This window comes from Haliotis cracherodii, unplaced genomic scaffold, assembly GCF_022045235.1.
Source record: "Haliotis cracherodii isolate W230 unplaced genomic scaffold, xgHalCrac1.p SCAF_15, whole genome shotgun sequence".
Taxonomy (NCBI): Eukaryota; Metazoa; Mollusca; class Gastropoda; order Lepetellida; family Haliotidae; genus Haliotis; species Haliotis cracherodii.
The window spans coordinates 16056443-16282841 of record NW_027266270.1 but is presented as its reverse complement, the minus strand read 5'-3'; the positions used below and the strand labels follow the sequence as shown (position 1 = coordinate 16282841).

The 226399-nt window shown below is 42.5% G+C and overlaps 4 protein-coding genes across 6 annotated transcripts; 2 read left to right on the top strand and 2 right to left on the bottom strand.

The window, feature by feature from the left end:
* The first annotated feature begins 17221 nt into the window (after positions 1-17221).
* LOC139462315 (signal peptide, CUB and EGF-like domain-containing protein 1) lies at positions 17222-137672 on the top strand. 3 transcript variants are annotated; one of them, XM_071243949.1, is made up of 23 exons: positions 17222-17449; positions 54663-55298; positions 111741-111860; positions 112341-112463; positions 113633-113755; positions 114636-114758; positions 115660-115776; positions 116919-117035; positions 119520-119642; positions 120428-120544; positions 121028-121150; positions 121533-121745; positions 122372-122491; positions 123132-123290; positions 123949-124051; positions 125064-125167; positions 126049-126213; positions 127007-127174; positions 128172-128333; positions 129258-129455; positions 130511-130663; positions 131017-131096; positions 133552-137672. In XM_071243949.1, exons 1-23 carry the CDS (start codon positions 17416-17418, stop codon positions 133693-133695), a joined length of 3525 nt encoding a protein of 1174 aa, XP_071100050.1. In that variant the 5' UTR covers positions 17222-17415; the 3' UTR covers positions 133696-137672. The 3 variants fall into 3 exon arrangements, with proteins under 3 accessions (XP_071100050.1, XP_071100051.1, XP_071100052.1); XM_071243950.1 differs by lacking the exon at positions 116919-117035; XM_071243951.1 differs by lacking the exons at positions 17222-17449; positions 54663-55298 and adding an exon at positions 74754-75401.
* A 3922-nt stretch (positions 137673-141594) lies between these two features.
* Positions 141595-158611, bottom strand: LOC139462314 (methylthioribulose-1-phosphate dehydratase-like). Its single transcript, XM_071243948.1, has 8 exons — positions 158510-158611; positions 157709-157803; positions 156466-156514; positions 154288-154405; positions 152776-152898; positions 148602-148675; positions 144459-144565; positions 141595-142230 (listed from the first exon to the last, which is right to left on the bottom strand). The coding sequence occupies exons 1-8, from the start codon at positions 158528-158530 to the stop codon at positions 142116-142118; spliced, it is 702 nt and encodes a 233-aa protein (XP_071100049.1). The 5' UTR covers positions 158531-158611; the 3' UTR covers positions 141595-142115.
* A 4521-nt stretch (positions 158612-163132) lies between these two features.
* LOC139462313 (pyruvate dehydrogenase protein X component-like) lies at positions 163133-176825 on the top strand. The gene is made up of 11 exons (XM_071243947.1): positions 163133-163268; positions 165265-165342; positions 166719-166819; positions 167019-167245; positions 167793-167900; positions 169983-170181; positions 171273-171348; positions 172227-172288; positions 173719-173877; positions 174473-174537; positions 175318-176825. The coding sequence occupies exons 1-11, from the start codon at positions 163145-163147 to the stop codon at positions 175589-175591; spliced, it is 1473 nt and encodes a 490-aa protein (XP_071100048.1). The 5' UTR covers positions 163133-163144; the 3' UTR covers positions 175592-176825.
* Positions 176826-192203: 15378 nt separating this feature from the next.
* On the bottom strand, positions 192204-226104 carry LOC139461855 (microfibril-associated glycoprotein 4-like). The gene is made up of 2 exons (XM_071243336.1): positions 225318-226104; positions 192204-192956 (listed from the first exon to the last, which is right to left on the bottom strand). The coding sequence occupies exons 1-2, from the start codon at positions 225850-225852 to the stop codon at positions 192256-192258; spliced, it is 1236 nt and encodes a 411-aa protein (XP_071099437.1). The 5' UTR covers positions 225853-226104; the 3' UTR covers positions 192204-192255.
* Positions 226105-226399: the final 295 nt, after the last annotated feature.

The window sequence follows — 226399 nt, the reverse complement described above, 5'->3', positions numbered from 1 at the left end:
TGATGTCAATCACTGGATTGTCTAGTCCAGACTCCATTATTTACAGGCTGCTGTCATATAGCTGGAATATTGCTGAGTGCGGCGCTAAACAACAAACCAACAAGCATATTACAGGGTTAAAAAAAGTAATTTTCTGACATGGGAACTTTATGTGAAAATTTCGAATATTCCAGAGGTACACCCATACAGCACAATGTTAAAATGCCCCATTGTATTTGAAAATGTGGGCCTTTTTTTCAAATGTAGGGGCTAAAACCACATGGTCCCACCCTAGAATTACCCTGATATTAACTATAGTAATATGAAATAACTGGGTGATCCCTAACTATTTTTGGGTAGTATAGTAATGAAAGCCAGAAATGTGAAGTTAGACAGTTGTGAGAAAAGTTAATCAACTACAAGTCTGATGTGAGGAAAAGTAAGATTACGGAGATAAAGAAGAGAATCAGAAACCACTCCCAGTGAGAATTAATAACGTTATTGATCATGATCAAATAGTCAGGGCTGTAAGTCTCCCCTGGTGTTATCAATCTAAGGTTCTGTCATAAGTATGTCTCTGTAGACCCCAGTTGTCTTAGCTTAAAGTTGTAAGTTGTTCCCTCACTGTAATAAGTCCCCAGCACCTGAAAGAGAGTCTATATTTGGTCACATGTGGCCAACTTGGTGACTTGATTTGGAACATGGAATGTTGCTCATGATATCAACCACTGGTTCTGTCATAAGTATGTCTCTGTAGACCCCAGTTGTCTTAGCTTAAAGTTGTAAGTTGTTCCCTCACTGTAATAAGTCCCCAGCACCTGAAAAAGAGTCTATATTTGGTAACATGTGGCCAACTCGGTGACTTGATTTGGAACATGGAATGTTGCTCATGATATCAACCACTGGTTCTGTCATAAGTATATCTCTGTAGACCCCAGTTGTCTTAGCTTAAAGTTGTAAGTTGTTCTCTGACTGTAATAAGTCCCCAGCACCTGAAAGATAGTCTATATTTGGTCACATGTGGCCAACTTGATTTGGAACATGGAATGTTGCTCATGATATCAACCACTGGTTTGCCAGTATTGATTATTTAAAGCCCACCATGATACAGCTGGAATATTGCCGATTACAGCTGGAAACAAAAGACTAAATCAACACGATACAAGAATTGATAGGAAATACTTGGTTCTCAGGGTCTAACCTTCGTGACAGCATTCTATTACTGCTAAAAAACGTAAATATTTATTATTAGGATATTCTTTTTGATCCAACATTTTTTTACTTAAAGACACATAAAAGCCACCAATCTGCAATCATTCTTCAAAGAATCTATTGTTTTTAGGCTTACAATGATATACAGATTATTGCGACACTATCCATAAAATATATTTCAATCAATTTGAAGTTTGTTCTTTATTAGAAATACAGTAAACTACGGTTATAACGAACACGCTTATAACGAACTGACGGATATAACGAACTACTTTTTTGGTCCCGACTATTTGCTGTAGTTATGCTGTATATATGCTTATAACGAACTACGGTTAAAACGAACTAAAATTAGTGGTCCCTTTGAGTTCGTTATAACCGTACTTTACTGTATGCAATTGGGATACGATGACATGCATCAACCAAGTCAGCGAGCCCGACCTCCCAATCCTGTTGGTCACCTCTTAGGGCAAGCATGGGTTGCTGAAGACACAACCATGGCATATCAATATGTGTGATAGTCCAACTGTATTCAGCACAGGAAAGTGGACATGGTGTGGCAAGGGTGGCAACAAGATTTTGATAAAAAGGCTAGTAGACGCGCTTGCCTCGGGAAGATGACCTCGACCTTTCAGTTCTAACCTGGACGGTGAAGATCAGATCTTCAGCAACCCATGCTTGCCGCAAAAGGTGACTATTCTTGTAAGAGGCAACTAACGGGATCAGGCGGTTAGGCAGGCTGACTTGGTTGATGCATGTCTTCGTATCCCAATGGTGTGGATCGATGCTCATGATGTCAATCACTGGATTGCCTGGTCCAAACTCGTTTATTTACAGACCGCCGTCATAGAGCTGTAATATTGCTGAGTGGGGTTAATCAACAAACAAACAAACAGTTCTAATCTGAAACGTAAACTGATCTTGCCGTTGTAGCTTTAATCTCAGGGCACGGGTGGCCCAGTCGTCTAAGGCGCCGCGATTCGCTGTGCAGAGTCGCATCCCTTGGCCACGCCAGAAACCTATGATTGTGGGTTCGAATACCGGTTCGCCCCGATTATGTTTCTAGGTTTGTCAGCACCATACCCGTGCTCGTGGGTTTCACCGAAGTGGTAAACGCCTGAGACCTGCATCACTTCGGGCTTTCCTCCCACATTAAGCTGACACACCGTGATATAACTGGAATACTGTTAAAAGCGGCGTTAAACCCAACTCACTCACTCACTTTAATCTTACACCCCAGCCACGTGGGTAATCAAACACACTGTATTATATACAAAGCTTTATCAGCAGGAGACCTGAAGAGGAGATGAAGGACCGCCTGCTTGTGATACGCTAGCCTTTATGCACTATGGACACTGACACTGGAATTTATTAAATCAGTTTCACATTTTCAAATCAATGCACCATCGAACATCTGCAGTTGTCGGCCGCGTGACGGCCGTGTTTCAGCCACCTGGCACGGTGCCACAAGCGCTGTAAAATCACGCGTTCATGTGATTTTCGTCCGACTATGCTGCGTCCGCAGATGTGAAACCACGTCTGTGATACACTTGGCACATCCATGAACAGGCGTTTTCGCTATTCTCAAATGCCATTTCCAACATGGCTGCCACAATGGATGTGACATGTCAGCAGACGAGCAGACTGGATATGTTATGTTTGGGAACGGTTAAATGAAAGGCGTCTAACGCAATAGCCAGCAATATTCCAACAGTAACTGGTGGCAAATAATCGTGTTTTGACCAGGCAAACCAGTGAGTGATCGAATTAGAAACAATGTTATGATCAGACTACAGGTACACAATACGATCCGGGTTAGAGTAGGTCTTCAGGAACGCATGCTTGAAGTAAAATATGACTATGCTTGTCGTAAGAGGCGACTAACGGGATCGGGTGGTCGAACATTCAAAAATGACACTCTGCCTTGTAATACTGGGCTCCCGGATCCTACAACGATGGTCCACAGTGTGCGATGAGGACTCCAAGATGCCCTCGTCATAAACTGTTGGTCATTGTTACTCCATGCCTATGCTAATGGCTAGGACCCGTGAAGATCCGGGTTAACATGCTTCAGCAACCCATGCTTGTCCTAAGAGGCGACTATGCTTGTTGTAAGAGGCGACTTACGGGATCCGGTGGTCAGGCTCGCTGACTTGGTTGATGAATGTCATTGTATCCCAATTGCATGGATTGATACTTATGATATCAATCATTGGATTGTCTCGATTATTTCCAGACCGGCATCATATGTCTGGAATATTACCGAGTGCGGCGTTAAACAACAAACAAACATTAACCACTATACACAACCCTTCTGTGAAAGTTTAAACACTTTCCAAGATTCCATGAACATTTTGCTCCACTACTTAGTCATTCATGTTTGTTGGGTCATTTCTGTTTTGTGCAGAGTTACGTCCCTTAGATGGTATAGATCCGCAAATTGTGAGTTCTAATCCAACATTCGCCTCGGTAGTGACCCTTGGTCTATCTCTACTATATTATCATACTCGTGGGTTTCACCATAGTGGTGAACGATTGTGAACCGCGACATTCTGCCCTTACATCAAGCTTACGTACAAAAATACTGTCAAATACACCGTGAATCCACCTCAATTGAGGGCGGTGGGGTAGCCTAGTGGTTAAAGTGTTCGCTCATCGCCGAAGACCCGCTTCGATTTCCCACATGGGTACAATATGTGAAGCCCATTTCTGGTGTCCCCCGCCGTGATATTGCTGGAATATTGCGTCGTAAAACAATATTCACTCGCCCACCTCACTAGATATTTTATCACTGACCACAACCTGGTGTATAGTCTCCATATTGATTTACACACCCCTAACGACAGCGTTTGCAATAGTCCATAATCAATGTTTAAACTCAGAAAAAAATATGTATTCCATTCAAAAATGCATCATGTTCTCAACATAGCTGTGTTGCTAGGAAATACCTCCATAATTCTATAAATCTACTTGGATATTATTAACCATCCATTCCATAGTTGGATCAGCCCTTATGACCATCTGATCCTCAAAGTGATTCTTATCAGCCTGGTCGAGCATATAACACTGAATCCGTTCAGCCTGCTTCTAATTTTGACTAAGTTACCCGTGCCGGTCATCTTATCCAGAAGTCACGTTTTCATTAAAATCTAATATTAGTCGTGCCCGCTGTGACTGCAGGCCTCCCCTCAAGTTACCAAAATCGATCAGACTGATTACATTTCCCGCCACTTTATTAACGCTTAGTTATGAGAAATTTCCACGAGGGGAGCTGTCTTGTGGCGCAGAGTGTTGACACAGGTCGACCGCAGTAGTCAGGGGGCTGACTCACCGGACCAAGAAGGACCATCAACGGTCTGGACACGTGATGGAGAACTAGGAGTAATGCTTTTTTTGGAAAGGCGGGGGCGGAACGATCACTATCTCACTTCCGGAATGTTGAAAACGGACAAAAAGATTGATGGTTATTTTTGGTCAAAACTTTCAATGACAGATTATTGACCGTACACAGTGAAACCTGGTTAATCCGAATTGTGCCGTATTAATTTTAAGTGCCCAGATTAATATTTTTGTCGATATAATGAATCAAGGATACTTATTATCGTCACGATATATGTGGATTTTGCAAAAAAGTGATCGCCCTAGTCTAACATCTAGTCTCTGAAATAAACATATTCTACAGAAAAGAAGTTGTTAAATTATAGTTATAAAATATAAGAAAAAGGGTCCCAGAGATTTTCTTCATTTTCCTGATACTGCAGTAATCTAGACTTGCCAAGCATAATAGACTTGCATGAGCTATATTGGCTATATTTGTTTCAGGGTCTGTATCACAGAATAATATCGCCCGTAAACCAGGGTTTTCGGATTAACGAGGAGTCACTGTATCCAGACGCTTCTTTGGGTAGTAAAACTACGAAGTTTCAAAATTATTTGACACTTACTGATGCAGTCGCGGTCAAAGGCCATGGAACGTTCATTTGATCAGGTTCCAGACTTCACACGTCACATTTAGTATTATAGTAACGTTTATACATGCATGTACGCGTCTAGTCAGGAAGCTCTCTATAAGATAAATAAAGAATGTCAGAAGATTTAAAGAATCTTCTATAACTCAATCCCACGCCATTAAACCTGTCTTAATAGGGTCCTAGTCGTCTGGTGCGCCCGATTCCGCCGTGCGTCCAGATTTGCGTCCCTTTGGCGTGCCAGAACCCTTTGCTCGTGGGTTCGAATCCCGATTCGCCCTGATTTCATGTTTCAAGGCTGTCAGCACAATGTTCATATTCTTGGGTTTCACCTTATTTGGAAACAGCTAAGCCATGCACGGTACCACTTCGGGTCTTCTCTCACATCAGAAACGATGTGTTACAACTGAAGTAATGCTCAAGGCGGCGTTTGACCTAACTCACTCACTCTCTGTCTAAATGAGCAACTAAATCAGTTAACAGTCTGTGTAAATCTAGATGAGTGGGTTAACCCAGTGGTTAAAGCATTTGCTATATTTTCGGCGAAAACTAGTTCGATACCCCACATGGGTATGCGTACTTTTTAATGAGCTTACGCTTGGTGTACCCCGCGGCGTAAAATGATTCTCATTCACTCACCTACCTGTACATGACAAGGGCATAGTATGCCATCCAAAGTTCACATCCGCTGATGCATATAAGACACGAAGAACGACATTTTTGGACCACCATCATTTACAAAGCAAATCCCACTTCCAATTTCCAAAATGGCTGCCAAATCAGCCATGTGAGATTTGAATCCACCAAGCAGGATCGGAAACTTCCTCAAAACTTAATTTAGCTGAGAAGAAATGTTAACGTTAATTATTTGACTAAAACGGCGCCATAACGTTTCGAAATCTTCGTCTGTTTGATTAATTTGACTTTCGCGAGGATCGGTATATTATCATAAACGGTGGAAATCCGATCTCTATTTGAGAAACACAGAATGGCGAAACAAGCACCATGTGTAGCTTTAGTAAATAACGTGGCATATAAAAGTTAAGGTTCAAATTACCCAAATTAACACTTAATAGATTCTTTGGGTGATGAAACCGATTTATTCGAAAGCAACGTGTGCTCCCAATGCCCTATTCGTGTCTCCAGGCTTCCGTGTAGGCCCCAACACGGGGATAAGTGTAACTCTGGTGTTGCACGCGAGGTGATGCCAGTCTTATCAGTGGGATATATATGATTGAAGGGGATTAGCTACAGGTAACAGTACCCGCACATTACCACGACGACAGACCTCTAGACGACACAGGTGAGAGAAAACGCTGAAAAGGAAACAAAGACTTGCCTAAAAGACAACTTGCTTTTTAAGGCTGTCGTAGCTTTGTTGCTTGTAGAAAAACGTTTTTACTGCCTTGTGTGGGCGCATGACACAAGATGCAATTATCAATTATTGATGTGTGTTTGAGTGAGTTCGATATTACATCGCTTTTAGCAATGTTCCAGCAATATCACGGCGGGGGACACTAGAAATGGGTTTTACACATCGTACCCATGAGGAGTGAGTGAGTGAGTATGGTTTTACGCCGCCTTTAGCAATATTCCAGCAATATCACGGCGGGGGACACTAGAAATGGGTTTTACACATTGTACCCATGAGGGGAATCGATCCCGGGCCTTCGGCGTGACGAGAGAACGCTTTGACAACAAGGCTACCCCACCGCCCCAATTATTTGTGTATATTGAGTGAGAGTGAGAATGCAGTTTTAACGCAATTTGGGGTATAAATCACTCGGCCCGACCCACTGATGCAGATAGGACCTCGGGCAACACTGACAGGGATCTATTTTAGAAACATTGACTGTCACATGACACAACACACCCTCACGGCAGTCGATATATATATCGAAACAGTAGTCCGATAGTGGTCGTGGTCTATTTTTTAAGGTTTATAAACATTAACGCAAAACTAATTGCTTGGGTAGCTAATCAAATGCCACGGAATCACTTGCAAACTTTAAGTATTTATATTACAATGTCTCAATCCATTCGCTTGTTACATCTTCCCGAGGCAAGGGAGTTAACTGACTATAAAAGTCCAGTTTCCACCCTTGCCGAACTGGACTGTCATTATGGAGTTATATTTTGGCTTGACTAACGAAACAGCCGTGCTGATTTCGGTCGATTGCAGCATTTGCAAAACATGTGTACCACTAACTCGGCGATTCCGGATATTTAAAACAAATCATGTTTTTAATCAAGGTGCTCACGTGATTTGATGCACTTCACGTTTTGTCACAATAAAGATCTTGATTATCGATCAGATCGTCTTGACTGGGAGCCGCCATTTTGTTAGAAGCAAATGCAAGTGATTGGTCAATTGGGGAGACTTATAAGGGACATAACTCGTAATAGCCACTGGTTGCGCTACAATCGAGCCCAGAAATTCTAGCCTAGTTCGGCAAGGGTAGAAACTGGACTTTAACAGTCAGTTCACTTCTTTGCATCGGGAAGATTGCTTGCTACTGCAGCAGACCACTGTTCAAAGACTTGATGTATCTACATCACATGGGGAGGCTACAATAGCACAGCCATACCCCTTGAACCACACCTGCACCATCCCCCACCTTGTTCATCTCAACTTTCTGATTCTGGCACAAGACCACATGCCTCCATAATTATCCTCCCTGCTAATGGACCAGAAGTTGTGTAATTTAAGTATACAAGACATATTTGCACACTTTTAATACTTTTTTTTAAATTTTATAGTTTACATATCAGGGAGATCAGATTTTTAAAAATTCTTTCGCAATACCACGAGAATTACAAGCCAGTTATCTACCCCAGTCTTTCCTTCACCAGTTGGTGGTTCTCTAATAATAGAGCAGCCCGTCTTTAATATTTGGAGAGTAAAGTTTAAAAGCTTATCTGTCATTTGTCAATTTCTCTAAAGTAGGTTTGAAAATATGTGTCACCCCAAATATATACAAATCGACAGCTGCAAATTTGCATTCTCGTCCATAAGCGCAGGATGTCAGTTTAAATTCAACTTCTGTAGTGTAAGACTACCAAAAAAAAAAAGTTGGTTCTAGGATCTGTGCCAGACTAATTTAAAGGCAGTCCACTTTCGAAAATCTGTTGCTATCTCATGTTACCAGTTTTGTCATGAGGAAGGGGGAGTTTTGACATGAGGAAGTAGGAGTTTTGTCATGAGGAAGGGGGAGTTTTGACATGAGGAAGGAGGAGTTTTGTCATGAGGAAGGTGGAGTTTTGTCATGAGGAAGGTGGAGTTTTGTCATGAGGAAGGAGGCGTTTTGTCATAAGGAAGGAGGCGTTTTGTCATAAGGAAGGTGGAGTTCTGTCATGAGGAAGGTGGAGTTCTGTCATGAGGAAGGTGGAGTTTTGTCATGAGGAAGGTAGAGTTTTTTCACGAGGAAGGAGGATTTTTGTCATGAGGAAGGTTGACTTTTGTCATGAGGAAGGTGGAGTTTTGTCATGAGGAAGGTTGACTTTTGTCATGAGGAAATAGGAGTTTTGTCATAAGGAAGGGGGAGTTTTGTCATGAGGAAGGAGGAGTTTTTTCATGAGGAAGGAGGAGTTTTGTCATGAGGAAGGAGGAGTTTTGTCATGAGGAAGGAGGAGTTTTTGCCATGAGGAAGGAGAAGTTTTGTCATGAAGGAGGCCGTTTGTTTATATGTTTCAGTTAACCCTGTCAACTCAAGGGCAACTACAGACTTTACAGTGTCAAATCTGGCCTTGGTGTATATCACCATCAAGAAGAGAGTTTGATGAATATACTCCAAAACATAAAATAGGCCCTCTTAAATCATAGTTCTATCATGCATGTTGATTATATCAATAATTTGTGTTCAATGATGCTTATTTAGTAACAAATAGATGCAAGATGTCTTTACTTGTCGATTATTTTAATCTCCATACAACCCCCATTCGACCCCTCCTCTCCTTTCACAAACCAATGGTCTCTGTGCCAGACAGACCCAGCATTCCTAGGACACGTGAAGATCTGGGGAGGAATAGGTCTTCAGCAACCCATGCTTGTCGTAACAGGCGACTATGCTTGTCGTATGTGGTCAGTAACGGGATCGGGTGTTCAGGCTCGCTGACTTGGTTGATGCATGCTATCGTTTCCCAATTGCGTGCTTCGATGCTGCTGATGTCAATCACTGGATTGTCTGGTCCAGACTCGATTATTTACAGACCGCCGTCATATAGCTGGAATATTGCAGAGTGCGGCGTTAAACAACGAACAAACAAACAAACTTCGGGAATCGAACCCGACTCTTTGATGTTACGAGCCAAGGATGTAACCGCTAGGCTGCCGACCGCCCCTCGAGTCAGGGTTTTAACAAAAGAGGCATGGCCTCGCTTTTTCAGACCTTACTTTACTATTCAACGCGAATAGCTGCAAAATTGCTGATGCGGCGTTACGCAATATTCACTGACTCCTATTCAGCTTACAAACCCTTTACAGCTGTTGCAAATGGACATGACAGTGATGTACCTGATCTTTTCGTTAATTCTATTTTTCAAATATTTCTCTATTTAAAAAAAACAAAAACATAAGTGGACGGCGCAAAACTCTGATCCAATATACATACACTGACACACGCATATATATGATATATAACATAGATTATCAACACCCGGTGCATATAAACACATAATTCTGTGTGTGATTCCGCTTGATGAACACAACATATGTAGTTTACTCATGAACTTCATAGATCAACTTCCCTGTTCTGTGCCCACGGAGTTTTTTTCTGAGTAAGGTGAAATAGGGTTTAACGTGGCGTCCAAGATTATTGTACTTGTATAGCGACGTGCATACACGTGTGTTTGGCTGCTTGTACTAGTTCGGACTGATAACTGAGATAACATGCCGCAGTTTAAGATGAATACCCCACTCAGACACAGTATACTGACTCCGAGCCGCCCAGTCCTTATTTTGGCCCCTTAATGCCGGGCGTCATCTGAAAGTGAGTGAGTGAGTGAGTGAGTTGGGTTGAACGCCGTTGTGAAGGCTACGGTCACGCAGAATAACAGAATAAGGCCTTCTAAAGCATCCTCAAACTCACGACCATTTAAGATACTGGACCATTTATACATAAAACCCCTCTATCAAGACACTCCTTGCTCTTATACGAACTGCCTGCCCCACGAACCTTGACTTACATCTATAGTCTTTGTCTTCAACTGTTTTACAAAAAACAACAGTTATTAAGTTATAGTTACAAATATAATAAAACGGAGCCTAGAGACTTTCTTCATTTTCATATACTGCAGAAATCTAGACTTGCCAAATATATAGACTTGCATGGGCTGTATTGGATATATTTGTTTCTGTATGGCAGACAACTAAGTAACCAAATGCATGAAGTGGGCTAAATTATGTATTTCTTATTCGTATCAAAATCGTATTCCATTTTACACAAGAATGCTCAATCAGTGAACCATCACCAGTGCATTTTAACTGTAGGGTGTTTCTTGGGTAAAATGATAGTTGGTCGCACACAGACAAAAAAAGATAAAAACTCACCTCCCACCCATGGAGACAGTTTGACATGACACTCCGTAGAAGAGCCATATTTATACATCCAGGTTCGGGGCCCAGTACACAGATAATATGAACCACGACATGGATACCTCGTCGCACTGTTCAAACAATCAGCGGGTATAACCCGTAATTTTGATGTCAACCAATCCCATAGTCACCTCATTCTGAAATATACTAGCCCCCTAATTACTGCCCCGAGACATCGACGGGAGGGATCGGTCTCATTCAAGACGTTTCAGATGTGTGGCCTCTGTGCACGTGGTTAAAAGATCATATAACGAGGATTTGACGTAAGAGGAAACAAAATAGATGCTCTTCGTGTGTTAAATATATCATTATCAGGTTTCGAAAAATTATATTTTCAGCTTGGAACTTTAAATTTCGTTTGGGGTATCAAATTGAAACAACAGGTTTCAAATATCAAATATCAGATGTTAGTGGTATCCCAACGCCCCAAACTCGCTGATTAGTTGCTTCCCTTATTTGCCAGGATCCGATAGCTGTTGATTCGACAGCACCGGGCCATGGTTGTGGTGAAAGACTGGATCAGGAGAGGGCCCTTAATATCACACGTGAAGAACACCTTAAGAATTCTAAGCAAACCTGAACATCCGACATGAGTGAGTTGTATTTAAGCAGTTATTCTAGCAATATCACGGCGGGGGACACCAGACATGGGCTTCACACATTGTACCCATGTCGGGAATCGAACCCGGCCTTCGGCTTGCCGAGCGAACGCTTTAAACCACGGGTCTACTCCACCACCCATATTCAGTATGACCGTTCCGATACCACATTTGGCTATTCTCTGAACCATTATTGCACTAATATGACATCATCAAAATGTTCGATCCGAAGTGACACTTGACTCCTTAAATGACGCTCAATAATACATGGTCGTTCAAGTTCATACCTCACCCTAAGGGGTGGTGGGGATAGCCAAGTGGTTAAAGCGTTCGCTCGTCACGCCGAAGATCCAGGTTCGATTCCTGACATGGGTACAATGTGTGAAGCCCATTGCTGGTGTCCCCCGTCGTGATATTGCTGGAATATTGCTAAAAGCGGCGTAAAACCATACTCACTCACTCACTCACTCATACCTCATCCTAAGGGGCGATGGGGATAGCCAAGCGGTTAAAGCGTTTACACGTCTCGCCGAATGCCCGGGTTCGATTCCCCATATGTGGATCCCACTTCTGGTGTCTGCCGGCGTGATATTGCTGGAATATTGTTGAAAGTGGGTAAATACATACTCACTCACTCATAACCCATCCTCGATTCTATTTTCTAGAATTCTATTTTGATATTAATCATATTTTGATATTAATCCCAATAGAATGGCGATTATACACACATAGTAATAACTCTTCTTTGGGAGTCTCTGCATTCATAGATCTGGAAGATTAAGTGAAATCTGTTCAGCGTCATGTCGTAGCAAGCCCAGAAAAAAAACCCCTTCAAGTTTAAACACAGAGTTCAGACGAGTTGAATATCGAACTGTGTTTATGGCGCACTTTGCCCTTTACGCTTATTTAGGCTGACGAGTAGAGGTCTACGTTTGGCGTTTCAAATCACTTCAACCTGATAATTAGAACTGGTTAGCATGAACACGCCCTTAACTTGAAATAATGCCAGTGTTGGTAATGATATCCGGAATTTTCGAAACTGTTTCATTGCCAGTTTAATGTGTTTTTTACGGCTCCAGCAAAATACGACTGAGCCATGTAGTAAAAGTGTCATTGTTGTTACCGCTGTGTTTGTAGTTTACAGCCGTAGACGACGTCCCAGCCTATACAGCTACATGACTGTACCGTGCATCGGTAGGTTTACAGCCGGAATGTTATTTGGAGTGAGTGAGTGAGTGTATGTGTGGTTACATTTATCACGTCGGATGATACCCCAAATAGATTTACGTTCCGCTTCGAGGCCGGATATTGATCGTTCCCCGTGTTTAACGGGATCATGTGCGACATTAAATGTGGGCGATTCTGACCCTATCTTCGGAAGGAAGCGTCGGTCGCTCCATCATTAGGTAGTCAAATGATGACGGTCACTGTGACTCCACGTTAAGGTTGACATTCGATGTAGGTCATGGTGACCTCGGGGAGCGCTTGTCCCAAGAAGTGGCTTTGGTCGCCACTCCAAGATGAATAGGGGTCACCGGTGGCCCAGTCGTCTAAGGCGCGCGATTCGCTGTGCAGAGTTGCGTCCCTTGGGCACGCCAGAAACCTATGATTGTGGGTTCGAATCCCAGTTCGCCCCGATTATGTTTCTAGGTTTGTCAGCACCATACCCGTGCTCGTGGGTTTCACCGAAGTGGTAAACGTCTGAGACCTGCATCACTTCGGGCTTTCCTCCCACATTAAGCTGACACGCCGTGATATAACTGGAATACTGTTAAACCAAACTCACTCACTCACTCACCCAAGATGAATATGACACAAGAGGTTGGTAGATGTGACTCCATGATTATTTGGTCATTTGACTCCAAGATGCCCTCGTCATAAACTGTTGGTCATTGTTACTCCATGCCTATGCTAATGGATAGGACCCGTGAAGATCCGGGATAAAATGGGTCTTCAGCAACCCATGCTTGTCCTAAGAGGCGACTATGCTTGTCGTAAGAAGCGACTAACGGGATCGGGTGGTCAGGCTCGCTGATTTGGATGATGTCATCGTATTCCAATTGCGTATGTCGATGCCTATGATATCGATCACTGGATTGCCTGGTCCAGACTCGGTTATTTACAGACCGCCGTCATATAGCTGGAATATTACTGAGTGCGGCGTTAAACAACAAACAAACAAACAAACAAAAAAAGCTAATAGATAGGCCTTCATCACAATATATTTGTAACAGTGACTCCAACATTAGTTTGGTCTCGGATTTTTGATAGAGTCAGGGAATTTGTTTGGGCACAGCTTCAAATATCGGAGCTTTCACTTCGGGCTCTCCTCCCACACCAAGCTGACACGTTGTGAAATAACTGATCTACTGTTCAAAGCAGCGTTAAGCCAAACTCGCTGACACCATTTGGGACCTATGTTGTACTTATAGCATTAGGCGATATATGATGGATCAGTATGTAAAATAACCATGTGACACGGTGACAGTGTGAGTGAGTGAATGCTGTATTACACTGCCAGCAAAGCAAATTGGGATTGAGGTGAAATGGACTTTAACCTCGCGATTATTGCACTTATATAGGGACGTTTACGCCCGTGTGTGTAGCTGGTTGTACTAGTCCAGTATCATGATTTTATAGTGCTAGCCCACAAATATACCATTCATTTCATGAATACCCTACTCAGACACAGTATACACAGACACTCCGAGCCGCCCAGTCCTTGTTTTAGCCCCTTAATGCCGAGCGCCAGACAGGGTAACAACAAGTACCATCTTTCAACGTCTTTTGGTATGACGCGGCCGGATCGAACGCCCGACCTTCCGCTCTCTGATCGGACGCTATAATACAAGAGCATGGAGGCGGTCTTTAGCAATGGAACATATTCCAGCTATATCGCGGCGGTACGTCAGAGTCCAGGCAATTCAGTAGTTGAAAACATGAGCAACGATCTAAGGGGCACGATGGGCACGCAATGATTCCAATCACCGAGTCTGACCACCAGATCCAATTTGTATTTTTGTTGTTTAATGCCGCATTTATAATATTCGGAGCCTAATATTCCAGCTATAGGAAGATGGCCTGTAAATAATTTAGTCTGGGACAGAAAAACCCCCCAAAAAACAGTGTTAGATATTATGAGAAACGTGTCACATCGTCAGTGTACGATGACACGCAGTCAACCAAATCACCGAACCCGACCACAGGTTCAATAAGTCACCACCTGCGACATGCGTACGATGTTGGTCATCTTCCCGAGGCAAGCGTGCCCATTAGCCTACACCAAAGCCTAGTGGAAACAAGACTTTGACAAAAAAAGCTAGAGGACGCTCTTGCTTTGGGAAGATGGAGGTAGGTTGCTGGGGAACAATTCTAAACCGGAAAATTCCTACAAAGTTGGGATAAAGATAGGAGATAATGAGTGAGTAAGCTCGTCTTCAGTAACCAGGACACCATGGGAAAACAGCTCAATATGGTGGAGCAAAGCCGAAATATATCTGAGAAAAACGGCCGATGGACCAGAGATCGTCATTTGAGCGAAGCTGAAGTTTGAACCAACGATTCTGGAGCGACGAAGGGACGTAACTCTGCTTAGCGCATGCCGACGTCTTAATCCAGTTTATGTTATTTGGGAGAGTGTGATAACACGAAGTGAGATGTGACAGGCGGAATTGATTTGCTGTATCAAAAAATAAATCTTACTGGGTTTGATAATGACCATTGTAATATATCATATAAATAGATGCATATTATTATTTCAGCACTAATAATGTAATGTTCAAAAAGAATATAACAGACCAACAGGAATTAACAACGGAACTGGATTGGATTGGGCTTCACATTCGTCGATCAACATCTGGAAATATAAGCACCATAAGTATCACCTGATAGATTAAGTGCATGGTCGTACCCCGATGGCAGTGGTCGAATGGTTTATCTGATCCAGATCCCTGATCTGCAACATGCGCCTATGACTACTACTACTACTACTATTACTACTACTAGGCCAACGTATATCTATGTCTCATCACCGCCCATCTTTACATACTTTTATGCATGCTAAATTCGGTTCCAGTTTCGCATTTTTGGAGTTATTTTTCATTCCGAAGTTGAACTTTTTGATGTTACCCGTGCAGACGACAACGCCGCTCGAGATTGGCAAAAGAAGTACTGGTAGGTTTCGAAGCTTTGGAGGGTCGTATTCGTACAATTATTAATTGAGTTTGGTGTGGGTGTGAAATCGAAAGTAATAATAATTAAAATTTGTTCTACATCAACTAATTCATTTTCATAAAGTGACGAGAAACAAGAATCTGTTTAAATATGGCCTTACTATTACTACTACTGCTACCACTACTTCTACTACTACTATCAATCACTGGTGTGTCTGGTCCAGACTCGATTGTGTACAGGTCGCCGTCATAAGCTGATTTCCCATGTCTATCATTGTCTTCTTTAATAGTGCAAGCTACAACGTCCTGAGTCAATACTACAATTAATATACTGTCTGGCAAAAGGACGTATATCACCCGTGATTGATGGTAGCCAAAAAATTATTTAATGGCCATATAATGAGGAGAATGAATCAGGTATTGTCATGATCTGTTTGAATTGGTTCACAGATACCAGACAATCGGTGTAGTAGCGTTTTTATAACTTTTTATAATTTTTGGTCAAGTCCAATTTTCAAGTGTATACTTTATTTTGCTCTGGCAGTTTATACTCTTTCTCTGGAACTACGTCTACTAATTGCCCCAACAGTTACTTTGCACTCGCCCTAAGTAATACAACTAAGACAACAAATACCTCTTCTACGACTGCTATGTTGGTATGGCAAGTTTGGATAGACATGATAAAGTCCCCCTCCTCCCTCCCCCGCGACGCCTCCCCCTGTGCTAGCATGCCCCCTTCCCTGTATCGATTGATAAGGCCGTCGCCGAGGCACGAAAAGTAGCGGATTTTTTAATTGCACTTTCCAAATACAATGTGGAGTAGGACGAGGAGAGCGGACTTATTTAATCTCTGGATATCGTCCAATATTTAATATCCACCAGGCAACACTCGATCCGCTACATAGTAACAATTACGTAGCGTTTCATAAAGAAAGCTGCCATCTCTTTGATCCGATTTTGTAATTTTGTTGGGGGAGTCTTGTTTGATGTTAAAGGGTCATAAGTGTTTGACGTGCTTCACAAATCGGAAATATTATATCCTGTGATGGAATGTAATTATTAATTTGATACTTTTATAGACAGTTTTCACTGGATGGTTGTCACCACAGACGGGAACGTGCAAAGTCGCAGCGAGAAGCAACTGACAATTTATAGAGGGGGTCCCAGATCACATGGGACAAGGTTTGTGATGAGGAATTGACAGTACCACTGGTATGCATGTTGTATCTATCGGGCTGCTGTCGACAAATGACATTTAGCCTTTCCGCGGACCAGAGTCCCGACTACCGTCGACACCGACGCGAGATACTTAGATGGGTACATATTGACTCTGCCGTTGCGATCACGTCACTTCTGTGGAGGAAATTTGCCTTGCGGCTTTTCGTCACCTTAATTTGGGCCTGGCCTTGCCACGACTCTAAGAAGTGGATCATTGAGGAAAAACGCCTGATTAACAGATCGGATTAATTTCCCGGGAGAAAAAAAGACTTTTGTTTTTGACAGGTTATTGCAATGGAGCGAGGGCCAGCGCTGGTCTCTGCCGGACCCACGTAAGCGGGACCAAGCCCGTTGCAAGGAGCAGGCGAACGGACAGCCAGCTATTATCCCTCTTCTCCCTCTCTGCCCCGCTGCCGAACGTCCGCCGATCAGTCATCTGCCCAACTCGAGCCAAAGAAGACTCAGGGATTTCCCTCACTGAAAAAAATCACCGTCTCAATTGGGCGTGCCACGTGTGTGACGCTCCGCGCTCCCTCGCCCCCTCACAACGTCACTCGCCCCCTCCCCAGGATTTACCCCACCCGACTACCTGCTGTAGTACGGGGGAGCTGTTATGCGTCGCTAGTAGCTACCTGGAAATCTACTACTCTTACTGGACTTATATCACACATGTCAATATGCCGTTCTGGGGGTACCTCCTCTTCGTAACAGGTAAGCCGCTTTGTTTAATGTTGTCACATTGTTACAACTTTTTCTTTGAAGCCGCCATGGGTTATGATAATGGTATATACTTTGTACAGACATTGCTCTAAAATTGCGCTTGCTAAGAAATGAGTGAAAAGCGTCAACTTTGGCCTTTCACGGCCATTCTCTGACGTGTAAGTAGAACCTTCAGTGGAGTTTATTAACAAGACCCCTATTCGGTCTGGCAAACATAGCTTTCAAACAAACTAACAAATAGCGTGTTTATCGTAAATGCCCGTTTTGTTTACAAAGCCTTTCCGACTATTAGCGTCCCATTGAGGAGTGGAGTTGAGAGGGATAAATGTTTATCTTCTATGACGGGAGATGGGGAGATGGAGACAGTGCCCCACCTTAAGCCTCGCCAGGCCAACAAAAACGGCCGTGTGTCACGCGGAATGAAATAGTGACAAAGACAATCGCCTCGGTGACAACAATCCCGCCATCCCCCTCCACTCGGCCCTGCCTTGATCGCGGGGTCCGTTCGCCTCCCCCGGGGGGTCCGCTCCCTTCATCTTCCTCGCCGTCTTTTTATAGTCCTTAGGCTCTGATAATGTGACCATAAAAACCCCGAGTCGTATAACAGATAACGCTCCCTCATCTACCGGCCTCCATAGAAGAGCCCATCAGCTGTGTTGGAAAACTAAGCATTCCTCGGAGGTTCGGGAAAGCCTCTCTGATTCCGCCTGCTGGTTGACTGGTCATCATAAACTGCCACCCCAGAGTAAGGGGGGCTATTATCTCCGAAACGTGAGCACTTCACAGGCAGGAGCAGTATCAGCTAACGAAAGTGTGTAAAAGATCTCCCTGTACTATAAAACCAACGCTCTTACACATGTAACGTCACTTAACCACTTAAGCTCATCGTGTTTCAAAGATGATTTTGAGTTGCGAGACAGGAGGTGAAGATCCCAGCATTGCATTGTTTCACACAGTGTCCCGTGAATAGGAACTTGTTAACCCTTTATTGCATTGTTTTGCGTAGTTTTCCGTGAAGAGGAAATTGTTAACCCTTTATTACATTGTTTTACACTGTGTTCCGTGAACGTTGACTTGTATAGTCAATATTACATTGTTTTAGACAATGTCCCGTGAACGCTGACATGTATAGCTTCTATTACATTGTTTCAGACAGTGTCCCGTGAACGCTGACATGTATAGCCTGTATTACATTGTTTCAGACAGTGTCCCGTGAACGCTGACTTGTATAGTCAATATTACATTGTTTTAGACAATGTCCCGTGAACGCTGACTTGTATAGTCAATATTACATTGTTTTAGACAATGTCCCGAAAACGCTGACTTGTATAGTCAATATTACATTGTTTTAGACAATGTCCCTTTGACGCTGACATGTATAGCTTCTATTACATTGTTTCAGACAGTGTCCCGTGAACGCTGACATGTATAGCCTGTATTACATTGTTTCAGACAGTGTCCCGTGAACGCTGACTTGTATAGTCAATATTACATTGTTTTAGACAATGTCCCGTGAACGCTGACTTGTATAGTCAATATTACATTGTTTTAGACAATGTCCCGAAAACGCTGACTTGTATAGTCAATATTACATTGTTTTAGACAATGTCCCTTTGACGCTGACATGTATAGCTTCTATTACATTGTTTCAGACAGTGTCCCGTGAACGCTGACATGTATAGCCTGTATTACATTGTTTCAGACAGTGTCCCGTGAACGCTGCCATGTATAGCTTCTATTACATTGTTTCAGACAGTGTCCGTGAACGCTGACATGTATAGCTTCTATTACATTGTTTCAGACTGTCCCGTGAACGCTGACATGTATAGCTTCTATTACATTGTTTCAGACAGTGTCCCGTTAACGCTGCCATGTATAGCTTCTATTACATTGTTTCAGACAGTGTCCCGTGAACGCTGCCATGTATAGCTTCTATTACATTGTTTCAGACAGTGTCCCGTGAACGCTGACATGTATAGCTTCTATTACATTGTTTCAGACAGTGTCCCGTGAATGCTGACATGTATAGCTTCTATTACATTGTTTCAAACAGTGTCCCGTGAACGCTGACATGTATAGCTTCTATTACATTGTTTCAGACAGTGTCCCGTGAACGTTGCCATGTATAGCTTCTATTACATTGTTTCAGACAGTGTCCCGTGAACGCTGACATGTATAGCCTGTATTACATTGTTTCAGACAGTGTCCGTGAACGCTGACATGTATAGCTTCTATTACATTGTTTTAGGCAGTGTCCCGTGAACGCTGACATGTATAGCCCGTATTGCATTGTCTTAGACAGTCTCACATGAACGGTAACTTGTGTAGCTAATATTACATTGTTTTACACAGTGTCCCGTGAACGTTAACTTGTGTAGCCTATTGCATTATTTTACAGTGTCCCATGAACGTTCACTTGTATAGCCTTTAATACATTGTTTTACACAGTGTCCCGTGAACGTTAACTTATATAGCCTATTGCATTATTTTACTGTGTCCCATGAACGTTCACTTGTATAGCCTTTAATACATTGTTTTACACAGTGTCCCGTGAACGTTAGCTTGTATTGCTTTTATTACATTGTTTTACACAGTGTCTTGTTAACGTTCACTTGTATTGCCTGAACGCTGACTATACCTTGTGTTCCACTGTTTACACAGTCTCCTTCGAACGCAAAGACATGCATTTAGATTATAAGTCGTTTTTAAAAGAAACATTCACTGTGGAGAGAGATATATAACAATTCAAATGTACCTTCTGTTTTTATGAGAGAACAGGTGGTTGGTCCTCTTTCCTGTGAAGAGGTTTTCAAACAGTCATAAATGTGTAGTTGTCACGCTGAATGTGGGCGGGTTACAACAACCGCAGCACCCCTCTTCCTGTCCAATCTGGGCCTCATTCCACGAAGCCTGTGTTGAAGCATGGGTGTTATGATCACTTAACGCTAAGACCGCTTTGTGGAACGGGCCTCTGAACTGTAGAACAACCGGCGTGTACAGACATTGTAATATAACACGCGAGTATCCGCATCGTTGTTTGATGAGTCCCAAGCATTTTAATGCAACGCGCGAGTATCAACAGCTAGTGAGTTAGTCATGTTTAACGCCGCTCTGTACGATATTTCAGTTATATCACTGCGTGTCAGCGGGATGTGGGAGGAAAACCCGAAGTGACGGTGGGCGATGTAGTCCAATAGTCGAATACCAGCATTGCGGTACGATAGCCGGGTATCGGAAAAGTAGCAAAGTAGGCGAGTACCGACAATGAAGTATTACACTCGAGTAAGCAGTGCAGCACAATAGGCGAAACCAGTTACTGTACTGCAATAAACAAGTTTTGATCATAACGGTTAATGTAGTGCAACTGCCAGGTATTGCTCAAAACGGTTAATGTGCACCATACAAGTATTGCTCAAAACGGTTAATATGCGCCATACAAGTATTGCTCAAAACGGTTAATATGCGCCATACAAGTATTGCTCAAAACGGTTAATGTAGTGCAAGAGACAGGTATTGCTCAAAACGGTTAATGTGCGCCATACAAGTTTTGCTCAAAACGGTTAATGTGCGCCATACAAGTATTGCTCAAAACGGTTAATGCAGTGCAATAGACAAGTATTGCTCAAAACGGTTAATTTAGTGCAACAGACAGGTATTGCTCAAACAGTTAATGTGCGCCATACAAGTTTTGCTCAAAACGGTAAATGCAGTGCAACAGACAGGTATTGCTCAAAACAGTTAATGTACTGCAATAGACAAGTATTGATCAAAGAAGTTAATGCAGTGCAACAGACAGGTATTGCTCAAAGCGGTTAATGTAGTGCAACAGACAGGTATTGCTCAAAACAGTTAATGTAGTGCAAGAGACAGGTATTGCTCAAAGCGGTTAATGTAGTGCAACAGACAGGTATTGCTCAAAACGGTTAATTTAGTGCAACAGACAGGTATTGGTAAAACAGTTTATGTAGTGCAACAGACAGGTATTGGTCAAAGCGATTAATGTAGTGCAATAGACAGGTATTGCTCAAAACGGTTAATGTAGTGCAACAGACAGGTATTGCTCAAAACGGTTAATGTAGTGCAATAGACAGGTATTGCTCAAAACGGTTAATGTAGTGCAACAGACAGGTATTGCTCAAAACAGTTAATGTACTGCAATAGACAAGTATTGATCAAAGAAGTTAATGTAGTGCAACATACATGTATTGCTCAAAACAGTTAAAGTAGTGCACCATACATGTATTGCTCAAAGCGGTACAACACGCGAGTGACATCGGTGTAGAATGAGACGTAACGGCAGTGTAGGGTACCATCATAACGGCAGTGTAGAGTACCCGGCAGTGTAGAGTACCAGCATAACGGCAGTGTAGAGTACCCAGCAGTGTAGAGTACCATCATAACGGCAGTGTAGGGTACCATCATAACGGCAGTGTAGAGTACCCGGCAGTGTAGAGTACCAGCATAACGGCAGTGCAGAGTACCAGCATAACTGCAGTGTAGAGTACCCAGCAGTGTAGAGTACCATCATAACGGCAGTGTAGAGTACCCGGCAGTGTAGGGTACCAGCATAACGGCAGTGTAGAGTACCCGGCAGTGTAGAGTACCCGGCAGTGTAGAGTACCAGCATAACGGCAGTGTAGGGTACCAGCATAACGGCAGTGCAGAGTACCAGCATAACTGCAGTGTAGAGTACCCAGCAGTGTAGAGTACCATCATAACGGCAGTGTAGGGTACCATCATAACGGCAGTGTAGAGTACCCGGCAGTGTAGGGTACCAGCATAACGGCAGTGTAGAGTACCCGGCAGTGTAGAGTACCCGGCAGTGTAGAGTACCAGCATAACGGCAGTGTAGGGTACCAGCATAACGGCAGTGCAGAGTACCAGCATAACTGCAGTGTAGAGTACCCAGCAGTGTAGAGTACCATCATAACGGCAGTGTAGAGTACCCAGCAGTGTAGAGTACCATCATAACGGCAGTGTAGGGTACCATCATAACGGCAGTGTAGAGTACCAGCATAACGGCAGTGTAGAGTACCAGCATAACGGCAGTGTAGAGTACCCGGCAGTGTAGAGTACCAGCATAACGGCAGTGTAGGGTACCAGCATAACGGCAGTGTAGAGTACCCGGCAGTGTAGAGTACCAGCATAACGGCAGTGTAGAGTACCAGCATAACGGCAGTGTAGGGTACCCGGCAGTGTAGAGTACCAGCATAACGGCAGTGTAGAGTACCAGCATAACGGCAGTGTAGAGTATCCGGCAGTGTAGAGTACCCGGCAGTGTAGAGTACCAGCATAACGGCAGTGTAGAGTACCTGCATAACGGCAGTGTAGAGTACCAGCATAACGGCAGTGTAGGGTACCAGCATAACGGCAGTGTAGAGTACCAGCATAACGGCAGTGTAGAGTACCCGGCAGTGTAGAGTACCCGGCAGTGTAGGGTACCCGGCAGTGTAGGGTCCCAGCATAACGGCAGTGTAGAGTACCAGCATAACGGCAGTGTAGAGTACCCGGCAGTGTAGAGTACCAGCATAACGGCAGTGTAGAGTACCTGCATAACGGCAGTGTAGAGTACCAGCATAACGGCAGTGTAGGGTACCAGCATAACGGCAGTGTAGAGTACCAGCATAACGGCAGTGTAGAGTACCCGGCAGTGTAGAGTACCAGCATAACGGCAGTGTAGTGTACCAGCATAACGGCAGTGTAGAGTACCAGCATAACGGCAGTGTAGTGTACCAGCATAACGGCAGTGTAGTGTACCAGCATAACGGCAGTGTAGAGTACCAGCATAACGGCAGTGTAGTGTACCAGCATAACGGCAGTGTAGAGTACCAGCATAACGGCAGTGTAGAGTACCAGCATAACGGCAGTGTAGAGTACCAGCATAACGGCAGTGTAGTGTACCAGCATAACGGCAGTGTAGAGTACCAGCATAACGGCAGTGTAGAGTACCCGGCAGTGTAGGGTACCAGCATAACGGCAGTGTAGAGTACCCGGCAGTGTAGGGTACCAGCATAACAGCAGTGTAGAGTACCAGCATAACGGCAGTGTAGAGTACCAGCATAACGGCAGTGTAGGTTGCAAGCATAATGCTGAAACTCTCGTATGGCGTTTCAGAGTAATACGGAATTGTTGCCTACCTACAGTAAATTATGTTTGTAACGAACACGCTTATAACGAACTGACCGACATAACAATTTTTTTTTAAGTTCCGACCATTTGTTGTATAAATGCTGTTTATATGCTTTTAACAAGTTACGGTTATTACGAACTAAGGTTAGTGGTCCTTTCGAGTTCGTTATAACCGTAGTTTACTGTATCTGGATAACTGGCTTGCGTCTCTTACACTTTCATGGGCTTCCTTAGACTAAAGCTTAGTCTGAAAATATACACATGCACAAAAGTTAAGCACCACCCACCATATTTGTGAGCTGTTACTTTTGGCACTTAATGATGACTATTATAACGATATCTACGATTGTTATAAGCCGTATATGTAAACCTAATGTGATGCAAAAGTTGTCCCAAAGCAAGTTTATCTTGTGTTCCAAAAGAATATGAGCAGAAAGAATTTTACCGAAGACCAGAAATTGAAGGATTAGAAAACATTGAAAAACTGTCATGATATCAGCAGACCATATCAGGTGTCACATAGACACCCTAGGGAGTGCAGAGTCTATTGCAAGACAGAAACGTGAGTGACGTGTGTATGATCCACGGACATTGACCACAGCTTCAACCCTACGCCTCATACTCATTACAAGTCGTTGAATGCTTCTCTGAGGCAAACGGATCCATTCTTCATGAAGTGCGGCTTCAAGTCCAGCGAGATTTTGAACTGGGGGATCACAATGTCTGATTTTCCGGCCAAGAATGTCCCAGAGATGCTCAATCCGGACTACAGAGTGGGAATAGCTTCTTGACGCAAATAAGCCCAACTGCCCGAGATATGTGTGGTCTAGCATTGTCGTCCATGTAAACTGGTCTTGTCTGAAGAGGATGGTTGTCAAAATGAGGGACTACAAATGGACGAAGAACGCCATCTTGGTATTGTTGGCCATTCAGGTTTCCACGAATTGTCACCAGCGGAAGTTTCCAGCCGAAGGAAACACAACCCCATATCATGACAGAACCCCCGCCACATGCTAAGGTCTTCTGGATGTCCCTTGGTGCAAAACGAGTGTTATGTTGCCTCCAAACACGCATTCGACCATCAACAGTTCGTAGCAGCATTCGACACTCGTCAGACCAATGGATCCTTCTCCCCTTGGCCAAGTTCCATCGACTACGGGCACGACACCATATCAGACGATTCCGCATGTGCCTCTCAGTCAGTTGAGGACATTTTACTGGTCTTCTGGCGTTATATCCAGCCGCTCTGAGGCGACGCCTTACGGTCATCGTCGAGAGTCTCTGATGGGTAATCCACTGCAGTCTTAAATCTGTTGAAGTGGCAAATGGATTTCGTCTGACTATCCTGAAAAGACGTCTATCCACTCTGTTAGAGGTCTTTCTTGGCCTACCAGACCTATGCCTGTAATTGACATCATTGGTTTGACCATGTTTGACAATCAAACGAGTGATAACACTGTGATGACGACCCATTTGTCTTGCAATGGCCCTGCATGACATGCCAAATGAAACCACGTGTCTGAAACTTGAATTTCACTATTTATAGGGTAGGGGAACTGCAGCAACACGTAAAGCACGCTTTCCTTGTGGTATCTGGACAAATTTGGGTTCATGAAACTATGGAAGCCTAAGTCAGTCATACATCATCATATTTCGTATTTCTGATTCCCACACGTGAAATCAAGAGACTATGAATATGGTGGCGCTTAACTTTTGTGCATGTGTATATATAATTTTGATAGCAACAAACAACACCATTTAAAATGAAAAGGACCTCCAGGGAGATGGGAGATTCAGAACCTGTGGGAAATCTAGACTTGCTTCATTTAGGGCTGTTTATTACAGTAAAGGCTGGGTGGAAAAGAAATAGTATGGTTTTGGGACAGAAAGACAGACTAGGGCTAACTAATTTGCGTTTACGAATATCAGTGTTGAGGCTATGTCAGGTGGAATTATCTCTAGTACTCTATATTCATCGTAAGTTGACCCCTTTTAACTCCGTATCTAACCTCAACTCTGTGACCTGAGGTTTTTGCACAAATATCACATCAAATAACATGTTATGAGAAATATGGGATGCATAGGTAATCTTGTCAATTATCATATTTACGTCATCGAGTGAACACATCAATTACGTTAGGACTCGAGATGATATTTAAATATTACTGGACATGTTCTACTTAACGTGTATTTTCTGACTCATCTCAGTCTAAAAGTTGTTGCGACAATGTTTTCTTTTTTTTAGATAAATATAGTATGTCAAGTTGACAACACTACATTTATAATAAACTATTTTCTTTTTTTTAGATAAATATAGTATGTCAAGTTGACAACACTACATTTATAATAAACTATCACATCCATATGAGCTAACACCATATATTGGGGAATGTGCGCCTCAGTGAAGTATTAGACGTCGTGTCCCCTTGTGAAGTATTAGACTACGTGCCTCCCAGTGAAGTATTAGACGGCATGTCCCCTTGTGAAGTATTAGACTACTTGCCTCCCAGTGAAGTATTAGACGGCATCACCCCTTGTGAAGTATTAGACTACATGTCCCCTAGTGAAGTATTAGACTACGTGCCTCCTAGTGAAGTATTAGGCGGCATGTCCCCTAGTGAAGTATTAGACTACGTGCCTCCCAGTGAAGTATTGGACGGCATGTCCCCTTGTGAAGTATTGGACTACATGTCTCCTAGTGAAGTATTAGACTACTTGTCTCCTAGTGAAGTATTAGACTACATGTCCCCTAGTGAAGTATTGGACTACGTGCCTCCCAGTGAAGTATTAGACGGCATGTCCCCTTGTGAAGTATTAGACGACATGTCCCCTAGTGAAGTATTAGACTACATGTCTCCTAGTGAAGTATTAGACGGCATGTCCCCTAGTGAAGTATTGGACTACGTGCCTCCCAGTGAAGTATTAGACGGCATGTCCCCTTGTGAAGTATTAGACGGCATGTCCCCTTGTGAAGTATTAGACTACATGTCCCCTAGTGAAGTATTAGACTACATGTCTCCTAGTGAAGTATTGGACTACGTGCCTCCCAGTGAAGTATTAGACGACATGTCCCCTAGTGAAGTATTAGACTACATGTCTCCTAGTGAAGTATTAGACGACATGTCCCCTAGTGAAGTATTGGACTACATGTCTCCTAGTGAAGTATTAGACGACATGTCCCCTTGTGAAGTATTGGACTACGTGCCACCTAGTGAAGTATTAGACGGCATGTCCCCTTGTGAAGGATTAGACGACATGTCCCCTAGTGAAATATTAGAAAACATGTCTCCTAGTGAAGTATTAGACGGCATGTCCCCTTGTGAAGTATTAGACGACATGTCTCCTAGTGAAGTATTTGACTACATGCCTCCTAGTGAAGTATTAGACGACATGTCCCCTTGTGGAGTATTGGACTACATGTCCCCTTGTGAAGTATTAGACTACATGCCCCCAGTGAAGTATTGGACTACATGTCTCCTTGTGAAGTATAAGCCGACATGTCCCCTAGTGAAATATTAGACTACATGTCCCCAAGTGAAGTATTGGACTACGTGTCCCTTAGTGAAGTATTGGACTACATCCCTCAAAGTGAAGTATTAGACAACATGTCTCCTTGTGAAGTATTGGACTTCATTTCCCGTACTGAAGTTTTGGACTACATGTCCCCTAGTGAAGTATTGGACTACGTGCCCCCTCGTCAAGTATTCGACGACATTTGCCCTACTAAAGTATTGGATTACGTGTCCTCTAGTGAAATATTGGACTTCGGTTGCCCGAGTTATAGATAAGTGGGTATAGCGTTGACACACGCAAACAACATCCTTTAACATGTAGGCTATGTACTGTAGAATGTGGACATACTAGTACCCATTCACATATATCAGCCCATTTCTGGTGTCCCCCGCAGTGATATTGCTGGTATATTGCTAAAAGCGGCGTAAAACCATACTCACTCACTCACTCACATGTATCATGTCTGTATACATAAAACCACCTGTAAAAAATTATACCTGTTCACTTATATCATCAAACTGACGTTGTCAGCAAAATTTCAGCTATATGACGGCGGCCTGTAAATAATCTTGCCTGAGGCACACAAACCAGTGGTTGATATCATGAGCATCACCCTTCAATGTTGTGGAAGACAACCAAGTCACCGTGTCTGATCACGTTATGTGGACAATTACGACAGGCAAAATTGGCACTGGTGATATATTCTAACTTTATACATGTTCACATATATCATCCCTTGTATACAACCGTGATATAGCTGCAATACTGTTGATCGCAGCGTAAAGAAGTATTTATCCCTTCACAATTACCCACCCACCTCTATGTACATACCCATGCCCCAATGAAGGAAAGACCCGTTCAGATATATGGGGTTACCTGTATCCGACATGACTATTGGCAGTTGTTACTATCATGCTTGACCATTTCTGCCAGACATTCCTACTTCTAATTCCCAAAAGCGAAAAAAAAAGAAATGCCAAATTTTCATAATTTGATCAGGGATTAAATATCAAAACATATGCAGAATGAAAAGAACATGTAATTTTAAGGTGAAAAAAACCCTCTGAATTAACACTGCATGATTTTATTCGCATATATTTCTCAATGTTACGTTGGTTTGTTGCTTTATTTCTATTATTACCGTTGTAATATGTATTGTTACGGTTGTTATTACCCTAATTATTGTTATTAAACTTATCGCTAATATGTTAGAAAAACACTCCTTGCCAAGGTCACGGTGTTGTGTATTTGGGGTTGGTAATTGAACCGGAGGATGAAAAGAAACTGTCTTATCTCCCAAAGACAGACGAGAGCTACTAGTCACTGCAATTTAATAATGGTTTATTTATTGGGCGTTAAGTGGATGTAGTTGTTGTGCTTCTCAGACGTTCCCCCATTGTGTACTGGCAACTGTAAGGCAACACTGAAGCTGTTATCTCTCCGTAGATTATAACAAACCTGTCTCTCTCTCTCTTTGTGATTGCGTATTTTTTACACAAACAAAAACACAGTCTGCCCGTGCTTATGTTTACGATGGCGGGGCTTGATACAACTTTGCTGTGTTTAGTTGAGATGAATGATTTGGGGGTGACATGCATGTGCAAATGCATTAGGATCGCCAGGGGGTTGTTGAGTACACCCCGCATCTCCCCCTCCCCCTCATGCTGTAGTAAGGAGCTTTGGAGTTGAGTGAGCTGGAGTTTGAACTGCAGTTATGCTTAAGAATAAATACACAGAATAATAATTAGTGTATGTTGTGACGACGGGCTGGGACATTTGTCATTATGTTGATGTCACTGTGTCTTGTCGCTGGTGTCCAGGGGGACACTGAGTATTCGTATGGTTGCACATCGTACAGGTTGAAACATATGTGTGTCAGTTTAACTGGTTAGCCTGGTCTAATTTTATTGCTTGTCGAGATATATTGTGCATCTAGTTTCCTGGCTTGTCTAGGTACTACGTTCACGGTATATCTAGATACATGGCTTGCCTAGGTACTACGTTTATGGTACGTCTAGATACATAGCTTGTCTAGGTACTATGTTCATGGTACATCTAGATACATGGCTTGTCTAGGTACTATGTCTATGGTACATCTAGATACATGGCTTGTCTAGGTACTATGTTTATGGTACGTCTAGATACATGGCTTGTCTAGGTACTATGTTTATGGTACGTCTAGATACATGGCTTGTCTAGGTACTATGTTTATGGTACATCTAGATACATAGCTTGTCTAGGTACTACGTTCACGGTACATCTAGATACATGGCTTGTCTAGGTACTACGTTTATGGTACGTCTAGATACATAGCTTGTCTAGGTACTACGTTCACGGTACATCTAGATACATGGCTTGTCTAGGTACTACGTTTATTGTACGTCTAGATACATGGCTTGTCTAGGTGCTATGTTTATGGTGCATCTCGATACATGGCTTGTCTAGGTACTATGTTTATGGTACATCTAGATACATGACTTGTCTAGGTACTATGTTTATGGTACATCTAGATACATGGCTTGTCTAGGTGCTATGTTTATGGTACATCTAGATACATAGCTTGCCTAGGTAATACATTTATGGTACATTTAGATACATGGCTTGTCTAGGTACTATGTCTATGGTACATCTAGATACGAAGCTTGTCTATGTCCCACGTTTATAGAACATCTAGATACATGGCTTGTCTAGGTACTATGTTTATGGTACATCTAGATACATGGCTTGTCTAAGTACTATGTCTATGGTACATTTAGATACATGGCTTGTCTAGGTATATGGTACATCTAGAAACATGGCTTGTCTAGATACATGGTACATATAGATACTTGGCTTGTCCCTTCCTACCGGTTAATACCAACCCTCTTCCGACAGGTTAATACCAACCCTCTTCCGACAGGTTAATACCAACCCCTTCTTCCCAGTTAATACCAACCCCCTACTACCGGTTAATACCAACCCCTTCTTCCCAGTTAATACCAACCCCCTTCCTCCCGGTTAATACCAACCCCCTTCCTCCCGGTTAATACCAACCCCCTTCCTACAGGTTAATACCAACCCCCTTCCTCCCGGTTAATACCAACCCCCTTCCTACCGGTTAATACCAACCCCTTCTTCCCAGATAATACCAACCCCCTTCCTACCTGTTAATACCAACCCGTTCTTCCCGGTTAATACCAACCCCCTTCCTACAGGTTAATATCAACCCCCTTTCTACAGGTTAATACCAACCCGTTCCTCCCGGTTAATACCAACCCCCTTCCTACAGGTTAATACCAACCCCCTTCCTACCGGTTAATACCAACCCCTTCTTCCCAGTTAATACCAACCCCCTTCCTCCCGGTTAATACCAAGCCCCTTCCTACCGGTTAATACCAACCCCTTCTTCCCAGTTAATACCAACCCCCTCCCTCCCGGTTAATACCAACCCCCTTCCTACCTGTTAATACCAACCCCTTCTTCCCAGTTAATTCCAACCCCCTTCCTACCTGTTAATACCAACTCCCTTCTTCCCAGTTAATACAACCCCTTTCCTACAGGTTAATACCAACCCTCTTCCTACAGGTTAATACCAACCCTTTTCCTACAGGTTAATACCAACCATCTTCCTACAGGTTAATACCAACCCCCTTCCTACCGTTTAATACCAATCCCATCCTTCCAGTTAATACCAATCCCATCCTACCGGTTAGTACCAACCCCATCCTACCGGTTAGTACCAACCCCATCCTACCGGTTAGTACCAACACCATCCTACCGGTTAGTACCAACACCATCCTACCGGTTAGTACCAACCCCATCCTACCGGTTAATACCAACCCCCTTCCTACCGGTTAATACCTACTCCCTTCCGGTTAATACCAACCCTATCCTACCGGTTAGTACCAACCCCATTCTATCGGTTAACACCAAGGCCTTTCCCATCTAAAACCTACCCTCACATGTATGTATCAAATGACCCCCCCGGCCACCTCCATTCTAACATTTGCAAAATTTGGAAAGAACATCGTATCTTTGATGCCTTTGCCCAATCCATTTGACATTTAAGTGTTAATAGAACATGTTTAAAACAAAACCAGAATTGAACTTCTTGCTTTATGAGGGCGTGAAACAGAATATTTATTTCGAAGTTTATGAGAACATCTAAAGATGAGGAAATCCGTGAACCAAGATGAATGTTTTACCATATGTTAAAATAGCTTGACTCAAGGCATTGCTCAGGTTTAAATCTTACAAAAACGCGTCCGGAAAGCCTTTATCGTCAGCATTTCTGGCATGTAAGCTTTTGCATTCGGTGTTGATATGAGTCCTGGCATACAATTGTTGAAATTTACAAAGTCAATTTTCATGAAAAACACAAATAGCAACTGGCAGTATGATTGGTGAAGGTAATCCCCTTTTCTCAAATTATGCATATACAGTGAGCTATAAATAAGTCACGCCATATCTTGTCCTTTAGTACTAAAACATCTTCATCTGTAGCCTCACACCCGTGTGTACATACCCCCACATCTTCATCTGTACCCTCACACCCGTGTGTACATACCCCCACATCTTCATCTGTACCCTCACACCCGTGTGTACATACCCCTACATCTTCATCTGTACCCTCACACCCGTGTGTACATACCCCCACATCTTCATCTGTACCCTCACACCCGTGTGTACATACCCCCACATCTTCATCTGTACCATCACACCCGTGTGTACATACCCCAAAATCTTCATCTGTACCCTCACACCCGTGTGTACATACTGTGACATCTTCATCAGTACCCTCACACCCGTGTGTACATACCGTGGCATCTTCATCAGTACCCTCACACCCGTGTGTACATACCCCCACATCTTCACCTGTACCCTCACACCCGTGTGTACATACCCCCACATCTTCATCTGTACCCTCACACCCGTGTGTACATACCCCTACATCTTCATCTGTACCCTCACACCCGTGTGTACATACCCCTACATCTTCATCTGTACCCTCACACCCGTGTGTACCCCTTCATCTGTACCATCACACCCGTGTGTACATACCCCAAAATCTTCATCTGTACCCTCACACCCGTGTGTACATACTGTGACATCTTCATCAGTACCCTCACACCCGTGTGTACATACCGTGGCATCTTCATCAGTACCCTCACACCCGTGTGTACATACCCCCACATCTTCATCAGTACCCTAACACCCGTGTGAACATACTCCCACATCTTCATCTGTACTCTCACACCCGTGTGTACATACCCCCCACATCTTCATCAGTACCCTCACACCCGTGTGAACATACCCAACATCTTTATCTGTACCCTCACACCCGTGTGTACATACCCCCACATCTTCATCTGTACCCTCACACCCGTGTGTACATACCCCCACATCTTCACCTGTACCCTCACACCCGTGTGTACATACCCCCACATCTTCATCTGTACCCTCACACCCATGTGTACATACCGTGACATCTTCATCTGTACCCTCACACCCGTGTGTACATACCGTGGCATCTTCATCAGTACCCTCACACCCGTGTGTACATACCCCCACATCTTCACCTGTACCCTCACACCCGTGTGTACATACCCCCACATCTTCATCTGTACCCTCACACCCGTGTGTACATACCGTGACATCTTCATCAGTACCCTCACACCCGTGTTTACATACCGTGACATCTTCATCAGTACCCTCACACCCGTGTGTACATACCGTGACATCTTCATCTGTACCCTCACACCCGTGTGTACATACCCCTACATCTTCATCTGTTCCCTCACACCCATGTGTACACACCCCTACATCTTCATCTGTTTCCTCACACCCGTGTGTACATACCCCCACATCTTCATCTGTACCCTCACACCCGTGTGTACATACCCCTACATCTTCATCTGTTTCCTCACACCCGTGTGTACATACCCCCACATCTTCATCTGTTCCCTCACACCCATGTGTACACACCCCTACATCTTCATCTGTTTCCTCACACCCATGTGTACACACCCCCACATCTTCATCTGTACCCTCACACCCGTGTGTACATACCCCCACATCTTCATCTGTTCCCTCACACCCATGTGTACACACCCCTACATCTTCATCTGTTTCCTCACACCCGTGTGTACATACCCCTACATCTTCATCTGTTTCCTCACACCCGTGTGTACATGGCCCCAGAGTCTGATGTATTGTTGTTCGTTGCTCGTGATAACCAAGCCTTTGGAATCGACAAAGATATTAAAGGGAAGACAATGCTTTCTTGCATTCATATTTTTGTACATTCTGGAACTCTGAATTTAAAGAGATCATCCGCGTAAATAATCCGGAGCAGCGCACTACGTGCCTGTCTGTAAACATCAAGTGCTTTCTGACATCGGTGCCAAAATCGGAAATGTAATCCCTTCTTGTTCCCGTTCTCGTCAATTTAACTGAAACGAGGCGGTGTCTGATGGTTTAACCATCTCCAAGACAGCGCGACACAGACGTACGGGGTTCGGTCGGTGCCACCGAGTTAACAAGGGAGGAGTTAAGGCCTAATGTTGACCTTTAGAGTAAAACCTAAACTGTATAAGTTGTAGACAACAGTGTCTAGTCAAACATGGTAAAACGTGAAATGTGCATATTTTACAGACAACAGTTTCTAGTCAAACATGAAATGTGCATATGTTACTGACGATACTTTCTAATCAAACATGAAATATGCATATGGTACTGACAACAGTTTCTAGTCAAACATGAATTATGCATATGTTTCCGGCAACAGTTTCTAGTCAATCATGAAATATGCATATGTTACTGACACTAGTTTCTAGTCAAACATGAATTATGCATATGTTTCCGGCAACAGTTTCTAGTCAAACATGACATGTGCATATGTTACTGACAATAGTTTCAAGTCAAACATGAATTATGCATGTTTCCGGCAACAGTTTCTAGTCAAACATGAAATATGCTTATGTTTCTGGCAACAGTTTCTAGTCAAACATGAATTATGCATATGTTTCCGGCAACAGTTTCTAGTCAAACATGAAATATGCATATGGTACTGACAACAGTTTATAGTTAATCATGAAAAATGCATATGTTACTGACAATAGTTTCTAGTCAAACATGAATTATGCATATGTTTCCGGCAACAGTTTCTAGTCAAACATGAAATGTGCATATGTTACTGACAATAGTTTCTAGTCAAACATGAATTATGCATGTTTCCGGCAACAGTTTCTAGTCAAACATGAAATATGCATATGTTTCTGGCAACAGTTTCTAGTCAAACATGAAATATTCATATGTTACTGGCAACAGTTTCTAGTCAAACATGCAATATGCGTAAGCTACTGACATGAATGTGTATAAGTTATTGACAACAGTTTCTCAGAGTTTGTCCTCTTAAACAATGTATGCCACACTTGTTATTCCACAATGTAGCGATGCTTCGAATTCATTCTTGAACGGATAAACTGTAGACAAGTGAATTTAAAATCACAATAAATGATGATGTCAGTAGTCTTATAAACAAATATTAAGGGTGACAAGTATTGTTCCCGAAAATCATGAAAAATATTTATCATTTGTTTCACCCACCAAATTCCTTTAATGATCATGTTGGATATTCTGATAGACTAGAGCAGCAGCCATACCCTTACCCCCACCAGATATTCAAATGGCCGGTGCCTATAAGACCGGCATCACTTCGTGCCATCCTCGCTGACACGCCGTTGATACAGGGTATACACAAATAACGGCGGCGTTAACCCAACTCACTCAGAGGTCACTGTGTCCAACAGAGGGTTGTTTGTTGTATGCATGTGAATATATCCTAACATTGCAGACTGCTAATCACCCTTTTAAACAGCATTTGGCCTGAAGTTATAACGAAATAAATATCAAATCTGAGGGTTTTCTCTAAACACGGTTAACGTTTTATTGCAGATCAGTTTTTCATGTAATCTGTTTCGCAGGGAACACGGGTTCTTTAGTCATGGTTGCTAACCATAGTCATAGATAGACTTAACGTCCTACGAATGAATCATGTTCAAAGTAGGCATTGTCTTTGACATCATGCCATTGAAACGCCATGTTCGTTTAAACGTTAACAAACTGTTACTCGATATAGACCTGAACTACCCAACAAAAGTCTTCGGTCACAAAATGAAGACAAAATCTTGCTACAATTGTTTGTATTACTGCCACTGCTTTGTACTGCTGAAAGTAGACGCACTCCACCAGGAGCCTCTTTTTGCCAGACAATGTCTCACAACTCCTCACAGCGCCTTTCACCTGTTGCTGAATACAAACCATACACCAGCAGCTCCTGGCATCGACGGGCACCTGCTTCTTGTATATAGACTGGAGTGTTGTTCATCAAAGATTGTATATATCAGTTTTATTGTGTCTGGAGTGGTGTACATCACTCGGGCAGGGCCAATGATTGCCATAAGCTGGCCGGGGGCACAGCCATGTTGCCTGCCAAGTCCCTCGTGCCAGGGGGGGGGGGGGGGGGGGGGGGGGGGGTTTGTTTGGACCGGGCTAGGTGTAAGACATGGCAGTCCCGGGCCGGTTACACGCTGCAGTGAATGATGAGCGGATTAATGTCAGCTTGGTTTAACCCCTCATCTCATTTCACTTCATGACGAATTAATTCAAGGGTTTAGAACACTCTACCTTTTCCCATGTTTTTTCTCTCCATCTAACAATTTATTTCACTGAGCACTTTCAAACAATCTATTCATTTTCACTATTTACCCCAAATTATTGACGTTTGGGTATTTTCCACAAAACAAACCCCCATATATTCATTTTTTCACCATTGCCAACGAGCTATTCGTTTTTGGCATATTTCTGAACAAACTATTCTTTTAAAAAATCTTCCCACCCCATAGAAGTTGAATGGATGTTCCCTAATGAGGTATCGGCGTATAGATTATAGAGCTGTGAAATCGTCATTAACATACCCCGACCAACTGTTACAATGTGAGTGATGCCACAGATGTCGACTGTGAAGGAGTGCATGTAATGCATGTCGCAGTGTACATTTGTGTCGTTGTATGATTGGTTAACAGGTATCGAGATTGATGCATTACAGGTCACTTCAGTGAAACCTGGTCCGGACATAGTTCAAATTGTTCATTGCATAGTTTTTAGACGTTCCTAACAGTTGCAGTCAGGAAAACGGGGTGTCTGAATTAACGGGGTTCGGATTAGTGGGTTACCAGATTAGTGGGGTCCGGACTAACGGATGTCTAGATTAACAGGGGCCAGACTAACGAGTGTCTGGATTATCGGGGTCCGGACTAACGGATGTCCAGATTAGAGGGGTCCGGACTAACAGGTGTCTGGATTAGAGGGGTCCGGACTTTTGGGGGTCTGGATAAGAGGGGTCCGGACTAACGCGGTTCCACTGTTAGCATTTGCCCAATTGATGTTTACTGATCACACAGAGCACCCTACATTGCAAGTGTAGCCTATGGTTGGAGAGATGGACTAATTACCCCTTTATCGATTATGTAGCCCGAAAAACAGACATACACTGTACAGATATTCAGGTCAAGCCCTGAACACACCCCATTAGCTTTACAAATTAGGATTCGATCCCGACTGACCTATGACATGACATTTGCCATCCAGTGACCTATCCCGTTCCGGCGATGACTCGTGAGATCCAAGATGGCAGAATTTCCTCAACAGATCTTGTTTACATTGACACAATGTCGTCGGGAGTACTCATCTATGTCATTGTTGCATGAGAAAAATATATTTCCTGTGTTATCTGTTCAAGATTTCACAGTGATATACGTATATATTTCTCGAGGTCATTTGGTGCATTCACGTCTTAGCTCGACCAGTCGCCCCTGTCGTTATATCATCCCACGCACACATAAAACTCGATACATGACGGTTAAGGTCGGTGTTTTTTAACTGAAATTAAGATTTTCGAATAGGTCCTCAACATACTTGTTGCAAGAGGTAACTAAATTGGATCGTGTTGTCAGGTGCTGTGATAATATAATTATAATCAAAATCATAATAATGAAAGTTTTCACCGGTTTGTGGGTGGTTGTTCTTGTTTCCAGGCACTCGTTTAGCCCTCACTGGGTTATTAAGAGGCCAATGGTGTTATAAATTCATGCATTTCAGGGTTGATTGTCTACTATTTCAACAATCCTAATCCGCTGTCGTATGACGTCACGCCCGTGATGACGTCATCACCTATGTCATTGTCTCCCCATTAACATTATCGTCTCGTTTTATTGATGTGATTATTTCTTGTTTTACTTTCAACCATGTTATTCCACGGACAGTACTATCCTGCTTTCATGGGCGCCCAGGTGGCCCAGTCGTCTAAGTCACCGCAATTCGCTGTGCAGAGTTGCGTCTCATGGACACGCCAGGAACCTATGATTGTGGGTTCGAATCCCGGTTCGCCCCGATTATGTTTGTAGGCTTGTCAGCACTATACCGTGCTCGTGGGTTTCACCAAAGTAGTAAACGTCTAAAACCTGCATCACTTCGGGCTTTCCTCCCACATTAAACTGACACGCCGTGATATGACTGGAATAGTGTTAAAAGCGGCTTAAAACCCAACTCACTCACTCAATTCGATGTTCAGAATTTGAATACCCTGAAACATACCCCTCTCAGTTGACTGAAATCATTTTTTTTTGTGAAACCCAACATTGTTGTAATGGGATGCTCAACCTAGGTGTGCCTAGATTTTATGGTGTTCAAGCTGACTCCTAAATCACTGCCTTCACCGCTATCCTTTATCCACTTGTGTACAGTGAATCACCTTATACCCGGATGTGAGCGTTTCCGCTGAAATCGACCTGATTTATGTTGAAGGACAGATGTGTTTTATTCAAAAAAAACTTGGACGACCTGTGCCTCATCTTGATACAACGTAATATTAGTATACTGACAGAGTATAGCTCAAGGCCGAACAAAAAACATCTCAATATGGTATCTTGACGTACCCTATTTTCGAACAGTTGTGATGGCAATGCTGATACTTTGAGGGATGAGTGAATCAAATCTCAAATTCTGCTCTATACCTGTAGGCGGTGTTTTCAACAATAGAATTCAGCTACTTTCCGGAAGAAGAAAACGTCCTCGATAAAAGGCGTGATCTCCATTGCCTTGTGTGTAAACTTCCGCTGCACTCGAGTGACGTCACCTATTTTCGAACACCTGATTGGTTGGTACTTTAGCAGGGTTTCCACGAATGAACAGACATGTTCTGGCGCACAGTTCTCAACATAATTCTTGCAGGTTGGATTTAAATCTCGAAACCTGTTCACAAAATATCAATGTTTGTCAAATTATAGTGTTCACACTATTTTACCAAAATTCTGAATGACAACGGAATGTTCTGACAGGTGTCACTACTTCACATGAACCCAATGTTGACAGGCCGATCATGTGCACTCTCAAGGCGACAGCTTTGATCAGGTCACAGCTCTTTACAATTATAACAAAATCTTAACTTTCTGTTTACACTTTCGTAACGACCTGTTTCAATACGTAACCTATGACTTGACAGTCTCATCATGGTGATATACTTCCTGTCGTTATAACGCAATATGTCTAAATAAGACTCATACATTAAAGTGGGCTTGATTTTTCATACTACCACAATTTACAAATTGTTGATATACCTTACGCTAGTTTTTAACAAATATAAACGTTGCTTGAAAACATTACATTGAAAAACACATTCTTCGGATTAACAAGTCCTGGTAAAAGACGTAATGTCCCTTGGAATACAGGTTCCCAAGAGAGATCGTCCGGATGATGGGGCTTCCGGACTAATGCAGGCAAACACGTGAGTGTGTTTTGGGATGGTAAATTTCCCATATTAGGAATATCCATTGTATTTAGCAAGCATTGGTGAGTTAGATACATAGCGTGTATTCCTAACACAGGATATTTCCATAATTAGCGTGATAACCTCTTTATCATGTAATGTCATTCTTAAATTCTGCCGTCGAAAAACTATTCTCTTATCTCACAAACGGTACCTAAAAAAGTTTTCCTGGAATGCGCACCTAAATATATATATAACGTCAGAAGGTCAGTGATTAGTCAGTCGGACTGGGGCAAGAGGTGATATAGTTCGAAGTAGAACCTGTTTTTTTAGGTAGCCACATCCAGCTGTTTTGGAAAAAAACCAAGCCCCAGAGGCCTACGCGCACAGGTGTGGAAACTGATCTCGCTATTATTTCACAACTTGTGTCTTAAAAGTTGCCCAAACTTGTGAAATGCATCAGCTACTTCCCTGTCAGACGGCAATACGTTGATAATGATAACAATTATCTCAGTTATTTGTCCAGACAATGATTATTTCTGATTCGGTGAGATGTTTGTTTGTCCTTATAGGACCCCGAAGGATACCGTATTTATCCGTTGGCTTTATTTTCCCCAAAGAACTACCCATCATATGATAAATGAGGTTATCACACATGTTGTTAGAAAAGCAGATTGTATCAAAAAATGCAACGAATATCTCCAGAAACGACAGAGGTTGGAGTACGGATACAATACCCCTGAATACATTGTCAATTGTGAATTTGTTTGATAGGTATTACTTAGAAGTTGACGGATGACAAGATAGACACAATTTTTATGGATAACAACTTCTTTAATACTGTAAAAAAAAAAATTGTGAATGGTGAGACTGAGACGCCCAAATACCCCCCCCCCCCCCCCCGAACATGAATCATCCATGTATGACGGTCATTTGCACTTGTAAGGGGTGCATTTGGGATATTAATTCATTTAATGAACGTGATCAATTCAGTGATTGTGAATACAGACTACAGTGACTCACGCTACTGTACGATTTGATCGTTCGGAGTCCAATTAACAGTACGATGATTCTGCAAGTCAGCGTTGCCAATGCGCTTAATGTGTAACAGTCTGTGATTAGCAAATTGCTACACATCCGCCACACGATCGACCCCGATCAGGAGGCCCTTGGTCCACAACAACCGCCCGGAGTTGCCTGATCAGGACCCGAGTTCTACAGAATCGAGAACAAACAGACAATCAAATCGGCAACCGCCTTCACAGAGAAACTGATGTCATCGTTTTGGGAAGGCCAGTCCAAATTGACTTTATGCAGCTTATCTGCGTTCTCAATGGTGACTTGTAATCATAAATTTAACAAATTACCATATTGCAGACCGATTCCAATTGGCGGAGACAATGTAGATACTTGGAATAGGCGATGGTCACGTGTGATATTCTCAGAAAATCCAGATTTACCCTTGGTTTTCCATATGCGTGGTCGTGTTGCGAGACGTGCCAATGAACGTAATTTCAACGTCAATTTCCGCCAACAAGACGCTCATGGTGGTGGTTTGGAGGTAGTTTGGGGTGCGATCACCATGACGGACAAAACGCCAGTACTTAACATCAAGACCCGTGAACGTGAAAATCGGGGTAGAATAGGTCTTTAGCAACCCATGCTTGTTGTAAAGGGTTATAATGCTTGTCGTGCGAGGCGACTATAGGGATCAGGTGGTCAGGCTCGCTGATTTGGTTGATGCTTGTCATCATATCCCAATTGCGTGGATAGAGGCTCATGATGTCAATCACTGGACTGTCTGGACTAGAATATTGTTGAGTGTGGCGTTAAACAACAAACAAACATACAAACTTATCGCCAATGGGAGGGTCACAGGACAGTATTGTCATGACAATCATACTATCGTTTGCATGCAACGCTGGTTGACGTTTTGTCTTCCAATATGACAATACGTGCCCACCGTGGTCGGATGTCAGCTGCGTTCTTTCAACATAGTAGTATATGCCCACATAAATTGCCATACACAGTGTTAAGTTGATATATGCCCCTAGTCGTTCAAGAACTGTGTGACTGGATGCTCAAATAACCATTGGGCGGTCTATCAGGAACATGTCACGTCAAACCAACGAATTCTCGTTGAATCGTGGTGAAAATTAGTTTACCTACCTCAAAACGAACGACCGTTTAATATTTACTTTCACAGCAGTTTTTTTCCTCTACATTCAGCGATTTTTTTATATATATATTTGTGGCAAATTTGAAAAGAATCCAAGGCCTCCCTTTGTGTCCATTTCTCTTGAACACACATGTCTTCAACCTTTATTTCTCAGAATGCACCCTTCTTCAGATCAATTAGGCAAATTGTTTTTCCTGTTTCTCTATGGGGCATGTATTTGTGTTAAGCATTTGTTATATCCTTTATTGTAACGATCTTTACCGACATTAAACACATCTTCATATTTATCAGATGCTTGGATATTCCCTACGTTTAACATACAATATATAGGTACTGGGCAATCCCGTTCGTCTGGATATCAAGCCTTTCGAGCTATTACTCTCTGCAACATCTTTAAGTGAGTGAGTGAGTATCGTTTTACGCCGCTTTTAACAATATTCCAGCAATATCACGGCGGGGGACACTTTAGCTACCCGACCGCCCCACAAAATCTTTGTGTAACTGAAGAGATAATACGTTATACCCGTGATTCGTGAATCTAGACTATTTTATTGGGAACGGGACGGATATGACATTTTTCATTGTTTGTAAGATAAAAGATATTAACGTCAACGCCAGAGAATAAACAACTATAACAGATTTCTTTGGTCGTAGAAGGCAAAAATAGCCATGAAAGTAATATGAATGGATAACGGATAAATTAGGGATGACACCAGGTGTTCGCGAACAGACAAATTAGATGAAATATAAAAGTCTTTGTTTGAACGTGGCATGTATGGGAGTAATGACTAATGGGGCGTATGAACTACTTCTGGTGGGAAGATGTCGTCATGGTGCTCGCTTAATCTATGCTCCGAACTTCAAGCACCGTAGGTGAATCAATTGAAGTATCTCTGTGAAGGATACTCTGTATATTCGGCGAGAAGAAATCGAGATGACCCATCAATGCTATGAAACTGAACTATTTGTAATTCGCATAGGCGTTTGTTTAGCGTTACACAAACATATGGTTTACCATGAGGTATCAAGAGTTTGAAATATAACGGCCATTTAGTTCATGAAAGTGTCGATAAGAGGCACTTTACGCTGTTGGATGTCCCATTGTGGCACTGCGAAGGGTTAGAGGGCCCTAGTGTCTCGTGGAGAGCCCTCACCATCTCTTTGAAGACAGTTAACAACATGATTAAACCTCGCAATGTCTTCTCTGCTCCATTCACGTAGCAGACAGGCTGTTGATTCTTTGGGAAAGTACATGGCGGAAAACGTGTTTAGTGCTAAAACCTCAGTAAGTGGAGTGCCACCCCTCTCGTTATTTTACGTGTTATACAGAGGTGTGCAACGTCACTGAAAACAAACATGGCGGCCAAGTGTCGTCTGCTCCTCACAGACGCTGACCTCTAGTTCCGGGTTGTTTGATGCAATGTGTCAGAGTTTAGGTCATGCCTGGGGGTCAACTGTGTGGCCGGTTTTGTTGACACCGTCATTGTCCCATCTTCAGGCGTAGCCGAATAAATTGCAGCTGAGAAATCGGAATTGCAAAAAAACGATAGTTGACTGTTTTTCCGTATTTAATTCGACTGACGCATCTGTATACATTACAAAGGAGTGTCTCATATAAAAACCGTTCTCACTGTTTTATATTCATGGAATTTAATACATTTGAAGAAAGGTAGAATATCGTATCTCTTTAGCTGCTGCTGATGGTGATGGTGATGGTGATCTATAAGCAATTTTTCCTGCTCCATGGAGGATATAACCATCATATAGTTCTACCTGAGGGATACGAGTGAGTGAATGTGGTTTCACTCCAACTATACATTTCAGCCGTGTAAATAATCTCGATCGGACAACCCGGTGGTCGATTGTATGATCAACACTTCACGTCATTGGGGCTGTGACACATTCAAACAGGTCACACATTAGCCCATGAGACACCCAATCGCCATACAGTCGGCGATCAATGGATACCCAGTCGCAATATAGTCGGCGACCATGGGTAACCCAATCTTAATATTGTCGGAGATCATTGGATACCCAATCTCATTATAGTCGGAAACCATTGGATGCCCAATCTCAATATAGTCGGCGACCATGGGTAACCCAATCTTAATATTGTCGGAGATCATTGGATACCCAGTCTCATTAAAGTCAGCGACCATTGGATGCCGTGTCTCAATACAGTTGGCAACAATTGGATACCCAATCTCAATATAGTCGGCGACCATTGGATACCCAGTCTCATTAAAGTCGGCGACCATTGGATGCCCAGTCTCAATACAGTCGGCGACCATTGGATGCCCAATCTCAATATTGTCGGACATCATTAGATACCCAGTCTCATTAAAGTCGGCGACCATTGGATACCCAATTTCAATATAGTCGGCGACCATTTGATACCCAATCTCATTATAGTCGAAGACCACGGGATGACTAATCCCAATTTAGTCGGAGACCATGGGAAAAACAATCCCTGCATACTACCTTGGGACACGTAATCTCAATATATTTGGAGACCAATGGATACCAAATCTCTATATAGTCGGAGACTATAGAATACCCAATCTCCATATAGTTGGCGACCATACGATACCTTATTCCTATAGTCGGCGACCATGGGATGCCTAATCCCAAAATAATCGGCGACCATGGGATACCCAATTCCCAAATGGGCGGCGACCATGGGATACCCAATCCCCAAATGGGCGGCGACCATTGGACACCTAATCCCAATATAGTCGCCGACCATGGGATACCCAATCCAAATAAAGTCAGCGATCATGGAAAACCCAATAGTGGGCGACCATAAGATACATAATCCCCACACTATCGGCGACCATGGTCAGGACAAGTTCATGAGTGAGTGAATGAGGGTTTGGTCAGTTTCGGCTATTTTACTGCAAAAAGTTGGTGACGGACATGAATTATTAGCTTCACGTGACTTTATATTTATGGTCAGGTTTCTATGATAGTAGATGCGAATATCAGAATTGTCCTTATTATGATACTTGATTTGTCCATACCATGTTCGTCCTAAGGTCGTTGACATTTCCTCCCAAATTCCGCAGACATGCCGTGATTTTACCGAAATGCTGTTCAATCCACTCACTCACTCATATATGGACTCATCTAGCCCGCTCTAGCCTCTCTATACCGATAACTTGGGACCTATCCTACTGGAAAGCCACACAGTAAAGGCGTGGATAAACAGGCGTGATCATGTGATCCTCAGTGTGATCAAACCAACAGCTGCGCTTATTGCAGAGCAAATCTTCAACCTGGAACCAAAACCAACCTAACACGGGCTTATTATAAAAATGATCTTTTCAACTTCCCCCAATGTCGTTCTTAAGTACTAATCCCATGTTTATATATCATTGTATACATGCAATATAACATATATCGGTGTATACGTACAATATAACACAAGTAATGGTTCATTTGGCTCGCTGTTTTGTAAAGTCCGTCATCTTACTTACCTGGAGATCTGATCACTTGTTCTACTGACCTTTAACCTTTAAGGTAATCATCGAGATGTACAGACAGGGCGTGTGCTACCCCGAACGTTTCCATGGTTACATGAGATGAAGTATGTAAGGAATTATAATAGACCCTGTCCTAACCATGTCCCTTCATCACTGAGAAACATTCGGAATAGGTCGGCAGATTCCGTCAAAAACATGCTAATGAGAGTAATTTTCCGGAATTAGGTGTTGGGTGATATTATGCTTGGAAAGTTGTGTTACCTCTTCTCTCAGTGGTTACTCTCAGACTGGTGTACGGGTAGTCACAGATTGATGTACAGTTGTCACAGATTGATGTACAGTTGTCACAGATTGATGTCACAGATTGATGTACAGTTGTCATAGATTGATGTACAGTTGTCACAGATTGATGTACAGGTGGTCACAGATTGATGTACAGGTGGTCGCAGATTGATGTACAGTTGTCACAGATTGATGTACAGGTGGTCGCAGATTGATGTACAGTTGTCATAGATTGATGTACAGGTGGTCACAGATTGATGTACAGTTGTCACAGATTGATGTACAGTGGTCACAGATTGATGTACAGGTGGTCACAGAATGATGTACAGTTGTCACAGATTGATGTATGGGTAGTCATAGATTGATGTACAGTTGTCACAGATTGATGTACACTTGTCACAGATCGATGTACAGTTGTCACAGATCGATGTACAGGTGGTCACAGATTGATGTACAGGTTGTCACAGATTGATGTACAGGTGGTCACAGATTGATGTACAGGTTGTCACAGATTGATGTACAGGTGGTCAAAGATTGATGTACAGTTGTCAGAGATTGATGTACAGTTGTCACAGATTGGTGTACAGGTGGTCAAAGATTGATGTACAGTTGTCACAGATTGATGTACAGTTATCACAGATTGATGTACAGGTAGTCACAGATTGATGTGCAGTTGTCACAGATTGATGTACAGGAAGTCTCATATTCATGTTCAGGTAGTCACAGATGGATGAACAGTTGTCACAGATTGATGTACAGTTGTCACAGATTGATGTACAGTTGTCACAGATTGATGTACAGGAAGTCTCAGATTCATGTTCAGGTAGTCACAGATGGATGAACAGTTGTCACAGATTGATGTACAGTTGTCACAGATTGATGTACAGGAAGTCTCAGATTCATGTTCAGGTAGTCACAGATGGAGGAACAGTTGTCACAGATTGATGTACAGGTGGTCACAGATTGATGTTCAGGTAGTCACAGATTGATGTCACCGATTGATGTACAAGTGGTCACAGATTGATGTTCAGGTAGTCACAGATTGATGTCACCGATTGATGTACAAGTGGTCACAGATTGATGTACAGTTGTCACCGATTGATGTACAGTTGTCACAGATTGATGTTATGGTGGTCACAGATTGATGTACAGGTAGTCACAGACTGATGTACAGGTAGTCACAGATTGATGTCACCGATTGATGTACAAGTGGTCACAGACTGATGTACAGTTGTCACAGATTGATGTCATGGTGGTCACAGATTGATGTACAGGTAGTCACAGATTGATGTCACCGATTGATGTACAGGTAGTCACAGATTGATATCACAGATTGATGTACAAGTAGTCACAGATTGATATACAGTTGTCACAGATTGATGCACAGGTGGTCACAGTTTAATGTACAGATAGTCACAGATTGACGTACAGGTAGTCACAGTTTGATGTACAAGTAGTCACAGATTGACGTACAGGTAGTCACAGATTGACGTACAGGTAGTCACAGTTTGATGTACAGGTAGTCACAGATTGACATACAGGTAGTCACAGGTTTACGTACAGGTAGTCACAGTTTGATGTACAGGTAGTCACAGATTGACGTACAGGTAGTCACAGTTTGATGTACAGATAGTCACAGATTGACGTACATGTAGTCACAGTTTGATGTACAGGTTGTCACAATTTGATGTACAGGTAGTCACAGATTGATGCACAGGTAGACGTACATCTGTCATGTCACGACATTACGTACACCTGTCATGTTACTACAACATGTACACCTGCCATGTCACGACATTACGTACACCTGTCATGTTACTACAACACGTACACCTGCCATGTCACGACATTACGTACACCTGTCATGTTACTACAACACGTACACCTGCCATGTCACGACATTACGTACACCTGTCATATTACTGCAACATGTATACCAGTCATGTCACTCAACACGTGCACGTGTCATGTCACTGTAACACGTGCACGTGTCATGTCACCACAATACGTACACGACAACACGTACACCTATCATGACATTTCAACACGTGCACCGGTCATAGCACTTCAACAAGTGCACCTGTCATGTTACTACAACATGTGCACCTGTCATATCACTACAACATGTACACCAGTCATGTCACTCAACACGTACACCAGTCATGTCACTACAACACGTGCACTTGTCAAGTCACTGCAACATGTGCACGTGTCATGTCACGACAACATGTGCACCTGTCATGTCACAACACGTACACCTGTGATGTTACAACAACACATACACCTGTTATGTTACAACAACATGTACACCAGTCATGTCACGACAACACGTACACCTATCATGACATTTCAACACGTGCACCGGTCATATCACTTCAACAAGTGCACCTGTCATGTTACTACAACATGTGCACCTGTCATATCACTACAACATGTACACCAGTCATGTCACTCAACACGTACACCAGTCATGTCACTACAACACGTGCACTTGTCAAGTCACTGCAACATGTGCACGTGTCATGTCACCACAATACGTGCAAATGTCATGTCATCACAACACGTACGCCTGTCATGACACTACAACACGTACACCAGTTATGTCACTACAACACGTGCACATGTCATGGCACTGCAACACATACACCTGTCATGTCACTACAACAGGTACACTTGTGATGTCATGACATTACGTACACCTGTCATGTCACGACAACATGTACACCAGTCATGTCACGACAACTCGTGCACCTGTCATATCACTTCAACACGTGCACCTGTCATGTTACTACAACACTTACACCTGTCATGTTACTACAACACGTGCACCTGTCATATCACTTCAACACGTGCACCTGTCATGTTACTGCAACACGTACACCAGTCATGTCACTACAACACGTGCACCTGTCATGTCACTACAACACGTGCACCTGTCATGTCACTACAACACGTGCACCTGTCATGTTACTACAACACTTACACCTGTCATGTTACTGCAACACGTACACCAGTCATGTCACTACAACACGTGCACCTGTCATGTCACTACAACACGTGCACCTGTCATGTCACTACAACACGTGCACCTGTCATGTCACTACAACACGTGCACCTGTCATGTCACTACAACACGTGCACCTGTCATGTTACTACAACACTTACACCTGTCATGTTACTGCAACACGTACACCAGTCATGTCACTACAACACGTGCACCTGTCATGTCACTACAACACGTGCACCTGTCATGTCACTACAACACGTGCACCTGTCATGTTACTACAACACTTACACCTGTCATGTTACTACAACACGTGCACCTGTCATATCACTTCAACACGTGCCCCTGTCATGTCACTACAACACGTACACCAGTCATGTCACTACAACACGTGCACCTGTCATGTTACTACAACACGTGCACCTGTCATGTCACTACAACACGTGCACCTGTCATGTCACTACAACACGTGCACCTGTCATGTCACTACAACACGTACACCTGTCATGTTACTACAACACGTGCACCTGTCATGTTACTACAACACGTACACCTATCATGACACTACAACACGTGCACCGGTCATAGCACTTCAACACGTACACCTGTCATGTCACCACATTACGTACACCTGTCATGTCACTACAACACGTGCACCTGTCATGTCACTACAACACGTGCACCTGTCATGTCACTACAACATGTACACCAGTCATATCACCCAACACGTGCACCTGTCATGTCACGACAAAACGTGCACCTGTCATATCACTTCAACACGTGCACCTGTCATGTTACTACAACACGTACACCTGTCATGTTACTACAACACGTGCACCTGTCATATCACTTCAACACGTGCACCTGTCATGTTACTGCAACATGTACACCTGTCATGTTACTACAACACGTACACCTGTCATGTTACTACAACACGTGCACCTGTCATGTCACTTCAACACGTGCACCTGTCATGTCACGACAAAACGTGCACCTGTCATATCACTTCAACACGTGCACCTGTCATGTTACTACAACACGTACACCTGTCATGTTACTACAACACGTGCACCTGTCATATCACTTCAACACGTGCACCTGTCATGTTACTGCAACATGTACACCTGTCATGTTACTACAACACGTACACCTGTCATGTTACTACAACACGTGCACCTGTCATGTCACTTCAACACGTGCACCTGTCATGTTACTGCAACACGTACACCATTCATGTCACTACAACACGTACACCTGTCATGTTACTACAACACGTGCACCTGTCATGTTACTACAACACGTGCACCTGTCATGTCACTTCAACACGTGCACCTGTCATGTTACTGCAACACGTACACCTGTCATGTTACTTCAACACGTACACCTGTCATGTCACTTCAACACGTGCACCTGTCATGTTACTGCAACACGTACACCAGTCATGTCACTACAACACGTGCACCTGTCATGTTACTACAACACGTGCACCTGTCATGTCACTTCAACACGTGCACCTGTCATGTGACTGCAACACGTACACCTGTCATGTGACTGCAACACGTACGCCTGTCATGTCACTGCAACACGTACACCAATTATGTCACTACAACACGTGCACATGTCATGTTACTGCAACACATACACCTGTCATGTCACTACAACAGGTACAATTGTGATGTCATGACATTACGTACACCAGTCATGTCACGACAACACGTGCACCTGTCATATCACTTCAACTCGTGCACCTGTCATGTTACTACAACACGTGCACCTGTCATGTTACTGCAACACGTACACCAGTCATATCACTTCAACACGTGCACCTGTCATGTTACTACAACACTTACACCTGTCATACCACTTCAACACGTACACCTGTCATGTTACTACAACACGTGCACCTGTCATATCACTTCAACACGTGCACCTGTCATATCACTTCAACACGTGCACCTGTCATGTCACTTCAACACGTGCACCTGTCATGTCACTACAACAAATACATGTCATGCCATTGTGTTGTATTGTTGCAGTATACGACTATCACGTCTATCAGCTGTTGCAGTGTGAGATATTTATCACGCCTAACACATTGTTCGAATGTACGATATACACGTCTGACAATTGTTGCAATGTTCTATCGTCACGTCTACCAGTCGTTGCAATGTTCTGTCGTTACTTCTACCAGTACTTGCAATGTTCTGTTGTCACGGCTACCAGTCGTTTCAATGTTCTGTCGTCACAGCTACCAGTCTTTGCAAAGCACGATATATGTCACGTCTAACAGTACTGGGGGGTACGGGTGGCCCAGTCGTCTAAGGCGCCGCGATTCGCTGTGCAGAGTTGCGTCCCTTGGGCACGCCTGAAACCTATGATTGTGGGTTCGAATCCCGGTTCGCCCCAATTATGTTTCTAGGTTTGTCAGCACCATACCCGTGCTCGTGGGTTTCACTGAAGTGGTAAACGTCTTATACCTGCATCGCTTCGGGCTTTCCTCCCACCTGAAGCTGACGCGCCGTAATATAACTGGAATAATGTTAAAAGCGGCGTTAAACCCAACTCACTCACTCACTCTAACAGTAGTTGAAATTACGATGTGTAAGAGTGGTTACAGTGATGACAGCTGCAGTGTGTGACATTGATAATTAGTGACAAGTGGTGTTTTGGTTTTAACAGTGGTACTACAGTGTTCAGTAGCTGTTGCAGTGTCTAGCCGGTTCCGGAATGTGTGACGGCATTGTGTAGCAGCCGGTGAAATGTTGCAATATGTGTCAGTAACCGAGATGATACTTGTTCAGTGGCTTCGTGCGTATGATTTCGATAAAGGTCGATGGAGACAGACCTGAAGATGTCAATGATAAAGCTGAAGATCCATGACAGGAAGATAAAAGAGCGAAGATCATTCTTATTCTGATCACCAGCCTGAATGATGCAGGCTGTCTTCCACTGCACACAAAATCGACCCAAAATCACACGTTGATACGAAAGCTAGCATATGGTCGCGTATGCCTGTCTGAGGGAAGTAAATGCCACAGTCTGTGTCACCGAGTACATACTCTATACATCACACTGCATTTGACACTGTGTTGTGAGCGGCATATCACTCGTGTCTCTGGTAGACGGCGTCTCGGGGGATGACAACAGGGATTAGAGGACACCCCACCCCCCATCCCCTTTATTCACCCTGATTCATAATACCCGTATCCCGAATGAAAGCGCGTTGAGGGCCCGTTTGTTCTGAACCTGTCGGGGGGTAATTAAGAACACGTTTTCTTAAGGGCAGACGTCACAAGTATGTGCAAGAATAATCTTTGCTTTTCGGGTTTTTTGGGGTTTGACTTTCCATTGCGACTGTTACGCAAAACTATAGAATATCCATTTCTGGGTTGGGATTTCTGCATCGTCATATCTGCGTTACTCTTCGCTTCTTGATGACATTCCAACAACGCCTGTCTAAAGCGTCGAAAGTATTACAGTATAAATATCTGGACGGTAGGATCGCAGGTGGTTCTAATAGCATAGTGACTGCGGCCATACCGTGATTCTCCTCGTGCTACAGACACACCTGCATAGCCAATGCTGCAGCCGTTTTCACGCAGAATATTTTACGTTCGCACTGAAGCGTTACCAGGACGGGAGTTCACCAATTTGCACTGGAAGTATATAGTGGTCGCCAACGTAACGTTCTGACAGGGGTACCTCGTTAATCCGGACACCGCTATTTCGGAAAACTGACCTTCCGGACGACCATGTGTATGCAACCTTACAACATCTGTTCATCGATTGATAGAACTATTGACGCTGTATTTTTGCCAATGGAGGAAAACCATTCGTCGATGGCACGTTTAGTTAACATTGATGCAATCCTGCTACACAATCGAACCTATCGATTGGCATAATGCGAATAAAATTTAAATAATCATTTGCTTTGAAACTTGCTCTTGTTTAATAAACATGTTGTTTGAAGAGACCGAGCTGTGGCTATCAAAAGGAATTTGGGTATTTTGTATGGAGATACATATTTTTCAGCTACAGGTGCAAAACCAGATATTTTTTAATTAGAAAAATGAGCTTATATATATATTATGTTTATTTAATATTTTTATGTTTTAAAACCCATATCCAGGGATATCATGTGGTGGTATATGGATATCATGTAATGGTGTGGGGATATCATGTAATGGTGTGGGGATATCATGTTATGGTGTGGGGATATCATGTACTGGTGTGGGGATATCATGTGATGGTATAGGGATATCATGTAATGATGTGGGGATATCATGTAATGGTTTCGGGATATCATGTGATGTACAGGGATATCATTTGATGGTGAAGGGATATCATGTAATGGTGTGGGGATATCATGTGATTGTACAGGGATATCATGTGATGGTATAGGGATATCTTCTGATGGTATAGGGATATCATGTGATGGTATTGGGATATCATGTGATGGTATAGAGATATCACGTGCTGGTATAGGGATATCATGTGATGGTATAGGGATATCATGTGATGGTATAGGGATATCATTTGATGGTATATGGATATCATTTGTTGGTATACACATGAGTATAGGGATATCATGTAATGGTATAGGGATATCATGTGATGGTATAGGGATATCATGTGATGGTATACAGATGATGTAGGGATATCATTTGCTGGTATAGGGATATCATGTGATGGTATAGAGATATCATGTGATGGTATAGGGATATCGTGTGATGGTATAGGGATATCATGTGATGGTATAGAGATATCATGTGATGGTATAGGGATATCATGTGATGGTATAGAGATATCATGTGTTGGTATAGGGATATCATGTGATGGTATAGAGATATCATGTGATGGTATAAGGATATCATGTGATGGTATAGGGATATCATTTGATGGTATGGAGATAATATTGGATGGTATAGGGATACCATGTGATGGTATAGGGATATCATGTGATGGTATATGGATATCATGTGATGGTGTAGGGATGTGTGATGGTTAAGGGATATCATGTGATGGTATAGGGATATCATGTGATGGTATAGAGATATCATGTGATGGTATAGGGATATCATTTGATGGTAAAGGGATATCATGTGATGGTATAAGGATATCATGTGATGGTATAGAGATATCATGTGATGGTTAAGGGATATCATGTGATGGTGTGGGGATATCATGTAATGGTATAGGGATATCATGTGATGGTATAGAGATATTATGTGATGGTATAAGGATATCATGTGATGGTATAGGGATATCATGTGATGGTATAAGGATATCATTTGATGGTATACACATGAGTATAGGGATATCTTGTGATGGTATAGGGATATCATGTGATGTATAGGGATATCATGTAATGGTGTAGGGATATCATGTGATGGTGTAGGGATATGTGATGGTAAAGGGATATCATGTGATGGAATAGGGATATCATTTGATGGTATATTGATATCATGTGATGGTATAGGGATATCATGTGATGGTATGTATACACATGAGTATAGGGATATCATGTGCTGGTATGGGGGTATCATGTGCTGGTATGGGGATATCATGTGATGGTATAGAGCTATCATGTGAAGGTATATCTTGATCTCTAACGGAACTGCTTTAATCCTGTGTAGGAATTTGACCGCATCCGCTGATTTTAATCATGTACACTACGAAAGATTGCGATTGACTTAAGAGATTATTTTTCAATAATTATTTTCAAAATGGACTTGGGGAATTATTTTGGCACATGTCATGAACACGTCAAAGGTCAATGGTCAAGGTCGTCTTTGACAGTTACTGATGCTCGTTTTCAGAAACTTGGTAAAGGTTAGATTTTTAAGGCCAAAGTCTGGAAGAAATGTTTTAGACTGGGAGTACCTGGTAGTATTTTAAGACTTAATGAAGTGGTGAAGGGACCACATTGGTTTTTAACAGGTACTTACAAACAACTATAGTCATAAATATCACAGTAAATGGTATTGTAATATCATGGGTGTCTTAATCCTAATCGTTATGTCGGAGTGAAGCATCCTTGGAAATAACGTCATTATTAGCTCTGTCAGAGTGATGGATTCTCGCATATCACGTGATTTTATATAAAGGTGTACTTTTAAGTGAATGAAGAATTGTTGGATATCATGTCCGTTGCCTGTACCCTTCTCAGCTATGGCGATAAAACGGTTTGTTTGTTTGTTGTAGACAGACGTCATATAGCTGTAATATTGGGTGTGACGTTTCACACCCAATATTACAGCTATATGACGTCTGTACATATTGGAGTCTGGACCAGACAATCCAAAGATTGACATCATGAGGATCGATCTACGCAACTGGGATACGATGACATGCATCAACCAAATCAGCAAGGCTGACCACCCGATCCCGTTAGTCATCTCTTAAGACAAAATTGGGTTGCTGAAGAGCAATTCTGACCCCGATTTTTGTGTGTTGCGACTAATCTGATTCTTGGATATCATCTAGTGTGATATTTCCCTCCCAGATACATAAGAGCCGACCAATCGTTGTTTCATTCCCTTAATGCCTAGCGCCAGGCAGGGTAACAACAATTATCATCCTTTAACGTCATTTGGTATGACGCGACGGGAATCAAACCATCGACCTTCAGCTCTTCGGGCAGATTCTTGATCAACTAGACCACGGATCCGAGACTTCATGAACAAAGGATGAACGTCGTAGTGTGACGACATATTTTGTTAAACGACCAATTATCTTGAGAATCAAAAACAATCAAATGATTCATTTGAACAGCTGTACCAATAATCGACCCGTCTTCTCTGTTTCAGGTATTTTAAGGACAGGAGTGTCTGGCTTCACCAACAACTTTGTGGAGATCGACCTGAGATACGGCATCGTGAAAGGCTACAGCCCCTATATCACCTTTGTACAGACACCGACGCCGACCCGAGACCGCACATGCGCCGCGCAAGCCGTCATCCGGATGGACTTTTCCGGGCCCTACAAGGGGGCCAAGTTCTTGCTGGACTACGGCGAGTCCCCCCGCCTCTGGACACTGGACGTGTCGGACTCCCCCACCGGAGACGGGTTCGGGGGGGACAACGGCACCAGCAGTAACAACGCCGAGGCGCAGATACATAACCGTCAGCTGCGCGTGTACGGCAACAGCCTTCCTGGTTACATGGAGGCTTCCATAAATGGAGGAAACCTGTTAAAAGTTGTGGACAATTTTGTGAAAAAAGGTGCCAAAGTATCCGTGGATATTAGCGACGAGAGGATTGAGTGGGTTCAGGGCCGAAAACGGGATTATATGGAGTCCCGACACTTGTTTACTCTCAGCGGCCAGAAGACGGAGTTCGGACCTGTGGAGTCCAACGTTTACGTTGGTTTCAACAGAGTTGTGAGGGGCAAGTACCGCTCCGGAAGTGGATTGTGCCGGGTCACCATTTCGCTGTATCAGCCAGGTAGGTTCCGTTTCGTTGATAGAGAATGAGTGATTGAATGTTGTATAGTTTGGCGTCAGGGAATATTACAGACAGACGCATCAATCCTTGATTGCGTCTCTCACACATGGGGCGTATTGTTCCAGATAAATGTTTGTCATAAGTTCCCAGTACAATGGTAGTTAAAGCATGGAAGGTGGACGATCAGGGTTTGCCAAGTGTTCTGACGACCAAAGTCTCCGGCATGTGTGGACATATTCCGACTTACACACTTATTCGGACAAACGAACACGTTCCCTGTTTTCCTGAATTCTACACACATTTTCTGACATTAGTGTGAACATATCCCTGACTTGAAAACACATATTCTCTGATACCAGTGCGAATAAATTCCGCCGTTAGAACATAATTTTTTTGACACGAACATGTACATATTCACTGACCCCGGTGAAGATCCGAGGTAGAATAGGTCTTCAGCAACCCATGCATGCTGTAAAAGGCGACTATGCTTGTCGTAAGAGGCGACTAAAGGGATCGGGTGGTCAGGCTCGCTGACTTGGTTGATGCATGTTATCGTATCCCAACTGTGTGGATCGCTGCTGATGATGTCAACCACTGGATTGCCTGGTCCAGACTCGATTTTTTACAGATCGCCATCATATAGCTGAAATATTGCTCAGTGAGGCGTGAAACAGCAAACAAGCAAACAAACAAACATATTCACTTTGTGTACATATTCTGTGACATCAGTGTGAAGATATTATGCCGTCATATCACATATTCTCTGACATTAATGTCAGCATGCCCTCTGACGGCAATGTGTTCATATGCTGACGTATGCGTTGCTAAGCTATGACGACGCTGCTTCGTTACAAATGTCGAAGCGAAGGGATATTTTGTTCGAGGGCATTAATTCAACTTTCATATTGAATTCCTTTTAATGATCTGAACATTTCATCTTATTCATACTGTTCAAATGAATTCATGATACAAGCTCGTGAGATGAGCTCCATCAATCTAACTTCGTTTTTAAGTTTCCGTGGTTTTACGTAGAATGCTGATTAACTTGTTCCCAGCGAACCCGAAATCTCGTGGCAGTGGCGTTAATTCTGCTAATACTCCTGTCTGCCAACAGGCCATGTTGGCAACAGATCTCACAGGAGTTTTTATGGATCTCAATTTGTTTTTCACCCGTGTTGAGTTCACAGTAACTGTATGGGGGAAACGGGATCTTACGTCGTCTGCCCCCGTCGGCAGCAGTTGGCCCGACTGACAGAGGTGTGGGTTTAGCATTCATTTCCCCGACTTCTAGGAGTAGATTCATTGTTGATGGCATCGAGTCAAGCAGGGGTCACCAGGTACTCCCGACCCGTCAGAAACAGCACTCACAGGCACACCCCCATGACGTGTTCGCGACGTAGAAGTTATAACCAAGCAGAACAGAACGCACATCCATAATATTTAATTTTCATTTGACAAACAGATTTGTATAACAGACATATACATTTTTCGCTAAACATTACGTCGGCCGTAGAGGCAGAATGAGGCTAAACCATTATTCTTGTATTCTTGTCGTAATTGAAGGGAGACAACTCGGTTGGTACTTGGTGGTTTTCCTCCAATCGACCCTTCCTTAACTGAATGGATGGTAATTGGTGGAGGAAGTGAGATTCAGAACGCCAATATATAAATAATAATGTTGCAATTTTCGATATCATTACACATATTCGTTTGTTTAATTAGCATGGTATAATCTTTTGTCACAAAGGAAACGAATGCTTCACGCGTTATTCGGACCTAAAGTTTGAAGTGAATGAGTGTGAATGACTTGTACTAATATTGTGGCATATTCGTATAGAGTTATCAAAAATGATATAAAACATTTATATCATACGATGTATTAATTCCTGAATCAAGAACTATTATTCTGTAGCGGTATATATCATATCGTATACTCGTCCTCGATTATAAATTGTATTAATTCTCCGTTTAATTATGATGATTATTAGACTAGTGATATAATACCCTGGATACAGGAGGGTGGGTAAAGTTGGGGAAGATAGGCTGGGATTTTATCGAAAGCAATAAGTTGTCCTCGAAAATCCGTTAAAAAAACTAGAGGAATTCACAGCCTTCTTTTTTCTATTCTAAGAACATATGACTTTCAATGAATAGATTTAGAGCTTCAATTTCTGGAAGAGTTAAAACAAACAAATTTTGAAATTAAGTTTCCTGAGTCGACGGTGTTGTCCAGTGTTCCAGCACGCAGCTGCCCTCATATAAGAATACGGAACTTCCCCCACCGCACCCGCTTTCATTTTAGATAAAACCACAAATACCTGAATCGACACATTCGTACAGGTTTCTTTTCTATCTTTTCTACATGTACACAAATTTGGTGAAGCTGAACTCGAGTCGGCCACCCGGTTTGCCTCATTTACACCTAATGACGTGACGTGTTAATATTTACGACCTATCGCCGTGGACAAATACGCAATCTTCGGCTGTGTTTGAATGATTATAAATAATAAAATGTCTTTCTTTCACATTACATGTGAAACGACTCTGTTTTACCAATTAGCGAAAGCTGGTAAACGTCCTTTCTCCTCTAGCAGACTAGCAGTTGGCCGCACACGGTGTCAGGAACGCACGTGCTGCGAGGGGAGATTTGAACTCACATAAACAGGTTTTTGAAGCCAGTGCCAGAGTCGATTTTCTAGACTAAACTTAGCATCAAGCGACATGTTTGATAAAAGAGCGATCGGATGTGAATTGCACGGATGATATGCATCTTCCAACACATGGGGTCTCATCTCCGTTTAAACAGATAACGATAAAGTCTATTTGTGCTTGTAATTTCAACAAACTTTACTCCTAAATTCAAAATTTGTTTGTTTTAATTTTGCATATATCAGCATGTGAAAAGATCTTATGTCAATAATACACGTGCACGCGTTGACACAAAAGTGCAATATTCTCATGAGATATAAACGTTTAGCTAATCGGCCCATATAGATTCACTGAGCATTTTCTTCACACCTGGGGCATCACATCAATTTGTTTAAAATATTTCAAAATAATTAGTTTTACAATAAATGATGCATTATACACATATCATCGTTAATATACCCGTGACGATCTGGGTTAAAATAGGTCTTCAGCAACCCATGCTTGCCGTAAAATGGATTTAAACCTAGATATCTGATCATTAACGTCCCTACGAAAATACAAAAGAAATAGAAATATATTTCCACTCCGTTCATAACAATATGAGAGAGTGAGTTGTGTTTTACGCAGCATTTAGCAATAGTCCAGCAATATCACGGCGGACACCAGAAATGGGCTTCACACGTTGTACCCATGTAAGGGGAATGGAACCCTAGTCTTCGGCGTGACGAGCGAACGCTTTTACCAGAAAGCTACCCTACTGCCCCCATAACACTGAACATATTACCAGGTCATTCGATGAGATAAATATGTTATTCAAAATATTTTGTATCAATACTTATAAAAACTGAAAGCGCAATACGTGTTTCTATATGGGGTAGCCCAGTGGTTATAGCATTCGCTCGTCACACCGAAGGTCCGGGTTCGATTCCCACATGGATACATTGTGTGAAGCTCATCTGTGATGTTCCCCTTTGTGATATTGGTGGAATATTGCTTTGAGCGACGTAAAACAACGATGTATTATGGTGGTTTACATCTCCCCTCGATGCATTATGATGGTTTATATCTCCCCTCGATGTATTATGGTGGTTTACATCTCCCCTCGATGTATTATGATGGTTTATATCTCCCCTCGATGTATTATGGTGGTTTATATCTCCCTTCGAGGTATTATGATGGTTAATAACTCCCCTCGATGTATTATGGTGGTTTACATCTCCCCTCGATGTATTATGATGGTTTATATCTCCCCTCGATGTATTATGGTGGTTAATAACTCCCCTCGATGTATTATGGTGGTTTATATCCCCCTTCGAGGTATTATGATGGTTTATAACTCCCCTCGAGGTATTATGATGGTTTATATCTCCTGTCGATGTATTATGGTGGTTTGTATCTACCCTCGAGGTATTATGATGGTTTATAACTCCCCTCGATGTATTATGATGGTTTATATCCCCTGGCGATGTATTATGTTGGTTTTTATCTCTCCTCAGTGTATTATGATGATTAATAACTCCCCTCGATGTATTATGGTGGTTTATATCCCCTGGCGATGTATTATGTTGGTTTTTATCTCTCCTCAGTGTATTATGATGATTAATAACTCCCCTCGATGTATTATGGTGGTTTATATCTCCCCTCGAGGTATTATGATGGTTTGTATCTCAACTCGATGTATTATGATGGTTTATAACTCCCCTGGATGCATTATGATGGTTTGTATCTCCCCTCGATGTATTATGATGGTTTATAACTCCCCTCGATGTATTATGATGGTTTGTATCCTCTCTCGATGTATTATGATGGTTTATATCTCCCCTCGATGTATTATGATGGTTTATAACTCTCCTCGAGGTGTTATGATGGTTGATATCTCCTGGCGATGTATTATGTTGGTTTTTATCTCTGCTCGATGTATTATGATGGTTATTAACCCCCCTAGATATATTATGATAGTTTATATCTCCCATCGATGTATGATGATGGTTTATATCCTACCTCGATATATTATGATGGTTTATATCTCCCCTCGAGGTATTATGATAGTTTATATCTCCCCTCGAGGTATTATATCTCCCGCCCATGTATTATGTTGGTCTATATCTCCCTTCAAAGTGAATTCAAGAATTCTGACACTCGTTTCGTAACATCAGCATGACACACATGCTCGTATAATAATCTCTATGTATAACCCATATCTACATATCAAGCTATTTCCCGTCATTCTACCCTGATATATCTCCCATCCATGTACTAGAACGGTTTCATATAACCCGGCCTTATACTTTCATGTCCCCTACAACGACTGTCGTGAAGTGATGTAAAGGTTACATAGCTGAGCTGGAGGGCGACTACACCTGGCGGGTTTAATTACCGCCTCGGCCTGCTCTCACGGCGGTGTGATATTTGTACCTGCAGTGTGACCTGTGGTAACGACTGTCTTATCACTGCCTTCTAGACGCCGTCAATCCACCTACCACAACTCCATGCCACACACACGCTCAGGGACAGATTCCTAAGCCCAGTTTATTCCCTATTACGTATGTGTTAACACCTCTAATGCTGGTGTTGTAATGTTTGCAAGAAACAAGCACGCCCTTCGTTTTGTGTCCTCTCGCCCTGTGTTTAGTCTGGGGCTAAAAGGTTTTTGTGATTACACATTGAAGCTACTGGGAAGAGCCGTGAAGTCCATACACAACCGCAACGTGGTTCTCAAAAGGCGGCAGGAGATTGCCGTCCATTGTCACAAGCTCTGATAGCTTGGGCGGGGCCAATCATTGTTCGGACGAGACTGCAGTGTGCACATCTTGATAAACGACTTCTCCCTTATAATCGGGAACCACCTGCTATGTGCGTTTATGCCACGGTGCATCGTGCACACAGACAGCTCATTGTCTTGATGACATATCTATAACTAACGAGATGAATTGTTTAGAGGTGGCTAACGTCTTGAGTGCATGGGTGGCTCATACGCCCGCTATTAACACCAAGGAGGGATGAGGATGCGACTCTGGTGCTTGTTTTCCAACGCTTCCAACGTGTTGAATAAACACTGCCTATATCTACCGCATGTGTGTTGAATGTATTTGCGGGACTGTAGTGAACAACATTAGCCAATCTGCCGATAGGAAACGCGCCATAACATTCCGTTTTGTTATCGGTCACACACTTTTTGTTATTTCTTAAACAATTTAAGCAGTAAGTGCCCATATTTACTGAACAGTGCAGTCAGCTCACTAGTCTGCACTATGACTGAATTATCTGCATTTAATTTCATCAAAACCAATATAGATAATAAAAATAGGCAGGTCTAGATAGCTGTATTCCACACCAGGGATAGAAAAACATTCTTTCTGTATTCCTCGTCAGGCTTAGAAAAAAACACATCATCAGAAAAGAGCAATGTATTGTGCATTCTCAGAAGAGAATGAGTGAGTGAGTGAGTTTGGTTTAACAGATACATAAGTGTATTGGGGTCTGTGCCACAGGTCTCGATATTCCGATTAGAAGATTCCTTACAGGACTTAATGTCATTTTAAGAGTGAGTGAGTTGGATTTAATGCCGCTTTTAACAGTATTCCAGTTATATCACGGCTTGTCAGCTTAATGTGGGAGAAAAGCCCGAAGTGATGCAGGTCTCAGACGTTTACCACCTCGGTGAAACCCACGAGCAACTCTGCACAGCGAATCGCGGCGCCTCAGACGACTGGGCCACCCTTGCCCCTCTTCTCAGAAGAGAGAAATATACCTTGTAATAAAATATTTCATAAACTGTATGCAAGTCTACTATATCTCAACAACCCTCAGCCGAACCAGTGTAAAAAAGTTTCAAACAAGGACAATATTTTGCCTGTGAGGCAATACCTAATGTGATGACACCTAAAATAAATATAAATTTAAAGTTCACACTGTATATATACATATTGAAGAATCGTATATATTTTGCACAAGACGGTTGATTTCAATATTTATTTTAATTATTATTATAGTGAGTGAGTTAAAGTTCAACGTCGCATCGGCAATATATACACTATATTCAGTTGGAAGGGTGCATTATACATTTAATTGTTCAAATATGGGTAATATATCTAATATGCGCAAAATGCCAAAGGGAAAACGCCATGTTTCTTAGTGCCTGTCGTGTCGTATATTCTTAACTGATGTAAAGACAGCGTCGCTGCACGACGTTAGAGATGGCCCACTGACGTCAATGCTGCCGCTTCCCTGCTATCGTGACTACACAGGTCAGGTTGAGAAAGTTCAACGATCTTGAAACCTCCAATGTGTCTGTTACGCACGCGACAGGCTAGTGGTTGGGTACTTGCGCCGGTTCCGCACGTGTAAGCCACGTTTTGACGTCACTAACGCCCTGATGCTGCTTGTATCCGTGTTCTCAATCAGAAAACCTGGCTTTACCTGTGCAGATGTTCGCGCTAATAAACTGCATGGGGCGTCCTTGACATTGCCGATTTTGTTGATCTACGCTTGCATCCGGGCTAGACGGAGTCTGTGTTGTCACAGTAACTTGATTGCACGTAAGGCACGTGCAAATGTCACGAGATCAGAAATGCGAGAGGTGCACCCGGTCAATCGGTGCTACGATATCGTACTTGCTTACCTCGGAGTATCCCCTTTGCAGACATATTGATATTAATGAGCTGGTTGAATAAAGTATGGAGGAAGGTATCAAGCGATGCGTATTTCTTCTTCTCCAATAGAATAAATATTAATGTTCCAAAACTACGTTGCGTCTCTGAGTGTTATTGTAAGACAAAACGCTATTCCACAGGTGATACTAAAGTCGGTGTTGGTGTTATATACACGAGATCATTACAATAGGAATTGATTTGTTTCATGCGTTAGCACACAGCCGGTAGGTACGTGAACCGTACAAAACGCTACCAACACCTGCGCGACAAACCCCCGCCACGCACCCTGCAACGTCTTCACCGACAACGTCAGCGGCAGTGTTTTTCCTCTGTACTTTGGGAACTGCACATATTGTGAGAATGACAGCATGGGACATTTTACTACCGCTTCTAAAGAAAATGAAAACGGCCACCTTTTCACAATGAGGCAACAGTTCAACATCGGTTCACAGCAAAGCAAAGTTGGAAGTTCATAATATTGTTTCTATGCAACAAGAACAACGTTTGACGTCCATGATTTTGTTTGCTCTACAACACAGACAATGGTGTCCACGATGTTGTTTTGCAATACAGCACGGACACTGTTTGACATCCATGATGTTGTTTGCAAAACAGCATAGAAACTGTTTGACGTACATGATGTTGTTTTTCTGTCCACTACGGACAACGAAGTACACGATGGTGTTTGCTATACAACACAGACAATGTTTGACGTCCACGATGTTGTTTGCCATACAACAAGGACAATGGCGTCCACGATGTTGTTTTGCTTTACAACACGGAACCTGTTTGACGTCCATGATGTTGTTTGCTATACAACACGGACAATGTTTGACGTCCATGATGTTGTTTGCTGTACAACACGGACAATGTTTGACGTCCATGATGTTGTTTGCTATACAACACGGACATTGTTTGACGTCAACGATGTTGTTTGCTATACAACACGGACAATGTTTGACATCCATGATGTTGTTTGCTATACAACACGGACAATGTTTGACGTCCACGATGTTGTTTGCTATACAACACGGACAATGTTTGACGTCCATGATGTTGTTTGCTAAACAACACGGACACTGTTTGACGTCCATGATGTTGTTTGCTGTACAACACGGACAATGTTTGACGTCCATGAGGTTGTTTGCTATACAACACGGACAATGTTTGACATCCATGATGTTGTTTGCTATACAACACGGGCAATGTTTGACGTCCATGGTGTTGTTTGCTATACAACACGGACACTGTTTGACGTCCATGATGTTGTTTGCTATACAACACGGACATTGTTTGACGTCCACGATGTTGTTTTCTATACAACACGGACAATGTTTGACGTCCATGAGGTTGTTTGCTATACAACACGGACAATGTTTCACGAAGTTGTTTATCATGCTAGATATACAGCTTTGAAGTTCTATGTTGTTTGTTACACTAAATGGATAGCGTTGGACGTCGATGCTCTTTGTGGTGCATGAACAACGGCTTTCTAATCTTAAATGCAGACTTTGATGTCCATAATGTTGTCAATCAATGTGGGATGAGTATTCCAATACAACATTGACAGTATCGGTCGTTGCTGTTTGTGAGGATGCTACAAAAGCTAGATATACGTGATATAATCAATTTGATTAAAGGGTACATGAACTAGCAACACTCTCTTACACAGTAGTACTTTAACTCTAGTTCGTTGAAGCCGTATCTTTTTATGACCGATCACCACCTGTCAGATTTTCGATCATTGGCTACCAAAAATCGTGGCAACCGTACTCTGTTTACTGAAGACTGTTTTAGCTTTTGATTTTTGTACAAATGTAACACGAAAATGTGTATTTAGAAAATAAAAGATGTCAGCTAATTAAGCTAGCTAAATATATGTAAAAAAACCCACACTTTTTACGCTTCTCCCAAACAGGCCTGACTTGGGCAGCCTTGAAGTATTAATTACAGCTTGCGGAGTTTCCAAATGTAACACATCTCAACAAAAGTTGGAAGCAGCTTAAAGAGTAGACGGGTGTGCACTCGCCGTCGCTACTCTCTGTAGTGAAGAGGAATGCTGAGAGATAGTTTGGCAATTACTTCATTCTTCACCGTTCATTAATTCTCAGAAGCATGACAGTGGTATTTTGAATACAATATGCCGGCAGTTCCAGAAGTGACGATGAAGGCTCACTCTTTCACTGATTGATGCCATGACTGGCCTTCACACAAATGACTTATTTTTGCGATTTTTACATGTTTTATGCTGTCTCATGAAACGCATCAAACGACTCGTTTGTGTTAAACGTTTCGACAGCATTTAGGAGCATGTGGATTTCAGACACGTTTCCAGAATGCTCAACCGGTAGTGAAGATTGCCGCGTGATAGGAGAGTATTGTGATAGAGGCCACGGCGGATATCTCTACCCTACGGAATCCCTGTCCCATGATAGTCAGTCCAAGCGCCCCGATCCAGAAAATCTGAGGGTCACCATATTCAAGGATCCAAGGATCTGGTTGTGCCGATATTCAAGGACTGACGGTTTCCTGTGTCACCATATTCAAGGACCAAGGGATCGGGCCATTCCGATATTCAGGGATCGACGGTTTCAACTGTCCCCATATTCACAGACCCAAGCAACTGATGTCCCGATATTCAAGGACTTAACATTTCTGTGGACCCATATTCTGGGACTTTGGGTCGTAAGACAAAGAGACACAAAAGGTTCCCCTCACCAAGACTGCACATTCTAAATATTCTTCAACCAGAGACACAACATATCCCCATACTGCATGATCGTTATTTGCTACGACCAGAGACACAAGATGTCCCCATACTGCACGATCTCTATGTTCTACGACCAGAGACACAAGATGTCCTCATAAATCACGATCTCTATGTTCTACGACCAGATACACAAGATGTCCCCATACTGCACGATCGTTATGTTCTACGACCAGATACACAAGATGTCCCCATACTGCACGATCGTTATGTTCTACGACCAGAGACACAAGATGTCCCCATACTGCACGATGGTTATGTCCTAGCTACGACCAGATACACAAGATGTCCCCATACTGCACGATCGTTATTTGCTACGACCAGAGACACAAGATGTCCTCATACTTCACGATCTCTATGTTCTACGACCAGATACACAAGATGTCCCCATACTGCACGATCGTTATGTCCTTCGACCAGATACACAAGATGTCCCCATACTGCATGATCTCTATGTTCTACGACCAGATACACAAGATGTCCCCATACTGCACGATCGTTATGTCCTTCGACCAGATACACAAGATGTCCCCATACTGCATGATCTCTATGTTCTACGACCAGATACACAAGATGTCCCCATACTGCACGATCTCTATGTTCTACGACCAGATACACAAGATGTCCCCATACTGCACGATCGTCATTTGCTACGACCAGAGACACAAGATGTCCTCATACTTCACGATCGTTATGTCCTTCGACCAGATACACAAGATGTCCCCATACTGCATGATCTCTATGTTCTACGACCAGATACACAAGATGTCCCCATACTGCACGATCTCTATGTTCTACGTCCAGATACACAAGATGTTCCCATACTGCACGATCGTTATTTGCTACGACCAGAGACACAAGATGTCCCCATACTGCACGATCGTTATGTTCTACGACCAGAGACACAAGATGTCCTCATACTTCACGATCTCTATGTTCTACGACCAGATACACAAGATGTCCCCATACTACACGATCTCTATGTTCTACGACCAGATACACAAGATGTCCCCATACTGCACGATCGTTATTTGCTACGACCTGAGACACAAGATGTCCTCATACTTCACGATCTCTATGTTCTACAACCAGATACACAAGATGTCCCCATACTGCACGATCGTTATGTTCTACGACCAGATACACAAGATGTCCCCATACTGCACGATCGTTATGTTCTACGACCAGAGACACAATATGTCCCCATACTGCACGATGGTTATGTCCTAGCTACGACCAGATACACAAGATGTCCCCATACTGCACGATCGTTATTTGCTACGACCAGAGACACAAGATGTCCTCATACTTCACGATCTCTATGTTCTACGACCAGATACACAAGATGTCCCCATACTGCACGATCGTTATGTCCTTCGACCAGATACACAAGATGTCCCCATACTGCATGATCTCTATGTTCTACGACCAGATACACAAGATGTCCCCATACTGCACGATCGTTATGTCCTTCGACCAGATACACAAGATGTCCCCATACTGCATGATCTCTAGGTTCTACGACCAGATACACAAGATGTCCCCATACTGCACGATCTCTATGTTCTACGACCAGATACACAAGATGTCCCCATACTGCACGATCGTCATTTGCTACGACCAGAGACACAAGATGTCCTCATACTTCACGATCGTTATGTCCTTCGACCAGATACACAAGATGTCCCCATACTGCACGATCTCTATGTTCTACGACCAGATACACAAGATGTCCCCATACTGCACGATCTCTATGTTCTACGTCCAGATACACAAGATGTTCCCATACTGCACGATCGTTATTTGCTACGACCAGAGACACAAGATGTCCCCATACTGCACGATCGTTATTTGCTACGACCTGAGACACAAGATGTCCTCATACTTCACGATCTCTATGTTCTACAACCAGATACACAAGATGTCCCCATACTGCACGATCGTTATGTTCTACGACCAGATACACAAGATGTCCCCATACTGCACGATCGTTATGTTCTACGACCAGAGACACAATATGTCCCCATACTGCACGATGGTTATGTCCTAGCTACGACCAGATACACAAGATGTCCCCATACTGCACGATCGTTATTTGCTACGACCAGAGACACAAGATGTCCTCATACTTCACGATCTCTATGTTCTACGACCAGATACACAAGATGTCCCCATACTGCACGATCGTTATGTCCTTCGACCAGATACACAAGATGTCCCCATACTGCATGATCTCTATGTTCTACGACCAGATACACAAGATGTCCCCATACTGCACGATCGTTATGTCCTTCGACCAGATACACAAGATGTCCCCATACTGCATGATCTCTAGGTTCTACGACCAGATACACAAGATGTCCCCATACTGCACGATCTCTATGTTCTACGACCAGATACACAAGATGTCCCCATACTGCACGATCGTCATTTGCTACGACCAGAGACACAAGATGTCCTCATACTTCACGATCGTTATGTCCTTCGACCAGATACACAAGATGTCCCCATACTGCACGATCTCTATGTTCTACGACCAGATACACAAGATGTCCCCATACTGCACGATCTCTATGTTCTACGTCCAGATACACAAGATGTTCCCATACTGCACGATCGTTATTTGCTACGACCAGATACACAAGATGTCCCCATACTGCACGATCGTTATGTCCTTCGACCAGATACACAAGATGTCCCCATACTGCACGATCTCTATGTTCTACGACCAGATACACAAGATGTCCCCATACTGCACGATCTCTATGTTCTACGACCAGATACACAAGATGTTCCCATACTGCACGATCGTTATTTGCTACGACCAGAGACACAAGATGTCCCCATACTGCACGATCGTTATGTTCTACGACCAGAGACACAAGATGTCCTCATACTTCACGATCTCTATGTTCTACGACATGATACACAAGATGTCCCCATACTACACGATCTCTATGTTTTACGACCAGATACACAAGATGTCCCCATACTGCACGATCGTTATTTGCTACGACCTGAGACACAAGATGTCCTCATACTTCACGATCTCTATGTTCTACAACCAGATACACAAGATGTCCCCATACTGCATGATCGTTATGTTCTACGACCAGATACACAAGATGTCCCCATACTGCACGATCGTTATGTTCTACGACCAGAGACACAAGATGTCCCCATACTGCACGATGGTTATGTCCTAGCTACGACCAGATACACAAGATGTCCCCATACTGCACGATCGTTATTTGCTACGACCAGAGACACAAGATGTCCTCATACTTCACGATCTCTATGTTCTACGACCAGATACACAAGATGTCCCCATACTGCACGATCGTTATGTCCTTCGACCAGATACACAAGATGTCCCCATACTGCATGATCTCTATGTTCTACGACCAGATACACAACATGTCCCCATACTGCACGATCTCTATGTTCTACGACCAGATACACAAGATGTCCCCATACTGCACGATCGTCATTTGCTACGACCAGAGACACAAGATGTCCTCATACTTCACGATCGTTATGTCCTTCGACCAGATACACAAGATGTCCCCATACTGCACGATCTCTATGTTCTACGACCAGATACACAAGATGTCCCCATACTGCACGATCTCTATGTTCTACGTCCAGATACACAAGATGTCCCCATACTGCACGATCGTTATGTTCTACGACCAGAGACACAAGATGTCCTCATACTTCACGATCTCTATGTTCTACGACATGATACACAAGTTGTCCCCATACTACACGATCTCTATGTTCTACGACCAGATACACAAGATGTCCCCATACTGCTCGATCGTTATTTGCTACGACCAGATACACAAGATGTCCTCATACTTCACGATCGCTATGTTCTACAACCAGATACACAAGATGTCCCCATACTGCACGATCGTTATGTTCTACGACCAGATACACAAGATGTCCCCATACTGCACGATATTTATGTTCTTCGACCAGATACACAAGATGTCCCCATACTGCACGATCGTTATTTGCTACGACCTGAGACACAAGATGTCCTCATACTTCACGATCTCTATGTTCTACAACCAGATACACAAGATGTCCCCATACTGCACGATCGTTATGTTCTACGACCAGATACACAACATGTCCCCATACTGCACGATCGTTATGTCCTTCGACCAGATACACAAGATGTCCCCATACTGCATGATCTCTATGTTCTACGACCAGATACACAAGATGTCCCCATACTTCACGATCGTTATGTCCTACGACCAGATACACAACATGTCCCCATACTGCACGATCTCTATGTTTTACGACCAGATACACAGGACGTCCCCATACTGCACGATCGTTATGTTCTACGACCAGATACACAAGATGTCCCCATACTTCACGATCTCTATGTTCTACGACCAGAGACACAAGATGTCCCCATACTGCACGATCGTTATTTGCTACGACCAGAGACACAAGATGTCCCCATACTGCACGATCGTTATGTTCTACGACCAGAGACACAAGATGTCCTCATACTTCACGATCTCTATGTTCTACGACCAGATACACAAGATGTCCCCATACTGCACGATCTCTATGTTCTACGACCAGAGACACAAGATGTCCCCATACTGCACGATCGTTATGTCCTACGACCAGATACACAAGATGTCCCCATACTTCACGATATTTATGTTCTACGACCAGATACACAAGATGTCCCCATATTGTACGATCCCTATGTTCAACGACCATACACACAAGATGTCCTGATATTCTTCCACTGTCCCATAATCCTGTGCTCCCTTATCCTCACTACCCCGTGAGAACTTGCCCGCCAGCGCCCTATTGCTGTTCGGTAAAGACAACTAAAGCGTACCGGGTAATCAGGCTCAGTGACATTGGTTCGACGTCGGTGGTTGCTGATTCTTGCCTGGTTTGCTAGGTCCAGATTCGATTGTCTTCAGGGTGCCGTGATGTATCTGTAACATTCACTGCACTTCCACTGGTTGCTGGGGTAGGTGGGCCACGATACTCAAGTCATCCTGCCAATAATGCCTTTTTGTCCTGACTGATACCCCCTCCTCTTCCCTTACACCCCCTCAGCCTCCCACCCAACCCCCCATCCCGTAGTAGCTCCTTCATCCTCCCAGACCGCCTTGCTCGTAACCCTTCTTCCAACCACTTGAGTTAAAGCATCTCTCAGTGAAGTAGAGGCGATACACTTTAAACACCATAAGCCATTGCAGAAGTAGAAACTACTTCGCAGACGAATATACTGAGTAACCTCTGCGCCATTTTATTTTTCTGAAACAAAAACGTGTGTTAGATAGTCGTGAGCTATGCTTGCCGCCCACAGTCCCGGATGTAGATCGTATCAAGCTTCTCCGATGGCGTGGAAAGTTGGAACGATTCGCCAGACAGATTCAACAAAGAAATTTTATCGTCCTTTTTTATTCGTTCGTTTCAATTGGCACCCCTCCCCCTCGACATTGCATCTTGCTGAGACGTAGACATCGCTTGAGAGCCACACAGGACAACCGAGACAGCGCCGGGAGTCGGCAGATGGAATAGAAATACGAATTAGATACACACTGAAATAGTTCTAGGTAGCCGTGACTGTGAGCCTCGGATCCATACACAGGGTCCCTGGATCCACTCTTTTGATCCGTGGATCTGCGCACATGAGCCTTGGGAGCCACACATTAGCGCCCTGGATCTCTGAATAAGGGCCCCGGATCTACAGACTGACGCCCTTGGATCCACTCACGGGAGTCTCGGATCCCTCACAGGAGTCTAGGATCTAACCACATTCACCCCGGATCCACACATGGGAGTCCGTGGATCCGGGGGTCCTGTATCCTGATCGATGCGCCCTTGGATCCACAACCAACACTCCATCTTAACCCACTGTCGTGATTTAACATCGATATGTCTGACTCCGATATACACTCCCCATTGGCCCAGCGTTCCGATTAAGTAATTATTCCATTAATTTACTTAGATATATATGTCCCCTGTCCCCCAGACTCCCTCCCCGCGTCCCGAAACTCACTCCCCCTCTCCCCCAGACTCTGGGTCCATTCCACAAAGCGATCTCAGCGTTTAGGTGATCGTAGCTCCCAAACGTTTAGACTTACGGTGATCGTAGCGCAAAGATCGCTTTTGGAACGCAACGAACGAAGTTTATTTGCAGGACATTTAATAGTTCGAAATAAAAAGAAACTCACTCATCAGTTGCACATATACTGATTCATATAAAAGTCCTTTTGAGGATTAAAAACAAGTCATCTTTATTAAAATGATCTTTGAAAGGCATTTAGAAATGATACACACAAGGAAGAGAATTTATGGATGTCAGCTTCTTTATTATGAGGAACACAACGTTTCGGAATATATACTTACTCCTTCATCAGGTGAAAAGAAGTTGACATCCATATATTCTCTTCTTTATTAAAATGGCATTTTTGAACTGCACTCGACAAACCTAAAAGGCATTATAATCTTTCCACCAAAACAATCGGCACAGACACAAGAGGCGGCGTGTGTTGTTTGTCCTTTCACTTTTGGGAAAGCTGGTTAGAGTTACCTGCCCTTCGGTAAAAACCCGGAACACAGTAAAGCCCAATGCGTTAAAAATGACGCGAGTGAGGATCAGGAACAAAACTTTTTGTTGTTAACCTTTTAAACAGTTTTTGATTTTCTTTGATTGTTTGTTTGTTGTTTAACGGTGCACTTAGCAACATTCCAGCTATATGACGTTGGTCTGTAAATAATCTAGTCTGGACCAGACAATCCAGTGATTGACATCATGAGCATCGATCCACACAATTATTAAACAGTAGTATATAAAGAGTAGTATAGATCGGTGTATAACAAAGTTATACAATGACACTCGTTCCAACATTGTGTCATTACGTATGAATGTTAATATATCAATATAATTTAAAAGTATGTCGATCGTATTGCCTAATATGTAAATTGTCCTATATCCAGTAAATATTTAGATGATCTTCACGTGGCAATGATACATAACATGAAGCTGTAGTCGACAGCGATTCTATGATGCTCGTGCAAACACTGCTGTGTACACGAGATTCATTACTCTGTAAAGTTTTATCAAATACGTGTCTAAATGTCGAGTGCAGTAAAAGACTGTCACATTATTTGGAGCAGGTTATTGGGCCTATTTTATCTCAAAGGCCAGCTTGACGATGCTTAAATATATGTGATGTCTCAGCCTCCCAGTACAGACAATTAGTGTCTTATGTCTGATGTCTAGTGTGATGCAGTACTATAGTGTCTGATGTCTAGTGTGATGCAGTACTATAGTGTCTGATGTCTAGTGTGATGCAGTACTATAGTGTCTGATGTCTAGTGTGATGCAGTACTAAAGTGTCTGATGACTAGTGTGATGCAGTACTAAAGTGTCTGATGTCTGATGTGAAGAAGTTCTTTAATGTCTGATGTCTGATGTCTAGTGTGATGCAGTACTATAGTGCCTGATGTCTGATGTCTGAGGTCTAGTGCGATGTTCGTTTACCCACAGTGTTCTGGTAATCAAGGCGAGGTGATGTTTATTTATCCACAGTATTCTAGTAATCTAGGCGAGGTGATGTTTATTTACCCACATTGTTCTGTTAATCAAGGCGAGGTGATGTTTATTTACCCACAGTGTTCTGGTAATCAAGGCGAGATGATGTTTATTTATCCGCAGTGTTCTGGTGATCAAGGCGAGGTGATGTTTATTTATCAACAGTGTTCTGGTAATCTAGGCGAGGTGATGTTTATTTATCCACAGTGTTCTGGTAATCAAGGTGAGGTGATGTTTATTTATCCACAGTGTTCTGGTAATCAAGGTTAGGTGATGTGTATTTATCCGCAGTGTTCTGGTAATCAAGGCGAGGTGATGTTTATTTACCAACAGTGTTCTGGCAATCAAGGCGAGATGATGTTTATTTACCCACAATGTTCTGATAATCAAGGCGAGAGGATGTTTATTTCCCCACAGTGTTCTGGTAATCAAGGCGAGGTGATGTTTATTTATCCACAGTGTTCTAGTAATCTAGGTGAGGTGATGTTTATTTACCCACAGTGTTCTGGTAATCTAGGCGAGATGATGTTTATTTAGCAACAGTGTTCTGGCAATCAAGGCGAGATGATGTTTATTTACACACAATGTTCTGGTAATCAAGGCGAGATGATGTTTATTTACCCTCAATGTTCTGGTGATCAAGACGAGATGCAGTTTGAGTGTCTACAGTACCTGTAATAGGACTTCTAAATACACCATAAACTAAAAACGTATTACTTGTAAAGAAACAAACGAAAGTGTCGACCCCTCACCAATAACCCCATCCACCCCTTCCATCCCACTTTAATCAGGGTCCTCTAGCAACGTGACCCAATATAACTGGTCCAAGTATGACTTATATCAGTATTATACGGGATCTAGATTTTCCCACCGATCCAGCGTGCCGTGTTTCACAGTATAGTTACTATTAGCATATCCCTGAAGCGTGTCGTTGCTTTTGAAGGCCCTGATGTTTGGTAGTACATGCTAGACAAACTCAGCTTACATCACCATCTCTATCTAGAATGTGCTCCGACTACTACTACTACTACTACTACTACTGCTACTACTACTGCGATGATGATGATGATGATTATGATGATGATGACGATGACGATGGTGACGACGATGACGACGATGATGATGATGACGACGACGACGACGATGATGATGATGATTGCAGTAATACTGATACTAATTACGACAATAATTAGAGTGGTGGTAATGATGAAAATAGCACTATCACTACTATTGAGGGTGAAGGTGATAATAATGATTATAATTATGATATAGATGACTACATCTACCAGTACCAGTACTACTACAACAACTGCCACTACTTCTACTAATTCCGCTGCTAATAATGGGTCATGTGAAAAGTTTCAGAGATCAACCTTGATATTAACAATCCATGCTGCACTACTCTTCCAATTTATCGATTAGTAACTTTATGTGTATGTCCTACCAGTGTGTGAGCACTTAATGAAGTATTAGCTGATGTTCCTCACCCCTTAACCAACCCCCACGCTGTGTCTCGCCTCCTCTTGACTCGGACGACGAAAGAAACATAAATTGTGGGTTTTTTTCATCTCAAACTTCAAAGTGTTTCGCCTCTTTCTATCTAAAACAATTGGTTTCCGTAATAAGCAGGCATCTCGTGGCCAAGTGGATGGGGTGAAGTAGCCAGCAGTTAACTGAAGTCTGTACGGCCTCTCCCCTTGCGATTCCCCGAACGCGGGTCGACTGGAGGGCGTGCTAGCGACAGACAGCCAGGCAGGCAGGCAGGCGAGTAGTGAACCTCCCTCGCCGAGCGTATATCTCCGAGTACGGGTCCCGCTCTGCGATCGGGCGACGTTATGCCATCCCAACACCTCTCTGTATCTGTCACTCAGTATCGGAGGGTACACGGCAGAGAAGACTCAGGGTGGTATCCACCCCTTGGAGATTCCTGATAACCTCGGATACCTACTTCACAAGGAATACGGAGGGAATTATTGTCAGCATGTCTTAAGACAAAGTTTTCTCGTGTCCTGCACCCGTAACATACATATGTAGAGAGTAGCGCCGCTGACGGCTTGTACTTTTACTTTAGAGAAATATTCTCTTTCTGCATCTGCGTGGTGGTGATATCCTCCAATCAAATCACAGCGCGAATTGAAAACTTTCGGTTATGACATGAACCGAAGACACTGGACGAATTGATTCTTGTGATGAAACCAGCACGTGGGGGTAGAGCAATGGCTGCCGACAGTAGCAGTGTGGACGTTGGCCCCGTGTAACTTCGTCAACAGCATCTGAACCACACATCACCACTGACAACCCCTCCCTCGGCCCGTCTGTCCATCTGAGCAAGGATATGAGGTGGGGCGCGCCTACGCTTCTCCTTGTCCACGGATGTCTGTTGTTCGTCCTTCTGTCTCTCCCACTGGAAACGATGGGAAAGAAAAGGAATCGTCAAAAGGCAGGTGAGATTCATGATTAATTTACAAACTAACCTAAGGGAAAAATACACTCCCGAACCGAACTTTTATTTATACTTTAGCCTTTTTAAAAAAACTTCCTTCTCAACAAACTTCCTATAACCTGGTGATCTGTGAGGACGGATTATGTAAGACGCGGCGTTCGTTGGGTTGTGTGTGACGTGTTCTGTATATAAGCCCTGTGAGCCGTCCATGTTGACACGGCAGTAACGACTGCCACTGCACCGTGGTTACATGCTGTACGCCGGCGACCACCCACCTACCCACACACGCGTGAGAGTAGGGGCCGCCCCCCACCAGTTAGCCATGTTTACACCTGAGCCTGATAGTTTACTTATCATTTAGACGACCTATGTCTCTCCGGGTCACCTGTGTGGTACAGTGGAGGGGTGATGGAGGTTGAGACGCTGCTGTCAGTGTAACACTGTGTCACCTGAATCGTCTACCTGGGCTAAGCCCGTAGACGTCAGGTGTGAACGCGACTCATGACGGAATGCTCGTGTTTAGCGGAGAATGCAAACGTTGATGTAGAGTCTGACTAAAACCTTCAAATATTTATGACGTTATCAGCTGTTTGTTGCATTGCATGTTCTTGCCCGATTTCAAAGTTTTCTTCCAGAAAGGATGTTAAGTCTTTGATTATTTTTTTCATCAGTAGTTATCTGAAGTAATTTTAGACGGTATTTGTTTGTGAAGAAACAACATTAGGGAACATACACGAAATATATCGATGGAATCAGCTGGTTCTTTTAGTGTCTGTAGTTTAAACGTGTATTTTAGCTACTGGTAATGTTTTCTATATTCTTATGCGGTCTGGTTCTTAATGCTGTCATTATCATACCATCGCGATATCATGATGTCATGAACGAACTTTATTACAAGTCTGGTCACGTGGCGGGGTCATTAAGGTCACGGAAGTGGCTCTTCAAGGTCACGCTGGCTAGACACGGTATTGCACCGTTAGTGCGGCAATGCACTGGATGAGACAACCCTCAACATTTAACACTTCGCCAAAATCTATATCGATTAACAGAACCGTTCGGGATGAAATATTTACATTTATATCCAATCGTGATTTTATGGGGATTGTCATAGTCTTAAAAAGTTCAATTCTCTCGTTGCTGGATGGTTTTGATTGAAAGGACGAGAGGTCTCCAAAACAAGCACTGCTCTAACAAAGGGAGACACGGATCTATCGCTGCAGAGACACACAATTAGTGCCTGGCTTATTGACATGTGTATCAGCCATGACCGCAGACAGATTTAACACGCATTACAACCTTCTCCTGGCTTGCAACGCCATAACGCCTTTGTGCTGCACGTGCGTGACGTCAGACTCGCTGTATTGCTGGAGGCTTGGCCATGTTGACATCTTGACCAGTAGTCTAGCCGGGGTCAGTAAAACTGTCTGGACATGATCTAATAACGTGTGGTCAATGAAGAGCATTAGCAGGGTTTGTGCTCTCAACTCATCCAATTTCTCGGTGATTTACTAGCCTGTGCAACTCATAAGCTATTCTCCCCGAGTTGATACCCAGGCAGGAGAAGGCATTTGTATTTCTAGCCTGAAAGAGAGGAGACAAACATGGCCACGCCATAGATATGTCCCGGTTTGATAAACTTTGTGGAAAATGCGAAATGTTCCTCAATGGATGTCCGTGTCAATGGGTATGTAAGAATGAAGTTTAATCCACGATTTCAGTAAGATCTATACATCGAGTCATCACTCGAGACGGGGCGATGGTTAGCCTTGAGGATGACGCGTTCGTTTGACACAAAGAAACCCCAGTTCGATTCGCAGTGTGTGAAGCCATTTTCTGAAATCGGCATAAAACAATATAAACTCAATCTGTTTCTGACATTCTCTCTCGAGATTAAATATTTTCTGACATTATGTATGTATTCAAATATAACTGAAAAAAAAAAGAAACGATTAAAAAAAATAATCATCGCCAAAATATATTTTGATAAAACATGGCTGGTTAAAGTTATGAGCAGTGAGATACGTTGGCTATTTCACATGTAAGTACAAGCGCTCATTGCTAATGGGGACGGTGTACGCCGACACCGACTCTTGGTTATGACTACATGCAGTGACCTTATATCTCACGAATGTCGTGTCGGGGTTCGCCAACAGGTGTCGCTTCTGTCACGTGAACGTCAACATCCTGGAATAGCTGTCAAAACTTAGTCACAACATCCACCCAACGCCGACCCCAGTACACACCCCTCGACTGTAGCTCGGCGCTATACCTGTCGTTACCATGGAAACAAACATACACCCACGACAAACAACTAAAAGTAATCTCATTGGAAGCTACACTTAAATATCACTTGAAACCGTGTCTAGATGCATGCGGAGAAGGCAAGAACTATTTTTTGTGTGGTGTGTTGCAGGCGATTCTAGTGTGGTTATCTCCCCTGGCTGTGTTGGTGTAAATTCTGTACATAGTTTCATAGATAGGCGTGGTCTGAACTTGGTGTGATCAAATCTCAGATATCCTTGATTATCCAATTTATTTTGTCTCCATTCTATTTTGATAAATACTCTGGGCCCATTTCGGTGCCATTATTTCATTTTTGAGACCGACTGGAATGGCTCGACGCTAAAAATAGCCGTCCAACCAAAGTATTCACATGAGCGAGAGAAATCCTCTGCCATGTTAGAGCTAAGAGTCGTGGAGGCGGTGACGTGTCCTCCGGAACGAAGCTATTGTTTCCAGGGTATTTATAATTTGTTTGTTTGTTGTGTAACGGCGCACTCAGAAATATTCCAGCTATATGACGGCTGTCTGTAAATAATCGAGTCTGGACCAGACAATATAGTGATTGAGCATCGATCTAAGCAATTGGGATACGACGACATGCATCAACCAAGTCAGCGAGCCTGACTACCCGATCCTGTTAGCCACCTCTTACGGCAAGCATGGGTCGCTGAAGACTAGGTATTTATCATAATGACATGTTTATAAAATACACTGGATACTCGATAATAGACTTTGGATAGCTTGACACCACACCTGTGTTGTTGGTACATTTCAGTGGTGGCCCTGTGATCTAAAGCACAAGTTTTCAACCCTTAGTTATACCAGGATCCGGTGATCGTGGGATAAGTCCTAGATTCACTTCCGATTGTAATCCCTGGTTAGTCCATCAGCACCGAAACCCCTCTCGTTGGTTTCACACGAGTGATGAACCGTTTACGATCACTCATGAAGGTGACACACCGTGATGTAACTGAATTACTGTTCAAAGCTGCGTTAAACCTACCTCCCGCATTCACTCCTGTGAAAGCTATTTGTTCTCTAGACGTTAGATAACACAGATATGCATATGATAACATAATCTTTTAATCTGATGAGAAACAAATGATTCGTGTTCTGAGGCTTTGTAAACGATACGATTTGATGACGCGCAGAATTGATTCGCTGATCATGATTTGTAGTCCCGATTCGTCCCGATATTACATCTTTGGGTTGTCAGCACCCTGTTCTTGCTGTGTGTGTGTGTGTCTGTGCGCGTGTGTGTGTGAGTGAGTGAGTGAGTGAGTGTGTGTGCGAGTGTGTGTGTGTGTGTGTGTGTGTTATTATTTATTTATTGCATTACAATGCAAAAAGCGGTTCCCAGACGTAACATATAAGAAATGTGGGGAATCCATCTCGAAAAGCCACACGCCAATACCACAGTCCGGGTAACCGAGGTTTCTCAGTACACAAGGTCTTAGACTCTCGTTATTGAAGTGTTCTCTGCATCGAACCAATCCGCTACGCTGTGCAGCCATCAAGCGGATCTTAGGGTGGTCCTCAATATGGCGGATGCTATCTCTCAGCCTTCACCCTCCTGTTAAGATTTGAGTTAATGTAAATTCTCTGAGTGACTTTTACCACTTGTTTATAAATACGATGTCAGAGGCGGATTGCAACTCCTTTGTTGTATTTTTTTCACCACGTGTACATGTACATGTGCCTGTTCAACCTGGAAGATAGCACGCCTCTCGAACACCTAATTCTGTACACAATCACACCTGGCGTATACAGAACCCCCATTATCCAGACCGCGCAGATTCTGTCTGTAGCGAGCGGTTTAAATGCTTTCAACCAGAGACCATACACCGACCCTCGGTATATGGTCTCTGTTTCAACCTAAAGAAACATGAATTACCAAAATGTAAATATAGATAGAAGTCAATGATCCAGGCTTCTTGTAGTCTTTTTAAGGAAAAGTATATAATTGGTTTAGAGAGTTATGTAATGAAGGGTAGATTGGACTAATGGTATGCCGCATTATGCGCCACTGCCACATCCGTCGCGGACTTCTACGAATTCTAATCTCCTTTGAAACCAGAAACAATGCTGAAATTTTGCATGCAAATTTATCTCTTCTAATTCAGAGAATTTTGGGTCTATAAAGGAATGGCCACGACGGTATTGATATTGAAACCTGTTATCAGGCGATGACGACCCAGACGAACCAGTGATCGATATTATGAGCAACGTACAACGCCTTCGAGAACATGTAGCAACATGTGTGTTATGAGCGATAACATCTGCTACTGTTTTAATTATGAACTTTATCACACTGTAACGCTAAACCTACACACACCCAATGAATGTATTTTAACTTCATTTTTTGCTCGAAACGACTCAGTTATTGAAACTGATATCGTGTGCATATAGCCCCTGTAAAAAGTTTTATTGACCAACATTTAGTCTCTAAAATTATTAATAATAATTCTTTTGATATTCAGTGTATAACGTAATGGAGTCCCGGTAATGTCTTCATTTCCTGAACTAGAAGAAAACTACACACATTGTAGGTATAAGAGACTAGTATTTTAATAGAATGGCCACTTTTACGCCATATTTGATGTGTCACATTTGTCCATTACTCGTTTATTCCTGCTGGGATTGTTGTTCGAGACAAAATATGTTTTCATACTGCGATTCCAACAACCCAAACTGGCTGTTAGGCGCTAGAAGGTTAACAACCACATTGCCATCATATCCTGCCGGGTACCCATTCATTGCTGGGTTAACAGAGGCACATATCAACTTGCCCAAGGAGACGCCACATGTGTTACATGTGCTTCAGTGTGGGGATTCATATCTTGTCAAGCTGATCTTATTCCGATCACTTAGTGCTGAATAACTTAATGTTAAGTTTTCGTTGTGTAAAATGTTCACCATAATTTCGCTTTTCGATCGGATTTAATCTCAACATTATCTTTAAGCGGTATTTTAGAAGTTGTAGTATCAATGACGACAACGCTGCCACATGGTCACCTGTTTGATACAGGTGTTAGCCGCTGTACGAGAGCCTTGCATTGAAGAAATGAAGAAACTGTAAGTTCATATTGTCTAAGCATCTTCCGTTAAAAGTCCAGGGCCCCATTCCACCGAGCGATCTTAGCCTCACGGCCAGCGCTAGTCAATATTGTGCAAACCAGGTTGGAAATAACATCCGACCAATAGAAATCCCGGCAATAGAAGCAGCTTCCGGAACGATTAAATCCCGTACTTCTCTAACATCCATCCGACCCTGCGGATCACTGGATTACCGTGCTGTTCCGTGACAGACACATGGGTGCTGCTACCTTCGTGTCCAGGCCAGGTCTCTTGTCCTGTCTCTGGTCAAACCAGTCCGACAGTTTATAGCCCTAAATCAGTTGATCATGAAGAAGAAGTTTATTTCAGTATAAAGGCCAACGGCCCAAGTACAATATATATACATGTATTATATACAAAGTGGTGGTACAATATAAAGATGTACGGAGTGCAATTAAAGTACAAACTAGAATTATAATAATGAAGGTAAAGATAGGGCATCTTTAATGTATTTAGCACATAATGACAAGGTTTCAATGTTAGAAGTTTGTAGTAAAGTTCAGAGTGAGTACCCACTTTTTAAGTTATTGTTGGGAAAATATGGTGACATAGAATATCATAGATTGGGGATACTAACAATTAATGTAACTCATCTTCTCTAATATTTTTGCAAAAAGGACAAAATCTGAGGTTACTAGGTACACCCTCACGCCTTCTGTATTTTTCATAATTTGTTATGCTCCAATTCTTAATAACGTTAAAATTCTTCTTTTGTCTCTTTGGTGTATATAAAGCAAATATGGTTCAATTGCGAAAGTTGACTTTATAGTGGAGTAAAACTCTAAAGTTGATCATGTGGGTGTAATGACACATCTTATTGTCCCCGCCTCGAAGAGGGACCGGGGGTAGAATTTAGGGCTCCGCTCGTCCGACTTTTATTGCGCCAAAGTATAGTGAGTGAGTGAGTATGGGTTTACGCTGCTTTTAGCAATATTCCAGCAATATCACGGCGGGGAACACAAGAAATGGGCTTCACACATTGTACCCATGTCGGGAATCGAACCCGGGTCTTCGGCGTGACGAGCGAACGCTTTAACCACTAGGCTACCCGACCGCCCCCCGCCAAAGTATAACCGCTCTGGGTAGAAGGATGACATTGTTGATCGAGTTATAACCCAGCTTTCGGAAGAAAGTAATGCCCTTGTCATATGTTTTGGGACATGATGCACTGCACTCCCATATGGGACACAATGTTTAAGAAGCTGCTAAGGATACGAGGATGACGTTTTACATATATCATTACATATTTTACATATGCATATTTTGATCGAGTTCGAAAATCCTCATCGAAAATTGATGTTATAGCCCTTGTTTGTTGTTTTGAACACGGTGCCACCAGTACCGCAAATGTCTTGGAACCACTACAGATGACGCTTTGAACGCATCGTTAAGTGACGAATACGTCAGCAAGTTTTATCACGTTACTGTCTTTTCAAACATATATCTTATATATACACAACAGGCAAGCGCTGAGTGAGTGAGTGAGTTGGGTTTAACGCCGCTTTTAACAGTATTCCAGTTATATCACGGCGTGTCAGCTTAATGTGGGAGGAAAGCCCGAAGTGATGCAGGTCTCAGACGTTTACCACTTCGGTGAAACCCACGAGCACGGGTATGGTGCTGACAAACCTAGAAACATAATTGGGGCGAACCGGGATTCGAACCCACGATCATAGGTTTCTGGCGTGCCCAAGGGACGCAACTCTGCACAGCGAATCGCGGCGCTTTAGACGACTGGGCCACCCGTGCCCCCGGCAAGCGCTGAACTGGCACATGTGATGGCCTTTGTAAATGTTTGATAGTTTGCTTTTTAAAGGCAAAACATTCACCTGTGTGTTTTAATTTAAAAAACAAGCAAACAACATATTATTATTGAAAACTTTGTATATTACAGTGGGGACATATACTGTTTTGGAAAGCCGTAAAAAAAGAAGAATTTCTTTTCAATTAAAGGAAAATATTTTTCGCATTGTACCCATGTCTGGAGCGTGGCTAGATAAGGCCACTCCCAGCCATCCCTGATATGAAAGGAAGGTGTGACGGGTCAAACAGTTGAAATCGCCCTATGTACTGCAATACAATAAAATTCGTTCGCCGTTATCACATATTTGAATACTCCTATATTATATGACGTTCGTCTTTCCTCGTCTCCCCCTCGTGGATTGGATAACCTGTGTAGCTAAGGTCTTACATTGACCCCTCGTGATGCCAACATTGTCCAGTGAGAACCCGTTTGACCTTTCCCGGGGAAGTATGACACCTCCTCCCGCCCTGTAACTAATTCTCATGTTACTTCTCATTTATCGTGAGTTCCAGTCCATTAGCGCTAACATGCTTATCTAACGATGCCTTAATTCAGTAAGCTATCCCACCCCTCAACCCTCCTCCCACCCGTATCTGTGACGAGTTCGGGTTACCCCTGACCGTACAAGCGATGACCCGTTGTCTAGGTCAGTGGTGTGGCTGTATCCAGGGGAGTTCACCTGTCTCGTGTGATGTCAGTCTACGCCGGGTCCCCACAAGGCCTCTGTTACATGTGTCTGGTCATGTGGCAAGGTTCCGAGCACCTGTCCCACGACCCACGGCGGAATCCTGTCACGGAGTGGCCACTATGTGTGATGTATGTTTTGCACATGACCAGATACCATCAGACCAGTGATTTATATTTATCTTGATAAACAAACAATTTCTCACTGCTTTGTAAGAGGGGATTTAGTTGAGTAAGTTGCCACACACCCCTGTCGTAGCAACAGTGGCGGGTCCAGGGTGGTAGGGGTACGGTGCCCCCAACCACTCCATGAAAATAACATATTATAATTATGGGCTTCATTAAAAAGATAGATAACTTCTGTTAATTGAAGTACTCCTGTGTTAATTGACGCTCCCTCCGAAATACTAATCTGACTGGGATATTTATCCTTATGTCTGCACAATATATATGTTGCTAATATTCCCTCAGCGTTTGTATGAGAAGTAACGTCTTCATACAACTCATTGTTAATACCCCACAGATTATATGGAGTGTTTGAAGCCTGTTTCAGGAAATGATGTTGAGTACGCATTGTGCTATTGCAGAATAATGTTTCTCATCGGAAGGCTCTATAACAAAATGTCATACTTCCCCTCTTCTTCAGTAGGCAGTAAGGTAACGCGCAAACGTGGCGCACAGTTTAGACAAGCAAAGACACCCTGGTCTTCCTGACAAAGACACCCGTGTCTTCCTGACAAAGACACCCCTGTCCTCCTGACAATGGCACCCCTGTCTTCCTGACAAAGACACCCCTGTCCTCCTGACAATGGCACCCCTTGTCTTCCTAACAAAGGCACCCCTTGTCTTCCTGACAAAGACACCCCTGTCTTCCTGACAAACACCCCCCTGTCTTCCTGACAAAGACATCCCTGTCCTCCTGACAATGGCACCCCTTGTCTTCATGACAAAGACACCCCTGTCTTCCTGACAAAGGCACCCCTGTCTTCCTTACAAAAAGACATCCCTGTCTTCCTTACAACCTTACAAAAAGACACCCCTGTCTGACAAAGACACCCCTGTCTTCCTGACAAAGACACCCCTGTCTTCCTGACAAACACACCCCTGTCTCCCTGACAGAGACACCTCTGTCTTCCTGACAAAGACACCCTGGTCTTCCTAACAAAGACACTCCCTTCTTCTTCCTGACAAAGACTCCCCTGTCTTCCTGACAAAGGCATCCCTGTCTTCCTGACAAAGGCACCCCTGTCTTCCTGACAAAGACTCCCCTGTCTTCCTGACAAAGACACCCTGTCTTCCTGACAAAAGCCCCCTGACTTCCCGACAATGGCACCCCTGTCTTCCTGACAAAGATCTCCCGTCTTCCTGACAAAGGATGACATTCATAATATGATTCTAAAAATGGCGGACCCTTGGTTGTCCAATGGTCTGAGGCGCCGCGGTTAGCTGTGCAGAGTTGCGTCCCTATTGCACACCAGAAGCCTATGATTATGTGTTCGAATCCCGGTTCGCTCTGAATATGTTTTTGGATTACTGTTCAAATACTGATGATATGGTAGTGTGACTATTAACTTTCTAGCGCCTCACAGGCAGCTTGGGTTGTATACTCCCCAGGGATCTGAGAATGAAAATCGAGTACACACTGATCCATTGATCGGGGCAATAATAATGTAGTGCTTTCAGCATGCCCCTGTGTGGTGTTGAATTATTATTATTATTATTAGTAGTAGTAGTAGTAGTAGTAGTATAAGTATTATTAGTATTGTTGTTATGTAATATACTTATTGTCCTGTACTCTAGCCGAAGCGGTATTTGGACAAAGAAGGACATTCGTCCGAAAGACACTCGTGTTCAAAAGTAACGTCGAGTCAAGTCTTTCGCTAGCGGGCTTGGTATTTGACTTCGTAGGAGGGGGGAGGGGGAGGCAAAAAGTTACTTTAAACATTTAGAATACCTGGCTGTCAATGATGTATAGTGTACACATGTGTGTAAGCCGTCTGTGTCACGCACGGTTACAATGGCAACACACAGGTGAGCCAACCTACGATGATCAGGCAAACCTGTCCTCACACCAAGCCGCTCTGGACCAGTCTTGTGAGCGCGTCTCTTCGATGTTATCTTCGGAGTTAGAATTTATGATGTCTCTCCCTCTAAATGAGGGATCAAATTCTTGCATGGGTTTTGAATATGTATGAACTAGCCAGGCTCCTCCCTTCATTGTGTCACCTCGTGTCTGCTTCACTACAAGACCAACGTTATATGATGATAGGTCTGCCTCAAGTTCAGGGGTTTAGTGGAAACCATTGCTGCTGGCTTCTGAAGAGTCGTTTCGCAGCCAGATGACACACACCAACCTTAAGTATTCCGGACATAGCTTTCCGCTCTCGACAAACACTAATCCGCCCAACAATGTACATGTAATATTTGGAGGGAGACAAGACCGACGAAGTGCATCTTGATGAAGCCGATAGCTTGTCGAGGACTAGCGATTTCACGGCGATAGGGTCTTACGCCTAGGTGCTATTTCTTGGAGTTAGTTGTTGGGGAAATGCTATCTCAAGTGACAAGCGCAATGCATTGATCATCGCCCGATTTGAAAGAGTATAGGATTTTTCATTATGGATTTTTCATGTAAATGTTTCGTAAAAGTGATTATGTTTCAGATTCGTGAGATTCGTGTGACAGGAACCTGCCATTTCGCCCATTATGTAAGACTCGCGTGAAATACATTGAAGAAGTCATGATTGGCGCGGAAATACACGGCGCCGTGAGCACGCTACCCCACCCTCAGCATTTAATTTACTTAAATCATATTTATCACTAGTTGGAGAGAGCCATGACCCATATTCTGTGGCATTTACGGGAAAACGAGTAGTGGCAAAATTAGTTTTCCCCTAAATCCTCCGAGAAATGATTGTATGGTTTATGGCCTGGTCCATTCTGCAGGCATAAAGTGGTGAACGAACTACAGTCGGGGTTGCTTTCTGAAGGGATGTACGTGTGCCATGGCAAGCATGCACGCACGCAACTCCTTCACACAACTTGATTATGCCGCAAGTACGCCATGACAACTATATACAATACGGGTTCACAGGTGAAAGTATCCTAGAACTGTCTTTAACCTCACTCCTCCGTTTGTAGAAGTGACCGTCTATGGAAACAACTGGTATTCAGTGTGCATGCGTGTGTGGGTGCGTGCATGCGTATGCGTGTGTGTGCGTATGCGTATGCGTATGCGTATGCGTAAGCAGAATGGTTGCGTTATAGGTTGTAACATTGTGTCACCAGATATTTGAGAGGGGTTTACTGAGTTATTAGATGTAACATGGTGTTAGCAGAATGTTTGAGAGGGGTTTATTGAGTTATTAGATTAACATTGTGTTAGCAGAATGTTTGAGAGGGGTTTACTGAGTTATTAGATGTAACATTGTGTTAGCAGAATGTTTGAGAGGGGTTTACTGAGTTATTAGATGTAAAATTGTGTTAACAGAATGTTTGAGAGGGGTTTACTGAGTTATTAGATGTAACATTGTGTTAGCAGAATGTTTGAGAGGGGTTTACTGAGTTATTAGATGTAACATTGTGTTAGCAGAATGTTTGAGAGGGGTTTACTGAGTTAATAGATGTAAAACTGTGTTAGCAGAATGTTTGAGAGGGGTTTACTGAGTTAATAGATGTAAAATTGTGTTAACAGAATGTTTGAGAGGGGTTTATTGAGTTATTAGATGTAACATGGTGTTAGCAGAATGTTTGAGAGGGGTTTATTGAGTTATTAGATTAACATTGTGTTAGCAGAATGTTTGAGAGGGGTTTACTGAGTTATTAGATGTAACATAGTGTTAGCAGAATGTTTGAGAGGGGTTTACTGAGTTATTAGATGTAACATTGTGTTAACAGAATGTTTGAGAGGGGTTTACTGAGTTATTAGATGTAACATTGTGTTAGCAGAATGTTTGAGAGGGGTTTACTGAGTTAATAGATGTAAAATTGTGTTAACAGAATGTTTGAGAGGGGTTTACTGAGTTATTAGATGTAACATTGTGTTAGCAGAATGTTTGAGAGGAGTTTATTGAGTTATTGGATGTAACATTGTGTTAGCAGAATGTTTGAGAGGGGTTTACTGAGTTAATAGATGTAACATTGTGTCAGCAGAATGTTTGAGAGGGGTTTATTGATGTTATTGGATGTAACATTGTGTTAACAGAATGTTTGAGAGGGGTTTACTGAGTTATTAGATGTAACATTGTGTTAGCAGAATGTTTGAGAGGGGTTTATTGAGTTATTGGATGTAACATTGTGTTAGAAGAATGTTTGAGAGGGGTTTATTGATGTTATTAGATGTAACATTGTGTTAACAGAATGTTTGAGAGGGGTTTACTGAGTTATTAGATGTAACATTGTGTTAGCAGAATGTTTGAGAGGGGTTTATTGAGTTATTGGATGTAACATTGTGTTAGCAGAATGTTTGAGAGGGGTTTACTGAGTTAATAGATGTAACATTGTGTCAGCAGAATGTTTGAGAGGTTTTTTTTAGTTATTGGATGTAACATTGTGTTAGCAGAATGTTTGAGGGGGATTTACTGAAATATTTTAAATGTGTCATTGTGTTAGCAGAACCATTGAATGAGATTTTCTGAGCTATTGGATGTAACATTGTGTTAGCAGAACGGTTGAATGGGATTTATTGAGTTATTGGTTTGACATTGTATTTGCTGACTGTTTGAGAGGGATTGACGAATTGAAGGGTATGACAGGTACAAGCTGTAACATTGTTGTCTTGTGGATGTAGAGTTGTGGGATATTACAGGAAGTATAAACTGTAACATTGTTGTCTTGTGGGTATAGAGTTGTGGGGTATGACAGGAGGTATAAACTGTAACATTGTTGACTTGTGGGTGTAGAGTTGTGGGGTATGACAGGCGATATAAACTGTAACATTGTTGGCTTGTGAGTGTATAGTTGTGGGGTATGACAGAGGTATAAACTGTAACATTGTTGTCTTGTGGGTGTAGAGTTGTGGGGTATGACAGGAGATATAAAGTGTAACATTGTTGTCTTGTGGGTGTAGAGTTGTGGGGTATGACAGGAGGTATAAAGTGTAACATTGTTGTCTTGTGGATGTAGAGTTGTGTGGTATTACTTGAGGTATAAACTGTAACATTGTTGTATTGTGGGTGTAGAGTTGTGGGGTATGACAGGAGGTATAAACTGTAACATTGTTGCTTTGTGGGTGTAGAGTTGTGGGGTATGACAGGAGGTATAAACTGTAACATTGTTGTGTTGTGGATGTAGAGTTGTGGGGTATTACAGGAGGTGTAAACTGTAACATCGTTGTCTTGTGAGTGTAGAGTTGTGGGGAATGACAGGAGGTATAAACTGTAACATTGTATTTTGGATGTAGAGTTGTACATGAATTATGAACTGTAATATTATTTTATTGCGGCCGTCGTGTTGGGGGGAAGTACAGGAGTTGTAAGGTGTAAATATTCTGTATAGCTTTCGAGTTGTATTATCTTAGATGGAGTGTTTGCTGCTTTGAGGCACATGTTAGTCAGATCGACAAGAGGGCATCAATAAAGCATTTCACACATTACTTTCAGACCTGGCTTCCGCCCTTGATCTTCAAGGCGAAGCTGGAGCTACGAGTACCTTCTTGTCTACCCCAACTCCACGCTCACTAAAGTAGTTGCATCTACATTGTATACACAGTATCCAAGAGGTTATCAGTGATAAATGTGCACATTTTTAATGAAGAAACCGTTTTGACATGTAGCATTATTTCTGTACGAGTTAATGTTTCGAAGCGGCTCGTCTTATCTGTCAAGAACACCTTATTTGAAGGAGAAAAACATTAATCTTTCTCCGATACCATTCAGAGTGAAGCAGTTTACCTGCTCGCACAATGACACACGTAAAGGCAATGCAAATGTAACCACAAGTACACCGCCACTGATGACGATGCAACAGGTGAATCTGCCACGGGTATATAATCGATAGTATCTCCATGTACGTCAGTGAACGCCCCGACTACCTACAGCAGGCCTCTGTACCCAGTTGCCCCTCCACCCGTTCACGTGTCGTGGAGACACAGGGGATAGGCGATCGCTATCTATTGATAGTAAAACAAACTGACGTGTTACACAATGCGGCTTGTGCTCTCCACCGCGCGGATACATGTGGGTGGCAGGCGGCATGACGTGTCAGAGGTCATTGTGATGTCACAGATAACATCTCGTGAAATCTCGCCTGTAACAAGTAGCAGTCGAGGTCGTCCGGCTACCGTTCTCGCCTGGCTCGAGACACCGTAGACTGTTCCTAATGAGACTGCTCAATCTGCTCGAAGTAGAGGGCCCGAGTGTTTGTGCAGTCTCGCTTTACAAATTGTGCAGAAAGCAAACAGCTAAAGCAAATCTTCATGAAGTGAATTAGATAAGTAAACACAGGACATGTTGCGCGACGGGCTAGTATACAGTCTGCCTAAAGAAACTCAGTCATTCAACACCAATTCCGGTATTTATTTACGGAAATTCTAGTAAGTTGAGAATATGTAAACTCCTTACCCTGGCACAATCCGAATAATCCTATTCTTCTGTTCGTGCGGATTATGGAGAAGTGTTGGGTATTGTGATGGAATTGATAACATTGATGTAAGTGGATGACGAAAAGCTTATTCTATTCTATCGAGCTAGATCACACCTTATAAATGAACACGAATACCACCAACCCAAACAAATTCCAACCACAATCCTACCAAAAAAACGTCCCAAAGACATCCATCTTCACCCCTTCTCAACCTGCTTGGAGTACGGGTGGCCCAGTTGTATAAGGCGCCGCAGATCGCTATGGAGATGTGTGTCCCTTGGACAAGTCAGAAACCATTGATTGTGGGTTCGAATCCAGGTTCGTCCTGATCATGTTTCTAGGTTTGTCAGCACCATACCCGTGCTCGTGGGTTTCACCAAAGTGGTAAACGTCTGAGACCTGCATTACTTCGGGCTTTCCTCCCACACAAAGCTCACACGCCGTGATATAACTGGAATGATCTGACTATGTTTGTGAGTGGGGTATTACATCAATATCACGGAAGTGGACACCAGAAATGGACAGCCCACATTGTACCTATGTGGGAATTGAACCTCGGCCTGCGGCGTGATGAACAAACGATTTAACCACCAGGCTATCCACCGACGCTGCTCCCACATTAAGCTGGGAGACCTTTCAATACGGGAATAAACTCGCGAAATTCTGTTTCATGCATATAGCCAGTCATTGTTGAGTGAGTGCGAAATTCTTTTCCATGCTAGTTGCCATTCATCATGGGCCGTGTGTGAGATTTTGTTTCATGTTTGTAGCCATTCATCATTGGCTGTATGTAAGATTTTGTTTCATGCTTGTAGCCATTCATCATTGGCTGTGTGTGAGATTTTGTATCATGCTTGAAGCCATTCATTGGCTGTATGTGAGATTTTGTTTCATGCTTGAAGCCATTCATTGGCTGTATACGAGATTTTGTTTCATGCTTATAGCTGAGTGTGAAACTTTGCCGGGTTTTTTTTGTGCATTCATTCGTAAGTTGTGTGCGAGACTTGTGTTGTATTCTGTAGCCATTCATCATTGGGTGAGTGCCACAATGAATGTTCATGGGTGAGTGAGGTACAAGCTTAAAACCGTTGTCATTGATAAGAAATAGAAAATTCTTAAACAGATATCTGCCAACGTAAGTGGAACAGTCCTGTTGTAGAACGTTGTACTGAGAAGGCTTGTCCCATCGTCGGGACTCCGGCTAAGACTTGTTACACTGGTATTAACCTGCATGTCTTGGGTCGGACACGGGAGGAGGACGGGGCAAAACTTGATACTGCTTCCCCGCATACATTTTCCAATTAAACTGCACAGTCGGCGATCAAATTGTAAGATGATCCACAGAGGCGCAGGTAATTACCTGTATGATGACGGAGTTAAGGCTGGTACTAATGATGTAAATATCTCCCTTCGCCCAGTATTCACCCCTTTCCGCGCCAGGGCCTATCGTACCTAGCAGCAGTCGTGCGGGGAACATCACATGAGGTAGATTGCGCTCCCCAGGAGAAGACCCCATATCTTACACGTATGTCGTGTGGAAAATAGTATACATTTATAAACGTAATAAAAGTACTAGAACGGAAGATATGCGTATATTTTGGATATGAAATATATGTATTCCTGGAGTTAGTTCGAAATCAACTGTAGAGGATATTCAATTTAGCCACTAGGAGGATAAGTATGGGGAATATTTAGAATACCGATATATATACCCATGCAGAGAGCCAGCTCTGCGTGGACTCTGGGGTTATGTATACACGATACTGCCGTCTGACAAACCTCAACGTTTCATGTTTGAAGTTATATTTTATGAACTCGACAGATCTTGCTTTTAGCCCAGTAACGTAGCCTTAAACGTAGATATGGTCCGGTTGGTACTACAGTGTCGATGCGTCGAAACTTGCTGCGGAGATTTACGCCCCTTCCCTGTGCCATGATCCGGTGATCGTGGGTTTCATTCCCATGCTCGCCCTGAAAACTAATCTTTGGTCCGTCGGCACTAACCTGTGTTAGTTTACCAAAGATGTAAGCGTCCTCACTGTGAAAAGGGTGGTGGAGGATCCTTTTGTTAAAGACCCGTGAAGATTCCGGGGTAGAATAGGTCTTCAGCAACCCATACTTGCCGTAAAAGGCGACTATGCTTGTCGTAAAAGGCGACTAACGGGATCGGGTGGTCCGGCTCGCTGACTTGGTAGATACATGTCATCTATCCCAATTGCGTGGATCGATGTTCATGATATTCAATCACTGGATTGTCTGGTCCAGACTCGATTATTTACAGACCGCCGTCATATAGCTGGAATATTGCCAAGTGCGGCGTTAAACAACCAACCAACCAACAACCAACCTTTTGTTAAAGGTTTTGCTTGTCACGCCGAAGACCCGGTTCGATCACCCTAGTGGGTAAAACATGTGAATCCATTTTCGGATGCATGAGACAGGAGATTGGGTGGACACAATGGCCGCCAAGTAACTACCTGATCCCACAGAAGATCAGCGCACATGACAGCGTGTCAGTATCAATATCAGTATCAGTATCAATGGGGACCGCACGTGATTCGAGTGTAGATTTGCCAGTGCACAGAATTCAACTCAAGCATGTGTCCCTATTATGAAGTCCCTTGGTATGTTGCAACTGATCAGACAGCCATCTTCCCTTGATCGCCGTTAGTTGACAATGGTTCTCCAATATATAGAAATCGCATGATGCAGCTAATCTATATGCTCGGCGACCACGTGCACCGTTAACAAATCGATACATATCATCCAGACGCCATTGGTGTTTAGATGGTGGAGTCATCGATAGTCTCTTGTAATATGTTGGTCCAGATGCATTATGGACGTTTTGGATACTAGGTGAAGACGTGCCTGAGGCGTCCTAACGAACGTCGTGCGCACGCCAACGTGAGGCAACATTGCAGATATGTGGAAGGGTCTGTCATGATTCATGATAAAATAATCGTTTACGCCAAGTTGGCGGTACACGTGCTTTGCAAATCCTACAGTCGACCAAAATCTGCACGTTGCAATTCATGTTTACGAACCGGATGTCTAGTTCGTTACGCGATTTTGATTGGACTATGCATAGACTCGTTAGTCCAGCTTAAATGTAACTCCGGAATTCCAGCCTATTTCGCCAAGGGTGGAAACTGGACTTTTAAAGTCAGTTAACTCCCTTGTCTCGGGAAGATGGGCCAGGCACAAGAGGAGTGCAAGAGGAGCGGACAAGTCACTGGGAGACTGATTCGGGCCATGCCACGCGGTATAAACGAGTGTTTGACCAATCGTGGTTGACTAACATTAATTCCCAGAAATACAGTTATCATATATATATTGGAATCATTTCCTAATATATTCTCTAGGGCTTGGGAGACAGATCAGTTGATCAAGTCATCTCGAGCGTTAATTTGTCAATTACACACCACCGTGGTCTTTCTGGGTTGTTTGCCCCAATTTTCCTCCATTGTAATGTTCCGTCTGTTGCCATTTCTCACCTCGTTCTTCCTTTATCTAATCCCTTCATTACCATCCCTTCATATATTGCTTTGTATTTCTGTAACAATGCTCTTTTCGATATACATTATATATATATATATATATATATACTTATACTTATGCCTTCAAGGTGTATTTCACAAATACCCACACATGAAAGTGCGCCTTGGGTCAGTTGGCCATTTGTTGACGTGCCATTGTGTAATAAGTCAGTGAAAGATATTCTAGCTAACCGTATGTGACATTAGTAACGTGACACTGTTGAAATTGGTTACCTTGTGTTAACCCCCAGTCGCGGAAGTCACGGCGTATGCGTTTGCACATAGAGATGAGATCGTGCAGTTTCGAGCCGGACCGACAACCTTCACTGTACATTAGTCAAGTGCCATAATTGCCCCCAGTTGTACTCCCCTCGTGGTCAAGTAGGTCAAAATAGTTTCTCCGCACCAAGCCAAACCGACTCTTTTATTCACTTCATGAAGTCTAGCATTCCCATAATAAGCTCTATATCCTTTTCTTCAGACAAAACATAACATTTACAACCAAGCCTGGATTGTTTGTTCTGTTACACTCTATACATTAAACACAAGACACCTGTTGCAATGCGAAATGCACATGGTCCGTACAGCTCCTGTAATGCAGGCCCTCTCCCGAGCCGGAAAATCAACAAACAGTTGGCTCGAGCAGATTGCTTGAATGGAGGGTTGCGATACGTGATCTTGGAATAATGACAACCGAATGTATCTCTTCCCTGCGTGTTTATTTATCAGAACACGCTACAATGCCTTCTATTTGATCTCCCAGTTGTAAATGCTTTGTGTTGTGATTCCGTGATGGGAATCAAATGACTGGTAGTTATAATGAGGGGAATGAGACTGGTCGGCATGTGTCTCTCGTCAGATCTGTTCCTCCATGTCTCGGACGGGCCATCGTCTAGCGTCTCACTGTAACGTCTCGAGTCAAGGAAACACCTGTCTTTATTGATGTTAATGATGCGAAGAGTATATAACGGCCCTGTATAGACAAAAGCATGGCAACGCCACGCAAACGTGGTGTTCTGGTCTTCGCCACTTGAAATAGAATCACGAAATATCGCGATGATTAATAAACGAAGACAGCTGCGTGTCCGTTAATACTTATAGTGTGAAAACAAACCATTCCCCGATAAGGAATATGAGTTACACTAACGACAAAATTTGCACAGTGCGCTTTTCAAGAAATGTCTATTTTGCCAGCGAAAAACATCGTCATTGAGTCTTGATCACATCGTCACAACTCGGGTAAGAATCGGCAGTCAGGTGACCGCGAGCGCTTATAATTAGCAGGGAACTTGTTCAATAACTCTTTAAATACTACACCTGGACGGTTTCTTTCTTTCAGTGCTGGTAATGTACGTTCTCAGCGCACGCTGCTAAATATAACCTAAATAGTTACCTGACTGCCGAAGATTACACGGATACTAACCACGTGATCAAGACTCAATGATGATGTTTATCGCTTTGGATATTTCTTGAAAAGCGCACTTTGCAAATAATGTTTATTGCAAGCAAAATTACTTATCGGTGGAATGGCTTGTTCTCACTTAATAAGTATCAGCACACAGGCAACTATCTTTGTTAATTGATACTGGCGATATTTCGTGATTGTTTCAAGTGGGGAAGACTTATATATAACACCATAATATTCACGATGTGTTACTGATCACAACGACATCACAACTGCTGCGACAACATCATCTACTGCTTCCCGCAACGACATCCACTACTGCCACTATAATGGCATCAACTACTTCTGGTCATAACGTCATCGACTACTGCTGATCACAACATCGCTACTCAAGCTGACAACGACATCCACTACTGCCACTATAATGGCATCGACTACTTCTGGTCATAACGTCATCGACTACTGCTGATCACAACATCGCTACTTATGCTGACAACGACATCCACTACTGCCATTATAATGGCATCAACTACTTCTGGTCATAACGTCATCGACTACTGCTGATCACAACATCGCTACTCAAGCTGACAACGACATCCACTACTGCCACTATAATGGCATCGACTACTTCTGGTCATAACGTCATCGACTACTGCTGATCACAACATCGCTACTCAAGCTGACAACGACATCCACTACTGCCACTATAATGGCATCGACTACTTCTGGTCATAACGTCATCGACTACTGCTGATCACAACATCGCTACTCAAGCTGACAACGACATCCACTACTGCCACTATAATGGCATCAACTACTTCTGGTCATAACGTCATCGACTACTGCTGATCACAACATCGCTACTCAAGCTGACAACGACATCAACTACTACTGCGGAAAACCCAATTCGTAAGAGTGACGACGTTGCACCGTCAACAAGCCATTTATGCCGTTGAGAGACGCAATTCTGAAGACGGCCTAGGAAGTTTCTGATACTTGAGCGTCCAGTATGAAGTAATATTGATATGAATTATATACAAATGTTGTGATAAGTGTTAACATTGTTTGTAGAAAGGCCCAATGAAGCAGCAACCGTAGCCGTTTCCCCGCATCAGCTGAGCTAGAACAGTGTTAGCACATAAAGAGGGTTTCAGTTGAATAGACGGTGGTATTACTCACACTGCCCGTGTCTGGTGAACCGTCTAGACCGACAGAGCCTCCAGCACAGTCATCAGGTCCAGAGTTTATAACAGAAGCCGCAGCAACCTCATCGCCCCTAGCCAACCATTTGTGTAGCAATCTTCTTAACCGTTTAGCCAGCGCTGATTCCTGATGTTAATCCTGCCGGGCAGACATTTCTCGGCAATACTGTCAGTATCAGACAAGGTGGACTATTGCAACGCGTGCTTTATGTATTGTTAAAGGATGGTTAATACTGTAATGCAAAGCTTTTATCATTTCTTGAAATGATAACGTTAACGTGTCATAAGTAGACAGAAACACAGTCTGGGTGAGTTGGGTTTAACGCCGCTTTTAACACTATTACTGTTATATCGTGGCGTGTCAGCTTAATGTGGGAGGAAAGCCCGAAGTGATGCAGGTCTCAGACGTTTACCACTTCGGTGAAACCCACGAGCACGGGTATGGTGCTGACAAACCTAGAAACATAATCGGGCCTAACGGGGTTTCGAACCCACAATCAATGGTTTCTGACTTGTCCAAGGGACGTAACTCTCCACCTGTGCCCCCGAAACACAGTCGGTGGGGGGTAGGTGGAAGGGTGGTTTTGCAACCAGTGGTAAATGTGGTCGCTCTTAATGTCGAAGAGTTCGAATCTGTATACAGTAGTCGCTATATAAGTGCAATAATCTTGGACGCGACGTTAAACCCAATTTCACCTCACCTCACCTCACCTGTAAACAGTATAAATACCTCAATTGAGATCGAGTAAATTAGTGAGTCGTGTTTTACGCCTTTTTGATCATTAGTTTAGTCCCGACGGATAGACGTTTAACTCTTTGTCGAAAGGTTGTTCGACCGGACGAGGTTCCTGTTGACAGCTATCAACTAGAAAGTTTGGTTATTATGCCACAAATAAATTGTTACACGTTTTCGTCATTTTGCGCTGAATTTGTTGTTTTCAAGGCAAGAATGTGACGAAACAGCCATGGCTTTCCTATTTGACTCCATCAAACGCGGATTGTTATCACCTCCACATTTGTCTCTATAAACTGACATAGTGCGACAACAGAAGCCCATGACACAGTGAGGCGGGTCTGATGTTCGCTCACCCTGTGACAAGTACTGCTTCTTGACATAAGCCTGGTAAAGCTATTAAGAACGGTCGTGAAAATATATGCAATGTACCATGTCCGATCACTAGAACTGAACGTCCCGTCAGCATTGGACTGATGCACCAATCAACCCTTTACCCAATCCCGTCCCCTGTCTGGAGGTCCCGGCTGCATTGTCGTCTGCTGATGTCTTTACCAGCGCCCCCTGGCGAGAACGAGGGCAAATGAAGCATGATTACAAGTAGAGGCATGAATAAGTTTTGAGGAGAGAACGTGATTAAATAGAAGACTCTAATCGTCATCTTCTCATTGGCAGATGATTTCAATCACAGCCGTCTCGACGGTGGTCGCCGTTGACCTTGAGTTGTTCCAAGGTTAGTGCCCCATGTCGACAGGTCACGGTGATCCTGAGACCCCGGTGCACCATGGTCTTAACCGCAGCCCTTCCCGGCTGCCAGAGCGTCAGAGTGTAACCAATTTACCCCACTGCAAGACTTTCGCTACCCACATTTACTCTTTAATCCATGTTATCTCTGAAAATCGATTTGGTAGGCCTATGTCGGATTGTCAGAGAGTAACATGACATGAGACCAGTACCAGTTGGGAGGATACACTTCAGTATGACCAAGGCGGCGATATGACACGCAAATCCAACCAGGATTACATCAGGCAGACTGGCGGAGATCTCGGGTCGATTACAACAATAAATGCAATTCTAACGCCTGACTTATGGACTTTGTGAGTGTGTTGACGAAGCACTAGATAAATGTTAAGATTTGTATAACCCCAGGAGCCGAGTGACCTGCTATACCTTCAGCATTACGTAACATTTGCTGCTTCCAGTGTTGAGTGTGGGTGAGTGAGTGATTATTTCCCTCCTCTCCAATTATGGTGAGTGGGGCCGGTATGCCCGTGTTATGGAATGAATGCGTTCGATCTCTCCATATAAAAGAATGAATGAGTTCGATCTCTCCATGTTAAAGAATGAATGCGGTCGATCTCTCCATGTTAAAGAATGAATGTGATCGATCTCTCCGTGTTAAAGAATGAATGCGGTCGATCTCTCCGTGTTATAAATGAATGCGGTCAATCTCTCAATGTTAAAGAATGAATGTGTTCGATCTCTCCATGTCAAAGAATAATGATTTCGATCACTCTATGTTAAAGAATGAATGTGATCGATCTCTCCATGTCAAAGAATGAATGAGTTCGATCTCTCCATGTTAAAGAATGAATGTGATCGATCTCTCCATGTCAAAGAATGAATGATTTCGATCTCCATGTTAAAGTGAGTGAGTATGGTTTTACGCCGCTTTTAGCAATATTCCAGCAATATCACGGCGGGCCATGTTAAAGAATGAATGTGTTCGATCTCTCCATGTTAAAGAATAATGACTTCGATCTCTCCATGTTAAACAATGAATGTGATCGATCTCTCCTTGTCAAAGAATGAATGAGTTCGATCTCTCCATGGTAAATAATGAATGCTTTCGATCTCTCCATGTTAAAGAGCAAATGCGTTCGATCTCTCCATGTAAAAGAATGAATGATATCGATCTCTCCATGTTAAAGAGCAAATGCGTTCGATCTCTCCATGTAAAAGAATGAATGAATTCGATCTCTCCATGTTAAAGAGCAAATGCGTTCGATCTCTCCATGTGAAAGAATGAATGATATCGATCTCTCCATGTTAAAGAGCAAATGCGTTCGATCTCTCCATGTCAAAGAATGAATGATATCGATCTCTCCATGTTAAAGAGCAAATGCGTTCGATCTCTCCATGTTAACAAATGAATGCGTTCGATCTCTCCTTGTTAAAGAATGAATGTGATCGAACTCTCCATGTCAAAGAATGAATGCCTTCGATCTCTCTGTGTAAAAGAATGAATGAGTTCGAGCTCTCCATGTTAAAGAGTGAATGAGTTCGTACTATCCATGTTAAAGAATGAATGAGTTCGATATCTCCATGTTAAAGAGTGAATGAGTTCGAACTCTCCATGTTAAAGGATGAATGAGTTCGATCTCTCCATGTGAAAGTATGAATGAGTTCGATCTCTCCATGTGAAAGTGAGTGAGTGAGTAAGTGAGCATGGTTTTACGCCGCTTTTAGCACAATTACAGCAATATCACGGCGGGGGACACCAGAAATGGGCTTCACACATTGTACCCATGTCGGGAATCGAACCCGGGTGATCGGCGTGACGAGCGAACGCTTTAACCACTAGGCTACCCGACCGCCCCTCCATGTGAAAGAATGAATGAGTTCGATCACTCCATGTGAAAGAATGAATGAACATGATCTCTCCATGGTAAAGAATGAATGATTTCGCTCTCTCCATGTTAAAGAATGAATGTGTTCGATCTCTGTGTGTGAAAGAATGCATGAGTTCGAACTCTCCGTGTTAAAGAATGAATGATTTCGATCTCTCCATGTTAAAGAATGCATGATTTCGATCTCTCCATGTTAAAGAATGAATGTGATAGATCTCTATTTTAAAGAATGAATGTGTTCGATCTCTCCCTATTAAAGCATTAATGCGTTCGATTTCTGCGTGTGAAGTGATTGAATGAGCTCAATCTGTTTATGTGAAGGAAATGAATGTCTTCGATCCGTCCATGTCAAAGAATGAATGAGTTCGATCTCTCCATGTTAAGAATGAATGAGTTCGATCTCTCCATGTTAAAGAATGAAGGATTTCGATCTCTCCATGTTCAACAATATAATGGATGAGTTCGATCTCCATGTTAAACAATGAATGTGCTCGAACTCTCCATGTTAAACAATGCAATGTTCGATCTCTCCATGTTAAAGAATGAATGAGCTCGATCTCTCCATGTTAAACAATGCAATGTTCGATCTCTCCATGTTAAAGAATGAATGAGCTCGATCTCTCCATGTTAAAGAATGAATGAGCTCGATCTCGGCATTTGAAGTGAACGATTCAGTTCGTATAGGTACCGAGTGTCTGTGAGTTTGTCTGATCGCAGTTGTAACGATCAATGGTGCTTTGTGAAGGTACTAAGCTTTGTAGCGCTCAATGGTGCTCTGTGAAGGTACCAAGCCAAGTAGCGCTCAATGGTGCTTTGTGAAGGTACCAAGCCAAGTAGCGCTCAATGGTGCTTTGTGAAGGTACCAAGCCAAGTAGCGCTCAATGGTGTTTTGTGAAGGTACCAAGCCAAGTAGCGCTCAATGGTGCTTTGTGAAGGTACCAAGCCTAGACGGAGAAGTGCAACAAGAACAAAAACTGCACTACTAATACTAATGAAGAATTCTCAGAAATAGATAAGCATGTTCAACCTGAACATGAGGGGCAGGGATGCTCCTGTTAATGGTAAATGAAATGAACTGATGATGAGAGTGTAGATGTATAGGGTAATGTTAACAAGCCTCTCTCCCGTCATGGATGTTTCCAACCTGCCTCATTACGCAGCGTCACGCGTGGCCTGCGTCCGCTATATCCAGGCAGTAAAAGCTATTACACCTCACACTCGGGATGAGGGGAACTGCGCTGATGTGGGGAAAATGAGGCCGAGACAGGAAGAAAATCAATTTCGGCGCTGTTTTAGTTTGTGTATTTCTTGTTATTTTTCATACCGAAATTCTGTGCATTTAAGTAAGTTATTTAAGTCACTTGGCTTTGAGGCCTTGCAGTTTTAGACAGCACTGTGAAGTGTACGACTCGGTGTTTCTGTATGTGAATCTACTTGTACCTACTGCCCATCTACCACCATCCAGACGCTTCCCGACCATCCTCGTCTCCACCCTGTACTTCCACAACTCCTGCACCCTGCCCGCCTCAGCTCCTTGTCCACCCCTCAAACCCGGTTGTAGAGCGTCCGCCCGGAGAGCGGAAGGTCCGGTTTCGATCCCCGGCAGCGTCATACCAAAAGACGTTAAAAGATGGTACTTGTTGTTACCCTGTCTGGCGCTCGGCATTAAGGGGCTAAAACAAGGACTGGTCGGCTCGGAGTCAGTATACTGTGTCTGAGTGGGGTATTCATGTTAAACTGCGGCATGGTATCTCAGTAGCTATATAAATCGGCACCAGTCCGGACTGGTACCAGCAGCCACACACACACACACACACACACACACACACACACACGTGCGTGCATGCACGTCGCTATATAAGTGCACTAATCTTGGACGCGACGTTAAACCCCATTTCACCTTACCGTCAAACCCTCACTTCACTCCTCCAGCTTCCCCACCCCTCCACCTTCCTCGCCTTCACTTCCCAAGTCTTGAATTACCTCATTTACCTACATAATTATTTATCTAAATCCGTTTTGGAAGTGAAACATTGAACGAAGAAACAAGTGTTTTTTTCCACCCGAATTCAAGTGATAATTTATGTTTCAGTTTATATTTTATGTAGTTATTTAAATTGTATATGTCATATACGTAGCTAATTTATTTTTTCAACACGTTTGGCTCGTTTGGTAAAGACGTGATATATCTACACTGATTAGTATGCGTCAGACACTCAACTGCTGTCAGTTAGCAGTGGTATCAATTAAAACGTTCTGCTATCTCGTGTTTTTACGTGAAATGCTCAAAATACTTCCTCAAATACATACATCATTTTGTTAACGACCATGTGATATTTTCCTCTGAGAAAATTAAATCTTGAACAGGGTTCAACCAGCAAGTGAGGAATGCAAGAGAATTCTTCAGTTGAATTCAAGAAAGTTTTCTTACGATTTCGTAATTGAAAGCGAAATTATTGAAGATGAATTGTTTGGCATTACTTAGAAGTTGACGGATACCAAAGCAGACCCAGTCATGCTTGACAACGGTAAAAGGATCTATACCGAAACGTCGCCTTTACAGTAATTAAAGAAGTTGTTATCCATAAATTGTGTCGACTTTGTAACTTAAAGATGATCAAACGTCAGGGAAAATCAATTCCGGATATTACGATCCAAGGGATCTAGAATTTTGGGATTCCAAATAATAGCGTCATTTGTTGCATGTGACATTCAGGTAAAAGTCTGAACGTTAACCCATCTATCAAGTCCAGTATTTTGATGGTACTTTAGCCCATTGGTCATTTACGTCTGATGAGTGAGTGAGTGAGTTGGGTTTAACGCCGCTTTTAACATTATTCCAGTTATATCACGGCGTGTCTGCTTGATGTGGCAGGAGAGCCCGAAGTGATGCAGGTCTCAGACGTTTACCACTTCGGTGAAACCCACGAGCACGGGTATGGTGCTGACAAACCTAGAAACATAATTGGGGTGAAACGGGATTCGAACCCACAATCATAGGTTTCTGGCGTGTCCAGGGGACGCAACTCTGCATAGCGAATCGCGGCGCATTAGACAACTGGGCCACCCGTACCCCCGTTTACGTTTGATGCCAACTGACAGTTCTTTCCTGAACTTGGTCTAGTGCGGAAGGTCAGTAGTTCGGTTCTCTGGATGCGACATACCAAAAGTAATAAACAGGTGGTAACTGCTGTTATCCTGCCTGGCGCTCGGCATTAAGGGGCTAATACAAGGACGGCTCGAAGTCAGTATAATGTGTCTGAGTTGGGTATCAATGTCTATCATTGGCATGGTGATTATGCTTGTCATAAGAGTCGATTAACGGGATCGGGTGGTCATATTCGCTAACTTGGTTGATGCATGTCATCGTATCCCAATTGCTTGGATCGATGCTCATGATGTCAAAAGCTGGATTGTCTGGTCCAGACTCGATTATTTACAGACCGCCGTCATATAGCTGGAATATTGCTGAGTGCGGCGTTAAACCACAAACATCCGGACTAGAGCAAACATCCACGCACGCACACACGCACACACTGACAGAAAAAGTTTGTGAAGTTTACTTACTTTGTGAATCTCACTGTCCTCTCAGACACTAACATGTTAGGAGACTTTACTAACCAGTAAATGTTTGCTAATTAGATTAGTATAGGTTGCCTATCGAAAACTAGTACAGTTTACTAATCAGTTCGTTGAGATTACATCCACCTTTCAAAGAACATTATCCTCATGATTTACTAACGACAATGTTGTATTTACTAAGCTTGTTTTTCTACAACACTTTATAAAAGGCTCGTTTCTTGATCATTTGCGATCCCTGTTGACAGCTACTGAATACAATTTGCAAACAAAATATTTAAAAAATAACACAAACAATACAGGTGAGAGATAACATATAATGATTTTCAGTGGCATAGTAAGTTTATTTACACAATACTACGAAAACGTAATTGACAGGTTAATAAAATAAACAAATATTGTTTTACACTTGCAAACCTAACACACCTCCCTTCCTTATTGAGTACATTCTATAAAGTTTTAAATTTTGTCAATTATGAAAAAATGACATGAACAACGTTACAAGGCCAATAGCTAACATTCTGCTTTTTGATCATATCCTTGTCTCAAAATGGCGAGCCTCACACCGACCAAGGCGGAAGTGAGGACTGTCACGTGGTCTTGACGCCGAAACTGAATTGAAACACATCTGTGGCGTCATTCTCTCAATCCCTTCAAAATAATGGAGCCGGTGCCCCGAGTTACGAGGATATTCCCCTACTTAAAACACATCCCTACTTTTGCACTTTGAAAAATATTTGAAAAATAAACGAGAAATCTTTGAAGCCTGTATGCATTCTGTGTGAGTCGCCCTTGCGTTATGCACGAGGAAGACGTTCCCTGCCGCTGTTGCAAGTGAACCAAGCTCCGTTACGTGCTGATATTTACAATACATGGTACAACGCTCATAATACTTTCGTGGGCTCATAAACTAGTATTTTATCAGTCGCTTGCAGGTTGTAATTACAAGCTGACGAGGATTATAGTAAATATGGAAGTCTGAACAAGGAAGATATAATGTTTACCATAGTTCTTCTCTCAGATGTTAATCAAATTGCTTTAAATATGAACATTGATATAGTAACCTGTTGAAAACAAAATTATAGCTTTTAGCTGTTAAGGATTAAACTGGAGGGGGCTCGGCTCCATAATTTTTAATGAATTGAGAGTTACTGGGACATTCCCCTCTTTCCACCGCGACCTCGTGCAATTTACCAGGGATGATAGTAAATTCGCTGTTTACGAACCTTCTGGATGCTGTTACTCATTAAGTTAATGGAATTCACTAGACTTTTTCTCAGTGCACACACACCTGCACATACATCACTGTCTCAGGGGGCGGTCGGGTAGCCTAGTGGTTAAAGCGTTCGCTCGTCACGCCGATCACCCGGGTTCGATTCCCGACATGGGTACAATGTGTGAAGCCCATTTCTGGTGTCCCCCGCCGTGATATTGCTGGAATATTGCTAAAGGCGGCGTAAAACCATACTCACTCACGCACTCACTCACTGTTTCAGTGATGAATGTGAGACGATATTCATCCTCGTTTCACCTTACCTCACCTTCCAGTGTGACGAGGTTATCTCGGGTGAAAATGTCCATAACCAATCTCTCACACTTGTCTTTGTTCCCATAGCAAAGTGGAACAAATCGCCTCCGCATTTAATTTTGAAATCCGTTTTGAGGTAGCAACCGTAAACTATTTAGTAAATGTTTCGAGTCATATCATGCGGGTGAACTCGCCACAAGAAATCTGTACCTTTAATCCGAGGTTCATTACTCTTACCTCTGTAGGATTAGAAGTCGACTGTTCTATACATTTTGCTATTGCCGCAGTTGATTGTGCTCTCGTTTACTATAAACAATGATCTGTTTTCTTCAAATAAACCAAGCTCTTTAGGAGAAATTGAGTTTAACGTGGAGTAAAGAGTACTGCACTTATATAGCGACGTGCAAGCACGCGTGCGAGCGTGTGTGTGTGTGTCTGCTTGTACTATTCCGGACTTATGCCGTTTTATAACATTAGCCCACCGAGATACCATACCGCAGTTTAATATGAATACCCCATTCAGACTGTATACTGATCCGAGCCGACAGTCCATGTTTCAGCCCCTAAATGCCGAGCCACAGGCAGGGTAACAACAAGTACCAGCCTTCAACGTCTTTTGGTATGACGCGGCCGCTCTTTGGGCAGACGCTCTGCCATTAGACCACGAAGGCGGTCGCTCAGCTGATGCAGATCTGTTCAGCTTTATCTAAACCAACCTCATCGTTACCTACCGTATTATTGTCTGAAAATCCGAATATAAATGAAGTTTGACAATAACTGTAAGAGTGACACAAGTCGGAGACGTTACTTCATCGGTAAAATCCACGAACATGGTGATGTCATATAAAGTGTTATTTTCGGAGAGAACCCGCGACCATTTCAGGTAAGGGGCGCAACTCTGGACAGTTAAGTGTGGCTGTTATTGCTGTATAACCTGTGCCCTCTCTCATATGGCAGTTAGCAAAATCTTTCGTGAATGTAGCGTCTGGGAAGCGTGAAACCGCTTTGGTAGCCAGCTGTAAATAGTCACCAAATGTTTTACACCGCCGGGGCGGTCGGGTAGCCTAATGGTTAAAGCGTTCGCTCGTCACGCCGAAGACCCGGGTTCGATTCCCGACATGGGTACAATGTGTGAAGCCCATTTCTGGTGTCTCCCGCTGCGATATTGCTGGAATATTGCTAAAGGCGGCGTAAAACCATACTCACTCACTCACTCACTATGAACTCACTATCGACGTTCATTGTAGACAAGGGATGGTGGGGTAGCCTCCTTGTTAAAGCACTCGCTGGTCGCGCCGAAGACCCGGGTTCGATTCCCGACATGGGTACAATGTGTGAAAGCCCATATCTTGTGTCCCCCGTCGTGATATTGCTGGAATATTGCTAAAAGCTACCATGCTTATTCTCTCCCTCGCTCATTGCAGACAATTATATCAAGTACATTGATCGGTATGCCAGTATTCACTATAACTGAGAAACACATCTTTATTTTATCTTTAAAATAGACATATCAGATCATCCTCGACAAAATAGTGTGTAATATGTCTACTCTACAATCAATCATAGATACCCAGGAAGTATTCGTTACCATAGCTTCGTTTTTAGTCGGAAACACAACATTAAAAATAACCGTCCACAAACAATATGCGAGAGAACGTTACTGATAAGTGAGGTGAAATGGGGTTTAACGTCGCGTCGAAGATTATTGCACTTATATGTCGACGTGCATGTGTAAGCAAGGCTTATATCCTTCCTAAATAATATCCCGGGGGAGGTTTTACTCTAGACTGTCGTTTAGGGTAGGATTAAACACACTGGTATTGGTTCATATTCACAAGAGAATTTCATCCCAGGGATAGAAAATAGGGTAGGATAATATTCACTCTTCCCTTACTTGCTTTATTTCACCAGTCCTTACTTATGCCTATTTTATAGTGCTAGCCCAATTACATGCCATGCCGCAGTTAAACATATAAGCCCCCCTCAGACACAGTATTCTGACACCGAGCCAGTCCTTGTTTTAACCCCTGATTGCCGAGCGCAAGACAGGGTAACAACAAGTACCATCTTTTAACTCTTTTGGTATGACGCGGCCGGGGATCGAAGCCCGCACCTTCAGCTCTCCGGGCGGACGCCATCTGACCACGGAGGCAGTCACGTTACTGATAAGCAGTATGAGATGTTATATCACTACCTAAACGAAGGTATATAACTGATGGATCAACGGTGTCGTCATAACAGCCTGGAGATATAATGCCCCGGATAATCGAGGATGATCAAATAGCCAAACATGTGTATCTAGGATTCGAACCCAAACCTAGATAAGTGCCAGATAAAGATTTTCAACATTGTTTAGATTTGGTACTTGCATCACCAATTGTGTTATCTTTCGGTTAGTTTTGGTATTTACATGTATTCGAATGTGTACGGTAAATTGCAAACTCCTCTTATCACAGGAAAGAGATATTTTGCTTACAATACAGGGAACATAGGACACGTTTACGAGTGTTAAATATACAGGCTTGCAAAGAATCCGCTATGAGATGCGAAATCTGAGGACTCGAGACCTATGCAGTGCTCAGTGATCCCAAGTAAAATATTCTCTTTGTACCTCGGAGAGAGGAAAAACCTCCATATGCAAACTTAGACCATTTTAAACATTAAATTTGACGACCACCCAACGACAGTGTGAATAAAAACAAGAAAAAAAGACTTGTTGATGATCTAATGGCGTTATCAGAGAGACAGAGGATGTTATGTTTATTTTACTCAATAAGTAGGCAGGTAAACATGCCTTTTGGCAATAATCTAACAAATAGGTGTCAGCGGCTATGATTTAGTAGTTTTCATTAAGCGGCCCGCCTATCGCAGGCTCCACACAGCGACGTGATTCTAAGGTCAGTTACATAACACTGTGATGCGCAGTAGATATGTTACAGCTGACAATGTCATGGCCGTGATAGGTGCCCAGTTTGTATTAGCTTCTTATTTCACTCCCCTTCCTTTGATGTCAACGGCCATACAGTCTCGGCTCTCTTCAAACGATATAGAATGTACGTGTAAACTATTTGAAGAAGAACAACGTATCTATGCGTTTGACTTCTTGACTAATGCATGCCAAGGAATGTGATTTTCTTGAGAAGTTTATCAGACAAGTGATCAGGGGATGTGTGCAGTCGAGTATCTGTATGAAACACTTGTATTCCCATCTGTTACATCTTTCTGTTAAGTCGGGGCAATGTAGACATTTCAAAAAGTCGGAAAATACATGCCCCGTAACAGGCGAATATACTGAACAGCTGTATAAGATGTGGACTAAAATCTAGTCTCTGAGATGAACATATCTTACACAAAAACGACGGTGTCAAATTATAGTAATAAAATATAATAAAAAGGAGCATAGAGACTTTCTTCATTTTCAGATACTGCAGTAATCTAGACTTGCCAGATATTTAGACTTGCATGGGCTGTATTGGATACATTTGTTTCAGGGTCTGTATGGCCACAGCAGTTGTTGACTGGGGTGTTTATGTGCAACAAAAGTGAGACCGTTATATCATTTGCCTCAGCATCTCGGCTGATTGCAATTCACCGAACACAGCAGTAAACACATCTCTTTTGGGGGCTCTGATGGCCCAGTCTCCCAAAGTGTCCCCATTCGCTGTAATGAGTTGTATTCGCTGGACACGGCGAAGGCCCGGGTTGTATTCCCTAAATGTGCGACGTAGAACAACACAGACACACACACAGACTCACAAAAACACACACAGACAGACACACACACACTGGGGTTGGATGGTGGTGGGGTGTGTGGAATCACTCACTCACTCAATATACAGTGTTGTCATAAGGTCCCTTACTATTTTTCAACCCAATTGCATAGATGTAAATGTTATCAACGTTAATGTCGAGTACTGTGAATTCCGATTAATCCGGAACACCCTTTACGTTTTTGACGTTAATATATGCGCAAAGTGGCGTTACTGCGTACCCGTGTTTGTCCGGAAAGGTCTGGACGATTTGGACGATTTAGTGACATTACAGTCCAAATGAATAAGGTTTCACTGTATACTTGATTCGCGTTATACCGACAGACAATCTAAAACGTCAACGTCAGAGAATAAACAGTCTTGATTATCTGAAGAAACAGATACCATTGGACGAAAAATTGAAAATTAAATTGAAAACCAGTATTGACATCAACACCGGCCTCATCCGCCAAGACTCTCAAAACGTTATAAGCATGGGTTCTGCTTTTAATGTTTGTTTAATTTACTCAAGTTTACTAAATATGTTTATCTCGTTCCTTTGATGATGAAATGCGGCTCTTTAATATGCTAAGTGTCTAGTTTTCGTTCATCCTATCGTATGCCATATTGCCTTCTTGCTGTCCAGATCCGTATCGCATCCACGTCAAAGAATATCTTTACAAACTTAGTTTCCATAAACTGTTTTATTCAGGTTCTCTGTAATATATATGAAAGTAGTTAAAAACGAAATGTTATCTATGACATGATCTCTCCCTGTGTGCAAAGATAAAGGTGTTTACTGTGGGAAGCTCGCGTGTAACAAGGGATCCCGCCGTTCTTCCGCCATGTTTGTTTGTAATTAACGCCATTGAGGTTCGCATTCGGACTAGTCACATCTTGAGGCTGACTGTAAACGCTCCCCAGTCTGTGTCGTGAGTGATGGCTCCCTGTTGTACGTCAACCAGGTGATTTCTCCCAGACAGTTAAATGGGCCTTTTATTAGCGCCTCGCTCGTCAAGGAAATTGTGGTTACAGTGGCGATGACAGACGACGGTGAAGAACTGTGTGAATGGAGTGAACTGGCTAGATTTAGAGTTCTCTTTATTTACCTGGTAACCGTGCTAGGTCGGTACATCGTCTGCAGTATGGTTGTTGCCAAACAGGTGCCCCCTGTCATGTCAGTACATCGTCTTGAGTGTGCCTCTTGTCAAACATGTGCCCCATCTCATGTCATTATATCGTCTATAGTATGCTTCTTGTCAAACATGTGCCCCCTCTCATGTCAGTATATCGTCTAGAGTATGCTCCTTGTCAAACATGTGCCCCCTCTTATGTCCTCGTATCGTCTAGAGTATGCTTCTTGTCAAACATGTGCCCCCTCTCATGTCAGTATATCGTCTAGAGTATGATCCTTGTCAAACAAGTGCCCCCTGTCATGTCAGTATATCGTCTAGAGTATGCCTCTTGTCAAACATGTGCCCCTCTCATGTCATTATATCGTCTATAGTATGCTTCTTGTCAAACATGTGCCCCCTCTCATGTCAGTATATCGTCTAGAGTGTGCTCCTTGTCAAACATGTGCCCCTCTCATGTCATTATATCGTCTAGAGTATGCTTCTTGTCAAACATGTGCCCCCTCTCATGTCAGTATATCGTCTAGAGTATGCTCCTTGTCAAACATGTGCCCCCTCTTATGTCCTCGTATCGTCTAGAGTATGCTTCTTGTCAAACATGTGCCCCCTCTCATGTCAGTATATCGTCTAGAGTATGATCCTTGTCAAACAAGTGCCCCCTGTCATGTCAGTATATCGTCTAGAGTATGCCACTTGTCAAACATGTGCCCCCTCTCATGTCAGTATAATGTCTAGAGTATGCTTCTTGTCAAACATGTGCCCTCTCTTAAGTCAGTATATCGTCTAGAGTATGCTCCTTGTCAAACATGTGCCCCGTCTTATGTCCTTGTATCGTCTAGAGTATGCTTCTTGTCAAACATGTGCCCCCTCTCATGTCAGTATATCGTCTAGAGTATGCTTCTTGTCAAACATGTGCCCTCTCTTAAGTCAGTATATCGTCTAGAGTATGCCACTTGTCAAACATGTGCCCCCTCTCATGTCAGTATAATGTCTAGAGTATGCTTCTTGTCAAACATGTGCCCCCTCTCATGTCAGTATAATGTCTAGAGTATGCTTCTTGTCAAACATGTGCCCCCTCTCATGTCAGTATATCGTCTAAGGTATGCTTCTTGTCAAACACGTGCCCCATCTCATGTCAGTATATCGTCTAGAGTATGATTCTTGTCAAACATGTGCCCCCTCTCATGTCAGTATAATGTTTAGAGTATGCCACTTGTCAAACATGTGCCCCCTCTTATGTCCTTGTATCGTCTAGAGTATGCTTCTTGTCAAACATGTGCCCTCTCTTATGTCAGTATATCGTCTAGAGTATGCTCCTTGTCAAACATGTGCCCTCTCTTATGTCAGTATATCGTCTAGAGTATGCTTCTTGTCAAACATGTGCCCTCTCTTATGTCAGTATATCGTCTAGAGTATGCCACTTGTCAAACATGTGCCCCCTCTTATGTCCTCGTATCGTCTAGAGTATGATTCTTGTCAAACATGTGCCCCCTCTCATGTCCGTATAATGTTTAGAGTATGCCACTTGTCAAACATGTGCCCCCTCTCATGTCAGTATATCGTCTAGAGTATGCCACTTGTCAAACATGTGCCCCCTCTTATGTCAGTATATCGTCTAGAGTATGATCCTTGTCAAACACGTACCCCTCATGTCAGTATATCGTCTAGAGTATGATTCTTGTCAAACATATGCCCCCTCTCATGTCAGTATATCGTCTAGAGTATGATTCTTGTCAAACATGTGCCCCTCTTATGTCAGTATATCGTCACATATATATGCACGCACGCACGCACACATATACACTCTAGAACGCACGCACATTCACACACGAATGCACACAGGCACACACATACACACGCACACACAGGCGCACATACACACACACGCATACGCACGCACACACATGCATGCACGCACACACATATACACACGCTCACTCAAACACGCACATAAATTCACACACACATGCATGCACGCACACCGAGACGCACATATGCACGCACGCACTCGCGCAACATTAAGCATTGTTTGAATCTCGATGTTTCATATTCCAAAATAACTGCGCAAAGTGAAAATCACAATTAAATATAACTGACAATGCTACCTAATGAGCTAGTTCCGCTTGCGTGGGTTCGAGTCCCGGTTCGCCCCGATTATGTTTCTAGGTTTATCAGCACCATGCCCGTGCTCGTGGGTTTCACCAAAGTGGTTAACGTCTAAAACCTGCAGCACTTCGGGTTTTCCTCCCACATTAAGCTGACACGCCGCGATATAACTGTTATATTGTTAAAAGCGGCGTCAAACCCAACTCACTCACTCACTTGTTCGGCTTGCGTGACGTCCACTGTGTGAAGTCTGGTGTTCTGTGTTGCAGGCCAGGACTGTGAGAGGGGCACCCACACCTGCCACAAGGACGCAGTGTGTCTCAACTCAAGAAGATCGTACCAGTGCCGCTGTAAAACAGGTTTCTATGGAAACGGAAAGATATGTGTTGGTATGTGTTTTTTTATCTGTTCAATGTTTGTTCCAATTCAAAGTTCAACTTATTCATAGAACATTATGCTATGCTTGGTGTCCCCCGCTGTGATACAGCTGGAATAATGTTAAAAACCTGTTATCATATATATCTATAACAGAATTAACATGTCCGGAATTAAGGAACTAATCGTTCATGGATCCTGAGTATGATGATTAAATGGTTGATGATTCTAAACAATGACAAACCCACTGTATTAATGTGACATATTTGCTTTTGCTGATTAAAGACAGCATCATGGCGTGACCTCTGATGGGACCCAAGCAAACCGTACAGGTCGCAGGTGTCGACAAAATGATTTGTGGGGCGTTGTGGGACGTGGCTCATACAATTAATCACTGGTTTGTCTGGTCAGTTATTTACAGGCAGCCGTCAGACAGCGGCGTTAAACAACAAATAAACAAACAAATACAACGTCGTACCATTTTATTTCTTCAGACGACGACGAGTGTGAGTTTGAGAATGGCGGCTGCGTACACTCGTGTCAGAATAGCCCTGGCAACTATTCCTGCAGCTGCCTGTCTGGGTTCGAACTCGACAAAGATGGCCACGACTGCAAGGGTAGGTAAACTTTAAACGTACCCTGTTCTAAACATGACGTCATTGGTAGAACTACTTTTTATAAGTCATGGTTTTACGACACAGCCTATTAGGTGGCCCAAAGGTCGCCAAGGGTGGCCACGACTGCAAGGGTAGGTAATCTTTAAACGTACCCTGTTCTAAACATGACGTCATTGGTAGAACTACTTTTTATAAGTCATAGTTTTACGACACAGCCTATTAGGTGGCCCAAAGGTCGCCAAGGGTGGCCACGACTGCAAGGGTAGGTAATCTTTAAACGTACCCTGTTCTAAACATGACGTCATTAGTAGAACTACTTTTTATAAGTCATGGTTTTACGACACAGCCTATTGTGTGGCCCAAAGGTCGCCAAGGGTGGCCACGACTGCAAGGGTAGGTAATCTTTAAACGTACCCTGTTCTAAACATGACGTCATTAGTAGAACTACTTTTTATGAATTATGGTTCAACGATACAGCTCATTGTATGGCCCAAGGTCATCAAAGATGGCCACGACTGCATGGGTGGGCAACTTGAATATAATATACCGCCTATGGTAAATGCGATCATCAACAAAATACTATGCCTGTTTGGCTTCCGTAGCAGTAGAGTGTCCTATACTCGTAGGTAAATTGGTGATCCTGATGTCTTCCTAATGGACGGCGACCCATACGTGACGACCCAGCTGTGCCATCAGTGAATACTAAGATATGTTCACTACGTAATTAGGATTGTCATAAAATGCTATACTGAAATACATAATAACATTTGAGTTTGTAGACAACCGAATGGGTTCAGAATGACTTGAATCATTGGTCGGACTGCTAACTGATCCATGCATCCCTCTGCACCGAATGGTTCTGCTCACCTTTTGATGGAACATTTAATTAAATTGTATTTGGTTCAAGCTCACAACAGAGGTAGGGCATGGTCGACCCGTGTATCATTGAAACTACTTAGCAGCCATGTGCAGGGTCCGCTGGTCATGGGTTCGAATCCCAGATCCGCTCCGATTATGATCCTTCGTTTGAGAAGCACCATATCCTGTTTGTGGTGATCCTCCTCAGCGATTTGGCTGAAATAATGATTGAAGCGGCATTTGAATCCAAGTCACGTTTATGGTTTAGGACGGACAGGAATTAATACCCAATTGTGTTTCTTTGTCGGCAGACAAAAACGAGTGTTTTGAGAACAAGGGTGGATGCCAACAGCAGTGCCAGAACACGATAGGGTCCTACCAGTGCAAGTGTCACGCCGGCTACTCGCTGGAGGAGAACGGAAGAAACTGCAAATGTATGTCAGCGTCCATATGATGGAAGTATACTCATGTGCAAAAGTAACTTGATAGTGTTTATATCTATCATTAGAGGTTAACTCTTTTTCTTTGAATGTGTTTTTGGGAATAGTGTTGTCTTGGTTTCATATGTGGAAAGAACATGAAACCCTGTTTCAATATTCAGTGGGCACGGTGGCCCAGACGTCTAAGGCGCCGCAATTCGCTGTGAGTTGCGTCCTATGGGAACGCCATCGAACCTATGATCGTGGGTTCGAATCCCAGTTCGTCCCGAATACGTTTCCAGTTTTGTCAGCGCCATGCCCGTGCTCGTGGGTATCACCAAAGTGGTAAACGTCTGAGACCTGCATCACTTCGGGCTTTCCTCCCACATTAAGCTAACACATCGTGATATAACTGAACTTGTTACGGCATATATATTGTCTCCGGTGAGCGCGGGTACGGTCCTGAACAACCTAGAATCAAAGCGAACCAGGATTCAAACCCACGATCATATGTTTCCTGCACGCCTAAAGGAGGCAGTTGCGTAAGGAATTACAGACACCTATACTGTGCTCCGTTAAACATACTATGTGTTATGAGTATGTTCCGTGTACAGCCATGATATGTGTTATCAGTGTGTTACACATACTATGTGCTATGAGTATGTTCCGTGTACAGCCATGATGTGTGTTATCAGTGTGTTAAACATACTATGTGCTATGAGTATGTTCCGTGTACAGCCATGATATGTGTTATCAGTGTGTTAAACATACTATGTGCTATGAGTATGTTCCGTGTACAGCCATGATGTGTGTTATCAGTGTGTTACACATACTATGTGCTATGAGTATGTTCCGTGTACAGCCATGATATGTGTTATCAGTGTGTTCTGTGCAGTAGGAACATATTGTCGACAGCACCTGGGCTGCGCTCACCACTGCAAAACTACACCCCAGGCAGGCACCATCTGCGCATGTCGAGACGGATACCGGATACACAAGAATGGCAAAGATTGTGTTCGTAAGTCGCAAATATTCTTTAACTTTGAAAACGACATTTGCCTACTTCGTTAGATAAAGTCACGTATTTAAGTGTTCCATATATTTTCAATGTCTGACTTAAATTTATAATATAGGTTCTCTGGACTGAAACTTTCAACGTTTTAAGTAGAAAAGGTGTATAGGCTTGAAGATGATTTTGTTTAATGTGCTGGATTCGCAAAATGCCACTGGGACTATATTGAAGATGTAGTTATCTCGTGACTAGGGGGTTGTTCTTAAAGGACAGCACAATGTTGAAAAGAAATAGAAAAAAACAATAAGAATTGGGTTGTGTAGAATTGTAATGTGATAGTCACGTGAATTAGTGAAACTAGGAAATCAGTACCAGTGGGGCCGCGATAACGTATGTGACTGAGGTGAACACGATGTTTGTGTGCCTCTGTAGTGACCGAAGTCTGTAGGTTCGCTTGTCTCGATCAGACCCTTGTTGTGCACAATTACAGCGTGCCACCCACCGCCAAACGAGGTGCCAAGATTGATAGTCATTCTCGGAATGTGTTCAAGTTTGGGGCATATTTTAACTTCGGACTGAACAAGTCATTCTCGGAATGTGTTCAAGTTTGGGGCGTATTTTAACTTGGAACTGAACAAGTCATTCTCGGAATGTGTTCAAGTTGGGGGCGTATTTTAACTTGGAACTGAACAAGTCATTCTCGAAATGTGTTCAGGTGAGGGGCGTATTTTAACTTGGAACTGAACAAGTCATTCTCGGAATGTGTTCAGGTTAGGGTTGTATTTTAACTTGGAACTGAACAAGTCATTCTCGGAATGTGTTCAGGTGAGGGGCGTATTTTAACTTGGAACTGAACTAGGCATCGAGATAACCACGCCCAATCAACATAAACATTTTGTTTCTTCAGAGACGTGCCAGGTCGGCAATGGCGGGTGCCAGCACAAGTGTCAAGATACCCCCGATGGCCCCGTGTGTGCCTGTGCTGCCAAATACGTCTTAAGGGAAGACCAGAAGACCTGCATCGGTAGGTCCCTTGTTCTCTAGCTTAGTGCTTCAAGGTATGTGTGGGAGAGATGTATATACTATGTATACACGGCTTTACCGCCGGGAATCTTTGTATAACAGGAAGTTCCCTTGCCAACGTTGAAGCATTCGAGTCTAAATTATTATGTTTATCCCGTTGCATTTCGTCTCTGAAACACTAATTGTTGTAGACCATGCCTCAAAAAGTGTTATATACTCAGTAAAATGTTCATAGCAACAAAATAAGTACGTGAATGCAGTGTCAGCATACATGCATTTACTGCACTGTCGAATAAGGTAGATACGAAATTCAATAACAAAACAAATTGTACACTGTGTATCTGTTCCCTTTTTTCTTGCTTTAGGGATATAAACACTTTTTAAAATAAAGAAGTTTGTATTACGGATACATGAACTCCAGTGAGCCAAATTATTTTTTAAAAAGTGTTATATTTATATCTCTTTGGTTGAAAAGATTCACACTCGATTCTATGTGAGTTACAAGTGTAGGGAGGCGACTATGCTTGTCGTAGGAGGCGACTAACGGGATCGGGTGGTCAGGCTCGCTGACTTGGATGTATGTCATCCCATCCCAATAACGTGGATCGATGCTCATGATGTCAATCACTGGATTGTCTGGTCCAGACCCGATTATTTACAGACCGCCGTCATATAGCTGGAATATTGCCAAGTGCGGCGTTAAACAACAAACAAACAAACATGTGTAGAGTCTTTCTGTCGTAAATACCTAGACTGTATTCAGTCTTCTTCTCTTCACACGCCTGCACCGACTGTTCTGTATGCATGGGTTAGACTGGGTAGTCTTCTCTGGGGCCTAGACGCATGTCTGTTTCTCTCCACTTCTTTACTTCTGTATCTCGACAGCCTCCCGTAGAACAACCCACAGTTAATAACATGAGAATCACACCGCTCAAAATATACATCAAATCTCGAATATGATTGGCTTTGGTACGTTTTAATAAGTGTGTTAACGCAACTGTAAAAGCAGATTCGATATGAAAGTGGAAAAGGAGACTCGATATAAAAGCAGGCAATATATGAACCTGTTAGCTGCTATTGCTTTGGGGCAGTGGTACCGGTGTGCGGGCGATCTATGACGACGTATGGGTGTTTCTCCTGCAGCGTCTTGCGGCGTTAACAACGGGGGCTGTGAGCGTAAATGTGTTGACACTGCTGACGGGCCTCACTGCACGTGTCCCCGGGGCTATCAGCTGCATCAGGACGGCAGAAACTGCCTCGGTACGTCACGTCTTCCTCAACACATTGTCATCATTTCCTCCCAACAACTGATTACAATGAAATAATAGCTGACATTCTTCTCATAATAAGCTCTTTGACTTATCAAAATTATAGCTGTCATTCTTCTATGACAAACCTTTGGTTATTTAGACTCTATGACTTACATTCTTCTCTTAATAAGCGCTTTGCCTTATCAAAATTATAGCAGTGATTTTCCTTAGATAATCATTTGGTCATATCGACACAATAACAATCATTATTTTATAATTAGTTCTTTGTTTTCTCAAACAAAAGAACTGTCATTATTCAAAGATTAACACTGGTTTTATCGACACTTTAGCTTACATTCTACTCATAATAAATTCTTATCAAAGTAATAGCTGTCATTTGTCTCACATTAACCATGGATTATATCGACACAGTAACCTATATTCTTCTCATAATTAATGTTTTTGTCTTTTCGAAATAATTGCTGCCATTTTTCTCAGATATATCGTGGGTAATATAAACCGAGGAGCAAAATAAACTTTATGTCTCTTTTGATTTTATCATATATATTTTTATTTTCAATTGAAAATATTTTAATTTAGTGATATTGTATAAAGAAATAAAGTGTTCTGGCGGGTAATTAGCACTTAAAGAAAACTTCTACATGGTTTTATAATTTTAAATATATTTGATTTAAATCTTTTAAAAATTAAATAAAACTTGTTTTGCATAATTCACAACTGCTTATGGGTACCTTAGAAATCTTATCTTCCAAAAGTAATAAATTTGCGTTTATCGGCACAAATTTATAACATTCCAAATAGAAGTCGTGTGGTTGCAAATTCATTTTTTTACCCCAGTCTTCGTTGAACCAATTTTTTTTACCAAGCCACAGATTACGTTTTACAAACCGTTGCAGGAAAGCGGGAAGGTTAAATAGACATAATCATATTTACCAACAGTTTTTTCAATTTTCAATTCCATAAAATACAAACTCGGTATAGTTTCTTTTGCCGCTCATTTTAAACACAATGACCTATATTCTTTTCTCAATTAGTTCTTTGTTTTATCGAAATAATAGCTGTCATTTCTCATAGATAAACTGTCGGCTCTATCGACACAATAACGTACATTTTTTCATAATTAGCTATTTGTCTCTGTAAATGAATAGCTAATATGAAGTAATTAACTCTTATTCGTCAACTTGAAATGTCTTGTACAAAGGTTTTTTTCTTGTGGATATAACATTCAGGAACATCAAATGAGAATCATAATCCATTTTTTCCATACTTCACATCCATTTTCACTTTTGAGTCAAGCTTATTTACCATCCTCTCATTTGTCACAGCTTCAAAGTTTCTTTCGTTCCAATTGTTTTTTTACGTAAAATGTAGCAAACCTATTTAATGACACGATCATGTCAGTGAATGTCCTCGAAGCCCAGTTTATATTTAGTACACAAGTTCTATGCATGCCCCCAGGAAACTGCTATCGGTATTTTCTGATCGCTAACAATAAATACTCGTGACTTACCTATCCATAGCTGGCCATCTGATTGGTGAAAGCGGGCTATTCTATTTATAGCTGTTGGGGATTTCCCACAGCAGATCAGTAGGGGTATGCGTGGAACTGCGTGGATCATATGATCATATATTGCAGGACCACAGGCCTAACCATGTCACAGTATATCTTTTACCGATTTATGCGGTATTATCAGATAAATGCCCTGCTTATCACACGTTATTAAACATGCGATCCATAGATGCCCTTACGCTTAGTCTTTGTGGGTGAAGGTTCGTCGTCTAGCAAATCTTGTTCTTCTTCATCTCTCGCCTGTGTTGTCTTGCTTGTAGTTTAGTCTCAACTAACATTTCATTATAGTCACATTTAGTTCCTCACAGTCACATTGGACAGTCACATACCAACGTTGTTAGTTCACTCGTGTCTTATGATCAACACGGTTCACACTTTAATGACGTGGCAAGATATGATTAGCTAATCTTTGTTGTGATACATACTCATATTCTGTCATTTTTGTACATACAAATATTACATATTGGGACTTTTAAATTGTCACTGACAAATATCACCATGGTGAATGACTAGTCAATATTTCGGTTATATCGAACAATGATGTACGGAAATATCGACTAATGCGAATTTAATCCTGCCTCGTCACAGTAGACATGTACGCCATAGTTCACGCGGTGGCGGAAATTTGATAAGACTTCTTCGAAAATGCTCGTCACGCTGAAGACCCGGGTTCGATTCCCGACATGGGTACAATGTGTGATGCCCATTTTCTTGTCTCCTCCGCCGTGATATTGCTGGAATATTGATAAAAGCGGCGTAAAAACATACTCACTCTCTCATTTTAAATGTCCGTGTTGAAATCGTTATGTCTGGAGTTGACGGTATCTCTCATTGCCCAACCGATGTTTGGGAAATAGTGTTTTCTCGACCTGTGTGCATGGTAAGGTATGTCGGATGTTTCAGATGTGGACGAGTGTCTGTCTAACAATGGCCAATGCAGTCATCAGTGCATCAACACCAGGGGGAGCTACGAGTGCGTGTGTCCGGCTGGGTACAAGGTCAACATTGACCAGAAGTCATGTACAGGTGATTGTTGTCTTGTGAATTTTTCAACAACAGCTAGTTCGTTCCATAACTTTGTTCGACGACAGGAATATAATTTTATCATGGTCGTTAAGCCTGTTCAGAACGGGCTCTTTAATAAGAAAATGTACCACTTTCGTTAAGCCATGTTCAGAACGTGGTCTTTAAAAAGCAAATTTACCACTGTCCTTAAGCCTGTTCAGAACGTGGTCTTTAATAAGCAAATTTTACCACGGTCGTTAAGCCTGTTCAGAAAGTGGTCCCAAAGATCTCATTTGTATCTGAGGTTATTTTATTTCTTTACTCCCATATGCTATAAGAGAGACCCGATTAATCTGGAAGCCCGTTAGAACGGAACCGGGTCATCCGGAACCCCGTTAGTACGGATCTGGTTAATCCGCGACCCTGTTAGTACTGACCCGGTTCATACGGAACACCGTTTGTACGGATCTGGTTAATCAAGAATAACAACATGTCATGTGGGTGCAAATACAAGTCTATGACGAATAACAACATGTCATGTGGGTCGAATACAAGTCTGACGAATAACACCATGTCATGTGGGGGCGAATACAAGTGCATGCCGAATAACATGTCATGCTGGGGCGAATACAAGTCTATGACGAATAACATGTCATGCGGGGGCAAATACAAGTCTATGACGAATAACATCTCATGTGGGGGCGAATACAAGAATCTATGACGAATTACAACATGACATGTGTAAGATGTGTCAGTACACAAAACACCACGGAATTCAGCCCCAGAACGTCTCCCTCCTCTTGCAGACATAGACGAGTGCGCCCTCAACAATACCTGTGATCACGTTTGTGTCAACACTCCCGGCAGTTTCAAGTGCAACTGTCGCCATGGTTACCAGATGTATGGTTCCACTCATTGTGCAGGTAACTGTTTATATACCATCTGAATGATGTTCCTTGATGTACTGCCATGTTGGTGGTGTATGATACCGTGTGGGTACTGTTTAATGCCATGTTGGTAGTGTATAGTGCCATGTTGGTAGTGTATAGTGCCATGTTGGTAGTGTATAATGCCATGTCGGTAGTGTATAGTGCCATGTTGGTAGTGTATACCGCCGTGTGGGTACTGTATAATATCATGTTGGTGGTGTATAATGCCATGTCGGTAGTGTATACCGCCATCTGTATACTCTATAATGTCATGTTGGTAGTGTATAGTGCCATGTTTGTACTGTTTCAGTTTTCTTATCCCATACAAATGACTGGATTAACATATTCGCCAGGAACATGTCTGTTGCACCTATCGTCTTGACATCGCGGACTAACGCACGGTTTTCTACCAGGCTTCAGCTGATGCTCTTCACATAGCGTGTTAAACATAACTAACAGGATCTCCTTTATTTACAGACATTGACGAGTGCTCCATTAACAATGGCGACTGCGCACATTCATGTTCGAACCGTCTTGGTGGGTATGACTGTGTCTGTCGATCCGGGTTCAAACTCCATCCGAACAAGAAAGATTGCATTGGTGAGATACATCACGCGGGTTGTTTGTATTCTGTCTAGTTTGAGATTTCTTGGATATCAGAATAATCATTCCTCATTACCAATTCAATATTAAAACTCTTTACGCGTGCCATTGGTAGAGTAGATCTCAAGTATCCCATACATGCCGTAGGAGACTCAGATACCTCCACCCACCCCCACCCCCTTCCAGAATATATGATCGGTCCCTATATAACATCAAATGGTTATGTTCCGCCACGTGACTGATTGTGTTCGATTTATCTTTCGGATGCTTTCGGGCAGTTTATGTTGTCCGGACTCGACCTGTCATGTCGCCATGATATATATGGAATATTGCGGACTGCGGCCCTAAGCAACATTCACTCACTCACGTTTGTTTTCAGAGTCGTCGAAATGCATTCCGTTATCCAACCCCTCCAGGGCAACGTTGTCATGTCGCAACGTGGCCGGCGGGGAGCAACAGTGCAGTCTCGCATGCAACAGGAACGCCCGGTTTACGTCAGGCGTGGCCAACCAGATCACGTACATGTGCGGACCAAGCACGAGCTACAAGTGGAACTTTGAACGAAACAACTCCACACTCCCGTCATGCTCAGGTTGGTTCTAAAGCCAGGAAGCTTCAGAGTAATTAGGACATGACACTGTCATTACAGAGAGGCGATAGGGTAGCCTAATTGTTAAGTTGTAAGCTCGTCAACAAAATACGAGGTTCGATTTCACACAAGTGTAGCCTCTGTCAACAGGCTTCTCTTTCCGTTATGTGGTTGGAATATTGCTCGAAGCGGCGTAAAATCAGAGTTACTCACTCTGCTTATTACATGCTTGTCAAAAAAGGTAGTGCTGGTTATTTCAATCTCAACAAATTTCTTTTGAAAATTCCACTGTGTAACGTGCCTAATGTACCACACAAATGTATAAATACATTATGGTTTTTTTTAAAGAAGGAAGATATGGAGTAATGTTACAGTTATAAATAGTAATTTGCTCTCACAACGAAATACAAATTAAAGGCATAATTACAATTGAAGGAGAGGCTATTCTCAAACTCAGCACCTAGCAAAGATAGACCTTGGGTCGCCCCCCTTCCCTCAGCACTACCAGCAAAGACACTCTAAATTTGCAATGCATGCAGAAGCATGAAATACTCCTGCGATCCTACTTTGCAATAGTTGTCATGTTTGTATATGAATGTGTCTAATATGACCACCACCACACCCTCTAGAGCTGACGGCACCCCCGGGATACAAGAGGAAGGCACGGTTCCTGTTTGTCACAGACAAGTGCCAGTTTAAGAGGTCCGCAACAGAGATCCTCCGGGCCAGCTTGGCCAACATTCTTAATAGTGAGTTGCATTACCTCCTCTTCATGAGTGAGTGAGTGAGTTGGGTTTAACGCCACTTTTAACAGTATAACAGTTATATTGCGGCGTGTCAGTTTAATGCGGGAGGAAAGCCCGAAATGATGCAGTTCTCAGACGTTTATCACGTTTATCATGACGTTGAAACCCTCGAGCACGGGTATGGTGCTGACAAACCTAGAAACATCATCGGGGCGAACCGGAATTTGAACCCACAATCATAGGTTTCTGGCGTGCCCCAGGGGACGCAACTCTGCACAGCGAATTGCGGCGCCTTAGACGATAGGGCCACCCGTGCCCCCTCATCTTCATGAATTGAAACAGGTTGTTAAAACTAAGATGACGATACGGTAACACTAGCGGTAGTTGGTCGTCGCTATAAAACGACATGTAGGATTGGGTCATACCATAGCCACAACTATACCGGCAATAGAGTTTTGGTGTCGTGCACCTATGGAGGGACGAAAGAAAAGCGACACACATTAACGAAGGTTACCGTTTGTTTACTTAAAGCATTAAAACAAATGCTTGCCACCCTACAATAAATTGTCGTTAGTTGATAAATATGCTTAAACGACCATCACTTCCGGTGTAACAATCGCGTCCTTTGTCCTTGACCCCACAGAACAGAAAAAGTTCAAGTGCAGGAAGAAATGCCAGGTGACCTCTATAGACATCAAGTGCGGGTCCAGGCGGAGAAAGTTCTCCAGGAAGGTCCAGGGCAACGGGAAGTCTCTGGTCACGGCCGAGTTTGAACTCCTGATGAATTCCAGGAAGCCATCAGGTAGGGCGGGGTGTTACAATACGTTTCTTGTTTCTACATCAATCCGCCCGTTTAGTCAGGAAATAACAGTGTTAGGGTGTCATGAATAAGTTTCAAGTGATTGGCTAAGCATGTCTCCATTAACCAAAAGAATTAGGCCACACACAGACTACAGTTTCCTGATTGGCTGATAATAGAATTGGCGGGACTTGTGATGCATATTTGGGTTGAACCATGTCACTAATTCCGTATGGATGTCTGCAGTGTTTTTTGTGTTAATGATTATATATGCAGTCTGTGAAGTTATTATTGTTGAAGTATTTATTTATAAGAATTGACTTTAATATGTTTTCCATTTATGGAATTATAATCGTAAAAACTTTGTGCAAACTGTGTACACAGGCGTACGCAAATACATGTTGAAATCAATTCCTAATTACACAGGTTATTGATGACAGACATTTTTGGGTGCTCACTTAGCTTAGTGGTTGAAACGTTGGCCCGTCAGGTTTGTCTCATTATATCGGACTTTCGGCAACAGACGGCGACGTACCAAACTGTGTTTCTGGTTGATAATGAAGACAACAGCGTGGTTGGTTAAGTCTGGGTTGGTATGTACCGTTGTTGTAGGACAGTTGTGATAATGTCTCCACACCATTCACTCCTTATTGACATACAGGTAGCTGTGACATTGCCTGTGTGGGAAAGCGAACCAAGAGGAAGTTGAAGAAGGCGTTCAAGACGTTGAAGAGAGCCATCAGGAAGGGGGACCTACCCATAGGGTAAGACAGCAGGGTAGGACTTTACCTGGACCGGTCACACCCAACGGTGTCTTGTCCGCCAGGTAAAAGTGGGGTTGTGGTGGAAGGGGGTGTACTACTTGTAGGGTAAGACGGCAGGCTATTGCCTTACCTGGGCGGGTCACCCTGCAAGGTAGGTGGGACCTACCCACAGGGCGTGACTGCGGGGTAAGACGCGAGCTGGACGGGTCACGGTGAGAGATTCGCTGCCCTGAGTAAAGTTTAAGGTCCCCTGTTAGACCTTCTGACATGAAAATGATTGTAGGTCCGAGGTCACGGTTGGGCCCGGTTGAGACTCTAGGTCACGACATATTATTAAGTGCAGCATGAGACACGAAAATTTCATGTTTTACACTATAGTTGTATCGACCTGAAATGTTTCATGTCATGCACCGTAAGGCGTTCGGTTTCGAAAGTTATCAACTCCCTCTACTGCCCTGGTTGTCATACATTTACATCGTATGCCCTATTAACATTTGGTCATGTATCACCTGATGGCATAAAATTATAAGTTTCCACTTTACCGTATCCCGTAAAAGTATTGGTGTGTGGGGTGGGGTGGGGGGCATTTATTAATGCCTTCACTGAGGTTAGGAAAAGCCGTATCACACTCACCCGTTTGACATTGTTATAACACCGTTGCAACAGAATCCGCAATGGACACTAGGTTGTCTGTGATAAATGGTGTTTTTGCGTATTCTCGCTCTCACACCTCACACGTAACAAGGGGGCAACGGTGGCCGCGATTCCCTGTGCAGAGTTGCGTCCCTTGGGCACGTCAGAAACCTATGATTGTGGATTCGAATCCCCGTTCGCCCCAATTATGTTTCTAGGTTTGTCAGCACCATACCCGTGCTCGTGGGTTTCACCGAAGTGGTAAACGTCTGAGACTTGCATCACTTCGGGCTTTCCTCGCCATGATATAACTGGAATACAGTTAAAAGCGGCGTTAAACCCAACTCACTCACTCACACGTGACAATATTTTGTTGCAGGTTTGCAGGAACACCCTTAGACATCATCAAGAAGTCGTTCAGACCTGAGAAGGCGATTCCTGCCTCCTGTAGCCCTGGCACGGTCAACGTCAATCAAGTGTGTGGTACGTCATATGTCATTTCTCGAAACACGCCATGGAAAGCCCAAGCCAGAGAGAAAGTCAGCACTAAATACTAAACAGCCGTGCAAACGAAAGAATACGCTTAAAAATTGAATTTGACCGAAAAATTACAAAGGTTATCACAACGTTACTTGGCTGAAAACAGTCGCCGAAACACTGCAAACTTGAGGTCCAAAACGCAACTGTGATACCTGTATCGTCACTATCGAATAGCCCTATTTTGTTTGAGCACAACCTAACATGGATGTGTACTTTCTTTTGCCAGACAGTTTACATCTGTGGTGTCGAGTCGAGTACGCATTGTTATTGGGGTCCTGGGTGGCTATACTCATGTAGAACAAATTGCGCATGACGTCATGGTCTCCTGTCTCTACTGTCCCAATTGTTGATGGTGTCACGGACAATTTTCCCGACTGTGCATTACCAATGAAGGCCGTGAACAATTTTATTGATTGCAACCATTATTTCTGATGTCTTAGGCTATTTTGCAGCTTTGACCATTGTTCATAGTGTCACGCACTTTTTTCTGGACTCTATATGTCTACTGCTCATGACGTCATAGACTATTTACTCGAATACACCCATTGTTCATGGAGTGATACACTATTTTCTCTCTAGTGGCGGTAGGGTAGCCTAATGGTTAAAGCGTTCGCTCGTCACGCCGAAGACCCAGGGTTCGATTCCCGACATGGGTACAATGTGTGAAGCCCATTTCTGGTGTCCCCCGTCGTGATATTGCTGGAATATTGCTAAAAGTGGCGTAAAACCATACTCACTCACTCACTCACTCACTATTTTCTCGACAGTACCGATTGTTCATGTGGTCAGTTTCTTGGTGTTCATTGAGCGTTCCCCTTCCCTAGTTGGCTGCAGTATAGGGACATACTTTGACGCTGATGAGGGAGGATGCCGACCCTGTCCGGGAGGGACCTACCAGGACACGGAGGGACAGATGTCATGTAAAGACTGCCCTAACCGTAGAGTCAGCGGCGGGCGTGTCGGGGCGGCGTCAGCGACAGAATGTGCAGGTAGAGTAGAACTCACACTTCACAATTCTTGGCGGATGTAGCTCCTGCCTGGTGGAGATCGACCTCCTTGGATGTTTTTTTCGTAAAAATATATCTATTTTACCGTTCACTGCTTTACGTATTTATCTCTCCGTTTAAGAAAAAGCCGAATTATCTTTTTTTACAAAACATATATTTTCAGGACAACCAGCATGTCTAACAAAGAATAAATTTGGGTAAACCTAAGGACAAGTTTTTTAAGAGTTTTTTTTCTGGAACAAATGTATTAATCGGGATGCTTTCACTTTCACCATGGTACCGTCCGGATTGAGGAGGTTTTACTGTATGAACTGACTGAAAATATGTCAAAATCACAGGGTCTTCTTATGGGTTCAATCAAGGGTTCTTTCGCCCTCTACTCATCAGAAATTTCAGAATGATGTTCACAGTATGTTTTAGGTGTTTTCCAATTTTAGAGTAAAGCAACATGAACACATCACTTTAAGGGCACTTCAAGCGGAGCTTATTTCGCACTCATGTTAAATCTTATTTCCACATTATATGAAAGATATAATCCACTGGGGATTCCGGGCTTAAAGATTCTCCGTATCTAATCGTGTTGCAAGACCCGATTTGGGAATATGGGGTGGCCAGGCTAGGTGACTTGCTGATTCTATGTCATCGTGCCTTGACGTAGATCGTAGATCATGATTACATCAATCACTGGTTTGTCTGGTCCAGCCAATCGAATATTTACTGGAATATTGTGGCATTAAGCAACATTCACTGACGTAACTCCCTGCTCTATTTACAGACCTGTGTGAGCCAGGCTTCTACTCCAAGAGCGGCAGTAAGCCGTGTGTCCCGTGTGCTCAGGGCTACTACCAGCCGGACTATGGCCGCACCACCTGCACCCCCTGCGGGCACGGCATGAGGACCCGGGGCCCCGCGGCGGCCGAGTTCAAGGCGTGCAGTGCCAGGGGTAACGTTGTTGTAGCTTACACTGTGTCTCACCAAAGGCGGATCCAAGACGTTCTTCAGTACATTATACTTGACAATCTGTCTGAGAATTTCAATAACAAGCAGGTATCCTTTGGTCATTGGGGCCCACACTTTCAGAGAGCGTGGGTGGGTGGTCGAGACCACGACCGACCCACTCGCATCGCCACTGTGAATCTATAGTATACCATTATTCCATGAACCAGATAAAAAACAAACAATACACACGATTAGGTGCCTCACTCTGGCAAGTGTGGGTTCGAATCCTGGACGGGAATCAACCCAGAAAAGTACGAGAATCAGTACTTTACTAAGAAAGTGTTATCTCAAATATAACATTTGTTACATTTGACCACTTTCTAAATGGCATTGTGTATTCATAGCTTTCGGCCATGGGAGCCGTGCCAATTTACATTTGTCAGAGAGGTACTCAAAGTACGTGATCTACAGTACCAGTTGTCGGACTTTCATTGAGTGGAGTGGGTTAGATCGCTGACTTTGTGTGCTGGCGATTAGGTGCCTCTCTCATATTCATAGCTTTCTCGTATGTTCAAAAGTAATTGCTGCCTTTGTATTTATAAAAGGTTAACACCTTCATAGAAGAACGGTAGATGTTCATATTCAGCAATATACCCTAAATTAGTTACGATACAGTACTCTGTGAGGAATTGCAGATGCCAGTGTAAAATCCTCGCCATTATTAAACTTCACCTGTTTTTATATTTGTTTACTTTCAACAATAATGTACAGATGTACTTGGTTTATGTGTGAATATGAATAATACTATGGTTTCGTGGTCTTTTGCATGGCGTCGCAAGAGTTGCGTCCCTAACAGATAACAGGATCCGCTTTTTGTAGGTTCGACTTCCAGAGTATGATCCCTGAGCCGATATGACTGAACTGTTGTTGAAAGCGGTTATATACCGTAATGACTCACTGCTATTTGAGCAACTGAATGGATCAGATGTGTCTGTTTTCAGCGACATGCCAGGCGGGCCACTTCTACAACGCCACCGTCCACCAGTGCCAGATCTGTCCCCGGGGATCCTACCAGCCTCGCTCTGGTCACAACTACTGCATCGCCTGCCCGGGGTCGACCACGACAGACACCCCGGGGAGCACCAGCAGCGACAACTGCAAAAGTGAGCTACCCTGTACACTAATAGTGTTCTGGAGATTAAGATTAAAAATACTCAATGTATTTATAGAATGCTGCCACAACGTATTTGACGTTACATGTTTCCTGGCCGTTCTTGGATTGTTCAAACGTTAAACCTCGCCTAACACGGTGGTCATGTGTTCGAATCTGAATTTACACAGTATACTGACTACAAGCTGACCAGTCCTTGTGTTAGCCCCTTAATGCCGAGCGTCAGACAAGGATACAACAAGTACCATCTTTTTACGTATTTTGTAATGACACGGCCTGGGATCGAAGCCCGGGCCTTCCGCTCTCCTAGCGAACGCTCTGCCACTAGACCACGGAGGCGGTCCCATAGTTTTCAGCAAAGTGGTACACGACCTCGGCTTGTGTCTTCGCTGCACCGTCTGTCTTTAAACTGCCACGCGGTGTCCCTAAATTAACTAAATTCCTCTTCAAAGTGGCGTTTAAATCGGCGGATGACATCTCTGTAGACCTTTGGTATTGCGTATACACGCCAGTGTTGTGATCAGGTTCCAGAAAGCATTACAATTTTGCAAGTGTCCGTCACAGCCACATCAGTGACAAAATCTACGACGCTACTATATTCAATATATCTAATTGTACCGCAGGAACATAACGTAAACGATATCATTACTCTCGGTCAGGCTCGCTGACGTGGTTGATACATGTCATCGATCCCAATTGCGGGGATCGATGCTCATGATATTAATCACTGGATTGTCTGGTCCAGATTCGATTATTTACAGACCGCCGTCATATAATTGGAATATTGCTGAGTGCGGCGTTAAATAACAAACCAACCAACAAACAAAATGTTTAAACAAACATATATTGACATATATGATATGATGAAATGCATAGACGTTTGCGTCTTTGACACGCATGGTGTTTGTGTTGGCAGACCGCCTGTGTGGGGGGTACCAGGGGCGGTACCAGGGGGTGATCGAGACGCCCAACTACCCCGGGGACTACCCTATCGACATCCGGTGCACGTGGAAGATCAAACCCGACAAGAGACGCCGCATCCTCGTCATCATTCCCGAGATCTACCTGCGCGAGGACGACAAATGCGGCGACGTCCTCGTCATGAGGAAATCTAGTAAGTTAAATCGCGCTTTTTCTTGTTGTGTTTACTTTATCCCGTCTTTCGTTCATCATTTATCATGTGACACAACGTAAAGGAACTTAATGGTATCTGGAAAGTGTTGACAATATCAAAAATAGATACCCGCTTTACAATAATATCAAGTAATGGGACGATGAAAAATCATCACTCGAGGTATCTAATTTTTGATTGGCCCTGTATTGAGAATAGTGTTAATACCGCGAGAGGTATGTTTTTGAAAGACCCTGTATTGTGAATGCATACTGCTTACCATCACGTTCCTGTATCAGAACAGGGGTCGACGAATCGACCCGACATTAAATGGCTACAGACAATGATATGTTAAGGTGAGGTGAGGTGAGGTGGTAAGGTAAAGGTTTGACGTCGCGTCCAAGATTATTATTGCTCTTATATAGCGACGTGCATACACGTGTGTGTGTGTCTGTGATTGTGATTGTGTGTGTGTGTGTGTGTGTGTGTGACGGTGTGTCTGTCTGTCTGTCTGTCTGCTTGTACTAGTCCGGACTATACTGCCTTGTCCTTGTTTTAGTCCCTAAATGCCGAGCGCCAGGCAGGGTTACAATAAGTACCATCTTTTAACATCTATTGGTATGACACGGCCGGGTATCGAACCACAAACCTTCTGCTCTCCGGGGAAACGCTCTACCACTAGACCACGGAGGCGGTCGTAATATGTTAAGACCTAAATATTTATCTGATACCTTACCCTCAAATATGTATACTTTTTTTGTGGCGGAACCGGCTACTGGTTTTCCGTTTTATGTATTTACCGATAAAATAAAGTTTTCTAAGGGAAAAGATGTTTAAATCCTGACGGACGTGACATTTACAGAACTTATTAACATTAAGACAAAACACGATTCGTAGCCCTTTATAGATATGCTGACACAACAGGTTGTTGAGAAATGTTCTAAGCTGTTCATGGCAGGGGCCTTCTATGGCCCATTGGCCCTGAAGAACTAATATGCAGTGTGCAAAATCGTAAGCTTAAACAGAGGATACATACTGATTGTTTGCTGTTGTGACAGAGTCCCCGTACAGCTTGACGACGTTCGAGACATGCAAGAGCAAGGATCAACCGATCGCCTTCACTGCTCGCTCCAAGAAACTGTGGATTCAGTTCAAGTCGGACGGCAATAACACAGCAAGGGGTTTCTCCATACCATTTGTCACATACAACGGTTGGTATATCCTTCACAGCAGTGCAACATATTTCGTTATTCAGAACCGTCACAATACAGCTGAGATATGACCGTAAAACATTAACTCGTGAACACCAACACAGGGGAAGTTGTCACGTTGGGTGTCTGAAAAAAGGCAAGGGTGGTGCTCCCTCTACACCCCCACCCCTACCATCAGCCCGCACCTGCCATCTGGATATTGTATATTTTTTGAAAGAGTATTTCGTTGTTTTAAGGGGGCAATACAGTGTTAATACTTTGATGAAGCTCGTGATTATAACTATATTCAACAAATGTTTCATCACAGTTTCTGCAAATGTCCATTACTTTGAGTATTGCTATTATTGTTTCAGAGGAATACCAGACCCTCATAGAAGACATCGTGCGGGACGGTCGCCTCTACAACTCCTACCAACATCAGCAAATATTCAAGGTTGTTACACCAATGTTCTTCCAAGCAGGGGGGCACGGGTGGCCCAGTCGTCTAAGGCGCCGCGATTCGCTGTGCAGAGTTGCGTCCCTTGGGCACGCCGGAAACCTATGATTGTGGGTTCGAATCCCGGTTCGCACCGATTATGTTTCTAGGTTTGTCAGCACCATACCCGTGCTCGTGGGTTTCACCAAAGTGGTAAACGTCTGAGACCTGAATCACTTCTGGCTTTCCTCCCACATTAAGCTGACACGCCGTGATATAACTGGAATACTGTTAACAGCGGCGTTAAACCCAACTCACTCACTCACTCACTCTTCCATGTAGCTTACCTCAACCTAAGGTTGTCTAAGTGTCGTACTTGCGTCCTGTTCTCAAGGCCTTGTATGGTGGCACTTTGTATTGGCGATCCAAACTATTGCTTCACAGAATTGTAATCCGATCTGAACGATGGTCGATCCGGCAGCCATATTAAGAAATGCAATTTGTCAATCATATATTGACCACAATATTTACTTATCACTGTGAAATTTTATATATTCGATTTTAGCGCGTTTTTGTATTTTTATTTTTATCCCATTTTGGCTTTGAGTGCGTGAAGTGAATGACTGTTGTTATACGGCAGCCAGTTAGTGAGCTTGTGGATGTGAGTTTTTCAGTCGGCTCTTCCTTGGAACCACAGCCTGGGCTTTTGCCTTTCACCACCAGATAGACTAAATAATCTGACGATATCGCAATTTCTAAATTACGTGTCAAGTATCTCAGCAATGGTGGCGCGGTCGGGTAGCCTAGTGGTTAAAGCGTTCGCTCGTCACGCCGAAGACCCGGGTTCGATTCCCGACATGGGTACAATGTGTGAAGCCCATTTCTGGTGTCCCCCGCCGTGATATTGCTGGAATATTGCTAAAAGCGGCGTAAAACCATATTCACTCACTCACTCACTCTCAGCAATGGTGTTTTCGAGAACAGAATTATTATACCCCTGAACATTAGCGAACAGTTTCCATACTATTAGAAAAGGGGAAGTGCAAAGATTTTGATATGTGGATTTTCTTAGAAAACTTAGCATGTTGTTTTAATTCAAAATTTGGCGACCTATAACTTTAAATACTACTTTATGGCGTCATTTCCAAATGGGAGAACAGTTTACATACCAATGGGTGAGATGCACTGCTACGTTTGATTTCAATAAGTGGATTTTCTGAGAGAATATTGCTTTTTTCTTATTTTGATCTTAGCAATATGTTGGAGTCGAAGTCGAGGGTATTAGTGAGTCCAGCTCTCTCCAGCCTTGTGTATAATTGTTTTCTGATTATAAGCATGGTCGCTGCGACTCTTATAATGGATTTGTGATTAAAATCTAGTTATAGTATATTTAACAACAACAGCAATTAACCCGTTGCCCGGTGAAGATTCCGGTGTAGAATAGGTCTTCAGCAACCCATGCTTGCCGTAAAAGGTGACTATGCTTGTCGTAAAAGGCGACTAACGGGATCGGGTGGTCAGGCTCGCCGACTTGGTTGATGCATGTCATCGATCCCAATGGCGTGGATCAATGCTCATGATATTAATCACTGGATTGTCTGGTCCAGGCTCGATTATTTACAGACCGCCGTCATATAGCTTGAATGTTGCTGAGTGCGGCGTTAAACCACAAACCAACCAACCAACGTTGGGATTCCAAGGTTACACTTTGTCCTCAACAACACACACACATACACACCTCTGAAACTACTGGATCACGAAACCTGAAAACTATAGTGCCTAAATATTTCATTCCCGACCTCATTTATGGCCGTAGCCGTATTGTGTTTCACGCCACGTGGTAATTCAGTTATAGTGATTACACAGATAGTAAGAAAGATGTTTTCATTGATTCAATGTTTTATATATTTTATCGGTCATATCCGGGTTTTTTAAGTCACGAATTTGATCATAAATACCCATAACTGCGGGAGAACTATATTTTCTTAAGGCTGTCTCACAAAATGGACTATCTGGTAAAGTATAACGAACGTTGTATAAAATTGTAGTTTGTATTGAGCGGATAATTTTTAATTCATTATTGCATGATTCTAAATACGAATAGATGTGAATGAGGTGGTTGGGTAGCCTTGTGGTACAAACGTTCGCTCAGCAAGCTGCAGATGCGGTTCGATTCACAAGAGATTATGTGTGAAGCCGGTACTTAGTGCCCCCAGGGGATGTTCTTAGAATATTGGTAATAGCTTTATTAAGAATACTTTTTACGGCGTTTTAAGAATTTTGCAGAAAAATCACGGCGGGGAACACCAGAAATGAGCTTCAGTCATTGTATCCTTGTGGGAAATCGAACCTGGGCATTTGAGTGTCGAGCGAACGCTTTAACAACTAGGCTACCTCTCGGCAAGAATGAATTGGAAAATAATGAAGAAAGCAATAGTTATTAAAATTTGATATTGACGTTGTATCTTTACAGGACCGGAAGCTGCTGAACGCGCTCTTAGAGGTGATCGCTCAACCCTACAACTATCTGAAATACGCAAACGTGTCCCATACGATGTTCCCACAATCCTTCTTCCGGCTTCTCACGCCCAAAGTTCGGCGCTTTTTTAACACATGATGAGACGGGGACAATGCTGGGAGCAAGGAGAATGTGCATTACTCATAGGAATATTTTCATGCGATGTGATCATGTGACATCACGTGACCTAGACCTCATGCTGCTCCAAGCAGACTGGATTTCATAGCCTTCCGGTGGCAAAGGTCATCCAAGGGAGGCAACTCATCCTCATTTATATCAGTGTTGTGTCATAAGACATGTCCTAGGCCGTACAATGTGGGACGTTTAATTGTTGAGTTGAGGAAATGACACCTGTAGTTGGTACAATTGAACACGTGACTTGCTATACCAAAGGAGACGGTATATGTGAGTATACTAAATGGAGAATTGTTCAGTGTTCATGTGAAATCCTTGGAAGCGTTGCCATAGAAACTATATGCCATAGAAATTGGTTATACGTGGTAACGCTCTGTCGCGGCTGACGTAAAGGCATTTATATCCCAGGTAGGGATGGGTGGAGTTTTAAAGCTGTGTGTATCTGCACCCCCGCAAACAACAGTAACGGGCTTTCTCCTTAACTGGATGTTCCAACGCTGGCACAACTAGTTGCACGGAGAATGAATCAGTGAACATGAAATATGCATATATTCATCTCGTTCTAGCTTAAAAAGCACAGTAGCCATATCTCATGATTACATATCTACCCCTTGACCTGCAGTAGAGCGGTAGGGGTTAAGGCTGGGCGGGGATAGCGGTTTTGTCAATGATTGGGACACAATGGGTTATGGGTTTGGGGGACGCCTTTGGATCAGATCGCTTTTTTTCAATCAAACATACGTACACAATTTAACGATTCAGTCACTCAGAATACTATTTTCTGTGCAAATACAACTTAAAAGTTGATGCCAGATGTCAGAAATTCAGGGTTTGTTGGACGTCCGAGAACGTGTAATGTCTTATGGTCAGAGTTCGTAATTTCTCTCTTTGTTGATGCTCTGATACAATCAAACAAGGTCTGTTTAGGAACACCCTAGACAGGTTTTCTGAGTCAAGAGCGTTGTGTTTCTTCTCACTTAAGATGTGTTTTATTTCCCACCCGACCACAGAAATGTAGTTTACAAACAAGAAAAATTAACATTTACGTCAATTTGAAACTGCGTATTACGATTCTGCGATAAACGTAACGGGATATCTTTCAAAGGGTCACGTGACGCTTTAATGATCAACCATTTTGAACTACGTGAAACGAAAAATAAGTAGAGTAAATATGAATGACGTCACGCTTACGCAGGTTTTGACAAAACACCATGTGTCGGATTTGGGGAAATCTGTACTTAGAAAGGCTAGCTCTGTTAAATTGATATTTAAATAGGACATCATTACAGCTGGGCGTACCGGATGATTTATGTGTATGTTTTAATCTGGTGATGAGCGCTTTCGTTTTATTTTAATTGGTCTGGTATAAACCGTTAAACACCCTTTGACTAACAACCCACACCAACGCATAATCACAATGTTTGAAAGATCTCTAACCTGGTGATTCATCTGGGTGCGGCCATTTTTCAATGGACACACCTTCACTTATTACTGATCCTCAGACAAAACGGTTTACACCTATTTCGTAAGATATACGATTTCTAAAACAATGACATCAAGCAGCGGGAAAGACACCTTCTTTTCAATTTCCTGTTTCAAAGTGTAAACGGTTGCACTAGCAAAACAATCTTAACAGAAATGAATACATAATTATGCTGCACAAAGCGTGTTGATGAATATGGTTTCCATGGCAACATATTGATGAATATGGTTTCCCTAACGACATGTTGATTAATATAGTTGTCCATGGTTGGTGAATATTGTTTCCCTATATGTTGATGAATATGGTTTCCATGAAAACATATTGATGAATATGGTTTCCATGAAAACATGTTGATGAATATGGTTTCCCTGACGACATGTTGATTAATGGTTGGTGGATAGGTTTCCATGACAACTTATTGATGAATATGGTTCCCATAACAACACGTTACTGAATATGGTTTCCATGACAACAGAGCTGTGTGATAGGTTGTTTGAACACGTGGTCCGCTAACCCCCGAAAGGATATCTTTATCCGTCGCTTTACAATATAAATGCTTCAAGCTGTGTAATGCACTGAATAAGTGAATGCATTAATTTGTAGGACATTGGCTTTACAGTAAGTGTATATTTTTATTGTTATATATTTTGCTTATCTATCTGTGTGTACATGCTTGTCAAATCTCGATGTATTTAATATATGTATTGTCCTAAATCTGTATGTGCAAATTGTTCAGTGATGTTAAGCTTCTGTCAGTGTCGAATTATTCAGTTTCACCCATATGTGACCCATCTAGTTTGCAGCGTGACCAAGCTTCATGTTCAATAAAAGAATCTTGCAAGTCCCGAAAACATAAGGAACACGTTTCCAGATTAATATGCGATTTAATATACGATATTTAATCTCAATTAAATATTGTCATGAAAATCTGAACAATAAAAAAGGAACATGGATTCGTCCAAATACAGTTTTATCCAGTGCCTCCCATTTTTCAATAATTGTATTGTAATATCAAGAGATGCACGTGCATGAAGGACACACGCTAAAAGACTCCGATACATATCACAATTATCGAGACAATGGAGGCACGCGGACTTGCGACCTTAGCAATCAGAATCCGGTGATCACGGGTTTGAATCCCAGATTCGCCCTCATGATGATTCTGGTTTGTCAGCAGCATACACGTACTAGTGGATTCACCGAATTGGTAACCGTCCGAGACATGCTTCACTTCGGGCTTTCCTTCAACTTAAAACTGATATAACTAAAATACATATCAAAGTGACGTTAAACCAAACTCACAAACTTTAAACCAATTCACTCACTCACTATCCGCACAATACCGTGCCCTGTTTGGAATCGGGAAAAATATCTCTATGCGTAGATAAAGTTTATTTAAGCAATTGTCAGATAAATTAAGCTGTCAGATTTCGACTATGCAGACACTGATCCGGAAAAGAAACGTCACTTCATGAAAGGTTCCCATTGACATATCAATGCATTGTTTTGGAGGTATGTCTGTATCCAAATTTAATGTTAACGGCCATAAACGACACAAGTATGGGTATAATGGGTGGCCAAAACTCAGCTTAACAAACGCCCATAGTACAAAATCCCGAAAGCTTTCCATGAAAATCAAAATTCACTTGCGTTTCCGTGTGCCTTTTCTGATAAACGGCACCCAGTACGTGGCTCCAGCATTCGTGTATCTACAGCGCTATGCCAAGAATTATTAAGCATCAGAGAAACCAGGCTCAATGAAGATTGCATGCTGTTGGTAACCTGGTGTCGTTGCTGTTATCTGTAGATGGTTCTCGCATGGACAATAAAAGCATTATCAACCATTCGTGCAGTCTGACCAGCATGCAGTCGTCCTAAAGCCTGGTTCCTTTAAGTCTTGGCATGGCGTTAGTATCGGTACAAGAATGTTGGTGCCACGTATTGGTGTGTATTTTAATGAACTGACGCGTCCTTTGTGGATCAGTAAATTATATATATATATGTACCTGCATGTTTGGTGGACTCGGGTGTCCATTGTGAGATGTTAGAGTGATATTAGCGCTACATAACACCAGAGACCATATAATAGATCTATTATACGGTCTCTGATAACAGAATTGTATTGGAATATACCAAAATGATATCACTCTCAAATCCGTTTGACGCCAATCCTTCTGCGAGGTTTAAACAGTTTGGGCGTTTGCCTAAACATTTCAACTATCGATAAAACTGAGATAATATGCGCCAGTTGTTAATGAAAGCAGGTGGAGAACACTCTCTGCTTGAACGCTGTTGTACGAGCTGTTCACCGCCGCCCTTGTGGTGGCGTGATGGAATTTTGCTGACACGAACGGGTCTTCGTAAAACTAGATGGGTCACGTGACCTCATGTACATTGCACCCTGCTAACAGAACCCTGAACTAGATCTTATTGTTCTCACCAATAAACACTGTGTAAAACCTCGAACTAAATGTCTAGTCTTATCATTTGTATTACAGTGATATATAATCATGTATATGTAGGTGGTATCTATTGTAGACCCGTGAAGATCCGTGTTAGAATAGGTCTTCAGGAACCCATGCTTGCCGTAAAAGGCGACTATGCTTGTCGTAAGAGGCGACTAACGGGATTGGTGGTCAGGCTCGCTGACTTGGTTGGTGCATGTCATCGTATCCCAATTGCATGGGTCAATGCTCACGATGTCAATCACTGGATTGTCTGGTCCAGACGCGATTATTTACAGACCGCCGTCATGTAGCTTGAATATTGCTGAGTGCGGCGTTAAACAACAAACAAACACACAAACACAGATGTGGTGGGACGGGCTTTTACGTAACGTGAATCTGTGTGACGAATGCCTGATGGGGTCAGAGTCAAATAATCGAGTTTGGACCAGAGAATCCAGTGATCGATATCATGAGCATTGATCTACGCAAATGGGATACGCTATGCATTAACCATGTCAGCGAGCCTGACCGCCCAATCCCGTTAGTCGGCTCTTTCGACAAGCATGGGAAGGCCAATTCTAACCCGGATCTTCGGGGGTAGAGTCTTTGACTGTGTGGCGGGCTTCTGTGTGACGAGTTCCTGTGGCGAGAATCTGACAGTCCATGATCTGTGTGGCGAGAATCTGACAGTCCATGATCTGTGTGGCGAGAATCTGACAGTCCATGATCTGTGTGGCGAGATTCTGACAGTCCATGATCTGTGTGGCGAGAATCTGACAGTCCATCATCTGTGTGGCGAGAATCTGACAGTCCATCATCTGTGTGGCGAGAATCTGACAGTCCATCATCTGTGTGGCGAGAATCTGACAGTCCATCATCTGTGTGACGGGAATCTGTGAAAGGAGTACCTGTGTGACGGGAATCTGTAAGACGAGTGTCTGGGCGGCGGGAACACGGGAAGACTGACACAGATTCACGTGGTAAGGGCACTCGTCACTTATATTCCTCACACAAACGATCGCTAAACCGGAGCACACGCATTACTCTGGCCCAATGTCCAGTTCGAATGCACAAAGCATGCTGACAGTCCTACACTTCAGAGAAGATATACGGATGGAGAGTCCAGGATTGTGAGTGAGTGAATGAGTTGGGTTTAACGCCGCTTTTAACAGTATTCCAGTTATATCGCGGCGTGTCAGCTTAACGTGGGAGGAAAGACTGAAGTGATGCAGGTCTCAGACGTTTACCACTTCGGTGAAACCCACGAGACGGATATGGTGCTGACAAGCTAGAAACTTAATCGGGGCGAACCGGGATTCGAACCCACAATCATAAGTTTCTGGCGTGTCCAAGGGACGCAACTCTGCACAGCGAATCGCGGCGCCTTAGCCGACTGGGCCACCCGTGCCCCTTCTAGGATTTTGAAAACGGAGCAACGACACTTAATCTTGTCCATCACCAGGAGGATTCCTGCTCAGAAAAAGGTCCCCGGTCACCTAAATGTGCTTGGCGTACAAGGCATCTAAAATGGATCGGTGGCAAGTCAGTCTCGGCGTTGGGCTAATGGGTGGAATCGTAGTCCGACAGCATGTAGCGTTGATCATTTCAACCACTGGTTTGTTTGTTTGTTGTTTAACGCCGCACTCAACAATATTCCAGCTTTATGACGGCTGTCTGTAAATAATCCGAGTCTGGACCAGATAATCCAGTGATTCATAAAACGAGCATCGATCGAAAAAGTGGGATACGATGACATGCATCAACCAAGTCAGCAAGCATGACCACCCGATCCCGTTCTATTACGACAAGCATGGTCACCTCTAACGGCAAGCATGGGTTGCTGAAGAGCTATTCTACCCCGGATCTTGACGGGTCAGTTTGGCTGGTACAAACTCTGAGAAGGTTACATCAGGAGTTGACTGTAGAAAGGTCATTATTGATGAGGAGACGGTATTGTGTCGGCCCTGATTACCAAGTGTAAGCCGTCATCCACATACTAGCGCACACGGGAAACACGAGAGTGCTCATAGAGCATGATCATATGTGAAACCACAAAAGTCAGCCTTATGCATCGTACTGTTGAACAATGTTGACTTTATTTAGTGGGAATAGGTTGGTTGGTTTGTTGTTTAACGCCGCACTCAGCAATATTCAAGCTATATGACGACGGTCTGTAAATAGTCGAGTCTGGACCAGACAATCCACTGATTGATATCATGAGCGTTGATCCATGCAATTGGGATCGGTGACTTGCATCAACCAAATCAGCAAGCCTGACTACTCGATCCCGTTAGTCGCCTCTTACGGCAAGCATGGGTTGCTGAAGACCTATTCTGACTCGGATTTTCTCATTTTTGAAGTAAAGTTGACTTTAATGAAAATATCAATTGATGCGGATAGTGTCACTGTAAGACAAGTACAGTCGCCTTTTACTGCAAGCATGGGTTGCTGAAGACCTATTCTACCCCAGATCAGTGCGAATAGGTGTAACAGTGCAAATAGGTGTAACAATGTAACATACCAACATATATCGAACAAGTAATGTCAGAGGGTCCATATAAGACACATAAACTTGACACCCTGTTATAATTTGGAGAAATAGCTGTGATTTTACGAGTGCTCTTATCGATAAATATTTATTAAGAGAATGTTATTATTCATGGCTCTGTACTTACAAGCAAACGTCCGTCATCAATAGGACATAGCTGTGCAATAAACTCTACTGGAGTTACCCAGGCACGTGCAGTGACTGACACTCTCGCGTGGATGCTGTGGTAGTCAATGTATAAACATTTGGTCGTTTATCTGTCCTTGGCCATGCCTGATCCCCACAGAGATACACTAATTGAAGACCATCCTTGTGTCATCAGTAGTGCTGAAATATTGATCAACCCACAATCAATCTGTCCCCACCCCTCTCACACGTCATCCAACAGGCAGGCCTCAGAACAACAAAAGTCAGAATTCAATATGCACTCTTTTATTCCATACCATCAACATAAAGACTGCACTTGCATTCTTTGAGTAGAAACATTCAAATAAAATCTGTAAACATGTTCTCTTAGGAAAACGATATACCATGTACCAAATACATTGATAATAGAGGGCAGTCTTCCCCTACCGATCAGTTCAGCAGAAAGAAAAGTATTGTAAGGACAGACTACAGAGCAGCACCATGGTCTTGTATATATAAACGAAGTAAACAACACTTTCCGCATCCATTCATATCTTCATCAAAGTCAACTTTACTTAAAAAATGTGAAGATCCAGGTTAGAATAGGTCTTCAGCCAACCATGCTTTCCGTAAAAGGTGACTACGCTTGTCGTAAAAGGAGACTAAGGGGATCGGGTGGTCAGACTCGCTGACTTGGTTGATGCATGTCATCATATCCGAATTGCGAATTGCGTGGATCGATGCTCATGATGTCATTTACTGGATTGTCTGGTCCAGACTCGATTTTACAGACCCCCGTCATAGAACTGTAATATTGCTGAATGCAGCATTAAACAAGTTAAAGAACAAACAAAACAATTTTACTTCACAAACAGTTGATGTTTACATTACCAACCTACTTCCAAACTTTCTCAACAGAACATAGTCATTCAATGGATTCCTAGATACCATCTGGTTATGTTTCTAGATTTGTCAGCATCTGGACTTCAAAATAGAATTGACATATTTTTTTAACCAAATGGAATTAGTGAGTTAGTGAGTGAGTGAGTATGGTTTTACACCGCTTTTAGCAATATTCCAGCAACATCACGGCAGGGGACACCAGCAATGGGCTCCACACATTGTACCCATGTTGGGAATCAAACCCCGGGTCTTTGATGTGACAAGCGAACGCTTTAACCACAAGGCCACCCGACCGCCCCAAATGGCCTAGGTATCACAATATGGTTGACCAATATCGGGGGGGGGGGGGGGGGGAGAAGGGAGGGGGAACAGGAGTTCTCCATGTAAAGCAGCAAGCACTACACACGTAATGAGATGAATGATGAGATGGAAGCCATCTTGGAGATCATGGTCTAGAGGAACAGTGGTAGATGAAGTTGATAAAGTGGCAGTGTATATCTGGCAGGCTGAAATCGGACACAGGACAGGCGACAAACTGCCTTCACAATACTGTCTGGTAATACTCCTTAGACAGAAATAGAAAATGTCACAAAATTATGACATTAAATGAGATCAAATATTACAATTAAAAGTTGATATATACACCAAATAAACCAATTTTGACACGGGATATAAATGACTAATTGCAATTTTTTATAACCAATACCTATTAATTATGAATAAATTATTACCTATTAATGACTTCCTGTCCCAAAAGGATACCAGCTTCAGGTCAGGGTTTTGGGTTTTGAAGTTTCCTGTAAGCTCTATTGTACAATAACAGAATACTATAATGTGATGTAAAATCCTTAAAAACAACAATATGACAACAAGTAGATCATGACGTCTCGGAGACATAGGCTCCCTTAGGGGGTTTAGGGACGGCAGTGGGGTCGAGTCCGAGTTGCTTCATCTGCACTCCCATCTCAAACAGGTAGTCGTAACACTCGCACCTGTACAGGAGAAACGTGGAGTGAGAAGGACAGGCTTCATGTGGACTAGTGTGAACTATATCACAGCTATAATACAACTATATCACAGCCACAATACAACTATATCACAGCTCTAATACAACTATATCACAGCTCTAATACAACTATATCACAGCTATAGTACAACTTTATCACAGCTATAATGCAACTATATCACAGCTATAGTACAACTTTATCACAGCTATAATGCAACTATATCACAGCCATAATACAATAATATCACAGCCATAATACAATAATATCACAGCCATAATACAACTATGTCACAGCTCTAATACAACTATATCACAGCTATAATACAACTATATCACTGCCATAATACAACTATGTCACAGCTCTAATACAACTATATCACAGCTATAATACAACTATATCACTGCCATAATACAGCTCAAATACAACTATATCACAGCTACAACACAGCTCAAATATAACTATATCACAGCTACAATACAGCTCAAATACAACTATATCACAGCTACAATACAGCTCAAATACAACTATATCACAGCTACAATACAGCTCTAATACAACTATATCACAGCCATAATACAACTATATCACAGTTACAATACAACTCTAATACAACTATATCACAGCCATAATACAACTCAAATACAACTATATCACAGCCACAATACAACTATATCACAGCCATAATACAACTATATCACAGCTACAATACAACTATATCACAGCTACAATACAACTATATATCATATAATGGTAGGTTTCTTGTTGGGATAAAGCCAACTGATAAACACAATATCCGGGAATCTGGAGAAAGTATTGGGATAATTGCTATCATTATTTAAAGAATAGTCAAATATACTGAGAATCAGTGTCTAACTGTGACGTAACTAAGTCATTTTACAAGTTTGGGCAATTTTAGAGATATAAATTGCAAAACAACACTAGCAAAGAGGGATTAGCTTCCATATCTGTGCTTGTATACCTCTGCGTCTTGGAACCATTTAGATCTGGCCGAAATATGTTTGAATTGTCACCTTGTTTCATTTTGTCACTGTGTGTACATCTGGCTTCACTTTGTAACGTTATGACAGGACAGGCAGACTGTCAACAACGTCAGATCATGGCCGAGACGTCTCATAGACTAGGGTTGGAGTAGCTTCCCTTTGATAAAGGGCAGTTACTCTAGTGGACAGACAGACGGATTGCCGCGGAAGTCAAGTACAAACAATTTGTGTAGGCAATTGTTTTTATTTTGCATATATGTAGTTACGCCACTGTATAAGAAACAGGTTTCAGATGGCTACAGTCACTGTCCGACTGACACACCACTTACCTTCTGATGTAATATATATAACCCCGGTAATGCGCATATTCAAGGAAAACATCCGATGTTTAGGTTTGTGAGAGATGGGAAGAGATTTTTTACTGCACAGTAATCTACGGTTATAAGGAACTAAAGGGACCGCTAATTTTAGTTCTTTATAACTGCATGTAGTCCGTTATGAACATATATGTAACGTATATAAATCAAATGGCCGGAATAAAAAAGACCAGTTTGTTGTATCTGTTTAAACATAGTTTACTGTATATCACAGCCATTATTTATCAACATCACAACTATACCACGGCAACAATACAGCTCTATTCCAGATACACACAGGAACTGTACACCACATATACGGTCTATAGGACACGTTTACACGTTTACTGTTGGCAATCAACAAAGGTGAGGTGAGGTGAAATGGGGTTTAACGTCGCATCCAAGATTATTGCACTTATATAGCGACGTGCATGTACGTGTGTTTGTTTGTGTGGCTGCTTGTACTATTCCAGACTGATGCCGATTTAGAGTGCTAGCTCACTGAGATACCATGCCGCAGTTTAACATGAATACCCCACTCAGACACAGTATACTGACTCCGAGCCGACCAGTCCTTGTTTTAGCCCCTTAATGCCAAGCGCCAGACAGGGTAACAACAAGTACCATCTTTTAACGTCTTTTGGTATGACGCGGCCGGGGATCGAACCCCGGACCTTCCGCTCTCCGGGCGGACGCTCTACCACTAGACCATGGAGGCGGTCCAATCAACAAAGTGAAACCTGCCTACAGACTTTACATGTCCTGTGGTCACAGTTTATCAGCTGTCATCCTACTACCTGTCATCTGAAATACACTGCACTATGACAACAGTCGGCGTGACTCCATCCAGACTTACATAGCTTTAGCCTTCTGCCATGTCTCTCCCCAGACGTAGAACCCGTGTCGTCTGACGAGCACGGCACAGGAGTCAGGATAGTCCTCCATTGCTCGTGCCATGGCATCCTGGTGGGGAAAGCACTTCCTATAAACTCATTCACAAATAGTCTTGTATCAAGAAAATGATCCAATTGGTTCATAAGGAAGAGAATATATGGATGTCAACTTCTTTATTAAGAGGAACACAACGTTTTGGTGTATATCCTTACTCCTTCATCAGGTGTCTACCAACATCCACAACTAGCGACAAAGAAAACTACAAGAAGCCATTGCCATCAGGTCACACCAGCCAGCCGTGACCAGGGAACCTATCTGCCTAGTACTTGGGACTTACTGCTTTGATCTTTCTCGGTGCTAATTACCTAGCTGGCTTCAATTTGCCCCTTGCCATGCCCATTCTTTCACCTATCAGTGCTAATTACCCCCGGCCTCCCGGTTGCCCAGTGTCCATTTCCTATTACTTATCTATGATACTTAAAGGGGCACTGATCTAACGCAATTCCCCGGGACTGGTTGTTGCCTTTGTTATTGTTTTTCCCCAGTGAGTACCCGGATGTAGAGCAGAAATCTAGACTAGCTCGCGACCTCTGTTGCGCCATTCGTAAGCGCATTAGTCACTTTTATGGATACCGGTAGTAATAAGAGCGTATGGTCACATTGATCAACAAAATGAAATACAGTTTTCGAGATAATAAGGAAATGTAGGTATTTTTGTGGGTAGCATCGGTAATGGTGACGAAGTTTTGATAAGTCACTTGCTTGGTAATTTTGCGATTTTCGTTTACACTATTTTGACTTGCAACACAAAGTAAATATTTCACCTGAGCATTGCTTTTTTTATAGTGTGTATATTTTTTTACTGTCAAAATGTGTAACATATTTATTAAACGTATAAATATTCAGTTATTTTACAAAGTGACTGAAAAACATTTCCATCTGTATTATTATGATAACGAATTCCAAACATTTTGATGTTTAATGTCATCACCAAGAGACTGAAAATGTTACGTTGGAAAGTACATTTCTATGTTGTTTGGCTTCTAATCCTACATAATAATCTGTTGTGATGTTTGTAGGCCCTTTTGATCGTCTTGATCAATCTGGACAGATCTTTTAGTCAAAATGACTGAAATATTTACACATTTTATAAATTGCCTGAGAGAATCACATTTTACAAATTGACGGTAATCTATACACGCTTACAAAGGAAATGACCTGTGAAAACAACGTCTATCGCGCATTGAAGAATTTCCCAACCAAGACGTAGAGAAACAAGAACGAATCGGTTCAAATGAAGGAAAACAAAATGCAAATACCATAATTACAACTTACCAAATTTACGTGTATAAATAGGCAGCTTCCTTGTTCGAGGAATGTATCCGTGAATATCCACACAAAGGAATAATGTCCCACTCATCTGCAGCTATACAAAATAACTTATTCGATGTCACGTGTGTCTGTAACTATCAAATATTCTAAAAGATATATATCGTTTCGGGATATTATAACCAGTGTTCGTTTCTCAACTGATCACTTGGATTGTTTCAGGTGTTTCACATAGGTGTCATGTCTCAAGGGTTGGCTGAGAAAGGCCACGTGACAACTATTTTCATAACGTCCACGGTTCCTAAAAAATCCACTGAGTTTGATAACAATGAGCAACCAATCAACGTATTATCAGTTAACCCTTTGAACAAAGTATGTTGTTTTTACATCGGCACTTCACGCCATGATATGAGTGTATTCCCTTTGTTTTAGTAAACCTAGACATGTAAACACTCACTTTTGACATATCCACTGTGCAAGATAACAGTGATTAATCAATCAACGTATTTTCTGTTAATCCTTTGATGACTAGGAACGATCCGTTGATTTACCTAAAAAAGTAAATCAACTGATCATTCATCTCTTGCTGGGCTGCCACGTGCATATTACATAACGCACATTTCACCTCACTTCAAACCTGGATATAGATTGAATAATTACCCCAGACACAATAAATGCCAAATGAGAACCTTTGTCAGGTAATCTAAGTGGTGCTACCACTAATTGTACCTGTAATAAATTCATTAACTGAGCATCAAGTGAATGACGACAAATACACAAGTGTAGGGTTATACGAGAAAACGCTGATGACAACAAGGGAGTAGTAATCGTATTATCGACGCAATCCGAAATCCGAAAATGCTTTCACTGCATGGATACCTTTTTTTTAGTATTAAACTATAACCATCTGGGGTATTTCCAAATGACGACTTCCGATGAGCTCCGCCGTTCTTTTTGTCTGTTTGTTTAGGCTGAAGAAATTAATTAACATGCGCCCTTTGTCGAATCTTTACAGATCACATTTAACTAATCAGTGTTTATTCAAAAATGCGTAAAACAAATGTTGCCTCCAGCCTCCAAGTTTATTTAGCTGTCCTTGCAGACGGTAGCCCAGTCTCTGGTCACGCTCAGTTGCGTTGCGTATCATCCGGGTACGCACAGGGGAAAAAACAATAACAAAGGCAACAACCAATCCGGGAAATGGCGTTAGATCAGTGCCCCTTTAAGTACTGGCTTCCATACTATCAGCGCTAATTACTGCAAAGTGTTGGCCTCCATTGTCTATTGTTAATCACCTATCAGCGCCAATCATCTGTAGGCTTACCTTGTTAGTTTCTACCCTTTGTTATTTTCCACCTTTTGTCATCTTATTAATTTGCTGTCCTTACATGTACATATATATATATGCTCTCTGCCTCATGGCGTTCATTCACCTGATGAAGGAGTAAGCATATACTCCGAAACATTGTATTCCTCATAATAAAGGTTGGTTGGTTGGGTTGTTGTTTAACGCCGCACTCAGCAATATTCCAGCTATATGACGGCAGTCTGTAAATAATCGAGTCTGGACCAGACAATCCAGTGATTGATATCATGAGCATCGATCCACGCAATTGGGAGCAATGACATGCATCAACCAAGTCAGCGAGCCTGACCACCCGATCCCCTTAGTCGCTTTTTACGACAAGCATAGTCACCTTTTACGGCATCCATGGGTTGCTGAAGACCTATTCTACCCCGGAATCTTCACGGGTCCATAATAAAGAAGTTGACATCCATATATTCTCCGTCTTATGTGTATCACTTCTAAATGCCTTTCAAAGATCCAACTGGTTTATGTTCTGTAGATGTGAAATGAAGCATATTTCATAATGTCAGAACAAAATGTTTACAGCACTCACCACGCTCCTTGATGGAATAGACAAGTCCCTTCCCCTTCCCCAACAGGCACAAGCTTCTATCTAAGAGGCTGACCATTTATAAGCAAGAGTCATCAGAAGATGAATCCCCCGGCCCCCACAAATTCAAAAGAACAAATTTTCTGACTGTTAGCGTTACTTTAAGTCCAACTTGATTAGAGATTCTCTCCAATTTGTCTGCCCATATACAAGAGTAGTTATTGTGCTATCAAAACAATATCATGGAATTGAGTTTCAGAACTTTGCAGATACATACCACTACAACAGAGTCAAAATCAAACTTGTTGCCATGGACACAGAAAAAATATCAATTCCAAAAATCCAAGAACAGCAAAATGCAGCACTTGGTCTTTGAATGTGCACAGTTTCAAGGAGTGAGTGAGTGAGTATGGTTTTACGCCGCTTTTAGCAATATTCCAGCAATATCACGGTCGGGGACACCAGAAATGGGCTTCACACATTGTACCACAGTTTCAAGGAAGAGTTCCTATTAGTTAGAGATAAGGTCAAACTTGTTGCCTTGGAAACAGGAATAATTAATTTTTCTCAAAATTCCTAAAAGGCACCACTTCAGGCCTTCATTAATACATGTACCAAGTGTGGATGAAAAAAGTTGAATAGTGTTTTAGTTCTGCTCTGGAAACGACACCTGCCTGGGGGAGGGAGGGAGAGTCGGGAGTTTGTTAGAATCAGAATGTTCTTCAGACACTGCTACAGGACATACCATATTTTTCAGAGGAGCCAAACATTTTTTCAGAAAATTCACTGTGTCTTGCAAACCTATACCTAATTCCCAGAATACCAAATGGCCGTTCCCCACTGCACGTCGGGATATACGACTTGATCAGTGACAGTACCTTCAGATCCTTCTCCTCTGGGGTGTTCTCCACGATCGGGACAACCAGCTCCTCATTGTACTTGTAATACCCACCTGAGATAACGACAGGGCACAGACACATGAGATAACGACAGGGCACAGACACATGAGATAATGACAGGACACAGACACATGAGATAATGACAGGGCACAGACACATGAGATAACAACAGGGCACAGACACATGAGATAATGACAGACACATGAGATAATGACAGACACATGAGATAACGACAGGACACAGACTCATGAGATAATGACAGGGCACAGACACATGAGATAATGACAGACACATGAGATAACGACAGGACACAGACACATGAGATAACGACAGGGCACAGACACATGAGATAATGACAGGGCACAGACACATGAGATAATGACAGGGCACAGACACATGAGATAACGACAGGGCACAGACACATGAGATAATGACAGGGCACAGACACATGAGATAACGACAGGGCACAGACACATGAGATAATGACAGGGCACAGACACATGAGATAACCACAGGGCACAGACACATGAGATAATGACAGACACATGAGATAATGACAGACACATGAGATAACGACAGGGTACAGACTCATGAGATAATGACAGGGCACAGACACATGAGATAATGACAGACACATGAGATAACGACAGGGCACAGACACCTGAGATAATGACAGGGCACAGACACATGAGATAATGACAGGGCACAGACACCTGAGATAACGACAGGGCACAGACACATGAGATAATGACAGGGCACAGACACATGAGATAATGACAGGGCACAGACACATGAGATAACGACAGGGCACAGACACATGAGATAACCACAGGGTACAGACACATGAGATAATGACAGGGCACAGACACCTGAGATAACGACAGGGCACAGACACATGAGATAACGACAGGGCACAGACACATGAGATAACGACAGGGCACAGACACATGAGATAACGACAGGGTACAGACACATGAGATAACCACAGGGTACAGACACATGAGATAATGACAGGGCACAGACACCTGAGATAACGACAGGGCACAGACACATGAGATAACGACAGGGCACAGACACATGAGATAATGACAGGGCACAGACACATGAGATAACGACAGGGCACAGACACATGAGATAACCACAGGGTACAGACAAATGAGATAACGACAGGGCACAGACACCTGAGATAACGACAGGGCACAGACACATGAGATAACCACAGGGTACAGACACATGAGATAACGACAGGGCACAGACACATGAGATAATGACAGGGCACAGACACATGACATAACGACAGGGCACAGACACATGAGATAATGACAGGGCACAGACACATGAGATAATGACAGGGCACACACACATGAGATAATGACAGGGCACAGACACATGAGATAACAACAGGGCACAGACTCATGAGATAACGACAGACACATGAGATAAAGACAGGGCACAGACTCATGAGATAATGACAGGGCACAGACACATGAGATAATGACAGGGCACAGACTCATGAGATAATGACAGGGCACAGACACATGAGATAATGACAGGGCACAGACACATGAGATAACGACAGGGCACAGACTCATGAGATAATGACAGGGCACAGACACATGAGATAACCACAGGGCACAGACAAATGAGATAACGACAGGGCACAGACACATGAGATAATGACAGGGCACAGACAAATGAGATAATGACAGGGCACAGACACATGAGATAATGACAGGGCACAGACACATGAGATAACCACAGGGCACAGACAAATGAGATAACGACAGGGCACAGACACATGAGATAATGACAGGGCACAGACACATGAGATAATGACAGGGCACAGACACATGAGATAACGACAGGGCACAGACTCATGAGATAATGACAGGGCACAGACACATGAGATAACCACAGGGCACAGACAAATGAGATAACGACAGGGCACAGACACATGAGATAATGACAGGGCACAGACAAATGAGATAATGACAGGGCACAGACACATGAGATAATGACAGGGCACAGACACATGAGATAACCACAGGGCACAGACAAATGAGATAACGACAGGGCACAGACACATGAGATAATGACAGGGCACAGACACATGAGATAATGACAGGGCACAGACACATGAGATAATGACAGGGCACAGACACATGAGATAACAACAGGGCACAGACTCATGAGATAACGACAGACACATGAGATAACGACAGGGCACAGACTCATGAGATAATGACAGGGCACAGACACATGAGATAATGACAGGGCACAGACACATGAGATAACGACAGGGCACAGACACATGAGATAACGACAGGGCACAGACACATGACATAACGACAGGGCACAGACACATGAGATAATGACAGGGCACAGACACATGACATAACGACAGGGCACAGACACATGAGATAACCACAGGGCACAGACACATGAGATAATGACAGGGCAGAGACACATGAGATAATGACAAGGCACAGACACATGAGATAACGACAGGGCACAGACTCATGAGATAACGACAGACACATGAGATAACGACAGACACATGAGATAATGACAGACACATGAGATAACGACAGGGCACAGACACATGAGATAACGACAGGGCAGAGACACATGAGATAATGACAAGGCACAGACACATGAGATAATGACAGACACATGAGATAATGACAGGGCACAGACACATGAGATAACGACAGGGCACAGACACATGAGATAATGACAGACACATGAGATAACGACAGGGCACAGACACATGAGATAACGACAGGGCACAGACACATGAGATAATGACAGGGCACAGACACATGAGATAACGACAGGGCACAGACTCATGAGATAATGACAGGGCACAGACACATGAGATAATGACAGGGCACAGACACATGAGATAATGACAGGGTACAGACTCATGAGATAATGACAGGGCACAGACACATGAGATAACGACAGGGTACAGACTCATGAGATAATGACAGGGCACAGACACATGAGATAATGACAGACACATGAGATAATGACAGGGCACAGACACATGAGATAACGACAGGGCACAGACACATGAGATAATGACAGGGCACAGACACATGAGATAATGACAGACACATGAGATAATGACAGGGCACAGACACATGAGATAATGACAGGGCACAGACACATGAGATAATGACAGACACATGAGATAACGACAGGGCACAGACACATGAGATAACAACAGGGCACAGACACATGAGATAATGACAGGGCACAGACACATGAGATAATGACAGGGCACAGACACATGAGATAATGACAAGGCAAAGACTCGTGAGGAATATCAGTGGTCCCTGCTTACATCAACAATCACGTCAGTATTATGCCTACAATGGTCCCTGCTTACATCAACAATCACGTCAGTACTATGCCTACAATGGTCCCTGCTTACATGAACAATCACGTCAGTATTATGCCTACAATGATCCCTGCTTACATCAACAATCATGTCAGTATTATGCCTACAACGATCCCTGCTAACATCAACAGTCACGTCAGTACTATGCCTACAACGATCCCTGCTAACATCAACAATCACGTCAGTACTATGCCTACAACGATCCCTGCTAACATCAACAGTCACGTCAAGACTATGCCTACAATGATTCCTGCTAACATCAACAATCACGTCAGTACTATGCCTACAACGATCCCTGCTAACATCAACAGTCACGTCAGTACTATGCCTACAATGATTCCTGCTAACATCAACAATCACGTCAGTACTATGCCTACAACGATCCCTGCTAACATCAACAGTCACGTCAGTACTATGCCTACAACGATCCCTGCTAACATCAACAGTCACGACAGTACTATGCCTACAACGATCCCTGCTAACATCAACAGTCACGACAGTACTATGCCTACAATGATCCCTGCTAACATCAACAGTCACGTCAGTACTATGCCTACAATGATCCCTGCTAACATCAACAATCACGTCAGTACTATGCCTACAATGATCCCTGCTAACATCAACAATCATGTCAGTACTATGCCTACAATGGTCTCTGCATCACATGCTGTCATGCACCATACCGCTATTTGTTTGTTGTCAGATTTACTGTGTATAGCAATGTTGATGGTGCAGAGTCTCACTCACCAGAGTTGTCTTTCTTGATGCCCTTGATCATCTCTAGGTGAGAGATCCTGAACTCCTTCTCGGGAAACATCAGCGTTGCCATGACAGCATGCTTCGAGTGGCTGTGTATCACTGCACCTGCATCTGTTACAGGCGATAGTGAGGAAATTCAGGACAATAGCAAGGACATTCAGGACAATAGCTAGGACATTCATGGCAATAGTCAGGACATTCAGGGCAATAGCTAGGACATTCAGGACAATAGCAAGGACATTCAGGACAATAGCTAGGACCTTCAGGACAATAGCTAGGACATTCAGGACATTAGCCAGGGCATTCAAGGCAATATCTTGGACATTCAGGACAATAGCCAGGGCATTCAAGGCAATAGTCGGGACGTGCTGGACAATAGCTAGGACATTCAGGACAATAGCTAGGACATTCAGGACAATAGCTAGGACCTTCAGGACAATAGTTAGGACATTCAGGACAATAGCTAGGACCTTCAGGACAATAGCCAGGACATTCAGGACAATAGTTAGGACATTCAGGACAATAGCTAGGACATTCAGGACAATAGCAAGGACATTCAGGACAATAGCTAGGACCTTCAGGACAATAGCTAGGACATTCAGGACATTAGCTAGGACATTCAGGACATTAGCCAGGGCATTCAAAGCAATATCTTGGACATTCAGGACAATAGCCAGGGCATTCAAGGCAATAGTCGGGACGTGCTGGACAATAGCTAGGACATTCAGGACAATAGCTAGGACATTCAGGACAATAGCTAGTACCTTCAGGACAATAGTTAGGACATTCAGGACAATAGCTAGGACATTCAAGGCAATATCTTGGACATTCAGGACAATAGCCAGGGCATTAAAGGCAATAGTCGGGACTTGCTGGACAATAGCTAGGACATTCAGGACAATAGCTAGGACATTCAGGACAATAGCTAGGACATTCAGGATAACAGCTAGGACCTTCAGGACAATAGTTAGGACATCCAGGACAATAGCCAGGGCATTCAAGGCAATATCTTGGACATTCAGGACAATAGCTAGGACATTCAGGACATTAGCTAGGACATTCAGGAAAATAGCTAGGACCTTCAGGACAATAGTTAGGACATTGAGGACAACAGCCAGGACAGTCAAGGCAATATCTTGGACCTTCAGGACAATAGCCAGGACATTCAGGACAATATCTTGGACATTCAGGACAATAGCTAGGACCTTCAGGACAATAGTTAGGACATTCAGGACAATAGCCAGGACATTCAAGGCAATATCTTGGACATTCAGGACAATAGCCAGGACATTCAAGGCAATATCTAGGACATTCAGGACAATAGCCAGGACATTCAAGGCAATATCTAGGACATTCAGGACAATAGCTAGGACATCATCATGGCAACAGACAATCAATGTCAAATGCCTCATGTTTCCTGGTCCAAATTACTATCTTGGACAAAATCTGGGTTTAGTAAAAGTCACCATCAGTTGGTGTAGGCACACATCCTGGACCTACTTCTCATCGTGTAGGCATTCATGAAGAGAGGTGTGCACTGGCTCTTCTTGAGTTTCTTACTGGGCGGCGGTTCTGTGATATCCTTATTGTCGATCGTCTGGACGAATAGGTCGTCTGGCTGGAAGAGAGCGTGATGTAACGAGTCCATGAGTACACTGCTGCATGTTACTACCAGTATGTGAGTGAGTTTGGTTTTACGCCACTTTTAGCAATAATCAAGTAATATCACGACGGGGGACACCAGAAATGGCCTTCACACATTGTACCCATGTCGGGATTCGAACCCAGGTCTTTGGTGTGACGAGCGAACGCTTTAACCACCAGGCTACCTGACCGCCCCACCAGTATGTGAACCAGCTGACATCAAGGCCTGATTTCTTCATTTACAGAGTTGTGTGTACAAAAAACTGGTTGGTAAGGCTTAAGGTTCTCAGGCGATGACTTTTGAACATAGAGTGCAGGCAGGCGGTGGTTTTGTTTGTTTGTTTGTTTGTTCAAACTAGTATGTAATAGGGGTTGGATGGGTAACTTGGGTACCCGGGTCGGGTGGGTACTGAGTAGGACCCGGGTACCCACAGGACTACCCGGACCCGTGGTTAGTCACTTGATTTATTGTTTAATGACAAAAATTATCTAGAACTCTATGGTTACACTACAAGTCACTAATGTTCGCATTTCTTTCTGACTATGCACCCATTCCTTCTGATTTTTCATATGCTTGAATAAAGATATAACTTAATTCAACTTCAGTGTATGCATGACCAAATTGTTTAATACATGTATCTTAATACGTTTTGCCCGGGCTATGTTAAATATGTTCCCAATCGGACATTTTAAGACATCTCCTGATACCTACAATGGGTACCCGGGTAGGGTAGGGTAATAGGGGGGTTGGGTACCCGTGTAGGGTAGGGTAATAGGAGGGTTGGGTACCCGGGTAGTAAATTTGGACTTGTCTAAGCCCAAGTATGTAGCCATATAAACAACTGTGTACCATCAACCTGGGATAGGGCCTCCCTACATAAACAAGCATACAAACACAAGATGCACAGTAAAGCAGTTCGCATGGAAAGGGAAGTAACTATACTAGCTCACATTGTTTTGTTTTTTAGGATTTCTTTATTTGTTTAAAAATGGAAATAAGAGCGAAACATGCAGCAGACGTTATGATGATGCGGGTGGTGCCTGAGAACCAAAACAATTATTTTTTTTAGCATAAGAAGAAAAAGATATAACGAAAAAACAAAAAACAATTTTGTTTCTGTTCTTGAAGTGTAAAACAAGTGTAAGTTGCTGGTGGCCTAATGTAACAGAGAATCAAAACAGGGCTGTATGATGTCTGATGTCCGATGTACTTATAAAGTCTCATAAAGAAATATTGAATGGCTTATGAGTTATGCTCCACAAAATGAACCCCCAATTTTAACCAACTTAAAACCAACTTGTTGCCTTGGACATGCACAGTCTAAAAAGTAACAAGATTCCTGAATCCTGAAAGGCACCAGTTCGGACCATGCTTGATGTGTTAAAACAGTTTCATGAAGAAATATTGAACGGTTTATGAGCTATGCTCCGGAAATGAACCAAAATGTCATTTAGGAATTATCTCTAAAACATATTGTCTGTGGTCTATTGTGGAATATTTCACTCATTATTGAAATGAAAGAAGCAACTGCTTCAAGACTTTCTTCAAATGATCATCAAATTTGGCTCATCTTCGCTTTGAACAGTTTTATCATGGACTGTGAGCCATAATATTTGTACCACTGAAATATTTGTACCACTGAAATGTTTGTACCACTGAAATGATTGTACCACTGAAATATTTGTACCACTGAAATGATTGTACCACTGAAATATTTGTACCCTTGAACATGTTGAAATGTTTGTACCACTGAAATATTTGTACCATTGAAATGTTTGTGCCACTGAAATATTTGTACCACTGAACTATTAGTACTACTGAAATGTTTGTACCACTGAAATATTAATACCATTTGAAATGTTTGTACCACTGAAATGTTTGTACCACTGAAATATTTGTACGACTGAAATGTTTGTACCACAGAAATATTTGTACCACAGAAATATTTGTACCACTGAAATATTTGTATCACAGAAATATTTGTACCACCGAAATGTTGGTACCACAGAAATATTTGTACTACAGATTCCTACCTGAATCCGTTCCTTCTGTACCCCTGATGGAGCGATGTAGATCTCCTCACTGGAAGCAGAAAATGGCCATCGATTAAACTTAAATACACTGAGTGAAAATGTGTCTCATACACCAACTCGATAATTAAACGTTGAATAGCAGACACACAAAATGATTCAAATAGTATCCTGTACAACTTCAATATGTGTACATTATACGTTAACTTGTACATGTAGGATTTTTAATGTGCAAAAATAACCATAACATAACACACTTAAGAAATGAAACAAGGATACGCTTGATCTATGGAAGAAAAATGATTAAGATAATGATAAACCATGCGTAGTCATCTTTGAGAATGTTTGTTTGTTGTTTACCGCCGCTGTCAGCAATATTCAAGCTAGACAACAATTGGGATACAGTGAGATGCATCAACCAAGTCAGCTAGCCTGACCACCAGATCCCGTTAGCCGCCTCTTACGACAAGCATAATTGCCTTTTATGGTAAGCATGGGTTACTGAAGACCTATTCTATCCCCGATCTTCATGGGTCTCTATTTGAATATAATTTTGGTGATAGAGTAGAAAGATCATAAATTTTGTGGTTTATGCTGACAGCCTGAAATGATACAAAAGAAAAGTCTGTGCGTATTATACAAGACAAATATATTTTTCCAGAATTTAATTGCCCGTAATTAATGGTGCATATAACACATGAGTGTGTATTATACACGAATAAATAAGTCTTGTGTACATTGATCAATTGGAAGGGTGCTAATTGGGATTGTTCACTAGCCAATATATTAGCAAATATCACCATGGGCGCTTATTAGAGCGGGGTGCTTATTACGTCAAATACAGTTACTGTAGTTTCCTGTCATTTGCAAATCCACCTGCACGTACACATGATCAGCATTTGTTCTGAGTGACCATGGCAAGCATCCACTTCAAATCTTGACACTATGATTGGCATGGTGTGTGTAAAAAATTGGAATCAGGAGCAGAAACAGTTTGTCAAATCATAACAGAGTTTAATTATTTTTCTCATAAATAGGGGTCATGGGAGAATTAACAATGATTAAGGGTAAGGTGGGTCATAAGAAACAAAAACTGTAGTGAAAATGTTTTGCCCCTTGTTTTCTCATTGTTGATGGAATGGAACGACAAGTGTTTAGTGTTTAGTGTTTAGTGTTTATGTAATCTACAACATGTACAATGCAAATGTCACAAAAGATATATTCCAAAAAAATATGTGAACGTTACCCCAGCTTAATGCTGATCCCGCCGCCTGTGCCTGTTGCCCAGCCATTGTTGTAGAACAGTCTACAGAGCTCTGGAATCAGGTTCCTTGGATGTTCCTGGGAAATTAACGCAGAAAGATGAAACTAAAATGTGAACATTAGTTGTAGTTGTCAACCCTAGAGTGATGGTTTTCAGACAACTGAAACATTCTGTAGACTATAGTCATACATTGAGGCCCTGACATTTAAAATCGAAATGGAGTCATTGACATAATAAAATATATGGCACTATTTTTTCAATCTGTACAATGGAAATGCATTCATATTTTAGGTACAGCACATATGATAGCACAGTGAGTATGGTTGAGGTGAATATGCATATTTAATTTATGGGGCCATTTCATCTGTACATTTGCATTTAAACAGTGTAAGATCATTTAAACACGTACTCTCGGCATGCATAAAACAATCAGCAATTCTAAACATCTGCCACATAGGCACATACGGGCATTCCACTGTTCAACAAATCATGATATATTAGAACATATAGATCCCATTATACAACTAAAAATTAATTAAAGACCATCGATTATTTCATATTACTATAGTTAGTCTGTCATGACAGATTAAAAAGAGTAACATGAAAGAGTCGCGTGGTCCTTAACTTCTTTTATTTTGATAAGGAGATATATAATCGTCAAAATAAGGGAAGAGGTTAAGTTGATGTATAATATACACGCAGCTGTCAAATCGTATTAGATATATATGCAGTTCTAACATTCTAAACATCCTACACAATAAACTGTTCCTGTATTTAGCTAACCGGGGAGTACTTGGCATCCATGACCTCGAGTGACACGGCACACAGACACCACAAGGTTTAGATGTTGAATTCACAGTGTGATCGCAATCGTAAACAGTGACATGTGCGTGATCTTATGAAGGTCAAGGCCGATTTATTGGACTGGTTTTACACACAGTTTGCGGAAGCAATGTGATGATGCGTTTCAGCGATTACTTATGTGTTCTCGGCAAAGTAACGGTCAAATTTATGAATATATGGATTTTTCAAGGATTACCCACGAAGTGAAGAGGCAGGTGGTGAGACACTAAATCCGTACGCCACATGAAGCATTTTTGCGAGTCACTGTTTTCGAAAGTGTGTGTTTTTCGTATGAATGTACTTACAGAAGTAACAGAACATTACTGCACGGTCAGATACCTCAAACGGAACATACCGACGCAACTGATTCGAAAACACTCGTGTTGATTAAGTAAGGATAAGAATTTATGGATGAACAAGTTCTTTATTACAATTAACAGTAACATCTAGGCCCCTCAAAACCCGAATTAAAGAACATCAAAGCTCAGTCTCCAAAGATGACTCTAAATCAGCTCTATCAGACCACATCCGTGACAACCCAAGCTCTTAATTGTAATAAAGAAGTTGTTCATCCATAAATTCTTATCCTTACTTAGTACTCCAACTTCTAAATGCCTATCAAAGAAGTTACTCGTATTGATATCAAGCATGAAACGCTGTGTGAGGCGCAACTAGGCTAAATTTAGTGTAAGCAAATCTAACTTTCTGAGGATCCGCTAGGGGGGTTGAGGGGCATGCTCCCCCAGAATTTTTTTTTTTAGATGATCTCAAACGCTATTTCCTGCATTGTGGGAACGTTTATGTTAGATTTTTATTTGCAACAAATGTTGGTATTTTTTTATTATATTTTTTAATAGTATATATATATATATTTACGTGTTTCACGAAAACATTTTCGACTTTCGTGCAAGAATGCAAGAAATATGATAAATGAAATTTAAACATTAAAACGAATCAATAATATTTTTAGGTGTTTTACATTTTTATTCATAGAATGTAATGGTTCTTTATTTTTTTTCATATTTTAACGCGAGCCGGCCTATCATTATAATGAAACTAACTGTGGGAGCGCCGTTTGCTTTCGTCACAAAACCATCTACCACTAAAATCCTTGAGTGCGTAAAGATTCCGATTTTCAAGTTAGACAATTAATATATTACGTTCGTCCGTGTAGAGTTAGAATTAATAGTTTACTGCATAGATGGTAAATTGAGGTTTACTTATAAATAATGTGGATGTTTTAGGTGTAAAGAAAATGTGCTTTTTTTAGGTGTAAGCAATTGCTATTCTGCTACGATGGGTAAGCAATTGCTATTCTGCTACGATGGTAGTTTCGCCCCTGGTATGTAGATCACGGTTATCGTTTCTGATTCTGAAGGTAACCCTGACCTTCGTTTGAAGCTGCCACTGACACAACATGCAAGCAGACTCGACCCGTGAAAACCAGGGTAAGAATAGGTCTTCAGTAAACCATGCTTGTGTTTATATAAGAGGCGCCTCTGCTTGTCATAAGATGCGACTAACGAGATCGGGAGGGCAGGCTCGCTGACTTGGTTGGTGCATGTCAACATATCCCAATTGCGTAGATCGATACTCATGGTGCCAATCACTGGATTGTCTGGTTCAGGCTCGATGCTTACCATAAAAGGCGATTATGCTTGTCGTAAGAGGCGGCTAACGGGATCAGGTGGTCAGGCTAGCTGACTTGGTTGATGCATGTCACTGTATCCCAATTGTTGTCTAGCTTGAATATTGCTGACAGCGGCGTTAAACAACAAACAAACATTCTCAAAGATGACTACACATGGTTAATCATTATCTTAATCATTTTTCTTAAATAGATCAAGCGTATCCTTGTTTCATTTCTTAAGTGTGTTATGTTATGGTTATTTTTGCACATTAAAAATCCTACATGTACAAGTTAACGTATAATGTACACATATTGAAGTTGTACAGGATAATATTTGAATAATTTTGTGTGTCTGCTATTCAACGTTTAATTATCGAGTTGGTGTATGAGACACATTTTCACTCAGTGTATTTAAGTTTAATCGATGGCCATTTTCTGTTTCCTGTGAGGAGATCTACATCGCTCCATCAGGGGTACAGAAGGAACGGATTCAGGTAGGACGGATATTCCTGTGGTAGACAGTATTTTTGTAGTACAAATATTTCTGTGGTACCGACATTTCTGTGGTACAAATATTACGGCTCACGTGCTATGATAATACTGAAAAACCGTTCAGTGTATTTAAGTTTAATCGATGGAAATTTTCTGCTCCAAGAGAGGAGATCTACATTGGGTGTGCGGCGTTCAAAAAATAAAATGCAAGCAGACTCGAATTTGTTGACTTTTTCACTTCTTCAACACAAGGGAGCGCGTCAAAACGGCTTTAAGTCAGACGCCTCCAAAGGCAGTAAAAAAGGCCACAAATGGCCACAACGAAAATAGGCATAACAGCAACACAGACAATATAGAAGAGAAGCTCAAGTATTGTGTCACATTAATTGTATTACATACTTTGTATAACAGTTCATAACGCCATATGCACACAGATTTAAATTCAGCACTAACTCAGCACCACACATCACAAATGACACATCCCTGTCGACCCGTGAAGATTCCGGGGTAGAATAGGTCTTCAGCAACCCATGCTTGCCGTTTTTAAAAGGGTGACTATGCTTGTCGTAAGATGCGACTAACGGGATCGGGTGGTCAGACTCGCTGACTTAAAAAAGGTTGATGCATGTCATCGATCCCAATTGCGTGGATCGATGCTCATGATATTAATCACTGGATTGTCTGGTCCAGACTCGATTATTTACAGACCGCCGTCATATAGCTGGAATATTGCTGAGTGCGCGTTAAACAACCAACCAAACAAACATCCCTGTCACATATTAAACCCTTGGTCCCCTGGTTGGAAGCGCATATGTTAAGCAGCTCAGCTGGTGTTACGTCGCCTCCCTTGTACAGTCTTTCTACTCACGAATAGTGAGTGAGTGAGTATGGTTTTACGCCGCTTTTAGCAACATCCAACATTCCAGCAACATCACGGCGGGGGACACCAGAAATGGGCTTCACACATTGTACCCATGTCGGGAATCGAACCCGGGTCTTCGGCGTGACGAGCGAACGCTTTAACCACCAGGCTACCCGACCGCCCCTACTCGCGAATAGATTAGTTTGAAATAAAAACACTGAAAGGTTTCATTAGGTTAAAAATTGCAATAACATATAACATGTGTAATCTTTACACACCCTGCTCACTTTGAAGATTCATTTATCATTATCATGGACATTTTGGCTTTTTTATTGTGGCCGTCATGACTTTTTTGTGGCCGTTTTGACTATGGGTTTGTGGCAATTTTTACTTTTCTTATGGCCGTTTTGACTTGGGAGTTTTGAGGCCGTTGTGACATGATGCCGTTTTGACTACAACCCACAGTAACATGTATGTCGTTCATGGTTATCGCTGATAGATTTCAGCAGCCAGGCACCCCTGAATTATAACAACACTATCAGCATGGTAGGATGAGATTGCATTTTGCACAGGTAGAGGCCATAAAATGTCAGAGTCTCGGGATGGCATTCGAACCACCACGGACCTAACGAGGCGAGGTGTTATGCATGCACACAAAAAACTCTCATTTCTTGAGGTATGAATTTACATACACCCTCTCTCGGCGGCGGTTCTGACCTTATGGTCCGAGGTCGGACGCCTTGTCCACATGATCAAAGAGGTTAACCATTGTAGCACATTAGAGACCATCGTTCTGAAATCCGTTTTGATTACATTTAATGTTAAAGGGGCACTGATCTAACGCAATTCCCCGGGACTGGTTGTTGCCTTTGTTATTGTTTTTCCCCTTGAGTACCCGGATGATATAGCAGAATCGTAGACTAGTTCGCGACCTGTGCTGCGCAATTCGTAAGCGCATTTGTCACTTTTATTGATAGTATAAGGGCGTATGGTCACATTGATCAACAAAATGAAATACAGTTTCGGAAATAATAAGTTATTTTACAAATTGACTCCGAGTACTCACGGGGGAAAAACAATAACAAAGGCAACAACCAGTCCCGGGGAATTGCTTTAGATCAGCGCCCCTTTAATGTTCTATCACAACATTGAGGCGCCAAGTCATTGTTTTCATCACCCCTGAAAGAAAAAGAGAGACACATATCGACCACAGTGTGTTCGAAGCTCTGCATCGATTACAACCACGGAGTCTATATAAGGCAAACAACGTAGAAAAGCACACCGATCGATAGCTCATATAAAGAAACATTTGAAAGACATTTAACAAAAAACTAGATACTGAACTGTATGTTCACAATGTTTACAAAACACTGTATTCGAAACATGAGCGAGGCTCCGAAATACAACCAGGAGACGAACCCCAGTTGAATATACGTTTTTGATGCAGTTACCGATAATCGTTATGAAATATATGTTTTACCACATTAGAGCTGTTAGACCTATGCATAATTATCTTTGTATGCCATACAATACAAATAACAAAAACATTATGCCACGAGATCTGTAGCGAGATCCCCTACTCACCGGCAAAATGGCGTCAGCCATTCTAAGGTTTGGCAACCTCACTAGGGTTGTCAACACCTTCAAATGTATATCTTACCGCCAACTACCGCATCTGTTGCAACGCCAGATTCATCTCCAAACATTAAATTATGGTATGCTCCCAAATCTTCTATATGGAGAATAACCTATCTTATGACACAGTACATTGTCGACTTTGTAAAGATTTTGGTGCTGTCAATGTCATACTATTGTCCTTGAGTAATATCATCGCAGTGTTCTCAAGAATTGACCAGTGACAACAGTTAATCAGCTTGTTAAGCTCTGGTCAGGGTAATCTTTGAAACACTGTTTTGCAAATCATATTCTGACTTCAGTGTAAAGTAAGAGATCATGGTATCAGGTGGGCAAAACTGTAAAGGGTGAGATCTGTCCGATCTCTGGTCATCAGTTTTGATTTGTGTCCACAGACCAATTATCGTAATTTTTTTCAGTGTTACTTAAAGTATAATGAACAAATGTGCTTATTTCACACCTTGGAAAACGCTTTAGCCAATTTCTGTTTATACTATGAATAGTGGTAATCAAAACAATGGAAATGGTGTTTGCTCTAATATGGTCTGCGGCTTGATAACGACTGAAGGGGTCGTTGTCGGCACAGGTACTACAGAAATGTACCTGGGGTACATTTTTGTATACAAAAGGTATACTCTAGCCAAAAATCAGAATACAGAAACTTACCCTATACCCTAGGATGTGTCCTTCCGCACTTCCTGTTTGCCAAACCGCAGTTAAGTTCATCCTTGCAGTACCTTTTCCTTCGTCAGGAGTAACTTTTGTATTATCTTATGAAGTTGAATGTCTTTGAAAAGGCCGTAATTGTACGCAAGGGTAGGGAGCTGTTGTCAAAAGATTGTGTAGAAGTAGCACGCATGCACTAGTACTCCTGTACCTGGGGTACATTTCTGTAGTACCTGTGCCGACAACCCCTTCAGCCTTGATAACTGTAGCAAGTAGCCTTGATTGTCAGATTGTGAAACAGTAGTTAGTAAAACTTTATGTAACATTATTATATCTTTAGAGCTCAAGTTTGCATTGCAATATTATAGTAATCTAAGTCTTGTTAAGAAAATATGACATGTTTATGCAACATTGCATTGTATTCTGAATAAGTTTGCAGCGATATAGTGATATGACAATTAACTAACAGGATCTGCAGCTATATGTGCCAGTTTTCTATATTCACAGAGAATAAATAACTTCAATGTGTTAAAATGAGATACTGTATTGTGTATTTTGGGTATTCATGAACTTTAAGATTGATATACATCATAATATTGAGTTGGTGAGACAAAGTGGATTTTTGAAGACTTGAAGTGAACATGCTAACATTGCTAAGTTGCTTTATCATGGTGATTTATGAGTACCAGGTGACTGAGGAAGGGTCTAAAATCTTTACACCTTCAGTATGTTTAGTTGCAAAGTCATAGCCATGTATTAATCTGCTTTTGCTGTCTGAGATCCACATGATTGAAAATGTATTTTGTCAAACGTTATGAACACAATTTATGGCCTCTGATGCTGTGTATGTCAGTAACAGCTGCATAGGCAGTAAAATCGATTTATTTGTGTTTGTCCACACATAAGTCTTATAAAAATACATTTCCTAAGTAAAGATTGAGATGTAATCAAATGTATATGGTTTGGGGACAAGGAGGTATAGACGATTCAACCATGTTCTGTTGTCATGGTTATGTGCACTCTCCCAGGGCTTGTGAAGACCTGTGACAAGTCTTGATATGTTTGAGTTTATATAAATATGTTTGATTGTTGTTTAAAGCCGCACTCAGCAGTATTCCAGCTATATGATGGCAGTCTGTAAATAATCGAGTCAGGACCAGACAATCCAGTGATTGACATCATGAGCATCGATCCACGCAATTGGGATTGATGACATGCATCTACCAAGTCAGTGAACCCACCAGATCCCGTTAGTCGCCTCTTATGACAAGCGACTATGCCTTTTATGGCAAGCATGGGTTGCTGAAGACCTATTCTACCCTGGATCTTCACAGGCAGTTTATATCGATAGCTTACATCAGGTGTTTGTTTAAACTATATTAATTTCATTTAATCATTCTTTTTTTGAAGATGCGATGAAACTCTTGATGCCAGCACTGTCTCCAACGATGTCTGAGGGCACAATTGTCAAGTGGTTAAAGAAAGAAGGTAAACAGTGCACATGACTAAATGGTTTGACCAAAACATTGGTACCATGGTAACATGTCAACATTTTCTGCAATTGTCAGGCGGTGTATTGTCTAAAATCATGTGTTTGTATTGTGGTGAATCCAGGGATGTATTGTGTGACATCATGTGATTGTGATGTGGTGAGTCCAGGGGATGTATTGTGTTAAATCATGTGTTTGTATTGTGGTGAGTCTGGGGGATGTATTGTGTGACATCATGTGTTTGTGATGTGGTGAGTCCAGGGGATGTATTGTGTGATATCATGTGTTTGTGATGTGGTGAGTCTGGGGGATGTATTGTGTGACATCATGTGTTTGTGATGTGGTGAGTCCAGGGAATATATTGTGTGATATCATGTGTTTGTGATGGGGTGAGTCTGGGGGATGTATTGTGTGACATCATGTGTTTGTGATGTGGTGAGTCCAGGGGATGTGTTGTGTGACATCATGTGTTTGTGATGGGGTGAGTCCAGGGGATGTATTGTGTGATATCATGTGTTTGTGATGTGGTGAGTCTGGGGGATGTATTGTGTGATATCATGTGTTTGTGATGTGGTGAGTCTGGGGGATGTATTGTGTGATATCATGTGTTTGTGATGGGGTGAGTCTGGGGGATGTATTGTGTGATATCATGTGTTTGTGATGGGGTGAGTCCAGGGGATGTATTGTGTGACATCATGTGTTTGTGATGTGGTGAGTCCAGGGGATGTGTTGTGTGACATCATGTGTTTGTGATGGGGTGAGTCTGGGGGATGTATTGTGTGATATCATGTGTTTGTGATGTGGTGAGTCCAGGGGATGTATTGTGTGATATCATGTGTGTGTGATGTGGTGAGTCTGGGGGATGTATTGTGTGATATCATGTGTTTGTGATGGGGTGAGTCTGGGGGATGTATTGTGTGATATCATGTGTTTGTGATGGGGTGAGTCCAGGGGATGTGTTGTGTGACATCATGTGTTTGTGATATAGTGAGTCCAGGGGGTGTGTTGTGTGACATCATGTGTTTGTGATGTGGTGAGTCCAGGGGATGTATTGTGTGATATCATGTGTTTGTGATGGGGTGAGTCTGGGGGATGTATTGTGTGATATCATGTGTTTGTGATGTGGTGAGTCCAGGGGATGTATTGTGTGATATCATGTGTTTGTGATGTGGTGAGTCTGGGGGATGTATTGTGTGATATCATATGTTTGTCATGTGGTGAGTCCACGGGAATATATTGTGTGACATCATGTGTTTTGATGCAGGTGATGTGGTGGGTCCAGGGGATGTATTGTGTGACATCATGTGTTTGTGATGCAGGTGATGTGGTGGGTCCAGGGGATGTATTGTGTGACATCATGTGTTCGTGATGCAGGTGATGTGGTGGGTCCAGGGGATGTATTGTGTGACATTCAGACAGACAAGGCTGTGGTCAGCATGGAGAACGAGGAGGACGGAATCCTGGCTAAAATTCTGGTGAGTTTACGTGAAACCTGAGTTTGACGAATTGTTCATGTAATTGCTGCTGACCAGAGGTAGAACCTGGTTTGTTTCATCCAGCCTATAACATATTACTTCTGAAACTGAAGGGTAAAGTTCACTTCCCTACAAAAAAAGGGTAAGAATGTTTTGTGATATGAACATAGTCCAGAGGATGAATTTTCTGTAATTGAAGGTGCCTGACAACACTGCTGATGTGAAGATCGGGACGTTGATCGCGGTGATGGTGGAGGAGGGGGATGACTGGCAGAATGTAGAGATCCCCGCCCACACTGCCCCAGATACAGGTCCCCCTGCCCCTCCTACCCCACCTCCCAGTACACCCAGCCCTGTTGCTACCCCTGCTGCAGCAGCACCAACAGCAGCACCAACAGCAGCATCAGCGTCAGTGTCTAGCCAGGAGTGAGTGTCTAATTACCTAACTACTGTTTACGATTTATTACAGCTCTGTTCAATAAGTTTTTGTTTGATTTGTTTGTTTGTTGTTGTTTAAAACTGCACTCAGCAATATTCCAGCTACATGACGGCTGTCGATAAATAATCGAGTCTGGACCAGACAATCCAGTGATTGACATGTCATCATGAGCATCGATCCACAAAATTGGGATACAATGACATGCATCAACCAAGTCAGCAAACCTGACCACCCATTCCCGTTAGTCACCTTTTACTGTTCAATAAGTAAATGTATCTGGGTTGATTGCTGTCATTGCAACCTTACAGAATGGGTCATTGCTCATAACATCAATCACTATATTGTATGGTCCAGATTTCAATCATTTACTTCTCACCATCATACAGCTGGAATGTTCCTGAGTGTGGCATTAATGTTAATAAAGTAAAACCCTGTTTACTGTTGAATGAGATTGACTGTAAGGCATCTTCCAAAGGCAAAGGAGTTAACTTGCCTTGCCTCGGGAAGATGACTGTAAGGGCGTGTCTGTTGCAGCCTCCATGCTGCAGGGGTAGGGCCGTCTGTGAGGAAGCTGGCAGAAGAGTATGGTGTCAGCCCCGCCCAAGTCACTGGCACCGGCCCACACGACAGGGTCACGAAGGGGTGAGACCATTTCATTTATGCATGTTTTGATGTGACTGATTTCAGGTAAAATTGCCATATTATAAGTTGTAGCAGGATCACGAGGGGTACATGGGGTTTTATGCATCCTGCCGGAGGCGAGTGGTATTAAACCTCACTAGGGATGCATAAAAACCTCGTGATGCTGCTACAACAAATTGATCTTACTGACATTTTAAAAGAATTATTCAAAATTGATAGAAAACAGCTGTTCGATTTAGCGGAGGTTAGCTTGGCCTAGGGGGCACGGGTGGCCCAGTAGTCTAAGGCGCCACGATTCGCTGTGCAGAGTTGCGTCCCTTGGGCACGCCAGAAACCTATGATTGTGGATTTGAATCCCGGTTCGCCCCGATTATGTTTCTAGGTTTGCTCGTGGGTTTCACTGAAGTGGTAAACGTCTTAGACCTGCATCACTTCGGGCTTTCCTCCCACATTAAGCTGACACGCCGCGATATAACTGGAATACTGTTGAAAGCGGCGTTAAACCCAACTCACTCATAGCTTGTGCTATGTCTCATGACTTTCATTGACTCGGAAAAAGTGTGGGGCATTTTGCTTGGAAGTGGGATATACTCCTGCTTGTGGCGGGGTGGTAGGGTATAAGGGATTTACTCTCCTGCTGCGAAATTTATCTCCCTCCAAGGCTTGAACCATAGTACAGGCCTCACAGTTTTTACCAAGTAGCCACAAGTATTTTTTTTCCAGGTACCCAGTGGTAAAATCAAAAAGTCAAGCCAATATTGTAGGTAGCCAAAAGCATTTGAAATCATCTTTCATCAAATAACTATTAATATGTACAAGTCATAACACTAGTCTTGGAATTGCATATTAGTGGAAACTGTGCTAGACTTTTGTTACTTGTGACTCAAACAATGATGCAATTTATATCACTAGATTATATAGGCTTATCCAACAAGCATTGTCAACTGAAATAAAGTACTAATTACATTAATATTTATGTATTTCGGTTCATTGTCTACTTTAGGAGGAATTATTTGCAAGTACAATTATTAACAGACATGTTTTCCCAGATCAGCTGTCGTTTATTTTTGTGGGTGCAGACGTATTTAGAATTTTAAGTTGCCACAAGATATTTTTCAAGTTAGTCATTTGGCCACCTCTGAATTTTAGACGGTAGACATTGGCCTGTAGTATTTTATTAATGTCAGAACCAGTCAGATCAACTCATTCTGACAAGGAGGTATGATAAGGAGTGTTCATCACTGAATAAATATACTACTCAAAACAAGTTAAAGAACACCCACAATTAGAAGGCTATGTGTTACAATATCACCATCCGTGACAGATTAACTATAGTCATATGAAAAAAATTGTGTGTTCTTGAACTTTTTTGAGCAGTATAATTTCCACAGTTTAACCTTTAACACTTACAAGTTTTGTATGCAGGGAAACTTGAAGCTAGTTGTTAATGAAACTTGAAGCTAGTTGTTAATGAATGACTTTTAATCTTTGGTGCTAGTTGTCTGAACCAGGTATCCATTTGTTTCAGTAACAAGCAGGATGACATTTACATTTACTTACAAAACTGGGGGCTCAGGAGACCCCTGATATTTAATTCCAAGGGTCTTAAAGTAATGAAACCGTGTAGTGTACTCTACTGTAAGCTTTGATCATTACTACAGTACCTTTATGTAGCCTGTCCAGAATTTGGGAGACTAAATATTATTGTACATCCCTCGGGACACACAATATTTCATCTAAGATGCCGGGATTTCCAGAGTTGCAGAGTTGGGTCCCTTGGTCATGCCAGAAACTTATATGATTGCGGGTTCGAATCCCGATTCGCCCCGATTATGTTTCTAGGTTTGTCAGCACCATACCCGTGCTTGTGGGTTTCAGCGAAGTGGTAAACGTCTGAAAACCGCTTCACTTCAGGCTTTACTCCCACATTAACCTGACAAGCCGCAATATAACTGGAAAACTGTTAAAAGGGGTGTTAAACCCAACTCACTCACAATTTTTTTTTTACTATATTCTGTACAGTGGTCACATTTGAATGTTTTTATTTGTTTCATGAGATATCATAATCATTAATCCTTGCAGGGATGTGTTGAACTACATCAAGTCCAAGAACCTAGCCAAGAGGGAACTAATGGCAACCCCAGCTCCAGGGCCAGCAGCTGCCACACCTTCTTCAGCCCCTACCCCCCAGGCTCTGCCTCCATTAGAGGGGGAGCCTTTCACAGACATCCCCAACACAAGTATGAGGAAAACTATTGCCAAGAGACTCACAGAATCTAAGGTGTGTAGAGTTGTCACATGGTAATTCCTACAAGTAATATAGATAGTCATCCTCCCAGTCTGAAAATGACCACCCAGAGCGGAAGGTCCAGGGTTCGATCCCCGGCCATGTCATACCAAAAGATGTTAAAAGATCCTACTTGTTGTTACCCTGTCTGGCGCTTGACATTGAGGGGATAAAACAAGGACTGGTCAGCTTGGAGTCAGTATTCTGTGTCAGAGTGGGGTATTCATGTTAAACTGATGCATGGTATCTCAGTGGGGTAGCACTATTAATTGGCATCAGCCCAAACTAGTTCAAGCAGACACACACACGTGCATGCACGTCGCTATAAAGTGCAATAATCTTGAACCTGACCTTAAACCCCATTTTACCTAACCTCACCCCAGTCTGCGAAATCTGCAAAGATTCAAACTCTTGCTAATTACTCTATCTTACAAACTGGCCTCCATTCTGCAGCGGACAGCTGTTCGGAACATCACTTTGCTCCTATTCTCTTTTTTTTGTGTGTGTGCCCCTTGTGATGTGGACGCGTGAAGATTCCGGGAAGGAATAGGTCTTCACAACCCATGCTTGCCGTAAAAGGTGACTATGCTTGGTGTTAAAGGCTTGTCGGGATCTGGTGGTCAGGCTCGCTGACTTGGTTGATGCATGTCATCGATCCCAATTGCGCGGATCGATGCTCATGATATCAATCACTGGAGTGTCTGGTTCAGACTCGATGATTTACAGACCGCCGTCATACAGCTGGAATATTGCTGAGTGCGGCGTTAAACAACAAACCAACCAACCAACCTTGTGATGTGACAAATGTCATAGACGCCATGGCCATGAACCCCCCCAAAATACCTTCACATTATTGAAAGACACATGTACACCTAGTCTGATTGTCAAGAGGGGCCCACTCAAACCCCAAAGGTAAGTATTAAAAATGAGGCACCAATGTTCTCCATCCTCCCTCCCTAGTTGAGAAATCCAAAAGACAAAAGGTAAGAAAGTATGTGTGTGATTGATATTTGTATTTCATGAGATATGTCTGTCCAGTCAAGGTTACTTGCTCCTGTGATCACCTCTCTGTTGTCCTGTTTCAGACAACAATCCCCCATTCCTATGCATCAATGGACATGAACATCGGACCTGTGTCACAACTCCGGAAACAACTCGCAGGCAAGTCATACGAGATACCTTTGTCAGTAGCAGCAGTACCATGTAGTATATAAGCAATCTAATAAACAATGACATCCGATGAAGAAAAGCAAGATTTGTCTATTGTTTTATGCCCTTTATTATCCATGGGAGTTATGTCCCTTCTATGTCCCTCCTATTGACCAATCAGATTCCACCTCTCATATCACTTACATTTGTTTCAAACAAAATGGCGGTGCGCAGTCAAAGCGATCTGATAAATAATCAAGATCTATGTTGTGATGTAATGGGTCTTACATCGCGAAGTGTATCAAGTCATAAGAGCACCTTAATTAAAAACATGAAAAGATTTGGAAAATGTCTGTTGACGATGAGTTGGTGGTATACAAGCTTTGCAAATCCTGCAATTGACCAAAATTTGCACGACAGTTTATGAACCGAATGTCGACGTTGTCACAACATTTTGATTGGACTATGCATAGACTCGTAAGTCCAGCCAAAATGTAACTCCATTTTTCCAGCCTAGTTCGGCAAGGGTTGAAACTGGACTTTTATAGTCAGTTATCTCCCTTGCCTCAGGAAGATGGTCTGGTTAAGGCTCATTTACTTTTAGGCTGCTGTGATATGCCGTATATTATGGGATACAGTCTGAGACCAAAATGTTATTGGCCAACATCCTAACCCAAGATTCGTTGACAATAGTGTACAGCAAGTAACCAATAGAAACCTGCAACTGAACAGTTTAGCCGTCCGATGCTGGTATTAAATAAATGTGATGTTTATGCATAGACTGTTGACCTCCACTTGTTACTCAGTGCTATGGAAATAGACACAGTTGTTAAAAACTGTTGATGTTTTTATGTACTTCTGATAATTGATTGTATTTACTTTTCTTTCAGATGAAGGTGTGAAAGTTTCGATAAATGATTTTATCATCAAGGCAGCTGGTATTGCTCTGCAGGTATGAGACACTGTCACCTTCTGTCTACTTTTGGTTTTCTGATCCCATTTCATGCAACAGGTCACACCCAAGACCCAGGTTCGATTCCCAACATGGGTAACATGTGTGAAGCCCATTTCTGGTGTCCCCTGCTGTGATATTGCTGGAATATTGCTAAAATCAGCATAAAAAACACTCACTCACTCACTCACTCACTCACTCACTCCATTTCATGCAGTGTTATTAGTATAAAATCTACACTAAGGCTGAATTATTTCCATGCCGTTTTGATATAGTTGGAGGTTATAGGCTGGGCCTTGTATTGCATGCAATTGTATTGAGGCTTATCAAACAGGCTAAGTCCTATGTAAATGCCTCTCTTAGAGATCATTTTGTACACCAAGTTTACATTAAGTTGCAATTGATTAGAAAAGAGACTGGTTAAAGCAATATATAATTTGATGACAACACATCAATCTTTAGAATAACTTGAGTACAAAATGTTGCATCTGTTATCTATTAATCTACGGCCAGAAATATACTTGTCAATAAGCGTATCATAAAGAAATCGACCTGGATATCGAACGTTAATAAACCGGCAAGATCTCAAGTGACGCTCATTTTCTCTACTTACATATAGGGGGCTATATTTATATTTATTGACCAATAATGAGTTCCTGTGAACTGAGTGTCCATACCAAGACAAAACGGAAGCCACAAACATGCTAGCATTGAACTTGTCAAAGGAAACCCAAGTTTTCTAATAAAAAGGTAGCGATGTAGCATGTACCAGAAGGAAAATATTGGGCAAACGTTCCACCATGGGGTTTCTGAGTTAGAACTGGTCCGCTGCAAACCTGTGCTTGTTGTAAGAGGCGCCTTAATGGACTGCCTGGTCAGACTCGGTTTACCATGTGTTAGTGAGTGAGTTGGGTTTAACGCCCCTTTTTACAGTATTCCAGTTACATTGCGGCGTGTCAGCTTAATGTGGGAGGAAAGCCCGAAGTGATGCAGGTCTCAGACGTTTACCACTTCGGTGAAAACCACGAGCATGGGTATGGTGCTGACAAACCTAGAAACATAAACGGGGCGAACCGGGATTCGAACAATGTGTCAGTGTAACAGGATGACATGGTTCGTTGCTTGTAATATCAGTCACTGATTTATCACAGCCAGTAAGTAGCCGAAATGGGTACAATGTGTGAAGCTCATTTCTGGTGTCCCCCGCCATGATATTGCTGAATATTGCTAAAAGCTGTGTCAAACCATACTCACTTACTTGCTTAATCATGTCAGCAAATAATGCGACATGTCCACCAAATATGACACTTCCTGGCACAAGAAAACTTGATAATATGTACAGATTCTGTTTCGTAATTAGGACTGACTACAATTCCAGATGTTTGTCAGGATATCACAAGTGATGTATAATCTGCACCAATCTGTTACAGCGGGTCCCCAGAGTGAACTCTATATGGCAGAACGACGGTGCTCAACTCCTTTCTAGTGTAGATATATCTGTTGCCGTGGCAACTGACAATGGACTTATTACTCCAATTGTTCAAAATGCATCAGCTCTTGGAGTAGACGAAATATCATCTACAGTCAGGGTAGGTTTCATCCTACATAAGTCAGTTTAGCTTAGTATTCTTAATCCATGGGAATATATTTCGTTATTTTTGCCATTTTACACAATTAGCATTTCAAAAGTTTGATGTCAGATAAAAATAAAATACAGGTACCTTTTTTTTAGAGACACCCCTGAACCCATGAAGATTTGGGTTAGAATTGGTCTTCAGCAACCCATGCTCGTCAAAGAAAGCGACTATGCTTGTCGTAAGAGGCGACTAACGGGATCGGGTGGTCAGGCTCGCTGACTTGGTTTATACATGTCATCATATCCCAGTTATGTAGATCAATACTCATGATATCAATCACTGTCTGGATAACTGTCTGGATAATTTATGGACCAACGTCATATAGCTGAAATATTGTTGAGTGCGGCGTTAAACAACAAACGGACACCCAGGCTTATGTTTAGTTTCTTTCCCTCGTATACTAAAGTGCATCAGTAATAAACTACAGGGGAGAGAACTCTTCCATGTCTTAATGCATGATTAGATCAGATTTTAGGACATCTTCCTTTACTGTTCAAGCTGACCAAAGTGCAGGGTTACCAGTCTTTTCTTCTTTTTTGATTGTCAGGATTTAGCAGGTCGGGCGCGAGAAGGGAAGCTCAAATTACATGAATTCCAAGGTGGAAGTTTCAGGTGAGTGTCTGATACATTTTGATGAGTTTTGAGGAAACTAACTGAGCCTCATGTTTGCTTGTAGTCGCAAAATAGAAAAAAACATAAACCTAGTCAGCTATAAATTAAATCTTCCATGTCAGCAACAGTTTAATAGTTTGCTTCTTTGTAATTATTATTTAGTTCATGGTTGAGAACGTGTTTACTTACAATCAAAAGTTTTTATCGTGTCGGTACGAAGATGCCACAAGTAAGTGAGGAATTTCTGTGATAATGAGCTTCAGTTTTGTTTTAAATTGTATTTTGTAAAAAATTAGATTTTGTTATGTTTTCCCCCCTGTAAGCTGAAACACATTTTAAAATGAGTGGTAGAACTCCCACAAGAATGAATAAACACCCTGTATGTTTTTAAAGAGATGACTCATTCTACAAAATTGAAATATATCTGGAGCATAACAGTTTAAGAGATTGTATACAACACTTGATATGGTGCGGTGATATATTCTCGTCTACTTTCATGCGTATCCTCTTTCTCAGCAGGGGTGGTGGGGTAGACAAGTGGTTAAAGCGTTCGTCATGCCAAAGACCTGGGATTAATTCTTCACATGGGTACAATGTGCGAAGCCCATTTCTGGCTCACTCACTCACTCTTTCTCAGCATGGTATGCCTCTGTTGATGGGGCTGTTGGTAGCCTTCTGGTTAAATTGTTCATCTGTCTGACAGTACAATGTGTGTAGTCCTGGTGTCTCCTGATAGAACTTGAATATTGCATAAAACCTCACTCACTCTTTTGTTTGCAGCATCTCCAACCTTGGAATGTTTGGAATCAGCGAATTCTCGGCCGTCATTAATCCTCCTCAGGCAGCCATCATGGCGGTGGGCACGTCCCGCGTCACACTAGGCGATGACGGCCGGCCGCAGACCCGCATGACGGTGACCCTATCTTATGACTCTCGTGTGTTAGATGAAACCGAGGCATCCCAGTTTCTGGAAGTGTATAGTGAGGTGATGGAAAACCCCAGCTTTATGATCACTGGATCGAAATTATCCGGCAAAGTCCGAGCTAGTTTTTGACAAAGGAATCTCAAGGACATCATGTTATGGAAAGGGCTCAACTGGAAAGAGATTGTTGTGGTTACCGGTGCACTGTTCCAAGCCAGTCCACTAAGGTGATGGAATATTTATGTCAAGAAGAGGAGGCTTCAGCCAGATGCAACAACATTCTCTCAGGGATCCATAGATGAAGAGTTAGAATACCTGTGTAAGGGTACATGTAGCTGCAGGATACATTGCAAAAATGCAACATCTGTTCCATCTGTGTGCATACATAAATATGTGTGCATCAAATGCAGCATAGATCAAGGATTTACAAAAGGGGTGTCCATAATTTCATTATTATTTTCTACATGATTTAGACAGCTGCTGTCAATCTGTCAATTGCCGGCTTTAAACATCAATTTTTCGTGGCCCAACACATACCAAATCGAAACAAAGAATACTCCTGGTCATCTGCTAGAGAATTTATCATATGTTGATGAGTAGTTTTGCCCTGCATCTACAGCTGGAAGAGAGTGGGACAGGAGAGTGGGACAATGTCCGAGAGGGACTGGGCCTCAGAGACATCTTGCATCTGAGGTCTTATTGGAATTACCATTTTGAAATTTGAGAGATGTGCAAAAAAGTGCTATAGGCTGTTTTCTGTTTTATTGTTGTGAATGTTAGTGCGAGAAATACCCAGAGATGTATGGGTAAGCATATTTGTTGATACTGGTGGAGTTCTATATAAAACAATTTAACAGTCCTCGGAAACTGGTTGCATTTATTGGAAATTAATGTTTATGTATTTGAAAACACATGATTATCTAAAACTTAACATGTATGCGACTGAATATGTTTATATTTACCAAGGTAACTAGATATCTCTCAAACAATGTCTATCAGTTTCTTCTTGTGAATGTTTCAACTAACACAAGTAGATAATACAATCATGCCTTGATCATTGGAACATGCCTCTTTCAGTCATTTTAGTCTTAAAGGTTGGGCATACTTCTTGAGTTGGTCCTTTTATTCAAACATTCACTGCATGTGTGACAAAGAGTGTGAACATGCAGGCAGTATTCTAGTTATTCCGATGAAGTATAGTTGAACTAAGGAACTGTTCACCTTTTGTTCAGATTTGTGGCAACATTTCTTTGAAAAGTGATGGTATTTCTCTGTGTTTCCTACGCACTGTAACCAATGTGGTCCTCCTGGACACACTGTAACCTGGAGAGTAGAGGTGTGAAATAAAGGTATGTTGTGTATGTGAGTCAAGTGCCTTCATGTATGTGAATGAATGAGCGAGCGAGTTTGGCTTAGCACTGCTTTGAACAGTATTTCAATTGTATCAGGGTGTGTCAACTTGGTGAGGGCCAGAAGATATTTACAACTTCGGTTAAACCCGCAATCATTGGTATTTGTGCTGACGAACATAGAAACATTATCACAGGGAATCCAACCATCGATCACAGTTGTCTCACCCGCGAAAGGGACACAACTTTGCACAAGGAACTGCGGCACCTCAGACGACTGTGCAACCACCAGATTTAAATATATTGTGTGGAATACGTGAAACTTTATCAAGTTTAAATTCGTGGTGATTCGGGGGAAGAATATGTTTCCAGTATGTCATTATTTCCCCTAAAAGCCGACTAAAATAGGCCGGGTGGACATTGTCCTGGCTTGACAGCTGCCGTGGGACTTTGAACATTGTAACCTCAGACTTTCCAAGCCCAGGCTCCATTGTGTGTACTTAACTTGAACTTTGCTGACTAAGTTAAATTACAAACTGATAAATCATTATACTGATCTTATAATGAATTTTGATAGTCTTCATGACAAGGTTGAGGTCAACGGGCAATTATAAATCTAGGTGCGAAGCTCACCTCCAATTCTAAGTTATAATGATTATATTATGAAGGCTGATTTGTTAAAATAACGCTTCGAGAGGTTCTCGAACGCAAACGGCTTCGAGTTAATCGTTATTTGTGACTTGTTTAACGTTGCTTTGTGTGAGCAAAGCCCGAAGTGATGCAGGTCTTTGAGGTTCATCACTTTGCTGAGACCCAAGATTAGGCTATGTTGATGACAAATCGGCAACCGTTGTGCGAACCTACGATCATATGGTTCTGGCAAGCACAGGAGTCGTAACTCTCTACAGCGACCCTGTTCCAAATATATTATCAGACCCAGAGGTAAATACAAGAAAGACAGAAATAAACGTTAATTATGATTTGTGTATTCAAAACGTTCACACACCATTCTGCTATTTATACCAATATATACAATTACTCATATCTTCGTCACAAGATAAAACATTAACCTCCACATATATTCAACATTTTAACTTGAACGCACGCAGTTACATCACAACCCAACAACACATTCTTGATTTATTACACAACATTTATACTTGCTGACTCGTCTAAGAAAATGTTCTCATTAAAAGAAAAGCGTTTGGGTATCAAGATATCCTCCGTCGTATCCAACTCTGCATTGTGTCTGGTTTGTTTGGAACTCTGCAATGTTCCAGTTGTATGATGGTAGGCTGTAAATAATCGAGTCTGGACCAGACAATCCAGTGATTGATATTACCACAACGATCCACGCCATCGGGGTACGATGACACTCCATCAGCCAAGTCAACGAGCCAGACTACCGGATCCATTTGGTCGCTTCTTGCGACCACCACAGTTCCCTGGAGACCTAATATACACCGGAATCCCTACGTCGGTCATTTCTTTGGAGATGCGTGATTACAAATATGGTTAATCGAAAATTACTTCCGAGTATGATATTAACCTAATGCTTCACTGAACCTTCAGTTTAAGTGAGCGTGCGGCGTCCCGTCCGTCCTCCGTCCGCCAGTTTTAACCTGTTTTCGACGCTTCCTCATCACTGGCATGGCCTATAGTGCTGAACAAAGGCAACCCCAGCTAGCGTGTCCCTAAAATATGCTCACGCAATTACGATTTTTAGTTTTTAAATTTTTTTTTCCCCATGGCGGCTGTTATTGAAAACCGCCCCCAAACTCTTTTCTGCATATTTAAGAATATGCTGTAAGTATGTTGTATGCCTGGTATCACGGTACATTTTTCGTGGATTTTGACAACGGGCACAACTTCAAACTTTGTCCCACATTTATCCATGTACTCAACAAGTTGTTCTTATATCAATATGCATTCTAATATTTATATGCAGTGTTGATAATCCTGGGAACTTTTTTACCTTTTAGATTTTGGAATAATCCTGATGGGCTACAGAACCTTGTGTCTCTATTTGACTAATTACAAATCACATAAATATGCAACAACAACGCGACGCAGTCTCCCGTTATAGCTATGGCCCCTTGAAACAAAGATTTTATACAACGGGAAAAAAAGTAACTGTGCTTCATAAAAATTAATGTATTCGGAAATTAGGTAATGCATCTTAAAATACATATTCGTGGAGACATCTGAAGGTATCAGTTCAGTTAGCCTACGCCATCTTCCCGAGGCAAGGGAGTTAACTTTCTATACAAGTGGAAACTTCGGGAAGATGGCATTGGCCAGGAGAGAACGTATTCCATTGTCACTGAAACTTTGGCAAAGAATGAAGAAAGTTTTAAGCCGTTGGGTTCCAAAACTTTCGACTCGAACGTTGTAGGTCATAGCAGCTGATGAGAACATTTTGGACAGCCAGGAGAAGGACTTCTACGAAACGTGGATTAAATCCCTCCAACATCGTTTGCAAAAGTGTATCAATGTGGAGGGGGATTATGTTGAAAACTAACCATTTTGATGTCTTAAAATCCAGTCGTTCTATGCGAGACGCAGAACGTATCAATTAACCCTAGTATATATCATAAAAACTTGTTTTCACTTCAACCTGAATATATGTTTACATTGTTCTAAAGCGTTTTTACTCGTGTTTTGGGAATCTGAAAACTGGTCCATTGTTTCAGCTGGCCCCTGTGACGGTGTTGTAGGCGGTATGTGACACTGCCTGCTGAGTTACGGGCGGTATCTGGGAGATGGGATTGTTATAATGTTGGGAAGACATACACAATACACATTACTACAGAGATCAGTATTCGGGATATGTGGTTGTTTAACATCAGCACCGACACGCACATAGTTCATTTACTTCATGACAACGGAGGCGTGGTCGTGCCATGGAGTACTGGCCATTAAAGTGAATGTGTTCACTTGAAGTGTATGAGGTGGGGCGTGAGGAGGGATGTATGGGGATGGTAAGATGGAAAGGGATTACGGTGGAGATATATCAGGACATCTGAAGATGATGTAATGTATTTCTAGGGTATATTATGAGGAAGATATTTGAATGAGGGAGTAAGTTGGGTTTAACGCCGCTTCTAACAGTGTTCCAGTTATAGCACGTCGTGTCTGCCTAATGTGGGAGGATTATTTGTGAATACGTTGAAAAGGATATGCTTCGAGGCGTGAATGGTTATATTTGTGAATATCTTGAAAAGGATATGCTGCAATGCGTGAATGGTTATATTTGAGAATATGTTGAAAAGGATATGCTGCGAGGCGTTAATAGTTATATTTGTGAATATGTTGAAAAAGATATGCTGCAAGGCATGAATGGTTATATTTGTGAATAGGTTGAAAAGGATATGCTGCGAGGCGTGAATGGTAATATTTGTGAATATGTTAAAAAGGATATGCTGCAAGGCGTGAATGGTTATATTTGTGAATCTATTGTTAAGGATATGCTGAATCTCAAAATATGTCTTATGCTTTGGAAATTTATTGCTGTATGTATGTTTTGTGTATAATTGAGTTGAAGATGGACTCCATCTAAATATTCCAAAATTTGAAAAAATTAAAAAATTCAATTTAGATAGATCTCCTGCCTAATTTTTGTGTTTTTGACACAAACAAAGTAAAATGTACTTCCCAGTTATAGATGTTTAGGTGTGGCTTCCTGTCAATCCTAATAGTATGAATACGACATCAAAATACCCTCATCTATCTTGACAGGTGCTTTGTTGTGAACACAATAGGATGATTGATCAACTATTGTCCATATCGCCATGACTAATTATCTTACACTTATCAATAACTCGATCTAGCCAATCATAGGCATCACAGAGGACGAAGTAGTGGAGAAGGAGACTATATTACTGAATCCAGCACATCTCATGGTTTGCGTTAACAAGATCACCTGCAAATAGCTTTAGTGTGTGATCCCAATTGCTTGCGAAATACATTTTCAACTTTTTTCCTGCATAACTTGATGATACTACAGGGTTTGAGATGGAACCTTCGCGTACTCCACTAGATGAAGGAAGGAAGAATGTAGTGTAGAGGAATATATTGTTGTTCGCTTTGAAATAATACGTCCCGATGTTTCTGATTTCGTAACTCGAGTCTCAGTGCAGAAGAATGTGGCGTTTGAAAACAACAGTTGAAAGCGTCTTAATGTATTTGTTTATTTCCAGAGGGGAAAGCATGTTCACATTATCCCGCCTCCCAAGTCGATATGCATGACACAATCATTAGTAATTTCATACAAAGATATGATATAATATCCCTGTACAGTTACCGCACTGAGATACGCGCAATGATTTATCACTTGTATTTGTGATTTCTGTGATGAAGAACGCTCCTCTCTGCGACTGATGAGAAATGTCAGACTGTTCGTGCCCACCTGCCGCTTGGCCGTGTTTCACAATTCTCCCTCTAACTACTTTGAAAGTATCTATGGAAATACTGCCATTCACCATGGGCAACCTAGACCTACGGGACGATTATGTAATCACGCCCAGTTCTTATGACAGGTGTCAAACAGGCGAGAGTACGGAGTGACCTTTACCTTGCTTCCCCGAACCGCAACAACTCTACGATGCAGGTTTAAACAATCATGGGGTGAGTGAGTGACACCCGTTTGAATTTATGCAGCTGTTTTGGAACGGGACTCATTGTCACGGAAGTTAGTGAGCGAGTGAGACGGTTTAGCGCCGCTTTGAACAGTTTTTCAGTTATCTCAGCTGCGTCCGGCATAATGTGGACCAAAATTAACTTTAAGTGGTGTTGTCAGTTCACTTAAGTGCAAACCACAATTTTCTCTCATGAGCTTGAAATTAAAAATCCAAATGCCTGTTCTGAGCGAGAGTTCGGCATATAATCTACATTCAAAATGGCGGCTTTATCCTATTAAGCCATCGGTGTATTTAACGATTCACAAGACTGTTAGAAATGATTTTTTACTGGTAAAAGATGAGAACTATGACAGGTGAGTAAGACCTTCTGGATGTACTTGTAACAGTACTCTATACTCGAGACGAGTTTCCTGGTTCTATCGCTGCTTGTTTAAATCGTGAAAAGAACTTTTCATTAGACGTCTATTTTAAGTTTCGTGAAATTCAAACCGGCCTCAAAACGAAGCTAAGGGGGCGAATGTTTTGTTTCTTTGTTTTTGTTGTTGTTTAATGCCGCACTCTGCATTATTCCAGCTATATGACGGCGGTCTGTACATAATCGAGTGTGGACCAAATAATCCAGTGATTGATATCATGAAAACCGATCTACGCAATTAGGGTACAATGACTTGCATCAACCAAGTCATCGAGCTTGACCATCATACACCCGTTAGTCGCTTCCTACGACAAGCACAGTCGCCTCCTACGACAAGCTTAGTCGCCTTCCACGACAAACATAGTCGCCTTTTACGGCAAGCATAGATCTTCACGGGTCAAGGTGGCGAATGAATACAGTGTATTCATAATAGAATTACAAAATGAGATACACTGGATAATCGAGGTCGTAGATGACTGGGCCAGCCGTGCTCCTGAGTGAGTGAGTATAATTTTACATCGCTTTACACCGGACATGGGCTTCACACATTGTACCCATGTGGGGAATCGAACCCAGGCCTTCGGCGTGAGGAGCGAACCACTTGGCTTCCCACCCCCGTGCTCATGCATAGAGGTCGGGTAGCTAGTGGTTAAAGCGTTCGCTCGTCACGCCAAAGACCCGGGTTCGATTCCCGACATGGGTACAATGTGTGAAGCCCATTTCTGGTGTCCCCCGCCGTGATATTGCTGGAATATTGCTAAAAGCGGCGTAAAACCATACTCACTCACTCACTCAGTCGTGCCCGACGGCGTTGATCGTTGTTCATACTATCAACCATTAGTATCCTGAATACTCGTTTAAGCATGACATTACTGGTTGCGGCGTAAAATAACATCCGTCCACTCACACAATACCCATATGACTCAATACGGAGGAACGTTGATTCCTAAAACCTTTTACTACCCCAAGGGTCTTCACATCCCCACTGAGTTGTACCGACACGAGCACTCGATGGGTGTTGGGTTGTCAGCTGTTTGGGACACGTGCTGAAGACGCCGGAATCCCTGCCCCCGGAGACAACAAATCTGAAATGGTGCAGCGTCAGACGAGACACTGAGAATGCGGTATAGTTAATAACGCCCCGTTGCCTGCAGCCAAACACCCTCACCGCCAGGCACGACTGAGATGAAAGTGAAAATGTGCAACCAGTGGTTCCAAATAACATGGGCGTTGTTTTACAAATCAACGGCAAATTCCACGTCTTTTTTCTTTTCCCTTTTATACCGAAGATCTATCGCTGAGGCTATTATCGGAATAGATCGGGTGTGTTCGTGCGTAATCAATATGTTTACGACTATATCACACTTAGAGTTTGGTGATCTAACAGATGAAGTCGGCACGGACAACACAAGTCCGTCTGAGGGTCTACAACAGCTTCTTTTGACAACGCGTGCGATGTGTTTCAGTCGCAGGCCAGGTCTTAACTCAAACTGAAGTCCCCGGATCTATTGCCTGGTCACTCATACACCCAGGGTCGTCAGCTGATTTTCTTTGTTTCGAAAAACCATGCATCTGGTCAGTGGTTGGTCATATTATTATGATAATCATTGGGGGCACGGGTGGCCCAGTCGTCTAAGGCGCCGCGATTCGCTGTGCAGAGTTGCGTCCCTTGGGCACGCTAGAAACCTATGATTGTGAGTTCGAATCCCGGTTCGCCACAATTATGTTTCTAGATCTGTCAGCACCGTACCCGTGCTCGTGGGTTTCACCGAAGTGGTAAACGTCTGAGACCTGCATCACTTCGGGCTTTCCTCCCAAATTAAGCTGACACGCCGCGATATAACTGGAATACTGTTAAAAGCGGCGTTAAACCCATCTCACTCCCTCACTCACTCACTATGATAATCATTAATCTTACTATAAAATTTCCTCGTGCCAATTTGGATATTCCTTGTCGAATATCGATCTAAACTAAAGGCATAACTGGTCAATACCTCGGAACAGATATAAATACCAGATGTCGAATGCATATCTTTGAACGGACAATGTCCCTTTGGTTCAAAGGTTGCTGATGAAAACCTTGACTATTACCGTTATGTGTTCATAAACACAGGGAAGAGCTATCCGTCTGATAATTGCTTTGACGTGACGACTGTCCACCACCATCTACCCCGCTGTCCCATCTGCGGGTATGGTCAAGAGGCATAGATTTCCCACTGACCAGTGCTTCATCAGAAGGGGAGGCAATCTGCATCATCAGTGGGGGACAATCTGGCATCCCCTTACACCTGACACATGCGGCAAGAGGAGTATTCCCGGTGGGATGGTCTCGCGGTTACAGCGTTTGCTTGATACGTGGACGATCCAGGTTCGATCCCGTACAAGTCCGTGAGGATCTGAGTGTGATAGTGAGTGATTTGAGTATAATGATACTGATATTTCAGTAATAACACGGCTTGTCAGCTTGATGTAAGAGTGAAGCCCGAACTAACACAGGTCGTAAAGGATTTTGGGATTCGAACCCAGTATCATATTGCTTAGAACCCTCCCACGCCTAATGGATAAACTCTTCACAGCGCAATTCGACGACTGAACCACCCGTTCTTGACATACAAGGGTACAATGTTTGAAGCACACTCATCACTCGGCGTTAAATCATACTCTTTCACTCTTCTTATCGGAGGGGGGCGGTCGGGTAACCTAGTGGTTAAAACGTTGGTTCGTCACGCCGAAGACCCGGGTTCGATTCCCGACATGGGTACAATGTGTGAAGCCCATTTCTGGTGTCCCCCGCTGCGATATTGCTGGAATATTGCTAAAGGCGGCGAAAAACTATACTCACTCACTCACTCACTCTTATCGGAGGGCAAACATATTTCATGACATTCAGCTAGCATTTACTGTTATATATTTCGCGGATACGCTTTCGAAACAAGGGAATTTCACAGAATCAAAGAAGGCACCATGTCTCTTCGAAATTGTGAAAAATCTACAGTAAAAACCTATTTCATGTACATTCAAGTGTATGTTATCTTTCATAGTTACACTTCATGGAGTGAAGTATTTTTTTGTGTCGCCCAAAACGTATTTGGTCGCAGTTCATAAGGATTTGTTTGTTGTCGAACGCCGCACTCAGGAATATTTCACCTGTACTACTCAAACTTAGCTAAGGATCACCACTTTAAAAGGTAATACGTCAAACTGTGTGCATCTATCGAAATTGCCAAATACAATATTGCGTGAAGACATGTTTAATGCACAAGAGACAGTTGTCATGTCATAAATCACGAAAACAAATTCTTTGACCAAAAATATTCTCAGTTGCGCCTACGTGATCCACGTGATGCGATCACAGCCTAGAACCGTCATCTCATGCTCCCATGGTTTCCAAGGTCTCTTCAGTTAGAGCGCTGCCGAGTTCCTGTAGAGTCGCCGGAAGGAATGTGCGTCGCGAGAGCGCGAACTGCAGCTCGTTCTAAATGCGATATGGTTGAGATCTGGTGACCGTCTCCTGATCTAAGTTGACATCAACGACATTGTACGATGATGTCTTGCGTTTTCGTCCACGAGGATGAAGTCCGGTCCGATTGCACTGGCATATGGTATAACGTACACATCCAGATTGCTATCCCTGTTGCGCACGGAATCTTGAAATCAATCTCCAGCAGGACGATCTGTGAAGTCTAGACAACAACTCAATTCATCAGTGATATATACTGGAGTCCAGTCCTGGTCTGGCCAATTAACGTGATCTGATGTCGGAATACGTATGCATGCCCTCCGTGACCGGAGACCAGCCTCGCGGAGACGATTACGCACTGTCAACGTTGAGCCACTGGCGTTCCGCAGGTCATTTCTAAGTGTGATGGCAGTTTACAAAGTAATGACGTCTTGCTTGCAATCGGGAGAAACATTTCTTCCTGCTGTGTGGCTGGACGCTGTCGACCACCTGCATGTCGCTGTGCTCTCTGACAATGACGTAGAACGATTCCGTCACGATGCATTCAAACAAGGTTTTCAAGCGCCTCGTGCGCATCGTGCCCATGACTGCATGCCCCTGTCCGTTTATCATGAAATTGGGGTCCTAGAGGGGTTTCCCAATCCTTTTGTACCGGGATATTTCAATCTTTATTTGTTGGATGATTTTTGATATCATTCATGGTATAGGTAAACCTTGTTAATCCATGTGGTATCGTCGCCATTGATTCACGAATTATCGAAAATATGGATTAGCGAGGCGTCGTTATTGAGTAATGCCCTTTGTGTACAGGTTTAGACGTCATCGGCATAAATCGTCCCGAGGATTAACGCGGCGTGCCGACTAATGCAATTTGACTGTATTTCTTAACAAGGTGCTAGTTAGTTGATGAGAAATGAACTGTGGCCTTTAATTTGCTGTCCAAACTCACTGGGTTCAGTCTTTCATATGGATTAGCATGATGCAGTATAGGACTGGTTATATAGATAGTGTGCGACAGCTGACGTTGCATCAAAGGTTGCTCTGAGGACCTTTCAGTACTAGTCTGACGAGATGCGACAAATCAGTTTAGAACTTGGACTACAAACATGATTTGATAATTTGTCCACTTTTATAGAGTTCGACATCTTGTATCATATTTCCATTTTGTGTCAGCTCCCGACACCATATATGCACGGTCAAAGCGTAAACTTAGTATTACCCTCTAATAGATCAGTATGAGTTCAAGTTCAAATTGTTATAATATATCATTTTATGCATTCTACTCCACGTACCAAACACCGTGAATATAGTCAACTCGAACTATTATCTCGACACGTATGTCATTTAAGAGGATGTAACTTAACAGGTCTCGGAAGAATCCTTAACGGCAGGTCCAGTTAAAAGCGATACAAAAGCGATACAAAATCGATACAATTATTATAAACCGGTCCGCAAGTTATAATTAGTCATAATAACGACACTCTGAATATATACATGAATGGGAGGACTGTGAGTAAGACCCGTGAAAATCCGGGGTTGAATAGGTCTTCAGCAACCCATGCTTGCCGTAAGAGGAGACTGTGCTTGTTGTAAGAGTCGACTAACGGGTGGGCTGGCTCGCTGATGTGGTTAATGCATTTCATCGTATACCAAATGCGTAGATCGATGCTCATGATATCAATAACTGTATTGTCTGGTCCAGACTCGGTTATTTACAGAGCGCCGTCATAAAACTGGAATATTGCTGAGTGCGGCGTTCAACAACAACCACACAAAATCAAACTTTACGTTAACGAGGCTTCACTATGGATCCAAACGAAAGGTCTCTTGGTTATAAGGCGAAAAAAACAGTCTATCTGAGTCGTCGACAATAGTAAAACATAACTTACAGTAAAGACGTTAATTCACTTTTTGTGGAATCTAAAATAGCTGCATGAAGTGGTGTAATATACCCCTGTGTGGTCTATTCCCACCAATTCACGGAGACTCTTCATGCTAATGGCATTGCTAGGACTAGCAGGAATGGCATGTTCAGTGATAATAAATTTTCTCTTTTTCACCAACACCTGGATGCTTGTTAGTCAGCGAGATGCTGGCAGAAGCATGCTCCCGTTTTATCTGCACACCTTACATGAAAAGAAAGGATTATATATTCGCCAGATTCAGTTTGAACTTTTTTCGCCGGAAAACGATCGTTTGCCCGTATGGGTCGCCATTATCTCCAGAATCACAGACCTGCACCTTCTTTGTACAAGAAGTCTTGTTTCGACTTGTGTTACGGTTGACATTTTGATAGGACATTAAGAAGTTCCACCTCGACGTCAGATCACTGAGGCAGATTTCCGTCATCACAGAGATCAAAGGCCCGATAGGTCTTTGACTTGAAGGAGGTAACATTTGTTCGGGACATTTATCAAATGATTCCTTGCCCACATAATCGTCAGTCTCGTATGGATGTACTTCAACATATATTACATTACTTTTATATGTAGTACAGGGTGGCCAGTGTTGCATGGATGTACTTCAACATACATTACATTACTTTTATATGTAGTACAGGGTGGCCAGTTTTGTATGGATGTACTTCAACATACATAACATTACTTTTATATGTAGTACAGGGTGGCCAGTGTTGTATGGATGTACTTCTACATACATTACATTACTTTTATATGTAGTACAGGGTGGCCAGTGTTGCATGGATGTACTTCAACATACATTACATTACTTTTATATGTAGTACAGGGTGGCCAGTGTTGTATGGATGTACTTCTACATACATTACATTACTTTTATATGTAGTACAGGGTGGCCAGTGTTGCATGGATGTACTTCAACATACATTACATTACTTTTATATGTAGTACAGGGTGGCCAGTGTTGTATGGATGTACTTCAACATACATAACATTACTTTTATATGTAGTACAGGGTGGCCAGTGTTGTATGGATGTACTTCTACATACATTACATTACTTTTATATGTAGTACTAAGTGTCTAGTCTTGTATGGATGTACTTCAACATACTGCCTTGTTTGGATGTATTTCAACATACAGTCTTGTATGGATGTACTTCAAAATACAGTGTTGTATGGGTGTACTTCAAAATACAGTGTTGTATGGATGTACGTCAAAATACAGTCTCCTATTGATGTATTTCAACATACAGTCTTGTATAGATGTACTTCAACATACAGTCTTGTATTGATATACTTCAACATACATTACATTACATTAATATGTAGTACTGAGTCGCCAGTGTTGTATTGATGTAGTTCAACATACATTACATTACTTTAACATGTTGTACTGAGTCGCCAGTGTTGTATTGATGTAGTTCAACATACAGTCTTGTTTGGATATACTTCAACATACAGTCTTGTATGGATGTACTTCAACATACAGTCTCGTATTGATGTACTTCAACATACAGTCTTGTATAGATGTACTTCAACATACAGTCTTGTATAGATGTACTTCAACATACAGTCTTGTATTGGTGTACTTCAACATACAGTCTTGTATTGATGTACTTCAACATACAGTCTTGTATCGATGTGCTTCAACATACAGTCATGTATTGGTGTACTTCAACATACAGTCTTGTGTGGATGTACTTCAACATACAGTCTTGTATTGGTGTACTTCAAAATGCAGTCTTGTATTGATGTACTCAACATACAGTCTTGTATTGATGTACTTCAACATACAGTCTTGTATTGATGTACTCCAAAATGCAGTATTGTATTGATGTATCTCTACATATATAACACTTATTGCATTACACATCTTTCACGTATCATATATATATCAAGATATATTACGAACTACGGATATAACGAACATGTTATAACTAAAATTACTTTTATTAAATGTATTATTTTCTTTTCGACGTGAAAACACCCTCCTCTACTCTGAGTATATCAGCTAGTATTTCTTTTCTGCAGATATTGGTGTTTGACGGTCAAAAAGCCCATACAAATACATTATTGAAATCAGGACTTCAGAGTCCTGTGATATGAGTTATATGACATTGTGGCAAGCCACCCGTATCCGGGTTAGAACAGGTCTTCCGCAACCCATGCTTATCTTAAAAGGCGTCTATGCTTGCTGAAAGATGAGACTAACGGGATCGGGTGGTTAGGCTCGCTGACTTGGTTGATGCATGTCATCGTATGCCAAATGCGTAGATCGATGCTCATGACCTCACTGTATTGTCTGGTCCAGGCTCAATTATTGAAAGACCGCCGTCATATAGCTGGAGTATGGCTGAGTGCGGCGTTAAACAAACAAACAAACAAACAAACAAACAAACAAATACACAATAGAAACAAGTATGTGAGTGGTACCATACACACTCGCCTCACTGATGAGAATTATCTCGCTCTTTATGATCATATTCACTAACGAAACCCTAAATCTCAGCAACAATAACAACTAGACCTTAAAAAAACACATTTTTTATCTCCTGCTGGCGAGTCTTGTTGGAGGTTTTATATGTGTTTTATCACTTGATAATTTAAAACCTCGGAGCTGTTCCAATTAAAACAACATAAGACCACAAACTTCTATCACTCGTTCATCGGATGTAATATTTTCCCTGAACTGTCTTAGAACATAGTATAGACGATACCATAATATTGGCAATCCAAAGAAAATCAGAGTATTTTATTGGGTATTTTAGTAATGAAATATGAAAGAGGTTTGTTCTATTCTGAAGGAGGCGACATTTCAGACGAAAACGAATAAATATTTCTAATTGCCTAAATAATCTTTAAAACATAAATCACGAATACGAGCCGAATCCTTTCTTTGCTAATAATCTGAATCATCAGTCAAACAGTTTTGGGCTTCACAGTGATATCTCGATCCAAGAAGTTTATTTGAGACTAATTGATTTAACTGTCCTTTAACTGTTCACATATGTTCATGTCACACATGGGACTGCTATTAAGGTCAATTAAAGTTGCACCAGCTGGGAGTTATTTAAGATAGGACCACCTGGTCCTTGCTTTCAGTTCCATTAAATAAATCACAGCCCGCTAACATGAACAGTATCACGTGAAGGTCATGGCGGTGTCCTTGACCATGCTGCGGCGTAGGGGCGACCAGTCTATATGCATGTTTATGTCACTCTTGGAAGCGTCCTTGACTAGTTTTTAGGAAGTAATTATGCTAATTGCAGGTATATACTGTGCACACATGCCACGTTATTTTTAAACAGGTTTTTGTCGCTGGTAATGTTATGATCGACAGCGAAATATTTTCTTTTGCACAAAGTCAATAACATTAATATTTCCTCGTACTTGTCGATGATGGAAAACATGTGTGCAGGTAATAACTCAGATTACATGTGGCGGCAAGGAGATCAAATCTTTCCAGAAACAAGTGTTGTGTAATTTATCGAGTCTGTTGAAGGCAATTATTGATCAGAAATAGTTATGTTTATTTTTGCGAAACAAAGCCCATTCCAGACCAGAAGGTACAATAAAAATATACGTTCGCTCTCTCATTGTATCTTCCAGCACTGTACCCGTACTCGTGACTTATAAATAGAGATACTCACCCGAGTGTCTTTTGATATCAAATATATCAACACGAGTTGGACAAAAGTGGAAAAATTCCGAGGCTTGCCGAGGATTTTTGCCCCTTTTATCAACGAGTGTTGATATATTTGATATCAAAAGACACGAGGGTGAGATTTAATTTATCATCTAACATCATTCTTCCAACTTTTTCAATCTGTAGACAGTAATTAGCAGTGTTTTCAGTGTAATAAATAATGCTTAACGGCTTCAGTGGCAGAGCCATTAGTGATGTCATTTGATTGTGACGTCATGGTAACCGGTGACGTCACAATGGTCTGCAAAGCATTGTGATGTAATTTCATTGCAGTGGTATCTACAGTGTAGATATCGCTTGATCTCATCCAACCGATTTCTCCTGTGGAAGACAGTTTTGGATGATAAATGGAAAATGGTTCCGGTCTTCGTCACTTGTGGCTTGTTCTCTATAACTGACATGCCATGGCATGGTGTTAGAAGCGTTGTTAAACTCACTCACTCACTATCAAGTTTAGGCGCAGCAAGTCGTGGTGCAGAGTTGGATCCCATGGTAATATCGGGATCCGCTGATCGTGTGTTTGAATTTCTGATTCAGCCTGATTATGATCCTTGGTCTGTAAACTAAATACCTGTCTCATTGTGTTTCATGAGAGGGTAGCATCTTCATCACGTTACAGAACTGGAATACTGTTTCAGGTCAAGTGATCATACTCGCTAACTCAAACAAAAACTGAATTGAAAGAAAGAACTGTGAGATTATAGTTGTGATTCTAGACGTGTAATGAAAGCGAAACATAATTTTGTCCCGAAATGGTCGACAAAAAGAGTTATGTTACCCACAGAATATAGACATTCTGAAACGAAAATCTGGCACATAAATTATAATGATCGTTCAATGATTTGTGTTAATCCTAAAACAACGACGGTTTCTGTGATCATGTAGTATAATAATTTAGTTCGAAGCACTCCTTCCATTTTCTCTCATGATTTAATGTGTGCTGGTGTTTATTTTTGCTGAAAAAGGACTCAATAGAGATTGTAAAGTGTTTTCTAATAAAATAATATGATTTCACAGCGGTTTGAGAAGGAAAGTAAACATTTTTGTGTCTGTCTCTTTCTTTACCTGGTGGATCAGTATGTGTGAATACATCAAGTCAACATCATCATCATTATTATTTGTGTTCTGTTGTCGATAAATTAATAATTATGACCACAACATTATTTCGTAATAAATACTATGTATTTCTAATAACGTATTCCTGGGAAGGGTATAATATAGATATATTTATTTGCTATACATATAACACTCATACAGGAAAATACAAAAGAACCTCTCACGGACGGATGAAGATAAACTCATGCATTCACTACCAAAATAAATCTACAACTGTTTCGTTCACCCTCTGTATTTTAAGTGTCGTCCTTTTTAAGGATTGTTCAATGTTTGGCCAATAGATATCATCCCTCGATCTGGTCCTACTGTTCACGTTTTCGTACCCACCGTCGTAGTAGCGGCCGTTGAAGTTGGCGTTCCGAACACACGTAGAGAACCACCAACCACAATGAAATTTAACTGCACAGTTTCCACGCATGCGCGGTGTGACATGGTCGTAGGTCAAAAAAGGCCCCGCGTGGACCCTTAGTCCACTTCCGCCAAAACCCGTATAAGAAAAGTAGTCCTGAGGCACGTGAAGCCTGTAGTGAGATGTCTCATTGTCAACCCGGAAGTAACTACTCTGGGAGAAGTAGTGCGCACTCACATCGTCCTCCTTGCTGGGGTCGGGCCAGTCCCACATGTCTATACCTAACCCGTACGCCCTCTGGCGGGTTAAGAGATGGATTTTTTCATTCCCCAGCCAAAACTCCGAGGTAAGGTTTCCGAAGCCGTGTTTGTAATCCTCCCACTTCCTGAAGAAGTTGAGGGAGCCGTCGAACCGACGTTGGATGAGGGTCCACACGGAGGTGGCGTGGAACTCGCACACCACGGTGAAGTGGATGGAGGAACCGTTTGGTCTGATGTGGTAGGTCCCATTGGTGGAGAACCCCAGGTCCCGGATGTCTTCACAATCTGGAACAGATGAGACACTTTGATTGAGATACTTAGATTAGACACGTTGATATATAGACATAGGTTGACCGCTGTGGTAGAGATATGTTGAAGAGACACTATCATTGAGACATAGAGAGATATTGATAGAAATAGATACTATCCATGCTGATAGATACATACTAAGATGAAACACAGTGATTTAGACATTTAATTAGAGTGAGTGAGTGAATATGGTTTTACACCGCTTTTAGCAATATTCCAGCAATATCACGGCGGGGGACACCAGAAATGGGCTTCACACATTGTACCCATGTCGGGAATCGAACCCGGGTCTTCAGCGTGACGAGCGAACGCTTTAACCACTAGGCTACCCGACCGCCCTATTTAATTAGAAGACAGTTTGAGATACGTAGAAGAGACACTATCGTTGAGACAAATGGCTACAACAAGTGGCAGTAGTACTTCTACACTTTCACCGCCACCACTACTACTACTACGTACATTGTTACTTCTCTTACTACGCTGAGACTATAGTAGTACACCAAGAGACAATTTCGTTTAACGTTTCAAGGCTCCTTTTGTTCCCGTGTTCACATGTAGTGGCAGTAAACAAACACAAGGCTCTAGTAACTTCAGACACTTCTGATAAATATCCTGTTCAAATGATGCACACCACCCAGCTGGTCATTTAGCAACACTGGACAACCGTGAACACCACCCAGCTGGTCATTTAGGAGCACTGGACAACCCTGCACACCACCAAGCTGGTCATTTAGGAGCACTGGACAACCGTGAACACTGGAGAGCCGTGCACACCACTCAGCTGGTCATTTAGCAGCACTGGACAACCGTGCACACCACCCAGCTGGTCATTTGGCAGCACTGGAGAGCCGTGCACACCACCCAGCTGGTCATTTAGCATCACTGGACAACCGTGCACACCACGCAGCTGGTCATTTAGCAGCACTGGACAACCGTGCACACCACCCAGCTGGTCATTTAGCAGCACTGGGGAGCCGTGCACACCACCCAGCTGGTCATTTAGCAGCACTGGAGAGCCGTGCACACCATCCAGCTGGTCATTTGGCAGCACTGGACAACAATGCACACCACCCAGCTGATCATTTAGCAGCACTGGAGAGCTGTGCACACCACCCAACTGGTCATTTAGCAACACTGGACAACCGTGCACACCACCCAGCTGGTCATTTGGCAGCACTGGAGAGCCGTGCACACCATCCAGCTGGTCATTTAGCAGCACTGGACAACCGTGCACACCATCCAGCTGGTCATTTGGCAGCACTGGACAACAGTGCACACCACCGAGCTGGTCATTTAGCAGCACTGGACAAACGTGCACATGACCCAGCTGGTCATTTAGCAGCACTGGACAACCGTGCACACCACCCAGCTGGTCATTTAGCAACACTGGACAACCCTGCACACCACCCAGCTGGTCATTTAGCAGCCCTGGACAACCGTGCACACCACCCAGCTGGTCATTTAGCAGCACTGGAGAGCCGTGCACACCACCCAGCTGGTCATTTAGCAGCACTGGACAACTGTGCACACCACCCAGCTGGTCATTTAGCAGCACTGGAGAGCCGTGCACACCACCAAGCTGGTCATTTAGCAGCACTGGAGAGCCGTGCACACCACCCAGCTGGTCATTTAGGAACACAGCATTAATGGTTATCCGACTCGAGTATACAAGAGCATAGATATCCCTTATGGGTGTCAGCTGTGAACAAAATCATTGAAACCTATTTCCCTCAAACATATTCAGCATAATTCATTCTAAAGGATTTTCCCAACTGCTCAGCTACATTCTGTTTGAACAGATCTTGAAGTACAACACGTTGTATCGGAACAGACACATTATTATCCGATAACAAACATTGTAATATAATATACGTCTTGGTCTCCGAGTTTGTGCCTCTTAAGATTCCGGTATTCGTGCCAATCTAAATATCTAGGACGCTTTCCCGTGAACCCTTGCCTGCTTTGCACTCGTTTGACCCTGATGTCATCACGATACACTAAGAGCCTTCAGATACGTGCTCGAATCACCATAATCCAGATTGACGCTCTTGTAAATACAGAATACAGTGTTGGTCTGTTTCATGACAAATCAAAATCTAAGCCTATCACATTGTAGGTTTTATATGATATCCTGACGTTTTTCTTCAAATGTAGGACGAGTCTTTTTTTAAGTGTGTTGTGTCCTGAGGACAATCCTTGGGTACAGATGCTTTCACTGAGTGCAATGGCCCGTGGCTTCCAGCTTAATTGACCCGTGAAGATCAGGTTAGAAAAGGTCTTCACCAACCCATGCTTGTCGTAAGAGACGACTAACAGGATCGGGTGGTCAGGCTCCCTTACTTAGTTGATGCATGTCATCGTATCCCAATTACGTAGATCGGTGCTCATGTTATCAATCACTGGATTGTCTTGTCCAGACCCGATTATACACGGCCGCTTTACAGATGGATATTGCTGACGTAAAACACCAAACAAAACAATATAACTTCACAAACAGTTGGTCTCCACACAGTTCACTGTGAAAAGGTACGTTCTTTAGGCGTGTTTGTTTCGTGTGTTCGAATCCTAGATACCCCCGATTATGTTTCATATAGCTGGACTATTGCTAAGTGCGGCGTTAAACAACAAACAAACAAAACAAAACAAATTCTGGCCTAAGTGTTCATTCACGGCCAGATTTGGCCTTTACAAGTACCTGGAACCGAGTCGCATATTACACCCCGGGTATTCGAGTTGAGGTCACACTACAGTAGGGCTGGGACGGGTAACTCGGGTACTCGGGTCGGGTGGGTACTGAGTAGGTACCCACAGGACTACCCGGACCCGTGGTTAGTCACGTGATATATTGTTTAATGGCAAACTTATCTGGAACTCCATGGTTACGCTACTAGTCACTAATGTTCACATTTCTTTCTGACTATCCACACATTCCTTCTGACTTTAAGTTTTTGAATAAAGATATAACTTAAGTCAACTTCAGTGTATGCATGACAAGTTCGTTTTATACGAGTATCTAAATACATTTTGCCAGTGCTACGGTCAAACTGTTCCCAATAGGACATTTGGACCTATCTCTTGAGACCTACAGTGGATACCCCGGTAGGGTCGGGTAATAGTGGGGTGGGTACCCGGGTAGGAAATTTGGACTCGTCTCAGCCCTACACGACAGACACTCGAATTTCGAGTATCACACATCCAGTACTCGAGTTGAAGTCGAGTATCACACTGTCAGTCGTCGAGTTGAAATCGAGAAGCATATTCAACCAGCACGATGACACGTGACCGCCTATTTAACCAGGAAATGGGATTCCAAATTTCATAATTTACCAGAGGCAACCTAGATCTACCGGACTGTTATGTAATCACGCTTCATACTGTATGAGGGGCGTCAGATAGACGAGAGTACGGCGTGACCTCTGCCTTACTACCCCACCGGCAACATCTCGAGACTGTGAACGTTGTGTACGTTCAGTATACAAGTGGGTGACGCCACTTTAGTTTTTAGAAGCTTTAAAACGGGCACACGACAGTGAAATTCAAATATATTACTGGAGATAAAATCTGCTCTTTGCGCGTGAAACATCGCCCAAATTAAACTTCACACGACTATTCCTTTGAACCGAATGATTGTTTCCGGGTGAACGTCCTCGGTATAAACTTGTCTCCAGGTTGAAATTTAGGGGATGATAACGGTCCTGGTTCCTGTGCTGATAGAGTCTTTTGGAATACCGGAGCAGACTAGGGCCATAATATCCGGCGCATGTCGTAAGTGCAGACCCAAGATCCGGGGTAGAATAGGTCTTAAGCAACCCATTCTTGCTGTAAAAGGTGACTATGCTTGTCGAAAGAGGCTACTAACGGGATCGGGTGGTCAGGCTCGCTGACTTAGTGGATGCATGGACCTATGCTCATGATGTTAATCACTGGATTGTTTGTTCAAGACTCGATTATTTTCAGACCACCGACCAACTGGAATATTGCTGAGTGCGGCGTTAAACAAAAAACAACAACAAAAAAACGTAAGAGCAAACTAATATGAGTACTTGGTGGTTAGGATGTTTAGCCTGACTGAATCTGTGTCACCGTAACGCGGTGTTGTGGCTCGGTGTTCGTGCTGTCAACCATTGGTTTGTCAAGCCCCGATTCACTTGTTCGCAAGGACCCGTGATATTTTAAATTACTCAGACTGGAGTGTGGAACAACATTCATTTATTAATCAGCAAATGATTAACTTTGTGATTACTCTAACCCTGCAATTTTAGAAATATATTCATTCTTGGTCTTGGTATTATTTGAGGTAAGGTAACATGACGACAGTTTTTCATAATCAACACTGATACACAGGATGATACTATTTTTAGAAGTCAAGAAAATATCCGAAATTCTTGAGTTGTTTCGTATCTGCATATGTACCTATCTAACGTATCAAACACAACAGCAGGTTTTCATTTGTTTGGTTGTGAGTGTAGGAGCATCTGTGATGTCAGCTGATGTCTGTTTACCTACACCGCAGTGAAGGTTGGTTGTCACGGAAATAGCACCACTGCCAACCTGTTACGGCATCTGGATGGGGGGCATCTCAAATAAACAGTGGCTTATTCTCTGATATTTATATTTTTTCATAAATATTGTCGAAACGCGTTTATCCTTTGTGTGTATGATGATGATGATGATGATGATGTTGATGTTGATGTTGATGATGATGATGAGGAGGAGGATGAAGAGGAGGAGGGTTACAAAGGTTTCTACTGATATCTACAGCACAGTTTGCCATTAAAAATGTATTTTTGTATTGTCCTGTAAAATTGCTGACTGCGACCGCCGTCATTTGGGTGGAAGCTGACCACAAACAAAAATAAACCGACTGCGTCGTCAAACAACATTCATTAGCGCACCTGCACTTGACATTTCCTTTCTTCGTAAGGAAACATAGAGAGAGAAAACACACGAAAAATACACCTTTTTTACAGACTGAATTAAATTATTTAGATCGTTAATCAGATGGTGTTGAGAAGAAAAACAGCATACACTTCTTGTGTTTCAGCAAGTCGTAAATAACATTAGATGACTCGAATTTCTATAATGAAACACAGTTTACATACTGACTGTCGATGTTGCCACTTAAGTAACCGGCCAAACAATTATCGGGTATGAAAAATGTTCCAGATAGACGTTCCAGATAGAAACAGCATGTGCTGATTAACAGTAATGAGACGGAGTGAACAGATATACGGCCCCTCTCGGTGTTCTTGCAATATGAGTTAATCGCCAAGTAATTGGCCATGGTGTAAACATGCACGTGTTTTAACGGCTTAGCATCCTTGTTACAAAACTGCACGTGTGGCAGCGCCATCACAGCGCTGACAGCGAGGAGCAACACGTGCCTGCCACGGCTGTCGTGTAGTCCGATACTGCAGGTCTCCTTACAGACTCTAGTGTGGACTCCGTGCAGCGTCGAAGCAACCAGTAACGTGAAGATGACGTTTTTCAGTCACCAACGCCTGTTTATAAGTGAGGGTGCCAACCCCGCCCTACACTGAATCCTGAATACCATCTAATTATTCATTGTGAATCTTGTTGCTCATCCCTGATTCCGAATACTACTTAACACAAATTTCAAAAGCAATGATTTGTTTGTTTGTTTGTGTTTAATGCCGGACTCAGCAATATTCCAGCTATATGACGGCGGTCTGAAAATAATCGAGTATAGACCAGACAATACAGTGATTGACATCATGAGCATCGATCTGCGCAATTGGGATATGATGACATGCAATCAACCGAGTCAGCGAGCCTGACCACCCGATCCCGTTAGTCGCCTCTTACGACAAGCATGGGTTTCTGAAGACCTATTCTTACCAGGAATCTTCACGGGACTCAAAAGCATTGAGAAAAGGGTGATATCAGAAGTTAAATTACTGAAATAATATCGAAAAAATATCATCCATGAAGGATCTTTATTCGTACACCATTATTTTTTTATAAAATGTTGAATCTGCGAACCACATACCATTATATTTGCGTCCCGCTTACCACTCTGAAAAGTCCTGAAAACCCTCTAAATAAACCACCGAATCCTGCGTACCACTCTGCAAAGTCCTGAAAACCCTCTAAATTAACCACCGAATCCCGTGTACCACTCTGCAAAGTCCTTAGAACCCTCTAAATAAACCACCGAATCCCGCGTACCACTGTGCAAAGTCCTGAAAACCCTCTAAATAAACAGCCGAATCCCGCGTACCAAAATGGGGTTGATAGCCTCATAAAGTGGGGTTGAGTGGTCCTTGCGACGGGTGGGTAGATGGTGTGGGGATCTTATAAGAGAGGGCATTGTGAGGGATGGTGAGTGGAGGTACCCTAAACTAATGAATCTCCCCACAATTTACAGTGACACCTCTATAGCCCCAACCCCGCTTGTCTGGACACTTGATGGGTATTTCAATACGTAACCAAAGAAGCATTGCTCCGTACCCATAATCCATTCTACCGGAACTAAATTAACCGGGCGAAATCACTTGGAACGGTGAAGTCTGGATTAACGAGGTTTCAAACAAGTCGTTTAGGGGTTTTCTCAAAACCAGCGATACACACCCTGAATCCCAACTAACCCCACTTCTATTCGGATAGGTGTTTTTTTGTCATAACTTGAAATTCGGAGAAAACAATTAATCCTACCAAATGTCCACCTCTCTCGAACTAATGGACTATAGTTCGTGCCTATATTATGCAGACGATTACCAAAATTTCGTCCCTCTATGAAAAGGAAACTTGTAGACAGTGACCATGAACCTCGAACGAATAATGAATTCTACATTCTGTGATATACCTTATCAATTCGTGCCTTCAGGAGTGCGGGACAGAATAAGTCCCGGTCGCAATGCTTGTCATAAGAATGTCATGAGCAAGTCATGAGCTAACACGAGCATCACCAGGATTTTATTTGTGACAGTTGAAACTGGCAGCGTCATCCTGCGCTGACGTGGTGGTCGGTTCTCGCGCTAGTTTTGCCTCCGGGTTTTTCACAGTTTGCGGTGTAAACATCATTCAGTATTGGCCATTCAACTTCCCCATCGAGATTAAAAACACAATGGCAGCCTCACTTCCTTTATTTCCTTTTTGTGAAATTTAAAATAAATGGTGTGACTAAGGTGAAACAACAATATTTTCAAAGATAACTACACGAATTGTCTGCGTGCATTTCAAGTACCGCACTTCGACTGCATGTTGAAACAAAACTAACCATGTAACCGAAATGTAAGACGAACGAATTGTCAGGACCCTACATGTGTCGGCAACTCTATTTCCTGGTAATATACACAAGAAGTTATTTCTTTGGAATTGCTTGTTTTGAAGAGAAATAAGCATACATAATCAATCTTTAAAACTGGAATCCATCAGTAATTATTTTCCGAAGGTTATTAGTCTATGTTGGAGTGGACGCGGCTTTTGTTGCCGCCTGCAGCAGGCAGATGGTGGTGGAATGCCTGTCGAGCGTGAGCAATACATCTGGTCTGGTTATCTAGGGTTACCGAGTTGCGCGGGAAACTGTCGGGTCGGGGATTTCAGGGAATAAAACTGACTGCAGAGATTTACTTCGAGAATTCAGAACATGCACAAGGTTCCATGAACCTATTACGTACCTAACGAGGGGTAATGTACAGAGATGTTTGGATGGTTTAACATTGTGGGTAACTTGGAACGAGGAATAACCTGGACATGTTATTATGTGTGATTAATAACCATATTTGGTGATGTGAATTAGTGACTGTTACTTTAAGCCGCATACACCAACTCACAGCTTTGTCAAAGATCCTGGTAGATGATAGGGCCTAGTTAGAGTGAGTGAGTGAGTGAATAAGTTGGGTTTAACAGTATACCAGTTATATGACGGTGTGGTAGAAAGACCAGTAATGGTATCGAATGACAATGACCAAGGGGACTTATTCGCGTCCTGAATCCCCCCTCACGCCCCCCCCCCACCCCCACCCCCACCCCAACCCCACCTCCTCCCCTTCCGCCATAACAAAAAACTTGGAGACCATTTGGGTTGCGTAATGGATCAAAAGCTAGTCACAAAGAAACGCACAGATGTAAAACATTCAAATGTCATCCCGATATGCCGTTATTGTTGATATAGTGTGCTTAGGCCTCTTAAATAGAATGGAGTCGTGTTTGAAGTTTTAATTAAACGATTTCTCGTTAAGATGTACTAACTCAATGTGCCGCTGAACAGCTGTCGACGACATAATTCCTGTAGCATGAAAACAAGGACCGTACGTCGTATCTACGTGATGTGTTGAATTACAGCATGGTATCATAGGGTAGAAATAAAGTGAGTATTTATGCACCTGCTTAGGGCTGAACTATTAAACTCAATTTCATAGATAATTTACTGTTACAACCTAGTTTTTGATCACTGACAACATTACAGTGTGGATCAAGGCTATCAACATTCGTGACTACTCGTGTCATTACGGGACAAGCCGAAAGGCGTATATTCGTCTCCACTCGCATCTTTCCGTAACAAACAAGAATATTCTCTCATTCGTGACCAACATCCGGGACAAGCTGAATGTAGGTTTCGGAAAGATCCGAGTGTTGAGAAATTGACCTTACCTTTGTTGCGCAAGGACACGAGTTTTCACGAATACAAAGGTTACGGAAAGGGGCGAGTGGTGCGATTTGGTCACAAATTGCTCACGTGATGGTCTCGTTCACGTGGAAAATAAAACGCACTAGATTACAGCCGGCCAGCATTCCCAAAACAATAATCATTCCAGTCTGTTTGTTAGTGCGGGACTTTGTTATTAGGTAACGCCATTTGTTCCACACACAACACCAAGCTATGCTCGCGAGACATTTTCAGACACGAGTTATTATCTGATTGGTTCCCGAGTTATGTTGGAGCCGGGAGTAGTTCAGTGCACTCAATACGTCCTCCATAATTGTACTCATTTTCAGGGCACTTTGTCACGCGCAGATTCCGTTGCTGAGTACCACAGTTCCCTGAAATTGTCGTGGGAAATCGGGTCAAGGAATCCCTTGGTTCATTGTGTGTCATCGTACTCAATCGACGTCAGTTGGTGCTCAGAATATGAACCAATGGTCTGTCTGGTCCAGACTTGATTATTTACATGACGCCATGATATACCTTGTCTATGAAACAGTTGGTTGGTTGGTTGTTTAAGGCCGCACTGAGAAATATTCCAGCTGTATGACGGTGGTCTGTAAATAATCGAGTCTGGACAAGACAATCCAGTGATTAATATCATGAGCATCGATCCACGCAATTGGGATCGATGGCATTCTTCAACCAAGTCAGCGAGCCACCCGATCCCGTTAATCGCCTCTCACGGCAAACATATTCGCCCATGAAACAGAGTATAGAAGGAAGCCGAACTTAGCATTTCATTCAGCGCCATGGTTTCAGAATACTATTTTAGCGCTACGGTAAGTCTATTTAAAGGTTTGGAAGTTGCGATAGTCGTGCGGGTCCCAACAGCTCATTTAGCTTTCTAAATTTCTCCTCCTTTAGTGAGTGAGTGATCTGGGTTTAACGCCGGTTTTAACAATATTTCAGTTCTATCGCAACGTATCAAGAAATCCATGACATTTACCAGAAGCCGGGGTATGTTGCGAGCAAACCAAAAATCATAATCAGGGCGAATCTGGAATCGAACCACTATCATATAATTCTGGCACGCCAAAGGGACACAACTCTTCACAACGAACTGTGGAATCTGAGACGATTGGGCCGTTCATGCCCCAAGCTCTTTACAGCGATGATCCTTTCGGGGCTCTCTACACAATCGCTGCCACCCGTCACAGCTCCCTACTGCGCTTTACAACTATGCCGGGAGTTGAACTCACGACCGACTAACCATTATGTTTAACAAAGTGGTGATGTCGTGTCGCAGAATAATTCCACTCGCGCTAAATTGTTTATATTTTTTGTCAATTTGACATATTCATTTCAACTATAATCAATTTTAATTAGTGTAGTAAAAATGTAGGAGTAAGTTGGGTTTTGGGTTTGGGGAATTGTCTTCAAGATTTTTGTAATGGCCGAGTCGACACTGGTCATGCCGGGAAAGTAACAATGGAGTCAGGCACTGGGGTAAGCTTGCCCTTGTCTGTTTCCAAGATCCTAGAGAATAGATTAAAATTAAGTCCAGAATGATTTGGCAAGTCTTAATTGCCTCAGCTCCAGGAATTAAGCATTTTATGGGCTTTTGGATTTTAATTTAAATGTTGCAGGTACATGAATATGTTTTTTATTTCTGCGACTATATGTTATTGTAGGCGTGTCCATTTAACCCCGTAGCTTACAGACACGCAATGGTTGCCATCCGACTTCTGTATCAGGAATTACTTTATGGGTTTCGTGAAGTTGCTGATAACGGAATTCAAATATAAATTCCGGATTGCCTGGGTGTATGTGCAGCCCGCATATTCCGCCTGATCACACTGTCCGACAAAGCTGCTGATGAGGGGCAAGTAGTCCATCACTGTGATGCTTGACATATTCCTCCGCGGTCATCCCCCAGGCTGTGGCGCAGCAATGCTGTGAATTCCCAGTGATAATGTCAGCGTCATGGCCACTCCATCAACGGACAATCTTCACGCTGAGCTGTCTGATGTCCAAATACTTCATCTACCATTAAACAAACTTGGCCGTGCGGTATGTGCACTGGGGTGGTTGTACAACTGTTCAGACTTCAGAATTCAAGTTGTATACCCCCCAGGGAGTTGAGAATGATAACTGGAATGGAAACGGATCCACTGGTTGGGGATAAAATAAAAAGGCAAATTTGAGCAGATACTAGTACCCGGATACCTGCGGTATATAAATGTATAGTTTAAGTTTAAGTTTATCATAAATAAATACTATTCATTGAGTGAGTCTGTTCAAAGCCACAATAACATTCAAGCTAAATCACGGCGGTCTGTACATAATCGTCTCTGGACCAGACAAACCCGTGACTAAAAGCATGCCCAACGACCCACGCCATCCGTCACGATTGCACGCATCAGTCAAGCCACCTAGCTTGACGGCCCGATCGTCTTTACTTTGTTTGTTTGTTGTTTAACGCCACACACAGCAATATTCCAGCTATATGACGGCGGTCTGTAAACAATTGAGTCTTGACCAGACAATCTATGGGATACGATGACATGCATCAACCATGCCAGCGAGCCTAACCACCCGAATCCGTTAATCGCCTCTTACAGTAAGCATAGTCGCCTGTTATGGCCAGCTTGGGTTGTGAAGACCTATTCTACCCCGATGTTCACAGGTCGATCGTCTTTAGTCGGTTCTTGGACACACATGACGTACTGCGATCATATTTTCCCTGGATCAACACAGGAATAGCGCTCATGGAAGAAGTACGTCGGTTACATATACTGATAGATTAGAAAGATGGCCTATAAACCAATTCATCGGGATACTTGTCAGAACAGATCTCTATTCCACTCATGACAACGTTCTACTCATAATCCTTATCTATTTGTTTGAGACATTTCTTCAGACAGCGCTTCAAGACAAAGACGGAACATGTTGTATTCAAATACATATTTACTGAGAATAACTTACGTAAGGTGTTAAGGACAGCGCATTTTACCTTCCTAGAACTTGTATTGATCATGTCCACGTTGTGTGAACATGATACCGTTAAATAAATGATGATTGTATACCCTGTCACACGAACCTGCTACATCTTGCGGTAATGCTTTGACATCGATATAACAGAGTTCCCAAAGAGTTTGAGGCAAAGCTACAAAGTCAGGAAGCGCCTCTTTAAGTGTTCAGGAAGCCAAACCCTTCCATTACGAAGGGGGGACTGTTTTGTTTGGCGAGAAAACATAGCCTTTACCATTGTTTTACAGCTCTTTGATACCCCCACACAACCGACTGCTACAGGTTGGTGTTTAGGAAGAAAACAACAGCGTGGGATCCTGTGTGTGTTTGGGCTTTGTGACGTGGCTGCTGACAGAAATAGTGGGGTGAGGACAGAGCGTGGAGGGATTTACACGGACACCCGGGCGATCCAGGTGGCAGGTTGAATGACTTTCCAATTGTCTACGTCATAGCGTGTTTAATATTCACGTGGAGTGACACGTCGACGTGGCTTGCCGTCCTTAGGCATTAGATGTATTTGAACATCTGTACATGGCGTAACGTCATTAGGTATTGGATGTATTTGGACATCTCCACGTGGCGTGACGTCATTAGGTATTGGATGTATTTGGACATCTCCACGTGGCTTGACGTCATTAGGTATTGGATGCATTTGGACATATCTACGTGACTTGACGTCATTAGGTATTGGATGTATTTGGACATATCTACGTGACTTGACGTCATTAGGTATTGGATGTATTTGGACATATCTACGTGGCTTGACGTCATTAGGTATTGGATGCATTTGGACATATCTAGGTGGCGTGACGTCATTAGGTATTGGATGCATTTGGACATATCTACGTGGCGTGACGACATTAGGTATTGGATGCATTTGGACACAACCACGTGTCGTGACGTCATAAGGTATTGGAGGCATTTGGACACAACCACGTGGCGTGACGTCATTAGGTATTGGAGGCATTTGGACATCTCCGCGTGGCGTGACGCCATTAGATGTTGGATTATTTGGACATATCTACCTGGCGTGATGTCATTAGGTATTGGAGGCATTTTGACAACCCTATATGAGGCCGTATTCCGTCACTAACAGCCATCTTGGATTTTCCAAAACCCACCTCACATAGTTCACATGAAAAGAAATTCGTTATTCCACATTATTTTGTTTTTTGATATCATTAATTGAGACGTGCAAGGACAACAGTTTTTAAAGAAATTACGTTCGTGACTTTATAAATAACACTTATATAGTAGCCGTCAAAAGAGGGCTGTTGAACAGACAGAGTTCATCTGCAAAATAACATTACTGCTATTATAGCTAAAATGCATATTGTTTGTACCTAATCCCCCGAAGATCAAAACAACTAACAGCAGCAAACGTTTAGTAGCTGTATTAAAACCTCAAAACGGAGGTATTTGATTTACCAAATTTTAAATTAATGTAAGATAGCTACACGATCGCAAAGAACAACGAAAGACGAAGCGTGGTCTTTTCGCGATAAAACAATTTTCTATCATGACGTCGTAAATTGCACCACATTATTTTTGAGAGGAATTGCTCCCCCTAGATGTAGCTATGGACGATAAACGCAATGGACGAAGAGAGATATTGATAATCCATATTGGGAGAATAGGTGCAGATACTCGACGTGAAAATTGTGAGAATATACGGGAAATACCAAACTTAAGCCCCTGTTCATAGAATGGACTTGTCCGACATTGCCGAGGTCAGATTGTATTCATTTCTTAAAATTATCACCCAATCATAAGGCTACTCCCCGCTATAAAGCTGGACGGTGGCGTAGCCTAGTGGTCAAAACGCGACACGCCGAAAACCCGAGTTGGATTCCCCACATGGATACAATGTGTGAAGTCCATTTCTGGTGTCCCCCGCCGTGATATTGCTGGAATATTGCTAAAAGCGGGGCAAAACCATGCTCACTCACTAATTCCCCTGCAATAAAGCCTTAGTTTAGTCGAGGCCTAATCGGGGGCACGGGTGGCCCAGTCGTCTAAGGCGCCGTGATTCGTGCAGAGTTGCGTCCCTTGGGTACGCCAGAAACCTATGATTGTGGGTTCGAATCCCGGTTCACCCCGATCATGTTTCTAGGTTTGTCAGCACCATACCCCTGCTCGTGGGTTTCACCGAAGTGGTAAACGTGTGTGACCTGCATCACTTCGGGCTTTCCTCCCACATTAAGCTGACACGCCGTGATAATACTGGAATACTGTTAAAAGCGGCGTTAAACCCAACTCACTCACCCACTCACTCACTTGAGGCCTAATCCATTGTCGGTAGTTCATAGTCTCATCCCATGCATGTCATATTCTGTGAATCATATTCATCACTGAGTCTGTCGGGACTCTGACTTGCTGTAGATTTTCACCTCTACAACCCAGTATTATACCCTGATGTTTTATCTTCAGGCTGTGACGCTGGTGTACTTCGTGTTTCTTCTTCGACACAAGGCCACCCATTTTCTCTGAAACCCAATACCCGTTAAATTTGTTTACTTTGCCAGACAGCATTTTGTGAGGTTATCTCCCCTCCATCGGCCTGAACCAATAACTTAGATGAAACTGAGGCTGATGTCTCAGTGTTCCTCTGATGCTCATCTTCACGCACACTTCAACACAGCGGTTGGCGGACAGACTCGCCGTACATAAATTCTCCCCATTATCAGGAATAGGCCACAAAAAACACATCTAGTGGGATGTAGAAGTAGGACCTGAAGCATTCCACGAGACCTTCTACAGACTATGAGTGAAATCATGACATAATTTAGGGGGTTTCAAATAGCATTCTTAAAAAATAATTCCCAGAGACAATCTCAAGTTCCTTCTTAACTGGTTCACTGTCTACAATGCGCACAGCGTTGCGCAGGGGACGAGATAACTATCTCTCAAAAACCCATTTCACGCCTGATTTAACACAGATTTCAAACTTGCAAACTTCACACACGCATTGCCCTGCAGACAGCCTATTTAGCCTGGTTCATCGTAACGTATATTATTTTTCTCTTTAGAAAGAAAATAGACGGGGCAAGTAGTGTTATTTTCACCAGCTGAATTGAAGACATCCTTGTTATGAGACCCGTGAAGATTAGGGTTAGAATAGGTCTTCAGCAATCCAAGAGATAAGAGTCGTAAGAGGCGACTTTGCTTGTCGTAAGAGGCGACTAACGGGATCGGGTGGTCAGGCACGCTGACTTGGTTGATGAATGTCAACGTATCCCAATTGCTTGGATCTATGCTCATGATGTCAATTACTGGATTGTCTGGTCCAGAATCGATTATTTCCAGACCGCCGTCTTATAGCTGAAATATTGCTGAGTGCGGCCTTAAACAACAAACAAACAAACTGTTATGGAAGGCTGATTAACAACAGTTACGTCGTCTTGTTCCCGCAGGAGTTGGGATCAGGGGCTCTTCAAATCATATCAAGCTAAATTTGATGCACAACTGGATGGACCTTATTGTAACCATGGACATGGGTTATATACTGAACAAATGTCAGTGATCATTTATATATTAGGGGATATGTTTATGAAATTGTGTGCACAGTCTTCCTTACCAAAAATCCTCAAAAATATGATCCCTTACTTTTTGTGTTCAGTATATACTTACAGTAACGATCAGAGAACAAGGCAGCGCCTTGTGCTAAATAAAGACCTCCTGTCTTACGGGTCGACTATTTGATATTCTTTGGTGGGTCTCGGATACATTTTGAAAAAATACATTGCTTTAGAAAACAACCCCAAAAACTGGAAGTTATTTGGCTTCAGGTTTAGCAAAATAAACAATTGAACGATGAACATGAAGGATGTTAAAACAATATATTGCTAAATAAATATAATTATTCGGCTCCTCGTTTCACTGAAAAAACATTGTGTGTCTTAAATCAGACAAACAATATTCTGTTGAACTAAAGTCCCAGGCCCCGCGAATATTACACCGACGATCTGTGTTCTCCAACCTAGAATGATGTACAGGAAGCGGAGAAGCCAAAAGGTAAAGGCGCACGCCTGTAACGCCGTGAAATAGGGTTGGATGTGAACCCCCGTGATGAGGCAGGGATATTGCTAAAAGCGCGCATATCCTTACTCATCCACCTACCCTAAGCGGGCCAGGCCATGCCCCAATAACAGTGTTTTTGTTATAAAAAGTCGTGTAGCACCATGCATAGACCAGAATTATTTGTCCTTCGCAGGATCACGATGTCCCAGGGGATTTAAAGGGATGATTGTAACCAGTATGTGGTTTTAACTTGATTCCTCCAAAGTAAGAAGAAATGTTGTGTTTGGTTTAACGTGGCACATCGCGGCCTGTCAGTCAAGTATGGTCGTGAAGATCGAAGTGATGTATGCCCTTGACGTGTACCCACTATCGCGGGTATGGTGTTGACAAACCAAGGATCGTATTCAGAGCGAATCTGGGATTCGAACCCACGATCATAGGTTTCCGTCGTGCTTGAGAGCCACTACTCAACATAACGATTCGCAGCTCCTAAGACGACTGGGCCACACATGGCTGATTGTCATACCTGTTCTATAACATTGGAAAATACCCCCCCCCCCCTCCCACACACACACACACACACACACTCCCCATACACAGACTCCTCCACAATTCTAGAGGAAGCACAATGCATTGATATGATCATTGTGTAATGGAGTGTGAAAGAAAATCGATTTTCACCTCCCCAAACTGAAGTAATGTGTGATATGTACATACCAGTTGTTTTTTGTGTGCCACTGCTTGTTCCTATCGTTCGCATGCACATGGGGTAACGTTCTGAATAAACAATATCTTTATTGCCGAAAATACAAGGAAAACGCTTTAAGATAATTCAAACTGAAATATTATATCCTCTCATCATTTCACCACCACAAGAGATCGTCTCGTCATCCCCATCATTGATTGCCTGGAACACCATTCTCGTAATGAACTCAGTCATTAAACTGGTTTCCATACTGAATTGCACATCCGTTAGAACACTTCTACAGATTTATATCAGCAGCCAGGAGCCTAGACTGTACATAACTGCATGACACCCGGCTTCCAGACACTGAACAGACCATGACTAAATGTCCAGAGCCGACTTCAAAACGCTATTAACATTTCTTGGAGTTCCGTCGGTACATAAGTTATGACGGTCGCCTAGACAGCGCTGCGCATCAGAGGCACGACTACGTGTACATGGTGTACGGGCTTCCGTGCAGCTGGCGAGGCCAGGTCTCTACTGGCGGTGCAAGGCTCCATGTCAAAGATAAAAGGAAGAAGGAATCAGGAGAGAGAATTGAGATAGATAACAACATAAAGCCTGTTTCTCTGGTGTGTCAGTGCCTCAGATAGCCCGAGCTTCAGGATGGACCCTAGCCTTGCTCCAAGGCTAACTGAGGAAAAGTCCATGGATGTGTACTAATTCTATCCCCCTAATAAAATAGGCAAGTCTAAGGACTCCAGTCTCTTAAAGGGAAAACTTGTTCTAATTATTTACACAATCTAGAACTTATGATTTAACTAATAATTATTGCCTTAGAGACTTGTGCAAGTCTAGATGGACCCCACCTGCACTAACATTTAGTCTCCGCCTTGCTTGGGAAGTTTTGGATATTTTTGTTTCATTCAGTATAAAAGACTTCATCGCAACAAATAATCCCACACCAAGACGAACGCTTAGTTTCTTAAAATGAATAATGTCGACAAATATAAATAACTCCATTTTAACTGATAGGAGCCCCGGTGAAGTGGGGGTGGAAAATCTAGACTGGCTTCATTTAGGGCAAATAGGGCTGGGCGGAAGGTAAACTGGAAGGTGAGATACACTATCCTGCACAGTTACTGTGGAATATATGGATTTATGGATTATATAGAAAACAAATGTTGTATTTGGGATGACATTTTCTTTGTAAAATACAGATTCTCGTCGGGGATTCGAACCCACACTGCCAGAGTGAGGCACCTAATCTTAATGGCATTGTGCGTGTTCATAGTTTTCGGCCATGGGAGCCGTGCCAATTTACACTTGTCAGAGGGGTACACAAAGTACGTGATCTAGACTACCAGTCTTTGAACTTTCAGTTTTGTGGAAGCCTCGGTGGCTGAGTTGTGATAAATAGCTAGCTGTTAACGTATTTAAAAAATTAATAAAATGGCACATTCAAAGAAAATAAAACGTTTTACAGTGATTCATCGTTAGCTTTGAACCCACGTCCGTAAACCACACCTTAGGACGATCTTGTTGGGGATGTTTCTTCTTCCAGAGGCAAGAGAGTTAACCGACTTTAAAAGTCCAGTTTCCACCCTTGCCGAACAAGGTTGGAATTCCTGGGCTCGATCGTAGCGCTACCAGTGGCTATTACGAGTTATGTCCTTTCTATGCCTCTCCTATTGACCAATCAGATTCAACCTCTCGATTAAACTTGCATTTGCTTCAAACAAAACGGTGGCGCCCAGTCAAGACGACCTGATCGATAATCAAGATCTATTTTGTGATAAAATGAGTCTTACAGCGCGAAGCGCATCAAATCACGTGAGCACCTTGATTAAAAACATGAAAAGATTTAGAAAATATCTGTTGACAACGAGTTAGCGGTGCACATGCTTTACAAATCCTGCAGTCGACCGAAATCTGCATGACACTTTACGAACCGGATTTCGATTTCGGTGCGCGATTTTGATTGGACTACGCATAGACTCGTTAGTCCAGCCAAAATGTAACTCCATAATACCAGCCTAGTTCGGCAAGGGTGGAAACTGGACTTTTATAGTCAGTTAACTCACTTGCCTCGAGAAGATGGGGATGTTTATAATTGCAGCAACATTAACGTCACACCACGTCCACAATTCGTTCATCCGGACGGGATAACGGTTACTGTCCGGATAAACAGGTTTACTGTACATAATGAACAGACCCGTGAAGATCCGGGGTAGAACAGGTCTTCCGAAACTCGTGCTTGCCGTAAAAGTCGACTCTGCTTGTCGTAAAAACTGCGACTGACGGGATCGGGTGGTTAGGCTCGCTGACTTGGGTGATGCTCATGATATTAATCACTGGATTGTCTGGTCCAGACTCGATTATTTACAGACAGCTGGTATATTGCCGAATGCGGCGTTAAACAACCAACCAACATAATGAACAGTTTGGTTTACGGCAGGATTTCATTTGCGAGAACATTATGTTCCTGGTTACATTAATCGAGAATTATCATTCCTACTCTAACATGTATATCAAGTAGATATGGTGAAGAATGGTAATTTCACGGTAGAAGGCATCTTCCAGACGAACTGTGCTTACGTCACAAAGGAGATTCAGAATTAGGCTGTGCATCAAACCATATGTTGATGCCCTGTTCAACATGCTACCTAATAACCAATTAAGCCATTCCATGCATTTTATTGAGACAATAATTACCAATTACACCTCATAACCAGAATGAAACACGTTTAGAATATTAACAGATCAGGTTAAGCAAGACTGTTATTAGGTACGATACATCGGCTTTATTGTATTAAGTATGTACATTAATTATGATAACCACTGGCTGGGAAGAGAACGAGGTTGATTACACGACTCGGTTCTTTCTTTTAAAAGCGTCTGCGTGTCAAAATACGTAAACCAGTAAAAAAGCATCCGTTTGAGAAAATGATGAAGTTGACAAGTAAACACCATTACTCGCAGTAAACACATCGAGTGTAATATCTCAGAGATACAAATGTTCTCCACATCGCGTGTAACACAGCATGTATTTTGTTTATGTAATCTTTGACACCGGCGATAGATAAGGCGTGCTCAACATGGCCTTCGCAATAAACTCTCGAGCTCCTAACAGGGATCGTGCTAAAAGTAGTACATCAATGTGGCATTGTGCTTACAGTGCCTGCGAGTTCAGAAACATTCGTCACCACTCGCCCCTTTCCGTAACCTGCACGAAGTCTCGTCTTCCTCTCGATGAATTTTATGTGCGAAAATACGACAAACCAATCAGAATGCGCGTATGATTTCAAGTTCTTTGTCAAAGAATCCCTCAGGAATAATTTTTGAATTCACATATGTCCTGCATCTAAAAATATACCAAAGACACAGTTAAATGTGTTCAATCATACTGTATGATTCCGCACGCCCCGATATGCTTTAAATTGCATCTGAAATATATATAATGTTTTATATGTTTTAGGTATGCCCGTTTGCGCTAAGACGGAACCCGTTCGTAAACATGGCCACGAGAGGGGCACGAGTCGCTATTCGGCTTGCCCCGGAATAACACGAGTTGGTCACGACTGGTCCAGAAAATGTTGGTAATGTTAGCAATTCATCACATGACTGTCCAAACTCATGCCCTGGTAAATCCGTCAACCCAACCTCCGACATATTACGAATCACGTGATTTCAGAAACAAAATATTCCTACGCGCGGATTTAATACGTCACACAAACGTTCTTTCATCTTTGCATATTAAACGGTTATTTTTCAATCCATTAGAAACTAAAATATCCTTTATTTTAAATCTAGAAATGACAGAGTGTGGGAGTAGTCGTTGCCGGAAAGGACTTTTGCACATCCGCGTCAGTTGTGTAGGATGTGCGTGCGGGGAGAACGCTTGATGGCGAGGATTACTTGCAGTATACATTGCCCTTTACTGACAGATCGCAGCTGACATTCCAATAATTAGTCTATCCAATGATATGGTAATTAAGCCCATCCTCAAGTAGTGTAGTCCTGCGCCATGACTGTGAGAACATAAATATATTGTACTAACCTTGGCAAGCCTCGACCAAACTAAATCAAGTCTTGTTTCCTTGATTTCCACACATGAACAGCAGAAGAGGAAATGTTCTTTTAAAACAAATACATGACAAATAATTTAAAGAAATGTTTACATAGATATTACAATCTTATATATATATTACAATTATTATAAGAAATGTTTTCATAGACTAAGTATCAGTCTACAAGTAGTCCAGCACCATGAAAAATGTGTGTATTTTATGAAAACAAAATCAATCTAGATTTAAACAAAAGCAAGTCTAGCCAGCTCTAGCAGGAAAATTAATTGTTTTGTTTCGAGAAATGTATTGTGTGATAAAATTCTTCATGTTAGTCTAGTCTACAAGTTGTAAAACGGTGTATTTTAAATACAGTTTTAGATATTGCACTCCTGTGTCTCAAGACTCGTTTTTGATGTTGAGCCTTCGTCTTGTGGTCGACATTACGATAATGACTTGAAGTATCGCTGAGTTTATCAGTTACAAAAATAAATAGTCTCGAGTAACTGGTTACGACAGTTGTGTTTGAAGGTACAGCAAAGCGGCGATAAAAGACCGCTAGCGATATTTCACTGCCACAATGCCGGAATTGTTCCGAGAATGAATCAGGCAAATATGTCGCCAACTTAACGATATCCTGCAGTAACTTTACCTCGTTAGATAAGATGCTTCTCCTTAAGACCTACTTAACAGTTTATATCGCGAAGTCAGCAGGGGACTGATTGGCTACTGGCTACCACGTGACCTTGTAGATTACATCAACACAACTGTTACACACCCTTTGTGTGCGTTGCGTGAACTATGAAGTGCGCACTATCTTAGAAAAAGTCGACATGTTTTCTTTAATTATCTAAAGGTCGTAAAGTCATGCTTTGATAGATGTTGTTTTCCAAACAACTTGAGATCTAAAAACAACCGCCAAAGAACATTCTCAGGGCGTCGTCTTGAGTTATAAGGCACGCGAGTACGGTTATTAAAATGCGACTTGACACTTTACTTCTGAACATGCGCAGTGCTGCACGACCAACGAACGGAAGTGACGTCACGCACCCGTCGGATAACATAACAAAGCTGGGTCCCCTTCACCCATCTGCCCGTGTTCAGGTGCATGCATAATGATGCATTAATTACAGATAATATGGAACTGATACACCCTGAGAATACATGACATCAAACCGTTTTTATGTTTCCCTTCTGGAACTACAATGTTGAAACTGGGGTTAATTAAGATGTTAAGTTGTTCAGCGGTAGAATTTGCCACTAGTCCTGTCATTCGTCACCACTCGCCCCTTTCCGTAACCGGCTTGTCCCGGAATAACACGAATTGGTCACGACTGTAGTCCTGTAGTACTTGCCAAACTGACCATTAGTTAAGGTTTTATAAGGACTAGTATAAATTTGCCATTTTAAGGATTTTGCTATATGTTATCATTATAATGACTAGTGGACTAACATCGTTAGTTTCTATCGCGGTGGTCTATTACCGTTTCAAATGGCGGTGAGGCAGAATTATAAAGTGGTAAAAAAGTTCTCAAATCACGTTGAACGACGAGAGCGATATGGCAGGAATGTATTGCAATGTGCTAAGCCTAAAAACCCTACTCATTCATATTTTCAAATTAATATCTTCATGCACATGTATTCTTCCCTTGAGTCTATTAGAGAGTCTCGAATTTACAGCTTTGGATATAATTTTTCGTAAGTAATTATGGACGTTTCCGTTATCGTTGGAAATTTGTATCCATGACAACAACAGCAATACCCCTTTCAACTGTATCAGTTTCAGTAATATGCTGCATCCGTCTCTCCCGACCCCCGGTAATTACTTGGATATTACAGTGTAGTGAGTGAGTGAGTTAGGTTTAACGCCGTTTTTAACAGTATTCCAGTTTTATCGCGGCGTGTCAGCTTAATGCGGGTGGAAAGCCCGAAGTGATGCGGGTCTCAGACGTTTACCACTTTGGTATGGTACTGACAAACCTAGAAACATAATCGGGGCTAACAATCATAAGTTTCTGGCGTGATATAACTGGAATATTGTTCAAAGCGGCGTTAAACCCAACTCACTCATTCGGCTTCCGGACAGGAAGCTCAATAACCTAGAATATCTTAGATGCAGGTCTCAGACGTTTTCCACTTTGGTGAAACCCACGAGCACGGGTATGGTGCTGACAAACCTAGAAAGATAATCGGGGCGAACCGGGATTCGAACCCACAAATATAGGTTCCTGGCGTGCCCAAGGGACGCAACTCTGCACAGCGAATCGCGGCGGCCTAGATCAGTGGGCCACCCGTGCCCCCGATATTACTTTGTAACTGCCAATGAATATATGAATGATGAGTCAGTAACATCTACATCGATATACGTCGTATCAATCGAAGGGAACATTGTCGAGTAGCTGTGATCGTCACCGCAATTCGCTGAGTTGCGTCTCATCGGTGTTCGAGGAACCTGTGATTGTGGGTTCGAATCCCAGATTCGACCTGATTGTGTTTTTACGTGTTTTAGCACCATGCCCTTGCTTTCTCGCCTTTTGAGGTCGCGTTATGTGTATTTTATGAAATGCCAATCAGCGACGAGTCTTCTTCATTTACGGACCGATTGAGCGAAACATTCAGACCAGCATATTTGATTTCTGTTCTCGAGGACGAATATAAACGGTGAGTTCTGAATGAAAAAACATAACGCAGGGCTGTCATATTGATGTGGATATTATATATGTATGCTGTTGAATGTAGCGCCATGCATCTACACCCGATTGGGTGTACTATTAAGTGTATATTTATGTTCTGTAACGGATTTCTTTCAATTAGATCGAAATTTCCGAATCGGGGGTAAGGCAATCAAGCCGAATCGTTTTAGAAAGCTCACATCTGATTGGCTCAAGAACACACGCATCATTTTTCAGAATGTCCGGCCAAAGTTCGCTCTCGATATTCATCTGACGGGACCTCACATCTTGATGTAGACTATTACAAGTCTCTAATGCAATGATTATTTGTTTAAATGAAAATTTCTAGATTATGTAAAAAATAAGAACAAGTTGTCCCTATGAGCGGACACCATATTATATGGTCTTTGCTATGAGACTGGTGTGTACTGTAAACATATCTAGACTTGCCTATAAGGAGGATAGAATTACTACACATCCACTGACTCATCTTTCAGTACAGCCTTGGAGCAAGGCTAACCTTGAGGCTGAGAGGCGTCGTATCAGAGTATAAGATTGAGGGTTGACACACTGTGATATAACTGAAATAGCGGCGTTAAGCCAAGAAGTCACTCAATGAGTACAAGGACTATGAACTTCATATGTTCGAGTCTTACAGCTAAAAGCGTCTTTGGTTGTACGGTGTCTGGCTGACACACAGAGTAACTAACGTCAGGGGTTCAAGACATTCCGACTGAATTAATTCAACTAACATCTTGCCGCCGCATGCTTTATGTAAAATACCATCTCGCAAATGCCAGCCCTCTACTTGAAACCAGGAAGGGAACATTAAAACGGACGCGGGGTATCAGCTGGACCGAAGTAGCCCCTGGTCAAAATATAACACGTGTAGGGTCAGCATGATACAAATGTGTTTTCAACATTTACTGGATTCATTAGTTTCACATCTGGCGGTCCTCGTCTGTGAATGTCACGTGAATGTCACGTGATTCTCAATGTGGTTGTTGACATTGAGAGGTGAGTGTTTGTTTATTTGTTGTTTAACGCCGCACTCAGCAATATCCCTGAAAAATGACGGTGAGTCTGGACTAGACAATCCCGTGATTGATATCATGAGCATCGATCCACGCAATTGGGATACGATGCCATGCATCAACCAAGTCAGCGTGCCTGACCACCCTATCCCGTTAGTCGCCACTTACAAGCATGGTTGCTGAAGATCTATTCTAGCCCGGATCTTTACGGGTCGAGTGGAGAGTGAGTGAATGTTGGTGACACAGGGCAGACCAGTGGCTGAGAGCATGAGCACCGATTTAGGCGCCTGTTACAACATTTATGGTAATAGAAATCCAGTCATCCTAATCTCCACGAGGATTGACTGGGTTGGGCTTAACGCCACTCCGAACAATATTTCAGTTTTATCACTGAGTGTCAGCTTAATGTTGGAGGAAAGCCTGAAGTTATGGAGGTCAGACGTTAACCACTTTGGTGTGGTATTGTGCTGACAAACCTGGAAATATAATCGGGGCGAACCAGGATTCGAATCCACAATCATAGGTTTCGGGAGTGATATAACTGGAATACTGTTCAACGCGGCGTTAAACCCAACTCACTCACTCACTCACTCACTCACTCGGATTCCGGGCAGGGAGCTCTGTAACCTCGAATGTACAATATACCTAAAGAAACCACATCAGCAGGAGGCGGTGTCTTGCTGTGTTGTTAATCTGACCTTAATCAGATCACTGAGCATGTTTATCAGCTGTCTGTGTGATGTTTCCCCGCATCTGAGATGTATTGAGGATGTACATGAGCACTGATTGCAGTTTGAATCACCTCCAGCTGACCAGCGAGCCATGCGGATACGTTCTAACGGCTCAGTGGAGTGCGTGTTGGTTGTCCAAACACCGTGCACGTGTTCTGTTTGTCCTTATCATGGCTGAATAAATCAGCGTATGTTGGCCATCTCACGTCTACACAGATAAGGTAGTCAATGGTACAGCGAAAAAGGTGCCCAAATTTGACAATTTGACAGCTGACCTGCCGACATGCACGTGGAAATTGATACGTGAATATCGACATGCACGTGTGCTACTTGAGGTACACGACGCAATAGTTTACGCTTGTTGATATGAGTGTGTGAGTATGATTTTACGCCGCTTTTATTCCCGCAATATCACAGCAGGGGACGCCAGAGAGGGGCTTCACACAATGTACCTATGTCGGGAATCGAACCCGGGTCTTCGGCGTGATAAGCGAACGCTTTAATCACTATGCTACCCGACCGCCCTTTATGATATGAATCAGTTCACTAATTTGATGCATTTTAACTTAGTTCTATCGCAAAGCGACTATTTCTCATTTTCTGTGGAAAACGCATTCATCACACACAAGTGGGATCGGAGATTGTTTAAGCTTCTGATATCTGGAGAAATATCCTCTACACACACGTGCCAACACGTCAGCTGACCGTGAAATCCCAAACCATTTCATGTTATTTCAGTGTAGGTAAAGTAATTCCATATCAGCAGTTTGTGACCTCCTGAAATTATCTTCGTGCACATAATTTTAATTTATTATGCCTTAATTATTTTGATTAATGGCAGATATTGATGTGAAGTAGTTAACTGCCGCCAAAGCCATGTGATGAAGAAGGAAATGGTTCTAGCCAGTGATGTACATGTGGTTTTCGTTTGGGAGCGATTTTTTCCAGTTATATCACGGCGCGATGTGTGAAAGCCCAAAGCGATGCTAGACTAGTTAGACGTTTACCACTTTGGTGAAACCTATGAGCACGGGTATAGTGCTGACAAACTTATAATCACAGCGACTCTGGGATTCGAACCCTTAGCCATATGTTTCTGAAGTAAGACGAGTTCTATGGATGAACAACTTCTTTATTACAATTAGTGCGACGTTTCGGTGTAGATCCTAACACCTTTATCAAGAAAGTGATGAACATGACTGACACCCGCAACGTCACCCACGCCTGCGGAAGCTCCAAATACTTCCGGGAGGTCACTCGAAAACATCGTCCCGACCGAGTATGGCAAAAACACGAAACACACCACAGATAAAGGTGTTAGGATCTACACCGAAACGTCGCACTAATTGTAATAAACAAGTTGTTCATCCATAGAACTCGTCTTACTTCATCACACCAACTTCTAAATGCCACTGAAAGAAGTCATATGTTTCTGGTAGGCAAAAAAACAACGCTAATTGCGGCGCCTTAGACGTTTGGGCCACCTGCGCTCCCGTTCTTTGTTTGGTATCGTCATACCCGTTCAATACCGTTGGACATTATACGGATTTAATAAATCTCCGCAGCAATTTGTTCTAAAATGATAACATAATTGTCAATTCAGTTCGCTGAAATAACAAAGAAAGGTGTGGGATTTCATGTTTATTTGTTTACTTGATAAATGTTTGTCAAGGGTATAGTTTCACGTAGTGTCCAGCAGAATAGGTCACAGTCCCACGCTACGTCCCATGCTGTGTCCAGCACATGTCCAGCACATGGTCACCACCCCATTGTCTTACCCCCGGCAAGTGTGTTTAGTAGAGTTTTACTGTCTCACAAAATTCCAGCTCGGCTGACCTCAATCTCATGGGCAAATCAGTAATTCCATAATGGAACTGAAGTCATTAGTTTCACTAGTCCACGTGTACAAAAACACGATCCGTCGTGATATATGAAAGTTCAAAATAGTTTCATTTGTATGACATTTGATCAATCTAAGGAAATGTTCTTAAATAATATCTGAACGAAATATATGCGGCGGGAACTTTACAATGAAATCATGCAACACACAGAAGAAGTTAAGATTGTTTATTTGTTGTTGCATCGGCCTGAAAATAATCGAGTCTGGACCAGGCAATCCAGTAACTGACATCACGTGGATCGAACTACGCAATTGATCTTCCCAAGTAGATACGAGTATAAGCTTAGCGGATTCGAGTGACAATAGATCCATAATACAATTGCGTTTGTTTGCTTGTTGTTTATTGTTCAAGGCCACACTCAGCAATATCCCAGCTGTATGACGGCGGTCTATAAATAATCGAGTCTGGACCAGACAATCTAGTGATTGACATTATCAGCATTGATCCACTTAATCTGGATATGACGACATGCTCAACCAAGTCGGCGAGCCTGACCACCTGATCCCGTTAGTTGTCTTCACGAGTTACAATTGTGATTAGCATTGTATTGCATAGCACAGAGTTGTTATACACAAGAAAACAATACAATAATATGTTCCGTTTTTCTTGTTTACTTTCAATTTCGCTCAGCTCTTTCCTCTCGCCATTATATGAAACGTAACAATGACATACGATGTATATTCTCAGGACAGCCTTTCATGTTAACAATGCCAGCCTAGATCGAGCCTGTTACACTGAGAAGACGCCTGGCCCCTTTCACAATGGTATCTTTGTACAAAGACGATCGTAATTTCCGTACTTTGGCACTGACGTACGGCCTTTGCTGAGCTAAAATCAAATATGATATGGTAGATATGGTGGAATGAATGAATGAGTATGGTTTTACGCCGCTTTTAGAAATATTCCCGCAATATCCAGGCGGGGGACACCAGAAATGGGTTTCACACATTGTACCCATGTCGGGAATCGAACCTGGTTCTTCGGCGTGACAAGCGAACGCTTTAACCACTAGGCTACCCGGCCGCGCCTGGATATGGTGGAAAAAACGGAAATGCACCAGTTTCTCATACTACCCCGAAATTAAAGAAATACAAGAAAATATCTACAATTCTTTTGCTAGTCCAGATTATTAATGAAAAGGGGATTGTTGGCTTCTTTCTATGTTATATTAAAAGTTTTATATCATAAGTCCAAATTCTTTTTAATATTATCATTTCAGAGATTTAATGTTAATTTACTATTAGCGAAATATATTCTCCAAACACCAGGTATCATAACGTTCACAACGGTGATTCATTTATGGCGTTTCAGACCGCCTCCGTGGTCTAGTGGTTGAGCATCCGCCCGAGGAGCGGATACCGAGTTCGATCCCCGGCCGCGTCATACCAAGAGACGTTGAAAGATGGTACTTGTAATTACATGCACCCTGTCTGGCGCTCGGTTTTAAGGGGATATTACAAGGACCGGTCGGCTCGGAGTCAGTATACTGGGTGTGAGTGGGGTATTCATGTTAAACTGTGGCATTGTATCTCGGTGGGCAATACTATAAAGTCGGCATTAGTCCGGTTTAACACACACACACACACACACACACACACACACACACACACACACACACGTTAACTGACTTGCCTACGAAATATAGCACGCCTAGATAAGGAGTACCCTTGTGGTTAAATGAGTGAGTATGGGTTTACGCCGCTTTTAGCAATATTCCAGGGATATCCAGGCGGGGGACACCAGAAATAGGCTCCACACATTGTACCCATGCGGGGAATCGAACCCGGGTCTTCGGCGTGACGAGCGAACGCTTTAACCACTAGGCTACCCGACCGCCCCACTTGTGGTTAAAGCGTTCGTTCGATTCCTCAAATGGGTACAATTCACAATTGACGAGCGAATGCTAGAACCACAAGGCTATCCTCACCAGGTGTGCTGCATGAAGTAGGCAAGTCACTTACTCACGAACTCCACCTAATCACCGGCATCCAGAACGTCTACGACAGAGAACCACGGGGAGAACGCAGCCCCCGACAGAGACGTTACTGCATTGAAACAGACGCATCCGGCATCTGGAAAATCCATCATCTAGCCCTCCTACCAGATTGGTATACCAATCTACCTTTACTACATAAACAATAACGAAAAACATCTTGGCAAGGATCGGATAATGAGGGCTTCTGCTTGGAGAGTGTGTCTTTTTCAGAGCCTGGGGATGAAGATAGCTAGTAAATAAAACACAAACACTGACTGAGGTTAAGCTATTGTTCCCTGCATCTGCTCATTTACAAAAATATGTGGAATGTTTGAGTTTCCGCTGCACATTCCGCTTGTAGAGGAAGGGTGAGTTGACTACAAAGCGGAAGTCAGAGGTCGGTATGTCAAACTTTATCAAGCATAAATTCCATCTAAAAGCAGGTAAATACCCTATCAGCTAGGCAGAAAGCGTGCAATTCGCTGTCGCAGGCTATTTCACAGACGGACTCCCCAACCCGCATATCTAGAGTTTAGTCTCCAGATGCACAGGCGAACAAGCTGAGGAAGTATATATCCCATAAGCCCACTCTTATTTCTTCCTTCTCAGCATTTGTACAATTAGCTTTGTTAACGAACAGATAATAACGTTGTTGAAATGCTGATACGTTGGATGTAGTTGTAGGTCTACCTTTGCTTCGAGGCTCACAATCCATGATGAAAGGTAATTCTACCCTTATACTAAGCAAGTCTAGATAAGCGGACAGTTCCAAGGACGCCAGTCTGTTATAAGGACAACTTGGTCTTATTATCTATATAATCTATTATAATATAATTTATGTAAAAATAAATATAGAAATTATTATTTAAAATAATTGTTTTGTCTTAGAGACTTGCGCAAGTCTGTTGTAGATCAAGCTTACCCTCTCACAGAAACTGTGTAATTGATATATATATATATTATTAAAAGCCTAGGTAAGTCTAGATTCCTTGATTCCACATATGAAAACAGCAGAAGAGGAAGAGCATCTTTCGATGACTATTATGTCATGTTTTCTTTGTGACCTGAGAAATATATTTGAAACCATGCAGCGAAAACTATCATTAAGGGGGAAAGGGAGGGAGTTAGCTTTACATTCCCTATCGATTGTAATTTAGTTATATCACAGCGTGTCAGCTTGATGTGGGGGAAAGCCGAAGTGATGAAGTTGTAGATCCTCAATTCGATGAAACCCACGAGTAAGGTTATGGTGCTGACAGACAAATAATCGTAATCCGAACCCACTACCAGCAGATCCTGGTGAAGATAAGAAACGCGACTCTGCACAGCAAAATGCGGTGTATTAAACCACTAGACCACCCATACCCCTAGGATGGATTCGTATAAGAATCAACGGTAACTCCGTCATATAATGATGGTGATGATGATGATGATGATAATAATAATAATAACAATAACAATAATAATAAAATATGTTTTTTAATAATACCTGTCCCGTTTTCCCCCAACTTGGTAGGATACATCGCAAGTTGTCGGACTCCTGAGGTAATTGCATCTGTAAACAGTGTCATTATCACCTAATCACTAATATCATCACCACCAGGACGAACTATGTAATCGGTTCTCGGATCTACAATGATGAATCGACTGGTGTTGTTCTAGGAATGTCAGACATGCACGTTGAAGCAGTGAAACAGAGTATGTGGTTTTATCAGCTGTATGCGGAGCTGCATGCATGTTGTGGCAGGTTGTCAGTCGGCGTGTTGGAGTCGAAGACGATGTGGATGCCACCGACAGCTAGGTTGTTGATAGCCTGTATATACTGTATGAGTGACGACAGCACGTTGTCATAAACAGCGCACGATATACGTACAGGAACATTGCCCCACCGGGCGGTTGGGTATAGCGATTAAAGCATTCACCGCCACGTCGTAAATCCATTTTCGAATCACCACGTGTGTATATTTTATGAAGACCATTGTTAGTTTTCCTCGACGTGATATTTCAGAAATGGTTAAAAGTATTCGGCGGAAAACCTCACTCGTTCAGACACATATGTACACATGGTATTTTGGATATTGTATTGTACAAGGATCTATACCGAAACATCGCTTTTTACAGTATTAAAGAAGTTCTTATCCATAAAATTGTGTCTACCTTGTCTTGGATATTGGTTTTTAGATAAAACGACATCTTGTAATGCGCTGAATTACGCTGAAACATTATGATCATGGTAACTATTTCAAGAAACTTGAAAACTCTGCACCATATATTATGGCTGGAATGTTAAATGCGGCGTATAACTACATTCGCTCATCACATCATGTATGAACACTAACCTGCCTTGCATCTTGCAATAGCGGTATGCTGATGACGTACATAATCCTCATCACAAACACTGACTGGCAAAAGGACCAAGAAAATGCCCCCAAACAAATATAATCAGTATTCTCTAGTCTCGCTTCGTGACGGAAACCTTTGTTTCTATTTTTAATGAATGCCATGTTAAGTCAAGACCAAGCTAAACCAAGTACAGTTTCGTTGATGCCACAACAGAGGAAGGTTCTTTAAAAAAACCAAAACAATTATTTTAAAGAAATGTTGTCATGGACTAAGAGTAGTCTATCTTCTCTCCTCTGAAACCCATTCCACCCAAACCATTCAATATCTAATTCAGAGAATCTTTCTGCCATCCACATGAAGGCCCGTTCAATCAGTTATATGTTGCTTAGGTTGGAACGAACTCATTCACCGGTGTATAGCGTTATGAAAGTTATTAAACAAATGTCCATACAACACAGGCCAACTTATCGTTATTTCATAATGGAATATATTAAATGCACGTACACAATACTAGAGGAATATGAGCGTGGAATATGAATGCCATTATTATAACAAACATTCTTATTATCAATGGATCATCATCATCATCATTATCATCGTCATCGTCATTCTTGATTAATTAATATTTTGAACCGTAAGGAGTCATGCTGTATTCGCTATCACTCCCATCGGAAGCTGCGCAACTGGCGGGAGTCGAAGACGAACAGCAACAACTGGTCTTATCTGACATGGTGCTTTGTTCTCTTAAGAAAAACCTTCTTATCTCTTGTAAGACTTCAGCAGTAACTGTCCTGTCGACCATGTAGGTCTGCTCGACGTCAGCGGTGACTGAACAAACATCCACATGAGAGAGAGAGAGAGAGAGAGAGAGAGAGAGAGAGAGAGAGAGAGAGAGAGAGAGAGAGAGAGAGAGAGAGAGAGAGATTAACGTTGCGTTCAAGGTTATTTCACTGTGGGCATGTCGTTGCTTGTGCTTGTCTGAACATATGTCAGTTTGTAGTGCAAGCTCATTACAGTGCCATACCGCAGTTTTAACATGGATTCTCTACGTATACCGACCGAACCATCAACCTACCGCTCTCCGGCAGACGCAGTATCCACTAAACCACGGAGTCGGTCCACACACACACACACACACACACACACACACACACACACACACACACACACACACACACACACACACACACACACACACACACACACACACACACACTCTTAATACGACACTAATGTCACATACTAACGATCGAAGCATCTTCACGTACCTGTTGGTATATGTCCACCATACAGTGCCAACAAGGGGTCCGGTGTTGGCGATGTTGGGACAGGTGTTGTTGTAGGCGTCGTCGTGGGCGTCGTCGTGGGCGTAGTCGTTGATGTCGTCTTAGGTGGAGGTTTCGTGTCCTTCTCTTCCTCAGCTATAACTATGGTATCCTGAGGCCAGGGATCAAGAATCGAAAGGTGCTCGTCGTTTTGGGTCTCGCACACACACGTCTGGTTCTCCGTCACCAACTTGTGCACCAACAATGTCACCGACTCCGACAACTGCAACAACAGGTGACGCTGCTCTGACGTCCTCTGACGCAGTTCGTCCACTTCTAACCTTAGCTGCCTGTTTTCGTGGTTCTGGCGTTTTAGTTCTATCAGTATAAAATCCAAGGCGTCCCTGAAATCGTCGTCCCTTGTCCGACTGCACGTCTCCGACCACTGGAACTCCTGAACCGTCGGCTGGCAGACGACAGCCGTGAAGCAGACGACACATACCGTGACCAGACGACACACCAATACGTCTGATGCCATGGTCGTGATTGCTGTTACACCCCTTCCTGCATAGCGTAGTTTAATCCGAACTAAATTAACTCTCGCGTCTCCATGTTAAACAGTCACATTTACATATCTTCAATATGTCCAGGTTGAATATTTCATTCCAAGTACAAAAACAATAAAAGTTCATAAACCAAGTGGTCAGTGATCGTGGAAAAATGAATGGAAATGAGCAGACGACACTTCCTTAAGATGTCGCCCCCTGCTCTCTTCCCCCGAGTCAGCCAGCAGACCACACTGCAAGCGGAGATTCGTTCCTTCCTCTACAACCCTACCACAGCACGAAGGCGGGGTTTCGTCCATACAGGCAGGCAGTACCGCATTAAAACTGTTGCCGAAGCGGCGAGCGAAACACAGGCCCATTTTCTTCATTTACAGAATTTCGTTGTATAATAAGTAGGAAGGTTTAAACATACAAAGTTACAAATACTATTTATTCTCGTTCTGCATTTTAATGTTTCTCGATTATAATTTTGTTCGTGTTCCGAAAAGGGGTTCTTTGTCATTATATTTTGGTTCTGTT

Coding starts and splice junctions, on each gene's coding strand:
- LOC139462313 (XM_071243947.1), top strand. CDS start 163,145: ATGGCGTCAGCCATTCTAAGGTTTGGCAACCTCACTAGGGTTGTCAAC. Junction 163,269..165,264: donor TCTCCAAACATTAAATTATG/GTATGCTCCCAA, acceptor CTTTTTTTGAAG/ATGCGATGAAACTCTTGATG. Junction 172,289..173,718: donor CAGCTGGTATTGCTCTGCAG/GTATGAGACACT, acceptor AATCTGTTACAG/CGGGTCCCCAGAGTGAACTC.
- LOC139462314 (XM_071243948.1), bottom strand. CDS start 158,530: ATGGATGCCAAGTACTCCCCG. Junction 152,899..154,287: donor GAATGCCTACACGATGAGAA/GTAGGTCCAGGA, acceptor CGCCTGTAACAG/ATGCAGGTGCAGTGATACAC. Junction 142,231..144,458: donor TGGCAGAAGGCTAAAGCTAT/GTAAGTCTGGAT, acceptor TCTCCTGTACAG/GTGCGAGTGTTACGACTACC.
- LOC139461855 (XM_071243336.1), bottom strand. CDS start 225,852: ATGGCATCAGACGTATTGGTGTGTCGTCTGGTCACGGTATGTGTCGTC. Junction 192,957..225,317: donor TGGTGGACATATACCAACAG/GTACGTGAAGAT, acceptor CATCTGTTCCAG/ATTGTGAAGACATCCGGGAC.
- LOC139462315 (XM_071243949.1), top strand. CDS start 17,416: ATGCCGTTCTGGGGGTACCTCCTCTTCGTAACAG. Junction 127,175..128,171: donor CAAGGCGTGCAGTGCCAGGG/GTAACGTTGTTG, acceptor GTCTGTTTTCAG/CGACATGCCAGGCGGGCCAC. Junction 128,334..129,257: donor CAGCAGCGACAACTGCAAAA/GTGAGCTACCCT, acceptor TTGTGTTGGCAG/ACCGCCTGTGTGGGGGGTAC.